Source organism: Crinia signifera, chromosome 1 (genome assembly GCF_055691185.1).
Source record: "Crinia signifera chromosome 1, ASM5569118v1, whole genome shotgun sequence".
In the NCBI taxonomy this organism is placed as follows: domain Eukaryota; kingdom Metazoa; phylum Chordata; class Amphibia; order Anura; family Myobatrachidae; genus Crinia; species Crinia signifera.
In genome coordinates, this window is record NC_139217.1 from 189,208,338 (window position 1) to 189,496,695 (window position 288,358).

Genomic DNA, 288,358 nt, shown 5'->3' on the forward strand with positions numbered 1-288,358 from the left:
CTTCTTCTTTGCTACCTGCCTACTATTTCTTGCACGATACCACCAGCAGCGTATAGTGGGATCTCTAGGGTGTATTCCCTCTGGTTTGCCATTTATTTGACAACAGGAGAAAAACCTAGACAAACCCTGCCATCCCCAACCGGTGTGCAGTCTACACTTCTTTCCACACCTCACCAACCTGGGAAGTATCGCTCAACCTCTGTTCACTGCAGTCATCCCTGCACACAGAGGACAGCAGTATACACCAGGGATAGAGTGAGGGAGTACTCTTTACTTATTGCCTTACCCACTCAAGGTTCTCTCATTTCCAAGGGACCCGAGACCCGACTCTGCACTGTCTAACTGATAACAGAGCCAGGCAGGTCACCCTTGAAAACAGCAGAAACCATCTCACCTACATTCTGACACCTGTGACGCTCTCGGGGTCCGCTCAACTGTGCATTCACTGACATTTGTCACATGCACAGGCAGCAGCCACTCCCTTAGCACCCAAAAAGACTCAGGTACCTTTACCAATCTTTTCTATTTTTTCTACCCACCGATACCTTGGTGGCATCTCTCATCTCACCACTGTTTTTTACAGGGAGCATTTGTATTCATTCTCAATTTGAGAACATGTATGGTTAATGGAGGCGTTCTCTTGTCTGATAGGATCATTTAGAGAATTTATTTGCCGTTACTTGTATTTAGAGGTTATTTCCTCTCCCTATCCACAGACATAGAGAACATCAGATTTAAGGAACCCATTATATTTCACTACTTTCTCTTATATATTGGCTAAAGTGTTATTCGTTTGTCTGTCCTTGTCTTTTTGTCCATCCTGACCCAACTATAGGGTCATGTTTTAACTAATAAAATTTAGTCTTAACAGTTATAAATCTATAGAAGGCTGTGCCCCACCCGGGAGACTTCTTAGATATCCTCCCTTGGATATCTTACCCTTTTTTGTCTACATTTACCTTTCTCCCTGGGAGCACCTCCACAACTTTACTAATTATATATATTTTTTGATTGTGTTGATTGGAGTACGCCTTCCTATCTGCTGTCAAAGTAGCCCAGTGCACCTCGGCCCTCCCTCTCCCCCCTCCCCTTTGTTTCGGAACATTTACATTGTCGTCATATCAAAAAAGTCTGCATGAGTTTTTCAAGATTTTTTTTAAAGCAACTTATTCATACTTTAACATCCCAGCGAGCATAGAGGGAGAATATAATAGTACACCCAAAGCATTGCAAACGCAGTGGTACACTTATACAGTGTTCATGTTGCCCTTTGTTTCCAGACATCAAACTTGACTACCAGCTATGTTATCACAAATAAAATAGATTCTTGTTTTTGTTGAAAGTAGTTGTTAAAAAAGTAAAACTAAGTTGCTTCTGTTAAGATACTTCAAATATTTCATTACGTTTGAAGGTACTTACAGTATATGTTAGTTGGGCGCCCATTATGTAGTTTGCATAGTGGTGTATTGAGAATACCAATACACCACTATGCTGGCTACGTAAGTTATGCAAATTACGTAACTGCAGCCCTGCTAACACATTAAGGATCATATGGCCACTATCCACGTGGGCGGAGTTAATCTTAGAAAGTGTGGCGAGCGCAGCGAGCAACTGAGCCCGAAGCGTGGCGAGCCCCACGAGGGGGCGCAGATACGCATCGCCTCACCATGCTTCGGGCTCGGTGGCGAGCCACACTTTAATGCCCACGTGGACACTGGGGTTATGATGTGGATAGTGGCCATATGATTGTGTAAGTGCATGTTATGTGTGTGTGTGTTTAGTGTGCATGAAACTTACCATCCACAATGTCCCCGGCGGCTCCGGCACTCTGTCCCGGCCTCCATGATAGTCCGGCATGTACGCTATTAGCATAGTGCCGCTGGGGGAGCTGGGAAACCATGTGATGCTCCCCCAGCGGTGACTATGCAAAATCGCCACCATTGCTCCCCGCCGCCTAGAGGTTTGCCAGCCGCCCGCCGCTGAATCCCCGCTGACAATGTAAGTAAAGCCCCCCTGTCTGCCTGGCCACCCCCCACACATCCCCTCCCCACAGCGAGATTAGCCAGCCGCCCGGCAATGGCTACGCTGATAACATAGCCAAAGCTACATTGTCAGCGTAGCCGGGCGCCCGGCTAACATGTAAGTACCCATTTGAAAACTGGAGCCATTTCAACCATAGCGAAAGTCTAATGCAAAAATAGGACCTGTGAGTACTTACAAACCGATCTTAAATTCTTGGCAAGAAAATAAAAAATTAATTGTTTTGTTCCCCAGTGTCTTATAACCAAAGGATTAAGGAGATCATTAACATTTCTCTTTAAAATATTCCAAAATGTAGTGTTTAATTTAAAAAGCAAGGATTATACTTACGATCATACCTTTTCTTCGGAATACTTCATGGCAGCCATATACATTGGGTTCATCCCTCTCTCCAATCAGACAGGTAGTTTTTTCCCCAGGATCCAGCTCCTCCTCTTCCTTCTCTATATAACCCAGCACCTCCCTGTTAACTATAGTCTTTGACTGTCTCCGACCTGATCCTAGGGAAAAAACACAAACAGGGAGGGCAGAAATTTTGGGCTGCCATGAAGTATTCCGAAGAAAAGGTATTATCGTAAGTATAATCCTTGCTTTCTCCTTCATACTTCATGGCAGCCATATACATTGGGATGTACCAAAGCAGTAGGGTGGGCTTTATACTATACCTTAAGCCAATACTTGTTTCAGTATCTCGCTTCCGAAGTTAGAACCTGACACGTCCAACGCATAATGCTTGGAAAAGGTATGCAGGGAAGACCAGGTGGCTGCTTGGCAAATCTCCTTGGTTGAAACTCTGGCCTCTCTCGCCCATGAAACCGCCATTGCCCTTGTTGAGTGAGCCTTAATGCCTTCTGGTACCGCACGACCCACCTTCTTGTAGGTAAATGCAATTACCTCCTTAAGCCACCTTGAAATTGATTGTTTTGATGGCGCAAATCCCTTCTTTGCTCCCTGGGGAATCACGAATAACGCTTCTGACTTCCTGAATCCAGCTGTTCTGTCCAAATATATCTTGATAGCCCTAACAACATCTAACGTATGTAACTTTTCCTCTTTCTTTGTCAGAGGATTTGGAAAAAAACAAGGCAAAATAATGTCTTGATTCAAATGAAAAGAAGAAACAACCTTGGGCAGGAAGGATGGTCTGGTCCTCAGCACCACTCTATCCAGAAAAACTTTCAAGTACTGTTCTTTAATGCACAGTGCATGAATTTCACCCACTCTTTTCGCTGACGTTATTGCTACCAAAAATAACATCTTCCACGTCAGGGATTTCAAATTAACTCTGTCCAGCGGCTCAAACAGAGCCTCCATAAGTCCATTTAGTACCAAATTGAGATCCCACTGAGGGACCATTGACCTAACTCTAGGCCGAATCCTCTTAATGGCTTGAAAAAAATCTTGGTATCAAGCTATGTTCTGCAAGTCTCTTGTCTAGTAGCACACTTAACGCAGAGATGTGGACCTTAAGTGTAGCAACCGCCAGCCCTTTGCTAAGACCATCGCAGAGAAACTGTAAAACTTGAGATATACTTGCTTTAGGGAAATCAAATTTACCTTCTGACCAACTTGCAAATACTCTCCATACTCTATAGTAGACATCCGATGATACTTTCTTCCTTGCCTGGAGAAGTACCTCGATCACTATTGGAGACAAATTCTTATTCCTCAACTGTTGCCTCTCAATTTCCAGGCCGCTAAATTTAATTTGTGAGGCTCTTGACAATTGACTGGGCCCTGACTTAGTAAGTCCTGTGTTACTGGGAGGATTAATGGATCTGCAATCGCCATGCTTTCCAACATGGGGAACCAAGCCCTCCTTGGCCAGTATGGCAGCACAACTATGACTTGGCCCCCTTCCATTCTGATCTTCCACAATGTCCTGTGGATGAGAGAAAATGGAGGGAAAACATACCCCAGGTGAAATTCCCATCTCTGAGACAGGGCGTCCACTCCACTTGACCCCCGAGTCGGGTATCGTGAGTAAAATTGAGGAAGTTTCTTGTTGATTGCTGAGGCCATGAGATCCACCTCTGGCTGACCAAACTGATCCACTGAATCTTCTGAAAAACGGATTCCTTCAACTCCCACTCTCCTGGGATTATGCTTGTGCGGCTCAGATAATCTGCCAGCTGGTTGTTTTCCCCTGGCACATGCAACGCTGACACAGATTGCAGATTTTTTTCGGCCCAACACATGATATTTTGCACTTCCCCTAACAGTACACCACTCCGTGTACCTCCTTGTCTGTTGACATAAGAGACGGTTGTAGCGTTGTCCGAAAAAATACGCAGGTGCGAACCCTTGATATCTTCGCTGAAAAATGTTATCGCTTGCCACACGGCTCTTAGTTCCTTGTGGTTGGAGGAAAACTCTGTCTCGTGGGGAGACCATAAACCTTGGCAGGTTCTGCTCAACCCGTGAGCACCCCAACCCACGGCGCTGGCGTCCGTGGTAATCACCTTGTATTGGGGACTTGCCAGTGATGAATTTCTTGGCTTCAGTTGATTGATCTCCCACCATCCTAGGGAATTTCTTACTGAATCTGATATTCTTATTCTTCTTTCCAGAGGAACTTGCCTTCTTGTATAATCTAAGAGGAACCACTGCAGAGGTCTCATCCTCCACCTTGCCCATGGAATTATGTCCACCGTAGAGGCCATCATGCCCAAAAGGCTCATCGCTGACCTTAGCGGTATCCGATCTTCCTCGTATATTAGAGAAATGAATTGATGGATTTTTTCGCACCTCTTCTCGGATAGAGACATCTGGAAGTGAACAGTGTCCATTAGCACCCCTAAGAACTGAAGACTTTGTGTTGGTTCTAAGCAGCTTTTCTCCCAGTTTACCAGCCACTCGTGGTCTTGAAGGAACTAAATGGTGTAATCTCTTGCTGCCACTACTTCTCTTTCTGATTGTGCCACAATCAAAAGATCGTCGAGGTAGGCCCATATCATGATTTTTTTCCTTCTCAACTCTTCTATCAATACCACTAGGACCTTGGTGAAGACACGAGGAGATGAAGTGAGGCCGAAGGGCAGACAAGTGAACTGGTAATGATCTCGATCTACGCAGAATCAGAAGATATTTTCTGTCGCCTGGGAAAATGGGAATATGAAAATAGGCGTCTCTCAAGCCGATGGAGACCATATAGTCGTTTCTTCTGATACCCATCAGGATGGATCTTGTGGTCTCCATATGAAACTTTCTCTTTCTCATGCGCAAGTTTAATCTTCTTAAATCTAATATAGTTCTGTAACCTCCAGAACTTTTGTTGACTATGAACAGACGGGAGTAAAAACCGGACTCCTTTTCTTCGTCTGGCACTTTCACCACTGCTCCTGAGGTGATGAGCCCTTTTAAACTTAACGTTAGAGCCTCCCTTTCTAACTTCGAAATTGGAAGCTTTGAAACAAAAAACTTTGCCATTCTTGGCTTTGACAGGAATTCCAGACGGTAGCCAGTAGTGACCACCTCTAAAACCCATCTGTCTCGTATGGTCTGCTCCCAGATGTGAGCAAATCCCAATAGCCTCCCTGCTACCGGAACCTGTTCCACCGAGGGACCACCGTCACTGTTTCTGCACAGATCCTGAGTTCTCGCCTCTCTTTTTAACGTATTGGTGAAAAAACGCCCTGGATGTCCCTTGAGCGTATCTGTCCCGGACCGACCTACCCGGTCTGTATGACCTGGCCTGCCTATAGGACTGTCTCGCAGAATATGAGGGGAACCGCCCCCTTCTGTCTTGTGGCAATCTCACCGATTTGCCACCTGACATCCTTTGAATCATCTGATCCAAACGACTGCCAAAAAGAAAAGCACCTTCATAAGGCAGTGTTGCCAGCTTGTTTTTAGAATGCGAATCTGCAGCCCACGATTTTAACCATAGAGCTCTTTGAGCCACAATACCTGAAGTTAAAGATTTAGCCGCAAAATCTAGACCATCCAAAGAGGCTTCGCACATATAGTCAACCGCAAGCTGAATCTGTGTTAGGCTTTTGCGGATCTGATCACGGGAGACCTTCTCTTGCAGATCTTCTTGCAGGGCCGAACACCATATCCTGAGAGCCCTGGAGAGTGAGGCCATAGCTACTCCAGACTTCAAAGAGACCGAAGAGGAAATATGCAACCTTTTCAACGCACTTTCCATCCTCTTCTCCATAGCGTCTTTTAGTGATGCCCCATCCTCTAGAGCAGGGGTGTCAAACTCAAATTCATCGGGGGCCGCATCAGCAGTTTGGTCACCCTCAAAGGGCCGCTGTATAATAATAATGCAATGACACCACAGGCTGCTCCCGCTGTATAATAATAATGCAATGACAGCACAGGCTGCACCCGCTGTATAATATAACAATAGTAATGCCAGGACACAAATTATTATACAGGGGGAGCAGCCTGTGGTTTCATTGCATTATTATTATACAGAGGCAGCAGCCTGTGGTGTCATGGCATTACTTTTATATTATACAGGGGGAGCAGCCTGTGGTGTCATGGCATTATTATTATTATACAGGGGGAGCAGCCTGTGGTGTCATGGCATAATGCCATGACACCACAGGCTGCTCCCCCTGTATAATAATAATAATGCCATGACACCACAGGCTGCTCCCCCTGTATAATATAAAAGTAATGCCATGACACCACCACCAGATATATTGTTTTTTTATGTAACTTACTGTATTTTATCCCTCAGGCTCCTTTACTGCAGCTGCGGCTCCAGTAATTTAAATTCCACACTCTGCGCCGCGGCCTGTCCTGCTGCGGCCCCCCGACTCGGCCTGCCTTCCTTCCTCTCTTCAGACGCATGGGTGGGAGGCGTCATAGTCATGACGTCCCCACCCAGCGTCTGCCACTGCCTCGATAAGAGGGAACAGGCTGCCGGGCCCTCCTCCACGTAGCCATGGAGGCCGGCGGCCATGTTCCTGTGGCCGCAGACATCTTAAAAGACCACAGGAACATGGCCGCCGGCAGTGCAAAAAAAACCTCTCAAAAAAGATCTAAAAAAAGAGAATAAAAGGTGAAGGCTGGCGGCGGCTGCGCGGGCCACATGACAAGGTCTGTCAGGCCGGATTTGGCCCGCGGGCCTTGTGTTTGACACCCGTGCTCTAGAGGAATCGTAGTACGGGTAGTCACTTCCGACACTGCAGCATCAACCTTAGGAATGTTACACCATTTAATAAATTCTTCGTCCTCAATGGGAAACATTTTCTCTATTCTCCCACTCTCTTGTCAACACCAAGCCACTCTTTAGCTAGGATGTCTTTCATGACTTTATGCACCGGGAAAGACCTCCCCTTTTTTGATCTGTCTTTGAACAGAGCGTCAAATTCTGACTTTACTGGCTGCTTATAGTTGAGAGTTCTATAGAGATTTTTCAAAACTGTCTCCACCAACTCCACGTTAAACAAACGCTCATCCTCCAATACTTCACCAGACTCTGCTGAAGACCCACCAGACATATCTTTATCCACATAATCATGCCCGGACTCGTCATCATCATTCTTATCCAGACTAGTCTGTGACCTGGACCTCTTATTCCCTACATATTCATCCTTAGAGACAAAATTATTTTTCATACAGTCTCTCAACTCTGATATCTGTGCTGAGACACTTAGACCAACATCTTTTTTCATTAAACAGTCCAGACAAAGTACAGTCTCCCCGGCAAAGGTTTTGTCACAGCCTGGACAAATTTTAGCATTCTTTTTCTTAGCAGTCTTCTTTCTAGGGACTGAAGGCACACTAAAACAAAAAAAAGAAGCATACTATCTGATCTCAAAAATAAACAAAAATATCCAGTCCTCAAGAGAGGACTTACCTGGGCAGCGGTGTAGTTGCTTTTGGAGAGGCATCCTCCATGCTTGAAAACCAATCAATAATACCCAGCCAGGCACTCCAGCGCCTGTAACACCGACCAGGCGCTTTAAATAGCCACTAGCAGCAAACGCCGTGCCGGTCCTGTCCCCCCCCACCGCCGGAAGCCTTTGCGTCATCAATAGATGCCATACTTCCGGGTCTTTGGAACGCACGCGGCCGTGACCCGCACACCGCGTGCATCTCGCTGGCCGGAAGTGATGCCAGCGTCACTCCGTTGCGAGCAGAATCATGCCGGGGAGCGCACACACTTCCTGGATGGTGCGTCCATCAGGCAGAAGCCGCGGACACCGTCCAGACCCTGGGTAAGTGCAAACACTCCGGGCCACGCACTCCCGTGCCTGCGACCCCACCAGCGCCAATCCCCGCTGTGGCACACGCATAGAGGGGGACAAAAAAACGCAGTAATAAAAGTATTTTCTATTCATCGGCAACCAGACGCTGGGTAATAATTTAGTCCTTGCCACCGGATATAGGCTTAAAGGCACTGCCAGCCTGCACTACCCAGGTCCGCAGCAGCATAACCAGGTGCCGGGCAATTTAAAAAATAAATAAAACACTCACTAAACTACCTGTCACAGACAGAGGAGACAGGAAAAAGACTATGGTTAACAGGGAGGTGCTAGGTTATATAGATAAGGAAGAGGAGGAGCTGGATCCTGGGGAAAAAAACTACCTGTCTGATTGGAGAGGAGAGAGGGATGAACCCAATGTATATGGCTGCCATGAAGTAAAAAGGAGAAACAAAAATAAGTTTTGAAGAATAACACATTTGCTTACTCTAGTTGTCAATATTAGAATAAAGCCACTAATACCCCGTTCAGATAGCAATTCCGAGTCTGGCACTTGGTCACCCATTATTCAGAAGACGTTCTGGGTTTAACCCTTCTTAAAACCCGGGTCGAAATTGCCTGTTTGATCAACCCGGGATCTAAGTTTTGGTGCTTTCATACCATACCTTAACCCAGGTTGATACGTCATCAACCTGGCAATAACCCGGGTTGAAGATGCGGTCTGAAAGGGGTAGAAGTGCAAATTTATTTTACATGTATTGTTAAAGGATGATCAAATCATATTAAAGGCTGAGTATCAGTTATCCATATTATCTCCAAAATTTACTTATTCCCCCCCCCCCCCCTAAAAACCTACTGGGTACATCTGTAACTGGCACTAAATATGAGCAAGGACATGCTTGCTTGGCATTCAAATTCAGTGCCTGATATAATACACACAATTTGTTTCATGTTTTAAAACCTTGTTTAATGCCCAAATAAAATATATTTGTGTGTATTTCATGTGTTTGATGTTCCTATACAACGTAAATGCAAGATGCCTCAAGATACCTCTATATAACTATAAAAATATTTGATACTTATGTAATATCTGGGCTCCCGTTTTTCTTATGAGACCGCGTCCGCTCGCCACGCTTCGGGCACGGTGGCTCGCTGCGCTCGCCACACTATATAAAATCAACTCCATCCGTATTTGGATAGTAGGGGTATGAAAAAATGGGGTGCATTTAACATGGGAGCCCAGATAATACATAAGTACCAAATATTTTAATCTGTTATCCAAAATGCTTCTGGTCCTGTGCATTTTGGATAAGGGATACTCAACCTGTATTATGTAATGAACTTTTCAAGCATAAGTAATATATACATTAGTACACGGGTGTCAAACACAAGGCCCGCGGGCCAAATCCGGGCCGACAGACCTCGTCATGTGGCCAGCGCAGCTGCCGCCAGCCTTCACCTTTTATTCTCTTTTTTGAGAGGTTTTTTTTTGCACTGCCGGCGGCCATGTTCCTGTGGTCTTTTAAGATGTCTGCGGCCACAGGAACATGGCCGTCGGCCTCCACGGCTACGTGGAGGAGGGCCCGGCAGCCTGTTCCCTCTTATTGAGGCAGTGGCAGACGCCGGGTGGGGACATCATGACGATGACGCCTCCCACCCATGTGTCTGCAGAGAGGAAGGAAGGCAGGCCGAGTCGGGGGGCCGCAGCAGGACAGGCCGCGGCGCAGAGTGTGGAATTGAAATTACTGGAGCCGCAGCAGCAGTAAAGGAGCCTGAGGGATAAAATACAGTAAGTTACATAAAAAAACAATATATCTGGTGGTGGTGTCATGGCATTACTTTTATATTATACAGGGGGAGCAGCCTGTGGTGTCATTATTATTGTACAGGGGGAGCAGCCTGTGGTGTCATGGCATTATGCCATGACACCACAGGCTGCTCCCCCTGTATAATAATAATGCCATGACACCACAGGCTGCTCCCCCTGTATAATATAAAAGTAATGCCATGACACCACAGGCTGCTCCCTCTGTATAATAATAATAATGCAATGACACCACAGGCTGCTCCCCCTGTATAATAATTTGTGTCATGGCATTACTATTGTTATATTATACAGCGGGAGCAGCCTGTGCTGTCATTGCATTATTATTATACAGCGGGAGCAGCCTGTGGTGTCATTGCATTATTATGATTAAACAGCGGGAGCAGCCTGTGGTGTCATTGCATTATTATTATACAGCGGCCCTTTGAGGGTGACCAAACTGCTGATGCGGCCCCCGATGAATTTGAGTTTGACACCCCTGCATTAGTACATCATTTTCAGGGCAATGACAACCTGCAAATGTATATATACTGCAAATGATAAAAGGGATGCAATAAAGATATACATAGTTAATTTCAAATTCCTCACCTGCTCTTTTAGGTGTATTCGATGGCACTGCGAGTGCGGCTCAGCATTCCCCGTTTTGTGCTAGTCATGCTTTTGTCGTGTTCCCTGTCAGCCCAGGGCTGTCTTAACAGCAGTGTGGGCCCCTGGGCAAAGCAATGCACTGGGGCCCTTACCCATTCTCCCCTCCTAGGGTTTGATGTCCCACGGGTGGCAGGGGGTGCTCTATCTTCCACTTAACATGTAGGACCTGGAGCAGTAACTTCTGCTAATTACTCCTTTACTGCACAGGTGGTGGGAGGGAGAACACGAACGTGTGGAAGGGGGCACTGAGCTGAATGAAGGGTCCCTTGTAAATGACTTCCAGGGAGGTAGGGGGTGTTTTATACGCAGGGGAGGGTTGGATAATGGAGTGGGCTTAATATTCGTAATTTTCTGGTGGTAGGGCAGCTTGTTTGACTGCAGTTATCGCCATTATCTGGAAATAGATTTCTTAGCCTTCAATAGTATAAAAACCTAGAGTCCCAACTTTCAGGAGGTGCTGGGGACTTGGGGATCAGAGATCAGGAGCCAGAGCAATCCATTGACAAAAATATAAAACTTTACACCAGACGTTTGGAACTGGAGCAGGGACTGCTGCTGGAAGGCTGATATCTCCGGTTCTGGGCATGATAGAGACAAGCCGCTAGTGTCGACAGAAAGGGGAGAGTCCCAGCTTTTGGAATATACTCTCAGAAAAACTCTAAGTCAGAGAAAACCTGAGAAATATGACTGGGAATTGCAATTAACAGGTCGGATGTGGACTGCTGCTTTGAAGTTGGATATCTCCAGTTCCCCAGGGCCGATTTTCAAAATTCTGGTATCCCTGGAAAAAGGGGATCCTCAGCTATTAGCATAGGGCCCTTATACACCTGGGGCCCCTGGGCAAGTGCCCATTAAGCCCATACGAAAAGACGGCCCTGTGTCAGCCCTCCTGCTCACCGTATTCAACGTGCCAGGGTCTCGATAACCCTGACGGTGAATATTTTCCAATTCGGCGCACCAGAAGGGAGTTCGCTTTCTTTGATAAAGAAGGTGTTGCAGACAAGCATATTTGGGTGAGTGCTCTAGTGACAGGAAAGAAGCTGCAGCTCTCTGATGGCTTCTCATCCTGTATCCCAGGTACACAGCCATGCGGGTTCCTGCTCTGTTTACTGATGGGCCAGATAGGAGCTGCTGCAGGACTCCTGACTGTATGTGTACGATCGTACGCCGGAGTTCCCCTGCCGCTGCCCCCACCGTCATTAGTTGCAGTGAGCAGGCGGCAATGTCAAGAGCAAAACGGAGAACTATACCAATAAAAAAAGATTGAGCAACGTTCACCAAACATTTGCAAAATAAGATCAACTTAAATGTACTCAAATTCTGTACTTGTCTTTCATAGGTTCAAGTTGTAAATCACCAAGCCTCTTATACCTTTTCTTAAGTCTAATAGTATGCAAATGGCAGAATCAATACAACTTAGTCAAATCTAGTTTAGAAGAATGAGAGGACAATGGCAGCTTAAGGCAAGTTCTCCACCTGGGGACGGGAGAGCACACAAACCCCAATACGCTGCCAGTGTAGCAGGAACTGAGCAACTGGCTGTAACTCAAATGAATGTGCATTATACTTTACCATATAATGGGGCAGATGTATTAAGCCTTACCACACTTGAATTTAACTCTTGTTAAGGAGAGATAAACATCCAGCCAATCACCTGCCATGTTACAGCCTGTGTTTGAAAAAAGTCAGTAAGGAGCTGATTGGCTGGACGTTTATCTCTCCTTATCACCCTTGCATGTATTTCTTGTTAAGGCTTAAAACGGGATGCGGTCATTTGGTCTACTGCATTATGGTCGACAGTCATTAGGTCGAATCCATTAGGTCGACATGCTAAAAGGTCGACATGCCTCTAGGTCGACATGGGAAAAGGTCGACATGATTCTAGTTCGAAAGGTCATTAGTTCGACAGGTCATTAGTTCGACATTGTCTATGTCGACATTCACAAGGTCGACATGGAGTTTTTCACTGTTTTTTGAGCCAACATGTGCCGACAGGCGGTATTTCATGCCCTACCATCCACTAGGGCGTGGTGGGAGAATAAAATAGTGTGCCGAGCGTAGCGAGGCACCGTGCCCGACGCATAGCGAGCGCAGCGAGCGATGCGAGGGGATGCAGTGCACTTTAAACTGTGTCCATGTCGACTGTGTTGACATTCAGGTAAAAAAACAGTGAAAAACCCCATGTCGACCTTGTGAATGTCGACATAGACAATGTCGAACTAATGACCTTGTCGAACTAATGACATGTCGAACTAATGACATGTCGAACTAATGACCTTTCGACCTAGAATCATGTCGACCTTTTCCCATGTCGACCTAGAATCATGTCGACCTTTTAGCATGTCGACCTAATGGGTTCGACCTAATGACTTTCGACCATAATGCAATAGACCAAATGATCCCAACCCCTTAAAACACCTGCCCCATTGTGTGTTATTGTATTTCATAATGTTAAAAGTGAGGACAATACAAAACATGGGCGCGGGATAGGACAATACAAACATCAGGGAGTGAACAGCCATAAAAACATAGGGGAACGAGTGTGCATCATCATGTATATACTAATTGATATACTGAATATTTGTCACAATCATGCTGGTACAGTAAAATAATTGTTCTATGCTACCCTGACATTCTATTGCAGCTCGTGTTCTAATCCTCATGGGTCTTATTGCATATAAGGTACATGCAGAGATACAGATGTCAGGCCCAGATTATGAAACATAGAAACATAGGCCAGTATTCAATGGCCGGGCTGGCGGCGAATCCTGTGTAGGATTCTCTGCACTTTCGCCACAATTCTCCCTTCAGAGAGATTCGCCCAGCAGCCTCCCGTCCTCCCTATTCAATGCGTCAGGGGCTCTCTGCCCCTGACGGCTATAATCACTCTCTGGGGCGAATAGTCCAGGGCTCTCTCCCCTGCTGCTGCGGCTACACTGCCACTGCAGGGGATTGAGCAGAGTCCCGGCGGGGGAGCGCGCTGATACTGCCAGGAGCCCCCGCACAGCATGAGGATGGGGACGGACGGCTCCAGCAGCAGTGGCAGACCTCCGGCTCCAGCAGTCCCAGCGCTGACATCTGCTATCACCGCGCTGGGGCTACCTGAGCCGGAGGTCTGCTACTGCTGCTGGATCTGTCTCTACGTCAGCTGAGGCAGGTCTGTGGGGTCGGGGAACAGAGCGGGCGGGGTGTACTGATGAGCAGTATCTTCACCCCTTTCCCCTCCGCTGAGGTCCGCACATTTCTGAAGGGGCGTGGGGGGGATATCCGCCGCACAGCCTGATGATGGACAGGCTCCAGCAGCAGTGGCAGACCTCCGGCTCCAGCAGCCCCAGCGCTGACATCTGCGATCACCGCGCTGGGGCTGCCAGAGCCAGAGGTCTGTTGCTGCTGGAGCCGTCCCCGTCCTCTTGCCTGTCAGCTCATGTCCCCCGCATCCCCTCCCCCCCACCACCACAACCAGCGCAGCAACACACATGTGTCCCACCTGTGGGGGTGTCCAGTCACTTTGTGGGGGTGAAGAAGGGCTCGCAGGGTGCTGGGATCGGAGCCGCTGCACTCACTGGTCCCGATCAGTGCAGTGAATAAATGAATATTAATGAGCGGCTCCGGCTCCCGGCCCCCTGCTGGCGAATGTGTAAAAAAAAAAAAAAAAAAAGTTTAAAAAAAAAATATATATTAAAAATATATTCATGTGCTGCAAGTATATGAATAAAAATAGCATGCCCTTTCATAGGAAAAATATTCTGATTTTTTAACACAAAAAAAAAAATTAAAAACGCTTTAATTTAAAAGATCACATTACAGTTCACCTAAAAAAGATGACGAATGCTAAACGGAGAATCATGGCGAAAATCAATGGAGAAAGCAGTTCTCCATTTGAGCATTGAATACACTGTCGGCGAATTCCACTAAAAACCCCATTGAAAATCACAGGCGAATTGTGGAGAATCATTTACAGCGAATCGGCAGACATTCGCTGTTCATTTGTGGCGAATTGCCTCCATTGAATATGGCAAATTGTTTTTTTGTGACAGAAAATTCGCCGTTAACCCAGCGAATTGCCAGATTCACTGAAAAAAAACGGCGAATCTGAGGCATTGAATACTGGCCATAGAATTTGACGGCAGATAAGAACCACTTGGCCCATCTAGTCTGCCCCTTTTTTTAAACATGTTACCTCAAACCATATTTGAACCTTATTTTTTTGTAAGGATGTAAGGATATTATGTTTGCAGATACAGTAGCTGTGCAGAAAGGGAAGCCAACAGAAAAAAAAAAAAATCTAAACCTGGATACTTGCTCAACTACCAGCCAGGAGAAAGCCGCAGCCTGCAATAGCCATTCAAAGGTAAATGTAATACAGATGGCAACATGTAATACTACAGAACCAGACAAAGAATGGAGAAAATTCTGAAGGAATATTTACTTCAAAAGCCACAAGGTTAATGTAAGTGGAACGTTGCAATGTTAAAACAAGGTTCTCAATAGATTGGTATTCTGGAGGAGGATATTTGTTTCAAATAAAACCACTTGGATTTAGGCACTCTCAAACTCCGGACTTCTAGCAGGCTACAATAGCATGGCATTTTAAAATAAAACCAAAGTTATAGAGAAGACTCGCCGGCAGTGCCTTTGTACACAACAAAGTCAGTGTGGAGATCCAGACATTGGTAAAATGCTGTTTACAGAATTTTTACTGTCCAGGAATTATAATTTTAAACAAAGCAGAATGTTTCACGTTACATTCTCTGCAGTTTTAATGCTGTAAGTAGCTGTTTTTCTCATGTTTCTAAAGTCACTGTCAGCATAGAGACCACAGACATCCACATCCCATTGAAGAATTACAAGGTCTATAACGGAGTGCACTATGAAATGGAAGATGTACTGCTCTCATCCTACAGCTGTTGAAATACTCTATAGCTTTCTTGGAACTCAGAGGCAGATTCAAAGCATAATAACGCAAACCCTGCTGCTGTTACATGCGGAAATAATTTGGGCTTCCTAAACTCAACCTAATAAAACTGCATTCTTTTTTTCGCTCATCCATCTCTTTAGGGTGGGTATCCAATTAACTGTGGAAATTTATTACAGGTAATTTATTCAACTGGGGTTATCCAATAAGCCTTGATAAGCTTCTGCGTGCTGTCACTTATCAGGAATTTTGTTTCAAATGCATCAAGCAAAACCAAATCCCCGAAAGGTGCCTTATTTTGCATGGAAATGGGTATGTGAGTGTCCAAAAACACACAAGTTTCACTGAACCTGTGTATTTTCCTGCAATTTTTTTTCAGGTGACCTGGAAAAAATATGTGAAACATTGGGAAGGAAAGACAAAAAAAAGCATCTGTTTTCACTGCCAAAGTTTCTGGATACCCCTCTGAAAAGTCTACTATCAACACAGAAGAGACACAATAACAAAATAAACATTGTTGTAGCAGTAGCAATGCAGGAAATTAGATTAATGGGGGGGGGGGGGGGGGGAAGATACCTTTATATATATTTTTGCACCTTCAGTAAAGTGTAATAGTGCCCAAGATTGCTGCAGGTGCGGAATACTGGCCAATCTTAGACTTTTTTTTTTCTTTAAAGCGACAATCATTTACAAGGCATGGTTTCGCCTTTTATATGATGGCCACTTTAAAAATATGTCCATCGGTCACCATCCCACAACTCTGGTAATGTTGGACGCAATTTAATTTCGCTGTATGCCTATTCCAGATACCTGGGGCTAGATGTACTAAGAATCGGGTTTGCCTGAGTCTAACCCTTTCAAGTCCAACTTCTACAGTCAGGCTCAACAGCCTTAGTGCTAGTAGCAGATCCAATGGTGAGCCACTTTAAAATAAGAACATTAATGTAGATCATTAGAACATTAATGTCAACATTCAATGTAGACCATTTTTACAATTAAATTTAAACCAGACTGTTTGAATTACAAAAAATAATTGGACTGGAAAAGGTTAAGGACGCTAGCAATTGAGGGGGGGGGGGGGGGGGGGGGGGGGGGGTGGTGTGTGTGTGTGTGTGTGTGTGTGTATGTACAGTGTAATGGTTAGCATTACTGCCTCACAACACTGAGGTCATGGGTTTGATTCCCACCTGTGCGGAGTTTGTATATTCTCCCCGTGCTTGCGCGGGTTTACTCCGGGTACTCAGATTTCCTCCCACAATCCAAACATATACTGGTAGGTTATTTGGTTCCCAACAAAAATGAACCCTACAATGTCTGTGTACGTATGTACATGTGGCAGGGAATATAGATTGTAAGCTCCACTGGGGCAGGGACTGATGTGAATGTAGCGCTGTGGAATATGTGTGCGCTATATGAATAACTGGTAATCAATAATAAACCAATAGTGTTAAAAAAATGCGTAAAACATTGTGGTATAGATCCAACACTCCCATATATGCCTTTAACCATTTTTCCAAAAATTTAATAATTTATTAGTCCAAACACGATACTTGTATACATGCAGACCAGGGTCTAAATTTACCATTACAATGGAATAGTAAATATTTACTAATTTCAAACACTCCATACCATATATTTTCAGTTCTTCTACACCTTGGTAAAACAGACATCCTTAAGTGGTACAGAATTCTTGACCCTGTTGTGAACTGTGGATCCAGAGTAAAATTATTTATATCAAAACAAGACCACTTCATACATATGCAACATGCATGAGTCATATGCACTGCATGCTACCTGACTTTTCCACATCTTGTGATTAAATCACTGATCTACCTATATATTAAAGGTTTATTACATGTTGTCCTATATCAGTGATGGCTAACCTTGACACTCCAGCTGTTGTTGAACTACATATCCCAGCATGCCCTGCTGCAGTTTTACAGTACTTTTTGGTCATGCTAAAACAGATGCAGGGCATGCTGGGATGTATAGTTCAACAACAGCTGGAGTGTCAAGGTTAGCCATCACTGTACTATGTTTATTTGCAAGCACATGGAGTATACTTTTAAGTTTTTGTATTATTCCTCCTTTTTTATTTTATCTATTTATTGTGTTTAGGTACATTGGATTAAAAGAAGGTGTGGTCAGTGTGCTATTTTAAAAGCACTATATTTAGCAGTATATCTCGCACTATTCGCAGTAACCAACTTTGGTAAGTAGTGTGGATGGTGCTTCGGCCTAGGATCATTGCTTTAATTAATTTACCATCTTGTTAGTGTTTTGCAAAGTACAATATCAAAATTCTACTAATATGCCTGCCTGAAATTTTTAAGCTCTCTAATTATCGGTGGCCATTTCCATGTAGTTTGCAACAAGTAGGTTTTCTGGACTTTTCGGATGAATTGTGATTGTTAAATTGCTGCAATGTCAAACACAGGGTTCCAGAGCATTACACATAGATAAATACAGTGTGCTGTACATATTTATTTCATCATAAGCTAGCAATGCTGTACTCTACTGCCACCTACTGTTGTAAGATTAAAATATCACTGTTCTGTGAGATGTACTTGTTTATATTTGCAATCTAAAAAAGTGCATATAACATGAAATTCATTGACAAATTATTTGCGTATAACATGCAAATAATTAGAAAATTATCAATAGTAATCATGTGAGGAACACTATGATAGTAGTATGTACATCTGCAAATCCCTCAGTAATCCTGCTAAATAAAATGTATGCCATTCCTGCATGTATATACACTGTAAAAAGACATGGCTTATTTAATGGTGTGATAAATCAGTCTATGAGCAGTGTATATAATCATTATAAAAATATTTACTTTAAGAAAACAAGCAAAAAATTTATTTTAAAAGCAATAAAAAATAAAATAGTAATTTCTCTAAAAAGCTGCCCATCAGTGGTTACCAACCATCACCATCAAGTACCACTAACAGTTCATGTTGTTTTCCAGGTCACCTGTAGATTTTCAAAATGTGACAGTTGGTGATACACAGTGCAGCGGTTGAGTGACTTGGAAAACGTGAACTGTTAGGGGTACTTGAGGAGCATGGTTGGCACTAGGGCGATTTGGGCCCTTTGCATCTGATTCTGGTGAGAAATTGGATGAAGAGTGTCAAAATTGTATGTATTTAACCTCAGGCCCGATCTGATGCGTGGCCCAATGAGCCTGAAGTTTGCACAGCTGCACTATAGATATGTTGCATTGCCAAGACTACGGCTGGGATTGTATATGATATATTGTATGCAGTCCTACCATCCGGTCCAAGGGAAATTTCTCCAGAAAAAAGTCGCTCTAGTGTATGGGCACCTTAAGAAATATCAGTGCATTTTCACATTAATCCACTCAAATGGTATAGGACTGATTTCTTTATAAAAGGACATATAATTTGCTTTGGTACTTGTTTCCTATCTGGGCGCCCACGATCAAAATCGCGGTCATCGGGGGTAAAAATCGCGGTGATCGCGGTCATCGCGGGCATCGCGGGTAAAATTGGATGGTCGCGATGACCGCGATCACCGCGATTTTCCCATAGGGAACAATGTTAAAAAGGCTGATTGACCGCGATATCACTGTTAAATGGCTCAATTGACCCGATTTGGCCATATTAACCCTGAATTAGCCCCAATTAACCCTTAAATGTCCCCCCCCAATTTTTGACGCCACCCCACGATCCACGCCAACCCGAAGCGTGGCGAGCGCAGCGAGCCCGCGAGGGGCGGCGGTACGCGTCCTCCGACCTTTTCATGCCCTACTATCCACTAGGGCGTGGTGTGAGAATATAATAGTGTGGCGAGCGCAGCGAGCCACCGAGCCCGAAGCGTGGCGAGCCCTGCGAGGGGACGCGGATACCTTCACTGTGAAGGCCGCGAGGGGACACGCATAATTGTGAAGGTATCCGCGGGGCTCGCTGCGCTCGCCACGCTTCGGGCTCGGTGGCTCGCTGCGCTCGCCACACTATTATATTCTCACACCACGCCCTAGTGGATAGTAGGGCATGAAAAGGTCGGAGGACGCGTACCGCCGCCCCTCGCCACGCTTCGGGTTGGCGTCGATCGTGGGGTGGCGTCAAAAATTTGGGGGGACATTTAAGGGTTAATGGGCTCTGTGGCCCATTTAACATTGATTCCTATGGCCAAATCGGGTGGATTGAGGCATTTAACAGTAAAATCGGGTCCATCGCGGCTTTTAACATTGATTCCTATGGGAAATCGTGAGCATCGCGTCGCGGGCATAGCGGGTACATTTATGGCCGGCCGCGACGCGACCGACATGATTTCCAAGTTTAACATTGGTTTCAATGGGAAATCGCGGGCATCGCGTCGGTCGCGTCGCGGCCATACATAAATGTACCCGCGATGCCCGCAACGGCCGCCCAGATAGGAAACAAGTACCTTTGCTTTCATAGTCATACTACAGAACATTCTCAAATATGATTTCCAGAACAGAACTTAAGGAATGTTTATTTTATTGGACCTAACAGTCCCTCCCTCCTGCAACAGCTACTAAAATATTGAACATGCATTACAAAAAAAAAAAGTTTTAATCAAGATTTATACTTACAATACAACATAGTATAAAAGCACACTCTGTTATTCCCTCTATACGTAAATACATCGGTTATTGGAGAAGAGTGACTTGCAAGCATTGTGATAACCATAGTCCTCAGAATTTGATCCTTAACTCAGGACGGTCATTCCTTGGATCTATACATGGTGAAAACTTTAATTTACCTAGTACACGTGGTGTGAAAATAACTGTTATTTGGGAATCCTGAAACTGCCTAAAGGTGCGTACACACGTACAGATGTTCTGTCTGATCTATCTGGTGGGAACAAAGACCTGGAAATGTATGGGAGCCTATGACAATCAAAAATTTCCAACCAAATGCAGGAAAACAGAAAAAAATATATATACTTTGATAAATTTGTTATATCAGAACGATTAAACAATTTGTCTGACTGATCAATGTCTGTTTTCAAGTGTTTGGGAACAATTATTTGATTGTCATTGGCTCCCATACATTTCCAGGTTTTTGTTCCCACCAGATAGATCAGACAGAAAATCTGTACATGTGTACGCACCTTTCTTATTGTTTCATGGACTAGAACCAACTTTATTATTTTAGTGTTAATCCCATTCATATCTAATATATAAAATATTTGTTGACTGGTACAGTGTTGGTCCTTGTTTGGTACCCAGGTGTGAACTACTTGCTATGCAAAAAAGATTAAATAAAATAAAAAATGCTGTCCTGGAATCAGGTTACACCATGCTTCTTAAGTGCCCTGTGTGTATGTATGTACATTTTCCCCATCACTGTTGTGTGTACTGGCTGGGCAAAATCGCCCAATGTGTATGGACCTATACCATTTTTTCAAGAGTCTAATACGCTAAGCTCTTGGCAGGTTTCTGCACAGCAGCAATATTGTAGCCAATATAGAATTATGTATTTAGTAATGAAGGAAGGAATTGGCATAAAGTAGCAGATTAGGATGACTACAATGCACAATGCGTGGCATGCCAAAAAGCCCTGATTTGTGGATAGGTGTATGTGGACAGATATGAGATTAAGCCACTGCTTTAACAATGCCTCAGCTATGCATGTACACATTAACCACAGACACCAACACCAATCCTCATAGCCTTCATCGCCAAACCAAATAGCAGGACTGCAGCAATTGTTACTTTCAATGTAATCTAATTCAGATGAATAGTCCTAATGCCCCTACTCCTAGACCTCCTAATACACACCATGCGCCTTAGCAGTCAGGGAGCCCAGTCTGATTTTACCGCTTTGTGGCTGAGTTGCTGTGTTGAGTTCCTAAACACTTTCACTTCCTTAAAATATTAGTGTACTGTTGTATATTCATCGGGATAAAATTTCAGAAAGCGTCATTGAGCTTTTCACTACGACCAATTTTGTATCACAAATGTTTGCAAATGGAGAGTCTGATTGAAACACCTGAATTCAATACTTACCTGGTGTGACCATATACCTTTGTCCATATCGTGTGTGTACAGCACTGTATATACAGAGGTGCTTGAAAGTTTGTGAACCCTTCATAATTTTCTACAGTATATTTTGGCTGAAATCTGTCCTAAAACTAGCCCAGAAAAAGTCCTAAAATAAGATAAAGAGAATTAAATCAAACAAAACAAATTAAATAGATGTGCTTTTTTTTTTTAAATCAGGTTAAAATTATTTGATATTAGTAAGTGACAAAATGATGTGAACTTTTGCTTTCAGCATCTGGTATGACCCCCTTGTGCAGATAGAAGTACACAAATGTTCCTGGTAATTGTTGGTTAGGCGTAAACGTCGGCTTTGTTGAATTTTACCCCATTCCTTCCCACAAAACAGCTTCAACTCTATTATGCTGGTGGTCTTCCCACCATGAACTGCTCTCTTTATGTACATCCACAATATTTTGATTGTTTATGGTCAGTACTTTGACTTGGTCATTTCAAAACTTTAAATGTATTCTTCTAAAACCATGCTTTGATTTAAATATTTTGCTTTAGGTCGTTGTCTTGCTGCATGACCTAGGTTCTTTTGGAGATTTTCCTTTAGAATATTATGGTCAAATTCATGGTCCCATCAATGGTGGCAAGTTCAAAAAACAAAATGGTTAAACCCTGGACACTAATGGAATGACAACCAAACCTCAGTAACAAGTATGTTCTCAAAATCCAACACCATTCAAATGCAAATAATGGTGTACAGGGTTTGGCATTGTGAGCGCTTTCTAAACCCTGTACACCGGTGCTTTTGAATGATGGCAAGTTGTCTTGGTCCATATGCAGCATAACAGGCAAAAAACATTATATCACCACCAGTGCGTTTCACAGATAGTATAAGGTTTGTATGCTAGAATGCAGTATTCTCCTTTCTCCAACCATACTTTTTCCTCATTTAAACCAAAAAAGTTTTATTTTGATCACATCTGCACACAAAACATCCCAACAGCGTTCTGGCTTGTCCAGGAGATCTTTAGCAGACTGCAGAAGGGCAGCTATGTTCCTTTAGAGAGAAGTGGCTTTCTTCTTGCAATACTGCCATGCACACCATGGTTGTTCAGTGTCCTCCTTATGGTGGACTCACGAACATTAGCTAAAGTGAGAAAGGCCTTAAGTTGCTTCAAGGTTACCTTAGATTTCTTTGTGAATTATTAGACGCTTGCTCTTGGCCTGATCTTTCTTGGTCAACCACTTCTGGGGAGGGTAATAATGGTCTGGAATTTACTAAATTTGTCCACAAGCTGAACATTGATTGGTGGATTCCAAACTCTTTAGAGAGATGGCGTTCTAACCTTATCCAGCCTGAGGAGCATCAACAACACTTTTTTTGAGGTCCTTAGAAATCTCCTTTGTTCGTGTCATGTTACACTTCCACAAATGTGTCGTGATAATGACACTTATAATAGATCATTGATCTTTTAAGACATGTTGCACTCATACCTAATTGGCATCCCGTAGGTTGAAAATACCAGAGTATAATTTCATCTTCGAGATACCCGAAGCAGTACGCTTCAAAACATTTTTTTTTTTTTACTTCAACAAATAAAAGACTGACATAAGAACCCCTGATATAGCAAGATATCGCAATAGCATTTGTTCAAAAACTGGTCACAGTGCTTCCACGCTCATCAACATTTCTGGATTCCATGACATCACCATGCCCGCATTTGTTAGTCCTTTCCCAAGGTCATTAATGGACTGTCACCATTGTGCGCCTCCATGTTTATTTCAATTCTTTGGGGGGGTATGCACTCTGGGATCACGGCTGTCGATCCCCGCCGACAGCCGTGATCCTGGCTCGTTTGTGGTCAGATCGACCGCATAACGACAGACGGGAATCAATGTCCCGCCTGCCGATGGGCACAAAGGGGGCGTGGCCACGAAAACGGCAGTGGATTGTCGATCTGCGGCCTGGATCACGACAATCCACGGCCGTTATCGGCAGAACGGGCATTGAATAGGGTGCCACCGCTATTGCACAGCGGCACATTGCACAGATTTCAATATTAAGGGGGGGGTATGCAAACTAGGGTATATTAGGACTATATTTATTTATTAAAGGAGAACAAAAAGAGTAAACATTCATAGCTGTTTAACAGAAGCAAGCGATGAAAGACGACCAGAAAACAAGAGGGCACTGGTAGTTTTATTAGTTGAGTTTGGGCATTGTACCACGTTTGACAGCAACAGGCAAGACTAGTGAATGAATGAGTGGCAATACATCCCTTCCTAGTCTGCATACACAGCAAAAATGGAGCTGCTGTGACTATGAACGACAATGAAATTCCAAAAAGAACTGGCTGTTTCCTGTTTGTCCATACTCTAGCAATACTCTATTACACAGTTCAGGGTTGTTCTAGGGGCCTCGAGTATCACCTTTACGTTAGAGGACTACGACATGCACATATTTCCCTTGGAGGTAAGCAACAATGATACGAGGGAGACAGTAATGGAGATTACGCTGGCTTAGTTCTTCTCTTTGTGCCTACGATTGTACAGGTACCTACAGCAGTTCATCGGTTTCTGTGGCAACATAACACACATGCACATACAGTTGGTGGGGGACATGGCCAGGGCAGAGCACAGGAGACAATAATGGAATCAGCAGGATGGACAATTTGTGCCAACAAATCTCAGCTTTGTACAGTCAGTTTCTGCTCTGTTAGCGAGGCCTGCTGGGCAACAGTTTTGTTCTCATGGCTCCGTAATTTAGATACAACTCCAAGAAATGCCAGGCTTTGAATTTCCTTGAACAGAGGCTCTGTAAAACATCAGAGAACAAGTTTTACATATTTAAAAATAAAAAAAAGTTGTGACCGGTACCTAGAACACTTTGCCCACAATTGTTGAGTGCAGGTAATAAGCTTGCCGGGGGATATCTAATTAGCCCAGAAAAGAAAATGGGGCTGCAGCAAATAAAAACTCACAGATTCACCAAACCTGTGTTTTTATGCAAACTCATGTTTATCGGGTGAACCAAATTGGATCACACAAAAGGGCAGATGTATTAAGCTTTAACAAGAGATAAATGCAAGGGTGATAAGGAGAAATAAACGTCCAGACAATCAGCTCCTTTTTTCAAACACAGCCTGTAACATGGCAGTTAGCAGGTGATTGGCTGGACGTTTATCTCTCCTTATCACCCTTGGATTTATCTCTTGTTAAGGCTTAATACATCTGCCCCAATGCACCAATTGGTAAAACCTCTGGAAAAACAGGAGTTTTTTACACCCAATGTTTTATCAAGGATAATAGGATATCCCTGACTGTCTGAATTACGGATAATAAACAGAATATAGAGGCACAAATAACATGTATATTTATTGTTTGGGGGAAAAAAATATTAATTGCAATTTATGCATCAGATTACATTTCCTAGTTATTACAGATAATTATAACTTACCTGAACCCATAACAGAGCAGATCAAAACCATAGAATTGTATTTGATCTCTGGAGCACTTCTCTCATCCGATAACAGTCTATGCAGAACTTGGACTAACTTGGCACTTTCTAGATCGCATTCTGCCGTTTCTACAAAAAAAATGGAGATTCACTTTAAAAAAACAACAACAAAAAAACACCCATGGACAGCACTAAGCTCATGTTTCTTAACCATGTTCTAGAGCATCTGAATATAGAACATGGATTGCAGATAGACATCTAGATTATCTCGTTAGTCCATTTTATAGAAGCTAAATATGGAATAATTCTGGGCACTCACAGACCAGTCCTGCCATTTAGTATGAGCAACAAATGACTGGTTATCTCTCAGATTAGTTCGTACAGATGAAAGATGGCCTCCCACGGGTCACTACTGATGTTATATAACTGGCCTATTAAACACGGAAGACCAATCCCACTAAATATAGGCCATTGTTTTGGGACTACACTCTGCTTTGGGACTACACTCTGCAGTACTATGCTCCTATTGCTGCCAGTAACGGCATCCTGCAAGCTTTAAATCTGCTGGAAATAAGCTCAGGTACGTGACCAATAATTGATCTGGAGCGACATATAATTTCAAAGTAGTCAGACAATGACTGGGATCTACCAAACAAACTGGATTCCTTAGATATTCTGCAAAACAAATAGCTAGATTTTACCTGGCACCAAAAGTATGCCTAACATTCTAAAGGATTCCTTCAAATAACTGATGGCGCTGCAGGGGGATTCTCTATGTGGTCACTGGATGTTGTATTAATGAACATTTTAGTCCTAAACATTGGAATCTGGTTTACTACCACAATAACTGTTCTTGCGGTTTTGCAAAGATGGAATAATTCTGAAGCCTGAACCTCAAATGTATCACTTTGTTATTCCAGAAAGATCTTTAGTTCACTTTGTGGAGAACAAAACCTTTTGGTAGATATTATGTAAAGCTGTCATACCTATTCCTCTCACCACATTCCATCTTGTGGAATCTGTGACTTTGCAAATAGGGTGTGAGAATACATTTGTCGCAAAAGTCACAACCTAATATCACTGGCAGACTAACATGCTATTTATAGTTTACAGTATGCTATCCATGTTGAAGCATTGCAGAGACACCTAGCGTCTAGATCCATAAAAATAAGACTGGTAAAAAAAATGGAGTGGAGTGTAAAGTAAATGAACACAAAATGTATGTCTGATCCCAACAAAAGGTTCCATTCATTGACAGAATTTACCATCACATGTGCAGTTTTATTGGCTAACTAAGTGTCAGTTATGATCTTTAACAAATTAACAGAGACATGTTTATACACATATTGAAATGGTAAATTTATTACAGGAACCATTAAAATCACTGAAATGTGAACAACATTTATCATCTGGTTACAATGGAACTTGTCAAGGGATGTTATAATAGGTAGCAAGTGAACAGTCAGATTTTGAAGTAAATGAGTTGAAAGCGTGAAAAATGGGCAAGCACAAGGATCTGACGAGAGGCAAATTCAGTTGCCAATGTAACTGGGTACACAACTTCCAAAATGGCAGGTGTTCCTTGTATGCAGTGGTTAGTGTACCTACCAATAGTGGTACAAAAGTAAGATAACTGGGAAAGAAGTGACAAGGTTATGAATGCCCAAGGCTCACTGATGCATGGAAAGCTACGGCTATCCCATATGGTCTGGTCTTACAGAAGAGCTACTGAAGCACAAAATGCTGAAAAAATTAATGTTAGCTGTGATGGAAAGAAATATAAATGGCCCCGGAGGAGAACGGCTGTGCATGTCCAGCAACAGATCCTCCTCCTACCCATACAGGGGTGTAGCATCAGCGAAACCAGATGGCAACAGGTGCATTGGGCTGGCCACAGAGAAGTAGAACCCCCTCCCCAGAGTTCTTAATCATCAGCATTGGGACGGTAAGTAGCCTTTCATAAATCAACGATTAGCTGTGCAATGTGTTTACAGGGCCAATATCTGAGCTTGCTCATAATGCTATGCTGCTGGTTTGTGTAATATACTGTGCAGGCAAACTGAGGATACTGTACTGTAAATAAACCTGTTGGGTTATGGAACGTCCTCTCTCCTCCTTAGTGCTGTCCTATACTCCATATACCACCCTAACCCTTTCTGCCCCATGGTAACCCAACAACACTCCACTTTGTTCTCCAGAAAGCTCTGTTGCACTCCTCCTTTCTGCACTGTCTGTGCCACTAGCCTTTTCAGCTCCACAGCACTGATCTGTCACCTCCACATTTCTGTCTGCGAAACCCCCCCTTCCTGCTCCAACACCCATCTGCTACACTGCCCCTTTTAAGCTCCAAAGAACCCATCTGCTACACACCCTTTCTGCTGCTCAGCGATGATCTGTTACTCCTCAGTCCTGCTGTCTGAAACGCCATCTGCTACACAGCATTAATCTACTATATCCCCCTGCCCCCCTTCTACTCTCCAACACCCATCTGCTAAACATCCCTTCCTGCTGCCTGGCACTCATCCTCAGTGGTCCCCCAATGCTACATGTGCAATTGCTGCTCCCTAGCACAAGTCCCTAATGCTAAATTGCCAAAACTGTTTTTATTTCATTTACTTGTCCTCACATGCTAGCAGTGGCACATTTCAGGGAGGGCACAATGGCTTCATGCGATGTCTCTGCTTCCATGGGCATTTGCGGAGTCTTACTCAGGGCAGTTGGGGGAGGGGGGCACTGTTAGCGGATAACGAGCATTAGGTTTGAATTTTTTATTTTTTTACTAGGTTTGAGACTTCCTCTAATCTGCAACTAAGACCGGGTGAAAGTGATCATTGCTGACGTCACAGACCCTCCCCAAAAACGCCAGGACATGCCAGCATATTTTCAGACACACCCAGAAAACAGTAGGTTTCCATCTCTAAACAGTGGCTTCCTGTCGGTCAAGCTCTGGTAGCTTTGCACTTACAAACCTTATGCATTTTCAGATGCTATTTCCCCTTGCTTACCGTATGTGCAATATGGACGGTACGGAATGGTGCATGTGCAGTCATTTGATAATCCCCCCCCTCTTTTTATTCTCTATTTTAGCGATCCATGCTTAATTAGCCCCTAAGTACATCCCTTCATGGTAGTAGCCTTCTTCAGCAGGATAATGTGGACTGCCTCACTGCAAAAATGGTCACGTTTTCCAAATCAATACTTAAAGTTTAAGGTGTTGATTTGGCCTCCAAACATCCCAGGGTCTCAATCTGATTGAGCATTTAAGGGATATGCTAGAAAAACAAGTCCAAGCCATGGAGAACCCACCTAACAATTTACAGGACATACTGTATCTGCTAACATCTTGCTGCTAGACACCACAGGACAACAGCAAAAGGTCTTGGGGAATATGGAATACATCCCTTCCAAACTCAGGGTTGGTTTGATGGCATAAGAGGAATCGACACAAAAATCTGGCAGATGTTTCAATGCTATGGCTGATAAGTGTATAGGAGTGTACACACGCTTTGATTTGGACAGGTTTTCGATTCGATTTTGCTTATAGAAGCAAAATCAAATCGGAATTGAACGGTTAAGACTAGTTCAATCTGCATTCGATCCGATGCGCGTTCTCTTGTTTTCTCTATATCGAAAAATAGACTGTGCAGGCAAGGAAATATCCAATTCGATCCAGTAACTTGAATGGGTGCCTTGAATGCACATCGAAATCGAATGCAAAAGTGCAGACTGAATGTGAAATCAAATGAAAAGCAAAGGCCAAATCGAAAACTGGTGGAATTGGTGAAATCGAAAGTCGAATCAATACCGAATTGAAAGTAAATCAATGCGTGTGTACACACCTTATGTTATGAGCTTGTGTTTACACCACATAGATTGTTAAAATAAGTATAAATATAAGTATCACAAACCAACAAAACTGTTTTAGTCCAGTTTATATATTGAATGAGATCATTTTATTTCCGAGCAAAATAGAAAGTAAATGGCAACATTTCAATTTTAAACAGAAGGCAGTACTTTAATAACGAAAAAAGGAATCTACTCTTTACAATACTCACGTAATTCTAATGCTGCTATTAATCCCAGTGCAACAAGTGCTTCATTTTGCATTATGACATGCTCGCTGGTTGCCATGGTGACTAAGTGCTTGATGCCACCACTTTCGACAATGGTTCTAATTACATCCTATGGTACAGAAAAATCAAGCAATGAAAGAAAACTAATTTGCATGAAACTGTTCTCCCTTTCATAAACATTACAAAGCACAGAGCTACAGCGTTAGTACATAGAAACAAATCAGACATTTGCTTTTTAGACTAAGGCTGGGCACACACTTGCAATGGGTATGGACCATTAGGCCTACAAGGATTAGGTCAGCCACTATTTGTCAAAAGGCAGGTCGGCACATTAAAAAGGTTGAGGGTTTTTCGTGTTTTATTGTGTCTGTCGACGTAGGTTGACATGGACACTGAATAAGTGTACCACGTCTCCTTGCATGGCTCGCTTACCTAGAGAGGTTAGCCAGAGTTGCACAGAGCATACACTTGAGGGCGATAGGTGTCGCTATCGCCTTGGCCAAATAGATTGTGCAGGCAAGGCATTTTTTTTTAAAGCCGCGCACAGTATTTTTAGCCTATGGAATATTGGCATAATCAAAATTGCTTTGCCTGCCTGCCGTGTGTACACCCCTTTAGAAAACAGACGGATAAGCTTACTGGAAACCCAGACAATGCATCATTAAGGTGTGTACCCAGTCTTATTATTGTTAAACAAGTTTATAATATAATTACACCAGAACATTTCTAAACATGGAGGAGAGATGCTAAACTACCAAACGGTTACAGGAGAATGATCATGGAAATCTCAGACATTTAACCCTTGGACGTTGCTGTGAGTGATGTGCAAAATATACGCTAAAAATGTCAGCCTCGCTCACAGTCACTGTTTTTGTTTTGGGCTCAATATTTAAATAACTAAAGTAACTCATATTTCTCGACTACGGCCCTGGCATTTTTACACATCTCTCACAGCAATGTCAGGACTCTAAGGGTTAAGGCCCCCATACACTTGTGCGGTGTATCGCATGCAGCCTTGCATGCAATACCTTGGCAACTCCCTGCCGGTGGCTAGGATTGGGACTGTGCATCGGAGCCAAGACACATACAATATGGCACTTTTCACATGATTTTTCGGCCCAATGGGTCAAAATCGTTTGAAAACAGAGTCACATTATACTAGTGTATGTGAACTTTTACACTTTCATGGCAAATTTAGAACAGGCTCATACTCTCCTTCCCTTCATCAGTGTTGCAATGGGTGCAAACAAAGCAACTTCTAACCTTAAATTCATAGGTTTACACAAGCACAATATTGATATTATAGTGACATGCTGTACGAAACCAACAAAAACACACACACACACACACACACACACACTTTGGGATGTGAAATGCACATCTGTATGGAAAGAACTTCACACAGATAACATGCTGCTTTCCCCATTGAGCAATATACACTATGAAATGTTAACTGACCTTTGACTTGCTGTGACGTATGAGAGCGGAGAGCAGCCTGTTTGATTCACCCATAACTCCAGCATGGTCTTTGGCTTCACACCATTCTACTAGGCGCTCCACTAGTTTAACATTCTTCCCCAACTGCTCCGCGGCTTCAGCTACAGTATGGTGCAAGATATAAGACGTTATGGAAGTATTTATAACCAAATATACTGGAAAAATGGTGATGAAATTTGAGGAAGGGATCTCTTACTACAGGAAAAACCTATGCTGACTAGAAAAGTGAACAGATCAATGTCTGGACATCTGCGTTTCCTCCATTGCTTAAACCTCAAGACAAGTATGTGTACATTTGTATATACAATATATCTTCATATTTTTGTGGTAATAGAATCACTAATGAGCATTGTGAGCTTGTACAATAATTGAACTCGGAGGTAATCTCAATCAATTTAAAAAAAAATTTGTTTTCTTTTTAGTGGAATTAACTTTACTGTAGTACATTTTAGTTTAACCATATTTTGGAGAATTATTTATGATCGTTAAATTGCTTGATTTTCAATATATTACCAATAATATTCAGATATAATATTATATGATGATCATTTAATGAACCATATGGTCATCGCTTTATATGAAAATGGATTAAAACCTGCAAAAATTAGTGAACACTAACAGTTTAAGAGTACTTGATCACACATGTAAATTACTTTCCACCATTTGCAAAACAGAGCACTTCCGCTGATTAATAATGCAAAAATCTTGTACCTGTGTTAACTAATGTGTTTGGCTCTAGGTATACATGTTCATGGAATTATATATTATATAATATATATATATATATACACACACACACACACACACACACACACACAAAATACTGCTCAGCAGTTTTAGAATAGCCTCTGTTTAATATGCAAATAATAATAAAAAAAAAAAAAACTTAATCTAAAGTTTCTGACTAATCAAAATAGCCAACTTTTGCAGATATAACCAATGAACACACTCATGGAATTCTCTTTCTACAATGGAAATCAAATATTGGTGCAACTTGAGTGAGTGTTTGAAACATGACAGGAGATGATTGGATGGAGCACCATTTATAATTCTCAACGAGTGATAAAAAGGGTGTTACTCTTTGTTAAATCTGCCCATTGTTTGGCAAGTTCTTCCCAACACACTTGCAGTTTACTTTGCTTTCATCCTTCAGCCAGTGAGTACATGAAAAACCAGTTTGATGGGGTTTAAAACTGTGTTGTCTATGCCATCATTTGTGCTATTCCTCACAAGGTAGTTGTGACATAACCTGGAGGTATGTTTTGAATCAAAATATTTTCACAGTTAAAACCATGACTTGCTTACATTGACCACGTCTAGCTGTGCTTAAAGCTCTTAGCCAATGTTGATTTAGAAACTTGGTCTTCTGATTCTTTAGCGGTTTGAGTCTGTTACAGGTGTATGCAACTGTATAATATGGGTTTCTGTAAAATTTCTCTAAAAGGAAAGACCTTTCTCCTAAGGGTTAGAATGTGTTTTTTTTGCTTTTTATTTTTGCTATCATGACAAAATATTACTTCCTGGTATATAATGTCCGAATAATGCTTCAGATGATAAAACAGTCTGTTTGACAAGGCGGTTTATAACTAAGTAAAGACTAGAATTTGGGACTTGTAAAGAAATGGTTTGCAACAATTTTCAAGGCTTTAATAATTAAAGCCTAATTATTTTGCTACAGAGGAGATGTAAGGTCTTAACTCTTATTGGTTTCCAGAAAGAATTTGCTAATTTCGTCTCTATCTCTAGCAGTTTACAACTAACTTTTGCGCAAAGTTATTCACTGGACTTTAATTTCTTAAAGGTCAATAAAAACAGAAAACATTAGGGTGTTATAAAGCTGATGACCATTAGTATATGCGTGTGTTTGTGTTTAAATGTCAGTCAAGTGCACAGATAGACAATAGTGGAAAATACAAGGTCATCATCGAAAATATTCCCAGCCAACAAGCTCTTACTGGAAGGAGATCATTCTTCCATGTATGCACCAAAAAGTGTCTAGGAAGGTGCCAGTGGGAATCTGGCACCCATAAAAAAAGTCAAGCACTGAAAGTGGTCCTGACTGGTTAATGTCTAAGAGAGGAGGCAGCCTATGTGCAGCGTCCCCCATATGGGCCCCAACCTCTCTGCCAGCAGCAGCAGCGCAGCAATATGGAGTATGAGCACTAGAGGACTATAGACACATGGTTACCTTACATACAGACCTTAAATTGCCCCATAAAGAGCACTGAGAAAGTGCTTCAGCACAACAACATGGTATAAGACAGACATCATAGTTAATGGAAACTCTGCCTTCTAATTCGATATTTATAGATTAGCGGTAAGCAAAGCTTACCGTGGAGGGCTACTTATCTGTTAATTCATCTGATTTAATACATCTGCCATATATAGTCAGCTTGGATGACACATGTATACATATGCGAAGGTCTTTTTTTTTTTCTTGCATGAAATTTATGTATGTACTTGTCCTCATTATTGTGCAATGTAAAAATGTAATGTGTAGTATGTTTCATAAAGTATTTAAAAAAAAAAGTGCACCCATCATAAATCCACCACTGTAACCAGTAACAAGTCATCATGAAGAGACGTAGTCCTTTCCTCTGCCTACAACATGCCATTACCTTGAGCATCTATTAACATCCGTAGTGTTCCTAATAGTTTAAACTGCACTGGAGGCATTTCAGACTTCAGAAACTTCAGCACTTCTTCTGCTACTCCGGCTGACAGCATTTTTGCTTTATTTACAACTAAGGAAGGATGAAAAAAAAAGTAACATTTCTAATTAGGAGTCAGAATTATGGGTTAACACAACATTGGTTTTCCTAATTGTCTACCTTCCCGTACACACCTCCCGCTACACCTATAGTTTTAAAATGAATTTTCTACTTAAATATACACACCTCCCGCTATATCTTAAGTCACTTGTTCGGAACGTGCTCATGTAGAGGAAGATTGCTTCTCCCTGTACAGTACAATGTAACTGATTTAATCTTCCAGTAAGTGCTTCCCTGAAGTCATATTAGAACGAACAGAAATATGTGACGAGCTGTCATTACATCCTTTTTACCTTACATAGCTCCGTGAGCCAAATGTACAGCATCTTAAAAGACTGCCTTGGTTAACAGAAAACAAAAAATAATTGTGTTTGTGAAACATTACACATCGGTTCACTGCCAGAATGTAAACACTACTGTCAAAGCCATATTGTCTAACGTAATATACTGCAGCAATGGTCAAATTAGTCTTTTTTTTTTTTTTTTAAGCAAACACAGTACAGAAAAACGGAATATCTACAGATATATATATATATATTATAAGGGCACGGTAGTGCCCTTATATTAAGGCTGAATCCAACGAACGGTTTTTCCCCATAGGGAACTTTTCGGATGGGGGCATGGTGTTTGAGGGACTGCACCTCAAAAGTGACTGGGCGTACTGAGGTGAAATTTGGCATGTACGCGTAGAATCGTCAACCGGTGCTGCGTGCCAAATTTCAGGTCGAAATATAAAAAAATACCCAATTGGGAGCGATCTAAACTTCCAACTGCCAGTTTTTTCCTGACACTCGCGAAATGACACTTTGTCACCCATGTTAGTCTATGAGGGTTTTTTTGGGAAGGCATAACTCGGGGTAGAGGAACAATTGAGACTTGGGGTTTGTTTTATTAGGTAGATATTGTCCCAGTGGAGTGCCTTTTGGGGTTGAGGATTTTCAGATAGGTACAGTTTTTTTTTTATTTAGTGAAACGTCCCCCATTATAGAGATAGGAGAGCTCAACTTGTTGCGCATGCGCATTACATAGCCGCCAGCAGGGGGAGTAAATAGAGAGGCTTCACTTGAGTTGTACCAAGATGGCAGACAGCGATGAGATGTGACCTGCTTCGGTCAGAACCTCCGGCTTCTGCAGGTCCATTAGCTCTTCACCCCAGTCTCATCAGCGCCTCCTCCCCCTGCACCGTGTGTCCAGACCCCGGCCCGCTACTTGTCCACTCCATAATAGGCTCTGACTGAGGCAGCAGTGGAAATGTATGGGTGGACGCGGTGTCAGTATATCGCCATGTCCGACCCATCGCCCCCTCCCCCTGCACCCTGTGTCCAGATCCCGGCCCCGCTACTTGTCCACTCTATAATAGACTCTGAATGAGGCAGCAGCGGGAATGAATGGGAGGACGTGGCGTCAGTATATTGCCATGTCCGACATTCATTCCTGCTCCCGCTGCTGCCTCGGCGCCTATTATACACAGTGATACCGCACAAGCAGCGGGGCCGGGGTGCCATGCATACACTCCCCACACACTGCGGCAGGTAAGCCGGAGCAGACTGCCTGACACATCACCGGCCCGGGAAGTCGCCGCCGGGTAGTCAGTGTCATCCACTGCGGATGACTGACCCGGCGGTGGAGGTGGCAGGCATCTGGAAGTGCAATGCCAGCGCCTGGGAACATGATAACCGCAGCTGCTGGTGAACGGGAGGGGGGAGTTTTAGGAATGCCTGTATAACAACCCTGCTCCCTCCCTGTCTCCCAGCTCCCCTTTCTCTACCCAGCACTCTCTCTCACCCACCCTGTCTTCTCAACTCCCCCCCCCTCCCTCCTCAACCCCCCTATCTTGCCCTCCCTGTGCCCCCCCTAGTGCCCGCTGTGTGTACGCTGTCCCCCCCCGTGCCCCTGTGTGTACGCTTCCCCCGTGCCCCTGTGTGAACGCTGTCCCCCCAGTGCCTCCTGTGTGTACGCTGCCCCCCATGTGTACGCTGCCCCCCCAGTGCCCCCGATGTGTATGCTGTGCCCCCTGTGTGTATGCTGTCCCCCCCCAGTGCCCCCTGTGTGTACGCTGTCCCCCCCAGTGCCCCCTGTTTACGCTGTCCCCCCCAGTGCCCCAGTGTGTACGCTGCCCCCCCCCTAGTGCCCCCCGTGTGTATGCTGTCCCCCCCCAGTGCCCCAGTGTGTACGCTGTGCCCCCGTGTGTACGCTGTCCCCCCAGTGCCCCCCATGTACGCTGTCCCCCCAGTGCCCCTCCGTGTGTACGCTGTGCCCCCCCCGTGTGTACGCTGTGCCCCCCCGTGTGTACGCTGTGCCCCCCCGTGTGTACGCTGTGCCCCCCGTGTGTACGCTGTGCCCCCGTGTGTACGCTGTCCCCCACCAGTGTCCCCCGTGTGTACGCTGTCCCCCACCAGTGTCCCCGTGTGTACGCTGTCCCCCACAAGTGTCCCCCCGTGTGTACGCTGTCCCCCCGTGTGTACGCTGTCCCCCTCCCAGTGCCCACCGTGTGTATGCTGCCCCCCCCCCAGTGCCCACCATGTGCACGCTGTGCCCCCAGTGTGTACGCTGTCCCACACCCTGTGCCCCCTGTGTGTACGCTGGCCCCCCCAGTGCCCTCATGTGTAAACTGTGGTCGTCCCCCAGTGCCTCCCGTGTGTATGCTGTCCCCCCCAGTGCCCCCCGTGTGTACGCTGTCCCCCCCAGTGCCCCCGTGTGTACGCTGTCCCCCCCAGTGCCCCTCATGTGTACGCTGTCCCCCCAGTGCCCCCCGTGTGTACGCTGTCCCTCCCCAGTGCCCCCCGTGTGTACGCTGCCCCCCCCCCAGTGCCCCCCGTGTGTACGCTGCCCCCCCCCCAGTGCCCCCGTGTGTACGCTGTCCCCCCCCAGTGCCCCCGTGTGTACGCTGCCCCCCCCAGTGCACCCGTGTGTAAACTGTCGACCCCCCAGTGCCCCCGCGTGTACGCTGTACCCCCCAGTGCCCCCCGTGTGTACGCTGTGCCCCCCGTATGTATACTGCCCCCACCAGTGCCCCCGTGTGTACGCTGTCCCCCCGTGCCCCCCTCCCGTGTGTACGCTGTGCCCCCCTCCGTGTGTACGCTGTGCCCCCCTCCGTGTGTACGCTGTGCCCACCCCCCATGTGTACCCCCGTATGTACGTCGTGCCCCCCTCTGTGTGTACGCTGTGCCCTTTAATATTATTATTATTATATTTCCTGCCCAGACGCTGACCTCCCCATGGTACCGCCGGGACTGAGGCGCTTCCACAGCCTGCGGACCAGATACAGACGCTTCCTTGAGTTGCCTCCGCCACGGGAAGTCAGAAAGAAGCCACCCTGGTCATCGGAGGAGCAGCTGCACCCAGGTAAATTCGTCCCCCATTGTCCCTGTGTGTACCCTGTCCCCCACCCTACTGTCCCTGTGTGTACCCAGTGCCCTCGTGTGTACGCTGTCCCCTTCCCAGTGCCCAGCGTGTGTACACTGTCCCCTTCCCAGTGCCCAGCGTGTGTACGCTTTGCCCCCCGTGTGTGCGCTGTCCCCCCCCAGTGCCCCAAGTGTGTACGATGTCCCCCCCATGTGCCTCCCGTGTGTATGCTGCCCCCCCAGTGCCCCCGTGTGTACGCTCCCCCCCAGTGCCCCCATGTGTACGTTGTCCCCCCCCAGTGCCCCCTGTGTGTATGCTGTCCCCCCAGTGCCCCCAGTGTGTACGCTGTCCCACACCCTGTGCCCCCTGTGTGTACGCTGTGCCCCCTGTGTGTACGCTGTGCCCCCAGTGTGTACGCTGTCCCACACCCTGTGCCCCCTGTGTGTACGCTGCCCTCCCCAGTGCCCTCATGTGTAAACTGTAGTCGTCCCCCAGTGCCCACCGTGTGTACACTGCCCCCCTCCAGTGCCCCCCGTGTGTACACTGCCCCCCATGTGTACGCTGCTCCCCCCATTGCCCCCCGTGTGTACGCTGCCCCCCCAGTGCCCCCGCGTGTAAACTGTACCCCCCCAGTGCCCCCCGTGTGTATACTGCCCCCACCAGTGCCCCCGTGTGTACGCTGTCCCCCTGTGCCCCCCCTCCACATGTATGCTGTGCCCCCCTCCGCGTGTACGCTGTGCCCACCCCCATGTGTACCCCCGTGTGTACGTCGTGCCCCTCTCTGTGTGTACGCTGTCCCCCCCCGTGTGAACGCTGTGCCCCCAGTGTGTACGCTGCCCCCCCTGTGCCCCCAGTGTGTACGCTGCCCCCCCCAGTGCCCCAAGTGTGTACGATGTCCCCCCCATGTGCCTCCCGTGTGTATGCTGCCCCCGTGTGTACGCTCCCCCCCAGTGCCCCCATGTGTACGTTGTCCCCCCTCAGTGCCCCCTGTGTGTACGCTGTGCCCCCCCTGTGTATGCTGTCCCCCCAGTGCCCCCAGTGTGTACGCTGTCCCACACCCTGTGCCCCCTGTGTGTACGCTGCCCCCCCAGTGCCCTCATGTGTAAACTGTAGTCGTCCCCCAGTGCCCACCGTGTGTACACTGCCCCCCTCCAGTGCCCCCCCCGTGTGTACACTGCCCCCCATGTGTACGCTGCTCCCCCCATTGCCCCCCGTGTGTACGCTGCCCCCCCAGTGCCCCCGCGTGTAAACTATACCCCCCCAGTGCCCCCCGTGTGTATACTGCCCCCACCAGTGCCCCCGTGTGTACGCTGTCCCCCTGTGCCCCCCCCTCCGCGTGTACGCTGTGCCCCCCTCCGCGTGTACGCTGTGCCCACCCCCATGTGTACCCCCGTGTGTACGTCGTGCCCCTCTCTGTGTCTACGCTGTCCCCCCCCCCAGTGCCCCCCGTGTGAACCCTGTGCCCCCAGTGTGTACGCTGCCCCCCCCCTGTGCCCCCAGTGTGTACGCTGCCACCCCCAGTGCCCCCTGTGTGTACGCTGTCCCACACCCTGTGCCCCCGTGTGTACGCTGTCCCCCACCCTGTGCCCCCTGTGTGTACGCTGTCCCACACCCTGTGCCCCCAGTGTGTACGCTGTCCCCCCCAGTGCCCCCAGTGTGTACGCTGTCCCACACCCTGTGCCCCATGTGTGTACGCTGCCCCCCCAGTGCCCCCAGTGTGTACACTGTCCCAAACTCTGTGCCCCATGTGTGTAGGCTGCCCCCCCAGTGCCCTCATGTGTAAACTGTAGTGCCCCCCGTGTTTAAGCTGTCCCCCCCAGTGCCCCCCGTGTGTACGCTGTGCCCCCCGTGTGTACACTCCCCCCCCCATGTGTACACTGCCCCCCGTGTGTACGCTGCCCCCCCAGTGCCCCCATGTGTAAACTGTCGCCCCCCCCAGTGCCCCAAGTGTGTACGACGTCCCCCCCATGTGCCTCCCGTGTGTATGCTGCCCCCCCCAGTGCCCCCCGTGTGTACGCTGCCCCCCCCAGTGCACCCCATGTGTACATTGTCCCCCCCCAGTGCCCCACGTGTGTACGCTGTGCCCCCCCTGTGTATGCTGTCCCCCCCAGTGCCCCCCATGTGTATGCTGTCCCCCCAGTGCCCCACCGTGTGTACACTGCCCCCCATGTGTACGCTGCTCCCCCCCCCCATTGCCCCCCGTGTGTACGCTGCCCCCCAGTGCCCCCCGCTTGTAAACTGTCGCCCCCCCCCCCCCAGTGCCCCCCACGTGTACGCTGTATCCCCCCCAGTGTGTATACTGCAACCACCAGTGCCCCCGTGTGTACGCTGTCCCCCTGTGCCCCCCCTCCGCGTGTACGCTGTGCCCCCCTCCGCGTGTACGCTGTGCCCCCCTCCGCGTGTACGCTGTGCCCCCCTCCGCGTGTAAGCTGTGCCCACCCCCCATGTGTACCCCCGTGTGTACGTCGTGCCCCTCTCTGTGTGTACGCTGTCCCCCCCCCAGTGCCCCCCGTGTGAACGCTGTGCCCCCAGTGTGTACGCTGCCCCCGCCAGTGCCCCCTGTGTGTACGCTGTCCCACACCCTGTGCCCCATGTGTGTACGCTGCCCCCCCAGTGCCCCCAGTGTGTACACTGTCCCACACCCTGTGCCCCATGTGTGTACGCTGCCCCCCCAGTGCCCTCATGTGTAAACTGTAGTCGTCCCCCAGTGCCCCCCGTGTTTACGCTGTCCCCCCCAGTGCCCCCCGTGTGTACACTGTCCCCCCCAGTGCCCCCCATGTGTACGCTGTGCCCCCCTGTGTGTACACTGCCCCCCCCCCATTGCCCCCCGTGTGTATGCTGCCCCCCAGTGCCCCCATGTGTAAACTATCGCCCCCCCCAGTGCCCCAAGTGTGTACGATGTCCCCCCCCATGTGCCTCCCGTGTGTATGCTGTCCCCCCCCATGTGCCTCCTGTGTGTATGCTGCCCCCCCCAGTGCCCCCCGTGTGTACGCTGCCCCCCCAGTGCCCCCCATGTGTACATTGTCCCCCCCCAGTGCCCCCCGTGTGTATGCTGTGCCCCCCTTGTGTATGCTGTCCCCCCCCAGTGTGTACGCTGTCCCACACCCTGTGCCCCCTGTGTGTACGCTGTCCCCCCCAGTGTGTACGCTGTCTGCCCCCAGTGTGTACGCTGTCCCACACACTGTGCCCCCTGTGTGTACGCTGCCCCACCCCAGTGCCCTCATGTGTAAACTGTAGTCGTCCCCCAGTGCCCACTGTGTGTACACTGTCCCCCCCAGTGCCCCCGCGTGTAAACTGTCGCCCCCCCAGTGCCTCCCGCGTGTATGCTGTACCCCCCCAGTGCCCCCCGTGTGTATACTGCCCCCACCAGTGCCCCCGTGTGTACGCTGCCCCCCTGTGCCCCCCTCCGCGTGTACGCTGTGCCCCCCTCCGCGTGTACGCTGTGCCCACCCCCCATATGTACCCCCGTGTGTACGTCGTGCACCCCTCCGTGTGTACGCCGTGTGACCGCTGTGCCCCCAGTGTGTACGCTGCCCCCCCCCCAGTGTGTACGCTGTCCCACACCCTGTGCCCCCTGTGTGTACGCTGTCCCACACCCTGTGCCCCCTGTGTGTATGCTGTTCCCCCCCAGTGCCCCCAGTGTGTACGCTGTCCCACACCCTGTGCCCCATGTGTGTACGCTGCCCCCCCCAGTGCCCCCAGTGTGTACACTGTCCCACACCCTGTGCCCCATGTGTGTACGCTGCCCCCCCCCCCAGTGCCCCCAGTGTGTACACTGTCCCACACCCTGTGCCCCATGTGTGTACCGCCGGGTCTGAGGCACTTCCACAGCCTGCGGACCAGATTCAGGCGCTTCCTTGAGTTGCCTCCGCCACCGGTAAGTCAGAAAGAAGCCACTTTGGTCATCAGAGGAGCAGCTGCACCCCACTGTTTCTGTGTGTACCCAGTGCCCCCATGTGTACGCTGTCCCCTTCCCAGTGCCCAGCGTGTGTGTACGCTTTCCCCCACCAGTGCCCCCCGTGTGTACGCTGTGCCCCCCGTGTGTGCGCTTTCCCCCACCAGTGCCCCGTGTGTAAGCTGTGCCCCCGATGTGTACGCTGCCCCCCCCAGTGCCCCAAGTGTGTATGCTGCCCCCCCCCAGTGCCCCCCGTGTGTATACTGCCCCCCAGTGCCCCCCGTGTGTACGCTGTCCCCCCCAGAGCCCCCCGTGTGTACGCTGTCCCCCCCCAGTGCCCCCCGTGTGTACGCTATGCCCACCTGTGTGTACGCTGTCCCCCCCCCCAGTGCCCCCTGTGTGTACGCTGTGCCCCCCTCCAGTGCCCCCCCCGTGTGTACACTGCCCCCCATGTGTACGCTGCTCCCCCCATTGCCCTCCGTGTGTACGCTGCCCCCCCCAGTACCCCCGCGTGTAAACTGTACCCCCCCAGTGCCCCCCGTGTGTATACTGCCCCCACCAGTGCCCCCGTGTGTACGCTGTCCCCCTGTGCCCCCCCTCCACATGTACGCTGTGCCCCCCTCCGCGTATACGCTGTGCCCCCCTCCGCCTGTACGCTGTGCCCCCCCCATGTGTACCCCTGTGTGTACGTCGTGCCCCTCTCTGTGTGTACGCTGTCCCCCCCAGTGCCCCCTGTGTGAACGCTGTGCCCCCAGTTTATACGCTGCCCCCCTGTGCCCCCAGTGTGTACGCTGTCCCACACCCTGTGCCCCATGTGTGTACGCTGCCCCTTCCAGTGCCCCCAGTGTGTACACTGTCCCACACCCTGTGCCCCATGTGTGTACGCTGCCCCCCCCCCCAGTGCCCCCAGTGTGTACACTGTCCCACACCCTGTGCCCCATGTGTGTACCGCCGGGTCTGAGGCACTTCCACAGCCTGCGGACCAGATTCAGGCGCTTCCTTGAGTTGCCTCCGCCACCGGTAAGTCAGAAAGAAGCCACCCCGGTCATCAGAGGAGCAGCTGCACCCCACTGTTTCTGTGTGTACCCAGTGCCCCCATGTGTACGCTGTCCCCTTCCCAGTGCCCAGCGTGTGTACGCTGTCCCCCCACCAGTGCCCCCCGTGTGTGCGCTTTCCCCCACCAGTGCCCCGTGTGTAAGCTGTGCCCCCGATGTGTACGCTGCCCCCCCAGTGCCCCAAGTGTGTATGCTGCCCCCCAAGTGCCCCCCGTGTGTATACTGCCCCCCGTGGCCCCCCGTGTGTACGCTGTCCCCCCCAGTGCCCCCCGTGTGTACGCTGTCCCCCCAGTGCCCCCCGTGTGTACGCTGTCCCCCCCAGTGCCCACCGTGTGTACGCTAAGCCCCCCGTGTGTACGCTGTCGTCGTCCCAGTGCCCCACGTGTGTACGCTTCCCCCCCCATTGCCTCCCGTGTGTACGCTGACCCCCCACCAGTGCCCCCGTGTGTACGCTTACCCCCCAGTGCCCCCGTGTGTACGCAGTGCCCCCCGTGTGTACGTAGTCCCCCCGTGCCCCAAATGTGTACGCTGTCCCCCCCCAGTACCCTCCGTGTGTACGCTGCCCCCCCCAGTGCCCCCCGTGTGTACGCTGCCCCCTCCAGTGCCCCCCGTGTGTGCGCTTTCCCCCACCAGTGCCCCGTGTGTAAGCTGTGCCCCCGATGTGTACGCTGCCCCCCCAGTGCCCCAAGTGTGTATGCTGCCCCCCCCAGTGCCCCCCGTGTGTATACTGCCCCCCGTGGCCCCCCGTGTGTACGCTGTCCCCCCCAGTGCCCCCCGTGTGTACGCTGTCCCCCCAGTGCCCCCCGTGTGTACGCTGTGCCCCCCGTGTGTACGCTGTCCCCCCCAGTGCCCACCGTGTGTACGCTAAGCCCCCCGTGTGTACGCTGTCGTCGTCCCAGTGCCCCACGTGTGTACGCTTTCCCCCCCCATTGCCTCCCGTGTGTACGCTGACCCCCCACCAGTGCCCCCGTGTGTACGCTTACCCCCCAGTGCCCCCCGTGTGTGCGCAGTGCCCCCCGTGTGTACGCAGTCCCCCCCGTGCCCCAAATGTGTACGCTGTCCCCCCCCAGTACCCTCCGTGTGTACGCTGCCCCCCCCAGTGCCCCCCGTGTGTACGCTGCCCCCTCCAGTGCCCCCCGTGTGTACGCTGTCCCCCCAGTGCCCCCCGTGTGTACGCTGTCCCCGTGTGTACGCTGTCCCCCCCAGTGCCCCCCCGTGTGTACGCTATGCACACCCGTGTGTACGCTGTCTCCCCCAGTGCCCCCCGTGTGTACGCTGTGCCCCCGTGTGTGTACGCTGTGCCCCCGTGTGTGTACGCTGTGCCCCCGTGTGTGTACGCTGTGCCTCCGTGTGTGTACGCTGTGCCACCCCGTGTGTACGCTGTCCCTTTATTGCCCCCGTGTGTACGCTGTCCCCCCCAGTGCCCCCCCCGTGTGTATGCTGTGCCCCCCCCCCGTGTGTATGCTGTGCCCCCCCCGTGTGTATGCTGTGCCCTCCCCGTGTGTATGCTGTGCCCCCCCGTGTGTATGCTGTGCCCCCCCGTGTGTATGCTGTGCCCCCCGTGTGTATGCTGTGCCCCCCGTGTGTATGCTGTGCCCCCCCGTGTGTATGCTGTGCCCCCCGTGTGTATGCTGTGCCCCCCGTGTGTATGCTGTGCCCCCCCGTGTGTATGCTGTGCCCCCCCGTGTGTATGCTGTGCCCCCCCCGTGTGTATGCTGTGCCCCCCCCGTGTGTATGCTGTGCCCCCCCCCGTGTGTATGCTGTGCCCCCCGTGTGTATGCTGTGCCCCCCGTGTGTATGCTGTGCCCCCCGTGTGTACGCTGTGCCCCCCGTGTGTACGCTGTACCCCCCCAGTGCCCCCCATGTGTATGCTGTCCCCCCAGTGCCCCCCGTGTGTATACTGCCCCCACCAGTGCCCCCATGTGTACGATGTGCCCCCCTCCGCGTGTACGCTGTGCCCCCCTCCGCCTGTACGCTGTGCCCACCCCCCATGTGTACCCCCATGTGTACGTCATGCCCCCCTCCGTGTGTACGCTGTGCCCTTTAATATTACTATTATTATATTTCCTGCCCAGACGCTGACCTCCCCATGGTACCGCCGGTTCTGAGGCACTTCCACAGCCTGCGGACCAGATTCAGGCGCTTCCTTGAGATGCCTCCGCCACCGGTAAGTCAGAAAGCAGCCACCCCGGTCATCAGAGGAGCAGCTGCACCCCACTGTTTCTGTGTGTACCCAGTGCCCCCATGTGTACGCTGTCCTCTTCCCAGTGCCCAGCGTGTGTACGCTGTCCCCCCACCAGTGCCCCCCGTGTGTGCTCTTTCCCCCACCAGTGCCCCGTGTGTAAGCTGTGCCCCCGATGTGTACGCTGCCCCCCCAGTGCCCCAAGTGTGTATGCTGCCCCCCCCAGTGCCCCCCGTGTGTATACGGCCCCCCCCAGTGGTCCCCATGTGTACGCTGTCCCCCCCAGTGCCCCCCATGTGTACGCTGACCCCCCCAGTGCCCCCCGTGTGTATGCTGTCCACCCCCAGTGCCCACCGTGTGTACGCTGTCCCCCCCAGTGCCCCCCGTGTGTACGCTATGCCCCCCGTGTGTACACTGTTGTCCCCCCAGTGCCTCCCGTGTGTACGCTGACCCCCCCCCAGTGCCCCCGTGTGTACGCTGTCCCCCCCAGTGCCCCCCCCCGTGTGTACGCTGTCCCCCCCAGTGCCCCAAATGTGTACTCTGTCCCCCCCCAGTACCCTCCGTGTGTACGCTGTTCCCCCCAGTGCCTCCCGTGTGTACGCTGTCCCCCCCCAGTGCCCCCCCGTGTGTACGCTGTCCCCCCAGTGCCCCCAGTGTGTACGCTGTCCCCCTAGTGCCCCCAGTGTGTACGCTGTCCCCCCAGTGCCCCCCGTGTGTACGCTGTCCCCCCAGTGCCCCCCGTGTGTACGCTGTCCCCCCCAGTGCCCCCCGTGTGTACGCTGTCCCCCCCAGTGCCCCCCGTGTGTACGCTGTCCCCCCCAGTGCCCCCCGTGTGTACGCTGTCCCCCCCAGTGCCCCCCGTGTGTATGCTGTCCCCCCCAGTGCCCCCCGTGTGTACGCTGTCCCCCCAGTGCCTCCCGTGTGTACGCTGTCACCCCGAGTGCCTCCCCTGTGTACGCTCTCCCCCCCAGTGCCTCCCCTGTGTACGCTGTCCCCCCCAGTGCCCCCCGTGTGTACGCTGTCCCCCCCAGTGCCCCCTGTGTGTACGCTGTCCCCCCCAGTGCCCCCCGTGTGTACGCTGCCCCCGCCCAGTGCCCCCGTGTGTACGCTGTCCCCCCCCCAGTGCCCCCGTGTGTACGCTGTCCCCCCCCCAGTGCCCCCGTGTGTACGCTGTCCCCCCCCCCAGTGCCCCCGTGTGTACGTTGTCCCCCCTCAGTGCCCCTTGTGTGTACTCTGCCCCCCCCAGTGTACGCTGTGCCCCCGTGTGTACGCTGTGCCCCGTGTGTACGCTGTGCCCCCGTGTGTACGCTGTTCCTCCGTGTGTGTACGCTGTTCCCCCGTGTGTGTACGCTGTGCCCCCGTGTGTGTACGCTGTGCCCCCGTGTGTGTACGCTGTGCCCCCGTGTGTGTACGCTGTGCCCCCGTGTGTGTACGCTGTGCCCCGTGTGTGTACGCTGTGCCCCCGTGTGTGTACGCTGTGCCCCCGTGTGTGTACGCTGTGCCCCCGTGTGTGTACGCTGTGCCTCCGTGTGTGTACGCTGTGCCACCCCGTGTGTACGCTGTCCCCTTAGTGCCCCCGTGTGTACGCTGTCCCCCCCAGTGCCCCCCGTGTGTACGCTCGTCCCCCCCAGTGCCCCCCCCCGTGTGTACGCTGTGCCCCCCCCGTGTGTACGCTGTGCCCCCCCCCGTGTGTACGCTGTGCCCCCCCCCCGTGTGTACGCTGTGCCCCCCCCCGTGTGTACGCTGTGCCCCCCGTGTGTACGCTGTGCCCCCCTCCGCGTGTAAGCTGTGCCCACCCCCCATGTGTACCCCCGTGTGTACGTCGTGCCCCTCTCTGTGTGTACGCTGTCCCCCCCCCAGTGCCCCCCGTGTGAACGCTGTGCCCCCAGTGTGTACGCTGCCCCCGCCAGTGCCCCCTGTGTGTACGCTGTCCCACACCCTGTGCCCCATGTGTGTACGCTGCCCCCCCAGTGCCCCCAGTGTGTACACTGTCCCACACCCTGTGCCCCATGTGTGTACGCTGCCCCCCCAGTGCCCTCATGTGTAAACTGTAGTCGTCCCCCAGTGCCCCCCGTGTTTACGCTGTCCCCCCCAGTGCCCCCCGTGTGTACACTGTCCCCCCCAGTGCCCCCCATGTGTACGCTGTGCCCCCCTGTGTGTACACTGCCCCCCCCCATTGCCCCCGTGTGTATGCTGCCCCCCAGTGCCCCCATGTGTAAACTATCGCCCCCCCAGTGCCCACCCCAAGTGTGTACGATGTCCCCCCCCATGTGCCTCCCGTGTGTATGCTGTCCCCCCCCATGTGCCTCCTGTGTGTATGCTGCCCCCCCCAGTGCCCCCCGTGTGTACGCTGCCCCCCCAGTGCCCCCCATGTGTACATTGTCCCCCCCCAGTGCCCCCCGTGTGTATGCTGTGCCCCCCTTGTGTATGCTGTCCCCCCCCAGTGTGTACGCTGTCCCACACCCTGTGCCCCCTGTGTGTACGCTGTCCCCCCCAGTGTGTACGCTGTCTGCCCCCAGTGTGTACGCTGTCCCACACACTGTGCCCCCTGTGTGTACGCTGCCCCACCCCAGTGCCCTCATGTGTAAACTGTAGTCGTCCCCCAGTGCCCACTGTGTGTACACTGTCCCCCCCAGTGCCCCCGCGTGTAAACTGTCGCCCCCCCAGTGCCTCCCGCGTGTATGCTGTACCCCCCCAGTGCCCCCCGTGTGTATACTGCCCCCACCAGTGCCCCCGTGTGTACGCTGCCCCCCTGTGCCCCCCTCCGCGTGTACGCTGTGCCCCCCTCCGCGTGTACGCTGTGCCCACCCCCCATATGTACCCCCGTGTGTACGTCGTGCACCCCTCCGTGTGTACGCCGTGTGACCGCTGTGCCCCCAGTGTGTACGCTGCCCCCCCCCCAGTGTGTACGCTGTCCCAACCTGTGCCCCCTGTGTGTACGCTGTCCCACACCCTGTGCCCCCTGTGTGTATGCTGTTCCCCCCCCAGTGCCCCCAGTGTGTACGCTGTCCCACACCCTGTGCCCCATGTGTGTACGCTGCCCCCCCCAGTGCCCCCAGTGTGTACACTGTCCCACACCCTGTGCCCCATGTGTGTACGCTGCCCCCCCCCCCAGTGCCCCCAGTGTGTACACTGTCCCACACCCTGTGCCCCATGTGTGTACCGCCGGGTCTGAGGCACTTCCACAGCCTGCGGACCAGATTCAGGCGCTTCCTTGAGTTGCCTCCGCCACCGGTAAGTCAGAAAGAAGCCACTTTGGTCATCAGAGGAGCAGCTGCACCCCACTGTTTCTGTGTGTACCCAGTGCCCCCATGTGTACGCTGTCCCCTTCCCAGTGCCCAGCGTGTGTGTACGCTTTCCCCCACCAGTGCCCCCCGTGTGTACGCTGTGCCCCCCGTGTGTGCGCTTTCCCCCACCAGTGCCCCGTGTGTAAGCTGTGCCCCCGATGTGTACGCTGCCCCCCCCAGTGCCCCAAGTGTGTATGCTGCCCCCCCCCAGTGCCCCCCGTGTGTATACTGCCCCCCAGTGCCCCCCGTGTGTACGCTGTCCCCCCCAGAGCCCCCCGTGTGTACGCTGTCCCCCCCCAGTGCCCCCCGTGTGTACGCTATGCCCACCTGTGTGTACGCTGTCCCCCCCCCCCAGTGCCCCCTGTGTGTACGCTGTGCCCCCCTCCAGTGCCCCCCCGTGTGTACACTGCCCCCCATGTGTACGCTGCTCCCCCCATTGCCCTCCGTGTGTACGCTGCCCCCCCCAGTACCCCCGCGTGTAAACTGTACCCCCCCAGTGCCCCCCGTGTGTATACTGCCCCCACCAGTGCCCCCGTGTGTACGCTGTCCCCCTGTGCCCCCCCTCCACATGTACGCTGTGCCCCCCTCCGCGTATACGCTGTGCCCCCCTCCGCCTGTACGCTGTGCCCCCCCCATGTGTACTCCTGTGTGTACGTCGTGCCCCTCTCTGTGTGTACGCTGTCCCCCCCAGTGCCCCCTGTGTGAACGCTGTGCCCCCAGTTTATACGCTGCCCCCCTGTGCCCCCAGTGTGTACGCTGCCCCCCCAGTGTGTACGCTGTCCCACACCCTGTGCCCCATGTGTGTACGCTGCCCCTTCCAGTGCCCCCAGTGTGTACACTGTCCCACACCCTGTGCCCCATGTGTGTACGCTGCCCCCCCCCCCAGTGCCCCCAGTGTGTACACTGTCCCACACCCTGTGCCCCATGTGTGTACCGCCGGGTCTGAGGCACTTCCACAGCCTGCGGACCAGATTCAGGCGCTTCCTTGAGTTGCCTCCGCCACCGGTAAGTCAGAAAGAAGCCACCCCGGTCATCAGAGGAGCAGCTGCACCCCACTGTTTCTGTGTGTACCCAGTGCCCCCATGTGTACGCTGTCCCCTTCCCAGTGCCCAGCGTGTGTACGCTGTCCCCCCACCAGTGCCCCCCGTGTGTGCGCTTTCCCCCACCAGTGCCCCGTGTGTAAGCTGTGCCCCCGATGTGTACGCTGCCCCCCCAGTGCCCCAAGTGTGTATGCTGCCCCCCAAGTGCCCCCCGTGTGTATACTGCCCCCCGTGGCCCCCCGTGTGTACGCTGTCCCCCCCAGTGCCCCCCGTGTGTACGCTGTCCCCCCAGTGCCCCCCGTGTGTACGCTGTCCCCCCCAGTGCCCACCGTGTGTACGCTAAGCCCCCCGTGTGTACGCTGTCGTCGTCCCAGTGCCCCACGTGTGTACGCTTCCCCCCCCATTGCCTCCCGTGTGTACGCTGACCCCCCACCAGTGCCCCCGTGTGTACGCTTACCCCCCAGTGCCCCCGTGTGTACGCAGTGCCCCCCGTGTGTACGTAGTCCCCCCGTGCCCCAAATGTGTACGCTGTCCCCCCCCAGTACCCTCCGTGTGTACGCTGCCCCCCCCAGTGCCCCCCGTGTGTACGCTGCCCCCTCCAGTGCCCCCCGTGTGTGCGCTTTCCCCCACCAGTGCCCCGTGTGTAAGCTGTGCCCCCGATGTGTACGCTGCCCCCCCAGTGCCCCAAGTGTGTATGCTGCCCCCCCCAGTGCCCCCCGTGTGTATACTGCCCCCCGTGGCCCCCCGTGTGTACGCTGTCCCCCCCAGTGCCCCCCGTGTGTACGCTGTCCCCCCAGTGCCCCCCGTGTGTACGCTGTGCCCCCCGTGTGTACGCTGTCCCCCCCAGTGCCCACCGTGTGTACGCTAAGCCCCCCGTGTGTACGCTGTCGTCGTCCCAGTGCCCCACGTGTGTACGCTTTCCCCCCCCATTGCCTCCCGTGTGTACGCTGACCCCCCACCAGTGCCCCCGTGTGTACGCTTACCCCCCAGTGCCCCCCGTGTGTGCGCAGTGCCCCCCGTGTGTACGCAGTCCCCCCCGTGCCCCAAATGTGTACGCTGTCCCCCCCCAGTACCCTCCGTGTGTACGCTGCCCCCCCCAGTGCCCCCCGTGTGTACGCTGCCCCCTCCAGTGCCCCCCGTGTGTACGCTGTCCCCCCAGTGCCCCCCGTGTGTACGCTGTCCCCGTGTGTACGCTGTCCCCCCCAGTGCCCCCCCGTGTGTACGCTATGCACACCCGTGTGTACGCTGTCTCCCCCAGTGCCCCCCGTGTGTACGCTGTGCCCCCGTGTGTGTACGCTGTGCCCCCGTGTGTGTACGCTGTGCCCCCGTGTGTGTACGCTGTGCCTCCGTGTGTGTACGCTGTGCCACCCCGTGTGTACGCTGTCCCTTTATTGCCCCCGTGTGTACGCTGTCCCCCCCAGTGCCCCCCCCGTGTGTATGCTGTGCCCCCCCCCCGTGTGTATGCTGTGCCCCCCCCGTGTGTATGCTGTGCCCCCCCGTGTGTATGCTGTGCCCCCCCGTGTGTATGCTGTGCCCCCCCGTGTGTATGCTGTGCCCCCCGTGTGTATGCTGTGCCCCCCGTGTGTATGCTGTGCCCCCCCGTGTGTATGCTGTGCCCCCCGTGTGTATGCTGTGCCCCCCGTGTGTATGCTGTGCCCCCCCGTGTGTATGCTGTGCCCCCCCCGTGTGTATGCTGTGCCCCCCCCGTGTGTATGCTGTGCCCCCCCCGTGTGTATGCTGTGCCCCCCCCCGTGTGTATGCTGTGCCCCCCGTGTGTATGCTGTGCCCCCCGTGTGTATGCTGTGCCCCCCGTGTGTACGCTGTGCCCCCCGTGTGTACGCTGTACCCCCCCAGTGCCCCCCATGTGTATGCTGTCCCCCCAGTGCCCCCCGTGTGTATACTGCCCCCACCAGTGCCCCCATGTGTACGATGTGCCCCCCTCCGCGTGTACGCTGTGCCCCCCTCCGCCTGTACGCTGTGCCCACCCCCCATGTGTACCCCCATGTGTACGTCATGCCCCCCTCCGTGTGTACGCTGTGCCCTTTAATATTACTATTATTATATTTCCTGCCCAGACGCTGACCTCCCCATGGTACCGCCGGTTCTGAGGCACTTCCACAGCCTGCGGACCAGATTCAGGCGCTTCCTTGAGATGCCTCCGCCACCGGTAAGTCAGAAAGCAGCCACCCCGGTCATCAGAGGAGCAGCTGCACCCCACTGTTTCTGTGTGTACCCAGTGCCCCCATGTGTACGCTGTCCTCTTCCCAGTGCCCAGCGTGTGTACGCTGTCCCCCCACCAGTGCCCCCCGTGTGTGCTCTTTCCCCCACCAGTGCCCCGTGTGTAAGCTGTGCCCCCGATGTGTACGCTGCCCCCCCAGTGCCCCAAGTGTGTATGCTGCCCCCCCCAGTGCCCCCCGTGTGTATACGGCCCCCCCCAGTGGTCCCCATGTGTACGCTGTCCCCCCCAGTGCCCCCCATGTGTACGCTGACCCCCCCAGTGCCCCCCGTGTGTATGCTGTCCACCCCCAGTGCCCACCGTGTGTACGCTGTCCCCCCCAGTGCCCCCCGTGTGTACGCTATGCCCCCCGTGTGTACACTGTTGTCCCCCCAGTGCCTCCCGTGTGTACGCTGACCCCCCCCCAGTGCCCCCGTGTGTACGCTGTCCCCCCCAGTGCCCCCCCCCGTGTGTACGCTGTCCCCCCCAGTGCCCCAAATGTGTACTCTGTCCCCCCCCAGTACCCTCCGTGTGTACGCTGTTCCCCCCAGTGCCTCCCGTGTGTACGCTGTCCCCCCCCAGTGCCCCCCCGTGTGTACGCTGTCCCCCCAGTGCCCCCAGTGTGTACGCTGTCCCCCTAGTGCCCCCAGTGTGTACGCTGTCCCCCCAGTGCCCCCCGTGTGTACGCTGTCCCCCCAGTGCCCCCCGTGTGTACGCTGTCCCCCCCAGTGCCCCCCGTGTGTACGCTGTCCCCCCCAGTGCCCCCCGTGTGTACGCTGTCCCCCCCAGTGCCCCCCGTGTGTACGCTGTCCCCCCCAGTGCCCCCCGTGTGTACGCTGTCCCCCCCAGTGCCCCCCGTGTGTACGCTGTCCCCCCAGTGCCTCCCGTGTGTACGCTGTCACCCCGAGTGCCTCCCCTGTGTACGCTCTCCCCCCCAGTGCCTCCCCTGTGTACGCTGTCCCCCCCAGTGCCCCCCGTGTGTACGCTGTCCCCCCCAGTGCCCCCTGTGTGTACGCTGTCCCCCCCAGTGCCCCCCGTGTGTACGCTGCCCCCGCCCAGTGCCCCCGTGTGTACGCTGTCCCCCCCCCAGTGCCCCCGTGTGTACGCTGTCCCCCCCCCCAGTGCCCCCGTGTGTACGCTGTCCCCCCCCCCAGTGCCCCCGTGTGTACGTTGTCCCCCCTCAGTGCCCCTTGTGTGTACTCTGCCCCCCCCAGTGTACGCTGTGCCCCCGTGTGTACGCTGTGCCCCCGTGTGTACGCTGTGCCCCCGTGTGTACGCTGTTCCTCCGTGTGTGTACGCTGTTCCCCCGTGTGTGTACGCTGTTCCCCCGTGTGTGTACGCTGTGCCCCCGTGTGTGTACGCTGTGCCCCCGTGTGTGTACGCTGTGCCCCCGTGTGTGTACGCTGTGCCCCGTGTGTGTACGCTGTGCCCCCGTGTGTGTACGCTGTGCCCCCGTGTGTGTACGCTGTGCCCCCGTGTGTGTACGCTGTGCCTCCGTGTGTGTACGCTGTGCCACCCCGTGTGTACGCTGTCCCCTTAGTGCCCCCGTGTGTACGCTGTCCCCCCCAGTGCCCCCCGTGTGTACGCTCGTCCCCCCCAGTGCCCCCCCCCGTGTGTACGCTGTGCCCCCCCCCGTGTGTACGCTGTGCCCCCCCCCGTGTGTACGCTGTGCCCCCCCCCCGTGTGTACGCTGTGCCCCCCCCCGTGTGTACGCTGTGCCCCCCGTGTGTACGCTGTGCCCCCCCGTGTGTACGCTGTGCCCCCCCGTGTGTACGCTGTGCCCCCCCGTGTGTACGCTGTGCCCCCCCGTGTGTACGCTGTGCCCCCCCCGTGTGTACGCTGTGCCCCCCCGTGTGTACGCTGTGCCCCCCCGTGTGTACGCTGTGCCCCCCGTGTGTACGCTGTGCCCCCCCGTGTGTACGCTGTGCCCCCCGTGTGTACGCTGTGCCCCCCCCGTGTGTACGCTGTGCAACCCCGTGTGTACGCTGTGCAACCCCGTGTGTACGCTGTGCCACCCCGTGTGTACGCTGTGCCCCCCGTGTGTACGCTGTGCCCCCCGTGTGTACGCTGTGCCCCCCGTGTGTACGCTGTGCCCCCCCGTGTGTACGCTGTGCCCCCCCGTGTGTACGCTGTGCCCCCCCCCCCGTGTGTACGCTGTGCCCCCCCCCCCGTGTGTACGCTGTGCCCCCCCCCCGTGTGTAAGCTGTGCCCCCCCCCGTGTGTACGCTGTGCCCCCCCCCCGTGTGTACGCTGTGCCCCCCCCCGTGTGTACGCTGTGCCCCCCCCCCCGTGTGTACGCTGTGCCCCCCCGTGTGTACGCTGTGCCCCCCCCCGTGTGTACGCTGTGCCCCCCCGTGTGTACGCTGTGCCCCCCCGTGTGTACGCTGTGCCCCCCCGTGTGTACGCTGTGCCCCCCCGTGTGTACGCTGTGCCCCCCCGTGTGTACGCTGTGCCCCCCCCGTGTGTACGCTGTGCCCCCCGCCGTGTGTACGCTGTGCCCCCCCCGTGTGTACGCTGTGCCCCCCCCCGTGTGTACGCTGTGCCCCCCCCGTGTGTACGCTGTGCCCCCCCCGTGTGTACGCTGTGCCCCCCCCCGTGTGTACGCTGTGCCCCCCCCGTGTGTACGCTGTGCCCCCCCCCCGTGTGTACGCTGTGCCCCCCCCCGAGCCCCCCCGTGTGTATGCTCTGCCCCCCCGTGTGTACGCTGTGCCCCCCCCGTGTGTACGCTGTGCCCCCCGTGTGTACGCTGTGTCCCGCCCCCGTGTGTACGCTGTGCCCTTTAATATTATTATTATATTTCCTGCCCATACGCTGACCACCCCATGGTACCACCAGGACTGAGGCGCTTCCACAGCCTGCGGACCAGATTCAGGCGGTTCCTTGAGTTGCCTCCGCCACTGCGTAAAGGCATAAAGAAGCCAGCCACCCTGGTCATCAGAGGATCAGCTGCACCAAGGTAAATCCATCCTCCCACTGTCCCTGTGTGTACCCTGTCCCCCACCCCACTGTCCCTGTGTGTACCCAGTGCCCCCGTGTGTGCGCTGTCCCCCCCAGTGCCCCCGTGTGTGCGCTGCCCCCCCCCCCAGTGCCCCCGTGTGTGCGCTGTCCCCCCCCAGTGCCCCCGTGTGTGCGCTGTCCCCCCCCAGTGCCCCCGTGTGTGCGCTGTCCCCCCCCAGTGCCCCCGTGTGTGCGCTGTCCCCCCCCAGTGCCCCCGCGTGTGCGCTGTCCCCCCCCAGTGCCCCCGCGTGTGCGCTGCCCCCCCCAGTGCCCCCGTGTGTGCTCTGCCCCCCCCAGTGCCCCCGTGTGTGCTCTGCCCCCCCCAGTGCCCCCGTGTGTGCTCTGCCCCCCCCCAGTGCCCCCGTGTGTGCTCTGCCCCCCCCAGTGCCCCCGTGTGTGCTCTGCCCCCCCAGTGCCCCCGTGTGTGCTCTGCCCCCCCCAGTGCCCCCGTGTGTGCTCATTCACCCCCCAGTGCCCCCGTGTGTGCTCATTCACCCCCCAGTGCCCCCGTGTGTGCTCATTTACCCCCCAGTGCCCCGTGTGTGCTCTGTACTCCCCCCAGTGCCCCCGTGTGTGCTCTGTCCCACCCCCCAGTGCCCCCGTGTGTGCTCTGTCCCACCCCCCAGTGCCCCCGTGTGTGCTCTGTCCCACCCTCCAGTGCCCCCGTGTGTGCTCTGTCGCACCCCCCCAGTGCCCCCGTGTGTGCTCTGTCGCACCCCCCCAGTGCCCCCGTGTGTGCTCTGTCCCACCCCCCAGTGCCCCGTGTGTGCCCTGTCCCACCCCCTAGTGCCCCCGTGTGTGCTCTGTCCCACCCCCCAGTGCCCCCGTGTGTGCTCTGTCCCACCCCCCCGTGCCCCGTGTGTGCTCTGTCCCACCCCCCAGTGCCCCCGTGTGTGCTCTTGAAATAACAAAAAAAATAAATTAAAAAAAGCGATGAAATTCCATTGACAAAAAACCTCACGGTTTCACATGTCCCATTAAGGCTTCTTACACATGATCTGGCATTTCAGAAACCTGTTGTAACTCTTCCACTCAAACGCCAAAAAGCAATGAAATTACGATCATTAAGGCTGACGCCTTAATGGACGTGTTCCTTGCGCAATACAGATATGGTACGCCATCGCAGCCTGTGTGTAAGTGCAGATTCAGCACTCTCACAGAGTGAGATTGCTGTCACTCACACAATGGTGGAGCTGCTAATTCACAGATTTGTGTGCTCATTGGAATACACACATGCAGTCTATGCAACTGAAGGTCTGAGCAGTAAACAGAGCCGAGAGGATGGGGTAAAAGTGGTGTTGATTGGGTAGGAGGCAGTGTGGTGTGGATGGGGAGCAATACAAATGTGTAGATGGTAGGAAGGCTAAGCAGCACTGATGGGGGACTAACGAAGCAGATGGGTGGAAAACAGTGGCACAGATTGGGGAAGGTAAGACAGAGTGATGCGATTAGGTGGGAAACAGAGGAGCAGTTGGAGGAAAGACAGCACTGATGGGGGAGGGGGTTCGGAGCAAAGGGGATAAAGGTAAAACAGAGCAGTACAGATGGAGAGGGGAGACAGCAGTACAGATGGAAGGAAACTGTCATGGATGAGGCAGGCAGAGCAGCATGGATGGAGGGGGAGACAGAGTATCACTAATGGAGGGGAAGCCAGTGGCACAGATAGAAGGAAACAGTGGCATCTGTGTGGAAAGACAGAGCAGCACAGATGGGGAAAGACACATTGGTGCAGATGAGGGAATACACACAGCAGTAGGTATCAGGGAAGACAGAGCAGCATAAAGGCGTATAGGAGAAGAAAGTGTAGATGCATAGTAGTTGGGAGTATTATAGTTTTTGCAATTATGACAGATGTTTCTGGTAACTGTACGTGAATACTAAATGAAATGGATATAGGTAGTGAGTGTGAAAGATGTTGGACCCTCAGTGGGATAGTTCTAGTAATTTTGTTTATTCTAGCACCCGCTATCTTTGAAAACCCATGCAGTTCCTCTACCCTGTCTGGGGTGTTGCTGTCTGATGTAGTGTTTGTAGCACAGGTCTGGTTTGCAGTGCTGATATACAGATCACATATCACACTGTGCTAGAAGCACTACAGCAGACAGCTACACCCCAGGCAGGGAAGAGGAACTGCATGGGTTTTCAAAGATGGTGGGTGCTAGAATGAACACTATAGTAATTCAGTGGGCTAGACAGTTTTAGATGATTGCAGGTACTTATTAGGATGAGTGCGCCACATAACTGCTCAGACCTTCAGTTGCATAGACTGCATGTGTGTATTCCAATGAGCACACAAATCTGTGAATTAGCAGCTCCACCATTGTGTGAGTGACAGCAATCTCACTCTGTGAGAGTGCTGAATCTGCACTTACACACAGGCTGCGATGGCGTACCATATCTGTATTGCGCAAGGAACACGTCCATTAAGGCGTCAGCCTTAATGATCGTAATTTCATTGCTTTTTGGCGTTTGAGTGGAAGAGTTACAACAGGTTTCTGAAATGCCAGATCATGTGTAAGAAGCCTTAATGGGACATGTGAAACCGTGAGGTTTTTTGTCAATGGAATATATATATATATATATATATATATATATATATATATATATATATATATATATATATATATATATATATATACTCTACTTACCAGGGATTGCCAGGTTCCTCAGGGCACTGAGAGCTGCATGCTGTACAGTTACATTTCCATCTTCCACATGTCTGTCTAGAAGATCTATGAGCTTCTGAACAATCCCGTTGTCCACCATATGAATGCAGTTTCCATCTAAAATATACAGATGAAAACATTGCAAACATTGTAGTATTCAGTATTTTTCTATTCAAAAATGTTTTAATTTCTATTGCACTTTTTTTCAAGCCAGGTACAAGTGAACATACACTGAACACTGAATTTAAATAGTGTTCCCACATCACCATTCAGTTCCACCTCTGGCACTAATCAGCACCATCTATGGTGCTCATTAAATATTCACTGCACGATGCGGGTCCCACTCATTCCATATGCAGGGGGGCGGGGACCTGCTCATTAAATATTCACTGCACAAAGCGGGTCCTGCTCATTCCATACGCAGGGGGCGGGGACCCCGCTCATTAAATATTCACTGTGCTGGGTTCCGATTATATGCACAGAGTGGGGACCTCAGTGGCAGTGCTCAACATGCGACGTGAAAGGGGTTTGCTTTCACACAGCAAAACCTGCTTAGACCCGGTATAATACCGGGTAATATTTGCGTTCTGAAAGGGGCATTACCCGATTTGACCGGTTTTAAGAAATGCTTTAAATACCGGGTCTAAGCAGGTTTTGCAGTGTGAAAGCAGCATTATAGAGACGTGGAGTTCCTCGCTGGAAGAGGACGGACAGTAGCAGTGGCGGCTATGCAGTTACAGCAGAATCTACTTTCTATATTTATTCTTTCAGTACATTCAAAGAATAACATGGACTGGTATATAAACACGTGACTAAATAAAAGTGCTTCATATATTTTTCCTTAATGCCCTGTAAAATAAGGCATATCAAATGATATGAAATTGTTATGTTAAATACATATTAAGAAAAACATATGTACTTATATTGTTTTCCTGATAGGGTTTGGTTTTCCAGCACTGCTCCAGTTGTGCAACCCCCCCCCCCCCCCCACTAAAGACAGCACTGCTCCAGTTGTACACCTCCCCACAAAAGACAGTTTTTTAGTGTAGCATCTGATCTAGTTTGAGGCCAAACACTTGATTCAAAATGTGAGAAAGATGAAATCATACAAAGAGGAGACTGGCAATGTATGGAACCAGGAATCCACACAATGCATGTCTGAAAAGCACATCTGCAATCCTGCCTCAGTCTCAGTGAGACGGACACCTCCTAACATGCAACCTTTTGCATAGAAGGGATAACGAGCATGGTGAACACATTTAGAGTAACATTCGATTTCTGTCATATATATTATTCAGCTCAGTAATACACACCAGTATAAAAAAAGTAAAATATTGGCTTTACTTGCTCTTTAAAATATTTCAAGTTAAGTCAAAAGAATATAAACAGCAGCAATTCAAAGACTATTTACCATTTCTAGCAAAGTTGGCAATTGCCAGGGCACCCGCAAGTTGCAGCTGGTGGTTGTTGGAAGGAAGCCATGACAGAACCCTCTGAAAGACACTGCCTTTTCCACCCTCAAACAGCTTCTGCATGGACTCATCTGATTGAAGAAAAAATCATTCATTCAAATAAAATCTATATTAAAGTTTTTTTTTTTTAAACTTAAATGTTCAAATTAACAAATACAAAAACATGTTATGAAAAAATATAATAATAATAATAATAATAATAATACACAGTAGATTTATGAAAGGTTTGATTTCTAGACCTCTACTTCTTGCCAAAACAATTATTATTCAAATTACTGTTTCCTGTGAACAATTCTCCAGACATTCTGCTTGTTAATGAATATTTAAAACAATTAAAGGAAAGAATGGGCACTGAGTAACAATACATTTTCTTATCCCTGAGCTGCTCCTCTCAAAAGAAAACTAGTCAAAAATTTAGGACTCAGCATTAGCATAAGCAAAACATCAACTCTGGTCTGGCTTGATAGAATAAATTTTATTAAAACTTTTTTTTTTAAATTTAGAAAGACAATGGAATAATGATGAAACAACAACAAAAAAAAATGCATATACAATTAGCAGATTACAGTAAAATCAATAAAGACCACAAGCTAATCACCAGGACTCTATACCAGTTTTTCCTATGGTGATTCCTATGTGCCCATTTGAGGATTTGCTGTGGATTAAAAATATATATATCTTTATAGGAACATAGGGATCATTCCCTAGGTGAGTGTTGTTCCTATGTCTGTTTGGGGATAAGATAAATTCCACCACCTATTTATACCATGGTGCCACCTACAAAGAAACCTTTATAGGAACGTCACCCACATATGTGAGGTGAGTGTCTATGGGTATATACCACCAGAACATCAAATGAGTGCCATCTATTAATTCCATTTTTTCTCTTTCTGGGAGCACCTTGGCTGGAAAGGAGAGGATTGTTCAAGACCGTTCTGAGAGGATATAAATGTGACAGCGCCATAATGGGAACATTTATTTCTAGTCTTGTTCTATCTTTAGGGTTGGTGTAGGAGGTTTTTGTGATTTTTTTGTAAGATGGCGGCTATTCCTTCTATGCGAGGACTGCAAATGAACATATTGGTAAGGGGGGGGGGGGGGGGAGTGGGGTTGGGGTTTTTAACTTTTTGGGTAGGGATTGGTTAAATCGACAGGTTATGGTGTAGGTCGACATGGTGCTTTTACCCGAATGTCGTCATGGACACAGGATTAAGTGCACCGCATCCCCTCACATGGCTTGCTGCTCGCCATGCTTCGGGCACACCATTTTATTCTCCCACCATGCCCTAGTGAATGGTAGGGCATAAAATACCGCCTGACTGCGAATATGGGCTCAAAAATCAAGTATTTTCTATTTACCGTAAATCCTTTTCTCTGAGTCCACAGGTGTCACTAAAGCTTAACAGTGGGGAATAGAATGGCGACTACAGGGAGCTTGGGCACTTTAAATGTAAATCAGTGTGGCCAACTCCTCCCCCCCCCCCCCGGCAGTCATAACGATAGTGCCTGGAGGGAGCTGGAAGAGAAACACACACTTACGAAGAGGAGGTAAACATAAAATCATAGAACAACATTCTGCAGAATGATATAATGAAGTAATTGTATGAAAAAACAAGATTGAAGAAATCACAACCACACGAGATCTGAATAAGGTTCCAACACACATTCGGAACACAACCTGGCAGAGAGGAAACCCCACCAAAAAAGAGGTTCCAAAAATTATCCTAACCACAACTGGCAACAGTTGCGAGGTGGGCGTCCAGTGATACCGGTGGACTCAGAGAAAAGGATTTACGGTAAGTACAAAATCCTCATTTTCTCTTTCACCCACTAGCTGTCACTGGATCTTAACAGTGGGGACATCCCAGAGCCCCCAACATGGGCGGGAAGGCTGAGGACCCCTAAGAACTGAACAACCAAACTGAGTAGCAAAGGTAGCAAAGTGTAGAATCTGACAAAACTCTGGCGCCACGATCAAGTAGCAGACCTACAGAATTGTTGAATCGAGACCCCTCGGGCAGCCGCCCAAGAAGGTCCGACTGAACACGTGGAGTGAGCCAAAATAGAGGAAGGCGGAGGTTGAGCCGATGTCACATGCCTGTCAAATAGTAATCCTAATCCACCTGGCCAATGTTTGTTTTGAAGCTGGCCAACCATGTTTTACTGGATCATAAGCAACAAAAAGACAATCCGACTTTTCTGATCGAGGCCGTCCTATCCACATAAATCCTCAGAGCTCTGACCACATCCAAGGAAGCATTGTCAGACTCTACCGAAAACGCCGGTATCACAAATCGGCTGATTAAGATGAAAAGTGGAAGGAAGGCGAGGCTGGTACGAAGTTGAGCCCTGTCTGAAAGATTAAGAATGGAGAAGGACAAGAAAATGCTCCCAGTTCCGACACTGTCTTGCTGAAGGCAAGGCTAACAGTAGAACCACCTTCCCAGAGAGATATTTCAAATCCACCCTCTCCAAGGTTTCGAATACAGCAGACTTTAGGAAAAAGAGGACCAGATCCACATCCCAAGGCGCCGCGCCGTCGCAGCCGTAGAACCCCCTGAAAAAAAAAAGTCTGAACTTCTGGCAACAAGGCTAACTTATTTTGAAAAAAGATAGAGCGAGCTGATACCTGCACCTTAAGGGATCCCAACCTTAATCCTGAGGACAGCCCAGCTTGAAGAAATAAGAGAAGTCTGGCTTTCTTAAATGAGGAAGTAGAGACATAGGTGCCGATTTATGTTTTTGCTGGTGGGTGCTCAAGCCAAATATATAGGGGAGTGGCTTCATGGGGAATGGGCATGGCCCCCCCAAAATACCAATTTATATTACGCAGCACAGTTGTCTCCAATATTCAAATTACGGCAGCAGAGTTCCCCTTTTTACACATTACAGCAACAGAGTTCCCCTTTTTACACATTATAAATTAATAAGTGCATGAATTAATAGCGCATTTGGACAGGACTAATAAAGCCAGATTCCATAGAACAAACATATCTTTAGCAACAATTATCTGTGCATCATTTCTCATCTTGAGGCTCAGGATGAGAAATGATGCATAGATAACTGTCGCTAAAGATATTTTTGGACCGAACTGAGCAAATATTAAAAGCTGACAAGCCTGACAGGACTCACTAGAGTCAGATCATATGCCGCAGCCAGGCATCAGACGGTCCCGCTCCTGCCAGCCTACTCCGCTTGTTGGTGACGGGGTAAGCTGCCTCCTCAATCGCTCTGCTTCAGCAGCTGCCTTGATCACACGGTTTGATTGCGTGGTGGACGGAGAGGGAGCTTGGCGCTGGTGCACGGCGGATGACCGTGAGGACACCTAAGAGTGTGCGGGGCGTGGTGGGATGGGGGCGTGCACTGCAGGGCGGAAGTGTCCTTACTGTATATGTGATTCCTGTATATGTGATTGATCAGCAGTACGGTGGCCCAGCATCGGCCAGCATGACTCGGGCGGCCAGTGGGTGCTCATGAATTTCAGTGGGTGCTCAAGCCCTTGAGCACCCACAGAATCGGCACTTTTGAGTAGAGACTCCACGCCCCTCACACCAGGATATGTATGACCTCCAAATACGGTGGTAATGTTTTGAGGTCACCTCCTTCCTAGCACTCATCATGGTAGGAATCACTGCACCTGGAATCCCTGCTCATCGCCAGATGGACTTCTCAGCAGCCACGCCGTCAAATGAAGCCATCCTAAATCTGGGAAGACAAAGGGACCGTGGATCAGGAGGTCGTCTTGCAGTGGTAGGGGCCATGGCTCGTCCACTAACAGAGATGTCAGGCTGGTGTACCAGGACCTATGAGGCCAATCCATAGCGATGAGGAGAACTGTTACCTTCTCCCTCCGTATTCTTTGCAGTACTCAAGGTAGCAGTGGGAATGGAGGAAAGAGATAAACAAACTGGAATGGCCAAGGTGCCAGCAGGGCAACCACCCCCACCATTCCCGGATCCTTTGCGAGGACCTGGATCCCAGGTCCTCGCAAGCTAAAGCAGAAGCTGGTGATTGAGGATGACCCCAGCGACGTATCAATTGCTGGAAGACCTGGTGGTGGAGACATTTCCCCTGATGTACATCCTGCCGACAGATAGTCGGCCTTCCAATTCTTCACTACTGGAATGAAGATTGCGGAAATGGCCACCACGTAAGACTGAGCCCAGAGTAGAATCTGTGTTACCTCTCTCATGGCTGCACAACTTCTTGTGCCTCCCTGTTTGTTTATATAAGCTACCACTGTGGAGTTGTCGGACTGAACCCTGATCGGGTGACCCTGTAACAGATGATAGGCCTGGCGTAGTGCATAATAAACAGCTTTGAGTTCCAGCACGTTTATGGATAGGAGAGCTTCTTGCTTGGTCTAAAGGCCTTGAAACTGATGATCTTGGGTGACCGCACCCATCCATGATGAGGAGAGTCCAGTACCATATGGCAAATCTCTTTCCCTCCCTAAGGTTTGTGGAATTGAGCCAGACGTGCTTGAGCAGAGAGAGTCACCTTCTGATGTATGTGGAGGTGAGACCCTGACCACTGCCTGAGAAGGCCGAGTTGAAACATACGTGATCAAAAGCGTCCGTATTGGACGGCTTCAAACGAAGCTACCATCTTCCTTAATAGTCTGGTGCAGAGATGCACCGATACTTTTCTGTGACTGAGAACCAGCCGATCTGCAGAGTGGCAATCATCTCCTCTGAAAGGAACACCTATAACTGTAATGTGTCTAGAATCACTCCCAAAAATTGAAGTCTGAGACTGTTGTAGTTGGGAAGTTTATGATCCAGTTGTGATCCATGATAATTTTCTGAGTCTATGAGCGACTCCCGTGAAGAGCCCTTCAACAGGAGGTCGTCTAGGTAAGGTATTACCGTTATGCCTTTTGACTGGAGAATCACCATCATCACTTTGGTGAAAACGCGGGGGGCTGATGAGAGGCCGAACGGTAAGGCCTGAAACTGCCAATGTTGGTCTAGGATTGCAAACCATAGGTATGCCTGATGGGGAACCCATATGGGGGTGTGTAAATAGGCATCCCTGATAGCCAGAGAAGCCATGAACTTTCCCTGTTCCAATCCTGCTATAACAGACTGAAGCGATTCCATTTTGAATTTTGCTGGTCTGAGATATGGGTTTAGAGGTTTTAAATTGAGAATAGGATGAGCGGAGCCGTCCGGCTTCGGAACCAGAAAGAAACTGCAGTAAACCCCTTGGGTTTTCTCGTCCTCTCGAACTAGGATCACTACTCCTAATGCTTGCAATCTGGTAATGGCTGCCTTTAGGAGACAACCTTTTTTTGGGCAAAACTGGGAAACCTGTTTTTAAAAACCTGTGTGGAGGTGTGTGTTGAAAAATCATCCTGTAACCTGAAGTTATCAGGTCCAGGACCCAAGCATCCTGACAGGATTGCATCCACACAGCACTGTAATGTTGTAAACGCGCCCCCACCCTGGGATCCCCCACTTGCAAAAGGAGATTGTCATGCCGAGGGCTTGGAGGCGGATTTGGTATGATGTTGGGTAGAGAGAGTGCCTCTGCCTCTACCACAGCCTTCTCTTTGTGAAGAGAAACCTCCCCTGGAATGGCCACGAAATCTATTTTGTGGACAAAAGGACCAAAACGAAGATCCTTGTACTGTCCTTCTTTGGACTGGAGGGGTTGCTGTGGGTAGGAAAGGAGACTTACCTCCCGTGGCCTGGGAGATCCACTTACCCAGCTCTGCCCCAAATAAAAATTCTCACAAGATAGGTAGAGCTTCCACTGCACATTTGGATTCTAGGCCTGCCATTGACGAAGCCACAATGCTCTGCATGCTGAAATAGAAATAGCCGAGATACAGCTGCCACCGTACAGATATCAGCAGATGCCTCAATTAAATATGCAGAAGCTTCACTTATGTGTTCAGCCCACTATATCAAGCTGTCAGTGTCTGGATTATTTTTAAGGTTTTCTACCATCTGGGAAGCCCAGATGGACATGACTTTATTTACCCATCAACCGACCTGAGCCGGGCGCTGGATTACTCCAGCCGCAGTAAAAATGGACTTTAAAGTAAGCTCTATCTTATGGTCAGAGGCATTCTTAAGAGAAGTTTTCCCCAGGATAGGCAACACTGTCTTCTTTGACAGGCGAGTGACCGAAGGGTCCAATATAGGTGGAGTCTCCACCCTCTTTCTGCCCTCAGCAGGTAGCGGGTAGGTATTGAAGAATTTATTTTGTGTTTGAAATTTTTTTATCAGGACGGCTCAAAGCTGTAAAACATGGTTGTCCTATTCCTCTAGGGGGGTATGGCATGTCCGAACTACGGCCCTCTAGCTGTTGTGAAACTACAAGTCCCATCATGCCTTGCGACAGTTTTGCTATTAGAGAATGCTAAAACTATGGCAAGGCATGCTGGGATTAGTAGTTTCACAACAGCTGGAGGGCAACAGTTTGGACATGTCGACCTAATGCTTGTGTCGACATAATGACCTGTCAACCTTGTCCCATGTCGACCCAGACCCATGTCAACCTTGCAGTATGTCGACCTAGTTGTGACCATCTTTAGGTCGACCAACCGACTGTTTCCCCCATTTAATGTTATTTAATATCCATTCCCAGAATTGTGGCTTAATTAGCCACGGGTTTTGATATTTCCAAGTGCTCTAGATCCACAGTATCCTTAATTTCTTAAATCAATTGTCAACACACTGTATCCTACATAAAACATAAATGAAAATGTACCAAAATACCAAAGTAAGTCAAATCACCTTTCAGCTTTGAGGAAGCAATTATGAAGTACACTATATAACATGATAGGTAGAGGTCAATTAGTTGCTATAGGCACAGCTACTCCAGTGATCCTCTTATTCTAGAGGAAGAGTTCCATGTGCAGACTCCATTTGGGCCCACTCCTCTCTAGCCAGCATGGCTGTAGACTCTGGGCACTAGGGTAGCCTAGGGCTGCCCCAGAGTCTACTGGGCATGTCTCCTGTAAAATGGTGTGGAGGCCATTTTCCTAGTGATTTTCTTATACAGCATGCATGAAACTGCACTATTTTAGTGCCAAAGTGGGACTCCAGAGGGTAAGCATCGAAAAACCTGAGTGCAGGGAGCTTAGTGTGGGCCCCATGGACCCCAGTGTCTACTAACAACACACTGACCCATTATAAATATAGAAACTAAAAAAACTTATACCACCGGTATATCGGGCACAATCAATTAAAACTGATAAATGAGTTAGTATATATTAATCTACTGCATAAAAATGCTAGTGTGCTGCTCCCATAAAAACAAAGCAAGCTGAAAAATACACAATATAACTGAGAGCGCACTGTGAATGTCTATAACAATTTATTAAAAATAAAAGCACAATTAAAAATTGAACAATAAAAAATATATTATAATAATATTACAATACAATACTAATATTGCCAAATATCATACCTGTCACGATAGATCACATAAGCATTAAGTGTATACCCCAATGTTCTTACCCACTTGAGTTGTGTGTAATTTGGTTACAACGTGGGGACTCTCGGCAGGTAACAATTTTGTATCCAGAGATCAAGTTGGCCAACTGACTTGTATTTGTTTCAAAATATTATAATTGGATTGTGGCAGCAGTTGTAATATGTGCAAATGTCCCAGTTAGGCACCCAGTTGAGCCACAGGATGGAGATCGATGGTATGGGCAGGTGGGGAAAACTGTCACTTGGTCAGGCAGGAGGAAGGTTGAGAAGGATTGGAAGCAGGCACAGCGTCTTGGTTGCTACCACCGGCGTAGCTCTGTTGGAATGAGAGACGGCGCCGGGAGCAATCTCCGTCGCGTGTATGTAGGTGGTCAGTCGCTACTACCAGCGTGACTCTGTTGCTCTGTTGTTGTGAGAGTCAAGAGCAACCTCCGCAAGATGTGAGTACCTCTCGACCTCTGACTGCGTTGACAGGTGACGTAGTCCGGTTCTCTGTAAGTGAACAAGCGCTTACAGGCTTCCTCAGAAGGAAACAGTCACTATACCTGTACAGAGAAACGCGTCAAGAGGGGTTCCACAAATACCCAAATATCTGCCTGTCCATTTGTCTGCTGACCGATTCATCATCCTACTAGCCTGGAGACATTGGGACGTTTGAGTGAACTGGGTGTCCGGCGGGAACCATCTCCCTCACACCGAAGCGCGGATTATAACATCTCACAGCGAGACCAGTGTGAAGCCTGTAAGCGCTTGTTCACTTACAGAGAACCGGACTACGTTACCTGTCAACGCAGTCAGAGGTCGAGAGGTACTCACATCTTGCGGAGGTTGCTCCCGGCGTTGACTCTCACAACAACGGAGTCACGCCGGTAGTAGCGACTGACCACCTACATACACGCGACGGAGATTGCTCCTGACGCCGGCTCTCATTCCAACAGAGCTACGCCGGTGGTAGCAACCAAGACGCTGTGCCTGCTTCCAATCTCTCTCAACCTTCCTCCTGCCTGACCAAGTGACCAATTTCCCCACCTGCCCATACCATCGATCTCCATCCTGTGGCTCAACTGGGTGCCTAACTGGGATATTTGCACATATTACAACTGCTGCCACAATCCAATTATAATATTTGGAGACAAATACAAGTCAGTTGGCCAACTTGATCTCTGGATACAAAATTGTTAACTGCCGAGAGTCCCCACGTTGTAACCAAATTACACACAACTCAAGTGGGTAAGAACATTGGGGGTATACACTTAATGCTTATGTGATATATCGTGACAGGTATGATATTTGGCAATATTAGTATTGTATTATTATTATATATTTTTTATTGTTCAATTTTTAATTGTGCTTTTATTTTTAATAAATTGTTGTAGACATTCACAGTGCGCTCTCAGTTATATTGACCATTATAAATATGCCAGTGCCCCTACTCTTCACTGCTTGATACTTTGGCCCTTGTGAACAAATGTCACTTGTTGAGCTGACTGGTTTATATGCTTTACCTCTCTTAACTTATTGTAACCCAATGCTTTCATAAATACATCCCAAAGAGTATTCATCACACATTAAAAAATAAAAGTGTATGCTTATTTGCATCAGTCACAGCAACAAAGTATTTTAGCAGCATGACATTTTTTTTTTAAATCAATAGATGAACAGAAGAGAAAGGATTTAAGAACAATTCCATCAAAGTATGACATCCATTTAAATATTTTGGGCTTCATTAGGGGGATTGCAACATATTTAGAGATATTGATACCAACTAACTTCTTATTGCTTCTGTGCATCCCTTTACTAGAATCCCACTTCAGTAGAATTAAACCCCTTATATTTGTGCAGAGACCCTCAATAAACCTGCTTGGGAGGGTTAGGCCTACTTTTGAGGGTAACCGTGGCTTCAGTGCATTATTAAAATGTGATTATCTATATAAACCACACTTTCTTAATTTCCTGTTAAAAAGTCTATTTATTCTTTTTACAGAGATAAATACAGCACAATCCAATTGTAACAATTAATGCATTGTTATTTTCATTATTAAATGAACTTTAATTACAATTTCAACTTATCACACTCCAATTGTGCTACAACAAATGCAGAGGATTTCAGCTACAAATTAATGAATGGGCTGATGTAATGAACAAATGAGTTTTAGGACAATATTAAAAATCTAATGGGGCCTCCACACGGGGCAATTTCAGTTTTTTTTTTTAAGCGATCTGACTAGATTACTTAGAAGATGCCCCTACAATCGCTCTGAAGAGATAGCGATGCGCATCCCTGTGCTTCACTATCACCAGGCGATTTATATCCAGCATGCTTTACAAATCTAATCAATTACTGGGCAGGATCAGTGTTCTCATCGGAGAACACTGGCCCTGACAGATCGCTCAGAAAACAGCGATGATCCACCGGTGTGTGCTGAGCATTCTCAGCGATCTAGCATCGCTGAGAATGCTCAGCACATCTCCCCATGTGTAGGCCCTTTTACTCCCAGACAAAAAGATCAACTTTGAGATGATACTGTATGTGTCAGGGGTTTAGGGAGAAGAGGAATAGTGCTGTTTTGATCCGAGAATGGGTCCTAGACACCCTACCACAATTTTAGTCATGGCACGGTGTATATCAGAACTACTAGACTAAAAAATTCTTGGCCCCCAAAGGCTATATATGTATCACCAATTCATATGATCTATTACTTTATGTGCACATGTATGGAATAATGGCTGTCTGAATTCACCAAGGGGAAGTATTCACTGGAACTGGTTCAACTCAGATATGTGTACTCCTTAAAATATTTTTACAGTAACATATACAAATTTTCATGATCGATTACTGCATATTGTTAATTAACTGAGGAGCAACAAATGGAACAGGTGTCAGTTCTTCATAGATCCTCTGAACTTTATTGGTTGTTTGGACTTGGAACATCTGAACAGTGAAAAAAAAGGGACCGTGTCCTAATACATGGGTCCTGCTAATTAGCCTTGTGGTCTTCTCTGTCAAATAATCTGTTGCTTGTCTATTTTTTATTTCATTTTGAGGTTCGTAGGTTTTTTTTTATTTTTTATATAGATTCCATAAACCAGTCCTGAATTTTTTGAATATTTTCTGTACAATGTGGTCCTCATTCTTTTGTTTGTTACTAATAAATGTTAAGATTAAGAAGTACCTCAATTAAATAGGAGTTGCAATTAGATTTGGTAAATGTTACTCTGCACTAATAATTATTTTTTCTTCATATAAACACTTCCCAGTGATAAGTTTAGCACAGAATCCTACTTAAACCTGCCCATCACTGAAGCTGGCCCAAGATGGCCAAAACAGGTCTGAGTGAGTAATCATGCCGAAAATGCAGTATATGGTGCCATGTTTAAGAGGCCTGTCATGGAAAAGAACTAAAAACACAACCCCCATAAAAGCCTACATTACTGTGTCCCATAAAAAATAAAGACTTTATAGTACTTACCTCCTAAAAGTAGAAGCACCATAAGATCAGATGCCGTTTTCAGCTCTGCAATATCATCATCCTTTTCGCTATTCACCGTCAAATGGACAATATCGAGTAAGCATTCCACCAAACCAGCCTCCACTAGCTGAAGTTTAATAGCATCTAAAAATACACAAAGGTCAGCACATACCATTACTATACACGTTGCAAACATCACAAGATATTTAGGTTGATAATGGTATTCCATCCCATAGTATAAATCCAAACAATGATTATTGGCAATAGAATATTGGAGTGGCTTTCCAACTCACTTCTCAAGACCCCAAAATGCTTATGTTTTCCACATCACGTGTAGCTCTTTACGGTGTAACAATAGGTCATGCACCTGTGCACTTGCTAGATAGTCTGGACAAGTTGTACTGTTAGGGGTCCTAACAACAGAGTTTAAGCACAACTGGAATATTCAGTTCAATAAAAAGAACTACTGGACTTTTCAGTAACATTGCATTTTGCAATACTAAAATTACATGTTTCAAGTGTATTCCATGATTATGTACAAACCGTTTATGAGAGAGGTTTCTAATATTTGCAAATAAATGCCAGCTTCGCTCACATTATATAAATCCAAATAAAAAAAAATGTGTAAAAAATATATTTACTATAGAAAATGGTACACTACAGGTCATTATGATGAATAAAAACGTTTGATTGGCAATTTTCTCATCTATTTTAACAAATTCACCCAAAAGCAATTAAGCCTCGAATGCTGCCGATACACTTATGCGATATCGAAGTGTCCATCGAATCCGATCGCATCTTGTGGTGCAAAGAGTGCCCCCTTACACCCGATGTCGCATGCCATCTTGAGATGGCACATCAGGTGCTGGAAGAGGGTGGCATTATACTGTTACCTACCTGGCTGCTGCAATGACCAGTGGTGCCGCAGATGGCTGCCTAGGCGCTGTGCAGCTTGGTGGGTATGTGTTCCCTGTGTGAGAAGTGTACTGTCTCTGCTTGTATTATTACCTACCTGGCTACTGCAACGATCAGTGTCGCCGCTGATAGCTGCCTAGGTGCTGTGCAGCTCGGCAGGTATGTGTTCTCGGTGTGATAACTGTACTGTCCCTGCTTATATTGCTACCTACCAGGCTGCTGCAATGACCAGTGGTGCCGCTGATGGCTGCCTAGGCGTGTCCCCCCCCATTTCATCCCTGTTTGATGCTGCACTGTCATCCACAAAAAATTCCTAGTGTGCGCAAGTATACATGGGCAATAAAAGTTGATTCTATTCTAGCGCTAGAAGTAGCTCTAGCGGGCGGCGGGGGTCAGTGGTGGCGGCAGAAGTGTTTAAAACACTGGGCAGCCCTCTGATTGGTTGACATAGTTCAGCCAATCAGAGGGTTGCTCAGTGTTTGAACAATTCTGCCGCCACAGTAGTGGGCGTCAGTCAATGATGGCGGCGGCAGAATTGTTCAAACACTGGGCATCCCTCTGATTGGCTGAGCTATCTAAGCGAATCAGAGGGCTGCCCAGTGTTTTAAACACTTCTCCCGCCACCATTGACTGACCCCCACTAGTGCTACTTCTAGCACTAGGCTACAATGCCACCCTATGCCCGCCCTCTCCCACACCACCAGCCGCCACTCCGGCCCCCTTTCCCCAAACCCCACGCAGCTGAAAGTGTTCCCTCCGCCCCCACCTGCGGATTGCATTTGAGCATCGCATGTGGTTAAAAACCACATGCGATTGTCCTGCAATTTGAGAAACATTATATGCAGCACATAAGACCATGCGACAAGACATTTGACCGGCATGCCTGCCCATCGAGTAGAATGGTACACATTTTGTGCATACAATCATTTGATTTATCGGCCAGATGTGGTCGAAATCGAATGATTGCACGAATATCTCACAAGTGTATGGGCAACATTAGATGTTCCCATTTACAATTCCATATACAGTATATTAAGCATTATGTCTGAACGTCTAATAAAACTTTATAGTCACCGGCTGCTGTACAGCTCAAAGCATGAAGAATAATGAAAAAGTGGTAAACAAATATGTATGCAAATATTCATAAACACATCTTGCTTCAACGCAAAGAAAAATTGAAAAAGCTTAGATATGATTATGTAGCCTTTAGAATCTGTAAACAAAAATCTATGAAATACTGTATGTATCTCACAGATAAGCTTCAAGACTTCTAATTAAAACTCAATTTCAGAATAGTCCTTTGTTGCTACTGTTCCGTTTGTATTTCAATGCGCAGTCTACTGCCAACCATTTAAACTATGCAAGCCAAAACATTAAGAATGCACCCAGATGAAACAAATGACGTCCGCTATCTCATAACAATGGCGCATGTCAAGGTCAGGATTGTATTAGATGGCCAACATAACACTGGATACTCAGACAATAAGCTAAACACATAAAATATGAGATGGTTTGTATAAAGACCAGAGTTATTTTAATAAGGGTCAAATCGTTAGGCCACATGACTGGCTAGGATTGTACTATGATCAAGGTCAGCATAGGGAGTAAACTTTGGTCTGAATAGGGATAGAACAACAAACTGTCCACATTGTATTGGGCAGCCAAGGCCCAACCATACAAGAGGTTAGTGAAGGTAAACTCATCTAGTACAAACCAACAGAAGGGCTACTTTGGAATAAATTGGCTGTGTACATTGCTGCAGACAAACACTGCCAATTGCCCACACAAACCCATTGTCCACCATCAAATGTGCTTAAAATGAAAGCACAAATGTTGGACTGGACCTTTGGATCAATGGAAGGTTGTCTGATCCAATGGAAACTTTATTCTGTTGTATCATGTGGATCATCAGGTTCGGTATGCAAGTTAGCATGTCGACTACCACTAGTTAAATATTCATTAGATCAACATTTACAATGCTGCCATAATAAAAATGCTTCAATTACCATTAGGGTTAGTTAGCTTAGATGTAACCCCAATATTATTGCCAGGTCGACATTTCATTGGGGACGACCTTTGGGTAGAGATGGCACCAGGATACACTGTGAGAAGACGACAAGCCGATGGTGGGAGTGTTTAACTTTCTGATCATGTTCGGTCGCGAAAACCTGGGTCCTATCGCTCATGCTGACATTTTGTTTGCGGCTAATTTAGAAATGGTGTAATTTGCACAAAAACAGATGACATTGTGGTGTAGATGTGATTTTTGCCCTTGATTTATGCTCATTGGAAACATATACGTAAGCCTTCATTATCCTTTACTCCAATAAATGTCCAGTTTAACATTGGTAAAGGATCAATGGGATTAATTCCATGTCTGACCAGGTAAATAAGAATTATATATAAGCTGCAGTAAAGTATTAATGAAATAAAGGGACAAGTCCTTATTTATTTACAGTTTGTTATATAGCACAGCATATTCCGTTGCGCTTTACAATTGGAAACAACAGTGATTAAACCAACTGGGTAGATACAAACCGACATGGAGGTAGGAGGGTCCTGCTCGCAAGCTTACAATCTATTTCTTTACATATAACTATTCAATATCATTCACTACTGGAGGGTGACTCCCAGTCCGCAATCTAACAGTAATCTAAGTGTTGCAAGGAGTATAATATTTGGCAAACTTATCATTCCCTTCTGTATGTTAGTCTCAAAGCCGTTGCATGTAATCTATTTGTTTTTTTCCCCAGACATCCGTGATCCATGCAAGATTGGCTTCTGCTATTTTCCGATGTGGTGGGTATTTGTGAGCAATTGAAGGACTGCCTTTTCTGTGAATCTATCAGGTGGCGTATTACACCACCGACCTTGAATGTCTTCAGCCACTCTAATCAGGCAGCTCTGGCTGTTCTGAATTCCTATCTGGAAAGCAGGCTTTAGTATGCGGCCACTGCTGACGTGAACTGGCAGTGGGGCAAATCAACCATAGCTTGCTTGCTGTACTCAAAGCTGTCAAGATTAACGTCTGTTAGAGAAGGCTGGTGTGATCAATGTGTTTCGTTAAACTACGCAGGTCAGACTTAGGGACACTGATGTATAAGCATGGTTTGAATAATAAAATTAAAATCAAAGCCCGTCTTAAGCCCACCATTCACTACACAGACATATCTGAAGCTGTAAATCTCTTCAGATTTCCCTTGAAGAGTTCCTCAGGATTTCCTCTGGAGGCATTGAACTTTTTTGGACTTACCGTGTAACACCTAGAAGGAGCAGTGTCTGTTGTCCCGGGTATCAGCCCTGCTCACCTATGCTTGTTTGAGAACTTAGATTTCTGTCTGGTTCTCCACCATCCACGGTAACGTCTTGTGATCACGTACTCTATGAGGAAGATTTGGAGATCTATCCAGACCAGCCTGATAGCCCCTACTTTGGATCCCATTGAGCTTTATATACGGAGAAGAGGATCCTTTGTCTCCATCGAGGGGCGTATGGGATCTATTCACACATTTCTGTCTTTCCCTATCTGAAGAGGACCATTTCTAACTATATAGGAACGTATTGTTCTAGGATATTGGCGCCAGTGGAGGATGTATCTGTTTTATCTGCATTAAGGTTCTAAGGATGCAAAGAACGATGATCTTTCACCTCAAGTTCTGCTGTGCTTCGTATACAAATTCAGACACTGTTACACACAGATATTGAAGTGTTACACATCAATTAAGCAGTCTCATGAATCGCTTTGGTTACATCGCATTGTGTTTAAGACTCGCGTTACATCGCATTGTGATTTGAGCAAAAAAAAAAAACCCTGCTGGCCCACTCGGCAAGGCTCACGTGCATTAGGTGTGCTGATTGGTGTACTGATACGAGGTGTACAAAACTATACTTAAAGTTCTGGTGCTTAACACTTCATAAATTAGTTTTCACTTGAACTTCCTTTCCTGGACAATTAAATAATTATATAAAATTATTTGTATTTGATTATTATGTACAATAAATGGCAAACCATTAGATACAACGCAGCATCAAGTGTTATTATATAGTGTAGTGATATGCATTTCAATGCAACACCCACATGCTACCTTAAATAAACATCAACTTTCCAGCGGTAGTCACTTGTCAGGATGATTATTTTGTGTAACAGATGTTGCTTTAAGTGCATATTAAATTGCAAAGCTTTTCCAAAATGGAACAGCTGACATGAACACAATTTTCCCTTCTGATGCCAAATGTGCCTCAGGAATAGAAGATTTATCCCTCCACAGAAAAGGCTTATTTAGTCCTAATGACAATACGCAACACTTTGAAGCAATCAATCAAACATTCTTGTTTTCGAAGAAAAAGGTGCAGATTTGATAAATAACCCTTTAATGTCAGCTACATTTCAATAGCTCTTTCTAAGAACATGTATAACAGCAGAGGGTAAAATAAAAAGAAGACTACATCAGGGCTCGACAAAACCACCACCTCTACTTTTGCCTGTTCCCATCCTGCCTATCTCCTTCTCATCAGGCATGGTACTGCATTCAGTTATGTTCATCTCCCCCAGTCTTAATAAATCTACCCTTGATCCTCAGTTCCCCCAACTAAGACTCATTTCTTTTCCCTTTAGTTTCCAAACGCCTTAAAAAGTACTGCGCCAGAGAACTCCTGCACTATTTAGCCTGAACCTTAAGAACCTAAGGAGGTTCTACTGCCAATAATAGCCGCCCATTTTTACCTTAATGCAGATAGCACACGGTACTTAAGATGCCGCCTGGATTTGTAGAGATTCACAAAGACAGACAGGAGATCTCTAGAATGATAACAGTGGAGTAGGGGAGCTCAGGACTAGATGAGTGATTCTGGTTGGTTTACAAAAGCAAACTTCTTTCATGGACAAAAACATGTGTACTGCAGGTGGGGCTGATGTAACTTGTGCAGAGAGAGTTACATGTGGGTGGGGTATGTTCAAACTGAAATTGCAGTGTGAGATTAAGGCAGCCAGTATTTACTCTGCACAGAAACAAAGGAACTCACCTAAATGTAACTGTCTGCACAGGTTACATCAGCCCCACATGCAGTGCACAAGCACAAAGAAGGAATTTGCTTTTGCAAACTAACCAGAATCACCCCTAGATGTAATAAAATACTAAACACCTGACAGGTATGGAAATAAACCTGGGTCAAGTGCAGAGTTCCCTCTAAGCTGTGCGCATATGCGCGCGCACACAACTCGCCAAGCATGCGCACAGACATTACAACAGAGTGCACACAGCAGCAATGGTCCCCTTTTTGCAGTTGTGGACTAAATTAATGTATGTTTCACCCAATAACTACATCATGTGCTGTGTTTTGAATGTTTAAATGTTTTGAATGTTTAATATCACGTCGTTTTCCAGTTATATATAGAAATGACGCACAAAAATAAAAATTTCCTTCCAAAGTTGCACAGCCAAAATCTTTTGCCGCACACAGCCTTAGTAAAATTAGAGGGAACATTGGTCAAGTGTTAAAAACACTGATGGCCCACCTGAGAGTACAAAGATCACTTAAATGACCATATATAATACAAAACTCAGTAGTGTGAGTAGTCCTAGCATGAGACATACACTGCGGAAAGGCAGACAGAATATGGCTGAAAGGGTTAAGACCTGACACAGGGATATAATTAACCCTGCTACCCACACCAAACAATGGGCAGTGATTAATTGGAGCAAGACCAAATAAATGACTGAAGGCTGCCAGAAAAGTAATAGCAACAAAACCAAAACTTAGCTTTAAGAAGGCAAAGGGAGAATTCCAGGAACACCAGGCTACAGGAACAGGACTTGATTCCAGTATACCAAGAGTCACAGAAGTCCCCAGTGACAAGGTTTACAGAGAACTATAACAACCGGCAAGGATAGATGGAAGTGACCAGAATATATAGAAGCCTCTAATACAGTGATGGCTAACCTTGACACTCCAGCTGTTGAACTACACATCCCAGCATGCCCTGCTACAGTTTTACTATTTGGCCATGATAAAACTGATGCAGGGCATGCTGGGATGTGTAGTTCAACAACAGCTGGGTTGTCAAGGTTAGCCATCACTGACCTAATACTGTATATGGTCTACAACAGGGCTGGGCAACACCGGCCCTCCAGATGTTGATGAACTACACATCCAGCATGCCTTGCATCAGTTTCAGCATGGCCACATAGCAAAACTAATGCAAAGCATCCTGGGATGTGTAGTTCATTAACATCTGGAGGGCCGGTGTTGCCCAGCCCTGGTCTACAACCATCTTACCATCTTTCTTTTCTCCAACTCCATTCTTGAGCAATTTCAGTCTGGCTTCCAGAACTCTACACTCCACTGAAACTACCAACAACAAAGTTAATGGCCTCCTTTCTGCCAAATCAAGGGTCTCTCTTTGCTTATTCTCCTTGAATTCTCTGCTGCTTTTGTCCTTGTGGACCAAACTCTTCTACTATAAATTCTTCACTTACTTTGCATGCATGATAATGTCCTCTCCTGGTTATCCTACTGCCTCTCTGACCATTCCATCCCAATCTCCTCTCATATCTCAACCTTCCACTGCTTTGCCTACTAATTACTTCTTCCACCTCCAATATTTTAAACATGCTGCTCTCCATCTATGGGATTGCATACTTCTCCATATCAAATTCTCCACAAAACATTAAAATGTGCTCTCAAGACCCACTTCTTCCAACATAACCAAATCTCCTCCTAACCCTCAGTTCCATGCCTGCTGTCTACCAAATGTATGCCCCTCCCCCTTTAGAATGTACTCACAAGAAGGGACATCTCCACTTGTGCGCTTTTTATTCTCTACAGCTCCGTACACACGGAGCAATATATTGCTCAGTGTCCTGTTTTCATCATGGGCCAGAGATGGTCACTGATAAAAAAAAAAAGGAGACTCTCTGCCGGGGGAAACAGCTGATCGCAGGAGCATTCTCCTCCGACCAGCGACCACCCCAGGGCTGGTCACAGTAGCATGCTCCCGGTGACAGCCGCCTTGTACACACGAGGATATGGTCGCTTAGCGACCATATACCCGGCTAAATAGGCTAGAATCGCCCCGTGTGTATGTGGCTTTGCTTGGACTCTTACTCCATAATACTCCCTATAACACCACCTAACCCTCTGCCACGCTAATGTTTTTTTCTGCGTCATGCCCGCTGATATTATAAATGCATTCATGCTTTTATCCCACACCGAGTTACTCCCATCACCCTCAGGAAAACTAACTCCTTTGTTTGTTAGGATAAATCTCACTGGGCTCTGTGGTATATTTAATGCCTTAGGAATATTCTGGTACCCTTTTCCTGTATGTGACTTTTCATTGACCTTGTCCCAGATCTACTTGAATCTTCATTTGTAGTCTTTGCTATGTATTGCACTAACTTCCTGGGTGAGCTCAAAGAGACAAGTGTATTTATTCTGTAATCATTTCACACCAGGGGAGGATTGGGGCACTGAGATACTGGGCCAGTTTCCAGTGGGCCGGACCCATCTCACTCTGCCAAATTGATGTACTGTACCGTGCCCACCGAACGTACATACCGGCGCAGTAGGCGCACTTCTGGGGTTCACCTTCCACAGTATGGAACTCAAAACGGACGTTGTTCAAGGCTGCAGAGAACAAGTATCTTCCATGACAACTCCACCACCGTACCTCTGAAGCCGCACAGAATGTCAGCGCTAACGGAAACACTGCAGAGCATCAGGAGTGGCTCAGGAAGGCCACCACCAGTCAGTGACTCGGCCCCCGGCTGCGTACTCCAATCACTGACAGCCTCCTCTAACCAGGGCCATGGGAGAAGGTAAAGTGCTGCTGCTTGGCTGCCCAAATTTCATCCCACTGCTCCTTTATTAGTGGACAGGAGGTTGTTAAGGTTATGCTGCGGGGAGTGGGAAGGTAGTGGCCTACTATAGACTTACACTGTGCTGAAGCTGTGTTCTTGCATACTGCCCTTAGCTTTTCTGTAGCCAGCTCGGCCATCGTGACTTTCATGCAGCCTGGCACCAGGATGTAGGACCAATTTCATCTGATCAGTGGCAGTGGGGGGGGGGGGGGGGGGTGTCTCCTCACTGCCGCTGATAAGATGGCCACTATGTCTACATCCTGCTGCATGAAAGTCACACTGGCTGCACTGGCTACAGAAAAGGAGGGGGTGGGATACAGGAACCCCACGGTACACCGCTGCAGCACAGGGAAAGTCTATTGTAGACCACTACCTTCCCACCACCTTAACAACCGCCCCTCACCAACATATGCCCCCCACCAGCATAACTTTAACAACCCCCCCCCCCCCCATTGCAGCTTAACTATTCATATGGCCTCCACAACCTAACCCTACTGCCTTCTCACAGTACAATTCTAACCATGCTCCCCCACAGCTTAAATCTAACCTTGCAACCCCCCCACAGCTTAAATCTAACCTTGCAACCCCCCCACAGCATTACTCTAGCCAACCCCCCACAGCATTACTCTAGCCAACCCCCCACAGCATTACTCTAACCATGCATTACCTTGCAGCAATACTATAACCTTACCCCATCCTGCAGCATTACTCTAACCATCTCTACGTAGCATAACTATAGCCATAAACTGCCACCCACAGCATAACTATCCATACACACACCCCCTGCAGGTTAGCCCTAACCATACAAACACCACTGCGGGATGCAGTTTCTCCCTCTATGGGTGTCCACGCATGCATTTTGCGATGTGAGGGCAGTACAAAAAGTATGTGCAGCACTGTGCCTGTGCTGACTGTAGCATTTAATTTAAGGTTTGGTGTGCTGCGCATTCAGAGATCCCCTTCTGCATACCACTGTTGTAAAATCATTATGTCTGTTAGTCAGGCCAGAGACAGTGATAATAAAAAAAACAATGAAATATTCTGAAAAAACACGGTTTTTGGAATATTTCGGTTTTTGGATAGTCTGATACAGGATACTCAACCTGTAAAATATATATATATATATCTTGTCATGGGATGTGACTCCCTATGCCCGGCACTCGCATACAGCAAATAAAGACGACCTCACACAGGTCTTTCAGCAACGTTTCGGGAATTTTATTTTATTCCCTTCGTCAGGACAACACTATTACAACTAACAATACAACATTAAATACACTTACCCCCTCCACCGTGACGAGCGCTCCCCGCCGCGCCGTTCCCCGGAGTCGCGATGACGTCATTCTCCACCGCCCTCCTGACGTCTCACGTCGGCTGCCGTGGTACTGGGCGCCGCTTGAGGCGCAATGTCTAGATCACCCCTGGTGACAAAAAAATACATAAAGTGATAAACCTAGAAAATAAACAAAACAACAAACAGACCAGCGCGTCTGCTGCCAGTAGTGGATTATTATATTAAGGCTGATGGAAAAACAAGTCTGACTATAGTTAAGGTCTCATGGCCATAATACTACTGCAGGAGCTGGAAAAATTCTCCAGAAAGTGCTCCTGTGCTGGGATGCCATATCGACTGTTGCAGTCTGACTCATATCAATCATTGTCAGAAAACTGACAATATATATGTGTGTCTCCAGAGCTGAAGGCCATACTTAGGGTCAGCAATCTGGACACAATTTGGCTAGCTGGTCTGACTTCCCAATAGGGCAATGCAAAAAGCAACAGATTCACTAAATATTTCACAACAAAAGAAGAGATAATAGAACGACAATCAAAGGCTATGGAATAGATGGAAAGAACAAGGAGAGTGACAAAGAGTGATAAGGGGGAAGGAACAGGGGAAGAAAGGGGGGAAAGAAAGAAAAAAAAGAGGGGGGGGATTAGGTGTAGGTTTGCAGGGAAGAAGGGTGAAAGAGACTAAAGAGGAGGGGGAAGGAACAGGATCAAATAAAACCACCAGCACAGGTAATGGGTCTGCACATAATTCTCTCAAAAGATCACAGGAAGCATTTCAGAGACATTAGCTCATTAAGGCCCAAAGGGTGGACCGTTTGCAGCGTATGCATCCATTTCGCCTCCTTTTGTAGTAGGGTCTTATTTCTATCTCCTCCCCTGTAGTTGGGGGGGACCCAGTCTATCATTTTGTATTTTAGGGAAGCCATGGAGTGGCCCAATTCCCTAAAATGTCTGGCCACAGGCTGTTCAGATCCTCGTCCATCAAGGGCTTGTCTAATGCTGGAGCGGTGCATTCCCATCCGCTCTTTGAAAGTCCTGGAGGTCTTCCCTATGTAGAGTAGCCCGCAGGGGCATCGGATGTAGTAGATAACAAAAGATGAACTACATGTCAAGGGATAATTAATCTTGTACCGTTTTCCGGATCTGGGATGTACGAAGCTGTCGAGATAGCCACAGGTGGTACATCCAAGGCATTTAAAGTTCCCTGGTTTGCGTGAGAGGAAATTGGTAGCTGTTTTGTTTTTAATCTTAGTTAAATCGTTTTTGACAATTTTATCTTTGATGTTCGCTCCTCTTCTATAACCTGGGACCAACCTTGAGTCTTTAAACATGGGCAAAAGTGGATCGCTAGTCACACTGGGCCATAAATCTTTGGGCTGTTTTAGTGATATGCCTGGAACCCGTTGTAAATTCCATAGGCCATATGGTTTTTCTGACAATCTCCTCATCTTTCTTGGGGTGAAGCGCTTCTTCTATGGAGATGGTTAAAGCTCTTCTTTTTTCATTCTGTAGATCGCGGGCCGAATATCCCCTCTGTAGGAATTTTGTCATAAGATTTTTGATTCGTTTTTCAGCATCTCTCCTGTCACTGCATATACGAATCATGCGTAGAAACTGGGAGAAAGGGAGGCCACGCTTAAGCTCTGCTGGATGGTGGCTTGAGGCGCTTAGATAGGTATTCCTGTCCACATCTTTGTGAAATACCGAAGTGCTGATTGTATTGTTGTCCAAGGTCACTAGGACATCCAGATAGTGTATACAAGTATCACTGTACTCTGAAGTAAATTTGATGTGAGCATCTCGCATGTTTATATTTGTAAGGAGTAGTTTCAGATTGTCCTCAGTGCCACTCCAAAAGATGCAGATGTCATCAATATAACGACAGTAAAAAGTGAGAAAGGGTGCACAACTGGGATCTTCAAAAAATACTACCTTCTCCACCAGGAACATGAACGCATTGGCGAAGCTCGGTGCCACCGAAGAACCCATGGCACACCCTTGCTTCTGCCTGAATAGCGAACCATTAAAGGTGAAATAGTTCCTTGTTAGGGTTAGGGATAGTAGTTCTATGAACAGCTCAACATCTGGGCCCTTGCAGTGTTCATTCGTCTGGAGCAGGGTTCTTGTTGCTTCCAGGCCCCGCTCGTGGGGGATGCTTGTGTACAAGCTAACCATGTCTATGGTGGCCATGAGGTTTTTATTTGGCAGGGGCGAAAGGGCTATCATTTTTTGAATGAAGGTCGTAGTGTCTTAGAGAAAAGTACTCTGCATTTGAATGACTGGCTGCAGGTAGTGGTCCAAGAACTGCGACACTATGTAATAAATGGATTCTCTGGCAGATATGATTGGCCTGCCAGGTGGTTTTACCGGATTTTTGTGCAGTTTTGGAAGACAGTAGATGAGTGGAATTTTGGGATGCTGTACCATGATGCCGTCTTTAATTCTGGTGGAGATTAAGTTCTTGGTTACTGCCAATTCCAAAATGTCTGCAAGTTCTTTTTGGTATTCTTTAGTGGGGTCTGAACTGAGTTTCTCATAGACCGATTGGTCACTCAATTGTCCCTCTAGCTCTTGGATGTAGTCTTTGGTGTTTTGTACTACAATCCCACCCCCTTTATCTGCCGCATGAATAATAACTTCCGTATATTCGCTCAAGTTTTTGAGTGCTTGTTTTTCAGCCCTTGTAAGGTTCTCATTGCAAGAGGGCATTCTGGATACCTGTTTGATGGTGTTATCCATGGCGGAGGTGAATTGCTTAATGGCAAGGTTAGATGAGGAGGGATCAAAAGATGATTTATTAAGGAACGTGAGATATTCACTATCCGTTTGGTCTTGTTTACCATACAGTTCCTTCAGTTTGAGACCCCGATTAAATTTGAAAAGATCAATTTTGCTTTTAAACAAATTAAAGGGGTTAGATGGCACGAAAGAACCCCTTGTTGAGGACGCTGACTTCACTGGTGGTCAGGGTCCGGTCTGAGAGGTTAAACACAAGGTTGGTCCCAGGTTATAGAACAGGAGCGAACATCAAAGATAAAATTGTCAAAAACGATTTAACTAAGATTAAAAACAAAACAGCTACCAATTTCCTCTCACGCAAACCAGGGAACTTTAAATGCCTTGGATGTACCACCTGTGGCTATCTCGACAGCTTCGTACATCCCAGATCCGGAAAACGGTGCAAGATTAATTATCCCTTGACATGTAGTTTATCTTTTGTTATCTACTACATCCGATGCCCCTGCGGGCTACTCTACATAGGGAAGACCTCCAGGACTTTCAAAGAGCGGATGGGAATGCACCGCTCCAGCATTAGACAAGCCCTTGATGGACGAGGATCTGAACAGCCTGTGGCCAGACATTTTAGGGAATTGGGCCAGTCCATGGCTTCCCTAAAATACAAAATGATAGACTGGGTCCCCCCCAACTACAGGGGAGGAGATAGAAATAAGACCCTACTACAAAAGGAGGCGAAATGGATGCATACGCTGCAAACGGTCCACCCTTTGGGCCTTAATGAGCTAATGTCTCTGAAATGCTTCCTGTGATCTTTTGAGAGAATTATGTGCAGACCCATTACCTGTGCTGGTGGTTTTATTTGATCCTGTTCCTTCCCCCTCCTCTTTAGTCTCTTTCACCCTTCTTCCCTGCAAACCTACACCTAATCCCCCCCTCTTTTTTTTCTTTCTTTCCCCCCTTTCTTCCCCTGTTCCTTCCCCCTTATCACTCTTTGTCACTCTCCTTGTTCTTTCCATCTATTCCATAGCCTTTGATTGTCGTTCTATTATCTCTTCTTTTGTTGTGAAATATTTAGTGAATCTGTTGCTTTTTGCATTGCCCTATTGGGAAGTCAGACCAGCTAGCCAAATTGTGTCCAGATTGCTGACCCTAAGTATGGCCTTCAGCTCTGGAGACACACATATATATTGTCAGTTTTCTGACAATGATTGATAGGAGTCAGACTGCAACAGTCGATATGGCATCCCAGCACAGGAGCACTTTCTGGAGAATTTTTTCAGCTCCTGCAGTAGTATTATGGCCATGAGACCTTAACTATAGTCAAGACTTGTTTTTCCATCAGCCTTAATATAATATTCCACTACTGGCTGCAGACGCGCTGGTCTGTTTGTTGTTTTGTTTATTTTCTAGGTTTATCACTTTATGTATTTTTTGTCACCAGGGGTGATCTAGACATTGCGCCTCAAGCGGCGCCCAGTACCACGGCAGCCGTCGTGAGATGTCAGGTGGGCGGTGGAGAATGACGTCATCGCGACTCCGGGGAACGGCGCGGCGGGGAGCGCTCGTCACGGTGGAGGGGGTAAGTGTATTTAATGTTGTATTGTTAGTTGTAATAGTGTTGTCCTGACGAAGGGAATAAAATAAAATTCCCGAAACGTTGCTGAAAGACCTGTGTGAGGTCGTCTTTATTTGCTGTATGCGAGTGCCGGGCATAGGGAGTCACATCCCATGACAAGCTCTATAGGACCAGCCAAGGCACCCCTCTTTCCCTTACTTGAAGTGGAGTACCGGATTGCCTTTTGGAAGATATATATATATATATATAATATATATATATATATTATATATATATATATATATATATATATATATTTATTTTTTTACACTTTTTATTTGAATTTTTAGAACAAATGTGAGTGAAGCTGGCATTTAACAGATATTTTGAACATCTCTCACAGATGAAACTCGAAGGGTTAAGGCAACTAACAAAAAAGGATTCTCAGGTTTTGTCCTTAAGTAGCACATTAAGTTACATTTCATACACTTGATTAATATGGTGTATTAACATATTTCTATGTATGTTTTTAATGGCTTTTTTCTCTGCACAGTAAGAGTTCCCTACTTATTTGTGTGTAATTGACTAAAATCAGCACTACCGGCTACAAAACTGAAATGTTCATACATTTTGCAGTAATCAGAGAAAGGAAAAATATTCATATTTCAGTAGTCATGGCAACTCCTATATATAATTACCATAATCTGAATGACCTATATATATATTTTTTTTAAAAACAAACAATTTCTCTTTGCATTATTTGGAATATTGCCGTATTTTTGCTGTGCAAAGTGTCAGTTATCAACACTAGGAATAGTTGGAACTGCACAGAAGTACAGGAGTTAGTCTAGTTTAGTACCCAACATACAAACAATTAGTTTGGGGAAGTTAACAGAGAGAAGATATTTAGTATCACATTGTAGATGTAGATAGGATTTGCATTACTGAAATTAAACGCATTAAGCGGTCATCTGCATATGTGAATTACCTAGAGTTTGAAACGGTGTTGATAGCATCTGTGGTCTTTTGCTTAACCTGGAAATTCAGGTTGCAGTAAGCTATTGTAAAGCTGTGTACACACTAGAAGATTTTTTTGGGATGAAACATCTTTCAAATAGTCTAGTGAGTAAGCTCTATCGCACACTCCCATTGCGCCTTCAAAGTTGGTAGTGTATGCTGCTCAAACTGACAATCAGCACATCGTGCAGTGTGTATGTACTGACTAAATATACATATACTAGTTAAAAGCCCGTCAAAATGATGGCTTCTGCAATAAGCAGTAACAGTTTTTAGCCCATAAATGGCTCTACCCCAACCTTCGGCCCCTGTCTGCTCCTACTTCCAATAGGTCTTCACAGTTCCCTCTCTTCTTATCTAGCAAGTTTGCCCTTGCCAATGCTGGCACTCTACACCAACAATCTTTAATAGGAGGCCTACATCGGTTTAGTGCTTGAATAAAAAAAAAAAGAAAAATCAATATAAACATCTTAATCTTGAGTCCATAAAAGCAAAAATTCCTTGATTCAGAGATGCGTGGATCTTGGAATTTTTAGCAACTGCTCATGTATTGCAGCCTGCATATGCATATGGTACCTTTAAAAAATGATGGGCTATTTCAGTGGTCTCCAACCCGTCGCTCGCAAGCTACTGGTAGCTCGCGGCAGCGATCCGGGTTGCTTGACCACTGCAGCCCGTCCCTTGTCCGCCGCTTCCAGTTCTGAAGGGAGGAGAGTGCACCGCGCATCTCTCCTTCCCCTCACTGAGTATCCCTATGACAGACTGGGCCGTCAGCCAATCAGAGCTCGCGGGCCATCAGCCAATCAGGACCAGCCCACGAGCTTTGATCCGCTGACGGCCCAGTCATAGGGAGGAGAAGCGGCGGAGACAGAGGAGCCTGCCAGCCCCGGACACTCCTCCTCCCGGCAGGAGCAACAACAGTAAGTTCTGATGGTGGCGCAGTGGGGGCAATGGTGGCGCAGTGGGGGCATACCTGGCACCATGGGAGCATATGTGTATCTGGCACTATTGGGGACATATGTGTATCTGGCACTGCACTATTGGGGGCATGTGTATCACACCCCCATTTTCATTGGCCGCACCCCATGTGGCTATACCCACACTTTACCACCAAAGTATTTATTTAGGATGGCACAACAATGTGGCGGGCATTGTTTATCTGGCACTGCTGGGGGGCATTGTGTTTATGGCATAACTGCTGGTATTGGGGGCATTGTGTAACTGGCATTGCTGGTGGCATATGTATAAATGGCACAGTGTCTATTCAGAGAGGCTGGGGGCATGGCTAGCAGCTCTCAGAACGCTGGCCATGCCCCGATAGCGAAAAAAAGGGGGGATGTTGCCTCGTAGGAGTATTATGATAGTAGGTCATGCCCCCTAATTTCGGGCGCAGATGTCCCTTCTCCTCTGCCTCCAGTGTTAGGAGGTATGTACTGTATGCGGCATATTGGACATTGCAGTGTGTGGCATTTTGTGTCTGGGGCATTGCGGTATGTGGCATTATGTGTCAAGGGCATTACAGTGTGTGGCATAATGTGTAAAGGGCGTTTTTCGATTATTATGCAGATTTCGTTGTTTTTTTTTGTAGCTCACGCCCCAGAAAAGGTTGGAGACCACTGGGCTATTTATTTGCATCTTTGCAGAATCTCCACTGGCAGTTACAGTACAATACCAAGGTCTTTCACCATGCGTGTTAAGACATGGAAGACGAGAAAACAGAGAAACGATGCACGTGCATCAGATCGCAATTGTGCTGAAAATGAACAATTTGCAGTAAAATAGGCAGATTTATTGTCCGATCACCCAATAAATTGCTATTGTGTGTGGGCACCTTTAGCTAGAACAAGACAAAAACACTACACCCACTTGTCCCAGTCATCTAGCAGGCAAGGAAAAAATAGAAGTGATTAAAGGAAGAGAGGGAGTAAACTATATACGTTCTGTGGGGAGGGGTTGTTTTTCCTGCCAGAGGCATAACTAGAGACCCATACAACAGGAAAAAGATGGGGACACACAAGTGCCAGCTCCTTATGTGACCAGGTTCTGAATGGTTAAATTATTGTGCAGCGCCTGACTCCTGTCACAGAGGAGGAGCTGGCACTGCAGGGAGAGTCTCTGGGGGCAGCTCAGCATCTCAAAGAATACTAGGTACACCCCTCTCTGGGAAACTAAACCCCTTTGGTTACCAGATATCACCTGCCCCAGTGACACCACAGAACTTATCAAACAGGAGTTAACCCCTCAAGTTATAGCTTCTATGGAGTTAAAAAAAAAAAATTGCAAAGAAGTTGCTCTCACTAAAGTATAGCAAACACCATAAATTCAAGAAGGGGTTTTGATTCTTATTAGATCAGAGTTTGCTTGGTTGCAAATTGCATTTTTGCTATTGTGCTAAGAGCCTCTGTCAAAAATTGTCACAGCTGGAAAGGTGTCAGCAGGAACACAGAGTTCTGTTTCCTACAGAAAGGTCAGTTTGGCTTCTCAGTCAAGTCACAACACAGTGGTTGGCAGCATGTTATTTATTATGTGTTACAAGTAATTAGATTGGACTGAATAGGTAGGGCGCACAGCAAGAAAAATAAAAGGAAACATTCTTAACATTTATTCACATATAATATATTTTGTTTTGTTTAAGATGTATTTGAAAATGGTCTCTTGGGCCAGTTCGTTATGAAACCATTTTGGCCAATGATTTGAAACAGGTAACAGGAAATAAATGCTAAACCAGCCTTGCTTAACATTTGATTTCTGTTGCCACATTAAACCTATTGGTCAAAGTCACTTTGAAAAACTAAAAGCATAGTTTATCTACCCCTTGGAACACTGTTTAGAAATTAGATTTACACACAAAACTGGATCAAACTATTACACTATATACTGTAGACCTGTCAATATACTGCCAAATAAAACTAGAAGACCCATCAGGAATACCAACATGAAAACTAAAACTTTAATATAGGTGGCGCACTGGCGCATATGACCGATGTAGATGTAGCTCGTCTCTTCGCCCCCCCCCCCCCCCAAAAAAAATGTAATCAAACATATATATATTTATTTATAATGCCACTTAATGAAATCTCAAGTAATAATCCTGATGCTACCATATTATTAACATTATGATACACAGCAGGAGGGTGAGTGAAAGCTGTAGGCACTTTGGAGAACCTTCAGCAGGTATGAGATAAAAAAAAAAAAACAGGAAAATGTACGCAGTGAACTTGAGACCCTTAAATTATTACATTATTAAAGCACACCATACTAATAGAACAGTACTAAAACAATTGCCCTTATGCAATAATTGTAAATTAATCACTCACCATTTTCAGCCAAAGGAGCCAGAACTTCAAAAATCATCTCTCTCTTTTCATGTTCTGTTTGCTTTGTAAAAAGTTTTACAAGTTCTTGTGCAACATTTGTAGAAGCAAACTGTTCTTTACTGGATTCTAAAGATAGGAATACAAAAAAAAAAATCACATATTGACAATCTTAGGATAAATGGCCATTTTATGCAGATGTAGAACACTTACAAGACCGATCAGCCAGTTCTGGTTAGCGGACATGCACGGAAGCAGGTTGTTTCCTATTCTTTTCTCCTTCACCATATTCTATTTTTGGCTCAACTTTTATGCTTTATTGTTCCAAACAAATAAAATTTGGCCACAATGGACCCCAAACCAGCAGCAATTTTGATCAAGTTCTGGTTGACCAGATATTGTTATTCAGTACTACGTGCTTGGTCACAGATAATTTTATTAATGTGGTGTCATGACTGATTGCTTCAATTTGCATTCAAAAGTTCTAAATAGCCACATCTGTTCATCTTCTGTACAGCAGCACATATGGGGTCAGATTCAGATGTGGCTGGAGTAGCCATCGTTGCAAGCTTACATAGAAACAAGTGATAATTCTAATATGCATGCCTCCTGCTGCATTACGGATCCAAACTGTGACCAAGGAAGCAGTACCAGAACTTCACCAGCAATATTGGTTGGCTGAGTGACCAATGGGGTGCGCACGGCCTACCTAGAGACCAGAAAATCTCTGTACTGTGACAGAAATCCCAGCCTCATCTCTTCCCTGCAACACCAGTGACAATTTGTTTAGAGAAACTAAGGACATCGCGGCCCACTCCATGCCTCCATAAGCATGAGAACACATCTGTATACTGTGCGTTTCCATGGCAGGGGTGCAGGGGTTCATGGTGCCCGGCCTGCTGCCATCTGCACCGTTTCAATATTTATATTCAAAGTCGGCGGCATGATGGTGTATGCCGGGGTGTGGGGTAGTGCGGACAGGGCAGGGGATATTGCGTGGTGGCGGCAAGGGGGACGGATTGGATCTCTGTTGATCCGATCCACTGTACTGCTCCCCCTATTGACAGCCGCTAGCAGCGCAGATTCAACGCTGCCTGTGATGGCTGGCAGCGAAGGAGTTCAGAGCCAGCAGCCGCATCTCATCCTGCCCCGGGTCCCCCGACGTGCTGGTAAGTGAGGAGTCAGTAGGACTCACTCACTCAGTCATTTCATTAATGCCAGCATAACAAGGATAGTGGCGGTCACCCGGGTGTGGGATGTGATGAGGGGGAGGGGTAGGTGTTATGGGATGTGTATGTTGGGGGATAGTGGAAGTGGGGGTTATTATGGAGCATATCTGGTACAAACAGGAGGCGGCTAGAGTGTATATGGGAGTAGAGGATTATAGGGGGTATGTGGGTGGAATAGGCAGCACCATAGTCAAGTGGTCTCCCCCCCCCCCCCCAAGAAGGCAACGCACATGAGGCAGGTCATACAGAAGCCCCATTGGGCTCCCGCCGCTTATCCCCACCTGCCCATCAGGTCGTCGGGCAGCAGCAGTCAAACTTTGTCCGCCGCATCACCAATTAAGGCTCACATCCTCCCCCAGGTTGACACTCAGGCTGGATGGCTGCTTCGTGTAGAGCAGGTCCTCTTTATCCTCCTCCCTAAGTTTAAGGGGCATTACTGGGGGAATTATGTGTGAGGGACATTACTCGGGGCATAATGTGTAATGTGCATTACGCGTGTGGCATAATGTATAATAGGCATTACGGTGTGGCATTATGTGTACATCTTTGCAATGCACCTTTGGTGCGCACTGGCCCCATTACTAGTGTATCTCTGTGTGGAGTAATGATTTATTCTGAAGTCCATATACATAAATAAGTCACTTTCTATTTAGTTTGCATTGACGCCCAGTAGGCGGTGATAGACACGCCCCTCCAATAATGAACCCCCTAAATTAATGGTCTGCGCACGCCTATGGTTGGTTCGTAAAACATGGGGGACCCCTACCTGTGTTTTTTTTTCCCTTATAGTTCTATAGGATTGCCCATTATTTTAATTATGAAAAGAAGTGACAGCTGAAATGACAATCGATTGAGGTGATGTATGGGCACTTTCCAGATATGAAGATTAAATCTTTTGATGGAAAAAATATGCCGTTCACTGAAATAAAACTGTAATGTGTGGGCAAGTCAAATAGATTGTAGAAACCATTTATCTGGCCAAAAAAAAAAAAAATCACTGGATCTGGAAAACCATTAATTGTGATTGCTGATGTATGGGGCCCTTTAGATGGGAGTTTGACATTTCTGTGTGGAATTGACGTATTGCTAGCCACACTGTTCTTAATTCTCTTTGATTGGAAGACCTAAGACTTTCTATTAGAGACTAAATTCCTTAACAGGATTTTGTCTGCAGATGAGCCCCCCATCCAAACGGACTTGCATCTGTCATGAAAATTACAAATTGTGGATTTTCTAATGATGTAGCTCTCGCTGGTAAGCCCTCGCTGGCCCACCAATTTAGGGACTCTTACTCCTTGCGAAACTTTCATCCAATAGGACATTGGTTTCAGGGCATACTTTATCATTTCCATCTGAAATGGACGCATACTCCATCTCGCCCAAGGCACTATGTCTATAGTTGAAGACATCATTCCTAACAAACTTGATGCCGTTCTTAACAGTATTTGATCTTGAGACTGGACCATCGAGATCAACATTTGCATTTTCTCGCATCTTTCCTTGGACAATGAGATCTGGAATTTTCTTGAATCCAAGAGTACCCCTAGAAACTGAACCATCTGCGATGGATCTAGATGACTTTTCTTCCAGTTGATTAACCACCCATGGTCTTGCAGGCATTGGATCCTCTTCTTTCGAGCTTCCTGTAATCAGTAATCGTCTAGGTAGGCCCATACTGCTATACCTGAGATATGCCAAAAGTGTCACCAATACTTTGGTAAACACCCTTGGGGACAACGTAAGACCGAATGGGAGGCAGGTGAATTGGAAATGAACCCCCCTCATGCAAATCCTGAGGTATTTTCTGTCTAATTCTTATAGGAATGTGGAAATATGCGTCTTTCAGTTCGACTGAGACTATATCTCCCTTCTTTATTCCTAAGATAATGGTTTTCAATGTCTCCATATGAAATTTTCTCTTCCATATCCTGCTGTTTAAATCTCTTAAGTCTAGAATAGTACGAAATCCACCAGTTGCTTTTGGTACAACAAAAATACGGGAGTAAAAACCAGTTCCTTCTTCCGATGTTGGAACTCTCTGCACTGCCTCGGAATTGACCAGCTCCCTTATGCTCTGATCCAGAGCTAAAATTTCTTCCAGAAACATTGAAACTCTTGAAATAAAAAATCTGTTTGCAGTTGGCTTGACCACAAACTCTAACGCAGGCATTCCCAACCACAGTCCTCAAGTCACATCAACAGTGCAGGTTTTAGTGATATCCAGGCTTGAGCACAGGTGACTTAATTAGAGCCTGAGTGATTCTGATTAAACCATCTGTGCTGAAGCCTGGATATCACTAAAACCTGCACTGTTGGTGTACCTTGAGGACCGTGGTTGGGAATGCCTGCTCTAACTGGTAACAGATGGTAACTACTTCCAGTGCCCACCAGTCTTGAATTGTGTGGGCCCAGGTTGTTGCAAACTTCCTGACTTTTCCTGCCACAGGAACCATTACCCCGGTTTGAACACGTCACTGTCTTTTGGAACACTCTTCTCCCAGATTGTCGAAAAAACGCCCTTGATCTGGAAGAGTATCTATCCCTAAACAGACGCCCTAGTCTGTAGCTTCTTGCTGGTCTAAAATATTGTTTTTGCTTAGGGCTGGGCAGCACACTAAAATAAAACAAACAAAAACTATTAAAATAAACTGAAATAAAAAGTACAATAAGTAAAAACCCAGTCCTCAGAGAGGACCTAACTGGACAGCAGAGTATTACTCTTAGCACACTTATATTAATCTATAAATATTTTAATTCATTTAGATTTTTTTTTTTAAAACAAGGTAAAAAAAAACAATTAATAAAAAATACAAGATAATCATAGATTGAACCAATTTGAAACCATGCCTATCTATAATTCATATCAATTATCAGCTGATAATAGTATAACTTCCAGAGCAACACCGGTGGTAGCGACCAGCCCTGCCTGGCTACAAACCAACTGCTACCCCACACCTGCCATTCACCATCGAACTCCTGTCGGTGACATATATCCATCAGCCACTTGGGGACTTATTGGTTTCTGACCGCAAGTGACTATCTGGTAAATTTTACAGCTCATCTTCAAAATGGTCTATTCCACACAACTTACTCCAGGATATTACAATTAATTGGTATTAACAACTAAACCTAACACCACCCCAATAGATACTCCCCACCTCTTCAATCTACTCTATACAAGACTCAAGTGGGTAAGAACATTGGGGAAGTTATATTATCAGCTGATAATTGAGATGAATTGTAGATAGGCATGGTTTCAAATTGGTTCAATCTATTATTATTATCTTGTATTTATTAATTTTTTTTACCTTGTTTTTTTTAAAGAATCTGCAGTAAATGAATTAAAATATTTACAAATAAATATAAGTGCGCTCTCTTTTGTATTGTATTGCTGTTTACCTTGGTTCTAATTTATTGGGAGCAGCAGATCGATTAACTGAGACTGTGGCCTATTTGAATGATTAAATTTAAAAGTATTCTTATCGCGCCCGATATACTCTTGGGGTATATATTGCTTATTACTCTTAGCAGCAGAGGCATCTTCCCTTTCCACCGACATGTCTCACGACTGCAGCCACAAACAACTCTAAATAGCACACAGGATGCCGCCGCGCACCCGGAAGTGTGTCATGTGGAACACATGCAGCCGCCGAGTGAACCGCACATGTTGGGACACACAGTCCACCATCACACCGGAAGTGTGTCAAGTGGCGTGCAGGATGCTGCTGTGTGGAACACAGGGCCTCCTGTCCGACGTTACCTGCTGAACATCGGGAAATGCCCGGCACGAGTGTCCAGCTCTTGCATGACTCTCCCTGCCGGCCTCCGCTCCACTACCATCCCGGTAGAATGAAGGAGGGAGACCGCAGCACAAGTTCCAAATCCACTAGCCCACCCTCCGGCTAGGGCTGACAAACTGGGTAAGGCGCCGCCAACCCCATCTACCGTCCAGCCACAGCAGCAACTTGCCTATCGTGAGTAAAAATAACAAACCTATACCTACTGTAGCTCTCCAGAGGAGACAAGAAAAAGACAGGGTGACAAGGTGGATCATGCTTATAGATGTGGTGAGGGCGGATCCTAGGCAAAAAATGTACCTGTCTAGAAGGAGTAGGAGGGGTTAAAACCCAATGTTATGGCTGCCATGAAGTAGGAAGGAGTAATTTGGATCCCTAAGGTATCTTTTCCTCCCAAATCAACTTACCTTTGTCTGCCTTACGTTTACTGTTAAGGCAAAAACACCCATTTTTCGAATAGAATTAAAAACACTAGGCTTATCATATGGTCGGGTAAAAGAGCACGTATAAAACAACATACCTTGACAAGAATGCGCGAGAGTGGAGGCATGGCAGTTCCACCCTTTAGACTTTACTATTATGCGGCGCAGATGGCACACTTGCTGGATTGGATTGGCGAGAATGCACATTCCAAGCTGCCTTCCCTGGTGCTGTCGGGTCTGTCTCCACTACAGATAATACTGAGGGCCTTATTCTAGTTCACTCTTTCTGACAAAATCCTTCTTAGATGGACAAAACCATGTGCACTGCAGGTGGGGCAGATGTAACTTGTGCAGAGAGAGTTAGATTTGGGTGGGGTTTTACTTCAAAGTGAGATCTATATTGCAGTGTAAAAATAAAGAAGCCAGTATTTAAACGGCACAGAAACAAAATAACTCACCCAAATCCTGCAGTGCACATGGTTTTGTCCATCTAAGAAGGATTTTTTCAGAAAGAGTTAACTAGAATAAGGTCCTGAGTGACAATGTTAAACTGACTAATATGCCACTTTGCAAAGAGGCAATACTAATTTGGAGACAAGTGAGTCACATCCTTCATGATACCCCACTGGATGGCTCTAGAGCCTTCCCAGAACTACTGGGCCTTCAAATTCATGAATTCTGGAGCCGGTGGTGCATCACTTCAATTGGTCAGGTAAACTCTGCTGGCGTATTTAAGACATTTCAACAAATGCAGACTGATTGTTCCATAGCTAACGTTCATTTTGTACGTTATCTCCAATGTAGACAAGCATGCCAAACAATTCCCAGAGACTCCCCCTGCTACATACCTTACCAGCTAAGACATTATTGTCCTCGTGTGGCACATCTGGAGCCATTTGTATATTTTATGCTAACCTATTGTCCTCACACCATGAATCGGACCTGCCCCACCTTAAGGAGACGTGGGAAGCAGATATTGGTCTGATATCTGAGGAGGCTTGAGGGATAGCATTGAGTAGCCCACACATTTCCATCACATATTCCAGGTTTCAACAAATCCAGATGTATATACTACATAGCGATGAGTGGTGAGCACTGTTGCGCGCTCCCGCATCAATCGCTGCCGTCCTGCCACTTATATGTGGTTATTATTGTTTTATTTATATCATCAGGGTGGCAGAGGTTTATATAGTCTAAAAAAAAGGCACGAGGAGAGAGGGCCCTGCTCATGAGAGCTTACATTCTAAAGCAGATGAGCGACAGAGAGGACGGCTTGCCATAGCGTCCTGCTATTCAAAAAACTAGAGTTTTTTGCCATAATGTGAAACATAAGGCAGATTAAAGTAATTTGGTTTACATTTTTGGATTTGCGAAGAAAATTTACCTTAGGGGGTCCAAATTTTGGCCCTTATACAGATCTGAACGCAGTACAAATTTGTTCGGAAAATGGGCAAAACCATGTGCACTGCAGGTGGGGCAGATGTAACACGTGCAGAGCGAGTTACATGTGGGTGGGGTTTGGTTTGTTGAAACTGAAATCTTAATTGCAGTGTAAAAATAATGCACCCAGCACAGAAACAAAAATAACTCACATAAATCTAACTTGCTCTATAGAGATTACATCTGCCCCACCTGCAGTGCACATGGTTTTGTCCATTTTCCAAACAAATATGTACTGCGATCCGATCTGAATAAGGGCCTTTGTGGTGATTTCTTAATGAACACCGGTGATACTTCAAATAAACTGGATAAACTGGATAAAGAAGCCGTAAACAGAACATTTTTTAATAAACTGAAAATTCGATATTTAATCAACTAATTGTCTGACAGTCAATATATTTGGCAGAAATAGTTGTTTTGACATCCCCTCAACTAAAAATCTGAGAAGGGTGGTGAACATTTAATATTTTTTTTTGGGTGATCTGATGTGGAATGACCCCTACTGTATATCAGAGGTTATAGAACTGTTATCACCCATTTACCCATACATGAATACTTGGCTTTTTCATGGGTGGAAATTACATCTAGGCCAGTGTTCAATAGGGTGCAAAAAAAACTTCGCTTTTCTCACCAATTTAATTTGAAGGGGAAGGCTATCAAATTTGGCGACACAAAAAAAAAAAAAAAAAAACTGGTGTGTTTTCAATAGTGAAAGCCCTGTTTACATCCAAAATACTGGGCTATTTTCGGGGGATATATAGGAATTTACTGACAGTCAGGATTCCGATAGTCGTTTCTCAGACATTGGAATCCCGGCGGTCAGAAGCCTGAAAAGGGGGTTAACATATTAAAGCTCATTTCCACTCATACTCCCTCCCACCCTCTATGGTCGGCGAAACAACTATGTCTCCTCCACCCTGATCACTGGTTCCCACACCAGAGTTCAGGACTTTGCCCGCGCTGCACCGCTTCAGTGGAACGCACTCCCTCGCTCCATTTGACTCTCCCCCACATTGCAAAGCTTAAAACGGGCACAGAAAACTCATCTAATCATCAAAGCATACCCTTTTCGCTGCATAACCTAATTCTGAGGCTTGTTCTCCGACCCCTGCCTCACGCATCTCTGCCGGCTTACATGGTGCCATTAAGCCACCTCCCACTCACTTGTACCTAATGTAATCTGTCTGTCTTCCCTTTCAAGATTGTAAACTCTTCAGAGCAGGGCTCTCTTCCCCTGTTGTCAAAGCCCTCTTCTCTTCACATTTCACTCACAGCTCTCCCATACTCAAACACTCAGCGACCATCTTTGCCTGCATACTCTACTCTGCATCTTTGGCCACCAGCCCCTAGTACAGTGGTGGCCAACCCGCGGCTCGCGAGCCGCATGCGGCTCGCCGAGCTGTAAACTGCGGCTCCAGCCTCCCGTCTGCAAAGCGGACTTTTGAATTTGGCGCCAATTCGGCTGCCAAATTCAAAACGCTGCATCGGCGGCCAATAGGAAACGACCGCGGCGAGCCATCAGCGCTCGCCGCGCTGTTTCCGCCCTGCCCCCGGCGTCTGACATCAGACGCCAGCGGGAGGGTGAAAAGACTTCTCCACGCCGGCGGAGCGCAGGAGCGCTCCTGAAGACGCGAGAAGCCGCCGGAGGATGGCGCAGAAGACGGCGGCGGGGAGAAGAGTTCCGGCGCCGCTGAAGAGGCCGGAAGACGCCGGGATCAAGACAGAAGATCTCCGGCGCCTTCTGCAAGAAAAAAGAAGATGGCTCCCGGAGAGGCCAGCGGGGGTGGGAAGCAAAAGAGCTGACGAAGCTCCCCCCAGCGGCCTCTCCCAACACCAGGTAGGGGCCTTTGGCCTCCTACCCTCCATCCACCCTAGACCACCGGGTGTCGGGCACTAGGCCCGTGGGCAAATTCAGGCCCTTCTGGCCTGTGTGCGCATTAGTCGGGCCCTCTTGGCCCGTGGCTCATTTATTTGTTGGGCCCTCCTGGCCCTCTAGGTGGGCCCTTTAGTTAGGAAGCTGGGCCCTCCAGCATAGGTGTTGCACTGTGGGCAACACCTGTGCTGGAGGGCCCAGCTTCCTAACTGTGGGGTCATATTACGTTTGTCACTGTGGGGGGCATATGATGTTTGGCACTTTGCGGGGCATGTGATGTTTGGCACTTTGAGGGGCATGTGATGTTTGGCACTTTGAGGGGCATGTGATGTTTGGCACTTTGAGGGGCATGTGATGTTTGGCACTGTGGGGGGCATGTGATGTTTGGCACTGTGGGGGGCATGTGATGTTTGGCACTGTGGGGGGCATGTGATGTTTGGCACTGTGGGGGGCATGTGATGTTTGGCACTGTGGGGGGCATATGATGTTTGGCACTGTGGGGGGCATATCTGGCACTGGGGGCATAAAGTTTTGTCATGTGGCCACTCTCCTTGTGTCATATGACCACGCCCCTGACCACTCCCCCAATCACGCCCCTTTTTGGCGCGCGCATGACATTGGCTCTTTGGCTTGACAACTGATTTTTTTCGGCTCTTTACCTCTGACCGGTTGGCCACCCCTGCCCTAGTAATACATTGATCAAGTCCTCACTACTTAAATTTAAGCTGTAATGTGTATTGAATTGTGGCATTAATTTTACCTGTACTCTAGTTTGTTATTCATTTACTGTAATGTTAAGTTAGTCTCCCTATACTTGTCCTTTGTTCGGTTGTGCAAACACTTCTGGAACCTTATAAATACAATTATAATAGTAAGCCCCTTGCAGACTCACTCGGCACTATGGTTTACAATATTGCCTAGTGTGTACACTCCATATACAGTAGTTAAAGATGTGTGCTCCAGAGCGTCCTTAACGTCCACCTTCCTCATCTGAACATTGTCAGACGGGAGAATACCTTGTTAACTTAAGTCAAGCTGCAGCATAACCGTCGCGCACCCCACCGGCGCTCCCCAACATCGGCAAGTGTGTATGCAAATGCCAATGCCTGCCCCACTGCCAATATCGGTGTTGGCGGGGATCTGGTAGTGTGTATGTGGCACAGTTTATGAGAGGACTCCATGCTGCAAAATGGTAGAATCTAGGATGTCCTGTTATTTTAGTAATGGGGGAGAATGGAAGGGTTATGCAGGAAATTATTTTCTCAGGAAGCAGCATTTTCTTTTTTGCATTTAGCATACTTACCAAGCTCTGCTAAATTTCCAAATGCAACAAGGCACATCTCTGTCAAAGCAGTGTTCTGAGAATGAATGCCTAGGAGCTTCACTAATGTAGGAATAACTCCAATATTTATGAGCTGAGCTTGCAGAGAATCTAGACACAGAGAGAAAACCAGACAGTCTGACTTAGAATAATTGCTTTCAATGCACTGAAAATACATTTATATAATTCATTAAAAATAGAAGACAATTCCAAGCAGGTCGGTGCCTATAGCTACTGATTTAATAACCAGTTTAAAACAAAGACAAAATGGTTTCAAATTGAATACAATTTATATTTTAAGTAAACAATAGCCTACTACACTCCAAAGTGTGATAGATACAAGGTTAAGGGGGGTGGGGGGGATATATTAAAGCTCTGAGAGAGCTAAAGTTGTGATTGATAAAGTACTGGCCAATCAACTTTTGCATTAAATGAAAGACTCTGAAATATGCCAGTTAGGACCTGGATTGACTAGTACTTTAACTCTCACAATTCTATCTCTATCCACATTTTAACAAATAATCCCCCTAACTGAAAAATTATAAATATCTAAGGAAAGAAACTAGCAACAAATGGGAAACTGCTCTGAAAATGGGTCTAAAAGGTGCCCATACACGGTGCGAGGGTGCTGAGTGATGCGCGCTCCTGCAGGCTTCCCATCGCACAGCAAATAAAGGGCAAGATGTATCAAGAATCAAAAGTGATCAATTGGAGAGTGATAAACAGCCAGCCAATTAGCTGCAATCTTATCATTTTTCAAACTCAGCCTGTGACATGGCAGATAGCCAGCCAATCAGCTCCTATCTGCCATGTCACAGGCTGAGTTTGAAAAATGATAAGATTGCAGCTAATTGGCTGGCTGTTTATCACTCTCCATTTTATCACTTTTTGAAGCTTGATACATCTGGCCCAACTCTGTGCAGCCCATGCTTTTTAAACTAGGTCCAGATCGCATTCCACGCAAATCGTATGTGATTTGATCGCATGCGATGCGATCTAGTTCAGAACACACAGGAATATTGTACCGTGTATTTAGCACCCCAATAAAATACAGTAATTGCGAAGCAGTGGTATGGCCGATGCCGTCGAAGGAAAGAAACATTTCAGGGAAAAATCTCAAAAATCAATTAGGAAAACATGATGAAAAGAAAAATAAAGTAATATACAACAGGTTTGCATAGAGAGGTATTTGGGCACCGTCACGTGATCACTTATGTTTCTGCCCGGATACAAAAAATATTTTTAGATTGAAAAGTCTCAAGCAGTAATCAAATATAAACATGCCCATACAAAGTTGCATTTCCTAATAAACAGTAAAAATAAAAGTTGTCAGTAGGTTAGGACGGTATACGGTCATTCGACAGCACTAAGGTTCGCATGCATAGGGTCGACTACTAAAGGTCGAAATGTATCAAGGTCCACATGTCTGTAGGTCGAGAGGGGAGGGTCATTGGGGCAGATGTACTAAGCCTTAACAAGAGATAAATGCAAGAGTGATAAAGAGAGATAAACATCCAGCCAATCAGCTCCTTACTGCCATGTTACAGGCTGTGTTTGAAAAAAAGTCAGTAAGGAGCTGATTGGCTAGACATTTATCTCTCTTTATCACCCTTGCATTTATCTCTTGTTAAGGCTTAATACATCTGCCCCATTATGTCAACACATTTATTAGGGCAACATAGACTCTGTCGACAGTCAAAAGGATCGACATGGTTTGTTATTTTTACTTTTTTTTTTTTGACCCGACATGGTATTATCATGCCCTACCTTCCAATAGGGTGCGGAGGGAGAATAAAATTGTGTGCCCGAAGCATGGCGAGTGCAGCGAACCATGCGAGGGAACGTGGCGCTGCATTCTGGTGTCCATGTCGACTGTGATTTGGGATGAAAAAAAAAGGGAAAAACCGTGCCGACCTTTTGACTGTCGACCTAACCACATGTTGACCTCAATGCATATCAGCCTTCAGTGTTCGACCCAATGTATGTTGACCTTTGTGCTGTCTATCCAATCACCCATACCCTTATGACATGGTCAAACACATGCACAATATTTTGAACACAGCATATCGCATGCATCTAACTACACCCAAAATAATATGCAGGCAACTTAAAATCCTTCATTAAATCCTTTTCATCTACAGGTTCCAATATAAAAATAAAAACAAGTTAAGCCCTAAAATGCATTTGATCAGGCAACCCTCATTCTTTCCAAGCAATTAAATACGTAAAAAAACAGCAACATTTTAATACAGTGTTTTCATTCTGTGATCATTCTTAAAAAGGAGAAAATATAAAAGAAGAAACAAACCTGAAAAATGTAAAACATTTTATTTTCTATTACCCTTGCATATATATATATATATATATATATAAATAAATAATTACATATGTATATTGTTAACCTTTTCCCTGCTGAGAGGATCACCATTGAGATGGAATCGGCTGTGCTTCAGGTTATGTCCAGTAGTACAATCAGGCATGTGTGTGCCAACATTGGAAGCTGTGTTTTAGGTCAAGCGGTCTGCCAGTTTACAGCTAGTTGTGTTCTATTACGATAATCGTATGGTCATTTAGTAATTATGGCATCAACAAGGAACAAGAGTAGAAATCCCACTTGTCACCCACAATATTAGAATCATTTTATTGATACAGCGCTCTCTTTCTTCAACATGGCTCAAGGGGCCCCTGATGCTAGACTGTAGAGGCAGTATGCCTAAAATTACACATTATCACATAACACACTGTTCTCATATAAAAGATGATCTATATGCCACATTCACACAACCTTTGCTAGCAGAACATGTGTTAGGATTCATAAATGTGACATAGGGGCACCTGACAAAATCCACTAAAATACACTTCATGAACCTGAGGTAAACCTGTACTCCGCAAGATTATCTGGTTATGTTCATTATTTTAAGGAATTACCTAGACATACGTTATAAATTATATTTGCTCGACTATATTTTTAAGTGTGATAGTTTGTGTTAATCATGAATACATTATATTCTAGATAGACAGATACACACACACACTTGTAATCCAGAGGAGGGAAAAAAGAAGGGGTCTACTATTATTGTAGTGTTCACGCCACGCCCTGCCTGATTTTTGCACCTGGCATCTCGTGAATAAATTCTGGGAGCATGGACACGGCATCTATTCACATTAAAGATGGAGCTGGGGGAAGCTCTGCCTCTCTGAAGCTGCTGGACATGCTTCCATCATTGATAAAAAAGGGCATACCCCAATCAGTGCCATTGAGGAGGACCACCTACATTAGTGAGACAAGCTGGGCCACACCCTCTCCTCACCAGGACGCACCCTCTTTCTGTGTGTCCTCGCAACTCTGGTGCAATAACTTTGAGACGTCTCCGCCTTGGCTAACATTCTATAATATTATGGGTTCTAAATTTTGCCTCATCTATTTCATTAAACAATCTTAGCATCCATTACTTCTGAAATCTAATATACTGTAGCTTTTATTGGTGTAATGTAGTGGTTTCCAAACATTATTGAATACCAGTACCCCGAAGTATCAGCATTTTTTTCACAGTACAGCAAGGGTAAATCGTTATAACTATTCCCCATGCACATGGTTCAATGTGGTCTATTTTTCTATGCAATTTTGCATATATAAGCAAAATAGAATCGAAAGGAAAATCGGACGCATTCGCTCCCGATGCGCAGCACGTGTCACAAGTGATAGTGGGATAGTTACACAACTGGTTTTATTGAACTGTACAGATGTACAGCAGAAGGCAGACTTCCAGCTTGCTTAAACACATCTCATCTCACCAATCCCAAAGAAATAATCTCTCACTATTTAATCCTCTTCCTTCAATCCTATATAATAAAAGAATAGTGATAATGATAAAATACTGGTGTGGAGCATTGTTTGCGTGGTTTTCAGCATGACCATTTTTTTTCTTGGATACCACAAGTATCGGAAACAAGCACACCTGCAGTAATCCAAAATTGGGTGTTATAGTGTGTACACACAGTAAGATTTGGCTTCCGATGTTCCCGATATAGGGAACATCGGAAGCCAAATAGCATGCTTTTTTAGGGCTTGCGAGCCCGATGCGCGCTCCCGTGTGAGCACAAATCGGCAGCCAGATAGAGAGGCAGGCAACACTATATGGTGTAAATTGTGCCCCTCTAGCATGCTGTGAGATGCAAGTCCTGATTCGATCTGATTGCATCGGGACTTGCATCTCACGGCATATCCTGCCGTGTGTACACACCTTTAGGCAAGGTTTTTTCTACCTCACTATCAATTGAATGGTACTTGTTTCCTAGCACGGCCACACCGATTCTAATCGGGGGCATCGCAGGTAAAAAAAATCTTATCGGTCGCATCGCATGCGTGCTAAAAAATCGCATGCGATGGTCCCGACGCGATGCCCCCGATTTCCCATAGAGAACAATGTTAAATGCCTCAATTTACCCAAATGAACAGGGAACAATGTTATATGGTCTAGAAACCCCCCAAAACAGTGAAATGGCCCCCCAAAATTAGTTAACGCCACCCCACGATCAACGTGAACCCGAAGCGTGGCGAGCGCAGCGAGCCTGCGAGGGGCGGCGGTACGCGTCCTCCGACCTTTTCATACCTCCACTATCCACGTCGGCGTGGAGTTGAGAATAGAATAGTGTGGCGAGCGCAGCGAGCCACCGGGCCCGAAGCGTGGCGAGCGCCGCGAGGGGACGCGGATACCTTCACAGTTATACGCGTCCCCTCGCGGGCTTCACAGTTGTCTGTGGCGACACGGACACCTGTGAAGCCCGCGAGGGGACGCGTTTACCTGTGAAGGTATCCGCGTCCGCTCACCACGCTTCGGGCTCGCTGCGCTCGCCACACTATTCTATTCTCAACTCCACGCCGACGTGGATAGTGGGGGTATGAAAAGGTCGGTGGACGCGTACCGCCGACCCTCGCCACGCTTCGGGTTCACGTTGATCGTGGGGTGGCGTTAACTAATTTTGGGGGGCCATTTCACTGTTCAGGGGTGTTTTTGGGGGTTTCTGGACCATTTAACATTGTTCCCTGTTGATTTGGGTAAATTGAGCCATTTAACATTGTTCCCTATGGGAAATCGGGGGCATCGCATCGGGACCATTTTATGCTTATTTAGCCGCATGCGACGCGACCGACGCGATTTTTTAACTTTTCAATGCATTTCAATGGGAAATCGGGTCCATCGCGTCGGGGGCCATCGCATACCACTATTAAGGGCACAAGATCAATGCGATTGTGGCCGTGCTAGGAAACAAGTACCAATTGAATTTCCCCTACTTAATATTTATGGCCCTGCTTAGATACACAATTATGAGTGTATTCAATTAGCAATGGCAATTTATAGCCCATAAATTACATTTACAATTCATTATTTAACAAAACTTTACAAAACTAGTTAATTAGGACAGCACAAATATAATATTAAGGAGTTCTATTTTGTACATGAATTGTAGGAAATCGGCCACTTTACTGAACTTAGAAATGCATCATCTTTAAATTAACATGCTGCATTTGTATTGTATTGAAAAAAAGAAGTAGACACTGAGGTCTGCATTATAATGAAGCATGAAACAAACCACTGATGCATTCATGTAGTCTCTCAATCTCAGACCTCAGGAGCACTTCATGTTCATGTTTTTCTGACAGGTTTGAAATCCCGGCGTTCAAAATCCTGAAGGGGGGGGGGGGGGGGGCGGCACACGATGACGACGACATGGATCCCCCCCCCCCTGCGGGCACACTAATTTATTCTCTATGGGTGCCGTGGACACCCATAGAGGGAGAAAGTGTCGGGATTTCGGCAATCGGGATTCCAGCGGTCGGGATTTTGAAAGCCGGGATTCCGACCGCCGGGATTATAACTGCATCCCTTTCTGACATCCTGTGGATTTTTGTTTGGGTTTCTGTGTGGGGGGAAGCAGCAGGTTCAGATTAAACAGTCCTGGACTGTTGGGGAGGCAGAACAGGGACACATTTGCAGTCCCGTTTGCACCTGCAAGCACATGAGTATCAGTGCAGAACATGCAGAGCTAAGGTAAAATGTGACAGATGGCAAGGGCTACAGCAGTGCACCATGTAGATGGTATGGAAAATGTAAACTACTGGTATTTGAAGACAGAGGGTGAGAAACCATTACCTGGATGCAGACATTAATAACTTGATAGCATTCAAATAAGCCACCAATACTAGGTCCACAGCTTTAATGTAGAACGGTAGCCCAACAGAAAAAAATATAACCCTTCCCCATTAATAACCAAAATTTAGATTTAAATAATACTCTAGTGATTGTGAAAGTACATATAGTGGCACAATCTAAAAACCAAATGTATGTAATCTCACTATACATATAATCTAAATGTACATTTACTCCTCTTGCAGGGAAAAAGAAAGAAGGTAGGTCATTGGGTAAGTGAACAACTCAGTAGAGAGGAAAAATAGATTTGAATAACCACAGGAAATTCCCTACAGAACAGCAGGGTCTGGAACAGATTGCTTCTGAGATCTAGAGCACATCCATCTGGTAGAGACTTGAATTAATAACATAGTAAAGATTGATTTATTTTGCAGTTAACACTTCATATTTCTATTATTTTATACCAGTTTTTAGACTTTGAAAAGGAAATCAAAACAACATTTGAAAAACAAAAAAACAAAAACAACAATTCTATTTATTTTGTAAATCCAGTTCACCAGGGTACTATAAAAGTGACCTTAAATAATGCACATATTGCATTTATCTTGAAGTAACAATCTACTGTATATGATAGTGGATATTTTCTACATGACCTCATAGGTTTGACCTGCCTTTATAGTGTTTGGATCTAGATAAAGCAGATAGTTTACCATTCTCATTGCTATAGTTCATCAGCATGCCACAAAAGACAGTCATGAGCTTCTCATTTGCTGGATCTGTTAAAGTGCATATTGACCGTAAATGGTCAACTACAATTTGTGCACCACCCGCTTGGTCAACTGCATGCCTGCCCTCATCTGGAAACAAACAAAAAGGCACATTAAAATAATTGCAGGCATTCCATTAGCAGCCTCACTCAATAACACATTATACAATATATCAGGAGGATAACAAATTATTGTTTGCCTCCTGACAGAAAACTACCATTTGCTAAAATATGTGTTATTGGATTGTTTAAATGTATAATATTCATTTCTATTTTTCACACAGATCTAGACAGAAAAAGGGCACATTCTATGCCTATTTGTATATAAAATGGACTCTACTTTTTTTCATGCCTTTTTCTGCATGCCTTGTGAAAAAAAACCCTGTAAAAATGTAAATAAATAAACTCAATGCATTTAACAATGATAAAATACGAAGAAATAAAATATGGTTTGTTATAAAAAATAGCAAAAAAAAAAAAATTACCAGAAGGACATTTAGGGGGATATATAATCCCGGATCACCGCTGTCGATCCCTCCCGACAGCCGTGGTCCAGGCCCATTTGCCTTTTGCCTGACAGCAAATTGGCAGGCGGGATTCAATGCCCCGCCTGTTGATTGGCAAGAAGTGGGCGTGTCCGCGTAAATGGCCGTGGATTGTCGATCTGCGGCCGGGATCGCAACAATCCACTGCCACTTTCGGCAAAATGGGCCCAACAGCCTCTAAAGTCAGGCTCGTTCTGCTGTGATCCCTCTTCAATGCGGTTGGTAAAGACAGCATTGAATAGGTCCCCGCAGCTATTTCCCTCGTCGGGAATAGCGGCGGAAAATTGCATACCCCCTTAATCGTTAAATAAATGCTATTTATTGTGATTTTCATTTAAAAAGAACCATGTTATCAGATTACTTTTTATCTAGTTCAGAGTAGACTCATCTCTATGTTTAAGCACCGACTGCCATAAATGTAAAATCTGGCACTAGTATAAAAAGAAAATTCATGCAAGAATCTACTTTATATACACTTCATGCAGGAGTAGGACATGCTGCGGAACATTAACTGTGTGACCAGACGCAAGAGTGGACTTTCAACTCTGCATAGACCTATACGATGTAGAACATTTTGGATGATATCCCCTGGAAAGTCTGCCCGCTAACCTGAAAACGTATCTATAATCTAAATCTAAAAAGAGTTTGAGCTTTTTTTCTTTTTATTGTCTTAAACCTCAGAAGGGCAGAAAAATAATGCCTGCACACTACACAAAAATAGTGGTAAATCACCCAAATATTGCCAAATTGGCTTAATAATTGTATAGTGTGTAGCGATCTTTACAGACATGGCACTAATATTGTACATTAAAGTCCTGCAGGATATTATCTTGATAGCGGAAGACGCTGAAACTGGGACCTGGATTAATTGCTGGATTCTCCAGCACTGAATATTTATTAGGGAATATTTTAAATTGTGCTGCATGACTGCTAGCCAAATATTGAGGAATTTAACTCTCTGGGGAGCAAGATTACACATTTTTTTATATTTTTATCATACTCATTATTATAAAACGGTCAGTAACCAACATTAAAATAGGGTAAGACTACATGGTTGGACCAAGGTCCAATCCCACTCAAGGATTTCCTAGAACCGACTACCTGCAAACAATGGTCTTGTGACCAAACCAATTACCCTTGAGCTTCTGCCAGAACGGTTTCCAACAGTTTTGCAAGATGTGTGGCCACATTTTTGCTAAGTGCGTATATAGGTGTTAGCAGAAATCACATATTGTAATTAAGAAAGTGTCTTAAGGAATCCCCCAGTTAAAAAGACTGAATGAGCTGCTTCTACTGCACCCCTATTGTAAAACTCAAACCCATACAGCAAATTATAATTTTTCCCACGTCTTGAGTAATATCTTTGAATCCTCAAATACATGAAAAAGCTATGGCAAGCCCACAAATGTGTAATGTAATCAAAAGGAAGAGAGAAGCACATATTGAAACATTCATTAGTCTAGTGCAGGACAGGCCAACCTGTGGTTCTCCAGATGTTGTGAATCTACAAATCCCAGCATTCCTTGCCACAGTTTTAACACTCCCTTATAGCAAAACTGTGGCAAGGCATGATGGGGTTTGTAGTTTCACAACATCTGGAGAGCCACAGGTTGGCCAGGCCTGGTCTAGTGCGTTGTTTACCTTAATATCCACCATATTCATCACCCTTTCAATTCCTCATTACATCACTTGACTAACTTCCATCCCTTCGTTATACGCACAGATATTGCATGATCACATTTGTCATTCACTCTGTTAAATTGTTTTTTTTTTTAGACCAGTGGATGAAGCTGAAAATTGGAAGTCGGGGTATGGAAACATCAGTTGGGTTTTTGCTATGTGCATCTCCTCTGTATGTCATTTGTAAAAGTTTGATACATCTGCCCCATAGACTACTCCAGGGGTGGCGAAACCGATGCTCAAGATCTACCAACAATTTACGTTTTCCAGACACCTGTGGACCGTTTTGGTTGTGGACCGTTTAGTGTTGGATGGTAGTGTATAGAATGTCCAGTTTAGTATTAAATAAAAACTGTAGTAAATAAATTAAATATTGTGATATCTGCTATATTACTACTTATCATGCTGAGCAAGTTTTGAGAAACAACTTCATAAAAAAGATTCTGGATACCATCATCATTTCACATCACATCTGTTTTGCATGAACTGGTTGCTCACTTGATCCAGACATGTTTACAAGGGCTTTTTCCCCCTGAACTGTACTATGATGGTCATTCAGAGTAGTTCACGTTTATCGAATGACCACGCATGCGCACGGTACGCAGTACGCATGCGCGAGCTAACCATCCAAAGGCAGCGAGCGAAGCTTGTATGGTATAATGGTTAGCATTACTGCCTCACAGCACTGAGATGATGGGTTCTATTCCCACCATGGCCCTAACTGTGCAGACTTTGTATATTCTCCCCGTGCTTGCTTTACTCTGGTTTCCTCCAACAATCCAAAAATATACTGCTAGGTTAATTGGCCCCTTACAAAATTAACCCTAGAATGTCTGTGTGTGCATGTACATGTGGTAGGGAATATAGATGGTAAGCCCCACTGGGGCAGGGACCAATGATGATGCAGTAAAGATGATGATAATGATACTGTAAAGCACTGCAGAATATGGGGGTCAATCCTTTTCGGTGTCTCTGAAAAAGCTGTCCTGTATGACAGTGAAACACATTAGGAGCTAGGAATCTGCCTGCCTACAACTGCCACTTTTGCACTTTATTGGATCCTGACCAGCTGCCGCAATTTGGAGGACCTTTTATCATTTGTCCTAAATTTCATAGAGGAACATTTGCCTTGCTTCATCATCACCATGGAGGATATCGCTGCAATGCAATCCTAAACTGGATAAAATCCCCAGGTGACTTTCATTGGAAACTATACCACACCTTAATACCAAGAACTTTGTTGGAGATTATGCCAACGGATGTGGCATGTACTGCCTTTCCTCCAACTTGCTCACACCTAAACAGTGAATATTATATTGTTTTCACTGTTTATTATGTTTTATATGCATGTTTATGTGCGCTATTAAATGTTTCTTTTTAATTTCCAAACTCCTCATTGGTTTGGCGCTACATTTTCCCTCCTGTTTTATATTAGAACCGGGGTGCCCCTGTGGGTACATGGTCCTTGGGTCGACAGTACTAGGTCAACACACCAGAAGTCGCCATTGATAGAAGGTTTACACAAGTTTTTCCACTTTTTTTTTGGTGTAGACATACGTGGCTCATACAAGTGGGCATAGATTGAGAATATAATAGTGCTGTGAGCGCAGCGAGCCATGCCAGGGCCGCGGTACACTTATACTGTGTCCATGTCGACAGCTGCAAAAAACGTGAAAAACTATTTTAAGTGTTGACCACGACATGTCAACAAGTACTGATCAACGGGACCTGCTTATGTGCAGTACCTGTTTTGTGGGTGCATGAATACAGTAGGTCCTGTGATGTTGGAAAGTGACTGGCAGTCTGATGTCATGGGAGACAGCAACCTGTGTTCCTCCAAACTAAGGAGAGTCTCCCTTTTAGAAGTATTGAAGCAGCCAGGGATCTCCATAGTTGCATAGAGATTTCCTGGCCTCTGTGACACACAAGTGAGAGAGTGAGTGGGCATCTACATTGTAGGATGCAAGTCAGATCACTACCGCAGCAGAAGGGGTCTGCTTATAATAGACCCCTCCTGCTGCATTAACATACAGCACTACCACTGCTGCTTTCAAATGAGCAGAAATGATAACTTTAACCACATCTTAAATAGCCCCACTGTGACAATTGAAAAGGATAAACATATTCCAAAACAGCAAATAACTGCAGATTCCAGCCTTCAGAAGGGTTAAGGCCCCCATACACTATGTGATTTTGGGACGATTTCATCCGATTTCGGCACTTTGGGCCGATAACCGGGTGAAATAGTCCCAAAATCGCAGATGTGTGACATCTGATCCGATGCGTGCTCCCGTGCGCATCGGATCAGGGAGGTCGGACGGTCAGCACATAAGATCACGTCCGACCTCCAGACTGACCGGGGGAGCAGCAGCGCTCATAAGGGGGGCAACGGGTCCTCCAGACTGACCGGGTAGCAGCAGCGCTCATAAAGGGGGGCAGCGGGTCCTCACGCTTTAACGAGCTGGTGGCGCCGGCGAGTGCTGACCTGGCCGGGCGGTGTAATCACAGACATCAGCAGCGGGGACGGGCAGTACAGCAGTGGCGGACTGGCGGGTATTAGATTTTTAAAATACCTGTCAAATGACTGGCTGTTCTCTGATTGGCTGAGAGGTCTCAGCCAATCAGAGAACGACCAGTCATTTGACAGGTATTTTAAAAATCTAATACCCGCCACTGCACTGCCCGTCCCCGCTGCTGATGTCTGTGATTACACCGCCCGGCCAGGTCAGCACTCGCCGCTGCCGACGCCGCCAGCTAGTTAAAGCGTCAGGACCCGCTGCCCCCCTAATGAGCGCTGCTGCTCCCCGGTCAGTCTGGAGGACCCACTGCCTGCTCCGGCGTCCCCCTGATGAGAATCACCGCCTGCCCCCTGCAGCTCCCCGTACATGTAATAAATCGCAAGCGATTTATCACATGTAAAAACTGGCTCATCAAGTGCCAAATTGTATGTGAGCCTCCCGGGGAGCTGCCGGGCGGCTCACAGGCGAATTGGGTCCGACTTGTCCTAAGGACAAGTCGGCCTAATGTATGGGGGCCTTTAGAGCAGAGAACCATGCTGCAGCTCTGATAATAGTACCAGCTCTGCAGAAAGCACTAAGAATCTAGGAGTGGTATGGTCTGACAATTCCATCACAGTTAATCTCCCAGATGCTTTGGATAACAGCCTTTGATCAACTTCTTATTTGTATACACCAAATTGCACAGCAGTGCTTAGCATGCCTTAAATGCCTGCATTAAAGTTACCATGCAGTAAAGAATGTATTTCTTAAAAGCTTTCAGTTGGCTACTGGGTATTACAGCAGAACTCTCCCTGCCTGTTGGCAGCTGCTGTAGTTTCTAGGACAACTTATGACCAACTTTGGACAACGACTGGAAGGCATAAATGCCTAAAGTGTTTCTGTGACCATGGCTGTATTTGCATACAAAATGCAGATACAGGCACACAGAATAAAGGCATGCTAAATATCATTTAAATGATATTTCCAGATGTGTCCACATACATCTAGCCTCTAAACCAGGAGTGGACAAACTGTTTTCAAGATCTACCAACGGTCCATGTTTTCCCAATCCCCTAGCTGATGCACAGCTGTAGTCATTACTAACCGTCACATTTTCAAACATGCTGCATTCCTTTCTACTATACAGTAGATCCACAGGTTGCCTGAAACACATGAACTGTTGGTAGTTCTCGAGGAAAGGTTTGATCGGAACGGGCATCTTTCTTGCAACATTTTTGGTAAAATGTGCCTTATTTCCAAAATAAATTAATAGGATCTCAAGCAGCTTCTGCCAGTTAAAATAATGTGTCAAGCCTATATTTTGTGTGCAACTATGGCTGTATGCGAGTATGAAACACTACATTACATTACAGGGTTTACCTGTAAAGACAAATGTTTTTTTTTATGCAGATACAGAAGCAGTCACACAGAATATAGGAATGTGGCATATCAATTTATTTAGCAGAGGCTCATGCATCATGTTTACTCTGATTTGCAAATAACACATTTTAATGGTAAAAAGTCAGTTAGGTGGGGCTCACACGATATGTGTAATCTGACTTGTATCACATGGAGGATAGATGTAAAGTATGTGGACACATCTGTATCACTGCTACATCCATGTAAGCAGCAACGATAGCACCTAAACAACATTTAAATGAGGTGAAGAAGGCACAGTGCAGTTTAGTAGTAAATACCTGACCTATGGGGTCATGTACTCTACTGTGGGGCTGTGCTCATAGGAACTATAAATTGGTAATGGAATAAAAAGGAGTCTTGGGGAAATTTTAATTTTAACACTGGGGGGGTTATTCAATGTGCGGCGATATTTCCGACAGTCGGAAATATTGGCACATATCTATTCAGTGTGTTCACCCCCGATCGCATTAAAGGTATGCAGATACAACTTTTTAAGGTGTCGGATCAGCATTTTCGAAAATAGCTGCTGGATTGTTGAATCTGCATCCAATTTCGTCAAAATACATGTGGCGTCAACAATCCACGTGCATTTCGAGAGTTGGAAGACTGAATTCTGACTGTTGAATTGAAGTCGGATACGGTCAGAAACGTTCCGAGAGTTGGACTCAACATTTAATATCCTCCTAAAGCTACAATAAAGCCAAGAAAAACTATGAAGAAGCCATCATATAACATTGACAACTGCATAGCATAGTTTATAAAACCTCACAAAACTTAAGATATGTTGCTGCAAAGTGACATCAGCTATTGCCTTGTGTACTTATTAATGACATGTTCTGTTGCTGTATAATCTTCCAATACAAGGACAGAAAATGCATGAGGTCTTTTCCTGCACAATAACAGCCCTATCATATTTTGACACATTAGCTCTTAACCCTTTGAGTGCCAAATTAATCTCAAAATAGGTGTGAAAATTGCCAATTAAACATTTTTATTCATTCTAATAACCTGCAGTGTTTACCTTATATAGTAAAAAAATCTTTATTTATACGCCACATTGTTATTTGAATTTATATAAGAAATCTAAGTAACACTGGTAGTTTTAGCGGATATTTTGCACATCTCTCACAGATGTTCGCACTCAAAGGTTCAATTAAGTAATCTGTATTTTTGTTATAGTACGGTTTCAAAACTGCTAGGGAAAAAAAATCAAATTTCACAGCACTCCATCTCTCTTCATCTTTTACCCCTTTCACACTGCACTCGTTAAACGGTATATTGCCATTTTTTTTTCCAATTTTAAAACATTTAAGGCTGCAGTGGAAAAGCACCAGAGTTCATTTACCAGTTAAAGATAACCGGTATTTCAAAACGTTTAAAAAGCAGAGTCCTACACGTTTCAGAGCCGTTTTTTTGCAGTGAGAATGGCTCTGAAACGGTATTTAGTAAAACCAACAGATTACAGACCTGTGATAGGCTGTCCCCTGCATTTTGCCTTGAAATGTGTTCAGGGGATTAAACGAGTTGACCAGAGGCGTAACTAATATTGTGGCGCCCCCCCCCCCCCGCCAAAAAATTACCTTACCCCTCCGCATGCCGCCGGCCCCGCATTCAGTCCGGCACCGCAGATAGCCTCCGGGCTCCGTCTCCTTCAGTAATGAAAAATGACAGGACAAAATGGCTGCCCCCTGTACAGCAGACAGTTTTTTTAGGGATGTTAGAGGATGTTAGATGGAGGCGGCGGCCTCCTCTGGCAGATCCTTAAAAACTGTCTGCTATTAGGGGGCAGCCATTTTGTCGTGTCATTTTTCATTACTGCAGGAGACGGAGCCTGGAGGCTATCTGCGGTGCCGGACTGAATGCGGTGGCGGCGGCATGCGGAGGGGTAAGGGGGGGTCTGACCAGAGTGCCCGGGCACCGGGGGCGCCCCGCTGGCGCTTGCTCCCCCAAGCAGCCGCGGTGGCTGCCTTACAGTAGCTACGCCTTTGGGGTTGACTGATGTGAATGGTATTTAAAACGGTTATCTACTGCAATGTGAAGGCTCAGACCCGTTTTAAAAACGGTTTCAATATACCGTTTTTTTTTTTAAACGTTTAGGCAGTGTGAAAGTGGTATCACTAAATCACCTTATATAAAACAAATGAAAAACAAAGTATCAGAGGGAAAGATCTCACCACCCTCCCCAAATATTTGTATAAAGAGAATCGCAGTGCAGGAACGGTGAGCATTACATATGCTGGTGAAACCTTAAGTCTGTTAATAAATTATTTATTTAGATCACATAAAAAAGCAAGGAGAAACAGGCAATTCCCAGCTAGAAGACAGTACAACCAAAAAGAAATGTGTCTAAGAGAAAGAGTTACATTAGCATGCAGCTTAGTGGGTTTTGTAGACCTGCCCCTGAGCCCAGCATTACAGAAAGAAGCATTTACAAAGACTGAACCCTGCAGGGTAAAATGGCACATTAAAATCTGACAACATATTGTTTCAGCTTTGTAGCTAAGAAACTGATGAACACACAACTATGTGCTTTAACATATTTGTCTCAGCAGGGAAAAGGAGAGAAATTAGAAGTGGTGGAGCCTAGGTCCATGCAAAGGAACGGAGACTCGTCAGCAGAGTTTCAGCTGCTTAAAGGAAAAAGAATCAGAAGCAAATGTTAAAGAGAAATAGAAGATTAGATTCCATGCATCTGACATGGTGTTAATTCATCAAGCATCAAAGCCAGCTGTTGTTCAGCTTTAAAAAGACAAAACGGTGCAAAGATAGATCACGTAACTTACCTCCTTCAGCATTATAACAAGCAATACGAAACAATGCTTTTTATACTCAACATTGCATTACAATGTGGTCATATCTGAATTACAATTACATTTGTTTTTCAAACATCTACTTGCGGCCTAAAGCCCTAAAGAAAAAAACATGACTATACAAATCAATCATATAGTACTTACGGCTATCATAGCAAATATTCCCAAGGGCGCGTCCCGTTTGTAGCAACACTTCCTGATCTTTACAATTTAGCAGCTGCACCAGAGGTGGAATCAGACCCGAGTCCACACATGGAATGCGCATTTGTTCTGAAATTACACAATTTAAGTCAGTCAGTTATGCATTAAAAATGGATTGCACATATAATGCATTAATACAAAAACATTCTCTTATGGATTAAATTTGAGTGCAGACGTGCACCCTTTATATTAATAATAGGCTGCTAACAAGTGGTACAAGCTTATATGTAACAAAACATTTACAGGTTACTTTCCTGTTGTTCTGCTTACAAGCTAATCCGTTTGGGAAGTTTTATCCTCTACTGTAATCAGATATTTATTTATAAATCACAATTCTACGAGCAGTGGTAAACACAATGGACAGAGCTTTAGCCTGGAAGCGTAATCCCCACTTACTGTCAGTTTATCAGTGTCTGCTTTTAGTATCTACTAACTTATAGCAGGAACACAATTTATGTACATTTTATATTGATACATCAACTGCAAAGGGATACTTAGACGAGACCTTTCCAGATAACCACCGTTATGTGGTGATAGACTAATCACCTTAGTACACTACTTTTTTTTTAAAATCTAGCCATCCCATTAAGCAAATACAGCCCCCCAGAAACTCTATGGTAACCTCATGCCAAGAGCTATATTTTACTAAAGCTAACAGCATAAGAGACTTGACCCATCAAGTCATTTTGAAGAGAGTAGCCAAGATGGTTAGAAAAAGGCATTGCCAGGCATTAACAGTGGATACATCCTTTAGTAGCGTGCATGTCCGGAGTGTACATGTTTTTACAAAAAGCAGTAACAATTTTATATAGGATGGTCTTCTAAATGTAACTTCTCCCTGGTTTTGTTTCCACTATGAAATATTAATATTGGTTCAGCCAAATGATGTCGTTCTACAAGTCATTGTAGAAGTTTCCAGAGGACATATGAAAACAAAGACAGATCAAGCCAGCAGAACTGGTCAGATTCACCATTGGCAAAAGGTCTGTGCGGCTGGTATGAAGCCAGATACAAATTACTTGAAGGAGCATATGAGAAAGTATATTTCACTATGAATTATAGACTTTAAAGTTTCCTGCATATTTTTTTCATGCGTGGGGTTGTTCAGGTGTATAACATGTGAGGGGGTGTGTACGCGATCACATCCCTAGCATGCGGCCAAAGGAAAGACCAATTATTCGATGGTTGCTGTCCATCAAATGATTTCTCTCACCTTCTGTAATAAAAGTCATTCTATACTGATTTTTATTTCCGTCGCTGTTTGCCAAATACTGGGTTGGAGATAACGTCATGTGACCTGCTTCTACAGGGGAACACCCAGCATGTTTAACACCTTGCTGCTAATTTCAAATATACTGTAATGCATTCAAACAATAAATTAAAAAAGAAAAGTTTGAAAAAAAAAAAGGATTCAATGTCTACTCTAAGTATAATCCCTTTGCAGTTGATGTATCAATATGAAATATACAGAAATTGTGTTCCTGCTATAAGTTAGTAGATACTAAAAGCAGACACACTGATAAACTGACAGTAAGTGGGGATTTAGCTTCCAGGCTAAAGCTCTGTCCATTGTGTGTTTACCATTGCTCCTAGAATTGTGCTTTTTAAATTAATATCGGACTACAGTAGAGGACAAAACTGCCCAAACTGATTATCTTGTAAGCAGAATAAAAGGATAGTAACATGTTTTTATTTTGTTATACAATGTAGTGCAATGTTAAATAAGAAATAAACATACTGATGTTTGGGCTTTAAAAAATAAATATAGTACAGTAGATTCCAAACTTTTTTGAATCATGGCGACCTAGAGTATCAGAATTTTATTTACGACACCCCTAGGCTGAAAGTTTCTAATTAAGAATTTAGTATTCTAATTGAGTAAATGATGTTTTATATTTACTTCTTGGGGTCAGTTATGTGGTGATGAACAGAATTAATATCGGTTTGCCCAAAAATTGTGTGATTTGACTCCACAAGCACTATTTTTGACAATTACTTTGACCATTTATCATTTGACTTTGTCCTGATCTACCAACCCAGGGCACCCCTGCAAGCATCCCGAGGCAACACAGAGGGGTTTATTCTAGTTCATTCTTTCTGACACATTCCTTCTTAGATGGACAAAACCATGTGCACTGCAGGGGGGCAGATGTAACATGTGCAGATAGAATTAGATTTGGGTGAGTTATTTTGTTTCTGTGCAGGGTAAGTCCTGATCTACCAACCCAGGGCACCCCTGCAAGCATCCCGAGGCAACACAGAGGGGTTTATTCTAGTTCATTCTTTCTGACACATTCCTTCTTAGATGGACAAAACCATGTGCACTGCAGGGGGGCAGATGTAACATGTGCAGATAGAATTAGATTTGGGTGAGTTATTTTGTTTCTGTGCAGGGTAAATACTGACTGCATGATTTTACACTGCAATATAGATCTCACTTTGAAGAAAAACCCCACCCAAATCTAATTCTCTCTGCACATGTAACATCTGCCCCACCCGCAGTGCACATGGTTTTGTCCATCTAAGAAGGATTTTGTCAGAAAGAATGAACTAGAATAACCCCCAGAGTGCCATGGCACATAGTTTGGGATCTACTGATCTAGTGTAAGAACTAGTCAGAATTATTACAAACATTTAAAGATGAAACATGAAAGCACAAAACCGAAAGTGGAAAGCTAAAATGATATGGTAGGGAAACTAGTTCTACATACAAAAATGAAATGAAAATTTATTCAAACATACTGACAAATGAGGTGAATAACTGAAGATGTTCCATCAGTAAAAGCCTCTGGGAAAACCTCACCATTTTTTGCTATTTCTGCTATGATGTGAGCTATTTTTGCTGTGCAGGAAGTTTGTGAATTCAAAAGACTTGCAAAGACTTGAAGAATCCCGCTCTTCTGGATTTTTTCGCTGCTCTCTATATCTGAAACAAAAAAAGCAATTTTCAGATGAAGAAACATTCACCCCTGTAGGTTCATGTTGATTGTCCTACTACTAGACGCCAACAAAAGCGGTACCATATACAGTAAGAATACAGTACGTTCACATTTGAATATTCCTGTACAACATCAGAACAAAATAAGGGATAATATGGGAAGATGTAACTTATTCACAGAAGGAACTTACCTGCACACTTACTGTATACTGCTGACAACCCAGCCAAAGACTCTCACATAGGGCAAGATAGGTGTTTGTGTAGGTTATTTCCGGTTCTAGTATCTTCCATTACTGATTAGGTAGAGGCTATGGGGGGAATTCAATGTGGGATTCCCATTGTTGAAACGTTAGAGCAGTCGGAACGTCCCAACAGTCGGAATCCTGGGCCGTTTTCAGGCAGCTCGTCTGCAACTCGATAGGCGGAATTCAATGTTCCACCTGTTGAGTAGTGAAAAGGGGACGTGCCTGCGAAAACTGTTGTGAATTCGACAATCCATGGCCATTTCTGACAAAACAGATCCGACAGGTTTCAAAGTTAGACCTGTTTTGTTGAAATCTGCCTTCAATGCTGTCAGAAACTGCAGCACTGAATAGGGGCGGACACTATTTCCTACTACATTGAATACCCCCCTAAAACCATTTTAACGTTTGTACTCAACTGGTCTTATATCCCATGAATTGCCTCAGTCAGAGAAAGAAATTATATATATATATATATATATATATATATATATATATATATATATATATATATATATATATATATAAATAATTTATTTAATTTTTATATTCTTTTTTTTTTTTTCCCATTTCATTTATTTATTTTTTAAACAATTGTAAAATTAGACAATACATTTTTAATTATCAAGTATAAACCCATGAAAAAAAAAAATCAAATTTATCGATAGTGAAAGTCCCCATCTTAATTTTGGATGACATTTCTTTCCCTATTCATTAAACAGGATTTGAAGCTGCTCAATAAAAAGAAATGCTTTGGTAGTTACGCAATATTAATCTAAAAAAAAAAAAAAAGAAAAAAAAACAACGGATTATAGAAACATTATTATATTAAAAACGGATTATATAGACAGGATTTTTGTAACTGAAATAGGTCTAATTTATCTTTAATGAGTGATCCATGACTGCTCTGAAACACAGTCAATATTTCCCAGACAGCATCACCACAGAGACTGAAGATCTCCGAAAAATAAATATTTTCCTACAACACAGTGATACCAATGTACTCAATCTAATAAAAAGCACAAAAATGTATCGAAAAGTAACATACTTTTTCGATGTAACTTTAGTTGTCGCGCAAAAAAAAAAAAAAAAAAAAAAAAAAAAAAGAAGGATATGCTTGTGAGCTCCTCTGCCAAGGAAAAAAGATAAAACGAGGGTAAGAAATTGGTTTCCGGGATGTCGTATCCCATGTGCCGCACGGAGATGGACCTTTTTTCGGCTACTTCTGACTGACTACGCGTGGCCACCGGTGGTAATCTTACCACTGCAGCGGGCTGCTGCCGTGCCGTTTATTTCCCACCCCAGCCCTACAAGGTGCTCTTCAAGCGCCACACCTTTACAGGCCTGCTCCAACTCCACTGCTCCCTACATCTTCACCCTTATCTTTCTTCATCGTACACCCATCCATTCAGCCAATGACCATCACCTCACCTCCACATTAGTCACTGAGGGGTAATTTTACTAAGATGGGAGTTCTATTGAAGATGGGATGTTGCCCATAGCAACCAATCCGATTCTATCTACTATATTCTAGAAGGTGGTTAATAAATAGAATCTAATTCTGCCCAGGAAACTGCTTTGTCACAAAACCGTACCGAATTAAATTTATCATGAAATTATCTTTCTATTAATACTGCTTTCACATCTAAAACTTAGCACCAACCTAGGACACTAAGCAGGGAATGGAGACAGATTCTAGGTCACTTACTCTTTCACACGGACTAATGGAACCAGGTAAATCCTGGGTCCTCATTGATCACACCGCACCTGCTTTTTCCAGTGAACGAGGTCTCCAAACAGTGAACACCTTTCACACAAAGTTTGGAACCAGGTTTACCATACATGGCAAAGGAAAAAAGGATATACAAGTATCCAAAGAAGGCGCTCAGTGTGAGTAGTTTGGCTAAGAAGCAGCAGTCTAAAAAAAGGGGTAGTCAGCCCCAATATAATATACAAGAAGAAAAGGGGGTTGGTCGACTGCGCTAAGGTGGGTTTACAAAAAAAAAAACATTTTATAGCATGTAATCTTTAAAAAGAATGGTCAGGTGTATAGTGAAAGGGAGTTACAATTTATTAAAATAGACACAATTGTACATATAAAAACAACAAATGACAAATGACTAAAAGTAAATATATAGTCACCCTTGGATTTGCGACTGTCCAGTCATGGCCCAGCAACATCCAAGGTTCAAATCTCTGTGCGAAAGCGCTATAACAATGGGTAGCCAACTCCATTCCTCGATAGTTACCAACAGTTAACATTTTACTCCTCACAGAATTACAAGTTAAGTAATTAGCTCCACCTGTGGATTATTAAAATATGTATCAGTGAGTAATAAAGTACACCTCTGCACTAGCCAGGAAAACATTAACTGTTGGTAGCTTTTGAGGACTGGAGTTGGCTACCCCTGCGTATGCGAGTATATTTGTAGTTTTTTTGTGCACATGGCATCAGAATGATGAAGCTCTCATTTCAACTTATGCGTAATGCCTTTTGGCTACAAATAATAGGATTTTAATACCTACCGGTAAATCCTTTTCTCAGAGTTCATATGGCATACAGGGAATAGTTCAAGATGATGGGGAAAAGAGGGTATCCGCAGGAGGCAGGCACATACAAAAAAACTTTACACTGGGTGTACTGGCTCCTCCCCTCTGACTGCCCTCCCATCTAGCCAGTTAATAGAAAACTGTGCCGAAGGAGAAGAACCAATATGAGAGGAATGTGTGTAAATTTAATGTGGTGAGATTCATCCAGCACACCCAAACCATAACATTCAACAATTGACAGAGGCAACTGCAGCGACCACAACAACAAGTGGAGGCCTCAGTGCCAGAACCGTTATATGTCAACTAAGTGACAACTTTTGAAATAATTAGGTCACCGAAGTGACAACAAACCTTGTGAACACCAGAATGACACAAGACAATAAGAAACGTCACCGAAGTGACAACACACACCCGTGAGCAACTGAGAGACAGGAGGTGAAAGATAAAAGGTCACCCAAAGTAACCTTTACACTTGTGAAGACCTTAGTGACACAAGGTAACATAAGGGCACGTCAGAGACCCATAGCTCACCTTACTGAGACACTGTAGAACTCCGCACAGAGGCGGGCACCCTGTATCCCATATGAACTCAGAGAAAAGGATTCACCGGTAGGTATTAAAATCCTATTTTCTCTTACATTCATATGGGATACAGGGAATCGTTCAAGACGATGGGGATATACCAAAGACTCCAGAACTGGTGGGATTGTGCGGAGATTGCCGCAGCACCGCCAGCTCAAACAGAGTATCCTCATTGGCCAAATTTGTAAAACTTTACAAATGTGTGTTGACCTGACCATGTAGCGGCCCTACACAACTGTAAGGCCGAGACTCCTCGAGCAGCCGCCCAGGAGGTCCCCACTGAACGAGTAGAGTGGGCATTAACCCCAGCAGGCGCTGGAAGCTTCGCCACCACATAAGCCTGCTTTATAGTTGCACAGATCCAGCATGCAATAGACTGCTTAGAAGATGGACGCCCAATCTTCTGAGCATCATATAGGACAAAGTCCTTCCGTCTTACAGATCCTAGCCATACTTCGGACATACACACGGAGAACCCTTACCACATCCCAAACTGTCGGAACCTCAGACTGAGGGCCACTAGCAGGAACCACAATAGGCTGGTTCAAGTGGATTAGTGCGTAATTCCGCTCTGTCTTCGTAGAAGATCAGGTATGGGCTCTTGCAGGTTAACGCCCCCAATTCAGAAACCCGCCTAGCCGAGGCTTGGGCTAACACCACCACTGTCTTCCACGTGAGGATTTTCAAATCTACTTCCTCCAATGGTTCGAACCAAGAGGACCGCAAAAACGCAGAAAGAACGACATCTAAGTCCCACGGTGGAGTAGGGGCCACAAATGGAGGTTGTATATGTAAAACGCCTTGAAGGAACGTTTATACTTCAGGGATATTTGCCAGCTTCTTCTGGAAAAAACACGGACAGGGCTGATACCTGTACCTTTAAAGGAGCCTAACCGTAGGCCCAGATCCAAACCAGACTGTAGAAATCTAAGAAATTGTTCCAGTCTGAACTCAGCCGGACCAAATTTCCATTGCTCACACCATCCCACATATCTCCTCCAAATATGGTGGTAATGCGATGCCATAACCGGCTTCCTCGCACTAGTCATGGTGGCAATAACGGATGTGTGAAACCCCTTCTCTGTCAAAACGAAGCTGCTCTAAGGCCTGGAAGACGCATGGACCTTGCATGAGGAGGTCTCGTTGCAGAGGGAGACGCTACGAGTCATCCACTTGCAGGTTTAGAAGATTGGGATACCAAGTTCTTCTTGGCCAGTCCGGAGCCACCAGAATGGCCTCGACTCCGTCTCTTCTCATCTTCCTTAGCATCCGACCCACCAAGGGGATTGGTGGGAAAATGTACACCAGGCTGAACACCCAAGGTATCGATAGGGCGTCCACCCCCTCCTCCTGTGGGTCTCTCGCCCTGGAGAAGTATCTGGACACCTTCTAATTGTGTCTTGATGCCATCAGGTCTACCTGTGGGGTCCCCCACCGAGCCACCAGAGCATTGAACACCTGGTGGTGCGGATGGCTGAGAGGGCCTGAACGTGCCCCTCTGCCCAAGACAAAATCTGCAAAAAAAAAAAAAAAAAAAGACAACCTGCTCTTGGTCCCGCCCTGTCGGTTGAGGAACGTCACCGTAGTGGCATTGTCCGATTGGATGCGGACCGCCTGACCAATCAGAAGAAGAGGTGCTGCTTCCAGTAGCGCATAATAAACTGCACGCAACTCCAGGTTGTTGATGTGGAGCTTCGTTTCCCAAAGGGTCCACTTGCCTTGGAAGGATCGCCCCTTTGTTACAGCAACCCATCCCAGGAGGCTTGCATCCGTGGTAACCAGGACCCAAGTCTGGATGCCAAACCTGCAAGCAGGTTGGGTGTGTGGAGCCACCACTGGAGCGACTCTTTTGTCTGAGGAGATAAGACAATCTTCCGCTGCATGTGAAGAGGTGAGCCAGACCATTTTCTCAGGAGATCGAGTTGGAAGATCCTGCTGTGAAATCTCCCAAATTGGAGTGCCTCGAAGGAGGCCACCATCTTCCCGAGCAATACAATGCACTGATGCACCGAGACCTGGTTACTCACCAGTAGGTTGGAAACAAGCTGCTGAATGGAAGCAGTCTTGTCTTCTGGAAGGAACACTTTCATGAGAACCGTGTCCAACACCATCCCCAGGAATAGGAGTCTCTGGGATGGAATCAGAGATGACTGACATATTCAGGAGCCATCCATGGTTCGAGAGGGTCCGCATGGTACTCTGCAATGCCACACGTAAGGCCTCTGCCGACCGAGCTTTCCCAAGCAGGTCGTCCAAGTATGGTATGACACAGATCCCTTGTTTCCTGAGAACAACCATAATCTTCGCCATGGCCTTGGAGAATATGCACGGGGCTGACGACAGTCCGAAAGGTAGAGCTCGGAACGGATAGTGGTCGTTCAACACAAACCTCAGGAACATCTGATGAGGTGGCCAAATTGGAATGTGAAGGTAGGCGTCCTTCACATCCAAGGATGCCAATAACTCCCCTTTCTCCAGTGCCGCTATGACGGCCCGCAAGGATTCCATCTTGAACTTGGTTACCGTCAAGAATGGATTTTGGGATTTTAAGTTCAGAATAGGGTGGACGGAGCCGTCCGGTTTTAGGACTATAAACAGATTCGAGTAATAATCCCGCCCCCTCTCCAGGGGAGGGACCGGGGTTATCACTCTGGCCAGCAACAGCTTTTTGATTGCTTGCTGCAATACCAGTTGATCTGCAGGTGACGCTGGAAGGCCTGATTTGAAAAACCTGCGAGGTGGTTGTTTTGCAAACTCCAGCTTGTAGCCGTGCAAAATAAGACCCCACACCCAAGAATTTAGTCACGAAGCTTCCCAAACGTGGCCGAAGAATGCCAGTCAGGCCCCCACCTCGACTGGCGCTAGTGGTGGAACCCCACCGTCATGCTGCGGGTTTACCTGCAGCTGCTCCGGACGGCCGCTCAGTGGTGGTTGAAGAAGATGGCTTTCTGAACTTACCACGGGAGCCTCTATTTGCATTTGAACCACCCCTGGCTTTTGGGCGGAATTTACCGGTCCAAAAGTACTGCTGGGTGTGACCAGAAAATGGACGCTTGGGTGCCTGTGGGGTCGAGGGAAGGAATGTGGACTTCCCTGCCATGGCTTTGGAGATCAAATCATCCAAAATCGCTGCCAAACAACCGTTCAACAAGTGAAGGGAAGGTTTTCTACACTGCGCTTGGAGTCAGCGTCAGCCACCCACTGCCGGAGCCAGAGGAACCTGCGACCCGAAACCACCAAAGCGGAGTTACGGCCGTTAATGGCTCCTAACTCCTTTTGCGCCTCACGCAAAACTTTAGCAGTGTCCTGAATGTGGTGTAATTTCTCAGACACCTGAGCCACTGTCATATCACCCAATGGGGCAGATGTATTAAGCCTGGTGAAGAGATAAACTGGAGATAAAGTGGAAGGAGATAACGCACCAGCCAATCAGATCCCAACTGTCATATTTCAAACACAGCTGATTGGCTGGTGCGTTAACTCTTCCAAGTTATCTCCACTTTATCTGGTAGCTAACTGTGTAGACACAGTTTCCAGCATGGATTTAATCCCTGCCGCCCAGGCTGGCTCCTGTGAGCTGTACTGGGTGCTTGTTTGCTGCCCCGCAAGCTGTGGAGGTACCCCACTGCCCTGGGGTGACATGCAGGGTCCACAAGTAACTTGTGAGGAGGAAGCAGGTATAAACTTGTCACTGAACACCATGCAAGTACGTTTTCTCACCATTGTGACAAAATAACTTCCCACACACACACATATCAATCACAGTTGATATTACAGTGTGAATAAGACACAGATAATCACTATGTGCAGTACTATCTGTATAAGTCAATAGCTTAACGAGCCAGTGGGGTAGTGTACAGAGATTAATGGAGGGGACCAATACACCACAACCTTAGCTCTCTAATTGTAAGAGCTAGTAATACAGTACAATTAAACAGTACTTTAAGCTGTATGCAGGCAAATGCACACAAGCACTGAAACCTGATGCTGTCACTGCTGCAGATTCCCTCTCTCCCACACCGCTGATGCAGAATAATGGCATTTCCAGCAGCCAGGGAAGAAGCAGGAAGCATGTTTTGGTGCCCTTGCAGAGCTCTGGTCCCGCTCTGGGTAAGCTCCGCCCAGCGTAATGGCGCCGGAGCTTACCAGTGTATTTAAACTGGGACCGACATGTTTAATGTCAAACACCATTGGTAAACTGCCCTGGCATGTACATGGGCAGTACCCGTTCCAGTGTGGGCAGGGGGCTGCGCGGTCCCTGTGCAGGGCAAACCGCCACCGCCATTCTTGGCGCACAGTAACCTGGGGACCCCAGTGTTGTACTCACCACTCAACGTCTTCAGACTGGACATGGGGTGTGCGCGCTGCAGCGTAATGCCCGCGGTAACATCACCCACGCAGAACGGTGGTCCTGTGGCAGGGACAGCGCGGTACCATGAATGGCCTGCAGCTGTACCCTTCCCCTAGTCTCCCACAATGCAGGACTGCTGTTAAGTCCAAAACAGCAGTCCCAAAATAATAAAGAAAATAAAACTGTAGAAAAACTCTGGAGCTCTTCCTGCAGCGTGCTTCTCCTGAGGCACATTTTCTTAAACTGGCTAGATGGGAGGGGAGGAGCCAGTACACCCAGTGTAAAGTTTTGTATGTGCCTGTCTCCTGCGGATACCCTCTTTTCCCCATCGTCTTGAATGATTCCCTGTATCCCATATGAATGTAAGAAATACAATTTCCATGGCCTACAATCATGCTCTAAAACAAAGGGTGACAATCCGATTTGGAGGTTACACAGTTGAAGACAGAAAGGCAAGGCTGAACATTTAAATTCATAATAAGAGCAGATGCAATGGACCAAATAAACTTTCAGAAAGGTTCTGCAGCTTACAGTAAGATTGCTCTATATTATTTTTTCATATATAGCATTTCATTACGGTATATGGAGAACGGCATCAAACAGAATAAATTAAATATCTACTGCAAACTGTACATACTGTACTGTTTCTAGTAGGTATACTTGAGAGAATTGCATGAAAATCAATTTCAACACCTTTATTAGTATACTGTAAGTAGAAAGAGGTTTTGGGAACTTACTGTTTTGACCAAGTGCTTGAAGCAAACAATCCAAACATCCATCAAGCTTGTCAGATGCACAATCAGGACCAGTTATCTTCAATTTCTCCAAAGTGTCACTTAAGTTATCTGCATTACAGGGATAAAAAAAAAAAACCAACACACAAGGTTTGAGTGATCACACATTGTTATTAACTGAATAACTGTAGCCTTAGCCAATAATCATATCCCAACAAAATAGTTTACATATTTTACCAAAAATACTTTTTAGCAATCAAGATGTCACACTGACAGAGAAGTGAACTCTGCCACAACAGTTAGAATAATAAAGACATAATAATGCACCAGCTAGTGTGAATAATGCCATTCATTCACCTTCTCAGCCTTATTTCAGCAACGTGGAAGCTGGAGAGGTCACTGACAGTGGAACTTATCAGTTACTCACATCAGGATTTACATCTCACACTGGTGACACAAGATTTAATTTAGTCATCTAATTAGTTGCTTGAATAGTCGGGTACACAGGTGACCATTTAAAAAAAAAAAAAAAAAAAAAAGATATATTTTGACTGGCTATGTCCTTCTTTCTGTACTGAAGTATACAACTATACTGAATGCTATTTTATTTATGAACATAGTATATGATATAGTGTGCACACTACATCAACTATTTCTTTATTTGTACTAGTAAGTATATTATCTATATGATTGTATGACCTTGCTCCCTACAATGTGGGAAAAACGGAATGTCAGTTCAGGGAAAGATTGCATACATCTGCCGTAAAGGCTGCATTGATCAAAGGCATCAGCGACCAACCCCTAGCAAGACATTTTGAGTATGTGAAGCATAATGTTACAGCTATAAGGTCCAGGACGTGCCCCCATTAACGGAAAATGGGACTAGGAGTTCAAATCTTTGGTACTTGTTTCCTAGCACGGCGCCCAATATTTTCATCTTATAGCATCTTATGCGATCGCATCGCATGCCATATAGCCGCATACAATGCGTCCGATGCGATGGTATACGATTCTTTATTGTACAACCACCCTGATGGGTCCTTACAATGTTAAATGGTCCCCCATACTCAACGCCACCCCCATGGTATGCGTCCTCCGACCTTTTCATACCCCCACTATCCACATCGGCGTGGAGTTGATTTTAGATAGTGTGGCGCCCTGCGAGGGGACACTGACTTCGCTCGCCACGCTTCGGGCTCGTATTCCGTGTGCGCTCACTACGCTATCTAAAATCAACTCCAGAGAGTGCCATAATGACACCATGTATGTATTTAGTCAGAAATTTGAGCTGGTATGGCACCAGGGCATGTTTTGGTTGATTGTATTGTATAATGCCGCTCCTGCACCTACTGTAGAGTAGACACTCTTATTTCTCCCACTACTGCGCACTTGACCCTATCCAGTCATCAAATCAGTTGCAATTTCCTGTGCTACCAACAGACTTAACATCTGTAACCTCTCTCGCCAATGGCATTGGTTGGGGTTCTGAGCAGTGTAGATCGGTTCAAAGAAAACACAGCATGAGCAAGCACTCACTTCAATAGTATTAGCTGAATAGGTGGCCTCCATTGAATACCCCACGGCGGGGGTCCGAATATGTAGCCGTAAGTGGTAGCATTCCAGTATTTAAAATGAAGAATGCACAGATTATGCCAATGTTTCGATATTTAATCATATATCGTCATTGGCTACTCACTAAACACCACTCAGTCTGTACCAGAGAGGTCAAGCAATAACTTTAGCCACACAGAAATTAGATTTCAATATGTACAAAATGACAGATGAAGCGCTACAGAACTTGAAGTGAAAAAAAGTTGCGGCTGCTGCATTATTGATCATCATTCACACAAATTTACTCAGTCATAAATGTGGCCATACATCAGAAAGACCAATCATTATTGTGTCCAATTTCCCTTCAACTCCCCGGAAGTCCTTGGTGGTTTTTGGACACACAACGTGCTCACATTCTGTCATACAATCAATCTGCTGCATGATTGAAGCTTCATTTAAATAGGGGGCTGGCCTACTAGGATCAAAAGTATAAGAGTACCAAAAATCTATTTTTTTAAATTACAGGTTGCAAGCAACTACCAATCTGCTCACATCTGCTGTGTTATGCCATTATTAAGTAGCCCTAATGCAGCAAAACTCTGAAAACTGTTTTCAGAGTAGTGACAGAATTGTGCAAAAGGACGTCCACCGCTCTCTTCAGCCACCTGCCCGTCTGCCGCTTGGAAACTTCTGTGGCTCACAGTGTCTTCACTGCCACAGGCCACCCGGATGCTGCACCTCTCTTCTCTGCTAGCCAGGGAGGGAGTGTCACATGACTCTGGTTGTATGAGCCATCTAAACACAAATTGTATTCGCTTAAAAGCACATGCAATCTTCTCCCAATCCCAACTGATCTGACGTCAGATCAGAGGACCAATCCTCCAATATTCCGGGGCCGGCATTGCATGATTGTGAGCACACAATCTATCGAGATTGTATGATTGGGTGCAATGTCTTTATAATGTATGGCCACCTATACACAGATGTACAAGTGTTGCCTACCAATTTAATAAGTGCAGTGTTCTTAACCCTTTGAGTGCCAAGTGAATTTATCAAACTAGGTGTGAAACTTACCAAGCAAACATTTTTATTAGTCATACTGACCTGTAAGGTTTACTTTATATAGGAAATATATAAATTAAAACAATGGTGTAAAAATAATATAACAAATGTGAGCGACAGGCATTTCTAGCGGATATCTGGAACAGCTCTCAGATGATGGCACTCAAAGAGTTAAGCACTTGTGTAGTCTGATTTTTTATTTTTTTTTATTTCAGATACACATTCAAGCAAAAAAAAAAAAAAATGCTTAGTGCAAGATGAGTTGAACAGAACCTGGCATGCCAATAAGGGCTGTGTGGTGTAATAATGTATGAATAAACATCAAAGTATAATTACCAGAATGGTCTGCATGCATGCATTGTACACATACCAATACTATAGATTGTAAGCTTGTGGGCAGGCAGGGCCTTCCTACCTCTATGGGGTGTAGTCAATGCTTTCTACGAACTGTCACAGCTTGCAGGGTCAGTATTCAACTGACCAACCTGCACATGCAGTTTCCCCCCTCACTAGGTTTTTAGAGTGAAGGGGAAACGGCGTGTGGCGCAGCTAAAACAGCGAGGTTTGCGGCTAAATGCAGCGGGCTCCCTGCATTAGCCGGGAGCCTCTCTGTTTAGAGGAATCCTCGCTGTCCTCTGGCAGCAAGGATTTCCCCAGCGCGTTGAATAGGGTGACCGGCCGGCGCGGGGATCGCTTGTTTACACAGATCCTCACCGTTTAACCCCCTTGCCGGTCGCACTGAATATACCCCAAAGCCTGTGTGTTTATCACAGTTTACAATTGTAAAGGCACAACAGAATTTTCTGCGCTATAGAACAGTTAATAAATAAAGGGAATCTATATTCTGGCCAAACAAACAATATTCCATTCATATTAGCATTGCTCTTTTTGCTTTTACCAAATATACTAAAAGCACTAGAAGGGTTGAGAATCACTGATCTAATTTATCAGAGCAGAATGAATTCAACAAAATAAAGACAGAAAGTAACACATTTTCAGATATTGCGACAGCAGACCTTAGGGTATCTGGCATCATGTAGAAACACAGATCGGCTCTGAACATTGCTTTATTACATTACATGCCCATCACATGAAAACTACTTTAGCAAAACAAAAGCAGCAATTGTGATGTATTGTGTTGCTTTGCAGCGATTCCTGTTTAATAGAATGTTGATAAGGTAATCCTGCCTCTTTCTAATTAATATGCTAGTCCACAAACTGCCTCAGAAAAGTGAGGCCTCCAGCATAATGGCTTCCTCATGTCTTGAAAAAGGCACTTCACACTTATTATAAAACTGGCCACACACCGAACATCCTCATGTGAACAGGATGATGGTAATGATCAGACATCCAGATGACTGATCAAAATGTAATGAGAAGATGATCGAGCTACATAATCCATCGTCAGTTAGGAGGGGGTGCACAAATCATTTCAGATTTGGATGCAAATGGTAAAAAAGCAACAGATATGAAGGGGGAGCAATAAAAAAAAAAAACAAATTAAAGAGACCAGGGGCAAATTTGTGGACAATGTATGGAATATGATTATAGTGCACAGTTGAAACAAGAAGCCAAAAGAGACACAAAGAAACAAACAAAATAGCAAACAGGCCATTTAAAGATCCTGACAACAACAAATGTCCAAGGTGAGTATAAGGGCTATTTCACAGATTCCGGCTCCTGCCGGGTGCGAAAAAGCCGTGCCGCACACAGTAGTTGTTAATGGACACTATTGTGTCCATTCACACGGGACAGCCACGGCCCAGCCGGATCCCAGCACTGGAAGGGATGGCTGCCATACCCTCCATTCTATACTGCTGTGTGCTGCATGGCTTCCTGGCCGTACGGGTTTTCGCTGCCCGGCTGGAGCCAGAGTGTGTGAAATAGCCCTAAGGGTTAAACACTACTTGGAGGATTAACCTTTAGGTTAAGGTTGTAGATGGAGACTATTTGCGATAGGATTAGATTTAAAATAATTACTGGGTTCTGTCGATATTGTAAAAGGTTCCAATAAACTAAGGCAATAAAAAGCGTCCCAAATCACACATTCAATGCGATGCACAAGGGGGGGATCGTGGGGGACTTTGGCCTAGAGCAGGCTCGTCCAACCCGCGGCCCGCGGGCCGCATGCGGCCCAGGTCGGGTAGTAATGCGGCCCAGTGCATTTTATAGAAATTCTAAATATAAATTATAGGGCAACTCCGCCCGCAGCAGCGTCTCCGTGCTGGCCGCGGCACTGTGCCCAAAGTAAAGATGGCCGCGGCCAGCATCGAGATCTCCCAAACCTAAAATGGCCGCGGGAGCGCTGGTGTGCATGCGCAGGCGCACTCAGCTGCTCCCGCGGTCCGAAGGACGTCTGTGCTGGCGCTTCCCCCACGTGATTCATCCCAGCAGCGTGCAGGGCTGGATGATGATCTGATGGGTGGCGGCGGCAGGAGCAGGCAGCCAGGCCAGCGGTGACTTCTCATACCCCCACTACCATCAGCTGTGGTGAGTAATCACTACAGGGGGCATTATGAATATAAGTGGCATTACCAGGGGGCATTATATTCATAATGCCCCCTGGTAATGCCACTTATATTCATAATGCCCCCTGGTAATGCCACATATTCATAATGCCCCCTGGTAATGCCACTTATATTCATAATGCCCCCTGGTAAGGACATTTATATTCATAATGCCCCCTGGTAATGCCAGGGGGCATTATGAATATAAGTGGCATTACCAGGGGGCATTATGAATATAAGTGGCATTACCAGGGGGCATTATGAATATAAGTGTGAATATGCCCCACACACCTTGATGATGATTATTAATTAATGAGCATCAATGTGTGGGGCATATGTATAAAGGAGCTTCATGCTGTGGGGCATATGTATAAAGGAGCTTCATGCTGTGGGGCATATGTATAATGGAGCTTCACATTGTGGGGCATATGTATAATGGAGCTTCACATTGTGGGGCATATGTATAATGGAGCATCACGGTGTGGGACATACAGATAATGGTGCATGACAGTGTGTGTGGTATATGTATAATGGAGCTTAATGTGGGGCATATGTATAGTGGGGCATGTGTGTCACCTGGCACTGTGGGGGCATGTGTGTCACCTGGCACTGTGGGGGCATGTGTGTCACCTGGCACTGTGGGGGCATATGGCACTGTGGGGGCATATGGCACTGTGGGGGCATATGGCACTGTGGGGGCATATGGCACTGTGGGGGCATATGGCACTGTGGGGGCATATGGCACTGTGGGGGCATATGGCACTGTGGGGGCATATGGCACTGTGGGGGCATATGGCACTGTGGGGGCATATGGCACTGTGGGGGCATATGGCACTGTGGGGGCATATGGCACTGTGGGGGCATATGTGTCATATGGCACTGTGGGGGCATATGTGTCATATGGCACTGTGGGGGCATATGTGTTATCTGGCACCCTGTGTCAGAATGTGAATTTTTACTCATTCCCTGTGTCAGAATGTGTATTTCAGCTTATTTTCTGTGTCACAATGTGAATTTTGGCTTATTCCCTGTGTCACATTGTGAATTTCGGCTTATTCTCGGTGTCAGAATGTAAATTTTGGCTTATTCTCAGTGTCAGAATGTGAGAAACAATGTCAAACATCTCACTAACTTCATTTCCAATTAAGTTTAATATGTTAACTATGTTGTCTATGTTTTTTTTGGATGATCAGGTATCGTTACTGTTATTTTATTTTATGTGCGGCCCAAACCAAATTTTCATCTTCTAATGTGGCCCAGGGAAGGTGAAAGGTTGGACACCCCTGGCCTAGAGTATGGCCAGCTTATGTGTCAGGATTCTAAAGGCTGGTATTTTGACACCAACCGCTACTACAATGTACAGTCTCTGCAATCTTTTTTTTTCCCCGATGCTATGATTTTTACCTTATTTTTCTATCAACTCTTGTCATCTTTACCACCTGAAACTCTACAGTGGTGGGTTTGATATCTCATCTAAAGGCCCACACACACTAGAAGACATTGGCACTTAATCATTCAGAAAGGGCTTCTGAATGGTATTGATTACCCAAGGCTGCCAATTATTTGGAACCCACATCCCGTGTGTGTGTGTGTGTGTGTGTGTGTGTGCGCCCTATAGCGATGGAGATGTGTGGTCTGTTCAGTTTTTTGGCACATGCAGTCTAGATAGATTGCCTGCACTTGCTAAAGAGAGCACTGGTTAGAACAGATCGCTGAGCACACATATGTGTGTATAGGGCCATGTGTGCCAAGCAATTGTGACAGTGCCCCTGTACGGTGTGGTGCAAGATGGCGTACCTTAATCTGGAGCTGGTGACGGCGGCGGCTTCTGGATTCTTCGCGGCTTCTGCTGGGGAACCTGTGTCAGGGAACGGCACAACCCAAGGGACCCACAGAAGACAACTCTACCACGATTAGCAGCGACAATAATTTATTTACTAACACACGGATTGACCGCTGCAATATCTCAATGACAAATGACAAGAAGAACAAATATCTACAGTAAAGCATACAATCAAACAATAATCATTCTATCTAGCAATCAATTTAAATGGCTCAGAAACCTCAATATAATCTATTGGCAAATGAATCAACATACACAGTCACGTGTCAACATAATGGTCCCACGTCGACATATATCCTCACTTTGAATTAGGACCTAACTTAGTGTGCACACTGACTACGAGCATGGCAGAGCAAATTAACAATCCCTTCAATAGGGTACAGGCGGGTTCCCGTTACCTAGGGCAACCCCCTGCTAGACATACAACGAAGGCTGTAGATATAGGCTAGGCAGTGGTGGCAAATCTGGCATGCAGCCAGAGGGGTGTTGCAGGTGTCTCTGGGCTGCTAATGTCGCAGGGTGATCAGCACCCCAATAACAGTTGTCCCCTATGCAGTGGAGAGCCACTTCAATAGCTGGGTAAAGTGGGCCAATGTGGGGTGCAGGCCAGCCTGGGGGTAGGGGAGCTCCTGTACCTTAACTCTCAGCTGCAGATGCCAGCTCCTGCTGGTCATGACTCTTCAGGGTCTCACTCCTCTCTGGGTCTCTCACTCCTCTCTGGGTCTCACTCTGCCTGGCACCTATCAGCAGCACCTGATCTCCTCTTCAGTGCAGCACAGGGGAACAGCTTCTCCATTCACTGTACACACGCTGCTGGGCTTTCTCCTCTCTCTGCCTGAGCCTCTCCCTGCTCCAAGCATGTCTTCTCACTCTCTCTGTGCACAATCTCTGCCTTCTCTCCACTGCAGCAAGTTTTCTCTGTCCCGTTCTGCTGGCTGACCCCTGACCTCTCTGCTTCCTGTCTTCACACACTCCAGGGCAGCCAATCAGGGGAATGTCAGGTTCTCTGCACGTGGATGTGAGCTGGGTCTGTTAACCCCTCACATCCCTGCAGTGTCTATGAAGCTGCAGTCTTTCCTAATAGCAGCATTGGCTGCCATTAAGCCTTTTTGAGGGCACAGGGGCACTCAGAGTGGATTGCCACATACCTCCCTGCTGGAAATTTGCCTGTCCGCAGGCAACTTAACCTGGGTCAGTAGGTTCCTGCCAAAAACCTCTCAATGTCCATGACAAGACATTTAACGGTGAGAAAGAAAACAGGTGAGTACACATACATTCACCACAAATACAAATTACTGCCTCCCTATCACCTGATATCCAATGTGGGCTCCCCGTGCCAACCATCCCTCCGCCACAGGACCTCCATCCCTCTGCGGTCCAGCTTCTCCAAGGCTGTCAATGGATGGCGCCCACTCTCACGATGTACGCATCTTTAGGCATGTCTCACCTCTCGAACTTGCCTCTTCGACCTCTGTATCGCCTGCTGGATTCTGAGGGCGAATTCCTCTCCTGAGATGGTCGTATATTCACCACTTGTTACCGGCTTCCCACCGATGAAACAGATCTTGGCCTTGTCTTCTCTCTCTGGTGCTTCTACCTTGGCCTTGGATTCATGCAGTGGCACCACTGGTTCTGCTTCTGGTGGCTCTACTGTCTGCGTCACAGCCATCTGAACCACGGTCTCGGGGCTTCTCTGCTGGTCTACCATTCTTGGCCCTAGGTTCGCCACCCGATAATCGGCATCATCCATTCTAGGCACGTACTCTCTGGTTGGCTCTGCAAGAGGCCTAGTCGCTGCTTGCTGCTTCTGGTGGACTACCTCACTCCACATGACCGGTTTCTCACTTGCCCTCGTGATCTCAGGTTCTGGTGGGCGGGGCATCTGTCCTGGTCGAGGAGGGTTGCTGTTCACTCTTTCTTTTTCTAGCTTGACCTCTCTCAGTTCAGCTGTACTTCCGGTGTATTGGTGGTATGGTAGAGGCTCTTTACGGTGCGGGTAGTGCCACTGTTGTTCTGGGGCATGTCTGTTGCGTAGCACCGGCGTTCCATTCGGCCCCGTCACTTTTGCGGCCTTGGTGCCTTTCTTCCCGCTTGTTAATTCGAATTCGACGGCTTCACCATCGCTCAGGCTCCGAAAGCAATTCTGGGGGTCTTCGTTCTGTATGGCGGTGTAATGGACATAGACGCTACGCCCGTTGTCTGCACGTCTAATGTATCCATATCCGCGCGGCACATCAAACCACAGGACACGACCTGTGATCCTTCTTGGGCCGGTTCGCGGCCTATCAGTCATCTGCGTTACACCGGATGCTCTTGACGTGTTCTGGAACACTGCCGGTGGACCTCTTCTCCCATGCCATCTCACAGTCTGTGGGCATACATCGGCTCGGTCACGGTGTAGTCGTTCCGACCTCCATTGGCGATTCTGTTGCCATCTATGCCTTCTGCCACCTTCACGTTGCTGTCTTTCCTTTTCATCCTCCGCCCATTCCTGACGCATCTCACGGATCATCCTGGTCATTTCGGTCATCGCTTCGATGATGGCCCCAATCGAGTTCTGATTGGCTTGGGCTGGTGGAGTGGCGGTTCTTCGCATCTCCAGCGGTTCTATGTACTGCGATCGCCACATCTTGCCGTTCACAGGGGTCTTGTGCAATCCTGTTCGTAGACGCCACGTGTGACAGTGCCCCTGTACGGTGTGGTGCAAGATGGCGTACCTTAATCTGGAGCTGGTGACGGCGGCGGCTTCTGGATTCTTCGCGGCTTCTGCTGGGGAACCTGTGTCAGGGAACGGCACAACCCAAGGGACCCACAGAAGACAACTCTACCACGATTAGCAGCGACAATAATTTATTTACTAACACACGGATTGACCGCTGCAATATCTCAATGACAAATGACAAGAAGAACAAATATCTACAGTAAAGCATACAATCAAACAATAATCATTCTATCTAGCAATCAATTTAAATGGCTCAGAAACCTCAATATAATCTATTGGCAAATGAATCAACATACACAGTCACGTGTCAACATAATGGTCCCACGTCGACATATATCCTCACTTTGAATTAGGACCTAACTTAGTGTGCACACTGACTACGAGCATGGCAGAGCAAATTAACAATCCCTTCAATAGGGTACAGGCGGGTTCCCGTTACCTAGGGCAACCCCCTGCTAGACATACAACGAAGGCTGTAGATATAGGCTAGGCAGTGGTGGCAAATCTGGCATGCAGCCAGAGGGGTGTTGCAGGTGTCTCTGGGCTGCTAATGTCGCAGGGTGATCAGCACCCCAATAACAGTTGTCCCCTATGCAGTGGAGAGCCACTTCAATAGCTGGGTAAAGTGGGCCAATGTGGGGTGCAGGCCAGCCTGGGGGTAGGGGAGCTCCTGTACCTTAACTCTCAGCTGCAGATGCCAGCTCCTGCTGGTCATGACTCTTCAGGGTCTCACTCCTCTCTGGGTCTCTCACTCCTCTCTGGGTCTCACTCTGCCTGGCACCTATCAGCAGCACCTGATCTCCTCTTCAGTGCAGCACAGGGGAACAGCTTCTCCATTCACTGTACACACGCTGCTGGGCTTTCTCCTCTCTCTGCCTGAGCCTCTCCCTGCTCCAAGCATGTCTTCTCACTCTCTCTGTGCACAATCTCTGCCTTCTCTCCACTGCAGCAAGTTTTCTCTGTCCCGTTCTGCTGGCTGACCCCTGACCTCTCTGCTTCCTGTCTTCACACACTCCAGGGCAGCCAATCAGGGGAATGTCAGGTTCTCTGCACGTGGATGTGAGCTGGGTCTGTTAACCCCTCACATCCCTGCAGTGTCTATGAAGCTGCAGTCTTTCCTAATAGCAGCATTGGCTGCCATTAAGCCTTTTTGAGGGCACAGGGGCACTCAGAGTGGATTGCCACACAATGTGTGCTACCTAGATCTCTCAGCACAAAAGTTAAGCCACACATTGCCCCATGATAAAGCAACAGGAACAGCGCACTTTCTGGGGTGGGGTTGGTCTTGTGCTTAGTTTCACCAGAGAAGGTAGTATTTCCCTGGCACAACTTCCCTGTAGAGGGACCAGCCTCAGAGATAGTGCTGGGTAGCAGGGTAACAGAACCTGGTTCAGTGAAAAGTCAGGATAGGTGTGGTTGAGGGAGAGAAGGGTTGGCTCTCAACCACACGGCTCCAATTCAGGTTTTTGTACCTTCATAGCCACAGCTGGGAATTGGTCTGATTGCATTAGCAGGGAGTAAGGGGGTTATTCTAGTTTGTTCGGATGGGGGAATTGATGTTTAGCGCATGCTCAGTGTTCACATGCTAATGCGTCCGTGCAGTGGCGTAGCTACAGGGGTCGCAGCGGTCGCAGATGCGACCGGGCCCCTGAGCCAGGGGGGCCCAACCCCCACCACTGTCCTGGAAGAGGGAAGCGAACAGGACGCAGTCGCACCCGTTCCCAGTGCTGCTTTGCGGGCCCGCGTGCGTCGCGCTGACGTCACGCGGCCAGGCCCGGCGACAGGGGGGGGTCAAGGGGGACAGCCGTCCTGGGCCCCGCCGATCTGAGGGGCCCAAAGCATCCCCGTTCCCATAATCCCCAGAGCCGGATTAAGGATCCTGAAAGTGCCCCCCCGCACAGATCGCTTACCAATCCAATCTGCGCCGCGCTGCTTTTCCGACCCGTACCATGGCTTCCTGCTGCCATGATTGACAGCCGCCGGCACCAGCTACTGGGACAGGGCAGCTGAGCGACGGCTCAGCTGTCCATTGGTGTTTTAAGCAGCAGCCTGCGGCTCAGTGATTGACTGAGCGCGCATGCTGCAGGTAAGAAGGAGGCGGGTATGTGTAGACCTGTCACCTCACCTCACCTGCCTCAGCGCTTGAAAGTCCCTGCAGAGGATTGCAGCGGAGTGCTGCTCAACAAGAGAGGAACCATGTGCATGCCTGTCAGCAACAAAAGTAAGACTGGCTGCACTTTATTTTACTACTGTTTTAACCTTTACTCTGGGGCTTTATACATGTATATATGTATATATGGTCTTCATGAGCATCTAGGGCTCCATGCTTTTCTTTCATTTATTCACAGTTCTTTTTAATGTATTCATATATTTTTCTAGTGACAGTTTTTATGATGATTGGATGCATTTACATATTTGTGCATTTTTCATATCAACAGTGTTCATGATGCCTCTATTCCTTGTGGTTATACTATTGTGAATATTCGTGTTAAATCAGTTCCTTTATGTATGTTATTTTCTTACATGAAGTTCCATTTATGTCCATACCCATGGCTTGTTTTTAAAAATTGTATACGGTTTTGTTTGCCTTGGTAGCCATGGCTACCGTGCGGCAGTGGTGTGACGTCAGTTGATGTGCATCCTCCGCCCAGCGGTGGGCCTGGCTTCCGGCAGCACGTGTTGTTTGGCGAGGATATAAGGTACTGTGTTTTTTCATGTTTTTATTGCCTGAAGACGATGTGCTAATAAAAAAATGTATGTGTGTATATCAGGGCTCGACAAACCCCGGTCGCCAGGTCGCCACGGCGACTAGAATTTCTTGTCTGGCGACCAGATCCTGTGTGGTCTGCCCGTCTGCCGCTGTGTGTCAAGGAGTTAGGACGGACAGTCAGTGTCCCAGCTCCTGCCTAAGGGGGTCACATAGCTGCGGATATCAGCGGTTATAGCACACATTTTACCCTGAATTCCCCCCCCGGGGACTCAGTTTCACAACCTGAAGGGGTCCCCGAGGACGCGCTCTGCTGCAGCTGTGAGCCGCCAGGGAGCCAATCACTGCAGCGGCCGCTCAGCAGCCAATCACTGTGTGGCCGTCTGGGAGCCAAGCTGGAGTCCCTCCTCCTCCTGTGCCCCCTCGGCTGCTGGATGATATGCAGTGCACCGCGGTGATGGTGCGGCAGCGAATGAGTGCTCTCCCTGCACACTGCAACTGCCCTGCACTCCCCTCGGCCTTCCTCAACCGCGTGTACACACTGGGGGATGACAGGTAGAGAGGGCAATGTATAGTTTACAGAGCCGGGCAGGTCCGGCACCCGGGAGGAGCCGCCCACACAGCCCGCCGCGTCCTCCTCCCGCATGCTCAGACCCTGGCAGCCGTGCCCAGCTCCCATGAGGAGAGTTACCTGCAGTTAATGGCTCTGCAGCTGTAGTGCAAGCTGGAGGAGGTGGTACAGCCTGGGGGCACCTTAGGCATGTGTGGGAGTCGGGGGGCTCACTCTGTGTATGCTCATATGTCCCTGTGACACTATATACTGGGGGTCCCTGTGACACTGTGTACTGGGGGTCCCTGTGACACTAAGTACTGGGAGGTCACTAGGTTACTGTAGTATACTGGGTCTTGCTATATACCAAGGGTCACTGCTTTTTACTGTGGATCATGGTTGGGACTGGAGGGCGGAGGGTCAAGATTAAAAAGTAAACGGGAGCCCAGATATTACATAAGTACCCAGTGTGTTATATAGCGTAGCAGATTCTGTTACAGTTTCTTATATAGCGCAGCAGATTCCGTTACAGCGTCTTATATAGCGCAGCAGATTCCGTTACAGTATCTTATATAGCGCAGCAGATTCCGTTACAGTATCTTATATAGCGCAGCAGATTCCGTTACAGTGTCTTATATAGCGCAGCAGATTCCGTTACAGTGTCTTATATAGCGCAGCAGATTCCGTTGCGCTTTACAATAGTAGACAGTGATAAGATAAACTGGGTAACAACAGACAGACTTGGAGGTAGGAGGGCCCTGCTGCAAGCTTACAATCTATAGGAAGATAAGTCTAGATCTGCCCCTGGTACACAGTGGAGCTGCTGCCTAAGAATATGCTGCTGCTGCCGCAGAATATGCCCCATTTCCTGGAAGCCTGGTCCAGGCTGGCCAAGCTGGTGGTGGCTGCTACCTACTACTTCACCGCCAACATCTGGAAAAGGCCCCCGAGGCACTGCCTGGGGGCCAGCGGAGCCTCATCCCCAGCCCAGGTCTGTCTTCTGTGTGTGCCTCATATATGTAGTATGGCTCCCCTGCCCTAGCTCTGTACACCTTGTAGTAAGCCACGGCTCTAGTCTGCCAAACATCCAACCACCCTCCTGCAGTGCTTTGGTCCTCCTCCCCGTCGACCCCCTCAGTTTTCAAGGGAACCCTGCACATTAATATAATTAATACAGAATGTGGTGGCCTGTCATTTTAAATTCACTATGTATATATGTATAGAACTATAAATGTGGTGCGGCAGTCAAAAAAGAAATTATTATGCAGAGAAGAGCTATATATGGTGCATTTCTACAATAAAGTCAGTAACTGGATAATGTCAACTAAATTTCAGTTGACATTATCCAGTTACTGACTTTATTCTAGAAATGCAGTATATATTTATTTTCTGTGCAGCATACACACCATGTCCAAGCTTTCAGTAATTTTTATTGGTACTCCCTCATCTTTGCGGCCACCTCCTATGCCAGTTACGGATTTTCACCGTGCCACCACCCTGGGTGCATGCCACCATCTATTACCTTTAAGTAAAGTTGTGACAAGCGGAGTGCAGCTAGCCACCAAGCCTGAAGCGTGGCGAGCGGACGATGATGCTTAAGTCACATAGCGTAAGCGGTGGCCGCAAAGATGAGGGCGATTTTATTTTGTCTGGCTCCTACACTTTTGTCCTGGCTCCTAGATTTTAGAAAAATTTGTCAAGCCCTGGTGTATATACATATATATGTATATACATACACACATATATAGATCTAGTTACTAGCAAGTAGTTGTGGCACAACCGAAGAAATACTTAAAACATGCTGCTGGTGTGTGTAATATGTATATATAGGCAGCATTGCGTGATATACATGTATATGCAGTAAAAATTAACCACCAGCCTCTAGGTGCCGCTGCTTGTTTTATGCACATTGCAGCACACTGTACCTGGCTGGAACTATTCGCAGCCTGGCTTCCGCACATTACATTAAAAGGGGTGCTCGTATGTCCCATTTACAGGCACACAAGTTATGATAGAGCACAGGCCACAGAATGAGGGAGCATGTCAGTGTGATACAGTGCAGGTTGAGGGAGTGCGTCAGTGTGATAGAGCGCAGGCCGCAGGGTGAGGGATCACGTCAGCATGATAGAGCGCAGGCCGCAGGGTGAAGGAGTGCGTCAGTGTGATAGAGCGCAGGCCGCAGGGTGAGGGAGTGTGTCAGTGTGATAGAGCGCAGGGTGAGGGAGTGCGTCAGTGTGATAGAGCGCAGGCCGCAGGGTGAGGGAGTGCGTCACTGTGATAGAGCGCAGGCCGCAGGGTGAGGGTGAACCCTCCCTCCCTGTCCCCCAGCATTCCAGTAATGGGCACAGGGCACATCCAGTTTATGTGTCATGGGTGATGGGGGCCCGCACAGATTTGAGTGTATGGGGCCCGAAGATTTCTGTTGCCGGCCCTGCACGCGGCAAGGGGTCCCCTTCCTATTGGCTGCCTGCGGCTGGGGACGGGACACGGTGGAGCTGTGATTGGCTGCAGCGGCTCCGAATCCCCCTGCTGCAGCCAATCACAGCTCAGATACGGCCACCGTGTCCCGTCCCCAGCCGCAGGCAGCCAATAGGAAGGGGACCCCTTGCCGCGTGACGTCAGCGCGACGCACGCGGGCTCCAACCTCCCTCTCCCTCCGCTTCCGCGCCATCACACAGCACGTCGGCGCCCGACACAGCCTGGGCTGAGCCAGCTGATGCAGCATAGCGGAGTGGAGTAGGCTGCCAGGAGCAGGACCGCCCGGCGCCCTGTATCGGACTACAGTGAGTCCTGTCAGGCTTTTGAGTTTATGTGAAAAATTGCTAAAACTGCTGGGATGTGTAGTTCCACTGTTACAGTGGAACTACACGTCCCAGCATGCCCTGTCACAGTTTTAGAAATCCATTATCTAAAATCTGTGGCAGGGCATGCTGGGACGTGTAGTTCCACAATTTTGTTGTATGTAGGGGGGCCCCAAGCTGACCTTTCGCACCAGGGCCCATGAACCCTTAGCTACGCCCGTGACTCACACGCAGGGGTGGGGGGCAGCTGACGACCGTGGATGTCAGTTGCCCACAGATCCAAGACATCACAGAGGTCTTAGATCTGTGAGCACTTGCAAAATCGACGCACGCAAGGCTGTGAATGGATGTTTATGCAAAACATCCATTCGTATACCTGTGGGGTGCGGTGTGCAAATGGGGGGGGGCGGATTGTTGGGTGGACTTGCAAATCTGCGAAATTCACAGCTTTGCGAGTCAACTAGAATAAGGTCCAAAGTCTCTGCTTATTCTGCTGCTTGGAGTGCTGATGCCAAAAAGTGGCCACTTCATAGGCCCCAAGTATTGCAGTGCCATGGACTTGGACTATCAGTGAATAGAGGCATTGAGACACCGCACATACTCAGCACTGGTTGGAAAATGTATTTATTTGTTTTCATGTAAAGTTTGTTTACTGTGACATTTGTTTGCTGCATGAATGCCATTAAATACCTGTACAAACACTGAATACTGCCTGCTGTGTCCTGACTTGACGGAGACCTTGTTATATTGACTTAAAGAAGAGTGTATGAGAGCTCATTTATAATTTATGACCAGTTTATAATCATTTGATCATATCAGAAAGGTATCATGTAAAACCATGCATCTCCGCACTGGTCTATACATTTTTCATGCCTCTCCTACTCCTGAACAAGAACACATTATAGTGAGCCAGTGCTAGCTGACCTCTGCACCAGCATTAGATCAGTATCCGCTAGCTTCTCTAAATCCCCTAAGCAGTGCTGTAAAACCTTGTTATTATTCCTGCATGAGGATGATGCACTAATCTTACACAATGAACAAATAAATCAACATCAGATAGAATAAATCTTGCTTTTCTATGACAAATGCACAATTTTCCCATTTTTATTTGCTCCCAATGTGTATGTATACAATCTCTTTCCCATTTAACCCTATTTAAAAAAAAAAAAAACTCCCTTTCTCATTAGACTGTAGAAAGCCTCTGTTATTATTTTGTTGAAACCAAGTAGAAATATATTACAATGCAGCAAAGTACAAGGTAAGCAAAAGGCCCTTACACACTGGGCGACACTGAGCTGAAAGCCGCTCAAAACACCAGGTTTGAGCGGCTTTCAGCTCAAAGCCGCCCAGTGTGTATGGCCCGTTGGTGAGCGGTGATGCGCGTTTCGCATCATCGCCGGGAAAGCCGCTCATCTTCTGGTATTACGGTTTTGCATAGGGATGCGCTATGCAAAGCTGTTGTCCTCCCCCTGCTGACAGCGCCGGGCAGGGGGAAAAAAAAAATCACTCAGTGTGTATGCACTGAGTGGCTTTCCCTTCCAGCACAGATCGCTCAGCACACATAGCTATGTGTGTATAGGGCCATGTGTGCCAAGTAATGTGTGCTAACTAGATCTCTCAGCACAAAAGTTAAGCCACACATTGCCCCATGATCAAGCAATAGGAACAGCGCACTTTCTGGGGTGGGGTTGGTCTTGTGCTTATAGTGCAGTTTGAAGAAAAATAGTTAAAAAGAGGTGTTGAGTAAAATGCACAGATTATTTATTAAAGGGTGCTGTTCGTATTGCTTTATCATATCTCCTATGGTGAGGATGACCCTCGAATTAGCACTACCCCATACTTTTCCACTTCAACCCCCTCCCTGGTGAAGTGCAAACTTTCTCTGAAAACACATTGCCCCGTGTTTATGTGGCTTTAATGCTGATCAATATTCTAACTGTGGATTACCTGTTTTTTTTATTATTATTTAAAACATGCCAATAAATTCTACAATGCTGTACACTCAACAGTAATATCAGTCTGTCCTAAACACGGAGGCAGAACAAGGGCATCATTCTTGCTCATTAGCAGTTCATGGATTTCATCAGTCAGGAAAGGTGAAATGGCTAAAGTTGGGGGTGGAAGACCATTTTGGCAATTATGACAGATGGCTTGGATTTAAAGAGGTAATGTAATATAGACTAGGTTTGGATTAGTGCATCAATAGTGGAAACCTTTATTCACCAGGGACCCCAAGATCTTTTGTATGTCAGTGATGTTTGCAACCCCAAAAAGGCAAATCTCCAATTGAAAGTACTGTGCATCAAATTAACAACGTAACCGCAGAAACAGTTTATTGATCCTACTTGAAATCTACCAATTTCTCGACTAGATTACATTCTTACGATCTTGCATTCCATAAATTCACAGCTACCGTGTTTCCCCGATAATAAGCCCTACCCCGAAAATAAGCCCTATGGTGTTTTATTATCAGGGAATCATGGTATACATACAAACATATCATTGTACAGTTTATAAATGGAGAAATGTAATCATGATTTATAGTACTGGACTTGGCATCACTAGCCATAGAGTCAGTAGCCAATCAATGCTTTAAAATTGACATGTAAACTATGCACTCTATCCAGACAATGGGGCAGATGTATTAAGCCTTAACAAGAGATAAATCCAGTGGTGATAAGGAGAGATAAACGTCCAGCCAATCACCTGCCAACTGCCATGTTACAGCCTGTGTTTGAAAAAAGTCAGTAAGGAGTTGATTGGCTGGACGTTTATCTCTCCTTATCACCCTGGCATTTATCTCTTGTTAAGGCTTAATACATCTGCCCCACTAGGACAATGATGTCTAGGTCATCACTATTAGATCGATGTGGTCACACAATATACAAGCAACAGGTTGACATGGTTATGGTCAATGCATGAACAGGTTGACATGGTTTTGCCTTGCAAATGAATGCCTCATTAAAAAAGTTTAACATAGAATTTGACGGCAGATAAGAACCACTTGGCCCATCTAGTCTGCCCCTTTTTTTAACATGTTACCTCAAACCATATTTGATCCTTATTTTTTTGTAAGGATATCAATATGCCTATCCCAAGCATGTTTAAATTGTACTACTGTATTTGCCTCGTCCACCTCTGATGGGAGGCTATTCCACTTATCTACTACTCTTTCTGTGAAGTAATTCTTCCTCAAATTTCCCCTGAATCTTCCTCCCTCTAGTTTCAGTGCATGTCCTTGTGTTCTGCTGCTCCTCTTCCTGTGAAGAATGTCTCCCACCTGTACCTTGTTAAAACCCTTGATATATTTGAAAGTTTCTATCATGTCCCCCCTTTCCCTTCTCTGCTCTAAAGTATACATATTAAGATCTTTTAGTCTTTCCTGGTACGTTTTGTGATGTAGGCCATGCACCATTTTAGTTGCCCTTCTTTGTACAGTCTCTAATGTATTTATATCCTTCTGGAGATATGGCCTCCAGAACTGAACACAATACTCTAGATGAGGTCGTACCAATGACCTATACAGTGGCATTATTACTTCTTTCTTTCTACTGCTGATACCTCTCCCTATGCAACCAAGCATCTGACTTGCCTTCTTCATTGCTTTGTTACATTGCCTACCTGCCTTTAAGTCCCCTGAAATAGTGACACCTAGATCCCTCTCTTCCTCAGTAGTTTCCATTATAGTGCCAATTATACTATATTTAGTCTTTGGATTTTTGCAACCCAAGTGCATGATTTTGCATTTTTGGGCATTAAACTGTAGTTGCCATGCTCTTGACCATTCCTCTAATCTACCTAGATCATCAATCATTTGTTTTACCCCTCCTGGTGTGTCTACCCTGTTGCATACCTTTGTGTCATCTGCAAAAAGGCACATTTTACCCTCAATTCCATTTGCAATATCACCAATAAAGATATTAAAAAGCACTGGTCCAAGTACAGATCCCTGGGGTACTCCACTTGTAACCTTTCCCTCCTTTGACTGTACTCCGTTTACTACAACTCTCTGTTTTCTGTCCTGCAACCATGGCTCTTATCCATTCAACTATCTTAGAATCCAATCCCAAGCTTTCAAGTTTATTTAACAGTCTGCGATGTGGGACAGTGTCAAAAGCCTTACTAAAGTCTAGATAAGCTACATCTACAGCCCCACCTTGATCTATTACTTTAGTCACCCAGTCAAAAAAGTCAATAAGATTTGTTTGACATGATCTTCCCCCAGTAAACCCATGCTGTTTTGGATCCTGTAAATTGCTGGTTTTGAGATATTCTACAACTCTTTCTTTTAAGAGTGTTTCCATCAATTTCCCTACTACTGATGTAAGGCTCACTGGTCGATAGTTGCTTACCTCTTCTTTGCTTCCACTTTTGTGCAGTGGGACTACATTCGCTGTTTTCCAGTCCTCTGGGATTACTCCAGTAGCTAGTGACTGGTTGAATAATTCTGTTATTGGTTTTACCAGCTCCCCTTTGAGTTCTTTTAGTATTGTCTGGCTTTGCGCACCACATTACACATCCGGGCCTCCAGCGCTCTCTATCCATATAGAATTTATTGTTTCTGTACATGGCAAGTCAGACATGCACCTATTAGGGCACCTCATATACTTAATGACACTTACCACAACAGATAGAGATATATATCTATATATATATCTATCTCTGCGTATATAGCCGGAAAAGCTATCTCTCTGAAATAAATTGATTAGGTTAGTAAATGCAGGTTGAGCATTACCTCCGTCATCTTTAAAATGTAATAAGCCCCTGCCACTTGGCTCAGCACAGTTGAGCCTCAAACATGTACACATTTAACAGACTTACGGTTACTGCAAGCAATTCTATGCTCTGCAGTATACTTGAAAGTAAGATTGGTACTTGTTTTTTGGGGGGGGGGTCATTGTCCATCTGTACTGTGAAGCTCCATCAACTTTGCTGAATCTGATAATACTATGGGGTGTATTCAATTAATGTTGGATTCATTCTGACATCCATTTGTCAGAATGGATTCGACATGCCCTGTTCAATCAGAGGTCGGATTTGGCCGCTGCTGCTGTTCACCCAGCCGGCAACAGGCTTGTAACAGCTGGAGACAGGACGGCGCCCTCTTCGCTGCGTGAGTTGCTGCTGCTCATCCAGCCAAATTGCGGGACCGGGTGAGCGACTGGGGAGGGAGGACATAGCCGGGTGAGCTGCTGCTGCTCACCTGGCCCGTCCTCTCTGCCTCAATCCAACTTTTTTCATTGTCTGATTGAGATGGTCAGACACAGGGCCAAAAACGGTCGAATTTGGCTGGGCTTCCGAAAACAGCATGTGGATCTGCGGCTATTCCACCAATCCATGTGGTTTCCAAAAGGTTGGAGTATTCCGACCTGTCAGAGGAAAACAGACCTTATTGAATAGGTCGGAACCCCTTCTGACCTCTCAAAACAGAAACTGCCGTCTTTCCGGCAAGAAGGCAGTTTCAACTACAATACACTTGAGGGGCGAAATGTAATGGGAGGCGTTTTTTCTTTTGGGCGATTTTTCCCGCAAAATATGCCGTTTTCGGGCATTTCCCGAAAATCGCATATTTTATATCGCCCTATATTACTCCCTGGAGCCCCAGACCCAGGACCAGCCCCGGAACCAGGACCAAGGCCCCGGAACCGGACTCTTCTGCCCTGGAGCCCCGGACCCAGGGACCGACCTACGGGCTCAAGGTAGGTAAGTATCAGTATGTGTGTGTTATGTATGAATTAAACTTTTATTTTTCTGGGTGTCAGTGTGTTTTATTTAACTATTTTTTGTAATGTGGAACTACAAGTGCCAGCGGGCCTTTAATGCCCCGCATGCTGGGTAGTGGTTCTCCAAGTCCCAGCATGCGGGTAGGCTTGCTGGGACTCATAGTTCTTCAGTAGAAGACAATAGTTTTGATTCTTTTTTTTTTACACTTTTCATCAGCCCGATGCCCACAGCCCAGGGGCATCGGGGACAGCCCCGGACTTTCAGCATGGGCTGGTAAGTCCTGGAGGGGGGGGGACCCCTTCATTGGGGGGGTCCCCACTTCCCCTGCCCATGCTGACCAGCCACGGGGATAATACTTTGGCCGCGGGACCTTATATAATAAGTGTCCCCCGGCTGTGGCATTACCCTGCTGGCTTGTTGGGTCTGGTGCTGGTTCTTAAAATACGGGGGACCCCTAGTCATTTTGTCCCCCGTATTTTGGGAACCAGCGCTGGACCTTGAGCCTGGTGCTGGTTTCATTAAATCAAGGGAACCCCAACTTGTTTGTTCCTGTGATTTTATGATACCAGCACGGCTTTTTGAGCCCGGGGCTGGTTATGCTTAGGAGGGGGACCGCACGCCGTTTTTTTTTTTCACACACCGCACAGTACTGAAAATGTGCCGATTTTCATGACTGAAAATCGCACATTCTCAGGACTTAAAAAGCGCCCAAAATCGCACCATATCGCACTTTTTTGCCGCAAATTCGCATCTCATTACATATGCGAATTCGCGGCAAAAAACGCGATTTTTAAAGGTGCGATTTTTTTCTTACGAAAAAAAATCGCACCCTATTACATTTCGCCCGAGATGTCATCTGGCTGCTTTTGTCACATTATCAATAAACACTAGTGACCCACTCCCATCTGTAAACATGTATGGCTATGCTATCTCACTGATTCTGCCATGTAGAACAGATAGCGCAGTATCCTTTAAACTAGGGGTGGGAAATAAGCGGCCCTCCAGCTGTTGATGAACTACACATCCCAGCATTTGCCTTAGTTTTGCTATTTGGCCATGCTGAAACTGATTCATGGTGGATTTTTCTGGTACAGGTTACTTATCTGTCCAAAGAATGCAGTTTCATAATACTTTTTGGTACTTGTTTCCTAGCACGGCGCCCGTCGGGGTTGATCGCATGCCTTAAGTTAAGGTAGTTAAGGCATGCGATCGACGCAATTTTCTGTCAATTACCAGCTTTAATTGCCGGTAAAGAGAAAATCGCATTGATCGCGTCCTATTATAATGGCATGCGATGAACACTATTTTACATTTTCTCATTGTATATGCCCCCTCATGGGTATTAAGTATGCTTAATGCCCCCCATTGTTAACGCCACCCCAGTATTGCCGCCAACCCGAATCGTGGCCTTTTCATACCCCCACTATCCACGTCGGCGCGGACTAGATTTTATAAAGTGTGGCGAGCCCAAAGCGTGGCGAGCCCCGTGAGGGGACGCGTATACCTGTGAAGTTATGCGCATCCGCTCGCCATGCTTCGGGCTCGGTGGCTCGCTGCGCTCGCCACACTTTATAAAATCAACTTCACGTTAACAATGGAGGGCCATTTCACCCATGAGGGGGGGTTTACAATGAAAATGGGGGGAGGGTGTTTGGGGCTTTTTACATTGAAAGCAATGTAAAATTGGGTCTCAGGGACCATTTTACATTGATTCCAATGCAAAAATCGCGCCGATCGCATGCCATTTGGTTGGCATGCGATGAACGCGATTTTTGCGGCCACGATCCATACAATCAAAATCGCGGGTGCCGTGCTAGGAAACAAGTACCTACTTTTTTGCCAAAGACTATTCTTGCCTTTCCATTCATGATGCTTATGAATGGTTTGCACCTTCTTAATCTCATTGTCTTCTTGTTCTGGTAAACTTACATTATGAAAAATCTACCTCCTGGAAAGGTTTCTTCACTTAGCTGGTTGAAGCGAATTGGGGTTTTCTTTACCAGGGATAGAATCCTATGATAATCTGCCACTGCTGTCTTCCATGGATGTCCTAGGCACCCCCCACCCCACTATCTTTCCAATGGATTTAGTTTAGTTTTGCAGTGTAAAGATTGCCAGCTTCACTTATGCTGGGTACACACCAGGACGACTAGGGCACGATTCTGTCAATTTAGATCCAATTCCGACCGGTTGTATGCAGATTGTATGTACTTTTGTGCATTTTTGTCATTTATTTGATCCGATTCCGATCCGATGCGCGTACACGCCACTCGTTTGGTCGCATCTTTGGTCCTACGTGCTGCAGGTAGGATCCGGCAATCCCAGGCCGACCGACCGTCAATCGTATGCAGATCGTGAGTGTTTTTTGCCGCCTCCGTCGTCCGTCCGTCCGTCGTTTGATCCAGCCTATTTGAGTGGCATTTCCTAAACACTCCCCCGGCGCCATGTTTTTCCACATAGCAAACAGTGCTGGCGCAGCAGTTGGACTCTCCTTCTTGTCTCATCTCCCAGAACAACAACCTGGTATGTTTGCACTCCCAATGCTCTCCTATGCATGCCCACTGTGGCCACCAATGTATATAGTGCGTATAGAGCACTGGTTTGTCAACCGTGCACCCGACCATGTCACTGTTTGCTCGGGTGGGCCGTGTGTGTGTGTGTGTATATATATATATATATATATATATATATATATATATATATATATATATATATATATATATAATCTCCATTGCAGTATTCCATGCACTCCTCTCTGCTAGGCCCCATTCACGTGTGTGTGTGTGTAATATATATATATATATATTACACACACACACACACGTGAATGGGGCCTAGCAGAGAGGAGTGCATGGAATACTGCAATGGAGATTATATATATATATATATATAACCATTGTCCACCATTGCAGTATTCCATGCACTCCTCTCTGCTAGGCCCCATTCACCTGTGTGTGTGAATAGCAATCTGCACAATAAAATGTATAGTGGTTTTCATAAAAGTTTATTAACATTTTAAATACTTAAAACATAAGAACTAGGTAAACTGGTAACTATAAAAATTTAAATATGAAACAAAACATGCGAGCCCGCGAGGGGCGGCGGTACGCGTCCTCCGACCTTTTCATACCCCTACTATCCACGTCGGCGTGGAGTTGAGAATAGAATAGTGTGGCGAGCGCAGCGAGCCACCGAGCCCGAAGCGTGGCGAGCCCCGCGAGGGGACGCGGATACCTTCACAGGTATCCGCGTCCCCTTGCGGGCTTCACAGGTGTCCGCGTCCCCTCGCTGCGCTCGCCACACTATTCTATTCTCAACTCCACGCCGACGTGGATAGTAGGGGTATGAAAAGGTCGGAGGACGCGTACTGCCGCCCCTCGCGGGCTCGCTGCGCTCGCCACGCTTCGGGTTGGCGTCAATAGCGAGGTGGCGTTAACGGTGGTGGGGGGCCATGAAACATTTTTTTTTTAAAACATATCCAATGTGAAATGGCCATATTGGCCAATTTCACATTGTCATTTTATCTTAACATTGCTTTCTATGGGAAATCGGGTCCATCGCGTCTTTTAACATTACTGTCTATGGGAAATCGGGTCGGAAATCTGGTCCATCGTGTCTTTTAACATTACTGTCTATGGGAAATCGCGGGCATCGCGTCGCGGCTCCTTATAACGGCCACGACCGACGCGATGCCCACGATTTCGGGCGCGATTAAAAAATCGGCAGCCCGGATAACTCACAAGTACCGTGTCGACACTCGGGTAAGGAAAAAAAAAAAATTAACCCCATGTCGACCTAGACACCTGTTGACCTTGTCCCCTGTCGACCTAGACTCATGTCAACCTTCTGCCATGTTGACCTAGACATCTGACGACCTTCCAGCATGTCGACCCACAGAGTCGACCTAGGGACTGTTGACCAAATGATCCCAACACATGCACAGTATGCACTGGGTTAAAAAGGCTCCTCTCTGCTCTTTACTTCCTGCCTGCGCTTGGTGAGATCACAAGGGGGACAACCTATCACCCTCTGAGACCTGCTCATGACTTGTAAATACGTATCAGTGTTAACTTTGTCTATTTTTTTTTTTTTTTTAAAGACATAGGGCCAGATTCTCTAAGCTTCAAAAGTGATAAAATGGAGAGTGATAAACAGCCAGCCAATCAGCTCCTGCCTGACATTTTTCAAACACAGTCTGTGACATGGTAGTTAGGAGCTGGTTGGCTGGCTGTTTATCACTCTCCATTTTATCACTTTTGAAGTTTAGAGAATCTGGCCCATACTCTTACACAGTTTCACCAAATACGTAAATCGAGACCTACAATCTAGTTTTCTTTAATAATCCATGTTACTTTATTTGTGGATAAACTGCTAGGTTCATTTTAGAACCTTTCCTGTAGCACAAATGTATGACACTTGCATCTTGACAAGCCAGAGCTGCTTATGTTTAACATGGGCATCCGTTGGGAACCCGTTAGCCAAATTAAATCCACAGGGCATTTAATTAAGAGACTGAGACTATACTTGCAAACAAAGCAGAAGAAAACATTCAGACAAGGGTTAGTGCATCAAATTAGTAAACAAGACAGAAATAATCCCCTAATTTCCTCTCACAGCTCTCCCTATCATCCTTATTGGAGCTAAGCTACTCACAATACAGCATCTTGCTGGTGACATAGTTTAGCATCTATATGGTCTGACATTATTCAGGGTGGAGTACAAGGACATTTGGCTGTCAGAGAGGGGGCATGCTTTGTTTACAAGTGACTGACTTGGGAACAATTCTAGGGAATTCTAGAATGGATCTCCTATGGATTGACAGTGCTGTACGCATCGGGTGGGAATCAGCATAAATCTTCAACCCCAGATTAACATTGGTTAGTTTCACAGGAGTCCCGGGGGAGAATTAAGAAAGGCTTATACCGTTTCCTGGGCACCACATGGCACCTGATGTGTACAGCGCTACCAATAAATGAAAGTGGCCATCTATACGTGGCCTAAATCCTGTAGCTGTGATCGAATGGGTACTGTACTTGGACAATGTAAAAAAAAAAAAAAAAAAAAAAAAAAAAACTCTGTAAACTGAATCTTCCAATACTTTAAATTGGGGATGCTGTAGATCAATAAATCCTTATATTTACTATAGTTGGCAAACACAGGAATCTGGTACTTAACGATAATTACATTTCTATGAATCCATAGGGGACACGGACTCTTTAATGTGTTCTGTCAATGGGATTAATTGTGACCTAGGTTGATTAGGTTGATGCAGCAGCAACAACAACCTCAATCTAAACCCCACCAAAACAGTTGAGATGGTGGTCGACGACAGGAAAAAAACAAATGCACTGGTCCCGCTAACAATAGCCAACGCAGTGATGTTGCAGGTTGAATCCTTCATAATCCTAGGGACAACCATGTCCAGCGACCTAAGATGGGGATTAAACATAACCACAAACATCAAAAAGGCCCAACAGCGACTGTTCTTCCTGAGGCAACTCAGGAAATTCAACATCCCACAGGAGCTGCTGTGCGTATTCTACACCGCCATCGTCTTATGTTCCTCGATCACAATCTGGTACGGTGGCGCAAGCGAGAACGACAAACAAAAACTGCAGAGTGTAGTGAAGGCTATGGAAAAGGATCATAGGGACCGACCTCCCCCACGATAAGGGATCTGTTCTCATCCAGGGTAAGGAAATGCGCTGAGATCGCAAAGTACAAGCTGCATCCTGGTCACAATCTGTTCTACCATCCGGAAGACGGTTCAGGCCCACCCCCGTCAAAACGTCCAGATCCGCAAGAAGCTTCTTTCCGTTAGCCGTTCATCACCTGAACAATCCAATCAAAGCGAATGCAATCCCAATATCAACAGCCAAACAACATGTCCCTACTCGGCGACCTGACCACCATAGTTGTAGCTATAAATGAAATGCTTGTAATGTCTTTCTGTAATATATGTAATGCTCCCCCCCCCTTTTCATCCGTGCTTGATGCTGCACTGTAATCAAAAGTGCAGTCCTAGTGTGCGCAAGCATACATGGCCAATAAAGTTGATTCTATTCTACTCTAATCAAACCCACAGTATAGCGAGTTCCTCCGCCCATTTTTCAACAGCTTTGTTAACTCACAAGGCAAGTAAAGCAGGGACCCAGCTGTTCTATAAATATTTTTTTAAGGTGGTCTCCAAGTGCCTGTCAAGTGCCTCCTTCAATGAAACAGGTCCCATAATAGGAAGCGTAACTTTAAAGTCTAGATATCAAGGTGTCTGTAGGGGGCTTGACACGAGATTCATCTGTGAAGCGGTAGTATACATTCAAACGTCTAGACATCTGGAATTTTCTATGCTGATTTTTCCATATTTTCAAGAGTGGATCTTTCAACTCCTGAAATTCAGGAAAAATTACCACCAAAAATGGACACAGATGCAGGAAGTTCGGCACCTGCACTGTTAGGTCAGATGAAGTCTAATGAGGGCATCTACAGATGGAGCCAGGCTTGTTTATCCCACAGGAACGCCATAGATTTCAGGTTCGGCATGTTCTTGGACAAGACGGGGGCGCACAAGCATGAAACATGCATGGGAATACTATTGCCGCAAATGGGGCGTGCAAGCGTCTCACAGGAACACGCATTACATTCTCGGCAAACAGCACACAGAGACAGAAAGCTATAGCTCGCCCCCGGGATAAACAAACATGACTCCATCTCTATTACCTGGGAATTATCCTTTGGCTCTTCCACTACAGGTTACTCCAGATCAGAATCCTGTTGAAACTGTCCCTACTCTGTTATTAAATCATCCCCCTCAGCTGAGTTATCAGACTGTAAAACTGTTGGTAGACCCCTATTCTTAGAGGAAGGGGACCATGAGTGGGTAACTAGAGTACCCATAGACCTGACTAAGGGAGGTTCTGCTGAACATAGTGTGGAAATGTGTATGCAAAAGGGGGCACAGACAGATGGGTGTAGGGGGAAGGGGACACAGACATATGGGTGGAGGGAAAGACATTTAGGATTGATAGAAAGGTAAAGTTATGGCAACAGGGTAGTTAAGCTGATTGATGTTTAACCTGTGTGAGCTGCTTAGTGCAGGAACACTAACACCTAAATACAGCATTTGATCAATTCCTATACAGCCACTTACTGTAATAAGTGCAGAGCAATCAATGTCTGCCGCAGCATCCCCAACACAGTCCTGGACACGCCAGGCAAACAGCGACTGCCATGAGACTACAGCCACCGAACGGCAGAAAGCGAATCCTGGAAGTGCGCTAGGGTCACATTAGCACGCTGATCAGTAGGCGTCACAGCCTCGGAGATCTTCCCTCCGCGCATGCTGCACGGTGCCTGCCGCTTCATCCCCACACAACCCTAGATACTGCAAGTGAGTGAACGAGACATGCAGTGACATGGAGGCCCGCCAGTGATTGCCAGTCAGCACATCAGTTAAACCACTGCTTAGCGAATCCCATCCCCGTGCACATCTAATGAGCGTGGACCCACTCATTCAATATGGACTGTGCCGGGTCACCGCTCATTAGATATGCAGGGGGCAGGGACCTGCTACTACTGCCTGGGTCACCTCTCGTGCATATCTAATGAGCAGGGTCCCAGTGCAGCATACAATTACAGGTTCGCTTGTGTCGGGGCCCGGGGCCCTTCTGCAGAGACTCCCATCCTGCTGGCTCGGAACATCAGGAGGCAAATTGAACCAGTGCCCCCTTTAAGGCTGACGCCCCGTGGTAGATGACTCCTTTGCCTCCGGGAGTTCTGCCACTGTGGGTGTGGGTGGGTGTGTGTGTGTGTGTGTGTGTGTGTGTGTGTGTGTGTCTCTCTCTCACACCTTCCAGGCCCTTGAGGAAGGTGTAATAGACACACACTGAAAAGGGCATTGGGCTGTGGCTCAATATTATGCCTTATTGGACTTGACCACTGAAACAGCAGCTGTCGGGTTCTCCACTATAGCACGGGAGGGAACAGATGAGTTTGTTTGAATTATTCAATGCCACTAACTGATTCTACTTCAGTAAACTACTGTATAAATACATAGATGTATACAAGCATCAGTCATGATAGAGTCTTGCAGTTTTAAATGTGCTGACAAAATTCAGTTCCAATAGTTTGTGTAAGTAATAGAATTACACTTAAAAATAAATACACAATCATTGACTCTACCATTAAAGTTGTTAAGAGATATTCCTGATTTGCAGTGAGCTAATAAAAGTGTAAACCAGGACATTTGGAATGTGACCACTGCCGATGGAGTGTGGTTGGGTGAAAATTGTAGAAATGTCAATATCATCCAAAATACTATATTTGGAAAAGTCAGATTGTACTTAAATTTTAAGGACATTACTATTCCGTAAACAATTTTTTAGCAAAAGTGTGATTAACAAACACCAATGAAAATTACTCTGTGTTGTGGCTTTGGACATATTCTGTGACCACCTCTTGAAAGACATAGTGATGGAGGGCGCTAATTGGTCCCTAAGTCAGAACTAGACGGAAGGATATAAAAAATTAGACCCCTCAATAATCTCAGAAGAATAGCATAGCATTCCAATATGCAACCCACCACCACTTGAAATCGTAAGCTCATGGAAATGACAGAGCTAACTGAACCATCATTCAAATTTAAGTAATTATGACATCACAGAATGACAGAGCTAACTGAACCATCATTCAAATTTGAGTAATTATGACATCATTATGACATCACAGATCTAGAATCATAACACTGGGGCTAAGCATCAGAGTCTGCAGACAAGCACTGGCCAGAACGCAGAGTGGTGACTTCTTGACAATACTTGCTAAAATGTCAAGGTTATTATTTCAGGTTGGATTCCTGCTTTCATTCTTATCCATCACTTATTGTAGGCCTATTTCATGCGACTTTGAGCCTATCCTTGGAGACGACACCAGTTTCTGCAGTAATGATCTTCATGTCATATACCCCAAGATGGGTGATGCCTCGTGTATTTATATACCAAACTGTAATGGATATCATAGTGGCTTGACACAAAATTGGGGACCTCCATGGATCAAATACGACAATGCCAAGCCAGAAATGATGTATACATTGATTATGGTCGATCCAGATGTTCCAAGCAGACTCAAGCCAATATACAGATTCTGGAGACACTGGCTCATCACCGATATACCAGGTGATGTTCTCCTCAGAGGGGAAGACGTAACTGGAAACGTCTTATCATCTTACCATCGACCAAATGTACCAACACAAACAGGATATCACAGATACCAGTTCCTGCTCTACATGCAAAATCCAGGATATTCTCCCGTTCTCCTATCGGGCGAGGAACCTCGTGCAAGCTGGGATGTTAGTGAATTTGTCCAGCGGTCTGCTTTAAGTGATCCTGTAGCCACCTCTCAGTTCATGGTCATCCACCCGCTCCAGTAGGATTCCATAACTGTGCAGTTTTAAACTAAAGCAGGAAACAGATTCAAACGTTTGAAAGGCTGTTAATGATAAAACATCTAGGGGTAGATGTATGAAGCATTGATGAGGGAGGATAAGTGATAAAGTGCCTGGTACTTTATCACCGGTCATTCAGATTCTAACTGTCCTTTTTAAACCCAATCTATACAGACTGGGTTTAAAAAGGGACAGTTAGAAGCCGATTGGCCGGTGATAAAGTAAAGGCACTTTATCACTTATCCTCCCTCATCACTGCTTCATACATCTACCCCCTAATGAATTAATTGAAATAATTTTCAACCAACACTGTTTTAAATAAATAAAGTTGAATCTGTACCCAATGAAACTAGTTTTGCATCAGTTAATCATAATAAATAAATAAATAAATAAATAGACGGAGCTGATAAGATAGTAGTGGCTTTGGTCAATGGAAGATAAGAATGCAGCAGTGTGTGGATGCAGAAAGGTAGTACATAGAGAAATGGGATTAAAATGTAATTAATATGATGAAAAGTGAATGATAACAACAATCTACTTAATAGCCACACCTTGTGTGTGTGTGTGTGTGTGTGTGTGTGTGTGTGTGTGATTATATATATATATATCCAGCAAGAATGCAGCACTCTGGAGTCAGCCAATGCATGTAAAAAGGTTACTTTATTCCAAATCCAACATGTGTACTCACCCAAAACATGTTGGATTTGGAACAAAGAAACCGCTTTACCTGCACTGACTGACTCCAGAGTGCCGTATTCTTGCTGGTTATATTCGGCTGAGAGGGGACTGTGTGGAGGGCCCTGGAACATTAAACGAAGGTGGATCAATAAGTATAAGATTAATAAGTACCTGGGTTTGAAGACAGGTGGCTTTGCTGAGAGTTGTTATGGTACTTGTGAGTTATCCGGGCTGCCGATTTTTTGATTGTATGCCTTAAGTTAAGGCATACAATCAGATGCGATATCGCATCGCATCGCATGCGACCATCGGATGCGATGACACGATTTTTCCATAGGAATCAATGTTAAAATGGACTGAGTCCATTTTAACATGGAATTCAATGGGAAAAAGGGGTCCTTTTCATACCCCTACTATCCAAGTGGGCATGGAGTTGGATATAAACCTGTAGCGAGCCACCGAGCCCGAAGCGTGGCGAGCGAAGCGAGCCCCGCGAGGGGCCGGTATTCCGTGTCCCCTCGCGGGGCTCGCTACGCTCGCCACGCTTCGGGCTCGGTGGCTCGCTACGCTCGCCACAGGTTTATATCCAACTCCATGCCCACTTGGATAGTAGGGGTATGAAAAGGACCCCTTTTTCCCATTGAATTCCATGTTAAAATGGACTCAGTCCATTTTAACATTGATTCCTATGGAAAAATCGGGTCATCGCATCGCATCCGATGGTCGCATGCGATGCGATGCGATGTCCCGATCTAAAAATCGGACGCCCGGATAACTCATAAGTACCGTTGTTATTACTATTGTGTACTACACTATTGTGTACTACCAAGTCGCACAGAACAATAGTTGTGAACAAGAGACTTGTTTACAAGTATGTTTCAGATAGTGTGTGTGTGTGTATATATTTCACATTTTTATTATTAAGTTGGTTTTACAAAGGAGCTTCTGTCCATTAGAATTGGTAATGCACATTTCAGAAATGCACAAGGCTAAAATAATGAACAGATTCCCTGGGTTAGCTCATAGAACATACCCTGTTCCTTACATTTTTATATAATTAGAGAATAACCATAACACTAAGTATATACCTGTGGTTGGAAAGTTGGCTTTGAACTTGACAGGAGACTAGGAATACTTTACTTAATAGCATGATAATGCTGCTGACAAAGAAAAACCACAGGAAAGAAAATGGTTCTCAAGTATAAAGCTACAGCACGGTTATATGTTCTATTCTATGAAGCTACACTGATCTTCAGTTGCTTTTAAAGCTTAAAGGGGAAAAAGAAAAACCCTATAACCGCAGCTGTGCAACAGTATGTTGTGCAACAGGCTTTGCTCCATAGTACAGCATGTACACAATAAATCAGTAATGTACAACATTCAAATAAGTAGAACAACACTAAACAGTGTCTGGAATAATCCTCCTCAGCTGCACATAGTGAACACTACTCTACTAATGTATTGTAGCAAATGCTAATTGTGTAGTATTACAAATGCCCTAATCACGCCCTCTACAGGGAGCGATATAGAAATACTAGTGCTAGCCATTTAACAGTAAATACTGAAGGACCATGAGTAAAATTTCGCAGAATGCGTTAATTTGCAAATTAAGATCTTAAATCTTTCCTCCCACACAGTACAGTTTTCATGGAACCTTCACCCTTTTATTTATTTCAGACATATACACTATTATACATATATTTGACAGACACTGGGGTGGCCAAATTATTAAGACCACTAGGTGAATTTATGCATAGTAGCCATTCCCGCAGATAATGTTGGATGTCTGACCCTGTATAAGAACAGAAAGTAAGCAGATAATATTAAGTGCTTGCTCAGGTGCACAGTAAGTGAGTCAGTAAATGACTGGAACCAAGTCATGTAGTCTGAAGGCCCCCACACTGCTTTCCACTGGGGAAAGTCGCACACAGTGCTCCCTTGAGCTGCCGGGTTCCTTTGCATTCAATATATCACATGCAATCCCAGCCAAGCCCACCCAAAGCCAGAAGCAATCCCGCACATTGCTTCTCCTGCTGAGGTGACTCAGAGGGTCCAGTGCGATGCGCATGGGACCGCACACTGCATCAAACTATAATTTGAGAGATTTTTGGAAATAAATAGGTCAGCTAGTAAGTAGCCTTCTGAGGTGGAAAGCTGAAATGTGCAAAAAGTCTGCAATTTGGGCACCCACAGCAGCTTTTAATGGCAGAATTGCATACTTCTGGCTAGGCACACACAGCACTCACTCCCTATGCCGGGAACAATTTAAATTGCTCCAAAGGGCGGCCTTAATACAACATTACAAAAATAAGGAATTTGGTACTTACCGGTAATTCCCTTTCTCCGAAGCAGCAGGGGACACTGCAGTATTCACGTGTGGGATAGAGTGGGTGCATTGGTGGAGTCGGCACTTTAAGTGAAAATTTGAATGTGGCTGGCTCCTCCCCCCTCTATTCCCACCCGGACCCCAGTCTTAGAAAAACCGTGTCCGAGAGAGTTAGAGGTAGACCACCGAAGGAACCTACAAAACCAACATTAATGACAACAATCATTCAATTCACAACACATAAATCTGTCAACAGACTTAAATTTAGCAAGACCGCTAAAACTGAAATTAAACAGGACTGCTGAACAGCTACGGCAGGAAAAAAACAAAACCCAAAACTCAGCGCTGGGAGGGCGTGCAGTGTCCCCTGCTGCTTCGGAGAAAGGGAATTACCGGTAAGTACCAAATTCCTTATTTCTCCTACCAGCAGCAGGGGACACTGCAGTATTCACGTGTGGGATAATACCAGAGCACTACACCCGGGAGGGCGAGCGCTGAGGATCCTGCAAAACAGCTCTGCCAAAAGATGACTCCTCTCTGGCAAACCTGTCAAATCTGTAAAACTTCGCAAAGGTGTTGGAGCCCACCCAGGTGGCAGCTCTGCAAACCTGCGAAATAGATACCCCTCGGGCTGCCGCCCACGAGGTGCTGACCGATCTAGTAGAGTGTGCAGAAATGCGTGACGGAACCTGCATACGAGCCCTTGCGTACGCCTCCTTAATAGTCAAGCACAACCACCTGGCCAAAGATTGTTTAGATGCCGGCCATCCCTTCCTTTCTGCACCGTAGAGAACAAACAAACTCTCAGTTTTCCTGAAAGACGCCGTTCTGTCCACATAGACACGTAACGCCCTTACCACGTCCAAAGACTCCGCGGAGCCCGACAGAACCGGGACCACAATCGGCTGATTCACATGGAACCTTGAGACCACCTTCGGAAGGAAATTAGGTTTAGTCCTAAGTTCTGCTCGGTCTCTATGAAAAATCAGAAACGGAGGGTGACAAAGCAACGCCCCCAGTTCTGAAACCCTCCTGGCCGAAGCAAGGGCCAGAAGCATAACCGTCTTCCAAGATAAATACTTGAGATCCGCTCCCTCGAGAGGCTCAAATAAGTCAGACTTCAAGAACTTCAAGATCAAATTCAGGTCCCAAGGCTCAAACGGTGGAATGAAAGGGGACTGCAGCCGCAGGACCCCCTTCAAAAAGGTCTGCACTTCTGGAATAAGTGCCAATTTACGGTTAAAGAAGATCGATAATGCCGAAATCTGGACCTTAAGAGAGCTCCAACGCAGCCCCTTGTCCAAACCCGACTGGAGGAACTCCAAAAACCGAGAAAGCCGAAAGACCGCTCTTTCCACCTTCTTCTGTTGGCACCATGCCACATAAGCCCTCCAGATCCTGTGATAATGCGCAGAGGTGACCTCCTTCCTAGCCTTTAGCATGGTGGGAACCACCGACGACGGGATTCCCCTCCTTTTTAACAGGTCGGCCTCAATAGCCACGCCGTCAAACGCAGCTGCATCAAGCCTGGGTAGGCGAATGGTCCTTGCTGCAACAGATCTTCCCTGAGAGGTAGACGCCACGGGACGTCCGCCTGTAGACCCTTCAGATCCGAGTACCAGGCCCGTCTCGGCCAATCTGGAGCTATCATTATTACAGACGCTGATCCCTTTTTTATCTGCTTGAGAACCCTCGGTATCAAAGGAAACGGGGGAAATACATAGATCAGCTCGAAATCCCAAGGGATTGATAAGGCGTCCACCGCCACCGCTGCTGGATCCCTCGACCTGGCACAGTAGAGGGGAAGTCTGTGATTCAGCCTGGATGCCATCATGTCCATCTGGGGAGTGCCCCATCTCCGAGTTATCATATCGAAAACCTCCGGATTCAAGGCCCATTCTCCTGGGTGAAAATCCTGGCGACTGAGATAGTCCGCCTGCCAGTTCTCCACCCCCGGAATGAACACTGCTGAGAAATTGGGGGCAAAGGCCTCCGCCCATTCTAGAATTGGCCGAACCTCCTTCATTGCTGCCCTGCTCTTGGTTCCCCCCTGGCGGTTTATATATGCAACAGCCGTCGCATTGTCCGATTGTACCATAATCGAACGGCCCCTGATCAAGTCGTGGGCCTGGAACAACGCCAGTCTGATGGCCCTGAGCTCCAACACATTTATGGACAACTTCGCCTCTTGCATGGACCACCTTCCTTGAAAGGTATGGTTTAGGGTCACCGCCCCCCAACCTGTCAGGCTGGCATCCGTCGATAGAATGGTCCAATCGCAGGGCTTGAAACTGCGGCCCCTCAACAGATGTTGAGTGGACAGCCACCAATTTAGAGACAGCCGTGCTTCCCTGGACAAAAGAATCCTCTTGTGGATCTGCAAATGGGACCCTGACCACTGGGACAGAAGGTTTCCTTGGAAAGTTCTGGTATGAAACCGACCATAGGGTAGAGCCTCGAACGCGGCCACCATCATGCCCAGTAAACGAGTGCAAACGTGAGCCGACACTCTGCGAGTAGCGAGGATCTGACGAACCATCCTTTGTATGGCTGTGATCTTCTCCATGGGAAGCGAAACAGTCTCGTTCTCTGTATCCAAGATGAGTCCCAGGAACTTTAATCTTTTGGACGGAGTTAGATGTGATTTTCTGAAATTTAGGACCCAACCAAGATCTGTCAAGAATCTGCATGTGACCAAAGCATCCTCGACCAACTTTTCCCGGCTTGTAGCCTTGATCAACAAGTCGTCTAAGTACGGGATAATTGTAATACCCCTGAGTCTGAGAGCTGCAACCATGCACGCCATAATCTTGGTAAACACTCTGGGCGCCGATGACAGGCCAAACGGCAGAGCCCTGAATTGGTAATGGCAATCGTTTATTGCGAACCTCAAAAACCTCTGGTGCGGGACCCATATGGGAACGTGCAGATATGCGTCCTTTATATCTAGCGACATCAAAAATTCTCCTCCCTCCAGGGACGCCACTACTGACCGAATGGACTCCATCTTGAATCTCTGATAGCAAATGTACAGATTTAGATCTTTTAAATTCAAAATTGGTCGCACCGAGCCGTCCGGCTTGGGCACCACAAATACGCTTGAGTAGAATCCCCTTCCCTGCTCGTGAGCCGGAACTGGAATAACTACTCCTGAATCCAGAAGACCTTGAACTGCTCCAAAAAGAGCCTGTTTTGTTTCCTCGAGTTTGGGAAGGCCAATTGGAAAGAATCTTGACGGGGGGAGAGAAGCGAACTGCAGCTTGTAACCTTGCGATATTATGTCCAATACCCACGCATCTCTGCAATGGGTTTTCCACATTTCGACAAACAGCAGCAGACGCGCACCCACAGTGGGACTCCCCACGTGAGCTGCGAGCCCGTCATGCCACTGGCTTGTCCGTGGGCTTGGGATCCTGTCTTCTAACAGCGGCAGAGGCGGCTGGAGCAACTCTTGCCCCTCTACCCCTGCGCCCTCTGAAAGAGGAAAAACCTCCTCTGGCTCTACCTCGACCACTGGAGGAGCCACGAAAGGCCCGAAAGGAAGGCCCCATGAACTGCCTCTTTGGTGCCGGAGCAGAGGATGGTAAAAAAGCTGATTTACCCCCTGTGGCCTGAGATATGAGCTTATCCAGCTCAGACCCGAACAACGTCTCCCCTGCAAATGGCAACGCTTCCACCGCTTTCTTGGTCTCCGCTTCTGCTTGCCAAGACCTCAACCAAACTGTACGCCTGGCCACCACAGCTGAGGCAGAAACTCTAGCACCTAGAGACGCAACATCCGAAGATGCCTCTCCGATATACGTCGATGCATCCTTGATGCACTCCGCCAAGGATAACAAATCCTCCCTAGGAGAGTCCTGCTCCAGGCCTGAGATGAGCTGAGCAGCCCACACCTCCATGGCCCTAGCCACCCAGGCGGAGGCCATCGCTGGTCTCAGTAATACCCCAGCAGTAGTGAAAATAGCTTTTAAAGTAGTATCCAACCTGCGATCCGGAGCCTCCTTAAGGGAAACCGCCCCTGGAACCGGAAGCGTGGTCTTCTTAGAGAGCCTAGACAGAGAAACATCAGGAGACGGGGGAATCTCCCACCTTCCCCTGGACTCTGGATCAAACGGATACAACGACTTAATCCGTGAAGAAATCTGAAATTTCTTGTCTGGAACTTTCCAAATATCAAGCAACGGGTTGTCCAGCTCCGCAGAATCTGGAAAATACAGAGGCTTCTTTTGAGTCCGTCCAAAGATAGACACCTGGGGAGGGACTTGTGTCTCTTCTAAATTAAGGGTAGTTCTAACAGCCCTAATGAGACCATCCACTCCCTGAGCCTCCTCTTCATCAAGATCAGTCTCTGGAGGGTCCTGAGTTGCAAGCACCTCTCCCTCCTCAAGAAATTCAAACCCTTCATCCTCATCCTCATGCTGAGGCAAATACAAAGCAGCCGGTGCCTTTCTTTTAACCACGGCTGGCGAAGGAATCTTTTTCTGTACAGAGTCCGCTAAGGACTGTGACAGAGAATCTACCGAATTGATAAGCGTCTTTGCCCAACTTGGTTCAGACGAAGCAAGCTTAGTGAGCTGAGTTTGTAACAACTCCCTATCCTTTCTAGACGCCATCAATTCAGCAGTCAAACCTGCTAATACATTTTGAAAAGGATCCACAGCAATCTGCGGAGGCTGAGGGGACAAAACAGGAGCAGAAGATTTTGTCACAGCATAACACTGCTCACAGAGAGAGACACCCTTCACATGCTGGGTGTATTGCCCCTTGCAGGTTTTACAAGAATACAATTTAACTGCAGCCTTGGAAGAAGTTTTTCCAGCCATAACTGCCCACAGTCCTATAATGTGTACCAAATAGCAACAAATTAGGACACTCAAACACACCCACACACACAGTTCAAATCAGACACAAGATAGCCCTGAATATACCAATTTGCAGCCCAGGGCCCGGGTGTCCACAGGGAGGGAGCAGCCACAACCCTCCCGATATGTGTGTGTGTGTTAAACAGCCCTTCCACAACTTACAGTACCCCTGTAGCGTAGGAAGGTAGCGCTCAGTAGCCTCGCAGGAACCAGAAAACCGGGTCTGCAGACTCTCTCCTTGCAGCAGCACCGCTCACCAGCACGCCGACAGCAATGGCGACTGTGCAGAAAAGTTCCTCCCACAAGCCACTCGCGTCTTCAGCGCGCTGCCGGCGGGGAGCGGTGACGTCATCGCACACGAAAATCCGGCGCGAGCTGCTCAGCCAGCGCGCCAACCTGGCCGCCCCCTCTCCCGGCGCCTAGCGCCTCCAACACCGCTCTGGAACGGGGGGAACTGCCGTGGACCCGTAACGCAAGCCGCAAGCAGCTGCGGCGGGTCCCCGGAGCCGACGCTCCGGTGGCTGAGAACTGGAGGAACACTGCAAGCAGTGTCGACCAGCCTCTCCAGAGCTCCTACTCGACACAGGCAGACCCTATCCGCGGTGCTGCCTGTGCTACTACACAAACATGTAGAACCAAAATAAAATAAACAAAAACCTAGTCTCCTCAGGAGACAGTGCCTGGAGTACCGACTCCTCCGGCACTTTTTCTAAGACTGGGGTCCGGGTGGGAATAGAGGGGGGAGGAGCCAGCCACATTCAAATTTTCACTTAAAGTGCCGACTCCACCAATGCACCCACTCTATCCCACACGTGAATACTGCAGTGTCCCCTGCTGCTGGTAGGAGAAAAACACATATTTCCTCTATATAAAAAAGGTAAACATTACAGATTGTGATGAATAAAAATGTTTTCTTTGCAATTTTCTCACCTATTGTGACAAATTCACTTGGCACTCAAAGAGATAAGCAATTTTTTTATTTAAATTAAAACTAAAGATCATGTCTGGCTGACCACAAATACCAGCTTGCCACAGCCTAGGGGAAATTATGGCCTACATTAAGCCAACTTCTTTAACAAATTATTCCTGGCACTGATTAAGATAAACAGTAATACATAGATGTAGTTAGATAGGTTAGAAGAGCTTCACTACTCGTTTTGAGACTGTGGGCCTTATTCTAGTTCACTCTGACAAAATCCTTCTTAGATGGACAAAACCATGTGCACTGCAGGTGGGGCAGATGTTACTTGTGCAGAGAGAATTAGATTTGGGTGAGTTATTTTGTTTCTGTGCAGGGTAAATACTGTCTGCTTTATTTTGACACTAATATGGATCTCACTTTGAAATAAAACCCCACCCAAATCTAATTCTCTTTGCACAAGTTACATCTGCCCCACCTGCAGTGCACATGGTTTTGTCCATCTAAGATGGATTTTGTCAGAAAGACTGAACTAGAATAAGGCCCTGTGTGACTAAGTAAAATCCCTTTTCCACAAACTTAAGAATACCAGGTTTTTGCACATGAACGTGCACTGACATGGGATTTTTTTTTCAGTGGAAATGTTGACCAGGTAAAAATCCTACCCAGACAAGGGAGGCTGCCATTGTGCAGGCGGCTCCCGTCCCTCTGCTACTGACTGTCTGCCTCCCTGCCCTTCACCCCCCCCCGCCTGTTGGTCTAAAGTAAGCATTTATTTTATTTATTTATTAAGTTTCTTATATAGCGCAGCATATTCCATTGCGCTTTACAAAGTAGACAGTGATACAACAAACAGGGTATTAACAGACAGTCACAATGTAGGAGGGCCCTGCTCGCAAGCTTACAATCTATAGAATTTAACAAGTAAAACAAAATATAAAAAAAAAAAAAAAAGGAGGTGTAAAATAGTGCAATTCCAACAACACTGCATCGCAAAAATAGCCAAAATTCCCTAAGTGATATCTTTACTCCACTTTATACAGGTTGAGTATCCCTTATCGGAAATGCTCCGGACCACGAGTATTCCAAATAAGATTTTTGGATTTTTTTTTTATTTTCACATACTTACCTGTCCCCTGGTGGGTCCCTGATGGTCCCTCTGCGTCCATGGCAGGCCTTCAGCTTCATCTCCGGCATCTCCAGCGGTCTCAGGAGTGCATTGGGCGAGTTCCTAGGCTCACCGGTGACATCACCTACGTGCCTGGGAACTCGCACAATGCACTCCTGGGACCACTGGAGATGCCGGAGATGAAGCTGAAGGCCTGCCGTGAATGCCGGGGGACTAGGTAAGTATAAAAAAATGGTGGGGGGGGGGGGGGGGGGGGGGAATAAAAAAAAACAAAAAAACTATTCCCCCAAAAAATCCGGGTTTTGGAATAATTCCGATAACGGATATCCGGATACTGGATACTCAACCTGTACCCTGTTCTCAACTAAATAATGTTTTATGTCTGTGTGGCTTGTCTACTGTATTTTGTGTATTGTTTCTGATCCATCCAATAGTGCGATGGATAAAAAGTGGCATGTCGGGGCGTGGCCTAGCGGGGCATGGAGTGAGACGTGCACTTGCTGAGCTCCCGACCCTACAGCATCCGTGCATCATCCTGAGAGAGAGAGGGGACCCCAAAGCTGACCCTGCAGTTGGGGGAACATTCCCTGCACCTACAATACCTGCCTGAAGCTCCTGTGCGGCGAGAAGGGTGGGCGACTGCACCGCATCAGCTCCCATCGCGCGTCCTGTGTCAGCCGGCGCCATCTTGAAACGCGGCCTGACTTGGATTACGGGCGCTGTGTGGACCGCGCGGCGGGAGGCAGAGCTACCTGAGGGGAGGCCGGGTCCGTCGCAGCTCCCCCGTGGAAGCGGCACCTGTCATCAGGCTGCGGGGGGCCTCCGGGAGCAGCCCCATAAGAACTGAGGAAGCGGACCAGTCGGTGCCATATTGGAGGTGGCATCAGCGTCGGGGCTCCGGCGCTGGTGTTCAGAGGTGAGGGGCGCGTGCTGGAGGTGTCGTGGAGCCTCTGATCTGGTGCCATACCCGGCGGAGGGGGTGAGGGTCCCTTGGAACATTATATAAGGCCGCCCTGGGGTTCCTGGGGTGGAGGGTGCGGAAGAGACACAGGCGCCATCTCCTGAGGCAGGTGCTGGGCTTACACAGGCTTGCCCAGTCAGATAGCTGGAACGGAGGGCTACTGGAGCTCCAGCGTTTGGAGGCTGTGGTGTTCCCTCTGTGCAGGACCTGGACATTACACCTGGTTGCTGAGTGACTGCTCCCTGTGTCCCCCCCCTTGATCCCCAGTCCTCCCTGCCCTCGCCCCTTGACCACTCTCTCCTTGCTGAATATACCCTGGAGGGGCTGTCCCCTGAATGGGGAGCCTCCCCTTTTAAAAGATCAGGATAATAGAACCTGTGGACTGCTGACCTGTGAGTACATTCTCTGCTCTATCTGTTTGCCTGTGCTACATTACATGGACTGTGCCTACTCCCTATACGGGGCCTGATACTTTGCCATATGGGCCGCAAGTCCGGAGCTGCTGCTGCGGCGAAATTGGCCGGATTTGCCAGAACCGAACGTGCTCCTGAAGCGCCGCCTACCTCCTCTGCCTCTTCCCCAGCTCCTAGTTCGCAGCGACCCCCCTCCCCGATTTCTGAGATGGAGGAACCCCCGCAGGTTACACTTGCGCAACTCCTACAGGCCATTACGGACTCTGAAAAACGCTTGGCTGACAGAGTGGGGGAGGTGAAGATTGATATCTCATTTATCCGGCAGGACATGCAGAAGCTGAGGGACCGGGTTGGGGAGGTTGAGCATCGAGTTTCAACATTGGAGGATACCTGTGCCCCCATTCCTGACCGTGTCTCTGCATTGGAATCTCGTATGACGACATGTCAGCAAAAACTGACGGACATGGAGGGGAGGTTGAGGAGAAATAATGTCCGTTTCGTGGGCCTTCCTGAAAAAACAGAGGGCACTGATCCGGATGGATTTCTGGAGAGATGGCTGATCTCCCTGTTTGGGAGAGAGGAATTTACCCCACAGTTTGCGGTTGAAAGGGCGCACAGGATCCCTACCCATCCTCTCCCTCCCGGGGCACCCCTCCGCACCTTTATCGCAAAATTCCTCCACTATAAAGATCGCGATGCAGTTTTGAGACTGGCCAGGCTTAAGGGCCCAATGGAGTGTGAGGGAGTTCGAGTAGCTGCTTTTCAGGACTTCTCATTGGAGGTTCAAAAAGCCAGATCCCACTTCACCAGCGTGAAGCAACGGCTGAGATCTCTTCAGATAAAATACTCCATGATGTATCCGGCACGGCTCCGAGTGGTTGATGGCAACCGAACCCACTTCTTTGATACTCCGCAAGCTGCCTCGACTTGGGCGGATCTACAGCCGGCTCCGAGGGACCTCCCTCCCTGATGCTGCACAGGACACTAACAACCTAATCCTTTCTTTTGCAGGTTGCTAGAGATGTTTTGTTTTAAGTGGCATTGAAATTAAGCATAACATGTTACTTATCTTTGACCTCTCTCTCTGATATTAATGCTGGGGTTAGGAGCTACATGCTCTTTAGGCCATAGTAAGGGCTGCCCCTTAAGGGCATATAGGTTTAGAGCATTGACTCCTTAGAGGAGATATAGTTGGTTTACGGTTAGGGTATAAGTGTACCTATGTTGGGGTGGGTATGCCGGGTGGGGGGGGGTTATTTTTCTTATTTGCTTTATGGTTTTGTGCTCTTTATTGTTTTCATTTATTTTAATGTCTTTCAAGTGTGTGTATCGCTAACATTCCTGATTCGGGGGCAGCATGGAGGCGGGTGTTATATGATGCCTAATGTGGAGACCAGAATATTCCCTGTCAGTGTCCTTACTACTGTTAGATGGTGAAGGTTATTGGTTGGAATGTAAGAGGGCTCAATGACAGGATAAAGCGTACATTGGTGCTGAATCAGGTTAAATCGTATTCACCAGGTATTGCATGCTTGTTTGAGACCCATCTGACAGCCGGGTGCTTGCTCTTAAAAAACCCTGGGTGGGGTGGGTATTCCACTCATGTTTCCATCCGAACTCTAGAGGGGTTTCAGTCCTTATTCATAAAAACGCAGGCTTTAAATGTCAAAAGGTGCAGGTAGACCCAATGGGATGTTATATTTTTTTGGCAGGTACCCTGCACGAGCAACCCTTCGTTCTACTGGCTATTTATATACCCCCCCCTTACCAGCCCTCTATATTACACAAGGCCTGTACTTTTGTCCAGGATTTTCCCCTATCCCCAATTATTTGTGTGGGTGATTTCAATGCAGTGATGGATGAGTCCCTGGATAGATGGCGCCCGACTGGGGACGTTAGGAGGAGTGGACCCACTACGTTTGCCCGCTTGATGTCCGAGCTAGGCCTGGTGGATGTTTGGAGGCTTAAATTTCCATCTGCTCAGTCCTTTTCCTGTTTTTCGGGCTCTTATGGAGTCTTTTCACGGATAGATATGGCTTTCACTTCCAGGCGTCTAATACCATCTGTGACGGCTGTTGACTACCTGCCGCGAGGGATCTCTGATCACTCGCCGGTGTATTTGGAGGTGGAGCTTGATTGTCCCCGAGGGGCTAGATTTTGGAGATTTAATCCATTTTGGTTGTCACAGATGGGAGCCGCCTGCGAACTGTTAGCACTCTGGGAGGAATTTTTTGTAAATAATCCTATAGAGGATAACAGCCCCCTTGTCTGGGATGCGTTCAAGGCAGTGTTACGGGGCTCCTTGATCTCCCGAGTGGCGCAGTTAAAAATCTTTACACGCAAAACAGAAACAGAGCTCGAGAGGCGATGTGTTGAGATGGAGCAGAGATACCTGAACTCGGGAAGGGAGACAGACCGGGTGGAGTGGCAGATCGTTCACAAAAAATGGAATGAAACCTTGCTTGAAAAAACTAAGAGACGGCTATTGTTTCGTTCGCATGACTTCTATGTCCAGGGGGACCGTACGGGCAAATTTTTGGCTTACTTAGCTAGAGAGGACCTTCCCCCCACTGTTATACATAGTATAAAACAGAGTGACGGTACTTTGTGTGAGGGTACTCTCCCAATTGCCTTGGTCTTTCATGACCATTATCGCTCCGTATATCGGACTAGAACTGACTACACGATGGTGGAGTTGGGTGACTACCTTGACCAGATAACTGTCCCTAGATTGGGTGATGACTCGAGGAACTTATTGGAGGCCCCCATTTCCCTGGAGGAGGTGGAGATAGCAATCAAATCATTCCCTAATTCCAAAGCCCCTGGGGTAGATGGACTCCCGATCAAGCTGTATAAAACCCATATAGCTTACTTCGCCCCGAAACTACTCCTACTTTTCAATTATCTATTGGCACAGGGTTCTCTCCCACCATCCATGTCGGAGGCTCTGATTCCTAAACCTGGGAAGGACCCGCTGTCTCCAGACTCCTACCGGCCTATCTCTTTGTTGTCCACGGATATCAAGGTGCTGGCCAAGCTCCTAGCCACACGCCTAAACGCGGTCGTGCTGGAGCTGGTGCATGCTGATCAAACCGGCTTCATGCCGGGAAGATCGACAGCTCTTAATTTGCGCCGCTTGTTTACTTATTTACAGTGGGCCGGTGGGGGACTGGAAGATGCGGTTATTGTCTCTCTGGACGCAGCTCGTGCCTTTGACTCGGTGGAATGGGGTTACTTATGGGCGGTGTTGACAAAGTTTGGGATAGGGCCAAACTTTCTGGCCTGGGTTAAGTTGCTATACTCCAGCCCGGCAGCCCGACTTAGGGTTAATGGTTATACTACGGACTCATTTGCCTTGGGTAGGGGCACTAGGCAGGGATGCCCCCTGTCCCCCTTACTGTTCGCCCTTGCTGTGGAACCATTAGCATGCTGTATCAGAGCTTCTCCTCGGGTGGGTGGCCTTCTAATTGAGGGCAGGGAGGAAAAAATTGGGTTATATGCAGATGACATGATACTCTACTTGGCCAATATGGCGTCCTCACTCCCCTTCCTTCTCACTTTAATGTCAGAATTCGCCCGTTTTTCAGGGGTGGGCATTAACTGGGATAAATCGGTGGTGTTCCCAATACTTCCCAATGTTTCAAAACCCCCCTCATATAACTACCCGCTTCGTTGGTGCACCCAATTTAAGTATTTGGGCATACAGATCTCCCACTCCCCCACAGATTTTATGACCCTAAACTTGACACCTCAAATAGACGCACTGAGACAAAGAGCTCGGATCTGGCAGTCGCTCCCCCTGTCGGTTACTGGCAGGGTGAATCTAATCAAAATGATAATTCAACCCAAATTTCTTTACATTCTGCAGAATTCCCCAGTATATATCCCAGCCACTAAATTCCAGCTCATCTCACGTTGTATTACCACCTTCGTTTGGGGTGGGAAACGCGCTCGTATTGCAGCTAAAACCTTATGCAGGTCCCGGTGGGATGGGGGGTTGGCGCTCCCTGATCTGAGGCTATACTATCTAGCCGCCCAACTTGCCCAGCTGGTAGAATGGATAGAGCCGGTTGATTATGGCTATTTACCTAGTGCACTCTTGGCTAAAGCGGGATTGGCTTTCACACCCTTGCAGTTCCTACTGGCCCAGGTGCCCCTGGTGACCCTCTCCCCTCTTCTGCAGCAGGCTCGTAGAGTCTGGTTGGCGGCGAGGGTGGTGAGGGATGACCGAGTCATAGACTCCAGATCGCCTATTTGGCGGAATAGGGATTTTCCTGAACTCTGTAAATTAGGGGCGGGTAGGGAGTGGATGTCCTATGGGGTCGCTGAGATTGGTCACCTCTTTCAGGAAGGTGTGCTACATTCCTTTGATCAGTTACAAAATACGTACGGTATTCCGAGGCATTTTTTCTATAAATATCTCCAGTTAAGGCATGCGCTGAATACGCAGTGGAGGGGTGTTACTCCTGAGCTAGCGGACAGCTCGGTCCACACGATGGTCCGTGAACTCCCTGACCGGAGGAGGGTCTCTGCTCTATACTCCATTCTCCTCACCTTTGCCGGGGTCGGTCGACTAGATGCACTACGGGGCAGATGGGAGGCAGACCTGGGACCTTTAGATGATGAGGACTGGTCCCATATGTGTGGGTCACCTAAGCGAGCCACGGCATACGCCAGATTCCAGCAGATCCAATTGTACATTCTACACCGGGTCTACTGGACTCCACATAGGCTGTTGCAAATTGGGGGTACTGCGGGTGGTGGATGTCCCAAATGCGGGGAGGAGGGGGCAAATTTCTGGCACCTACTTTGGAGTTGTCCACAATTACAAACTTACTGGGAACAGGTGCTTGATAAGATCAGAAGTACTGAAGTACCCCCTGTGGCCTGAGATATGAGCTTATCCAGCTCAGACCCGAACAACGTCTCCCCTGCAAATGGCAACGCTTCCACCGCTTTCTTGGTCTCCGCTTCTGCTTGCCAAGACCTCAACCAAACTGTACGCCTGGCCACCACAGCTGAGGCAGAAACTCTAGCACCTAGAGACGCAACATCCGAAGATGCCTCTCCGATATACGTCGATGCATCCTTGATGCACTCCGCCAAGGATAACAAATCCTCCCTAGGAGAGTCCTGCTCCAGGCCTGAGATGAGCTGAGCAGCCCACACCTCCATGGCCCTAGCCACCCAGGCGGAGGCCATCGCTGGTCTCAGTAATACCCCAGCAGTAGTGAAAATAGCTTTTAAAGTAGTATCCAACCTGCGATCCGGAGCCTCCTTAAGGGAAACCGCCCCTGGAACCGGAAGCGTGGTCTTCTTAGAGAGCCTAGACAGAGAAACATCAGGAGACGGGGGAATCTCCCACCTTCCCCTGGACTCTGGATCAAACGGATACAACGACTTAATCCGTGAAGAAATCTGAAATTTCTTGTCTGGAACTTTCCAAATATCAAGCAACGGGTTGTCCAGCTCCGCAGAATCTGGAAAATACAGAGGCTTCTTTTGAGTCCGTCCAAAGATAGACACCTGGGGAGGGACTTGTGTCTCTTCTAAATTAAGGGTAGTTCTAACAGCCCTAATGAGACCATCCACTCCCTGAGCCTCCTCTTCATCAAGATCAGTCTCTGGAGGGTCCTGAGTTGCAAGCACCTCTCCCTCCTCAAGAAATTCAAACCCTTCATCCTCATCCTCATGCTGAGGCAAATACAAAGCAGCCGGTGCCTTTCTTTTAACCACGGCTGGCGAAGGAATCTTTTTCTGTACAGAGTCCGCTAAGGACTGTGACAGAGAATCTACCGAATTGATAAGCGTCTTTGCCCAACTTGGTTCAGACGAAGCAAGCTTAGTGAGCTGAGTTTGTAACAACTCCCTATCCTTTCTAGACGCCATCAATTCAGCAGTCAAACCTGCTAATACATTTTGAAAAGGATCCACAGCAATCTGCGGAGGCTGAGGGGACAAAACAGGAGCAGAAGATTTTGTCACAGCATAACACTGCTCACAGAGAGAGACACCCTTCACATGCTGGGTGTATTGCCCCTTGCAGGTTTTACAAGAATACAATTTAACTGCAGCCTTGGAAGAAGTTTTTCCAGCCATAACTGCCCACAGTCCTATAATGTGTACCAAATAGCAACAAATTAGGACACTCAAACACACCCACACACACAGTTCAAATCAGACACAAGATAGCCCTGAATATACCAATTTGCAGCCCAGGGCCCGGGTGTCCACAGGGAGGGAGCAGCCACAACCCTCCCGATATGTGTGTGTGTGTTAAACAGCCCTTCCACAACTTACAGTACCCCTGTAGCGTAGGAAGGTAGCGCTCAGTAGCCTCGCAGGAACCAGAAAACCGGGTCTGCAGACTCTCTCCTTGCAGCAGCACCGCTCACCAGCACGCCGACAGCAATGGCGACTGTGCAGAAAAGTTCCTCCCACAAGCCACTCGCGTCTTCAGCGCGCTGCCGGCGGGGAGCGGTGACGTCATCGCACACGAAAATCCGGCGCGAGCTGCTCAGCCAGCGCGCCAACCTGGCCGCCCCCTCTCCCGGCGCCTAGCGCCTCCAACACCGCTCTGGAACGGGGGGAACTGCCGTGGACCCGTAACGCAAGCCGCAAGCAGCTGCGGCGGGTCCCCGGAGCCGACGCTCCGGTGGCTGAGAACTGGAGGAACACTGCAAGCAGTGTCGACCAGCCTCTCCAGAGCTCCTACTCGACACAGGCAGACCCTATCCGCGGTGCTGCCTGTGCTACTACACAAACATGTAGAACCAAAATAAAATAAACAAAAACCTAGTCTCCTCAGGAGACAGTGCCTGGAGTACCGACTCCTCCGGCACTTTTTCTAAGACTGGGGTCCGGGTGGGAATAGAGGGGGGAGGAGCCAGCCACATTCAAATTTTCACTTAAAGTGCCGACTCCACCAATGCACCCACTCTATCCCACACGTGAATACTGCAGTGTCCCCTGCTGCTGGTAGGAGAAAAACACATATTTCCTCTATATAAAAAAGGTAAACATTACAGATTGTGATGAATAAAAATGTTTTCTTTGCAATTTTCTCACCTATTGTGACAAATTCACTTGGCACTCAAAGAGATAAGCAATTTTTTTATTTAAATTAAAACTAAAGATCATGTCTGGCTGACCACAAATACCAGCTTGCCACAGCCTAGGGGAAATTATGGCCTACATTAAGCCAACTTCTTTAACAAATTATTCCTGGCACTGATTAAGATAAACAGTAATACATAGATGTAGTTAGATAGGTTAGAAGAGCTTCACTACTCGTTTTGAGACTGTGGGCCTTATTCTAGTTCACTCTGACAAAATCCTTCTTAGATGGACAAAACCATGTGCACTGCAGGTGGGGCAGATGTTACTTGTGCAGAGAGAATTAGATTTGGGTGAGTTATTTTGTTTCTGTGCAGGGTAAATACTGTCTGCTTTATTTTGACACTAATATGGATCTCACTTTGAAATAAAACCCCACCCAAATCTAATTCTCTTTGCACAAGTTACATCTGCCCCACCTGCAGTGCACATGGTTTTGTCCATCTAAGATGGATTTTGTCAGAAAGACTGAACTAGAATAAGGCCCTGTGTGACTAAGTAAAATCCCTTTTCCACAAACTTAAGAATACCAGGTTTTTGCACATGAACGTGCACTGACATGGGATTTTTTTTTCAGTGGAAATGTTGACCAGGTAAAAATCCTACCCAGACAAGGGAGGCTGCCATTGTGCAGGCGGCTCCCGTCCCTCTGCTACTGACTGTCTGCCTCCCTGCCCTTCACCCCCCCCCGCCTGTTGGTCTAAAGTAAGCATTTATTTTATTTATTTATTAAGTTTCTTATATAGCGCAGCATATTCCATTGCGCTTTACAAAGTAGACAGTGATACAACAAACAGGGTATTAACAGACAGTCACAATGTAGGAGGGCCCTGCTCGCAAGCTTACAATCTATAGAATTTAACAAGTAAAACAAAATATAAAAAAAAAAAAAAAAGGAGGTGTAAAATAGTGCAATTCCAACAACACTGCATCGCAAAAATAGCCAAAATTCCCTAAGTGATATCTTTACTCCACTTTATACAGGTTGAGTATCCCTTATCGGAAATGCTCCGGACCACGAGTATTCCAAATAAGATTTTTGGATTTTTTTTTTATTTTCACATACTTACCTGTCCCCTGGTGGGTCCCTGATGGTCCCTCTGCGTCCATGGCAGGCCTTCAGCTTCATCTCCGGCATCTCCAGCGGTCTCAGGAGTGCATTGGGCGAGTTCCTAGGCTCACCGGTGACATCACCTACGTGCCTGGGAACTCGCACAATGCACTCCTGGGACCACTGGAGATGCCGGAGATGAAGCTGAAGGCCTGCCGTGAATGCCGGGGGACTAGGTAAGTATAAAAAAATGGTGGGGGGGGGGGGGGGGGGGGGGGAATAAAAAAAAACAAAAAAACTATTCCCCCAAAAAATCCGGGTTTTGGAATAATTCCGATAACGGATATCCGGATACTGGATACTCAACCTGTACCCTGTTCTCAACTAAATAATGTTTTATGTCTGTGTGGCTTGTCTACTGTATTTTGTGTATTGTTTCTGATCCATCCAATAGTGCGATGGATAAAAAGTGGCATGTCGGGGCGTGGCCTAGCGGGGCATGGAGTGAGACGTGCACTTGCTGAGCTCCCGACCCTACAGCATCCGTGCATCATCCTGAGAGAGAGAGGGGACCCCAAAGCTGACCCTGCAGTTGGGGGAACATTCCCTGCACCTACAATACCTGCCTGAAGCTCCTGTGCGGCGAGAAGGGTGGGCGACTGCACCGCATCAGCTCCCATCGCGCGTCCTGTGTCAGCCGGCGCCATCTTGAAACGCGGCCTGACTTGGATTACGGGCGCTGTGTGGACCGCGCGGCGGGAGGCAGAGCTACCTGAGGGGAGGCCGGGTCCGTCGCAGCTCCCCCGTGGAAGCGGCACCTGTCATCAGGCTGCGGGGGGCCTCCGGGAGCAGCCCCATAAGAACTGAGGAAGCGGACCAGTCGGTGCCATATTGGAGGTGGCATCAGCGTCGGGGCTCCGGCGCTGGTGTTCAGAGGTGAGGGGCGCGTGCTGGAGGTGTCGTGGAGCCTCTGATCTGGTGCCATACCCGGCGGAGGGGGTGAGGGTCCCTTGGAACATTATATAAGGCCGCCCTGGGGTTCCTGGGGTGGAGGGTGCGGAAGAGACACAGGCGCCATCTCCTGAGGCAGGTGCTGGGCTTACACAGGCTTGCCCAGTCAGATAGCTGGAACGGAGGGCTACTGGAGCTCCAGCGTTTGGAGGCTGTGGTGTTCCCTCTGTGCAGGACCTGGACATTACACCTGGTTGCTGAGTGACTGCTCCCTGTGTCCCCCCCCTTGATCCCCAGTCCTCCCTGCCCTCGCCCCTTGACCACTCTCTCCTTGCTGAATATACCCTGGAGGGGCTGTCCCCTGAATGGGGAGCCTCCCCTTTTAAAAGATCAGGATAATAGAACCTGTGGACTGCTGACCTGTGAGTACATTCTCTGCTCTATCTGTTTGCCTGTGCTACATTACATGGACTGTGCCTACTCCCTATACGGGGCCTGATACTTTGCCATATGGGCCGCAAGTCCGGAGCTGCTGCTGCGGCGAAATTGGCCGGATTTGCCAGAACCGAACGTGCTCCTGAAGCGCCGCCTACCTCCTCTGCCTCTTCCCCAGCTCCTAGTTCGCAGCGACCCCCCTCCCCGATTTCTGAGATGGAGGAACCCCCGCAGGTTACACTTGCGCAACTCCTACAGGCCATTACGGACTCTGAAAAACGCTTGGCTGACAGAGTGGGGGAGGTGAAGATTGATATCTCATTTATCCGGCAGGACATGCAGAAGCTGAGGGACCGGGTTGGGGAGGTTGAGCATCGAGTTTCAACATTGGAGGATACCTGTGCCCCCATTCCTGACCGTGTCTCTGCATTGGAATCTCGTATGACGACATGTCAGCAAAAACTGACGGACATGGAGGGGAGGTTGAGGAGAAATAATGTCCGTTTCGTGGGCCTTCCTGAAAAAACAGAGGGCACTGATCCGGATGGATTTCTGGAGAGATGGCTGATCTCCCTGTTTGGGAGAGAGGAATTTACCCCACAGTTTGCGGTTGAAAGGGCGCACAGGATCCCTACCCATCCTCTCCCTCCCGGGGCACCCCTCCGCACCTTTATCGCAAAATTCCTCCACTATAAAGATCGCGATGCAGTTTTGAGACTGGCCAGGCTTAAGGGCCCAATGGAGTGTGAGGGAGTTCGAGTAGCTGCTTTTCAGGACTTCTCATTGGAGGTTCAAAAAGCCAGATCCCACTTCACCAGCGTGAAGCAACGGCTGAGATCTCTTCAGATAAAATACTCCATGATGTATCCGGCACGGCTCCGAGTGGTTGATGGCAACCGAACCCACTTCTTTGATACTCCGCAAGCTGCCTCGACTTGGGCGGATCTACAGCCGGCTCCGAGGGACCTCCCTCCCTGATGCTGCACAGGACACTAACAACCTAATCCTTTCTTTTGCAGGTTGCTAGAGATGTTTTGTTTTAAGTGGCATTGAAATTAAGCATAACATGTTACTTATCTTTGACCTCTCTCTCTGATATTAATGCTGGGGTTAGGAGCTACATGCTCTTTAGGCCATAGTAAGGGCTGCCCCTTAAGGGCATATAGGTTTAGAGCATTGACTCCTTAGAGGAGATATAGTTGGTTTACGGTTAGGGTATAAGTGTACCTATGTTGGGGTGGGTATGCCGGGTGGGGGGGGGTTATTTTTCTTATTTGCTTTATGGTTTTGTGCTCTTTATTGTTTTCATTTATTTTAATGTCTTTCAAGTGTGTGTATCGCTAACATTCCTGATTCGGGGGCAGCATGGAGGCGGGTGTTATATGATGCCTAATGTGGAGACCAGAATATTCCCTGTCAGTGTCCTTACTACTGTTAGATGGTGAAGGTTATTGGTTGGAATGTAAGAGGGCTCAATGACAGGATAAAGCGTACATTGGTGCTGAATCAGGTTAAATCGTATTCACCAGGTATTGCATGCTTGTTTGAGACCCATCTGACAGCCGGGTGCTTGCTCTTAAAAAACCCTGGGTGGGGTGGGTATTCCACTCATGTTTCCATCCGAACTCTAGAGGGGTTTCAGTCCTTATTCATAAAAACGCAGGCTTTAAATGTCAAAAGGTGCAGGTAGACCCAATGGGATGTTATATTTTTTTGGCAGGTACCCTGCACGAGCAACCCTTCGTTCTACTGGCTATTTATATACCCCCCCCTTACCAGCCCTCTATATTACACAAGGCCTGTACTTTTGTCCAGGATTTTCCCCTATCCCCAATTATTTGTGTGGGTGATTTCAATGCAGTGATGGATGAGTCCCTGGATAGATGGCGCCCGACTGGGGACGTTAGGAGGAGTGGACCCACTACGTTTGCCCGCTTGATGTCCGAGCTAGGCCTGGTGGATGTTTGGAGGCTTAAATTTCCATCTGCTCAGTCCTTTTCCTGTTTTTCGGGCTCTTATGGAGTCTTTTCACGGATAGATATGGCTTTCACTTCCAGGCGTCTAATACCATCTGTGACGGCTGTTGACTACCTGCCGCGAGGGATCTCTGATCACTCGCCGGTGTATTTGGAGGTGGAGCTTGATTGTCCCCGAGGGGCTAGATTTTGGAGATTTAATCCATTTTGGTTGTCACAGATGGGAGCCGCCTGCGAACTGTTAGCACTCTGGGAGGAATTTTTTGTAAATAATCCTATAGAGGATAACAGCCCCCTTGTCTGGGATGCGTTCAAGGCAGTGTTACGGGGCTCCTTGATCTCCCGAGTGGCGCAGTTAAAAATCTTTACACGCAAAACAGAAACAGAGCTCGAGAGGCGATGTGTTGAGATGGAGCAGAGATACCTGAACTCGGGAAGGGAGACAGACCGGGTGGAGTGGCAGATCGTTCACAAAAAATGGAATGAAACCTTGCTTGAAAAAACTAAGAGACGGCTATTGTTTCGTTCGCATGACTTCTATGTCCAGGGGGACCGTACGGGCAAATTTTTGGCTTACTTAGCTAGAGAGGACCTTCCCCCCACTGTTATACATAGTATAAAACAGAGTGACGGTACTTTGTGTGAGGGTACTCTCCCAATTGCCTTGGTCTTTCATGACCATTATCGCTCCGTATATCGGACTAGAACTGACTACACGATGGTGGAGTTGGGTGACTACCTTGACCAGATAACTGTCCCTAGATTGGGTGATGACTCGAGGAACTTATTGGAGGCCCCCATTTCCCTGGAGGAGGTGGAGATAGCAATCAAATCATTCCCTAATTCCAAAGCCCCTGGGGTAGATGGACTCCCGATCAAGCTGTATAAAACCCATATAGCTTACTTCGCCCCGAAACTACTCCTACTTTTCAATTATCTATTGGCACAGGGTTCTCTCCCACCATCCATGTCGGAGGCTCTGATTCCTAAACCTGGGAAGGACCCGCTGTCTCCAGACTCCTACCGGCCTATCTCTTTGTTGTCCACGGATATCAAGGTGCTGGCCAAGCTCCTAGCCACACGCCTAAACGCGGTCGTGCTGGAGCTGGTGCATGCTGATCAAACCGGCTTCATGCCGGGAAGATCGACAGCTCTTAATTTGCGCCGCTTGTTTACTTATTTACAGTGGGCCGGTGGGGGACTGGAAGATGCGGTTATTGTCTCTCTGGACGCAGCTCGTGCCTTTGACTCGGTGGAATGGGGTTACTTATGGGCGGTGTTGACAAAGTTTGGGATAGGGCCAAACTTTCTGGCCTGGGTTAAGTTGCTATACTCCAGCCCGGCAGCCCGACTTAGGGTTAATGGTTATACTACGGACTCATTTGCCTTGGGTAGGGGCACTAGGCAGGGATGCCCCCTGTCCCCCTTACTGTTCGCCCTTGCTGTGGAACCATTAGCATGCTGTATCAGAGCTTCTCCTCGGGTGGGTGGCCTTCTAATTGAGGGCAGGGAGGAAAAAATTGGGTTATATGCAGATGACATGATACTCTACTTGGCCAATATGGCGTCCTCACTCCCCTTCCTTCTCACTTTAATGTCAGAATTCGCCCGTTTTTCAGGGGTGGGCATTAACTGGGATAAATCGGTGGTGTTCCCAATACTTCCCAATGTTTCAAAACCCCCCTCATATAACTACCCGCTTCGTTGGTGCACCCAATTTAAGTATTTGGGCATACAGATCTCCCACTCCCCCACAGATTTTATGACCCTAAACTTGACACCTCAAATAGACGCACTGAGACAAAGAGCTCGGATCTGGCAGTCGCTCCCCCTGTCGGTTACTGGCAGGGTGAATCTAATCAAAATGATAATTCAACCCAAATTTCTTTACATTCTGCAGAATTCCCCAGTATATATCCCAGCCACTAAATTCCAGCTCATCTCACGTTGTATTACCACCTTCGTTTGGGGTGGGAAACGCGCTCGTATTGCAGCTAAAACCTTATGCAGGTCCCGGTGGGATGGGGGGTTGGCGCTCCCTGATCTGAGGCTATACTATCTAGCCGCCCAACTTGCCCAGCTGGTAGAATGGATAGAGCCGGTTGATTATGGCTATTTACCTAGTGCACTCTTGGCTAAAGCGGGATTGGCTTTCACACCCTTGCAGTTCCTACTGGCCCAGGTGCCCCTGGTGACCCTCTCCCCTCTTCTGCAGCAGGCTCGTAGAGTCTGGTTGGCGGCGAGGGTGGTGAGGGATGACCGAGTCATAGACTCCAGATCGCCTATTTGGCGGAATAGGGATTTTCCTGAACTCTGTAAATTAGGGGCGGGTAGGGAGTGGATGTCCTATGGGGTCGCTGAGATTGGTCACCTCTTTCAGGAAGGTGTGCTACATTCCTTTGATCAGTTACAAAATACGTACGGTATTCCGAGGCATTTTTTCTATAAATATCTCCAGTTAAGGCATGCGCTGAATACGCAGTGGAGGGGTGTTACTCCTGAGCTAGCGGACAGCTCGGTCCACACGATGGTCCGTGAACTCCCTGACCGGAGGAGGGTCTCTGCTCTATACTCCATTCTCCTCACCTTTGCCGGGGTCGGTCGACTAGATGCACTACGGGGCAGATGGGAGGCAGACCTGGGACCTTTAGATGATGAGGACTGGTCCCATATGTGTGGGTCACCTAAGCGAGCCACGGCATACGCCAGATTCCAGCAGATCCAATTGTACATTCTACACCGGGTCTACTGGACTCCACATAGGCTGTTGCAAATTGGGGGTACTGCGGGTGGTGGATGTCCCAAATGCGGGGAGGAGGGGGCAAATTTCTGGCACCTACTTTGGAGTTGTCCACAATTACAAACTTACTGGGAACAGGTGCTTGATAAGATCAGAAGTACTGAAGTGCAGGTACCTGCCCTTGATTCACGTTTGTGTATTTTTGAGTTAGGAATGGAGGAGGCTTTCCCCAAATTTCAGAGGATTTATTTGAATAATCTCTTCATGCTTGCCCGGGTGTGTATTGCGAGGGCCTGGATGAGCCCTAACGCACCCTCTATTCATATGTGGATAGCTCTTGTTAACACTACTATCTCGCATGAAAAATTTATGTATAATAAGCGTAAATGCCCAGATAAATTCGAAAAGGTCTGGCACCCTTGGACGTCTTTACCGTTATATATCCAGGATTCTGATACATAGCCCGCTATAATCTTTAAATTAGACCTGCTTAGCACAACAAGGACCTACGACAACGGTCGCTTTATTGACACCTGTTGTACTAATGCCTCACGGATCATAATATTTTTGCTTGTTAGCGCAAATACTGAACATTTTGTATTGCATGATGTACTGACATGACTGAACTGATCTAACGCACACTTGAAACTGATTTGTTTTGTTTCTCTTTTGTTTTACTTTCCTTTTTTGTTCTGTTGTATTATGTAAGGTTTGTTATGTTTTTATTATTGTGCATTGAAAAATATAATAAAAATACATGATTTAAAAAAAAAAAAAAAGTGGCATGTCATTTACCCGCAATTGCGATTCCCGCGCGCCTCGCATATGATACATTGTATAAAAAAAGGACCACATACAATGTATCATATGTGATCCTGTCCCCCAGGAGCCACAGGGTGAGATGGCGGAGTACCGCATGCCACCGCCTTAGTGGACGGGGCCTTAAAGCACCTTGAATCTTCTAGCACTGTATGAATAAATTATCATCATCCTCTATTTACTTAAATCATTCCCACCCCCCCTCCCCCCCAAAAGGGAAAAAATAAAGATAAACGTATAATATGTATACACACTGTACCATATTCACTTCCAAAGCATTTGTACACGTGCTTATTTTTCTAGTTTATATCCACTGACCTAAGAAAATTTCTGTCACGCTATTGAGGGGGGGGGGGGGGGCAAATGCATTAGAATAATATATAGCTTTACATAGAAGAATGGAATGTAATTCACAGCACTGAGCATCACATGAAAGGTGGATGAATGTCCTTAGCGGATAAGCAAATCATCTGGAAAGCGATTTCTATCAGCAGCTGCAGGCAGGGAAAGGCTGAGCCATTTGGCAACGCAGACACAGCATCTTCAGGAGTGAATTGAAAGAGTGCTGATGAGAAGACTTTCAAAAGATCCAGCCAGTGAGGTAGCAGCAAATGACCACACAAACAGGGAACCCACCCCCCCCCCCTTTCCATTAAAAGTACATGCAAAAAAAGCTGTGCCCCCCTCCCCCCCTTAAAAAACAAACAAACAACCTACATTTAAATCATAAGATGTACATCACTGAGAAGGTTCCAGTACAATTTGCAAGACAAATATTTAAACTATACATTGCAGAAAACAAAACAATGAAGCCTATTGGAATACCAAACAAAGAACAACCAAAAAACAATGTCTACATATTTATAAACATATGAGACATAAACAAAATATTTTTTATACAACTACTGGGCAGCACGGATGGTGTAATGGTTAGCATTACTGCCTCACAGCACTGAGATCATGTATATACTTGCGTGGGTTTCCTCCAGGTACTCAGTTCTCCCCCCACAAACCAAAAATATAATGGCAGGTTAATTGGCTCCCAACACAATTAACTCTATAATGAATGTGTGCGTGTTCATGTAGTAGGGAGTATAGATTGTAAGCTCCACTGGGGCAGGGATTGATGTGAATGGTCAAATCTCTGTCAAGTGCTGCAAGATGTGTGCACTATATAAATAAAAGGTAATAAACTATTACCATTTACTTAAGCCATGTCTAAATGTATTTTGAAATCAAAGCTTTGCTTATGTATCTAGCTTCCCAAGAGGCAGTTGGCTTCTACATTGGCTCACTTGCCCTGTCTCCTCTATCCATTGAGAAAAATGTCCTGCAAGATCACTAGGCCTTAATGCTAAAAAGAAAATTTGAATCCTTTAATAAAGACATTCTCAACTATTTTGCTCTGAGAACCTGTCAGACAAAAATTATTACAGGATCCCAGCAAGTTACTGCAGAATGGCTACCACATATGTGGTCAGCAGAACACACAGTAGCATTACATAGGCACAAAGCAAGTGTGGACTGCCAATGCAGCAGGGAAGCAGTGGGTAATGGGGAGTGGAAGAGGGAGCCCCCCCCCCCATACACCATAAAGCAGGCATGTCCAAACTGTGGCCCTCCAGCTGTTGTGAAACTACACATCCCAGCGTGCCTTGCCATAGTTTTAGCATTCCCTAATAGCAAAATGGTGGCAATGCATGATGGGACTTCCAGTTTACAGAGAGCTGGATCATATGAGTATCTGCGGTATTCCTGTTTTATCTGTACTTTTCCTACAGCTCAGAGGCTCCAGGACCTCAGAGTGCCCTCGCTGCCTACATGTAGATGAGGGCTGCAGGAGTTCCACCTGCTTCTGGCAGTGGTGGTGGCAGCAGCTGCAGCTAGGCAGGTCAGGAGAGGCAGAGAACTTGAGCTGCCAGATGACTCCTCGGATATCTAAGCAAGTGATCCATAGAGTCGGGAGTAACATACCATTAAACTGATATTTCAGACTCCTTGGATCACTGGCTAAGAGGAGTCATCAGCCTGTAAATCAGCAACATGGAGTGATGCCATTCTGAGATGCAGCAGTTTGAGAACTGCTGCCTTAATAAGTAAATGCAAAGCACTCAACTTACAGACTAGCAAAGAACAACAAACATTCAAGGAGTTCCATTAGATACAGAATGTCATTTCAGAGAACACTGACCATAAAGGAAGTTGTTCAAATTAGTGAGATTACAAAAGGTAAAAGCAATACTTCCAGTAAAAATATAATTGTGATTTCAGATAACTACATCTCCATCAGATATTATTGTGAGAAATACACCATCTTCTCCATGCCTATGATTACATATTTGTTAATCCACTCCATTGTGGCTTTATATTGTATACCATTTTAAAGAATAGTCCGTAATTTCAATCTGCTCAAGGGTTGTTATAAAATAGAAGATGGAAGCTTTATGCTGTGGATCAAAAAAAATGTTCAAACCTCTGACAGTCTTCATTCATTCAGAGTGCAATAATGCAAGAAAAGTGCATCAATACATATGCAATCATTGCTCAACACAAACAATTCATATCCTGTGCAGAGTTTGTAGGAGGAACATGGGAATACAGTAACAGCAGTTGAATACATACTGTCATTCTACTCTAGAGGACAATGCCTTGCTATGTGATGACAGCAATAATCCCATAGACACTTACTGTAGATACAGCTAACTTGGTACTGATTGCTAACCTTCAAAAAAAATAAATAAAAAAAAAAAACACACAGGATGCCTGACGGAAACAACATTATAAGCCAACAGGGACATGGGGCTACCAAGGAGGGTGCAGTGGTTCACTAATGGTCCCAGGATCTCCAATTGCTGCATTACTAGTGTTCATTCTAGCACCCGCTATCTTTGAAAACCCATGCAGTTCCCCTTTCCTGCCTGGGGTCTCGCTGTCTGCTGTACTGCTTGTAGCACAGTGTGGTCTGTATATCAGCATTGATCTGCAAACCAGACCTGCGCTACAAGCCCCACAGCAGAACCACATGGGTTTTCAAAGATAGCGGGTGCTAGAATGAACAATATATTACTACTACAAAATTAGGAAAATTTGAGTCAGGAGATGCAGATTACTGCGGGTAATGCCCAAAGCTTAAGCCCCCCCACACACACACAAGGCGACTGCTGTCTCCATGCTGAGCAACAGGCTTAAGCATGATCGCATGGCACTAGAGAGACATCAATGCTGTGGGCCGAAAGATCATGATGAACAGATTTGACAATTTTTAGTCAAAGCCACGATCTAGTAGGAAAGACAGTGCAAGCACGGTCTTTCCCTGTGGGTGATAGCAATGCGTGGGACCACATCGCTGCATGGGGTATGGATCATTGGATAGACAACAACTAGGTCAACAGGGTCATTAGGTCAACATGGGTTTTTTTTTTTTTACTTTTGTCCTGATTGTCAACACAGACACTAAAAAAGTGCACCGCTGCGCTCGGCACAATGTTTTCTAAAACAGCCTGTAATATGACAGTTGAGACAATTGGTAGATACTTCATTTATCCCCAAGAGGTGATGAATCTCTTAATAAAAGCTATGAATGCTGTCAAAAAGTATTAGCCATTTATATCTGCTGTATGATACTATTCCCATGTAGAAATGTAGCAAATATCTTCAAGGATTATAGTTTTTGGAAGATCTGTGTTCCCAGTAAATTAAAACACAAGACAAGTACCGTATGCTCATTGGTTAAATGAATGAGAAAGCAGGGAAGGTTATACAGCATCATCATCATTACCATCATCTGTGGCTGAGGAAGAGGTGAGAGATTCAGGACCACAGTGTGCAATAAGAATAAATCCCAATGGAGCATTGCCGACACTAGACAGATGAAATGCCACTAGTAAGCTGGGCACCTCATACGCATTCACTTGCAGTACATGTACATTCATATACGTGGGTAGAAACTGAAAACTGCTATACCAGCCTACATGAACACAACACGAAGATCCTTAATGTTCAGGTGGATATTAAGGTGATCCTCACTATCTATAGACACTGTAGTATTAGCATGCATGGAATATGGGGTCGCGGATGTCAGCCTGTCAGCACCGTCTCTCTCTCTGTCATACATATAAATAACACGGGGTGGGGTGTAGACACAGTGTCAGAGATGCTGCCCATCTATGCATACATACATATACACACACAAACAAACAAGCATTCAGCCCGGGGGGTCACTGAGCACACGGTGCCAGCACTCACCCATGCTGCTGCCGCCCGGGGTGTCTCTGCGGCTCCTGCTCTGTGCGCGATCCCTCGCCACCGGTCACGTGACTGCCAGGTAGTTTCTCCGCCGCTAGTAATGATGGTGGTCCTGGTGATGATGGGGACCCTGGAGCCTCCCGACAGCCAGACACCCAGGTCTCTCTAATAATTCTCAAGACACCGCGAGAGCAGCCACGCTCCCAGGTTCTCCGGGCACGCCGCACAAGGGAGGGGAGAAGGAGGAGGTGGCGCGCCTGCGCATGAGGGAGGAAGGAACAGTGCCGGGCTCGTGCCCCACCCAGCTCTAGAGTGTGCTGCTTTCATATCGCTGCTAGGGGTGGCCATCGTTGCCATTTCTATCGATGGTTTTCATCGATGGCGATAGTGCAACTGGCCATCGATAGTGTTAAAATATGCATTGAATGACCATCGATAGTTTTTAACTATTGATGGTCATCAATTTAGTTTGACTGCCTGTGTGCCAATCAAAACATGGGGGTGGGACTTCTGTCAAGGAGCAGAGCTATGCTCAGTGATCGGCACTTTGAAAAAAAAACAAGAGGTTCTCTCCCATCTGGTTCTCCCCCATTGATGGCAAAAGTATTTGACATCGGGCATAAACCAATGAATTAGAACAATAATGGTAGATGGCCATCCCTAATCACAGCCGATCCCTATGTCCCGCTTCCAGCAGGGCAGGCCATGCTGGGGCGGGTGTGGTACATTGTCACCCAGCCTCAGCACAACGCGCTCTACCGCAGAGCCGCACACCTATACTCAATACCCTGTGCACATGGGCTGCTGCTATGGGATGGCCATTGAATAGGGATGGACATTGACTATTGATGTTCCCAAAACATCGATGGTTATGACCTAATGGTCAATGTTTTGGGCATCGATAGGAGAGGCTCAAATAGTTGTACGCCATCGATGGACAACATCCGATGGTATCGGCCCGGGCGCGTTGCTGCAGGAGGCCCACCCCGCTTGGAGGTGTGCGCATGCGCAGAAGAAACATTAACTAGATGGATAGCTAGTTTTAAGTCTCTTCTCTGCATATGCGTACCTCCTGGTGGGGCAGGCTGCCCACATTGATGCGGTGACCCGCCCGTTCTTCTGCACATGCGCAGCTAAGCGATAGCGGGAACCATCGATGATAGGTTGTAGAATGTTTTATAGCCATCAATGGTTCCTGTTTAAAAAGCCATCGATGGCAACCATCGATGGGCGATGTGTCGATGGCCATGCCTAGACGCCTCTCTTGCACAGGTCACTAGTGAGAAGCAGAGCTAGAGTTAGATCTCATAAGGGCCCCGCTCCCACAAACAATAAATAGTACTATATTTTCATTACTGATTCATTTCCTGACTTTATCTGTCATAGTTCCACCTTATAATAATGCCCCTTACACGTTATGCCACACACTGTAATGCCTATTATTATGCCACACACCGTAATGGGAAAAGCAAGAAATGAGGAACCACTGGCGCTAAATTCAGATACTGGTTACAGAGGACAATGGTGGCTGTGTGCGATCACCTACTCCACTGTAAATCAGATCAGACACTTGAACACCGTTACTCCTGCATGTGGACAGACACCTACTTCAAAGTTCTGACCCGCATACACGTAACGGTTTCTTTTCTGGACAGGCTTCACTGCATGCATACACTTGAGAACGCTGACACTTACTTTATGTTTCGTTCACGCGTTTACATAACAGGTTCTTTGCCACCACAGGATGCTTCCGTTCAGAAAGGGTTTTTTATTCACAGACACAAAGGAATACACACGGGCGGTATGTACAAAGGGTTCAAACAAGCAGGCAGGAGACACAGGTCCCGGGTCCTTCGGCGGTACTTTTGCTGCAGACAAAACCGCTTACTGATGGTTTGCTGGAGCCGGGCGTCAGTCCTCCTCGCTTGCAGACTGTCTTAGTGAAATGACAGGAAAGGCAGGGGGCGGCGACCGGAACGGATTTCTGAACGGAAGCATCCTGTGGTGGCAAAGAACCTGTTATGTGAACGCGTAAACGAAACATAAAGTAAGTGTCAGCGTTCTCAAGTGTATGCATGCAGTGAAGCCTGTCCAGAAAAGAAACCGTTACATGTATGCGGGTCAGATCTTTGAAGTAAGTGTCTGTCCACATGCAGGAGTAACGGTGTTCAAGTGTCTGATCTGATTTACAGTGGAGTAGGTGATCGCACACAGCCACCATTGTCCTCTGTAACCAGTATCTGAATTTAGCGCCAGTGGTTCCTCATTTCTTGCTTTTCCCAGTGTACACATTTTTGGAGGCTGATGATCTCCAGAGCATACCTCCCAACAGTCCCGATTTTATCGGGACAGTCCCGATTGTCAGGGCCTGTCCCGCTGTCCCACCCGCGGGCGGCAGTGTCCCGTGGTGTGGGGGGGCTGTTGGGAGTCCCCCCTGTCAGCTGCTAAGCAGCGGGGAATAAACGCTGTGCGCATGCGCACAGCGTCTATTCCCGCAGCCAGGGGGCTGGGGGCATGGCAAGAGGCTCACAGAGCCTCTGGGTCATGCCCCCATAGTGGCAGAATGTCGCTGTCCCCGACACGGGTGATACAACGAAAAGGCCTAAGCCAATGTGAGGTGAGTGCACCGCAAACAAGCCATAAAAACGCCCACAAAACACGTGGTGTGAGCTAATTGATTAAATCTGCCGTTCTTTCCCGCCTATCAGCTAACTCGATTAACACCCACCACCCTCGAATAAGTAACAGGGAAGGGAGGGCGGGGAATTCTGCAGGAAGAAGAGGAAGTCTCCTCCCCTTCCTGCTATTATCAATCAGTCACCACTGCCAGACCTATGTCCTTATTGGCTCTCCAAGTCACATGCATCTCAGTGTGACACGCAGATGTGGATGTTTAATTCACTCCATGTCAAGTGTTGGCATTTCGTTACTCTAGTATTGTATTTTCACACACCGTAATGTCTATTAAATATTGTCACACATCATAGTGCCTATTAAAAATTATAACACACTGTACTGCCCATTACATATTTATATTATACCACACTGTAATGCCTATTACATATTATGCTTATGCTTATGCCGTAATGCTTATTATGTATTATGCCACATAATGCTTGTTGCCAGAAGTTATATGCTTTATGTAAGGGGGTTACATGCTCATTGTCAGGGGTTTGCAAGCTGCTTGTCAGGGGGTTACACACTACTTGCAAAGGATTACATGCTCCTTGCTGGGGGGTGGGTTACATTCTTGTTGCCCAGAGGTGTTACATGCTCATTGCCCATGGGAAATTGCATGCTTTTTACCATGGGGGTTTTACACACAGGGATTACGTGCTCTCTGCCACGGGATATTACATGCTCATTGCCAAATAAGGTTATATGCTCGTTACCACGGGGTGGATGGGGGTGTTAAATGCATAAGGTTTTAACCCAGCAGGGACACAATGCATTGCTCCTCTAATCCACACTTTTGGGTAGCAATTGGGCCCTGCACTTTCCTGTCAGACACAGGTGAAGGAGCACTTCTAGTGTCTGTCTCTAAAAGGCAGTGGAGGGGGGAGGTTCCAGTGGCAGCAAGCCCCCAAACGTCTGCAGGTACACTGTGTGCATGCGTGAATGCTCAGTTACGAGCTGCATCAAAATCATATCTATTAAGCAACCAAAACTCGATGTAGGTGTGGTGCTGAATCATGTTCCAGAACTTAATCCACCCTTAAATACATCAATCCAGAAAGACTGTTATCCGAATTTAGTAAGGGAAGTTTCTGATTGTATGACAAAGGCATACCTCCCAACATGACACTGTCCAGGAGGGACACAATGCTCTGTTTCTGGACCTCCCTCTTAACCACTTCAGTGTGATGCCCAGCGAGCAGGGCCAGCACCACCGCTAGGCAGCATTAGGCATTTGCCTAGGGCGCCGGCCACTGGAGGGCGGTAGTCGGGAGCAGGGACCCCCCTGGATGGAGGTCTGGAGGTGAGTGGTTGCTGTCCTTCCCCCCCCAGCAACTTCGGCGGCCGCCACAGCATCGCTCCCCCTGGAATGACTTGGCGGCATCACCCCCGCCGCCCGCCACCCCAACCCCACCATGGAGCGATGCAGCAGCAGCGGCCGCACCGCACCCGGCAACCCAAGCCACCACTCCCCCAGCACCAGCCCTGCCGGCGAGCTGTCCTGGCATATCACAAATATGAAGTTGTGCACCAGTGGTGCCTGCAGCTGTGATGTGCAGCTGTGTACCACTGTCGCAATCCCCCCCCCCCAAGGTGTTAGCAACCCCCTCCCCTCCTGTCGCTACCCCCTCACCCCTCCACTCCAGCGATGCTACACCGGAGCTCCCCTGCCGTCATTTGTTGCAGTGAGCAGGCGGCAGGCTTGGGGTTGTTCAATGTGGCTTGGGGGGAGTCGGGAGTTTTGGGCGTATGGGTCCTCCCGAGCCGCCCCAAACATCTCAGAGCGTGCCACCTCACTGTCTGCTGTGAATGATGGCAGCGGAAGGGGAGCTCTGGCGTATGATCGCCAGAGCGGAGATAAGGACAAGGAGCGACGGGGGAGGGGGGGAGTGTGCAATCTGTGGTGGGTTTTGCTGGGGCAGGACAAACCTGCCCTGGTAGGTTTGTCCTGCCTCAGCAAAACCCACCACTCAAGGGGTGTACACCACTCAAGGGGTGTACAGTATTCCCTTTTTGGACACTGAACCCCTTGTTGGACAACACCTATAGGATCGGGATTCCCCTATAAAATAAGGGACATACAGATAGAGCATGTGTCTTCTTTGCTCAGCGCCAGCCAGATCCTCTCCTCTGGTGAGCGCCGGTGATAGAGACTGGGACGCGCTTGCGTCTCACACGCATGCGTGTCCCAGTCTCTCGTAGTTTTCCGAATTCTTTCGGATGGCGTTTTTAAGGCCGTGTGCGCACGCGTGGGCAACGCTATGCGCATGTGCCACGTAAGGTCTCCGTACTTGTTCTCACTAACACCGTACAGAAATGTGCACCGCATTCACTCGGGAGATATGGGCGTATTATGGGCGTCATTCGGAAGTACACAGGGGCGTAGTTTCAAAGTGGGCTAAACTGGGCGTTAACATGGGCGTACACGAGGGAGTGCACTAATTCTGGTACGCGTACATTCGGACTGAACACCGAATGCAAACGAACCAAAAGGCAAGAAATATGCGGTGTCCATAAGCAAGTATTTCTTTGCGGACACCACTCGGTCATGCGCTAGGCATTCGGATCGCACAATTAGTACTCCCGCACCTGAACTAATATCACCTGAACACAATACAATCCACTCCTCTACTCATTACTCATTAATTACACTCTTTTCATTGCTTCAATTGGAAACCTTGCAGCTTAAATGGACCATTACAAAACACACAAAGCTATGCTGAAAGCACGGCTGCATTTGTTAAACACATTTACACTGCAAGCAATGGACAGAACTTCCTATCACTAATATAAATATACATGTCACTTGTACATTTACCAATAAAACCACACATTTGGGGATAAAAATATAAATTTATTAGACTAAGGTCAAACATAAAATTGAAAAAGCATGTTTTTTGCCACATGCCACAAATTAAAGGTACCATACCAGGAATTATGGAAATAAAAAATAAAGTTACAAATGTATTATTTACATACATAGCCACAGCAGAATCATTAGGAACCCATCAGGTGGCTTCACAACAAAAGTATAGCACCAACACTTCAAGTATAGCAGACAGTAATGGCAGCCAAAAGAGGCCAACAGAGGAACCAAACACAGCATTCGAACCGAGGGCAAATGTGGGTACCCTTTGCAGGGGATTGGTTTGCACACAGGAGGCTGACACACACACAGCAAAATGAAAGATTTGGGAAGACATAAGGGTGGAGATTAATGTGGACACAAGTTCATGTGCGGGGCTTTTTGGCCTTGGAAGGGCCCTTGCCACGTGCAGCAGCAGCTCCTCGCCCACGGCCACGTTGGGATGGTGGGGCAGGTGGGGCAGATGATGGTGAAGGGGTGGATGCTCTTCCCCTTCTGCCAGCAGGGAGTGCTGGTGGTGGGAAAGCACCAGAGACGGCTGCCAATAGGGCCCTATTGGTGTTAACTAGGTCTTGGAGGAGGTCATTCATCCGGCAGGATTGATCTGCCAGCACCTGCAGGCTGGCAGCTACGGACTGCTGGGTGTAGACAAGACCCATCATGACCTCCTCCGTCCTACGCAGCCGCTCTGAGGCTATCTCTCCCTGCTGGTGAATCTGGCCAAGTATCTCCACCCACCTGTCCACATCCTGTGTGGCCGGTGGCTGCTGCTGCTGCACATGTCTGGCAGTGGTGGCAGGTGGCACAGACTCCTCCACCTCCTGAAGACTTGCATGACCAAACGGCGGGGATGCTGGTGAAAGAGAAAATTACAATTACAACACATTCCTTGAAAATTAGTACAAACTACTTATGCCATGCCAAACAATTACCTTCAACATAAGCAGCAAAGACTTCCGCTGGGGCCTCGCTATCCATGTTGCTCACCCCCCGGATCTCCTCAATGGCTATGCAGCCAGCAGCCATCTCTTCCAGGGGGGTGAGCTTCAGTTTTGCTGGCATGGGGCCAGCCCCAGAGGTTTGGCTGTGGTCCCGCCGTTTGGTCAGCTTCTTCTTCAGGTTGGTTTTGAAGTCGTGCCACCTGCAAGCAAAGTTCTCATATTAATACATGTCACCCCTGACGTTTGATGTAGCATGCATTGTAATCTGCTACAGATTTCAACGTGTGCTTCATTCTACATAACTTACATTATGTAAACTATAAACACAACACTTAGAACAAACATTCCCACTCAGCCTCCAATAAATATAGAATAAGAGACATGCCAATCATGTCTGTTGCTCCTAGCAACGTGACCGACCATTCACCAACTCCATCTAACATATAATACAAACCACCTTGAAAAAGACCCCCCCAGTCGAAACGCGTTGGTGCGGTGTTGTATATTGGTATCCAGATTCTAAGGGAAGACTTGGACTACCCCTACTGGTGAGCATCCCGGGCCTTTGTAATTCCATCTTCTCCCAGTTAAGGTGTCCTTGTTATACCTCTGGTCTGTGTATACTCTTGTTTGGAATAGTCATATTTTGTACACATCAATTTTATAAATAAAGGACATCGATTTTATTCAACCTCCATGTCCGGAAACTTCTTACTCAAAGAAACCGTGATAGAAGGAGTCACACGTGTTTCCAAGTAAGCATACAAGTAAGCACACCAGGTTTAAAGAAACCCTGATGGGCTTGTTTCTACCTTTTGACATGTAAGCATACATGTACGCATACTCATACTCAGGGTGACACGTGGTGAACCTATAAAAAATAACTACACACAGTACAGAAGGGAAAAATATCAAAGGCGGAGTTCTTTGGACCCCCTATGAATTCATAATGTTTTAAAAAGAAGTATATCTCACACTGTACATTCAATTGTTTTTTTTCATATGTGCATCCATCACGGAGATAATTGTAATCGTAGAAGGGATTCCAGCAATTTTCTAAAGAAACCTTGATGTGTTTACTCCCAGTTACTCACATGTAAGCATACCTGTACGTGTATTCCACTTTGTGTCGACACGTGGTGAACCAATAAGAAGTAATTTGGACAGACACCTTAAGGGAAGGAGGGAAGAATATCAGGGGCAGACACCTTGGGACCCCCTATGAAATTTTAAGACTGTAAAAATTGGACTTCACAGTGTATATATTTGTTTTCCATTTTTTATATATATCCTGTACGGAGAAAATTACATGAGAAAAGATTGTACTTTGGACTGCATAGAAGATACGTACAAGTAAGGGATATTGTATGCACTTTGCTGTATAACCTAACTGTTGGGCGCTAAAACCATTTATATTTTTGTATATTGTCTGTTTATAACCAGGAAGATAACTCCTGGTGGTTTCTAGCTGCCCTTACCAGCGCCAAGTTTTGTATACCTGTGTTTTGAAATATAATACAAACATTACTGGTCTACTTCTGCTCAAATGTAGCACACTTTAACTTGCCTCTTCTTCACATGCTCCCTCTCACGAACTTGTGGAGCTACCACATTAATCTCCGCGGTTATGTCATCCCAAATCTTCCATTTCCTGGTGTGTGTCAGCTTCTCCTGTGGACACTTTATCCAATCCCTTGCACGGGGTACCAGAATGGCAAGCTCCTGCGGTTTGAATGCCATGTTCCTGGTGTCTGGATCCTCTGTTGGGCTCTTTTGACCACGCCCACGGCCACCTGTCGCTGTACCTGAAGTGCTGGCCATGCTACTATCTTGGGAAGCCACCTGCTGTGTTCCCAATGATTCTGCTGAGGCAGAAGATGGACCAGCTGCTGATTGGCCATCTGTGCTTTGGCCTGATGTGGATGGGCCAGCTGCCTGCTCTCCTCTCCTCCAAATTCCTGTTGTTGGAGGGGAACATAGGAGGTGCTGGCGTCCAGGCGTGCCATGAGATTTTGGAAGTCTTGCTCTCCCTCAGAATGAGAGCCAGCCATGTTTGCAACACCATTTTGTGGTTCTAGCACACCTTTATATACTATTTCTGTCAGTGGCGTACTTCAGCCCCACCCTGTGTTTTTTGCGGCAGCGTTCCATACGGCAGCGTTCCGTACGGCAGCGTACGCCGTGCTGTTTGTGCGGCGCATAGGCCACGCCCATAGTAGCGGCAATTCGATTTAACAAAACCTGGCATACCTTCAAAGTCTAATTTAGTTGAAATGTTGTAATATTTTCTATAATGACCACCTCCAACGTTATAAGAACATAAATGCTATCTGTGAATGTTCATTAGTACTGTGCTATTGTTGTGAATGTACAACAAATGTAAGTAACCCAATCCATTTTGAAATCCACCCCACAAGTCATGCAATAGTCATCACTGATGTCATGCACAACACATGTGATAGGCCTATAAATAGTGGTTTGATGCTAGATTCATTTGTCTCCAGATCTGTATTGTGGCCCGGTCTAAGGTAAGACCTCCCATGGTCATTGTAGAGATGATATACATTAACAATGTAAGGGTAATAATGTATGCAACATTTGTTCACATATCAAAGAGTTTTTGTTCAGCAAAGGCTTGTTAGCATTAATGAATCATGTTACCTGGCCACCATTTAACACACAGTTGTTAAACCTGTGGGCCACCATATATTGGTGAACTACATGTCCCATCAAAAGCTAAAATGTGTCCCAAGCTGTTACAGTTCACAATGGAGGTTATTCATGTTACAACATTCCCTTTCACACCATCAGCACACTTTGATGTCCCATGCATTTTCACCTAACATATTTCTTTCAATTTGTCATTCATGTGTCTGACTACATGATTTCATGATCAATTGTTCTTAGATATAATACTTAATTAGTGTTAAGGTGTTAAATGTAAGAGAGATACTTGTGGTTAAATATTTGTGTGGTGAGGTAATATTATTGTTACATCATTGTAGATCATTATGGATATTCGGGACTTGACTGGCTGGCTGTCTATTGTACATATGGATTCATGTTATTCTACTCATTTTTTGGGAGGACCATTCTTTGCATAGGTGTTCCATTTCATTTGATCATTTCATTGTAGGTTGCTGAAGTAATGATGGATTTTGTGGCTAATGGGCTAAGGGCACTTGCGGCTCAACCCACTCGTCGCCCAAGGAGGCCAGGACGTGCAAGAATCTTTCGCACACGGGTGACACTCTTTCATACCTCCCAACTTTTGACCTGAAGAAATAGGGACACGCGCGAGCGTCCGAAAAGGGGCGGGGCTTATGCAAATGAGGGCGTGGCTTATGCTAATTAGCCGCGGCCTCATTTTCATACGAGAATAGACGCTGTGCGCATGCGCACAGCGTCTATTCTACTAGATTTGGGGGGTCTCCCAACTGCCACCCCCCGCAGCGGGACAATGCCTGCCGCGGGTGGGACAGCGGGACAGGACCCGAATATCGGGACTGTCCCTCTAAAATCGTGACAGTTGGGAGGTATGCTCTTTGGGATGCCCGATGATGAGGTACTTACTAGGTACCGGTTACCCCCACATGTCATTCTAGATATACTCTCTTTAATTGAGAATGATCTAGAACCTTGTCATGGGCTCACGACGGCAATACCGCCTCACACTCAGCTGCTGGCGGTCTTGCATTTCTGCGCTTCAAAATCATTCCAACAAGTAGTGGCAGTACTTGCTGGAATATCCCAGCCTGCTTTCAGCAGAATCCTGAGGCGTGTGATGTCAGCCATGTTTAGGCGCAAGGGGCACTTCATGGCCATGTCTTTTGCCCAAGAGACCCTTCACAGAAGCCAGCAGGCATTCCATCAAATTGCTGGCTTCCCTAATGTGATAGGGGCTGTGGATGGCACCCATGCACCATTTGTGCCTCCATCACGAAGTGAGAAGATCTATAGGAACTGAAAATTGTTCCACTCACTCAACGTGATGGTGGTATGTAGCCCATCCATGGAAATTCTCACCTTCAACTCGAAGTTTCCCGGAAGTGCCAATGACTCTCATGTTATCCGACAAACCGGGATTTGGCAGAGACTCCAAGAGCTTGAAGGCCGTGATGCGTGGGTTCTGGGTGACTCCGGTTACCCATGTACGCCCTGGCTGCTTACGCCGTACAGCTCCCCAGCACCAGGCCCACAGGAGGCATTCAATAGGGCGCATGTTGCCACCAGGCATGTGGTGGAGCGCTCAATTGGCCTGTTAAAGGGTCGATTTAGAGTGCTCCACTGGACTGGTGGTGACTTACAGTATTCGCCTGAAATGGTGTCGAGGATTGTGGGCTTGTGTGCATTCTTTCACAACATAGCTGTGCGGCGTGAGATACCCTTTGATAAGTGGGATGTCCCATCTGAGCCGCAAGATCCTCCCCTGCGCCCATCCCGCTCCCCGGAAAGCCGTCGGGGATACCAGCTGCGGGACTCTGTTGCCCAAAGATTCTTCAGGTACATTTTTGAATGTTGCACAGACCAACCCAATTTGTGATCAATTACACCCATCAAGGTGGAAAATGATGTTAATTTTGTGTCCTCGAAATTCACAATTAGGCACCATGGCCTCTTAATGCCAATGTCAATTGCACTACGTATTATGTTTGAGGTGTATTGCTTTTAGTCCAATATTGCAGGTCACAATTATACCTTGTACATAGATTTTGAAATGTTTTGTATGTTTCCAATATTGTAGCTGATGTCTTCATCCATGTCTGGTGAGTAGATTGTTTTTCATACTTTTTTCACCATGTATGTTTGGTATGTGTTGGTGATTATTTTCATTTGTAGATTTAATATTTATTATCACATATATATATATATATATATATAGCAAATGGGGGAACCCTTTCTGCGCTCGAGAGAGTGGCAGCAGCACCTCTGGGGGGTCCTCTGTTAGGCAAGACCCAGAATAGAAATGGAAAGCAAGGGGGGTTTTCCAGAGGGCGCTATCCAATGTCAGACAAAGATAAACCGTTTTTTACCGTTTAATATAAAAGTGAACAAATTCCCTTAATTGGGTATCACAAATACATAAAAATCAATGATAAAATACTGCTTAATACAGAAATTGGTACATATAGTTTACAGCTTCACATGAAATAATGTTCAATTCTGTGGAGAGTATCCCAACGCGTTTCGTCAGAACCTGACTTCATCAGGGGCAGATAACATAGCCAGCAGACACTATAAGAGTTCTATACCGATAGAGTCTGAAGATATAATTTCATATAACGGTCCAGTGGAATTTCAATACTCGGAAAAAAATGGGAGTGAATTTAACGTATCACAGCAGGCAATTCAAATGAATGTTCTCAGCAGGTGATTCAACAAATGGTTTTCACAACCGGTAAATCAGATATTTTTGATCTGATCAGTGTATAGAAAACCACGGGAAATGGCTAGTGGCAGGGTTTCACCCGAGTGGATATTAGCCCTGTGTAACTAGCATATATCGCAGCAGGTAATTCACAAGAATTTTCTCAGCAAAAAAAATTCAAAGGATGTCTTTCAAAAACTGGTGAATCAATTTCTTGACCAGTGCATAGAGATCCACAGGAAGTAGCCAGCAGCAGGGTTTCACCAGAGTCATATATATATATTATTTTTTTTTTTGTGGTATTTTTTAAATATATTTGAAGTAGGAGCCAGGCAGGCAGGCATGCAGCCAGCTTAGGTGTATAATGTGTCCAATATAATGGTGTAGTCAGGAGAACTGCAAGTATGTGTATGTTTTTTCTTATAAATGTACGCATACACATAAATGCATACAGTAAGTAATGCGAAGTACAGCTATGCGATGCCAACCTATAGCAAGCGTTGCTTGGCGGTGCAATGTTTTAGCCGATTCTTGTAGCGCATACACATTGTGCATGTCAAAATGAATAATAAAGTTAATACCAAATACTACACTTAACAACCAATCACAGGACATGAATATTTTTCATGCGCCATTGGTAAAATGGCTTCATACCAGCGTGCAGCACCCTTCAGCACTGCGGAGCTGCTGGCCCTGGTCTCCGTTATGGAGCGGAGGCTGGGACGTGCAGGGCCCTATATTTCTAACAGGGACAAGCGCCGGGCCTACGTTGCAGCGCAGAATATTCGCCCGCACAAATGTGCGGAGGACCATCGCCCAGCTGTGTCGGTGACAGACGGATTTACTGCAGGGTTTGAGGCGGCGTCTTGAACGCTGTAAGTATTGACGCAAAACACACATAATTAACAGTGAATGTTTTCATTTTCACATTATTAAATAATTATATTACATGAGGTCAATTGGGTGTTGATGATTTAGAAATGGCATATACTATATGTGTGATACTTCCTCTATCACATGCATTAATGTGGATATGATATGTAATTGTAATAATAATTATGATGTCAAATGACACTCAACCATTTTGTTTGTTTAACCCACAGCGCGGGAGAGAGCCAGACAGGCCCGTGAGGAGGGCCGTGAGGAGGCCCAGGAGGAGGGCCAGGACGAGGGCCGTGAGGAGGCCCAGGAAGAGGCCCAGGAGGAGGCCCTGGAGGTGGCCCAGGAGGTGGAGGTAGAGGTGGAGGGCCAGGTGGAGGTGGAGGAGGAGGAGGCGGGACAGGTGGAGATGGAGGAGGAGGAGGATGAGGGCCGCCATGAGGCGTAAAACTTCACCTCCACTCCCCCTACACACACCCCTCCCCCTAGCCACTCACCAACCTCCTCATTCTACCTTCCTTCCCCATCCGTGTACCATGAGCAGGAGGAACTATCCCTACCCCTCCCAAACTTCCCACCACCTCCCAACGTGGAGGATGATGATGTTGTGGAGCTGGCAGGCAGTGGTAAGTAGTCGTAATGTCTCATTACTGACTTATTTAGGTACAATTTGTTATGTCGCACAGAAGATTACATTTTGCTATAATATAGTAAAGACTAGTCAAAACAAATGGATAACAACAGGCACACTTTGGGGTTATAGGGCCATGATGCAAACGTGGAATCTGGAGGCTCATGTAGGTGATGAGTGTTTATTTATGGAGGGTCTTTCTATACAAGCACAAATAAAACATCAATGGAGTATGGCCAGGCCTGATTTATAATGGAGTCACAAGTGGGCAGTTCCCCTGGGCCCCCCTCTAGCCAGTGGGCCTGTGTTGTTGCCATGTATTTTTGAAAACTATTATGTAGGATGGATTTTCCTTAGAAAATGTTTGGTGCATGGAAGAGGATTAGTGCTGCACTTTCAGCTATCTGGCAATGTCACAATGATTCATGAAGTAAGGGGTAGAGGGACTAGCCTAGCCTTTTAATGTGGTATCTATCTATCTATCTATCTATCTATCTATCTATCTATCTATCTATCTATCTATTAAGCAGTGACATGCAGGTTTATACGTATGGCAAAATGTGACAAGTTCTAGTGGATGTAGCTTTCTAGTACATTGGTGAGTGTTAAGGCAGGACAAGTGTGAGTGAGGCTCAAGTGTTGTGATTTTGATACATTGGCAATTTTATCAGTCACATATTCTGTAGTGTAAGCCACTGTGTGTGTGTGTGTGTGTGTGTGTGTGGCACCATCATAGTTTTTTTTTTTCATTTGAAACACTATTGCCTATGTAATTGTTTGTATGTATGATTTCTCATGCTGTAGGTACTTAGGATTGACTGTACAATGTCTACCTGAATAGCATAATTAATGTTGAACCCCCTTTAACATGCCCACAGATGACCAGAGGGAAGAAGGCGAGGGTGTGAGAGGGGCCCTCCTAAGGCTGCGCCATCACCTGCTGATCCTGGCTGCGGATGTGCAGGATCTATGCGACCTGCTGCTTTAAAAAAATTTTTTTTGGTATTTAAATAAATGTTTTGTGGAAAGTTAGAAGTGGTCTGTGTGTTATTGTATTATTTTACAGTATAAGTATAAATAGTGATGTTTATTTATGTAAGGTGCAAAAGGTATATACAGAAATATTGGGTGACATTCTATGGATTGAGATAAATGCGCATGTTTTCATATCGCACCACTTTGCACTTTTGAAAATCGCAAGATTGGCCCGTTTTTCACATATTTAATGAGATGCGAAAAACGGGCCAAATAGTGCGAATAGGTGCGAGTTGGTGCGATTTCTTTAGTCCTGAAAATGTGCGATTTTCATGTCTGAAAATCGCACGTTTGCAGGAAATCGCATTTTAAATAAAAAAAAAAACCAGCGCGGGGTCCCCCGCCAGAGCATAACCAGCCCCGGGCTCATTGAGCCGGTGCTGGTGACATAAAATCAGGGTCCCCGACAAATAGGGGTCCCCTTGATTTAATGAAACCAGCACCAGGCTCAAGGTCCGGCGCTGGTTCCCGAAATACGGGGGACAAAATGACTAGGGGTCCCCCGTATTTTAAGAACCAGCACCAGACCCAACCAGCCAGCAGGGTAATGCCACAGCCGGGGGACACTTATTATGTAAGGTCCCGCGGCCAAAGCATTATCCCCGTGGCTGGTCAGCAAGGGCAGGGGTCCTGGGGAAGTGGGGACCCCCCCAATGAAGGGGTCCCCCCCCCTCCAGGACTTACCAGCCCATGCTGAAAGTCCGGGGCTGTCCCCGATGCCCCTGGGCGGTGGGCATCGGGCTGATGGAAAGTGTAAAAAATAGAATCAAAACTATTGTTTTCTACTGTAGAACTATGAGTCCCAGCAAGCCTACCCCGCATGCTGGGACTTGGAGAACCACAAGTCCCAGCATGCGGGGCATTAAAGGGCCCGCTGGCACTTGTAGTTCTACAGTGCAAAAAATAGTTAAATAAAACACACTGACACCCTGAAAAATAAAAGTTTAATACACACATAACACACACACTGATACTTACCTACCTTGAGCCCGTAGGTCGGTCCCTGGATCCTGGGTCCGGGGTCCGGGCTCCTGGACAGAAGAGTCCGGTTCCGGGGCCTTGGTCCTGGTTCCGGGGCTGGTCCGGGGTCCTGGGCTCCAGGGCTGATGTCTCCGGGGTCCAGGATCCGAAGTAGTCCAAAAGGGGTTCCTAAGGAAGGAAATCCTACTCACCTGGTCCCCGGCGACGACCTCGGCATCCTCTCCGGCAGATGCGCTGCTCCCGGCTGGTACCCGCTCACGGACTGGAGAGGCGCAGAGATGTTCATCTTCCGCGCCTTTCCTCCGGATGATTCGACTTTCTCGGCTCCTGATTGGCCGCTAGGCGGCCAATAGAATCATTCGGAATCATTCGTTGTGTCCAACTTGTTGGCCAAAATCGCACTTTTTTCACATTTTCGCAGCTCGTTAAATATGCGAAAATGGAAAAAAATGCGATTTCAACAACTCGCCAAAGTCTAATTATCTCATCCCATAGAATGTCACCCATAGATGGGTTTATTGCATACAAGTGCTTGAAAGTGAAGGGTAATGTAAAGATGTACATAGTGTGTTGATGTGTGTGTGTTTGCATTTGAAGAATAATTTATGATGTAATATGCATACATAACACATGGCCGTAAAGGGGCAAGAAAGAATGTTTTGACATTTGCATGATGTAAGGGTTAATCTAAAGTGGTAGTAAAATGTTTAATTATCAATTTGAGAAATAATAGATGACCATTAAAAACAATCCCTTTTTAATGAGGTAGCCTAATTGCATAAGTGTGTCATGTGTGTGATGTATGAGTTCCGATGATAGTAGTATGTTTTGCGGAAATACACCGCATCGGTGCGTACGGCCAGGTTCCCGTCCGTTCTGACGCGGTAAGACCGCGCAGACCCTGTAAGACCGTGCAGAATATGTGTGTGTCCACCGCACACGCAAGGTTTGGATGTCGTCCGTAAACACGCCCTCTTCTTAAAGTGTGAGTCCGTCCGAATGCGGAGGACCGGTGGGCTTTTCTTCGTACCATGTCCGCACAGCGTGGCGTGCGGACCGCTCCGAAAGAATTCGGCAATTTACGCACCAACCAGAATAACCTCCATTGTGTCATTTGTTTTCTGTATTGGGAGGAGCCATACCACAGGGTGTGTGATATTTTTTCTTTCTAACGATTTCTCACTGGAGGCATAGAGGATTGCTTCACTTGTGGAACGGCAGCCACCATTTGTGCGCACCTTGTTGATTCTAAGTTCACTTATATACTTTAATATACAGTATGATTGCATCCAACTGTGATGAGTTGCGAAGCATGAGGAGGGCAGCAAGCCATCTGAGGGGATGCAGTATACTTACATGGGGTGACATTCTATGGGATGCGATTTTGCTTATTTTGCGGTAATTAGACCACAAAATGGCGATATCGCATTTTTCATAGAAATCGCAAATTTAATGTGATGCGCTAAGGGACTGAAATCGCATATTATGTGTGTTAAGGTATGCTGATAAAAATTGCGAGATTAATTCGCATTTTTATCGCATCCAGATGTTTTCGTATAGAAAAGTATACAAGTCGCTTATTTTATGCAATGCGCATTTGCACATCGCATTTTTTAGGTGCCTAATTATCGCACTTATTTCAGACCAGGGTCTGTTTGGCGAATTAGCCAGAACCCTGCACAGATCGCAATGTTCTGTGCAGGGTTCTGCTGTAAAAAATAAAATAAAGGGTTAAAATAAAAAAAAACGAGCGCGGGGTCCCCCGCCCGAGTATAACCAGCCCCGGGCTCACTGAGCCGGTGCTGGTGACATAAAATCAGGGTCCCCGACAAATCGGGGTCCCCTTGATTTCATGAAACCAGCACCAGGCTCAAGGTCCGGCGCTGGTTCCCAAAATACGGGGGACAAAGTGACTAGGGGTCCCCCATATTTTAAGAACCAGAACCGGACACAACCAGCCAGCAGGGTAATGCCACAGCCGGGGGAAACTTATTATATAAGCTCCCGCGGCCAAAGCATTAACCCCCTGGCTGGTCAGCATGGGCAGGGGTCCTGGGGAAGTGGGGACCCCCCCAATGAAGGGGTCCCCCCCCTCCAGGACTTACCAGCCCATGCTGATAGTCCGGGGCTGTCCCCGATGCCCCTGGGCGGTGGGCATCGGGCTGATGGCTTGTGTAAAAAAAGAAGTACAACTATTGTTTTATACTGGCGACCTATGAGTGCCAGCAAGCCTACCCCGCATGCTGGGACTTGGAGAACCACAAGTCCCAGCATGCGGGGCATTAAAGGGCCCGCTGGCACTTGTAGTTCAGCAGTACAAAAAATAGTTAACAAAATCACACTGACACACTGTAAAATAAAAGTTTAATACATACAAAACACACACACACTGATACTTACCTACCTTGAGCCCGTAGGTCGGTCCCTGGGTCCTGGGTCCGGGCTCCGGGGCTCCAGGGCAGAAGAGTCCGGTTCCGGGGCCTTGGTCCTGGTTCCGGGGCTGGTCCTGGGGTTCCGGGGCTCCTGGGCAGCAGAATCTGGGGTCCGTGATCCGAGGTAGTCCCCAGGGGTACCTAAGGAAGCAAATCCAACTTACCTGGTCCCCGGCGACGACCTCGGAATCCTCTCCGGTGACAGCGCTGGTCCCATCTGCTACCCGGCTCGCAGGACTTTGACAGACGCTGAGATGTTTCCTCCTCGGCGTCTCTGCACAGAATGATTTCTTGGCCAATCAGGAGCCGAGAAAGTCGGCTCCTGATTGGCCAGAAATCATTCTAACTAGAGACGCCGAGGAGGAAACATCTCTGCTCTAGATGCGCTGAGATGTTACTTCCTCGGCGTCTGTATTCAGAATGATTTCTGGCCAATCAGGAGCCGACTTTCTCGGCTCCTGATTGGCCAAGAAATCATTCTGTGCAGAGACGCCGAGGAGGAAACATCTCAGCGCCTGTCAAAGTCCTGCGAGCCGGGTAGCAGATGGGACCAGCGCTGTCACCGGAGAGGATTCCGAGGTCGTCGCCGGGGACCAGGTGAGTTGGATTTGCTTCCTTAGGTACCCCTGGGGACTACCTCGGATCACGGACCCCGGATTCTGCTGCCCAGGAGCCCCGGAACCCCAGGACCAGCCCCGGAACCAGGACCAAGGCCCCGGAACCGGACTCTTCTGCCCTGGAGCCCCGGAGCCCGGACCCAGGACCCAGGGACCGACCTACGGGCTCAAGGTGAGTGTGTGTGTGTTTTGTATGTATTAAACTTTTATTTTACAGTGTGTCAGTGTGATTTTGTTAACTATTTTTTGTACTGCTGAACTACAAGTGCCAGCGGGCCCTTTAATGCCCCGCATGCTGGGACTTGTGGTTCTCCAAGTCCCAGCATGCGGGGTAGGCTTGCTGGCACTCATAGTTCGCCAGTATAAAACAATAGTTGTACTTCTTTTTTTACACAAGCCATCAGCCTGATGCCCACCGCCCAGGGGCATCAGGGACAGCCCCGGACTATCAGCATGGGCTGGTAAGTCCTGGAGGGGGGGGACCCCTTCATTGGGGGGGTCCCCACTTCCCCAGGACCCCTGCCCATGCTGACCAGCCAAGGGGTTAATGCTTTGGCCGCGGGAGCTTATATAATAAGTTTCCCTCGGCTGTGGCATTACCCTGCTGGCTGGTTGTGTCCGGTGCTGGTTCTTAAAATACGGGGGACCCCTAGTCACTTTGTCCCCCGTATTTTGGGAACCAGCGCCGGACCTTGAGCCTGGTGCTGGTTTCATGAAATCAAGGGGACCCCGATTTGTCGGGGACCCTGATTTTATGTCACCAGCACCGGCTCAGTGAGCCCGGGGCTGGTTATACTCGGGCGGGGGACCCCGCGCTCGTTTTTTTTTTTACACCTTGCGCTGTCCTGCAAATGTGCGATTTTCAGACATGAAAATCGCACATTTTCAGGACTAAATAGAGCGCACCACTTCGCCGCAAATCGCCCGCACTTTTCAGCCTCCAATGCGCATCACATTAAATAATCGAATTTTGGCTGAAAAGTGCGAATTAGAAAAAGGCGATTTGCGGCGATGTGGTGCGCGAATAAAACATGCGCATTTAGCGCAAACCATAGAATCTCACCCATGGTGTCCATGTCAATGCAACAGAGGTATTTGAAGAACAGGTGCGCAATTAAACCAAAGTGCAGCTATATCCAAATTCACAGTAGTAGAAACACCAGAAACTACTAGGAAATACAAACATTTGCAAAGGTTGTGAATAGGATAGATAGCGCTTAAAGGTAGCTATATTGGAGATCAATCAAACCTCATACAATTATAACAAACCACAAACAGCTTGATTTTGATCGATAGCTGGATGATCATATAACTGGCACAAATGTCGACATAGACAACAAAAAAGGTGTGTTGACCTTGTCCATGTCAACCTTAAGCTTGTGTCGATCTTCTGGCAATGTCGACCTATGGTATGCCAACCGTTTTCAGGTGTCGAGCTAGTCACTGTTGACCAATAGTGGTTCACCTAGTGACTGAAAACTAGACATTGTCAACCCAGTATACCGTAACCTTATTATTATTTATGACATTTTATTTATAAGGCACCACAAGTGGTTCGTAGTGGCGTACATATGGCACACATTAGAACAATACTAAAACAGCACATACTATACGTAACAATTAGCAGTGCGAATCTCAGTACACAATAAAGCTGAGATGTAGGGAAGCAAAGGATTTGTCTGCAAGATACCAGGGGCAGGTTGTCATTGGTAGAGATGAATGAACACAAGTGAGAAGAGCTGCGGATATAGATGGCAGCTGAGTAAGTGAGCTGTAATTGAAATGCAAGAGAATTGTGCTATTAAAACAAGAGAGAAGAAGGCCCTGCTCCAAGGAGCTTAAAGTCTAGAGCAGGGGTGTCAAACACAAGGCCCGCGGGCCAAATCCGGCCCACCAGACCTCTTCATGTGGCCCGCGCAGCCGCCGCCAGCCTTCACCTTTTATTCTCGATTTTTTTTTTTAAACAAGAAAGCCGCCTCTTCAGCGCATGCGCGGCAGCCTACAAGCCAGAGAACGTCTGCCCTCTAGCGCAGTGCCGCCGGTCGTCAACCCCTCCTCCGATCCCACCTGCTGTATAGGAGCCAGAGAGAGGAAAGAGCAGGTCCGTCGTGGTGAATGGTGCGCTCCAGGTCACTTACTGCTGAGTGTGCACTGCACAGTGACCGGGAGCACGCTGCCCCCCACTCCTGGATAGATAGTGCGAGGAGCGCTACTCACAGGAGGGAGGGGGAAATGCGCCTGTGTGAGAGCGCAGCTGTGTCCTTGGTGGTGGAGCAGCTCAGACTGGAGTGGACGCATCAGAGCGGGTAAGTGTCAAACTCTCTGCCTATGTGTGTGTGTGTGTGTGTGTGTGCACTGGCACATTGCAGCCCATCATTAATTGCTGTGTCCCATGATAATAAGCAGGACATATGCACTAAGACTGAGTGCTGCCCCCCTGTGCAGGCAGCGTGTGCCCTAATGCACTGCAGTTCACAGCAATAGCAGGAGGGAAATGCTACTGCTGAGTTACAGTGGTATTATTTGGGACATACTTGTATGAAGGACACTATTATGATAATAAAGAGTGGACACATAGTCCTACAGATACAACCGGCCCTTTGAGGGTGACCAAACTGCTGATGCGGCCCCCGATGAATTTGAGTTTGACACCCCTGGTCTAGAGGGAAGACAGACAACATGAGGTGCAGGCATGGAGGCCTGAAGGCAGGAAGTGAGCATGGCAGGGATGGCAAGGACACATACCTCCCAACTGTCCAGCTTAACGTGGGAACGTCCCGGTATTTGGGGACGTTCCCGCATTTAGGACGCATTTAGGTCTTTTCATAGACCTCGCCCCTTCGCTGCGCGCCTGTCCCGACCTAGGACATGAAGTTGGGAGGTATAAGGACATGAGGCGGTGAGTAGGGAGAGTGGCCTCAGTACTAGGTTATGCAGAAAAATACGCTCTAATGAACAAGTCAGTTTTCAGTGCCAGTTTGAAGCTTTGCAAGGTTGAGGAGAAGAAGCTTATTCCTATACCATGAAAATCCCAATTTGGAGTTAAGGGGACTACACACGGGGAAATGCTGAAGCGTTCTGAGGGATGCTAGATCCCTCAGAATGATTTAACAAGTTTGGTTAGCATACAGTGATGTGTCAGCACTCTGTATTGAGCAAAGAATATAGCACGGGGCGCTGAAGTATCACACAGAGCAATCAATAAAACCAATAAAATTTATTTGGTACACACAGCAAAAATTCAATTGATACTCTGCAATTGCACAATAATAAAATCACATTACATAACAACCCTAAACCATATGAGAAAAAAAATATATATATATATATAAAATAAAATATATGAAAGAAAATGAAAAATAAAAAAATAAATAAAAAAAAAATAAAAAAATAATTAAATAATTAATTAAAGAAAACCCAAGTGAATGTATATACTATCCTTGTACACGTGTTATCAATAAATGAATGGCTTTAATTGAAGCGCAAACACTGTCCATGAGTGAATATCATCACCCGCGTCCGGGTTTTTGTTATTAAACTGAAAGCACAATTCCGTGCAAACTGATGATATTCAGCCAACAACCTGATGTCAGTGTAGGGGTATTGAGCGATCCGGAGAGAACACTGGCCCTGACACCAGTGATTATAGAATTATCCAGCATGCTGGATATTAGTGCCAAATGTTTTCAGTGTGTAGTGCCCCAGGGGGTACAGTTAATAATGCCCTAATGTAAACACCATACAAGTCACTGAGTAGCTGCCATGATGTTCTCCTAGGGAGCTAGTTGGTACAGTATAACAGCAGGACAAAAAGCAGCACCTCACCTAACTCTCTCCCCAGTCTCCGGGCAGCATCTAAAGCAATGAGCCCTTGAACTAAGACTGACACATAGGGCTATTTTGCACTCTCCGGCTCCTGCCAGGCGGCGAAATTCCGAATGGCCAGGAAGCCGTGCTGCACACAGTAGTTTACAATGGAGGGGATGGCCACAGCCCGGCAGCCATCCCTTCCAGTGGTGGGATCCGGCTGCAACCGGGCGGCCGGGCCGTGGCCGTCCCGTGTGAATGGACACAATTGTGTCCACTATTCACTACAGTGTGCGGCACAGCTTTTCGCTGTGCGGGATTTTGCCGTCCGGCAGGAGCTGAAGCGTGTGAAATAGCCCTGACACCATTGATGTGAGAGAGGGAGCAAGAAGAGCCGCCATGAACCAATGATGAATATCAGATGGCAAGAGGAGGAGAGGCTAGCAGCCAGATCCTTACCCACTGACATTAGAAAGAGGCGGTCTCATATGACTAGGATACAGAAACAGGACTGGTGCAGAAGACCAGTGATTAACCCTTTGAGTAGCAACGTTGCTGTAAGAGATCCTCAAAATTTCTGCTAAAAAGACGGCGCCGCTCACAGCAACTGTTTTTTTTTTTTTGGGTGCAATATTTAACTAAACTTCAATAAATTGAACTGGCTGTATTTGTATTTATACTAAAAACTGTGAGCGTCGCTGGCATTTTTAACGTATATTTTGAGGATCTCTCACAGCAACATTGGCACTCAAAAGATTAACAGTTGCACAAGCGGTGGTGGCTGTAAACCATTGTGGACATCTTAAGCTCTAGAGCAGTGTTTTTCAACCACCTACTGTATCTATCTGCCAAAACACTGCACCTGCCCCTCCTGGCACTAATGAACTAACACACACCACACCTCCAACCCAAATTCCTGAACTCAAAGTATCCATGCACCCACCCATGGCAACACCATACCCGCCCATCCCCCACCTACACTGCCGACGCACCCATGTCTCACCCAAACACACTACCCTTGATACTATACCCACAGCACCACCGCAAATGCACTGCATTAAAGTGGTGCTCCACCATACCTAACCAACCCACACCACCCACATGGCCAACCGCCCCACATACACTCCACCACACACAATATCCCCCCCCATCCGCTACTTCACAACACACACCACCCCCTAATGCCTTTTCACACCCATAACACCCTTGCACCCAACCTTCGCAGACCCACCACACTCCTACCTTCAACAACATCACCCCCAACACCTGCAGCACCCCCACATCCACCTGCAAAAACACTGGACCTGCCCCTCTCCATCCCACAGTACCCCCGCAACAGGCAGCACAAACACTGCAGCCGCCCATCCCCCTCCCGTATTACCCACACACCCATCTGTCTCCCAACCACACCACACACTTCCCACAGCACACCCGCAAATGCATGTTTTGCAACCGGTGCACCCACGCACCACACCTACACACACCACCCAAACGGACCACCACCACACGTGTAACTCCACCACATACACTATCTCGCACCTCACACTAGCCCACCCACACCACCCACAAGCACCCCCTGCCACACTTGCACACCTCTGCCACACACCATACTGCAACACACACCACACCACCGCACCCGCTCCTCCACCACGACCCACAGCACCTTGCCATCCACTTGCGCAAACACGACAGCCGCCCCTCCCACACCACCCCTCCCCCACCAATGCTACACCGGCCTTTCACACATCCACAACATGCCCAAACCCCTTCCCTAACCCACCCCAAAACCCCACAACCACCCCTCCAACACTGGCGTCAACCATCCTCACCCAACTGCAGCACTCTTACCCCTGCACCTCACACACCCACACCACTTCATGGACCTCCAACTCCACCACTCGCAAAAAAACCTCCCCTCTAACGACACCAAGCCCACCCCCCTTTCACCACACGCAGAACCCCCACACCCACCTGCCAAAACACTGCTCCTGCCCCTCTACATTCTGCATTACCCCTGCAACCAGCCACACCAACACCACAGACACCCATCTTCTGTAAGCACTGTTCATACCAACAAAATAACCTACACTCTCTTCACAATCAAATGCCTTTTTCATCTTAAAAATGAAACCTCTAACTATAGTACCAATACAGGTAATCCTCCATATAATACAAACCAGATTTCACACACTAAAGGCGTTCACATGTTAAGTGGGCGGAGCCCCTTACGACGGTGTGAAGAGCGCCCGTAGAGCTCTGAGAGCTTCTTGCCATGCCCCCAGCCCCTCTGGCTGTGGGAATAGATACTGCGACTATTTAGCGCTGGCCAGCAACTGACAGGGGGACTCCTAACTGCCCCCCCGCCGCAGGACACTGCCAGCCACGTGAGGGACGTGAAACATCCCCGAAAACCGGGACGTTCCTGTAGTAATCGGGATGGTTGGGAATAAATTATATGGTTATGTAGCTGCTTACATTAGCTGAGGTGATGTACCCCCATGCTGCAGATTTCATCTCTATTCTATCCACTTAACTACATATATGTGGACTAGTGGTACTCGGCAGTCTAAAAATGCTCACTGGGTGTGTGCACCCCTCCCCCCCGACTTGTAGTTGGCAGGGCTCTTGCGCGGTGAAAAGGGGGTGTGGCCTAACATTATACCACGCACTGTAATGCCCATTGCACATTTTAGCAAACTTTGTAATACCAATTACACATAAAGCCACATGCTGTTATACCAATTACAAGGCCACACATGATTTCCATTACATACTATATAACAAACTGTAATGCCCATTACATACTATATAACAAACCGTAATGCCCATTACACATCTGACACAAGTGCTACTTACCTACATGATCATTGCTAGGAACTTCATGCTCGATGCCAGAGGCTTCATGATCAATGCCAAGGGGGACTGCAATAGCTCGTTGCCAAGGGGGACTAAAATAGCTTGTTGTCAAGGGGCACTGAAATTGCTTGTTGCCAAGGGGGACTAAAATTGCTGGTTGCCAAGGGGGAATAATATTGCTTATTGCCAAGGGGGACTAATCTTGCTCGTTGCCATGGGGGACTAATCTTGCTCGTTGGAAATGGGGACTAATCTTGCTCGTTACCAAGGGGGACTAATACTGTATTGCTTGTTGCCAAGGGGGACTAATCTTGTTGCTGCCAAGCGGAACTAATCTTGCTCGCTGCCAAGGGGAACTAATCTTGCTCGCTGCCAAGCGGAACTAATCTTGCTCGCTGCCAAGGGGAACTAATCTTGCTCGCTGCCAAGGGGGACTAATCTTGCTCGCTGCCAAGGGGGACTATTATTGCTTGTTGCGAAGGGGGAATAATATTGCTTATTGCCAAGGGGGACTAATCTTGCTCGTTGCCAAGGGGGACTAATCTTGCTCGTTGAAAATGGGGACTAATCTTGCTGTTACCAAGGGGGACTAATACTGTATTGCTCGTTGCCAAGGGGGACTAATCTTGCTTGCTGCCAAGCGGAACTAATCTTGCTCGCTGCCAAGGGGAACTAATCTTGCTCGCTGCCAAGCGGAACTAATCTTGCTCGCTGCCAAGGGGAAATAATCTTGCTCGCTGCCAAGGGGGACTAATCTTGCTCGCTGCCAAGGGGGACTATTATTGCTTGTTGCGAAGGGGGACTCCCTCCACCCCTCCCCACCTGCCTTCTCCCTGAGCTGCCCCCCCCCTGTCCGCAGCTATTTTAACTTAATTCTGCCGCTGGATCACTAGCCAATAGGCACTTGCGGTCCAGCAGCCATCAATGCTGCTTCTGTTTGGCTGCAGCACCGCAAGCGACTATTGGCTAGCAGTCCAGCGGCAGACTTAATAGTGGCGGAAAGAGCTCAGCAAAGCTGGGCAGAGCAGGTAGAGGGTGGGGGAGGGAGTGGGGGAGCGGGCTGCACAGCTCCGGCGCCCTTTGATGTCTCGTGACCGGAGCTCTTGCTCCGCCGGCTCCGCCTCAGGATGAGTCAGAGGAAGTTATGTCCATGGTGCTTGTGAAAACATGACAGCACATGCACATCAATCATTGAGAACAATTGCAGGCCATAGCTGCATAGCTTATATTCAAGCCGATATACAGTATGGCGATATATCCAACAGTGAGAAATTTCGGCGCACACCTATTCTCTGAGTCCATTTTCAGCTGCATTGTTGCCCATGCAGACTCTTATTGAAAACTGTAGATATTTCCGACTGTTGGCAATATCAGCATACATTAAATACAGTAGACTGAGATGGATACTCTCTATTTATCTGTTCCATATATTGTATGCATTCATTCCTGGACCATGCTGTTATATCACACACCACCACATCACAGTTGGTCAGTAGGTGGCACCTCAAGCTTTTGTAGTCTAGGAGCAATAGGCCCAATTCAAGCCTGTTCACAGGGCATATTAGTTCTATATCCTACCACCATCTCCAAGCACAGGAGCAGATTTCCACAAGCTCCAAGGTAAACTGGACACCACATTTGGACCAGCCTACTACCATTGAGGAGGTACCTATTGCGCAGAACTGTGCCCCACTAGTGGACGGTAATACACACCTTTTCCAACTTGTTTGGGATTTTCTAAAGGACATAATAGGAACGGACAGATCCCTTAAGCACTATTTACCAACATACCAGGATTCTTGGGACTTAAGTCTAGTGCACTAGCATTTCTATAGTGTTTTATCTATTGTTTTTTATACAGTTCATTATTACTGCATACTTTTACACCCAATTGATCTTAAATCAAGTGATCACTGTACACTAATAAATTGTGTTTTATATTGTGAAACCAGTCCAATTGGTTATACCATTTATTATTAGCGCTGCAATCTATTTTTCTTGTTTTGTTTATACCACCTGCAGTGCAGCATGGCTTTGCCCATTTTGAGAACAAATCAGGTCTGAATTAGGCTCAATATCACACAGGCTCAGATAGGAGACTATTGTATTCTAGACAAAGTACTGTATATAATGGAACTGTGCTGAAAAGTAAACTAAAGTGCCTTTAGCCTTCGCATTGTATGGTACCATACAATGCGAAGGCAATATCAGCAACTTTACATTTCTGGGTTTTAAAGAAATTTTCGATCTGTGGGAGCTTGAGCGTGAAGTCATTAAGCCCCGCCCCCATGATGTAAACTAACCTATATCACAGATCTCCGTGGAGGGGGCGGGGGCTAAAATGATGCGATTGTGCCATTTTAGCTCCGGCGTCTCCTCTGAGACCCGTGGATTACGACATTTAAATGCCGAGGTCAGGGGGAAGACGCCATGATTGGGGGGGGGGGGGGAGGGGGTGGGTGGAGTGAGGGTCCCCCAGAATGCAGGAGGGTTGCTCACCTTTCCGTGGGAGCCAGGAGGAGCACCCTATTTTCGGGATCCTCCCAGCCATTCCGGGAGGGTAGGCAAACCTGTAGTTGTTTTGGCTAAGCTGATTTGTTTTTTATTCATTCATTTATTTATTTATAGGAAAGTACTTTGTCTCTGGTTTTTAAAAACTTAATCTTTATTCATAAAAGTTATATTTACCCCTCGCATCTCTTATTTATAGCACCAATGAATTCCAAGGGACATGTTTGTTTAAAATGGAGTGCTCTTTTGTAACAGCTAGGACAGCTAAGTATATAACGGTCTTTGAAAAGCATCATTTCAGTACTTTTAATAAAGAAAGCTAATATCCTTGTGGTTCAGGACCTTCAATAATAAGTACTGTATGTCCTATAATACAAATATACGGTCTGTCTCTGTAGGCATTTTAAGATGCAGATATGCAGTTTTTGTATATGCGTCAGGTACCTCATTGACATTGCTGCAGGTGATTTAATGGGTGCATGTTTTCGCCAAGGCATTCAGTACCTATTACACATAGAACACATACTTGATAGGTGTATTTCAAATGTATGTGAATGCCAGGGAGACTCCTGAAATATTGAGTTCTACCCAATGTGCAATTTGCATCCACCTCTGAATTAGTGAGAACCTATAGCTCTAAAGGGAAAAAAGTTGCTAAAACTGAAAACCATTAGACGCTTTGGCTATTAATGACTAAAAAAGTAGTGACACATTACACTGGCACATAATAACATAATCCAAAAGACTAATTACAGATCATTAAACAGAGATGAGCAATAACAGTATACAGGGTGAGGCAAGATTTTAAAGCAGCCTAATGTTTATATATGAATATGACTTTTTTGCTTAAAGTAATTATAAGGGAAAATAAATATTATCCACATAAATAAGATATTGTTAATGTAATGATATTATCATGTTATAGTCTTATATATTTTTTTTATTTTTTTATTTAGTTATTTTTTTTATTCTAGTTTAAGTTGTATTTTATGTTTGCTTTGTGAAAAAATAATAAAAAATTACTCAATTAAAAAAAAAGATTTTAAAGCAGGCATGTCCAAACTATGGCCCTCCAGCTGTTGTGAAACTACAAGTCCCATCATGCCTTGCCACAGTTTTGTTATTAGGGAATGCTAAAACCGTGGCAAGGCATGCTAGGATGTGTAGTTTCACAGCAGCTGGAGGGCCACAGTTTGGACATGCCTGTTTTAAAGGTTAACAAAAAAGATATGGTGCCAAATGTAATAGGGTGTGAAAATCAGAAAGTGAGAAATATTGGGAGAGTTTTCCCAAAGCGGCAATAAATAACATGGCAAAATCAATTGTAAATGATTGGTGCTTTAGAAAAAAAATGGAAAAATTCTCTTTCACTTTCTGATTTGGCCCAAGGTGCTGAGTTGTATATATTTTGTTTAAATGTGACTGCAGAGCAGCAAATGCATCAGGTTTATGTCTGAAGGAAATGGGAATATGTAAAAACTGGACCAAGACAAGACCCCGGACCGGACATCAAAATCTGCATACTGAAGCTTGTAGTGTCCGGTCCGGGGGGGTCCCATCCGGGGGTGGGCGTCTTGTCCCGGGGGGATTCCTGTGATAACTTTCACCAGGGATATGGAGAAAGGGAAGAACAGCTTCCTGTGTGGTCCGGACCGTTCCGGTTTTTGCTACATGTCCCTCCTCTGATGAAGCCCCCCGGACAGGACATCTCCGGACAGTACACCCCCTGGTCTTGTCCGTGTCTGGTTTTTACCCATACCCGAAGCAGATGTTAAGAAGAGCACCTAGCAAATTCTAAAGTTACAATAACAATATAGTACTGTAAATACTTGTAACATTTATCATGTGACTGATAATCAAATACAATCAAAAATCCTAAATAAAACCTTCCTGTTGCACAAACATCTGTCGTCTTCCCCTTCAAAAATGAAATCAGTATATCCTTAGGTGGTTGAACAGTTTGCAAATATGGATGGAATAGAGAAATGGGCACATTGTTATGTGAGTTTTTTTTACATTTTCATGACTTACTTGGCCAGTGGGCGCAAACTTGAGTTTTTTTGTGTCTGTTATTTAAGATTCTAGGTCCTCTATTGAATTTGGTAGGGAAATATTGTGATCAGTAATAGATTTTTGGGGGGAGAAATGTAGGTGCACTTCCATAGCCAGGTAACAGGACATGCAGATCTAATTGGGAATCTTTGGCCATATACTGTATGTAGATACAACTGAAGAAGAAGATCACCACCAAGACTCCTTAGAAGAACCTACATTTTGTGTAGGGTTGCAGACTTCAAAACAAAGCTGTGAAATTCTCATGAACAGCATGCCAAACTGTATCATAGGGATTATAAACAAACAATTGTTTACAACTGTGTCAATGTATATATTTTTTGTATAAAAAGTGTGACTGTTATAAATTTCTTATTTGAATCTACTACCCCTTTTACACCACTGCAAAAACCCGGGTTTTAGGTTTGTTGACCAGGGTCAGTGGCGGTGTAAATGTGGTATCTGAAAATAAAAACCCAGTGTGGGGGAGCAGTGTAAACATGTATCCCGGGTCATCCGACCCATCTCCCGTTTACACCAATGGGGGAGCCCAACATCCTGACCGCAGTATCCTATTTAGACACCTCTGTAATGCAGATAGACCACTGCAGCCAAGCTAATAACTAATAGTTTAAATGTGTGTGTGTTATACTTTGTTGATATCATAGAGACAGAAGAATGTCAACATGCTTGTAATACTGACATGCAGGATGTGAACATGTCATCATGATAACATTGTTGAAATGACATAATTAGAATGTTGGGTACTTATGTATTATCTGGGCTCCCATGTTAAATGCACCCCATTTTTTCATACCCCTACTATCCAACTATGCATGGAGTTGATTTTATATAGTGTGGCGAGCGCAGCGAGCCACCGTGCCCGAAGCGTGGCGAGCGCAGTGAGCCCCGCGAGGGGACGCGGTCTCATAAGAAAAACGGGAGCCCAGATATTACATAAGTACCGAATGTTGACAAAACATTCATTGTAGTGTACAGTTGACCTCCCTGTTATGGTGGGTACAGCGGCATCCGCAGTGTCTTCCAGGTCTGGCTGTGTCATTCTGATGATTTCCAGCTCATTATGCGGCAATTTGCCTAACTCTCCCTCTGACCCTCCTGCCCCATATCCCATTTGCTGCAGCTTAACCCTAAATGTCCAGTCCTTGCAGAATTGTGAACATGTCAACATTTCAACAATATCAACATCAGAACTGTTGCCACTTTGGTGTTAACGTTGGGAATGTACACATTATGACTACAATTCATTGAAATGGGATGGATCAAGATGCCATATGGATTGATTATCATGAGAGCATATTTTAAACCAGGGATCAACATCTGCAAGGTGCAGATGGATCCACTCTCATCTAGCCTGCCTATGGTATTTGGCCCGCCAACTTGCCACAGCGTGCCTAGCCACAAGGCAGCACAAAAAGTCACAGCTTGGTGTTTGGCGAATGACGTTATCAATTGAATGCAATACCAGCAATCATCCAGCAGATGTTGCTTTTTAAAATCTTCACTGTGTGTGCAAAGCTATATCAAAAGAGTCCAGATTGCATGTGCGTGAAGTGACTATTGAAATGCTCTGGAGCACAAGAACTACTTTGCTACTACTGTACATTGCTGTACTGTTCAGTAAGTTAGATAGACACTTTTATTACCAAAATACAATTGCATGGACGAGCATGGATATGGGACAAGTACACTATATTTACTGTACAGTATAATACAGTACTTTGTAGAGAATATGGCGTGCATGCGTGTATGGCACTTGTGCGTCCCATTCAGTACAGTACAGTATGAAGCTACAGTACAGTACCTGTAGTATAGGATCTGAATCTGAATGGGAGCACTGTTTACATATAGTCAGGAGCAATAATCGCTATCAACAAGTGTCGTAGGCTAGTGGATAAGCATGCCGCTCTGTATGTTGCAGACCTGAGTTCGATTCATAAAGGGATATTAAAAAAAAAAATGTATTAACACATTTAGGTAAGCTATTTAATATAACTAGACACACACAAAAAATCCTGCTTTCCTTTAAAGCGTCTCCATGTGCCGAGCAGTGCTCATGCTTTCTCTGTTGTTGAAGACCGATCCTTGGATTGGATTTTTTTTGTTATACACTCACAGCACGGATGCTTGCTCTGTACAGGACACACATGGGCAAGTCATCTTCTGTCTCCATTGTACAGTATGGCTGGTAGATGCAATCACCCCTATATCCATTGAGAGCTGAAGATCCTTAGGGCGAGCCATTAGGGAGCGTTTCCGCAGGACTGCAAGGTCGCTTGAAAGGGACTGGCAGTGGCAAACGCAGGATTTTCAGAAGGGGGTTTCCAGAGGGGCGGAGCAAAGCACGGAGATGGACACTTAGGTGACCCAGTATATGCCGGGTCAGTTAAAGTATTATAGATATAGACCAAATATATATAAATAATAATAATAATAATTAAAAAAAAAAATATATATATATATATATATATATATATATATATATATATAGAAAGCACTTACCCCCTCGCAGAAAGGATTGGAGCCGGCACACGGTAGTAGGTGAAGAAAAAAAGGGTTTATTGCAATTACATCATTGCACAAAGAGACAGCTGCCGACCTGACAGCCGTTTCAACTGCATGTGAGCAGTTTTCACCTCTGATGAAAACTGCTCACATGCAGTTGAAACGGCTGTCAGGTCGGCAGCTGTCTCTTTGTGCAATGATGTAATTGCAATAAACCCTTTTTTTCTTCACCTACTACCGTGTGCCGGCTCCAATCCTTTCTGCGAGGGGGTAAGTGCTTTCTATTAACCACATTATGTGCCTGGCACCGGAACAGTTTTATCTTTAACCAGAGTGCCAACCTGAGAACCCAACTGTCTATATATATATATATATATATATATATACATACATACATGCATACATATACATACAGGGGCGTCAACAGCAGTGTAGACCCCTGGGCATAGCAATGTATTGGGGCCCCCTACCGATCCTCCAGCGGTAGGGGTGGGGGAAGCGTTGATTACATCAACCACTCAGCATGTAGGGCCTTGATCAGTAATTTCCACTAATTACCCCTTTACTGTACAGATGGTGGGAGAAGGGGGCATTGGGCTGAATGAAGGGGCCCTGATACATAACTTCCAGGGTGGTAGAGGATGTTTAATATGCAGAGGAGGGATGTACTGTATAGTAAAGTGAAGTGGGCTTATTATTCACAACTTTCTGGTGGGAGGACAGCTTGCTTGACTGCAAATATCTCCAGTTCCTGGAAATAGATTTCTTAGATTGTAATAGAATTAAAAACTAGAGAATCCCACCTACCAAATGGTTGTGGGCACTAGGGGATGAGAGTTCAGGAGGCAGAGCAATCTGCCAATGAGCTTATAAAACTACATACCAGGTGTGTGGAGCTGGAGCAGTAACCAGCTGCTGGATGGCTGATATCTCTGGTTCTGGGAACAGTAGAGACAAGCTACTAATGTCCATCAAAGAAGCAGAGTACCAGCTTTTGGAATATACCCTCAGAAAAACTCTAAGTCAGAAAGAACCTGAAAGATCTGACTGGGAAGAGCAATTAACAGGCTTGGATGGGGACCACTGCTTTGAAGTCAGATATCTCCGGTTCCCAAGGGCCGATTTTTAAAATTCTTATACCCATGGAAAGAGGGGACCCTCAGCTTTCAGCCTAGGGTCCTTAGACTTCTGGGGGGGTTTCTGGGTACTCGGAAACCCCCCCTGCGTGCGCTACTGACTGGAGCGACCTTGTCCGGCGGGACCACCAACTTCTACAGTCCTTCCATGAGTAAAAAATTAAAAGCATGAAAATGTTTTGTGAAAATGTGCTGTAGAAAATGTGTGCAATTAAAGACATGCATCCCCAGTGGCATAACGATAGCTCCGCAGACCCCGCAGTGGTGGGGAGGTGCTGAGCGATGTGGGCACCAGGGTCTGTGGGGGCTATTGTTATGCTGCCGCAACCTGCCTTATCCCGCTGCTGTGTCTGTAGCCGAGAGTCGGAACCCGCAGATTTACTAGTCTGCGTCCCGGCGCTCCTTCCCTCCTCTTGGCTCCTTATGACAAAATGTCCCTCACAAAATGGTCACCCCATTACAGCGGCGGCCTCCTCTAGCATCCTTAAAAACGGTCTGTTGTAAGGGGGCGGGCATTTTTTGAGGGAGATTTTGTCATAAGGAGCTAGGAGGAGCGCCGGGACGCAGACAAAGTAAATCTGCGGGTCCCGGCCACAGAGTGATGCGAACAGGTAAGACAGAGCAGGCAGATGGACGGGGGCTATATTTACTAGAGGGGGCGCCAATATTTTCTAGTGGTACGCCACTGTGCATCCCCAAATTCTTAATTTTACACATATAATGGTTATTAGACTGGCCAGTCCTTTTTAGTGTTTAGTCTGAAATGGGCAAGTATTATGTAATAAAACAGCGTCTTCACCACTTTCAGCTCAGTAGACCTTAAATGATCTCAGCACTTCATGGTGCAGTCAAACAAAGGTTAATCTTTGGTGTACACAGCAGTCCCTGTCAAATCAGTTTAATAACAAGTTAGAAAGGAGCCGCAACTTGCAGATTTCCTAACACCGGACACACACTATCGCAACTCAGACGGTCATGCATCCTGCTAATACAAACATTCAAAGCTGCCACTCAAAACAACCTACTACAGTAAATGCAGTTGCTATAGTATTGAAGCTGTGCATGGCTATGCCATAATTAAAGAGCAATATCTTCTGCCTGCATGCACATGGATCTAACATCAGCATTTCTCACACAATTACACTGATAATGAGAACATAAAAGTATAGAGTCTCTTTAAAGACTATTAGTATTTGTATTGTACATGTGACAAAGTACCAGATTCAGAGGCGCACACAGATCATATGTGGCTGCAGATTCTGTGTGAAACAGGAGTTTAAAGGTCCTTATATATGGTAGATCCCCGCCGCTACTGATATGTGGCAGCAACGGGAACCAGGTGGGGTGCTGGGCATCGGCAAGTGCATACACACTTGCCAATGCCAGCTAGAGATGTTGGGGGAGGGAAGGGGGAGTCCGTGGTGGGAGCCATGCTGCATTCTGCATGGCCCTTGTTAATGATCCACTCAGATGGGCTAAAATGAGCGATATTGCTCATTTTATTGCCCAGTGTGTTTGGGGCTTAAGCATTTCTCAAACCTGCAACGCCCACTTTGCATATCTAAATAATGCTTAAGTGGACTTGTGGATCCAATCTCTCCAACATTGACTTGCTATTCATTGCGAAATCCACTCCATGAGCAGCCCCTGTTTGGCACCGAATCTCTCTTGTAATTGTTTTAAGATATGGCCACTATGGCTGCAGTGATGCAAAATAAATCACAGATGCATGTTGAGACACACCAATGGCCTTCCTATAACTTGCCTCCCCTTTTTGCAATGACTTGAAGTCACCTCCCATTTCCACCATGAACCACACATGAATTGCCGAAGCTAACTCAAGGAATAGCGATGGCATACACAAGTGTGTACGCCATCTTACACTTTGGTTTGTGTGTGCGCACTAGCAATGTAACTGTACAAAACATGCACAGATGGTGTATCGTCTAATATTACCGCCTCAAAGCCTTGAAGTCATGGGTCCAATTTCTGACTAAGGCACTTACTGTGTAGAGTTTGTGTGTCCTGCCTGTGTTTACGTGGGTTTTCCCCGGATGTTCTGGTTTCCTTCCACATTAAAAACATACTAGATCTGTGGTAGCCAACCCTAGTCCTCGAGAGCTACAAACAGTGCATGTTTTGCAGGTCTCCTCACAGATTCACAAGTGAGCTAATTAGCTCCATCTGTGGATCTTTTAAAATGTGTCAGTGATTAATGAGTGCAGCTGTGCAGCAGCTAGGTTGTCTGGAAAATGTGAACTGTTGGTAGCTCTCGAGGGCTAGGGTTGGCTACCACTGTACTAGATTATTTGACTTCTGATAAAAAAAAAATACTCTAGTGTTATATGTATTCAATTGGAATAAAGATTGTAAGCTTCATGGGGAAAAGCAGGACCATGGAGGAGAAGGCTGAGATGACCTTGCGTAAGATGGGTCCCTTTACTAGTAAATAATTAAATATACCTACAGTATATGCACTTTGTCAGGTACCTGGAGGCTCAGCCCACTATCGATTTTTAGTGCTCCCCAATGCACTTCTAGTGCACTTGTTCAATGATGTCATATATGCTGGGTATGGGCAAGGGGATGGAGTGAGGGTATGGGGGCACAAGTGAATGTGACGCACTTTCGCTGGACATACCACAATGTGACCGGATGTGCAATAATTTGATGGGGAGCCGCACACCAATCATATAACTAGATGATGTCACTTTGGGGCATAACACCCCAGGTGTGAGCACATGCTACTCCACTCTCCAATGCTAGCAATTGTCTGCAGCGATCATGTGACAGGATTTCACTTAGAAATAGGAAGTAATATAATCCTGTCTATATGCTTCTAAACTTTGGAAATCAGCCTTTATATTATAAAAATAAAGTTTTCACATATTATTCAAAGAGATGACATCTTACAATGTACAGGTGCACTAATAAGGTAGCCATATTGTGTATGGTATAAATACCAGCTCAGGGGAACCAACCATCCACCCTTGAAAAACTGGATTCCCCAGTGACATGTGTCAGGGTACTCCATCCAGCGTTCCCTCCTCTCCAATTAGACCAATATTTTGTACCATTGGACTCCAATATGGAAATTACGCTAGCAGTATTTACAACTTGCCCGGACCAAACCTCAAGGACCACTTAAAGGTGTATGCAACCTACCCCATCCACCGTTTCCACTCAAAGGACATCAACCTTTTAATGCGAGCCAAACTATGTGGGATCCTGCTTTAGTCAGTGTTGAACTGAAATCTATGGACTGCCCAGCATACAGTATATCAACATTGTGTCCTTTAATTGAGGTAATCATAGGAACGTGGCTGTATTCCTGCCTAATTACAAACTACTTGAGAGAGACTGCATATTAGTAATTGCACCTTCTTACTTCTAAATTATTTTTTTTAATCATAAATTCTATTTTAATTGAATCGTGTCTTTCCTCTCAATTAGCACTGTCAGTATCTTTTGTATTTTTTTATCTATGTTTTGGGAGTGACTTCCCCATTAATTTCACAGCTACTTGAATTAAGAACCCATGTCAGCACCCCCAACGTCTCCATTAATTTGGAGACTATTGTTTCCATGAAGGCACGAGTGACTGCTACAGCACCAGTGTTGGATTGGTCACTTCTGGCAAAAAAAAGGGCGATGGCCTGATGGGCCGATCTGGTCTTAAAGCCTGGCTGAGCAGCTCTGCTCAACCTCACAGCTCAGAGACAGACAGGGGCTGGACATGCAGCGCTGCCTCCCAGGATTCCTGGACACATAGAGACAGGGAATGACTGGGTCACTCTGCCCCCTGACATTCTGCACAGCATTCCTGGACACATAGAGACAGGTATTCACCGAGCAGCTCTGTCTTCTGGCACTCTGTTGGCCATCCACAATATAGAGAGATGGCCAAGCACCCATGGCTTGCGTCACACCACTTTGAAATGTTATCATGTCCCCATGGACCAGAGACATTGCACCTTGTTTGTATGTGGTCCCTGGGTCAAATGTCTAGGTCAATAGTCAATAGGTTGACCACTAAGGGTCAATAGTGACTAGGTCGACACCTGGGAATGGTCAACATATTATAGGTCGGCATTGACAGAAGGTCAACACAAGCTTAAAGTCAACATGGACATGGTGGACACTCAAAAGGTCGACATGAGTTCACATTTTTGGTGTAGACTGACTTGGTTTATACTTTACTATCCAAGTGGGGATAGAGTTAGAATATAATAGTGTGTCAAGCGCATTGAGTCACCGTGCCCCAATCATGGCGAGCGAAGCTGGCCATGCAAGGGGACGTGACACACTTACACAGTGTCCATGTCAACATATGTCGATATAGACAACAAAGAAACCGTGAAAAACTTGTGTTGACCCTTTGAGTGTCTACCATGCCCAGGTTGACCATATTATTTATATTATTTATTAACAGTTTTTTATATAGCGCACACATGTTCCGCAGCTTTACAAAGAATATTTGACCATTCACATCAGTCTCTAGTCACTGTCGACCCTTAGTGGTTGACCTAGACATTGTTGAACCACTATACAGTACTGTACAGCACTGTTACTTCATCATGAACCTGCAGTCCTGTCCTTTTTCACCTTGAAAAAGGGCTGCAAGAGCCCGAAACGGGTTGGCTGTTGTGGAGGTTGGTGTTCTTGCATCTCTGTTGTCCTGGACCTGTTTTGTCATCTCAGGGGACCCACCACTACTTATCCCGGGTGAGCCGAGGTTGCTGGTATACCGGACACAGTAAAGAGACACCTCCTTTTTTTGTACTTTTTACTTTTATTTTTATGCTTCCTTTTTTTAATCTGTATGGTGTTTTGGAATAAAGTGCTTTTCAAAAAATTCCTGTGGACTTACCTCAGATCCTTCCACTTATTGAAGACGAAACTTAAAAGAAACATTTTGATGAACATAGGGTTTCATTTGCAGGTGAGATCTTGAAAACAGTATATGGGGAATGGAGTTATAAAAAATGATTAAAGAAAGTAAAGAAACCTTTATGTGCCTATAGGGCTTAATACCAAGGTCAGTTGGACTATTTGGCTATCATATTTGGACCTCTTTACAAAGGAGAAAGGAACTGGATGCCTGGGTGTTTGTTTATGGTGTTCCTCTACCCACCAGTGTGAATTCTGTTATTAGAATAAGACCGCGCCGTTCAATATACCCTACTTTGTACTTTGTCCATTGTCTACTGTATATATGGACATGATAGAAGACTGTATGGCAAATGCAGAATTAGAACTAAAACCTCTGGTTACAGAAACCTTGATCTTGCCGGCCTCCACCCCTTCCTGTTAGAGACGCATTTGCAATGTAAAGTCTGGGTATTGGTGTATTGTATTTTCAACACTAAGATAAACATGCTGTATAGGAAGCAACTTATACAATATGCTGCAAATTTAAATAGTTATGTTACGGTATGAGGAAAAAACTGAAAGGCTAAAATATATTACTAAACATAAACATGACAGATGAAAGAGTAGAACTCGGCATAGTCAACATTATTTATTTATTTATTTATTTATTTATTTTTTAAAACAAGCACAGGGAATGGAACCCATGGATGGAACCCAAGCACAGGGAATGGAACCCATGATAAACATGCATGTTACTCCTTTCCTAAAACCTTGTTGGTAAATCCGTTGATACTGCTTGTATGAGCTCATTAGACCAGTCAATAACCACGTAGTCACACAAGTGCTCTATGCAGTGTCTGTCTGTGCACTGCTGACTGTACTGATTGAAGCATAAAAAGAAAACCCTCTAAATCCTCAAAGTGCCAGCTCTTATCTGTAAAAACAAGAGCAGATGTTGCAGAATAAGAGGTGGAGCGGGTGGGACAATGCCAGCCCTTTTCTGCATTGAAGAAACAAATCAACTAGTGACCTGATTAACAGATGATCTGGTATAGCATAAAACAGAAATGGCACATTTTTGGATGACCTGCATTTTCTATAAATCTTTTTCAAACACATTCATTTATACTGTATGTTATTATGACTCATAATAACGTAAAGTACAGCTTTTCGGAACTGGTTTTATTGCTTGTCTGTGCTGTTGATTTAATGGTTGGTACTTTCTCCTTGTATGGCTGGAATACGTTTATGGTGTCCTTGATTCACTTTTCCAGCTGCCCAAATTTTCCGAGAACATACTACGAGTCATCCTTGGCCTTAAATGAACAATCTGTTCAATGAAATAACTTTATGACACTTAGCAGAGAAAAAAACATTGTTTTTGGATATATACTGTAAAATGTAAACAAAACATAAACATTTAAGTACAACTATTTATTGCTACAGGTGTATTGCATAGATCATACTAAAGGTTTGGATATAGCAAGACGCAAGTAGGCAGTAGCGACATTAATTATTTATGATTCTCTGAGTGATTAACACATTCTCTTTAAGCAACTGCAGAGTTTTTGATGGAATGCTTGTTAATTATTCAAGCCTGGTCTCCAGGGTATAAATAGTAGTCTGTGCTTCACAGAAATTTTAGAAAGTTGCCTAGGTGTAGTGTGTTGAATGAATACAAAAGCTAGTTTCCATAACAAAAAGGAAGAGTGTGGCATTCTAATCCTTTACTAGTACATATGCCATATGTCCTCCTAATATTCTAATAGATCGATACGCCAAAGAGGCTGTTACCCAATACTGCAGTGATCCACAGTGTTTAATAATGTATTTCTAGTTAAATGCATGACTGGATATGTTGACTTGACGCTTTCATTTCCCTGACTGTGCTGTTAAAACTGTGCAGAGCAGCAGAAAGAAATGGGCCAGGAATACTCAGAAGTGACACAGCCAAATTGTGTCTCTGTGCTCTGAACTTTAAATGTCTATATTTAACGTGTCAAAGTGAAAAACACATGTGCAGTGTTTAGGTTTTCTTTCTTTTTTTTTTCACATTTTAGCTTAAGAATTTTAAGTGTGTGTTTTAACTGTTACCATTTAAATGGTTTGGCAAAAAATAGTTTTCTGTATATGCACGGGGGGGGGGGGGGTCCGAGTGTCTAGAAGTACCTGGCCCACTGATCGATAGCTGCAGCTGACCAATTTATATTTTAAACACAGCCCGGTGCAGTGGCAAACGCAGGATTTTCAGAAGGGGGTTTCCAGAGGGGCAGAGCAAAGCACGGAGATGGACACTTAGGTGACCCAACACTAACAACTTAGGTGACCCAGTACATGCCGGGTCAGTTTAAGTATTATAGATAGACCAAATGTATAGAAATAATAAAATATATATATATCTATAAATAGATTTCTTAGATTTTAATGGAATTAAAAACTAGAGAATCCCACCTACCAAATGTTACTGGGGACTAGGGGATCAGAGTTCAGGAGGCAGAGCAATCTGCCAACGAGTATATAAAACTACATACCAGTTGTGTGGAGCTGGAGCAGTAACCAGCTGCTGGAAGGGTGATATCTCTGGTTGTAGGAACAGTAGAGACAAGCTACTAGTGTCCATCAAAGGGGGAGAGTCCCAGGTTTTGGAATATGCCCTCAGAAAAACTCTAAGTCAGACAGAAAGTGAAATATCTGACTGGGAACAGCAATTAACAGGCTTGGATGGGGACCACTGCTTTGAAGTCAGATATCTCTGGTTCCCAAGGGCCGATTTTTTAAATTCTTATACCCATGGAAAGAGGGGACCCTCAGCTTTCATCCTAGAGTCCTTAGACTCCTGGGGGGTTTCTGGGTACTCAGAAACCCCCCCTGCATGCGCTACTGCGGTGTAGACTGTTTGGCTGTCGGCAGCTGCCTCTCGTTGCACTGAGTGAAAGGGTGCTGCTGGGCTGGCTGGAGGTAGGGGGTGCTGTATACAGAGGCAGCCTACAGTTCCTCCCAGGCAGTACTCTGAGTGAGGGAACAAGCCACGGACCAGCAGCTGGCGTGAGCATATTATCTGACCAGGTTGTTATGCTGGGGGGGGGGGGGCACAGGAGCTGTCCTGTGTACATGATGTGTATATGTATGTATGTATGTAAGTATGGTATGTGTGTGTACATGATGTGTGTATGCTATGTGTGTGTTCCTGATTATTTGTGTGTACATGATGTGTATTTGTATATGTGTGTACATGCTGTGTATATGTAAGTTATGCGTGTCTATGGGCCTTATTCTGGTTGGAGCGGGCGGGCCGTACGCGTACGTCCCGGGGTTTTTCATGATCTGCGCATGTGCAAATACGCTAATGCGCCGGCGCGAACACTCCACAACGCTTACGGCCGGGGTCTCAACATGCGAAAAAACCTGTACGCGAGTGTACGGGTAATGGGGCGGCATAGGGGCGTGATGAGGGGAGCGGCCGAAATAATGAGGGAAAATGGGCGTAAATATGGGCGTACACGGGGGTGTGCACCAAAAATGAGCGGTGCTAACACCGCACGATCGACTAAGGCACCGTTCATTTCGGACACCAAACAGGCGGCCGCCAACCGCCAGCTCAAACCACCCCTACAGATACCGCATGCCAGCGTGCGGCTGAGTTGGCTAATTAACGCTGATTACTACTCAAACACATACACCTGAATGTAATAAGCAATGCTGCAGTCTATTAAGTCCAAACCATGATTTCACTGCCGGCAAGCCACACACACAGCACGCAAACACATTGGAAGCTTATGTTTCTATACTTCTCCACATTTAAAGGTTTGTTTAATTTAAGGTAAGAATCTTTTTATACGCTAAGGTAGGTATTTGCTAAACAGTTAGACACATTCACTACGTGCTTTCATAGACTTTACGCAGTAGCACACTCAATCTACACAAGTCGACATGTGTCAACGTGTTCACTCTAATACTAACATAGGTTTTGTATTTAGGATACAATAACATAAACCACATCTAACACCTACAAAGGATGTTTCAGCAATGTTTGAAGCCCATGACCACTATTTATCTTTATTAAGGTAGACAATTGAGTTAATAGAAAACAATAATTGAATAACAAATAGATTAATTAATCAATTGTGAGATTTGTAGTTGAAAGGCAAGATTTGCAGGTCCATATATGTGAAGGGTATGGCAGCGTACACGGACGTACGCTCACTCTCACGAGCGGTGACATAAGCTGTGTTTTCCATTGAAAACAATAGGGACCCGTCCGTGCAAACTGGCGTACGCTCAGATCTCCGCAAGAAGTCGGTGGGGAGACGGAGGAAAGACGGCCGTAAACGGCGCCATACGCTCAGTTGTACGCCTGTTGTCGTAGTGCAAGGGCTGAGCCGTCCGCGTACGTTGCCGTACGCTCATTTGTACGCCACTCCCCTTCTACGGTATTTCTGGCCGTACGTAAGCGGCTGATTTGTGGGTGGACCTGACCCTAACGGCCGCGTACGGCTAGCGTGCGGTAATGGCGAACGTACGCACGTTTGGCCGCTCCGATCAGAATAACCTCCTATGTGTGGTATGTGTGTACATGATGTGTGTTTATGTACTTATGTATGGTATGTGTGTGTGTAAATTATGGTATGTATATGTGTGTGTGTACATGATGTGTGAAGGTAGTGTGTGTGTACATAATATGTGTATGCTATGTGTGTGTACATGATGTGTGTATGTATGCTTTTTGTGTATGTATGCTATGTATTTGTGTGTACATGATGTGTGTATCTATGGTATGTGTGTATATGTATGGTGTGTGTGTGTATACATGATGTGTGTATGTATGCTATGTGTTTGTGTGTACATGATGTGTTTTTATGTGTGGGTATGTGTGTTTATGTGATACCCTCACAGGTAAGTATCCTTTGCTTTACGGGTAAGTATTTTGTCTTCTTCACAGGTATTTTGTTATTAACAGACTTTAACAGTTCACCACAATAAGTTACACCAATATAACAATATAACTATTTTATTTTACTGGAACTCAGCTTCCCTTGAGTATGAGGAAATTCAAGGTTAATCCGGCACCAATGTAACAATATATAGATATAAGCAATAAAATCACTTTCCTTCTAACAGTAGTAAAGTATATTAACATCAATATCAATTCCTTAACTAATGCTACTATTTTGCAACAGGGCAAAACGGTTGCTGCCTATGCACTTACAATGTATCAATAGCAATTACAATGTTAAACATTTCCACAACACTTTTCCTACTCTATGAGGCCTCTAATTACTCAATTAGGTTAATTATTGCGCAATAATTATTTAGGACTATAATAGTCTTGGGTTAACCCTTGTGCGACTGCAGTCACCTTTTGTATAAGCGCTTATTTTAGATTAACTGTCCCTTCTTTTACAGGATTTTTAGGTCCCACGTTGAGGTGTCTATTTCCCTAAGTATTTGTAATCCACTATGGAAACTCTGTAGTCACTGTATAAAGTATTTAAAACAGAAACATTGTATCCCTTCAATCGGCTCTTTCTGTAGTAACACTGCTGCTGAAATTGGTACCTTTTTTCACTAGTAAATAAGCTGGCAGGATAGCCTCCACAGAATTGTCTGGCTACACTTCTCTGGTACCACTGTTAACCATAGAGCTGGTGTCTTTATTTCAGTGTGAACAGTCCATTAGAACAAATGAAGAACATTAACTTTTATTGTATATTTCTCTAGCAATGTCCTCACAACAATATCTGTTGTAATCTTCTCTGTAAACACTGTAATTCTCCTTCAGTGTCCCCAACTGTCAATATCTTTACAATATGTTCACTGTGCAAGACTTATCCTGGAGATGTTATATACTATTAAAGAAGTTCCTTTTGGTGTATCTGAGCATCCTATCTGACTGCCACTCTACGCTGGCTGGGCCTGTTACAGTCCCTTTGGTCATATATGGAGTCCTAGGGGTTGAGTGCACTCACCACTCCTCTCTTCTCATATTATAGGCCTCTGCCTATTCTCCACCTTACTGCCTGCCTTCAGGGGAAGCTGCTGCTGTGTCTCCCTCCACAGGTTTTGCTACACAGCGTCTTTCTGCCGCACTTCAGCTTTCCTCAGCCCCTCTCTATAGCACACCAACTGTACTTTCTACTCAGCAGCTCTATTTATAGTCTCTGCTCTGGGGTTTCCTGATGAGCAGGGGCTCTGCCAACTGTTAGAGTATATTTTCCTTTCTGGAATGTTCCCCACAGTTCTCCCCTTTAAAGCAGGGTATATGGTATAGTCCACCCTAATGGGCTAGGAGGACAAGTCCATTGTCAGTTCAGGAAAGGGGTAAACAGTGTTCAGTTCACAATATTCTATTAATAAGGGGTATTAACACATTAATACTTTTCCTAAATAATTAATTAACTACTAATATTACTTTTGATATTTGCTAGATTTACTGTATCACAACCATATAACATTTTAGTTTATGTATAAACATTAACCCTTATTGGGGTGTTACATTACTTCCCCGCTGGAACGTTGTGTGTCCTCACACAACAGACAACATCCAATAAAGAACTGTCTAATATTTGTGGACACACACACACGCACTCAAAAAAAAAAAACACTTTTTACAATTAATATTGACAAAAGCAGTACTTATTCTGACATTTATGTTCAATCTAATGCCTATACTGTATAAATGGGGCACTTCTGTTTCTCATTCCATATTTTCTCAAAATCTGGTGCATAATTAATGCTGTTTCACTGGAACTTATCTCAATATATTTACTATTTGGAAGTTTGTACTCTGATGGAACAGAAGTTAAGGGCTCTTTAACTGAAATATATGGTTCTTCACATAAAATAGATTCAGACTTTAGCATAAAAGAACCAAGGCAATTAAGTTCATGGGAACCCAACCTCTCTGCTGTGGTTGAGTGGGCAACTCTTTCAATGTCTTCCTTATATTCAACAATTTTTAAATCTGGCTGGTTGTAGTGAACTTTACCAGCATGTGTGTCATCCATTCTAGGTTTAATCTGGTATTCTGGCTCTGGAAGAGATTGTGGTTTGTTAGTATCCTGTAGGTTCTGCTGCACCAATTCACTCTGTTGCTCTACATTTTGTTCAACTGTCCTCCCAACTGATTTTCTCTGCACTGGGACATTGGCATATGGACTGCGACCTGCTGCATATTTGCTGCCTTGCACTGAAACACCATTAGGACCAGTTACATTAGTAGCTTTGGTGCCCTTCTCTCCAATCACCACATTGAACTCCACCAACTCTCCCTCTTCCAAACTGCAGAAGAAGTTCCTGGGGTTGTTCTTCTTAATGGCAGTATAGTGCACAAATACATCTTCCTTGGTGTCAATACGGTTTATAAAGCCATAACCCCGTTGGACATTAAACCATAATACTCGACCCAAAATGTTCCTTGTGCTGGCTGGCAGAACACTGCCTGCATTAGGTACACCAACATTTTTAGCCTGGTTTTGCAATACTGTTTCTGGACCTATATCTTGTCTGTCATCCACAGGTTGATCAATTCTTGCTGTGCTTCCTGAGCACTGATCCTCTGCCTCAGGGTTTGAGTTTAAATTCTCATGTTGCCTGCAGTTGAACTGAACATGTTCCTTTTGTCTACGGCATTGACATACTGGCAATCCCTGTGCGTCAAACTGGTAGGTCCGTTTTATTCTCGAATTCCTGGCTCTCTTTTCGATATAACCTTTTTGTTGTTCTTGAGGAAGCAATTGCTCTTTCGTTGGGTTTTCCACCTCCCTGCACAGTTCTGTAAAACCCTGGATAGATTCTTCAATCTTGCTTTTTAATACTTCACTTTGGTCAGGGCAGGAGGATAACTGAGCATGCTGTATGACTGCCTCTTTGGGTGCCATGGGTTTTTTTCTTTCATTATAGCTGATTTTAGAGGGACTTCTGGCCTCAGAATTTTCCACTGATAAGGAGGAGGTAGTTTCAGAAGATGTATTCAGTCCCAGAATTTTGATAACAGTCTCCTTAAATTCAGGGAAAGGGCAAGTTGGATTCTGTGATCTCACCATGCATAATGTAGTACGCACTGCATCCCCGAGAGCTCCTTCTATAAATTGACTGGTCAATGTTTCATCCTCTTGTTGTTTTTCACGGGGGTCAAAGTTCTGTAGTTCTTTGAGTGATTCCTGCAAACTGAGAGCAAATTCTCTTAAGGATTCATGGGCCTGTTGCTTTCTTCCATAGAAGTTAATTTTAAGTTTAGATAAAGTTTGCAAATCAAAAATAGTGGACAATTTTTTAAATATGTCTTCTACGTTCTTCTTCTGTTCAGTAGACCAAGAGTTTACTTCCCGAAGGGCTAGGCCTCTTAACTGTCCTATCAATATTTCCACCTTCTGTGGCTCATTAAGGGAACCTATGCAAAATAGTGACAGCAGTTTTGACTTGAAGTCCTTAAATATACTGTTACCTGGAGTACATGCTTTCCCAGAATAAGTTGGCAGCCATGGGGCTCCAGGGTAGTAAGGCATTGTGATTGGTGATGCCATTGTTCTTTGCCTGGGTGACATGGGTAACAATCTCCGTCTCAAAGTTAACACAGGAGTCTGGATATCCAACATCTTGTTCCTATCCTGTTCGCGGACGCCAAATGTGATACCCTCACAGGTAAGTATCCTTTGCTTTACGGGTAAGTATTTTGTCTTCTTCACAGGTATTTTGTTATTAACAGACTTTAACAGTTCACCACAATAAGTTACACCAATATAACAATATAACTATTTTATTTTACTGGAACTCAGCTTCCCTTGAGTATGAGGAAATTCAAGGTTAATCCGGCACCAATGTAACAATATATAGATATAAGCAATAAAATCACTTTCCTTCTAACAGTAGTAAAGTATATTAACATCAATATCAATTCCTTAACTAATGCTACTATTTTGCAACAGGGCAAAACGGTTGCTGCCTATGCACTTACAATGTATCAATAGCAATTACAATGTTAAACATTTCCACAACACTTTTCCTACTCTATGAGGCCTCTAATTACTCAATTAGGTTAATTATTGCGCAATAATTATTTAGGACTATAATAGTCTTGGGTTAACCCTTGTGCGACTGCAGTCACCTTTTGTATAAGCGCTTATTTTAGATTAACTGTCCCTTCTTTTACAGGATTTTTAGGTCCCACGTTGAGGTGTCTATTTCCCTAAGTATTTGTAATCCACTATGGAAACTCTGTAGTCACTGTATAAAGTATTTAAAACAGAAACATTGTATCCCTTCAATCGGCTCTTTCTGTAGTAACACTGCTGCTGAAATTGGTACCTTTTTTCACTAGTAAATAAGCTGGCAGGATAGCCTCCACAGAATTGTCTGGCTACACTTCTCTGGTACCACTGTTAACCATAGAGCTGGTGTCTTTATTTCAGTGTGAACAGTCCATTAGAACAAATGAAGAACATTAACTTTTATTGTATATTTCTCTAGCAATGTCCTCACAACAATATCTGTTGTAATCTTCTCTGTAAACACTGTAATTCTCCTTCAGTGTCCCCAACTGTCAATATCTTTACAATATGTTCACTGTGCAAGACTTATCCTGGAGATGTTATATACTATTAAAGAAGTTCCTTTTGGTGTATCTGAGCATCCTATCTGACTGCCACTCTACGCTGGCTGGGCCTGTTACAGTCCCTTTGGTCATATATGGAGTCCTAGGGGTTGAGTGCACTCACCACTCCTCTCTTCTCATATTATAGGCCTCTGCCTATTCTCCACCTTACTGCCTGCCTTCAGGGGAAGCTGCTGCTGTGTCTCCCTCCACAGGTTTTGCTACACAGCGTCTTTCTGCCGCACTTCAGCTTTCCTCAGCCCCTCTCTATAGCACACCAACTGTACTTTCTACTCAGCAGCTCTATTTATAGTCTCTGCTCTGGGGTTTCCTGATGAGCAGGGGCTCTGCCAACTGTTAGAGTATATTTTCCTTTCTGGAATGTTCCCCACAGTTCTCCCCTTTAAAGCAGGGTATATGGTATAGTCCACCCTAATGGGCTAGGAGGACAAGTCCATTGTCAGTTCAGGAAAGGGGTAAACAGTGTTCAGTTCACAATATTCTATTAATAAGGGGTATTAACACATTAATACTTTTCCTAAATAATTAATTAACTACTAATATTACTTTTGATATTTGCTAGATTTACTGTATCACAACCATATAACATTTTAGTTTATGTATAAACATTAACCCTTATTGGGGTGTTACATTAATATATACATACAAAAGTGTGTGTCTGTATATATAAATATGTGCATGTACACATTTTACCAGTTTCTTACCAGGAACATCTTCCGTAGCAGGAAGATGTTCCACTCGCTGAATGTGATGACGGTATGTGGACCATCCATGGAGATTCTGGCATTTAATTCCAACTTTCCCGGAAGTGCCCATGACTCTCACGTCTTCTGTCAGACCGGGATCTGGCAGCGACTGAAAGCTGGAAGCCCATGATGCGTGGATTTTGGGTGACTCCGGTTACCCATGCACGCCCTGGCTGCTTACTCCTTACAGCTCACCAACACCTGGCCCACAGGAGTCATTCAATGTGGCGCATATCACCACCAGCCAAGTGGTGGAGTGCACGATCAGCCTGTTAAAGGCTCGCTTTCGTGTGCTCCACCGAACTGGTAGCAACCTTTAAGATGCGCCCGAGACGGTGGTGAGGATTGTGGGCTTGTGCGTTTTATTCCACAACACAGCTGTATGGAGAAATGTTTCCTTCCCTGAGTCGGAAGTTACACCATCTGAGCCACAGGACGTTGTCCCCTGCCCATCCAGCACCCCAGAGAACATCGGGACTGTGTGGTTGCATGATACTTTAGGTATATGTGTGAATATACACTGAAAAACATTTCAATAATATACATAAATCTTGATTGGCATGAAGGGCACACTGTTTTGGATACCTTACCAAAATATATCATGTTTAGTAGAGTTGTTGAGCATTGCACCTGTACTTTACATATTGGTTTTGTTCCTATGGCTTTAGGGCCCTGCCATGTGTGAAGTGTGTGATGTATTTGAGGTTTCTTTCTATTCTCCCCCCCCCCCCCCTAGCTGATTATTCAAGGATTGTAAGGTAAGTTGGCTTGTATTTTTAAAATATCCAGTGTTAGTGCATATAAATCAGTGTGTCATAGATTCCTATATATTTGTGGATACATGCACGTATGTGTACGGCTATATTTCGGAATATATTTTCGTATACATACACGCATAGATGAAGCGATGCGATGGCCGTATGTGTTTGGCGGTGTCTAGCTATATATACTGACATATACATAATCGCATACATACTGTTGTTTGAAATATGAACAATAAAGTGAATACTAAATAAGAATGTTAGCAACCAATCACAGTACAGCATAAATGAATATATTGGCCAGAATTTGTTTGCTGCGCCATTGTCAATATGAGTTCAGGGAGAGCAGCACCCTTTTCCAGAGCAGAGCTGGAGGCCCTGGTAAGGGTGATAAAGCAGAGGTTGGGCCGGGCAGGCCAATACCTCTCCAACTTTGCCAAGTGATGGGCTTATAATGCGGCCGGGCGCATGATCTATGCCCGCACAGGCATCAGGTGGACCATCACCCAATTGTAGAGGCGATGGTCCGACCTCAGGAGGCAGCAGCTGGAGCTACTTGATCACCTGAGGCATAGCATCAGACACTGTGAGTATTGTAGCATCCAACACTTAGGCAATGTTTACTGCAAACATTAGCATTTGTTTAATATGATATGGCCATGTTCACACAACGCTGTTTATTAGTGTCAATAATGTTAAACAAATGTTAGTGTTTGTAGATTATATAAAACATGTGTGTGCGTGTGTGTTAGTATAGTGTGTGTGTGTTAGTAAAGTGTGTGTTTTTTAAATGGCCTGCTGCATGCTTGTGTAGTTATGTTTGAGCTTTAATGTATGCTCAAAGTTTTATTTCTGTTTCCTCCCACCTCCAACACATAATCTTCAATCAAACAAACACATCACAGCACATGTAAGACACCAGCATCAGGTAGAGGAGGTGGAGGTGGTGTAGCAGGCGGAAGTGGCGGAGGAGGCCGAGGAGCCGGAGGCAGAGGAGGAGGACCAACTCCTGCCTCATTACCCCATCATCCACTCAACCCACCCACTCCCCAACCTCAACCCATACCAACCACTACCTTCACCACCCAACTACCCTTCCCACATCCAAACCCCCATTCCCCCAACCACCTACCCTTCCCCCACCCAAACATCTGTCCCCCCAAGCACCTACCCTCCTTCCACCAGCCAGCAGCCACCAATTATACCTGCACAAGATGCTTGGAGCGGTAAGTACACAATATGCCTCATGTACTTATATGTACATGTTTGATATACTTATTTTGTATGACAATAGTAACATATGTTTGAAATGACACACACTAATTCACTACAACATTTCCAATGCCAACAGCACACAGGACCCAAGTAGAATGTGCAGTCAAAGCCTCATTTGGAAGGCTCCGCCATCATTTAATTGATGCTGGCCCACCTGCAGGACCTGCTGCAATAAAAATGTAAATAATTGTAAATAAAAGTCACATCAAAGTTATACCCCTTTCACATCGCACTTTTAAAACGGTATATTGCCGTTTTTTTCCCATTTTAAAACGTTTAAGGCTGCAATGTGAAAGTGCCAAAGTTGATTTACCGGTTAAAGTTTACTGGTATTTCAACACTGTTAAAAAGCAGAGTTCTACACGTTTTAAAGCCGTTTTTTAGGCAGTGTGAATGGCTCTATTTCAATGGCTTGAAACGTGTCCCTTGGGGGTTAAACGGGTTGAATGTTTGAATGGTATTAAATGATTTTTAAAACGGTTTTCACCTGCAATGTGAAAGGTCTCAAGGCTCATACCCGTTTTAAAGTCCCATTTAAGAATACCGTGTCATTACCCATTTCTGCAATGTGAAAGCAGTATTAGTTGTCTGTGTTTTGTTTCAATATTATTTTAGGTTTTGTTGATGCAAGGAAAATAGTTACATATACACATTTGTAATACTATTGAGAGGTGTGGTGTAAAGTGGAGGGTAATGAATACATGTTAGTGTGTGTGTTTTGAGAATGAAGGGGTCCAAATTTTACTTGATTGTTTGTTTTTTAGTGGTGTTGTGCCAAAAAAACCGTATAGTTAGGTTAGTGTTCGATGCCCATAAATAGACCTTTAATGCTTAAAACATGAATGTAAACATTGTACACACCAGACACTGTTTAAAAACAGATATACACATATTCACACATTCCCCAGAACTTCAGAAAATGTGTTTTGCAATGCTATGATAGATAAGTTAACAAGTACACACATATAGTGGTCCACATATGTATGGGCCAAACATTGGTTGCATGTGTTATAGTATATGGAAGTGACAGCATTGCATAACACAATATTTGAAACAACAAAAATGGCAGATAGAGATTTGTGCAAAATATTGAGTGTAGTGAGGCACAAGTAGATTAGATAATGGGTACAGCAGTGTAAGAGTTATACAGATTTAATCGGTCTGCAATAAGCATAATCTTTTAGTTGTGTACAGGTGAAATAGAGCAAATTGTGTGACACATAAACACAGCTGCTTAGGAAAGTGGCACATTCCAAACAAACAGAAATGACATGTAGTAAGGGTTAATTTTAATTGCAATTGAGGTCAGCTATTAGTTAATTAAATGCAATAAACAACATACACTTTGGGTAATTGGATAATGGGTTAGAGCATGAGTTCCATCCGGAATCGTGCTGTGGTGTGAAAAAACTTAGGCCCTTATTCTGATCGGTGCGGCCCGATCAGAATATGCGGCCACGACCGTGCAGGCGAATCCCCGCCTTCCATACGGATCGCCACCTCCGTCCGTACGCGGATATGTGGCGATCCGCATGAAATTGGACGGGGATACGCCTCCTCCGTCTTGGGAGCAGCCCCTGCATTCAATGGTCGCTGAACATCGAATGCAGGGCCGCACGCTCCACCAGGTCCCGCCACACAAGACCACACGGACACTTGTCCGTGTGAAATCATGTATGGGGGCGGGCAGCTGACATCCGGCGATGTCAGATGCCCGCCCCCTACACACGCGTCACGGCCTCATTACCATGCATACGCCCCGCGTTTGCATGGGAACGCCAATGAAACGCGGGGCGTATGCATAGGGTAATGAGGCTAAGTAGCCCCTCACGCCCCTCTACGCCCCCTGTGCGGCGTGTCAAGAATACGTGCGGCAAAATCGCCTGCACATGCGCAGAGTGACCTCTGCACATGCGCAGACGATAACCATCGGCGGGACGTCCGCATGCGGTAAAATCCGCACCGACCAGAATAAGGCCCTTAGAGAGGGTTTGGTCGGTTGTCCGGCCGTCCACATGCTGTAGGCTACAATGGAAGTCCGTGCAGACATTGTAAGAGCCGTACGCACATGGGAGCATACGTGCATTCGTTCGCCACTCCCCTTTGTTTGTTGGTCCATCTGAACGGAATTGGTGGCCTTGTAGGCGTGACTTCGCTCACCGCTTCGCAGTTCAATCAGTCGGATGCATGCATATATGTATCTGAAAGAATGAACCATAATAAGGCGCTTAGTGCCTTAACATTTAGGAGCCTTAGAATTCTCTAATAATTTCTGAAAGTTAAATAAAGTTACTCAGTTTGACTCCTACCTTATGCCCCCAATTGACACTTAGTAGAAAATGTAGCACAAAAACAGTATCTCACAACTCTTAACAAATGGGTACTGGCACATTCTTTTGACTGAAGCTGCCAAGGCTAATTTATTTATATATTTATTTATTTAAAGTTTCTTATATAGCTCAGCATATTCCGTTGCGCTTTACAATTGGAACCAACAGTGATTAAACAAACTGGGTAGAAACAAACTCGCAAGCTTACAGTAAGCCAACCTTTTCCACTACAGAAGGTCTTTTCCAATATAAATCACCACCCTTTGGTTTGCTTTGAGCCCCTGCAACATTCCAAACAGCTATAAACAATTTGCAATGTTACAGTCTCTACGGGCTCAGTGTTTACAGCCAACCTGGGAAAGTGTGCCATCCGAATGGTGGCGGTAAAGTATTTGGGTCATGTTGTAGGCAGCTGGTGAGAAAAGCCTCAACCTAGCAAAGTAGAGGCAGTATTTACATGGCCTAAACCAAAATTTAAGTCATGACGCAGGACATTTATGGGTTTTCTAGGCTATTTTGCTACTAGGGAGGCACCACTAACTGAATGTCTGACGAAACCCCAGACAAAATAATTTGGATAGGCTGCATGGCAGGATTTAAGGCATGCTCTGTGTGCAGAGCCTGTTTTATAGGCTCCTGATTTCAAGATGCAGTTTATATTGCAGACAGATAACTCTGGGACGGGATAAGGGACATTCCTTTCCCAAGAGGTAGATGGGGAGGAGAACCCCATCCTCTACCTTAGTCAAAAAGTGCTGAGAGCGCAAAGACTCAACTGCGGAAACTGAGTACTTGACATTTAAAAGGGCAGTAGAGTTAGTAAAGTATTATGCATTGGGATGAGGATTTCAGACAAACATAAACAATGGATGCACACAAGGAAGGAAGTAAATGCTTGTGTGACCCTTTGGTTTTTGTTTGATAAATTTTAATAAGATATGCAGCATCATCCCTGGAAGCAACACTTAATACAGATACCCCTTCCAGGAGGTCTGTGGCTCCCTGTCTCCCTCACAACCCTGTGATGAAGCTAGGGTAGGAGGAGGAAGAGGGCAAAGAAGGAGAACTATGGAGGATGTTGGAGGTGTGTGTTCCAGGGTAGATGACACAAAAAGAGGTACGTGAGGCAGATAGCTTGCCTAAATATTCTTAGCTTCATTAAGGTGGTTGAAGCTAAGAGGGACGGAGTGTTGCAAAGACTGTAAGATTTTCCTGTTTACACACAAACATACATATACTTAGCTTGCCACGCTCTCCTGTAGGTTGGTACTCTTCTCCAGTAGGGTATCTGGAGATTACAACCCCCCCCCAAACAAAGTGACTAGCGTACTTGAGGAGCACCGATGCCACTACTCCCTGACTACTCCCTGACATTGAGGGAAATACTAGTTACTTCACCCTGTATGGGTGAAGCCTGGGGGGACCCCATTAGAATAGAATAGAATCAACTTTTTTAGCCACACTAGGAATTTTTTGTGGATCACAGTGCAGCAGCAAGAAGGGAGGAAGGGGGAGAAGACATTACATACATTACATTAAGACATTACATGCGGGGGGCACATGCCCACCGAGCTGCACAGCGCCTAGGCAGCCATTAGTGATGCCACTGGTCATTGCAGCAGCCAGGTGGGTAACAATATAAGCAGGGACAGTACAGTTATCACACGGGAACACATACCCACCAAGCTGCACAGTGCCTAGGCAGCCATCCGCAGCGCCACTGGTCATTGCAGCAGCCAGGTGGGTAACAGTATGAGCACAGTGGCCCTTATTCTGTTTCGAGCGGTACGGCCCGTGTGCGGCCGTACCGCCGATGTTTTCCGTCTGCACATGCGCAGAGGTCAATCTGCGCATGTGCAGGCGAATTCGCCGCACATAACGTTAGTACGCCGCAAAGGGGGCGTATAGGGGAGTGAGGGGCTTCATGCCCTCATTTCCCTATGTATACGCCCCGCGTTTCATGGGCGTTCCCATGCAAATGCGGGGCGTACGCATGGTAATGAGGGCATGACGCAACTCATGGGGGCGGAAAGCTGACGTCGCCGGATGTCAGCTTTCAGCCCCCATACAAGCTACCACACGGACGATTGTCCGTGTGGTCTCAGCTTGCGGGAGCTGCCGGGGCGTGCGGACCTGCCTTCGATGGTCGACGACCATCGAATGCAGGGGGCAGCTCCCACCATGGTGGAGGCGTACGCCTCCACCATTTATATGCGGATCGCCAGCCGTCCGTGTACGGACGGCCGTGGCGATCCGTAGGGTGGGCGGGGATTGGTTTGTGCGGCCGGAGCCCCGTGTGCGGCTCTGGCCGCACCAACCAGAATAAGGGCCAGTATGAGGTAACAGTATGAGCAAAGACAGCACAATTACAGCAGAGGCAGTACAGTTATCACACAGGAGACACGGGATACATATGGCTGAGTGCACAGTTCCTAGTCAGCCATTGCAGTGCCATCTTGAGGGCCTCAACAGGCCATCTTCCTGTAGGGAGAGCCGTTGGTAGCATGGGTGGTGGTGGTGGTGGGGGGGAGACAGTCAGTCAGTGAAGCCAGGGGAAAGTCAGTGGGGGTTGGGTGCGGCGCCGCCGCAGAGTTACCCGGGACTGATGCGGCCTGCTGGGGGGCTACTGGTTGGGATCCTGCTGACCTCTGGGTGTAATGCCGGGGTTCCCCCTGGCTGATGTGCCTCCTGTCCCAGACGGGGGGGATGGGTGGCAGAGTGAGCTGGGTCCTTCTCCCCGAGTCTGCTGTCCTTCTCACCAAGTCTGCCTGTGCCCCCGGCCCTCCGTGTTCATAGATAAAGGAAGGATCTGCCTTTCCGGGGTGTCCCCCAGGCCGATGGTGCTGCTGGGGGCTGCAGCGTTCTCTTTTCTCCGTCCGGGTGCCTCAGGTATCCTCAGCGTTCGGCGCTCGTTTCAGCGGCCTACTCCTTGCTACGGCCGTTGCATCCTCGGCTTTCGGCTCCTGGCGCTCACTTCCTCCTCTGCCTCCACTGCCAGCCCGCCTCCTCTGCCTTGTCCTTATCCCCTCCACCACACGCTGCTCCTGAGGCCGGGGATGGTGGAGCTCCGTGGATGGGGAGACGGAGCTCCACTTGCATGCGACCATCCCCGGCCTCCACTAGAAGTCTAGCTCCGGTGGAAGGGGGGGTCCCCACTCCCTCTGGGACACCATCCAGGGCTGACCAGCCAGGTGGTGATGTTTTAACCAAGTGAGCTTATATAAAAAGTCTCCCTCAGCCTGCTGGCTGTTAGAGCCCGATGCTTGGTCCAAAATATGGGGGACATCTACTCTTTTTATTCCCCTTATTTTTGATTTTTGGAACCAGACCTGGTCCAAGAGCCCCATGCTGGTTTCTTAAATACAGGGGACTCAACACTTTATTTCCCCTAACCCGATTTAAAGTGCATGGGGATGGTTATGCTGAGGGGGGGGTCAGCTATTTAATTTTTTTTTACTTTACTTTACTGAAAAACTGCACACTCACGTCCATAAAAATCGCTCATTTACAATAAAATTTTATTTTAAAAAAGCATGTTTCGGATACTAAAAAATCATCAAATATCGCACCCTATTACATGTGTGATTTGGTTCGATTTTTTTAAAGAAAATCTTAAAACATTAAAAGAATTAGTAAATTAATAAAAAAGTAATAATTAATACTAATATTTAAAAGTTTTATCAATTCACAGATGCAAATTTAAAAATATATGTAATAAATATCACCTTTATAGTTGCTTTTTTGATTCTGTGTTTCGTGTAAATTAAAATATGCTATGCTTCTCTATGGAATTTTTTTTGTTTTATTTAGTGTCTAAGCGAACAGTTTGTAACCTATCTGTTTTGCAATCAAATGAAAAAGGAAATGATTTTCAAACAGTTTACTTTCAACAAATATTTCCTATTGTTTTAAGACTTATTGCAAGATTTCCTGTAGTTTTTTACTTCTTGACATAGGAAATGACTGTAATGCCTGAAAGTGCACTAAACATGCACACGCATTTGTCGGAATGTAACGGGAGAGGATTTTGATCCAGTATTGTAAAATGTCAGATCGGGCAATGTTATAGTGTCTGAGTTCATGAAAAGTCGGATGGTTTCGGCTCTGAATAAGAACAGCCATTGATAAGTCAGATCCAGATGTTTTACTCATGATAAACATACAACTTGACCCATTTAATTGGTATTTGCCCTTTGATTTTTATTACTGCCAGTTATTTATATAGCACACACATATTCCGCAGTGCTTTACAGTATAATTTTTGATTGTGGGAGGAAACTGGAGTACACGGAGTAAACCCATACAAGCTCTGCACAGTAAGAGTCAAACCCATGACCTCAGTGCTGTGAGGCAGTAATACTAACTATTGCACTGTCCAGATATACAATCAATTAAAAGGCTAATGCCAATACAATTATTTATTTACAGTTTCTTTTATAGCGCAACAGATTCCGTTGCACTTTACAATAGTAGACAGTGATAAAAAAAAACTGAGTAACAACAGACAGACTTGGAGGTAGGAGGGCCCTGCTGCAAGCTTACAATCTATAGGGATATAGGAGGGAAACACAAGGCCAGGCACCAGTAATACAGTAGCATAGCAGTGCCATCAAGTCCAGAAGAATATATAAGTGATACTGAAATCTGCAAGAGCTGATTAGTTTGCCAAGAAAGGACGTATAGATTGAGAAAAGCAGAGGACCTAAGATTGAGTCTTGCGGAACTCAGACTGATATTCGGTGGGGGAGACAAGGGGAGAGGGATGGAAAATCCACACACAGTTATATTGGGTCGCTTTTATGTAGGGGATTCTGGAGGTCCGCCTGTTATTGGCAGTAATATGGCAGGGGTGCAATCCGGGCAATAAGGGTACAGTTAGTTCTGAACTAATGGAACTGCGACTGACAGAAGTAGTGAAGAGGAGATAGAGTCAGAGAAGCGAACACTGAAAGAGCGATCAGATAGGTAAGTTGATAACCAGGAAAGGGCTGTAACATTAAGACCATGGGAGTGTAGTGTTTGTAAGAGAAAAGTGGGTACTTGTGTATTAGCAGGGCGCCCACTAAGCAATTTACTTAGTGGGCTATTCTGCATAGGAAAATTTAATTGCATCGCAATTTTAGTGCCATGCGATGTGCGATACGATGCGATTTTCCTATGTAATTTATTCACAGCTCTCTCAGCCCCGGGCCATCGCATCGCATCTCCTGCAAAATCACATGCTATTGCATGTGAATTTATATGGTGTGCGATGCCATTACATTAGGTATACAATAATATGATTGTATGTCCCCAAAATAGGTTTAACGTACCCCCCCACTATCCACGCCACCCCGAAGCGTGGCGAGCAGTGGCGGAACGCGTCCTACGACTTTTTCATTACCCCACTATCCACGTCGGTGTGGAGGTGATTTTATATAGTGTGACGAGCGCAAGCAGAATACATGTAAAGTAATCTGCGGCAGCTCGCTACACTCGCCACACTATATAAAATCAACTCCACCCCAATGTGGATAGTGGAGGAATGAAAGGGTCGGAGGACACGCTCCGCTGCAGCTCGCCACGCTTCGGGGTGGCGTGGATAGTGGTGGTGGGGGGGGGGGGGGGGGGTGTGCACTAATTTATTTATTTATTTATTAACAGGTTCTTATGTCATGGCATCACACACCCTATAAAATCGCATGCGATCGCATGCGATTTTGCGGGACACGCGATGCGATGGCCCGAGGCTGACAGAGCAGTGAATAAATGACATCTAAAAATTGCATCGCATCACATGACCCTTAAATGGCCCATGTGATGCGATGCAATTTCCCTACGGCTTTGTACGCATGCAAATAGGGCGCCGTAATATTACACAAGTACAGGATATTCCCTAGACCAGTGGTAGCCAACCCTAGCCCTCGAGAGCTACCAACAGTTCACATTTTCCAGACAACCTAGCTGCTGCACAGCTGCACTCATTAATCACTGACACATTTTAAAAAGACACAGATGGAGCTAATTAGCTCACTTGTGATTCTGTGAGGAGACCTGCAAAACAAGCACTGTTGGTAGCTCTCGAGGACTAGGGTTGGCTACCCCAGCCCTAGACTGTCACAAAAACTTTTTATATTCAAATAAACTAATTATATTCAAATAAATCATTCCTTACTTACTATATTCCTAAATTATATCTTAACCGATGTGGTACTGAATTTTATACACTAAAGTTTTCTCAATTTGGGCTCCCTTGCACATTTGGTTACCCAGTTACCCCTCTAAGAAGCCTTCCTAATCATCTATTTTTGTCGCCACATATGATTCTGATTTTGATTAACTGTAATCGTGTAATAACAATCTCTGAGTACAATGTAATCCTTATGTGATATTATGTGATATTATCTGTATACATGTTCCCCCTCCCCTTCCTCCCCTTTTTTGCTCCTTCTGCATCCCCTCCCCTTTATATTCTGGAAACTCCCAAAAAAGATCTGAATTTAAAAATAAAATTAAAAATAGAGCAACCTCTCAAATATATTTCAGGATTGCTGTTATGCAGAGCATGTGATCAGCAAGTTTACATTAGGAATTACAATACTTTCCTGAAGCTTGGTGCCGTGTCATGTGACCAAATTAATCTTACAGTTTATAAATTAGTAAATTTCCACAATGTGGCCACACAACACTGTAATTCAATCCCATGGTGTACCAGCTCACTGGTATCATTCCAATTGCAGACATTTGGGCTAGACATCTTGGCTGTTCCTGTAACGTGTATGAATCACCCAAGGACTCTAAAGAGCTGTATAATGATGATGATGAAAAATGGCTGCAGTGGTACTTCCTGAACGACAGCGACGTAACTTCCTACCTTCCACAAGCATTCATTTTCATTCTCCTTTTCAAACACATAGAAACAATAAACAGATATCTGGGGGTAAGACAATTTAAATAGGTGTTGAATGCAAGAACAGTGTGCAACAAAGAGCAAACATAAATGGAGATTAATACCCCTTTCACATCATAAATGCAGAGACCAACCCGGGAATTAAATTTCAGGGACATGCTGGGACATTCCCCGTTTACACATGCTTTTGAAGTAGGGACATCCTGGGTTGGCATCTTTCATACTGAACCTGGGATGACCCTGCATTTCTATTAGAATGTCATTAGAAATGGACTTTATTAGGCCCACAAAGATGAGATCACTAGAGAGAGGGAGGGCGGAGAGGGAGGGCTCCCCTCATTGCAGCAATCATGTCCAATTCAGTACCACTGTCTGTGTTCCTGATTGTTTCGGCTTTACTGCTGTTTGACCCAGCAAGTGAGAGCCGGATGCAGCTTCTGACTTTGTGCTGTATAATTGAACAAGGAAGTTAATCCACACAGTCCGAGGTGTATTAGCCAGATAATCTCTCTATATAATGTTTCTTTGTTAATTCAAATTTTCATATTTAGAGAGGTGCATCCCTGGAATCTGTATAGATATGTAACAGAGAAGAAAGAGAAAGGATTCCTACAAGTGGCACTCAAAGCTGACTTATTTCATTTATTCAGCATTGGTTTAACCTATATGTTTTTAACATAGTGTCCCAAAAAAAAATTGTTATTAAAATTTAACTTTTATTAAAATATCAAATTAAAAAGCTGTGAAATAGTAAAATTATGGTGAAAAAAGTGCAATAATTTGTATAAGATGTGACAATATATTTAAATTAAAATAAATCTGTCCGTTGTGTGTAATCTTTATTACGGTTCCATAACAATGATCGTAGGAATACAACTGTATGGTGTCTTTATACCTAGATTCAATGTAATCAGTTCCCAAATTTGGGCCCCTTACACTTGTGAGATTTGACCCAATTCAGGTGGATTGAGTCAATTTATCTGACAAAATCTGATGTGCCTGTCTGACAAAATCTTATGTACCTGATGTGTCGGACACAATCCACAATACTGTGCCATTGGGTATAACCAATAGATTGTAAGAGATTGATCCTCCTCCACATAGGATAAATCTCGAGTCAAACAGGTCCAATTTGTTGAACAATAAGTTGAACAAGTGTAAGGGGGTAGCCTTACTACTGCTGTGACAGACACTTGTATGTCTGAGAAATTTCTCTTCCAGGAATTGTTACATTGATACTATGTTGCATGTATACTATGTTGCATGTATATACTGATCCTCTGCAACTGTATCTCTGGTAAGTAACAACTAGATGCCTGGGATTCTCAGTAGTGACTTTTTAGTTAGTGCTATTCATATATTCATCCTATTAGACTGATGGATTAAATCATGATAGGGAATGTTCCACTAGGTAACAGTAATTGTTAAGACAGTATTCTGTTGAAACAATATTTTGTTATATTATTTCTCCGGTTCATATACTTATGGACCACTGAGTCTGAGTTGATAATGGGGACAAAAATATATTTAGCACTTATAATTTGTGCAATTTCATAGTTTATTGATATTAGGGAGTTGTAATTCTCCAATGTTGTCCGCGGCTACAACTCTGAACACAATGAACCAATGTCCGGCACTGGCTGATTTTATTGGCTTAATAGTGTCACTAACTGTGGATGGTTCTATCTGTTTGTATTAGATGGGCTTGCTGTATCAGTCCCCAGTGGTATTATATGATTTTTAGTCTTGGATGATAATTAAAATGGTTTAAACCGTTTGTCTGATTGTTGTTAATATATGTGGAGAGCTTCAACAGATCAAACACATTTTATTAATCACACATATGTAGTGTATCCTCATTAAATGTAATATAATTAATGAGCCATACACCTATACAATCAATCAGAGTATGTTAATACTGTCTACAGCTATTTTAGCTGCCTTTAGCCAAATAGCGCCAGTGGGATTTATTAATGAATAGTACACGCACAGTTATTCAGGGTATATTAATACTATCAGTAGCTATTTTAGCTGCCGTTAATTAGGTGGTGCTCATGTAAATGTCAATCATATACACACAATTGTTCAGTGTGTGTTAGCACTGTTAGCCGTTATTTAGGCTGTCACTAACAGGGGCTGGCTGGCTGGCAACTTTTAGCCTGGGGGCAAGTCCAGAGCATTGGCCCATAAGTAACGACCATCATGAAATGGCGGTTTTTCGGTAACAAAAATTTGTATTAATAAAAAAAAAAAGATAATAATGACACCACAGGCTGCTCCCCCTGTATAATAACAAGACACCACAGGCTGCTCCCCCTGTATAATAAAAACACCACAGGCTGCTCCCCCTGTATAATAACAGGACACCACAGACTGCTGCCCTGTATAATAACCGGACACCACAGACTGCTCCCCTGTATATTAACCGGACACCACAGACTGCTCCCCAGTATAATATCAGAACACCACAGGCTGTCCCCCAGTATTAAAATAACAGAATAGTACACCACAGGCTGCTCCCTCTGTATAATCATACCAGAACACCATAGGCTGCTCCCCCTGTATAATTATACCTTACACCACAGGCTGCTCCCCCGCATAATAACAAGAAGACACCACAGGCTGCTCCCCTATATTAAAAGAACAGGACACCACAGGCTGCTCCCCCTGTATAATTATACCAAGACTGTCCTGGTATAATTATACAGGGGGAGCAGCCTGTGGTGTCCTGGCAAGACACCACAGGCTGCTCCCCCTCTATAATTATACCTTACACCACAGGCTGCTCCCCCTGTATAATTATACCAAGACTGTCCTGGTATAATTATACAGGGGGAGCAGCCTGTGCTGTCCGCTGCTCCCCCTGTATAATTATACCTTACATCACAGGCAGCTCCCCCTGTATAATTATACCAAGACTGTCCTGGTATAATTATACAGGGGGAGCAGCCTGTGGTGTCCTCGCAGTACACCACAGACAGGCTGCTCCCCCTGTGCAATTATACCTTACACCACAGGCAGCTCCCCCCGTATAATTATACCAAGACTGTCCTGGTGTAATTATACAGGGGGAGCAGCCTGTGGTGTCCTGGCAGGACACCACAGGCTGCTCCCCCTGTATAATTATACCAAGACTGTCCTGGAATAATTATACAGGGGGAGCAGCCTGTGGTGTCTTGGCAGGACACCACAGGCTGCTCCCCCTGTTTATTTATACCAGGACACCACAGGCAGCTCCCCCTGTATAATTACACTAAGACTGTTCTGGTATAATTATACAGGGGGAGCAGCCTGACACCACAGGCTGCTCCCCCTGTATAATTATAACAGGACACCACAGGCAGCTCCCCCGCCCCCCATTATAACACCCAAAACATAGTGCTCTGCTGTAACTGTAACTTGCTTTTAGGCCTGGGTCCGTGCTCCACTGCTGCGGCTACAGTCTCTCTGCCCTGCCTGGCTGCCACACGCTGCGGCTCCATCCTCCAAGTAGCAGTACTCCGTGGCCCGCCCCTTCCCCCCTAGACGCACGACGCATGGTTGGCCAGGAATGTAAGTGTAACAGGCGGCTGGCCCGGGACATGTGAACATGTCCTCATGCAGGAGGCCGGCGGCCATGTTCCTGTAGCCGCGGTACGGCTACAGGAACAGAATGTGAAATACAAGGCGGCCCGAAAAAGTAAGTTTTAGAGCGGCCCGGGGGGCACATGGCACTCTGCACCCCCGGCCCAGCCCGCCCCTGGTCACTAATCAAATGGCGCTGATGTAGTTATTAATACATTATATACATACAATTGTTAATACTGTCGGCAGCTATTTGAGCTGCCGTTAGCTAGATAGCGTGCATGCCGCGATTACAAACTATACCAATATGGTACTGTCAATATAATTCATGGGGCACAGAGCGGTTAGCGGAATCACAGCATATAACAGTTGCATTCTTATTTCAGCTTAAATGCTAATGCACAAAAAACAGACAGCATTAACGGGTCGGACCGGTCACATTAGCCATTTGCACCGCGTCCGCACGTGTCTTCCTCGGAAACAAAATAACTAAAAATATATAAAAAATTTTAACAGTAATATAATAAACCATATTTTGTGGATCTAGCATGCACCCCACCCGAGTTTCTGTTTTTCTTTAATATAAATGTGCCACAGCTCGGGGGTGCACCACTGACCATCACATAAACAATTCAAGACCTAAGGGTCAATATTGGGAGGTGATGTTAAAAAGACAAATTCTCTTGAATGACAGGCAGTTATGACCCCAAGAATATTGAATAAACCAATTTTTTTCTGATTACATAGTGCGGTACCATCTCAAAGCGGGAGAGTCCCAGCTTTTGAAATATACCCTCAGAAAAACTCTAAGTCAGACAGAACCCAAAATATCTGACTGGGAAGAGCAATTAACAGGCTTGGATGGGGACCACTGCTTTGAAGTCAGATATCTCCGGTTCCCACGGGCCGATTTTTAGAAACCCCCCTGCGTGCGCCACTGCAAGCCGAACCATATGATGATTGAAGAACAGAGTACTGATTGGATGAGCGCTGTGTAGAAGAGTACAAGAAGCTCCTGCGGCATTTATAGCTTCCTTATTTGCCGAAGAAAGTATAGCCTCTTTTGGGCCTTGCCTGCTATGCTCTCTATATTGAGTCCCCATCTTAGATCCCTGGTAGCTGGTCATACCAAAAAAAGGCTATGCATGTGCAGGATAGATTGCATCTTGCAGGATCTGGCTTAAAACTCCCTGAAGGTAGGAGGTAGTCATAAATGACACAGGGGGTTATTCTGGTCTGTTCCTAAGGACCGTACATGCACACAGGGACCTCTCTTTTCTGTATGCACATGCGCAGCCACATTTCTGCGCATGTGCATAAGCCGGGTGCATTCGCTGGGTGCATGCATCCAAGGCTGCAGTCAGGGGGTGTGGGATGGTGGCAGATAGTTGCACCCATGAGAATGCCTAGCGTTCATGAGCATTCCCATGAAAATGCTGGGTATTCCCATGGAGATCACTGGATGTCAGCTGCCCGCCCATTTCCTTCTGAATGCCTCGGCACATCGAAGGTTACCTTAGGGCTGAGTCTGGTGGACTACCGTTGCGATTTAGCACATTTAGCATACCCACAATATCCATCCGATCCGATCCGCGGGCAGGGGAAATGTGAAACTACAAAAGTACCATTGCATCGCACCAGATCGGATGCGATGCAATGCAATTTCCCTGCCGCCGTGTAACTACACAAGTACCAACTTATCTTATGGAAACCCAGTTCCTAATGATGTCATATTTATTTAGAGGTTCAGTAACTGAGTTCCTGCTGGTTCCTGCTGAAAAATAGCACTGGATACTCTCAGAGGGGTTCTGCACAGCAGTGTTAAAAACAGGTCTGTCCATTATAATATTTTTCACTGGTATGCACAGCTTATACATTTTATTTTATTACAAATGTCTACTTTATTCAACAGCATCAGTACTATCTAAATAGAGCAAGGAAGGCATTTTAGGAAAACGCAACTCCGCCCAAACAGCCTGTTTCTATCGGAGATGACGAGTATATCCTGGGCTATGCACAGAATGCATTTGGACTTCCGCTTCCACCCAGGGCGCCACCAACATACCCTCCAACATGGCCCATTCCATTAGGTACAAAATGCTCTGTTCCTGGACTTCCTTACCAGTGGCAGTTGCAGAGATGAGGCTGTAGCACAGTCCAATATTCAAAAGGGGAGCCACACCTGACAGTTGATGTGACCCCCCCCCCCCTCTTTGAATTTTGGACTGTGCTGGAGTCCAACCTCTGTAACTGCCACTGGCAGGGAAGTCCAGGAACAGAGCATTTTGTACCTAATGGAATAGGTCATATTGGAGGGTATGCAGCAATACCCACTTTCCAACTTAATACTTGAATAACATTTGGGAATGGCAGGGTGCCTCCCAAAAATGATGTGGTCCTCCCCGCCCCCTGGGAAGGTCTCCCTATGCCACCCACAACATAGGGGAGCAGCAAAATAGGGCGGCAGCAAAATAGGGGAGTATGCCTCAAGGGAAAGTACATTAAGTACAACATGGATCCTCATAGACATCCTTGATTTTTTGATAGGCAGACCTGGTAGCACCCCCCCCCCCAGATCCCAACACCCTAGGCAGCTGCCTAATGGTAGAGCCGGCCCTGCTTCCACCCCCCAATGATCAGGTAGCAGGAGAAAGCAGCTCCGCTACCCCGCCACCTATAACACCCCCATATCGGCTCAGTGTCTCCCGTACTGTGCACCAGCCACCACCGCTACCCTCCTGCTTCTCCCTGCTGTATTACAGTGCTATGCCCAGCACCATGCAGCAGAAGAAAATGGCTCAGACTCCCAAGATGGCAGTCTCCCGCTGTGCAGCACCATGGTCGCCGGAATCAAACTCCATGGGACCCACTCCACTGCTGATATCCTCCCAGGCTTCAGGGGAAATTGCCCCTAACAGTGATTATCCTCCTCTGCAACAGCCACTGCCCTCCCTCACAACCCTTGTCACCTATGGGGACATGGTGACCGCCATTAGGGCGGCCATAGGTCCTCTCCCGAAGGAACAAATTGCAGATATTAATAGGCAGATTGCCCACCTGCAACAGAGGGTCCTAGCTACTAAGCAAATTGTAGGGGCCACATTTGCAGTAGCAACAGCTCATTGCACTCAACCAATAAAGAAATGGCCTATTTACACAATAATGTTCAGGACCTTGAAAACCAATCCAGAAGGAGCAACCTATGCATTGCCCCAGTCTGCACTAAATTAATACGTGACGGCATAAAATTTGATATGCTCTACCCAGCAAAACTCCACATATATGATGGCAACACATTTAAGGATTTTATGACCCACTTAGAAAGTATGGGACACCGCATGGCCCACATCGGCTACCTGGGCGAATGTCCCCTTAGGTGCCGGCAACTCTTTTCACACCTCCTTAAAACCCACTAAGCCTCGCACCACTCAGCACCATACCAGGAGGCTACTTTACTTTACTTATAAATCCGCTAGTATCTCTGGATGAACGATTGCACTTACCTATTTTGTTTATGGTTACGCTAAATATTGTACTATTATTACTAAGCTTCCTTTACAATGTATGTTATGTATAAAACGTCCTCGCTTTATATGGGAAAAACCCTATTCCAACTCCAACTCCCTTGTGAATGCCTCTCAATTCTGGAGAGCTATACCAGTCCCACAACTCTCACCACCCTCGTCCGATACCCTATGTAAAGAAATTTCTTTAGAAGAAGTGATGTCCGCCATAGCGGGACTACACCCGTGAAAAGCGCCAGGCCCAATGGACTAACATCAGAGTACTTCAAATTACTAGCTCCCAAGATTGCTCCAACTTTAGTGAATGTATATAACTCCAGCATAAATATAGAAAAGGCACCACCTCTTTTCAACATGGCAACGATCAAATGCTCCCCAAACTTGCCGAGACCTCTCAGACCCGGGCTCATACTGTCCAATATCTCTTCTATAAATTGATTATAAAATTCTCACAAAAATATTGGCAGAGAGACTGAAAATATCCCTCACCACTTTAATTCACACTGACCAGACGGGCTTCGTTATGGGAAGAAATCTCATCACCAATATCAGGAAGGTTTTGTCTGTCCTACATCACTTCCAGGGAAGCATGTCGAACTCCCCACTGACACTGCTGTCGCTTAATGCTGAGAAGGCGTTCAACATTGTCCACTGGGACCATCTGTGTAATGCTTTGAGCAAATTCTAATTTCCTGCTAAATTCATATCCATAATACACACATTATACACAAATTCAGCATCAAGAATACAATGTAACAGCATACTATCTGACCCATTCCCTATCCTGAGGGGTACCAGACAGAGATGCCCTCTCTCGCCTTTTTGCCCTAGCCCTCGAGCCATTAGCCCTCTGACAATCCCCAATGTTTCATTCAAATTGGCCCACCAGACTTGCAAGTATCATTATTCGCTGATGACATGCTTTTATTTCTCACGGCCCCTGAACACTCACTGCCCGCTGCCTTACAGAATACTAAACAATTCAGTTCTTTCTTGGGATATAAGATTAACATAAATAAATCAGAATTAATGATATTAAGGGGACCACCTCCGCTTTTCCCAGATGAGGATGACCTATGATCTATAAAAATTCAAACCTCCAAGGTTAAATACTTAGGAGTACAAATCCCTACAAACCTGTCGAAATTGTATTCTTGCAACTATGAACCTATTATTGATTCCCTGTTGAAATCTATGGACTCGTGAAAAGATCAGGAGGCCAGATGATGACTATAGCAGAATTACAAACTGCATTTGGCTTACCCACAAGCAGTTCCTTCCCATTGTTTCAGTTGCGTCACTATATCCAGTCTCTCCCTACTCTATTCCCTTACTCGTCCGCGATGTTGTCACTTAATAACTTATTTGCTAAAATGACTATAGGCAAATTTAAAACAAAATCCCTATATGGACCCATATCCTCACTCCCAGCTGAGCAAGCCCAGAAAAACAACACGTTCAGATGGTCTGTAGACATCACTTTACTAGTAGACAATACGGGGCAAATTTACTAAGATGATTTAGTAGAACAAAATCGTATTTTCTGACGAAAATACGAATTTTTGGGGTGTATTCGTATTTTTGGCATTTACTCTGGCAAAAATACAAATATTCGTATTCATATTGATGGGACATTCGTATTTATATTTACAAATACGAATGTCTACACCATCAATAGAATACGACAGGAATCACCATTCAAAAGAATGGTGGTTCCTGATTTACTAAGCAGCCGTATTGAAAATGTCGGCGCTCCCCGCACTCTCTGCAGTGGACTGAGGATCTTCTGTGCCTCTTCTCAGAATGATTTCTATTTGCCGCCTAGCGGCCAATCAGGAGCCAAGAAAGTCGGCTCCTGATTGGCCGCAAGGCGGCCAATAGAAATCATTCTGAAAAGAGGCGCGGTAGATGAAGGATCTCTGCGTCTCTCCTCAGTCCGATGCGGAGAGTGCCGACATGCTGAAGAATACCTGGTGCTGGTTACAGCTGTGGGGGGGGGGACCCCACGCTGTTTTTTAATTTATTTATTTTTATTTCTATGTTTTTTTTACATCTGACTGATCCGTGCAGACTACCTGTAGGAATTCGTATTAGCGGCCGTATATACGGCCAGCTTATACGAATTAATACGACATCGGAGGGTTACAAAGCAGTCGTATTTCACTGCTTTGTAAATCCCCCTCCGGAACACGACTTTGCATACGAGGTATGCAGTCGTATTCATTCGTAGCAAGAATACGAATACAATTATTTGTATTCGTATTCTTAGTAAATTTCCCCCTACACCACTATTCAAATATTTTCATAAGTCGATAAAGATACTACGGTCTTCAGTTCTTCAGGAAATCCATATTAAGAGCAGGGCGTATATTTCTCAGCAGCAATGTAGTCATTACGTTCCTGAGGAGGCAGGTTCCTGTTTGGAATGCAACTTTCATAAAGCCACATTCCTGCATAAGTTATGGACCTGCAGGCATATAAAGAAATTTTGGTATAAGCTTTTATATTATATTAAATGCAACTTTTTCATAACTGTTTTTCATGACCCCTTACTGTTTTGATACTTGGGCTCTGCCCCCTGCACAGGCATTCTAACGATTACAGTCACAGTCGCCAAGAAAGTGATCCTGAACTCCTGGATAGTGCCACATATACCAAATATTATGGAAGTAATATGGATACCTCATCACGATTCTCCTCTGTATGAGGACCATTCATACGGAGTCGGGATGTTTCTCTGAGAAATGATATATGTAAACTGTTTGAAACTCATATAGATGACTTTGTATATTAAGATGTATGCTTAGCTCCCATATTATCGATGGGCTACTGCCCCCGCCTCTTACCTTCCCCCACCTTCTAAGTGTATTATTTGAAAAAATGATGGGTCATGATGCCATATGATTAGACTTCTAACACTATTGTCAATGCATTGTACCTCTTCGTTTAGAAATTGTTTACTATGGATAGACTTTATCTGGCGTGCCACCATTACACAATGTGACGTCCTCCTTAATGTACATTATTGCATAACACTATTATGGATCTGAATAAACATGTTTAAATAAAAAAAAAGAACAATCATTTGATGGATTTGCATCTAATCGATGATCCAGGTAATTTTTGCAAGCCATGCTCAGCAGTTTGCAGGCTTGCTAGGGGCGTTATGCACTCTAGTTGGGCAGCGCATACCGGATTACAGGGTTCTGCAAATTAACAGTCATACAATCAGGGCTTAATTAAGCTCAAAATGTGACATCAAGCAAGAGCAGTTCAATGCTTACAATGAATAATAATGAGATGGGTAAATCTCAGGCAGATCAGATACTGGGTGTGATTCAGCATGGATCGCAAAAGCAAAATCTTTCTCTAATGGGCAAAAACATGCAAATGTAAAGTGCAGAGCGAGTTCGATTTGAGTGGGTAATGTTGTGTCAGGATCTGGTGTTCCTGGCAGGAACTATAGTGGGTCAGTGGAACGTGCAGGAAAACTCTGGTACATGCATTGATAGGAACCCAGTAGTCATGCAGGAGGACAATTGGGACAGATAGTTAGCAGATACCCACAACAAAAGCATGGAGTCTAACTTCCCAGTGGTCTTTACCAGGGAATCCTCGTAAAGGGGCTATAGACTTCGCTGTGCGTGACAAGCAGGTTGTGGCCCTCTGCCTTGGTCTCTGTGCTGAACTGTGAGGGTTCTCAGGTACTGGGAGACACTGGGGTGCTGGAAGAACTTAGGTGGTTCTTGACCATCTATGTTGGAACCGATGGAGATACTGGAAAGTGCAGAGGTCTAGGCAGATATCAGGGACTGATATTGGCCTGGGAACCAATGGTGGTGAATCAGCAAATAAACCATTGGTACAGTATTCGGTCTGGAAACCAATGGTATCAGGATTCGATCTGAGAACCAAATGTAGCTGGATTCAGTCTGGGAACCGATTGTAGCTGGATTTGGTCTGGGAAGCGATTGTAGCTGGATTTGGTCTGGGAACTGATGGTAGCTGGATTTGGTCTGGGAACCGATTGTAGCTGGATTTGGTCTGGGAACCGATGGTAGCTGGATTTGGTCTGGTAACCGATGGTTGCTGGATTTGGTCTGGGAACCGATGGTTGCTGGATTTGGTCTGGAAACCGATGGTTTTAGGATTCAGTCTGGGAACCAATGGTAGCTGGATTTGGTCTGGATACCTATGGTAGCTGAATTCGGTCTGGGAACTGATGGTAGCTGGGTCCTGTGCAGAATATTCCTGGGCTGTGCAACAGAAGACTTCTAGGACATGCTGAAGATGGTAATAGCTGAAGTTCTTGCAGCAGATGAATAACCATGGAGCAGGCGAAATAGCAGGACACAGGTATCCAGAGAACAGGTAACGGTACTTGTTTCCTAGAACGGCGCCCGTCAGGTCCCATCGCATACTATAACTTAAGGTATGTGATGGGACCCGATCAGACCCGACCGATCCGATTTTCGGGGTTTGAAGACGTTTCCCTACAATTTTAAAATTGGTCGCATCGCATGCCATTACAATGGCATGCAATGCGATGCGATTTTACATTGTAATCGGCCATCAGGGTGGCTGTACAATGTAAAATGCCCCCCAGACACGATTTTTAATTGTATACCCACCATGATGGTTAATTAGTATGTCAAATGCCCCCCCATTGTTAGCGCCACGATCAAAGACAACCCGAAGAGGGGCGAGCGCAGCGTGCCCGCAAGGGGCGGTGGTACGCTTCCTCTGACCTTTTTCATACCCCCACTATCCACGTCGGCGTGGAGTTGATTTTAGATAGTGTGGCGAGCGCAGCGAGCCACCGTGCCCAAAGCGTGGTGAGCGCAAGCGGAATACATGTGAAGTAATGCGCGTCCCCTCGCGGGGCACGCTGCGCTCGCCACGCTTCGGGTTTGGTGGCTCTCTGCGCTCGCCACACTATTTAAAATCAACTCCATGCCGACGTGGATAGTGGGGGTATGAAAAGGTCGGAGGACGCGTACCGCCGCTGCGCTCGCCACGCTTCGGGTTGGCGTTGATCGTAGAGTGCCGTTTACAATAGGGGGGGGGGGCATTTCACATAGTAATTACCCATCAGGGTGGGTATACAATGAAATATCGGGTCTGGGGGGACATTTTACATAGGAATCAGCCATCAGGGTGGCTGTACAATTAAAAATCGGGTCAAATCGGTCACATCACACCCGATGTCATACAATCTACATCGGTGGCGCCGTGCTAGGAGACAAGTACCCAGGTAACACTGAATATATTCACAGAGAACAGACAACTATTCAAGGCACTGGAGTATTCTAGCACCCCTGCTTATATTCCCCAATGTGGCTGTTCATTGGTTGTTGACTGCAGCAACAGTTTGGACATAACCAGGAAGTGACATAACCTGGGTTTACCTGGATCATGTGACCACTTCTAGAGTTAGTTGACAGATATCCAGGAGTCAGTTGAACTTTTGTGCCATGGTGGCCATGGTGTGCCATGCTGGCATCCATGTCCCTTGGACATCATGGGGAACATGAGGGCTGGTAAATGGTACCTGTGATTCCTGGCAGCTGCTTTATTATTGACCTGTAATTTAGATTTCAGTTTTTACACACCTCACCCAAATCTAGCTCTCACCTGCACATGTTACATTTGCCCAGGGTTGCCTACCCTTTCGGAATGGCTGGGAGGGTCCCGGAAATCGGGTCTGGGGCAACACTGCTGTTTTTCCCTCTTTTGGGATTTCTGGACACACACACACACACACACACACACACACACACACACACACACACACACACACACACACACACACACACACACACACACACACACACACACACACACACACACACACACACACACACACATAATAGTTTTACAATTGGTAGGGTGTCATGATGGACACCAGACCAGACCTTTGATGGTGTGTGTATGTCAATTGTCATGATATGGACACCAGACCAGACCTTTGATGGTGTGTGTATGTGTGTGTATGTTTGTGTGTGCATTTATGCGTAAGGGGGCATGTGACAATGTTTGGTACCTGGAAACCTGCGGTTAGCAAAGTTACGCCAAAGACACACCAGGTACTTGCAGCTGTTTGTTGTTATACACACTAAAATATTTATATTGATTATTATGAATCAATCGTGCGCCTAATCATATATCTAATTGTCATATTTGAGGGATGTGACAATGGCCAGACTGTGTCATCGTCACAGTCGTCTATCTAGCCACAGCTATACAGTACAAAGAGAAGCATATGTTATTACAGGAGAAGGGAAAGGGTGCCACCAAGTGGCAAGTTGATTTGGTGAATGCTTCTGATTACATTTGGTTATAGTTTCACAGGTTTTCTATGATTAAAATGAATTTAGTCTACCACATGTACTGTAAAGACTTAATATTCTACATTGTGCTTTATTTCTTTTATTGCCAACCTTAAGGACCATACACACTAGGCAATTTTGACATCAAAATTGCACATCTTGTTGTTTTTAGCAATGTGGAGTTCAAAGTTGCCTAGTGTGTATGCCCCAGCGACAGATGAAGAGCAATCATATGGGCTCCCGCATCAGCACCAGCGACGTGGCCCGTCACCTCGTTTTTCCAGTATAGTTTCTGAAAATCGCTAATTCTACATCCATCATCGCTCAGTCTGTACGGTGCGAGAGATGATCAATGAGTGATGAATGATTTGTGGCACTGAGGCCCCGCCCTGCTTCCTCTCTGAGCCCCATTTTGTGTCACCACATGGAGCACATGGCACACAACCGTAGCACAGCAACAATAGCACGGCATGCAGGGGAGAAAAATGTTGCTTACGGCAGTGAGTAGTAAGCATCCGCTGACAACCAATGTTGAATGTGACTGTCTCCCCAGCAATATATACATTGCTAGCACAGACCAGCACTCTATATATTATTAGCACAACTAGACAAAAACAAACAAATGTACTAGTACTGAGACAAGGCTCAGGAGGTAAATCACACTAAACTTTTTTGGAAGGGGGGGGAGCAAAATTTATAGTTACGCCACTGCCGGCCACATTTGTTGATATAAATGACATATGACCTTTTATTTAATTGGTATAAATAATGTGTCCCCTTGTTTGCTCAATTTAATTTAATAGTTTACCCTGAAATGTTTCTAAAACATACCATAAATACACACAGGACATACATGCACACACCACATACATACACACACACACACACACACACACACACACACACACACACACATACACAGGACACAGTAGCGTAACTATGGTGTGGCAGCCCCAGCTGTGGCTTGGGGGAGCCAGCGGTCTCAGGGCGCACTGAAAAATACCTGCTGTCCTGTACGATTACACAGTTTGCTGTGACTCAGTAGTAGTGGGTGGCCTACTACTGAGTGACAGCACACTGTGTACTGTAGCTGCGTACCGTAGGTGACAGTCCGCCCCCCTCCCCAGCCTTCTCGCCTCCTCTGCGCCTGGAGGCGGCCGGTGTCATTACCCGCACACACTTTTGCTAGTATCCCCGGTTGGTCCTTGGAAGCTGAGGCTGGTGACACCGCATGGGCGCTGGTCACTCCTGGGGATCTGCACTACACATGGAGGCACACAGTGGTCCAGGCAACCAGTCTGCACCATTGTCATGTTTAACTAAAGAAGGGAAGGGGGGCACCACAAATTTTTTGTCAGGGGGTAGCTAAATTTATAGTTATGCCACTGACAGGACATCCATGCACACATACAGTAATCACACACATACCATACAGACACACAGGACATACATGCGCACATACCATCCAGACACACAGGACATACACGTGCACATACCATAGAGACACAAAGGACATACACGTGCACATACCATACAGACACACAGGACATACACGTGCACATACCATACAAACACAGGACATACTGTACATGCGCACATACCATACAGACACACAGGACATACATGCGCACATACCATACAGACACACAGGACATACATGCACACATAACATACAGCAGGGTTGCCGACTTTTAAATGCTCCTCTCCGGGAGAAGCCCGGAGAGGAGACTTTCATGACCCGTTCGGAGGGCGGGGCTTGGCGGTGATGTCATTAAGGCTAAAATGACACAAGTGTGTTGTTTTAGCTCCGCCCCATCTCTGAAACCCGTGGATTGCGGCATTTAAATGCCGCCATCGGGGGGTTCAGTGGGGGTCCCCCTGATTCCGGGAGGGTTGCCCACCCTTCCGGGGGGCCGGGAGGGGGACCCGATTTTCGGGAGACTCCCGGTAATTCCGGGAGGGTCGGCAACCCTGCCATACAGACACACAGGACATACACGCACACATACCATACACACAAAAGACATACACGCACACACACATGGCCTACAGGCACAGATACCATACATACACACACACACTGCATATTTATAAACATACACAAGCTATAGACACACATAGCATACACAAAGGACATACACACAAACACACACATAGCATAAACACATAGCATACACACAAAGTATACAAACTGTACATACACACATAAATAGTATACATACACACAACATACTTACACCAATACTAAAGCAAATAACCCCCACATGCAATGGAGGGCACCCAGTTTTCACATACCCAGTCCTCACACTTCCCACTGTAGCTACCATGACATCATAGTTCTTACTGGGCCAGCATACATTAATGGTGCCCACACTCTTCACCCCCCAGCCCATGCACCACCTGCCCACACACCTGGTCCTGGAGAGTCAGCCTGTCACACGTTCATTCCGGGTTAATCTCAGTCTCTCAGGTAGCCCCATACATACCTCCCAACATGACCCATGCCAGGAGGGACACAATGCTCTGCTCCTGGACTTCCCTCTGAATGTATGATTGCCATCACCTGTTTTGAACAGGTTAAGTGATGAGAAAGGTGTTTCACCACAGGTGATGGTAATCACACATTCAGAGGGAAGTCCAGAAACAGAGCATTGTGTCCCTCCTGGAGAGGGTCATGTTGGGAGGTATGGCCATGTGGTGTAGACAGAGGAGCTTCCTGAAAGCCGAGGAGCTGTGCGCTGCAGCACCACCTACAGACAGCCAGACGTTACATACACAGCTTCCTCCCTACAGAGCTTACATACAGCCTTCGGCTCCAGAATGCGCCGTGTCCCTGCTGCACCCTGGTGGCGCCGGCTCCACCCCCGCGACTGCTAGGGCTGCCTACCCTTAGTAACACCACTGCATCGCATCATGCATGGTGTAGGATTGTGGGTGTGCATGTACAGTATGTATTGTTTAATATCTTTATACTAATATAAAATGGCATAAAGTTAAGCTGGCCATACATCAGAAAGATCGATCTTAAGATCGATTGCGCTCATGATTGTGTACAATTTCCCTTGAAATCCCCGGCAGTCCTTGGTAGTTTTTGGACACACAATCTACACACAATCGATCATACAATCAATCATACAATCCATCTACTGCATGATTGTGTACACAAGATGTGCACACAATCTGCATACAATCCATCTTACAATCAGTCATACAATCCATCTGCTGATTGATTGTATGTTTATGTACATAAGATGTGCACACAATCTGCATACAATCCATCTTACAATCAGTTGAGATTGTATGATTGGGTACAATATCTTTCTGATGTATGGCCACCTTTACTCTAGATGGGATATATCAAGGACAAAATGTCTTAAAAACTCAGAAAGTTGTAGTTTTCAGCAGTGGCGAAACTAGAAATATTGCGCCCCCTGGCAAAAAAGGTTTCTTGTCCCCCCTTCATACATATTTGTATATTTTGTTTTATCTGCATGCCCGTGAATGGTTTCTTGCTCATTGCCAGGGGTTTATTTTTAATTGCCAGGAGTTTAATTCTCATTTTCAGGGGTTACAAGCTCCTTGTCAAGTGGTTACTTGCTCATTGCAAGGAGTTTCATGCTCACTGCCAGGGGTTACATGCTTCTTGCCAAGTGGTTACTTGCTCATTGCCAGGAGTTTCATGGTCGTTGCCAGGGGTTGCATTCTTCTTGCCAGGGTTACATGCTCCTTACCAAATGGTTATTTGCTCATTACCAGGAGTTAACATGCTTATTGCTGGGTGGTTACATGCTTGCTGTCAGAGGTTACATGCTTGTTGCAGGCACTCCCCTGAACGGGATGCAGTTTAAATCCCGGCGGTCGGGATCCCGGCGTTCAAAATCCCGACGCCGGAATCCCGAACGCCAAAATCCCAACACTTTCTCCCCCCGTGGGTGTCCACGACACCCTTGGAGGGAGAATAAATTAGTGTGCAGAGCGTAGCGAGGCACCGGGCTCGCTGCGTGGCGAGTGCAGCGAGCCCGCAAGGGGGGGGGGCGATCCAAGTCCCCCCCTTGTCGGGATTTCGGCGTTCGGGATTCCGGCGTCGGGATTTTGAACGCCGGGATCCCGACCGCCGGCTTTTCATGCCGAATCCCCCTGAACGACACTAGAGGTTCATTGTTCACAATGTTTTTAATGTAATTATTTACACAGTCATTGTCCAATAACATAAGAGCTGAGCCATGGAAAAGACAGGCACCAGAAGTGGGGTATGGGCTGTACCTGAATGTCATTCTTCCATGTATGAGAATGTGGACTACTCCAGAGTGCCAGGACCCAGGTTCTGCAGTGTTATGGGCCCCATACATCAGCAATTAATTGTGACAATTTTCAGATATGGAGATGATTGCCACAATTAATTTTAGATGTGTGGGCTCCCCCTTTTGGCAATCCCAATCAAAATCGCCAATCGATTGCTTAATCAGGTTTTTAAACATGTTTAATAATCTGGTATTATCTGCAGATCTTTTTTTACATGTGTGGGCATTCCCAATTCGTCTTCTTCATCTATTTACATTATGAACAGCAATCGATTGGGCAATTTCCAGATATGAAGATGCAATCTTTAGATGGAAAAATCTGCCGATCACTGAAATAAATCTGTAATGTACAGTATGGGCAAAGTCAGATAGATTGTAAAATCCATTTATCTGGCCAAAAAATCCCTGTATCTGAAAATCCATAAATTGTGATTGCTGATGTATGGGGCCCATTACAGTCTCCTGTCATGAAGAAGGAGCTGACAGTGTATTTCGAAATTCTGAATATTATGGGTATTTTCAGAGTTTTGACTACATTTGCAATATTTTTAAAGCTTTTATGCTATTGACTATTAAACTGACTACAGTTGTAGTAACATAGTAATATAGTCCTCGTGTAAAGGTGCTCATGCAGTATTTCCATTTTTATCTATTTCACCTAAACCTGGTGGATCGGCCCAAATCGTATGTGTTTGACGCCCCCCTCGGGCCCGATGCACAGTTTGAGCCGGCGGTTGGACTTGCTACCAGTCCGACCTACGAATCACCACCCTTCCTGCCAGTGGCAGGGAACAGGGTTGCATGTGATACATTGCATGTGAAAGGACCGCATGCGATCCTGCTGCCCCGCGAATGTCCCGGGCAGCTCAGCGGGGTCGGACGACCATACACTGCTGTGATACATCGCAGTAGTGTATGGCCACCTTTTAAAGTATTTTGATTGTACTGTTTGACAGTCAGGGTTTTCAAAATGTGTGCTGGTATTTAATTTCTCAAATTTTGTCCGCAGTTTTTTTATTTATTATTAGCTACAGTATGCACCATCATTGGTTATATCATAGCCAGTGATGATGTCATATATGTAGTTTGGTTGATATGTCTGCAGTTACACTATACTGGTCACATGAAGCAGAAAAATGCCCCTTGTTTTTATGATTTAGCCAAATGTGAAATTACAATGTCTGTTAAAGTAGCAATTAAGCAGAACCCAGCATGCATTCATTTTCACAATACTAGCAGCTTAAAAGGCTGGTGACTTTTGTCAACTTCCACAGGCACAGATAATACTGAGGAACAACAGTACAAAGTGGTGAGTTCTTTATATGGTAAGAATGGGCAGTATAAGAGTATATACTGTATATGGGTGCTAGGCAGTCACTGGGTGTGGTCAGCTAGTTTGACTTCTAGTTGTGAATGGTTTCCATAGTAACGAGTCCAGCTACAGACGGCAGTGTCACAGGACGCATTGTCCTTATACCTCCTGCACAGCTCCCACGCTGACAGCAGCAGCAACAGCACAGAGTTCTCCTTCTGTGTATGTATTACATTCACATTTTGCTAAAAGTATTTTCTGAGCTTTATGCGCAGTGGTGTGTACTGTACTGTATGGTTATTAGTTCTTATACTGTATATACATTATATGTTCACTTATGAGAAATTCATCTTTAAAGTACTGTACAACTTTTACTTTATGGTTGTACTCACATTAATAAAGAGTCATTAACTGCTAATTCAATCATTTGCCTTTATAGTTAAATTATAGATTTATAATACACTTGAAATCTGCATTTATTAATAAGTTCAGTGGGCTGAGTAACATTGCTTGGGACGGCTAACTTTCTCTTATCTGAGGTGAATGTGATAATTAGTAACTTGTGTAGACAAAACTGTTACTTTTATTTTGTTATTAATATTTTATATACACATTACACTAAGAATGCATATGGAATATGGGTCCCTGAGACCCAATTTTACATTGGGACCAATGTAAAAAGCCCCCGAAACCCCAATTTTAATTGCATACCCCCCCTCATGGGTAAAATGGCTCTCCATTGTTAACGCCACCCCACGATGAACGCCAACCCGAAGCGTGGCAAGCGCAGCGAGCCCGCTAGGGGCGGCGGTACGTGTCCTCTGACCTTTTCATACCCCCACTATCCACGTCGGCGTGGAGTTGATCTTATATAGTGTGGCGAGGGGACGCGCATAACTTCACAGGGATACGCGTCCGCTCGCAACGCTTCGGGCTCAGTGGCTCCTGCGCTTGCCACACTTTATAAAATCAACTCCACGCCGACGTGCATAGTGGGGGTATGAAAAGGTCAGAGGACGGGTACAGCCGCCCCTCGCGGGCTTGCTGCGCTCGCCACGCTTTGGGTTGGCGTCAATAGTTCGGTGGTGTTAACAATGGGGGGTGGCGTTAACACTTCACATACTTAAAACCCATGACGGGGCATATACAATCAAAAATTGGGCCCATTGGCCCAATTCCCATTGTTACCTATGTAAAATCGCGTTGATCGCGTCAATCGCATCGCATGCCATTATAATGGCATGCGATGGACGCGATCAACGCGATTTTCTCCTTGCCGGCAATAAAAACACTTAATTGACAGAAAATCGCGTCCATCGCGTCCATCGCATACCTTAAGTTACCTTAACTTAAGGTATGCGATCTACCACGACGGGCGCCGTGCTAGGAAACGAGTACCTAATATTCTTGATTTTTTTCCTTTTAGCTAATATATACAGTATATACTGAGGCTGAGATGTATGATCGTGCACCTCGATCGCTTGCTGTCACTTTGGGCAGCACTCAGGATAATGTGGGACCAGGAACTTATGACTTGATCTCTGATAAGATGCTCAAACCAGGTTAGTTACAATATATTACTATGCTGGAATTGGAAATCATGTAAGTTATATGGAAGCTTAATTTTTCGAAATTCCTAGATCTATTGGTCATCTCTAGAGTGTCTAAACATTGCTGCAACAAATGCCACTTCTAGTTAATTAGATGTGCCCCAGAAGGGATGTGGATAGGATACTGGCCTGTCGAGATCCTGACAGGGTACTTGATTAGATAAAGGCCAAATTCAGGGCCTGCTTCAGGTTGGATCGTAAATGCTAAACTGCTTGCAGCAGTTTAGCATATGCAATACTTAGCAATGCAAATGCAGGAGAAGGTACATCTTTGACTGCATGTCTGAGTAACTCAGACTTGCAGTAACAGGGGACATTGCCAGGCCAAGAAACCTGCAAACACTATGCAGTCCTTTGACTCACCATGCCCAGGGCCGGCGCCACCACAAGGCAGCTTTAGGCATTTGCCTGTGGGCGCTGGCCACTAGAAGGTGGTACCAAGTTGGAAAGAAGCATGAATGCAGCTGTCCACCGCACGAGGAGCAGGAAAGCAGCAGCCACCCAAAAGCCCACCTGCACTGTCTTCAGGGAAAAGTAAGGTCTCTCCCTCACACTATCAGCACAAACCCCCGGCCCCATCCAAAAGTAGAACACCCCCGTGGAGCACATTCCCCCCACCCCACGTGGATCAGTTCAGCAGCAAGCCACTGGTATCCCCCCTCTCTGTAGAGTAGCAGAGGCCGCCACCCCCTCCGTGGGGCAGGTCAGCGGCAACTGTAGAGCGGGTGCAAGTAGTAGCAAACCCCCTCCCCTGGAAATGCTGTACCTTGCACTGGCCCTGGCCATGCCCCTGTTTTCTTGAACACCAACCGCATCCACCCCTGTCCTGCCCCTCAACCACCTCTTCCTGTCAATCAATGTGTTTGCATTTCTGAAATGCGATAGCAAGACCCATTTTGCACATGTGCAGAACGGATCCTGTATAGTCTCAAAATAATCTGGAAACTGCAGGCTGTACGGCTTATGCCCACAGTTACTAACAACTTTGCCAAGATAATCTTTCTGGTGGTTAAAATTTGCATACATGCACTTTGCTATTCAATTGGAAACTTTATTTCTACTTGGTCATATACATTTTTGGTTAGAACCATACAATTATGATATATCTTGGAGATGGGACCCAAGTCTAAACATAAAATGTTTCATATACACTTTATATACTCAGTCTGAAGGTAATTGCATACAATAATTTTAATAATTGTGTTCATGAAACAAAGTCTCAGTACAATGAACCATCCGAAAGCAAAGGTGTCACTATGGGCCCCGTTCAGAACTGATGGCTGGGTTTTTAAAAAACAGATAATTGAGTATGATCCAGGTGCGATCAGTGGGGAATAATTACACCTTAATCATACTAATATATTATACTGTCTATACACTTTAATTATATGCAAAAAAAATCTAATGATTTAGCTAGATGGCAGCTCCGAAATAGTTTACTGGGTCACCATTGACCCAGAAGGAAACCACCACACATGTTAGCGGAGAAACGCGTTAAGATGACGACCTAACACGGGACCCCACATTTGGCAGTATCCATTCGGACTCTAAAGTTAAATGACATCTGGCGCCCTCCCTCCTTCTTGGCTATTGAGAAGGAGCATTTCAGGCATCCACCGCTGAGCCCACTGACCGAGGTCTCTGGGACAGTGCCACACAGCTGCATATCACTAAGCTGACTGGCAGCGGTGTCCGTTGGCAGTGTCTGGGACGGGGCTATACAGCAGCAAACTACAGAGCTAATTGGCAGCTGCATCCGAGAGATCTATAGAGATCGTCTGACTGTGAGATAAAAACATATTTGGCACACGCTATATCACCACTACTGAAGCCTGCTACATACATGTGTCTGTGCTATTCTACCTATGCTCACTTCATTGTGGACATAAATAATTCCCACGGTCTGTATAAGACTGGTGAATATGGTGTTCAAGTTTGCCTGGATATTTCTAATTTTTCTTCACTCTATACCTCTCCATCAGTAACAGACTTAGGGTGGGATGCACTAAAAGGAAAATTGCAGTAAAAACCCTGTTATCGGGGTTTTAATGCCTTTTGGTATGCAGGAATACCTGCACGCTGGGTTTTCACTGCAAGGGAATTGCGAACAAAAGCTATTGGCTTCTTACTGCGACCTGCCACCGCCCCGCACTTACCCCTGCCGCCCCGAACTGACCCCCTCCACTCCCCCCTTACCTGTGTCCGGACAACCTTCTTCTGTGCTGCCTGGACCAGTGACCTCCTCCTCCCTAGCCCTGTACATTCCCTTCTGGATGCAGGGAGGAGGCAGAGCCTGCCCTGCAGCAGCAGCAGGCAGCAGCTGGGTAGGAACCAAAGAAGACAGAAATTGAGCTCTAAAAGGGAATAAATCAGCTCCAGCCACTATCTAAATGGGATCACTCAATCCCAATTGGTAAAAGACTGAAAGCAAGGGTTTAATATAGCACAAGGATCAACAAATATATATAATATATATATATATATATAATATATATGTACGTAGGTGAGAGTGCCGCACTGCACGGGACTTGTCTCCTGCTTAATAAATCAATAGGCTGTAGCCAATAATTTGCGACGTTTCGGGAACTTTTATTATCCCGTCCTCAGGCTAGGTAACATATACAGTGAATGATAAAAAACATTTACCTTAAATTGCCTCACGTCCTGCGTGCAGCGTGCGGCGTCCTCCTCCCACTTCCAACTCCCTTCCGGGTGCAGGGTCACTGAATCCACGTACTGGGATGTCGGTGACGTCAGAGGAGGCAGGTCAGCTGTCTCAGACTTATGTTTACACAGTGTGCACTACAATACAATACATTACAAACAATTAGTTACAGTAAAAACAATCAAAGTGAGATCAAAGTGAATGTGTGGATCGAGTCTGACTAAAGATGTGGGTACATGGATCCTTGAAATATCACTAAAGGGGAAATTTACCAATATGAAAAACCTAGTTTTTCGTATTGGTATTTCCCCTACGACTGCATACGACTGTTTCAGTCGTATGCAAAGTCGTGTTCCGGAGGGGAATGTTCAAAGCAGTCATATATGACTGCTTTGTAACCTACCGATGTCGTAGGAATTCGTATTAGCTGGCCATATATATGGCCGCTAATACGAATTCATACAGGCAGTCTGCACGGATCAGTCAGATCCGTGCAGGCTGCAAGGTGTAAAAAAAATAGAAAAATTAAATAGAAAAAATAAAAAAACCAGCGTGGGGTCCCCCCCCACAGCTGTAACCAGCACCAGGCTGAAGGAGCCGGGGCCGGTAATTAAAAATCAGGGAACCCGACAAATAGGGGTTCCCCGATTTTTAACAACCAGCCCCAGGCTCCAGGTCCGGGGCTGGTTCCCAAAATACGGGGGACAAAATGACTAGGGGTCCCCCGTATTTTAAGAACCAGCCCCAGGCCAAACCAGCCAGCAGGGTAATGTCACAGCCGGGGGACACTTATGATATAAGGTCCCGCAGCCAAAACATTAACCCTACCGACCGGTCAGCCTGGCCAGGGGCCCTGGGGGAGTGGGGACCCCCCCAATAAAGGGGTCCCCCCCCTCCAGGACTTACCTGACCAGGCTGAAGCCTGGTGCTGTCCTCGATGCCCCTGGGCGGTGGGCATCGAGCTGATAGTGGTGTAAAAAAAAAGAATAATCTATTGTCTAATACTGGGGCACTATGAGTCCCAGCAAGCCTCCCCCGCAAGCTGGGACTTGGAGAACCACAAGTCCCAGCCTGCGGGGCATTAAAGGGCCCGCTGGGTCTTGTAGTTTCACAGTATTAAAAATAGTAAAATAAAACACACTGACACACATTTAAAATAAAACTTTAATACATACAAAGCCCTTACATACTAATACTTACCTATCTTCTTCCCGTAGGTAGCCCTGGTCCTGATGTCCTGCAGTCCTGTGTCGGCGTTCTGCTCCATGTCGACGTCGCTGTCGGCGATGGCGTCGGCGTCCGGAGTCCGACGAAATCCATGGAGGAAGCTGTGGAAGGAAACCATACTCACCTGTCCCAGGGCGACGTAGTCCAGGTAAGGGTCTTTGCAAAAAAACAAACCGACATGCGAAACCAGACCGGACAGATGAGCCGCACGGTGTTTGTGTACATCGTGCGGCTCCGCCTCCCGAATGCTGCTATTGGCCGCCTTGCGGCCTAGCGGCCAATCAGGAGCCGCTAGGCCGCAAGGCGGCCAATAGCGGCATTCGGGACGCGGAGCCGCACGATGTACACAAACACCGTGCGGCTCATCTGTCCGGTCTGGTTTCGCGTGTCGGTTTGTTTTTTTGCAAAGACCCTTACCTGGACTACGTCGCCCTGGGACAGGTGAGTATGGTTTCCTTCCACAGCTTCCTCCATGGATTTCGTCGGACTACGGATGCCGACGCCATCGCCGACAGCGACGTCGACATGGAGCAGAACGCCGACACAGGACTGCAGGACATTAGGACCAGGGCTACCTACGGGAAGAAGATAGGTAAGAAATTAGTATGTAAGGGCTTTGTATGTATTAAAGTTTTATTTTGAATGTGTGTCAGTGTGTTTTATTTTACTATTTTTAATACTGTGGAACTACAAGTCCCAGCGGGCCCTTTAATGCCCCGCAGGCTGGGACTTGTGGTTCTCCAAGTCCCAGCTTGCGGGGGAGGCTTGCTGGGACTCATAGTGCCCCAGTATTAGACTATAGATTATTCTTTTTTTTTACACCACTATCAGCTCGATGCCCACCGCCCAGGGGCATCGATGACAGCACCAGGCTTCAGCCTGGTCAGGTAAGTCCTGGAGGGGGGGACCCCTTTATTGGGGGGTCCCCACTCCCCCAGGGCCCCTGGCCAGGCTGACTGGTCGGTAGGGTTAATGTTTTGGCCGCGGGACCTTATATCATAAGTGTCCCCTGGCTGTGACATTACCCTGCTGGCTGGTTTGGCCTGGGGCTGGTTCTTAAAATACGGGGGACCCCTAGTCATTTTGTCCCCCGTATTTTGGGAACCAGCCCCGGACCTGGAGCCTGGGGCTGGTTGTTAAAAATCGGGGAACCCCTATTTGTCGGGTTCCCTGATTTTTAATTACCGGCCCCGGCTCCTTCAGCCTGGTGCTGGTTACAGCTGTGGGGGGACCCCACGCCGATTTTTTTAAATATTTTTTTAAATATTTTTTTAACACTAAAGCCTGCACGGATCTGATACGACTGGACAATTAAGATGTATTTTCCTGTCGTATTTGCGTGGGTGTTTTACACCACTCGGCAGCCGTATTATCAATACGGCTGCTTAGTACATCAGGAACCACCATTCTTTTGAATGGTGATTTCTGTCGTATTCTATCGATGGTGTAGACATTCTATTTGTAAATACAAATACGAATGTTCCATCTTTAGGAATACGAATAGTTGTATTTTCGGGATTGTAAATCCCGAAAATACAAATGTGTAAAAAATAGGTGTATTTCTGCCTACGAATACACCTATTTTTTAAGAATCCATTTTGGTAAATTTCCCCCTATATTACAAAAATAGTTATAGAATGCGGGCAATGTAACTAGTTGATTCAAAGAAAAATATTCAGATTAAGTTGATCATTCAAACCTTTAGGTTTGAGGGTTTCTAGGGTGAAGATCCACTGGGCCTCGCATTTCAATAATTTGAGGTGTCTGTCACCTCCTCTCCCATCGTCTGGTATATGGTCAATGACCATATGTCGGAAGCTAGCTAAATTGTGTTTAGCTTCTGCAAAGTGCTTTGCTAGTGGTTGATCCATATTTTTACCTTTGATTGCAGCACTTATTGCAGAACGGTGCAAGGCCATGCGCTCCTTAAAGGTGCGCATGGTCTTGCCTATATAGTTTAAACCACAAGGACATTTGGCTAAATATACTACATATGAGCTGGAACATGACAAGTTGTGATTAATATAATACTTTTGTCCTGTATATGGATGACAGAAGTATTTTCCTGATATCATGTGGCTGCATGTCTTACAGCCAGTACACTTGTGACATCCATTCGATTTTCTGGTTCTCATGGTTATATCTTTTAACTGGTTCGTGATATTACTGTGTACCACCCAGTCACGGATGCTTTTACCTCTTTCATAACAGTGTCTCACTTCTGCTCTCTTTAAACTTTTGAACTCTTGCTGTACTACCGGCCAATTGTTTCTCACTGTTTTTTTGACAGATTGGGATGAGGTATTAAACTTCTGTACCCAGTTCACATTGGGATTAGGTGTTTTTTTGTCAGCAGATTTTAGTGTTTCCTCTCTGGGAATTGTTCTAATTCTATCTCTGGCTGCACTGAGGGTCATCTCACTATGGGGTTTATTCTAGTTCATTCTTTCTGACAAAATCCTTCTTAGATGGACAAAACCATTTGCACTGCAGGGGGGCAGATGTAACATGTGCAGAGAGAATTAGATTTGGGTGAGTTATTTTGTTTCTGTGCAGAGAAAATACTGACTGCATGATTTTACACTTCAATATAGATCTCACTTTGAAGAAAAACCCCACCCAAATCTAATTCTCTCTGCACAAGTTACATCTGCCCCACCCGCAGTGCACATGGTTTTGTCCATCTAAGAAGGATTTTGTCAGAAAAAATGGACTAGAATAACCCCCTATATCCCCTCTCCCTAAATTTATCTGACATGTCATCCAAAGTGACCTCTAGGATATCGGGTTCGCTCGTAATTCTTTTTGCTCTTAAAAATTGAGAGAAGGGGAGACTGCTGATAGTCGATTTGGGGTGGAAGCTGTCCGCCCTCAAAATCGTATTTTTATCCGTTGGTTTAGAGAAAACGCTGGTTTGAATCTTATTGTTACCCAGTTTAATGGTGATGTCTAAATAGTGTATCTCTTCTAGGCTCATGGAAAACGTATACTTTATGGGACAATTTGCATTGTTAACCCCCTCCATCAAAATGTGGAATTCCTCATATGTTCCATGCCAAAAGAGAATGACATCATCTATGTAGCGCTTGTAATAGAGAATCTTGTCTCTATTCTCGCGATTTAGAAAAAATCGGTAATCGATATGTGTCATGTAGCCATTTGCATATGTAGGGAATACATTCGATCCCATGGACACCCCGGTCCGTTGTATATAATATTTTCCATTGAAGAAAAAATAATTCCTTTCCAGGATTAGTTTCAATAATGTTAGAAAGAAGTCAGATTTAGGGCCCGAATATTCAGGGTGGGTCTTGATCAATTCTTCCTTCGTTGTGCGGAATATTAGTATACAAGCTGGTGATGTCCAGGGTCACCATCCAGGTATTATCTGGGACATCACCAAGCTCGCTCAATGACACAAGGAGGTCCGTGGTGTCTCTCAGATATGTCTCACCCGCCTGGACGCACGGTTGAAGGTAAAAGTCCAAGTACATAGATGTTTTACTGTACAAGGACTCTCGTGCCGACACAATGGGTCTTCCAGGCGGGTTTGACATATCCTTGTGGACTTTGGGGAGGGTGTATAACAGAGGAACCCTGGGAAAATTATTGGTAAGAAAGTTATATGTATTAAGGTCAATGACTTTATTATCTTTAGCTTCCTTTAAAATGAGATCGAGTTCCTTTTTGAATTGGTCAGTCGGATTTTTTGCCAGTAGACCATACACTGCTACATCAGCAAGTTGTCTGTAAATCTCTGTACAATAGACGTTAATGTCCATGACGACTACTGCGCCGCCTTTATCTGCGGGTCTTATGCAGATATCCTTGTAGTCGCCTAGGTCCTTCAACGCCATCCACTCCTCATTGGATAAGTTGTTCCTTTTATTTCTCATGGCAGTTGCTTCATTCTTAACTTGAATGTTAAGGACATCCATGAAGCCAGCGATGGTGGTATTGCTTGAATGGGGGTTAAAGTTGGACTTGGGTTTAAATTTCACTCTTTCCGTGCTGGTAGTAGTAGTTGGCTTGTCGTTGAAGTATTCTCTGAGATGGAGTTGTCTTCGTAGGTGGAGTTGGTCTATCTTCCAGTCAAATGGTTTAAAGCTTGTTGTAGGAACGAAGCCCAGACCTTTGCTCAACACCTTGATCTCCATTGGTGTGAGTACTCTCTTTGACAGGTTAAACACTACTTGGTTGTCTTGCGACCCCGTCCACCGGCCTTTCCTTTTGCCTTTGCCTCCCCTCCTGACAGGTCTATTTTTGTGCCGCGTCCTGCCCGCGTTCTCACCCCTAAAGGGGGTCTACTTTAGGATGGAGGGCCTTCTCGGGCATCACTGGTGTCTTCACAGGAGGATGACTGCGGGTTGCTAGAATATTGTCTGTTGCGGGACTGATAACGTCTGTACTGGCCACGTCTCCAGGTATTTTGTTCCCTGTTGCCAGATATCCACTTGTAGACAGACAGTTCTCCATAGTCCCTATTTACCACTTCAAACTTCTGTTTCTTGAAGGTAATGAGTTCTTTTTTATAATTTAGTACCTGAGTGTTTAACTTGTCTTGCCATTTATCTGGCATCTCTTGTGCAATGAATGTTCTGTGTTCTATTTCAAAGTTTGCAATTTTGTCCTGGATCGTTTTGAGCTCCTTAGCTGACTCCTCCACCACTAGAGTCATCATATCCAGAGAACACTTATTCAATATCGCTATCCAGCGACGTACATATTCTTTGTTGTTCCTCCCAATCGTAGGCGTGTTGCGCACCCTAAACCCCCTGGGTATCTTTTTCTCCCTTATGACAGAGTGATACCATGTAGGAGAAAGTTTGTCTCTTTTTTGCGCATTTTATACAAGGCATTATGAATTTCTTCTCGGGTAATACCCCCTGCAGTATCCTTCAGACGTTCACTGAATAGTCTAGCCTCCATTTCAGTTTCAGAGAAGCTGAACAGTTCTCCAACAGGGACATCTGTCCATGAGAATTATATATATATATATAATAGAAAAAAATATATTGTCTGTATAAAAATAAGTGATTTTTTTTGATTCACTGATGATGTTTTAGTTGGTTAGTGGTTTAAGAAGCCATTTTTGTTAGTCAAATTAATAAAATGACAGTTTTAGATAGATCAGTCATGGATGGCAGAATGGGATCATTTAAATGGTCCAATGCAGTATGCTTGCAATATAGTTAATCAGAAAGAGGAAAGGATTGTCTGGATGTGGCGCACTTGAGAGAGTTAGGACAAACTAAAATTTATACTTTTAGGGCAGTATTCAATGAGCATTTTGGCGATGTGCAGCGAATCCTGTTTAGGATTCGCTGCACATTCGCCACTGCTCGCTGCGTTCCGGAGCCTCGCCGGCTCCAGTATTCAACGAGTCAGGGGCTCGCTGCCCCTGACCGGCAAATTTTAACTCCTGCGGCGATGCCGCAGGGAGCCTGAGGACGGCGGCAGGCAGGGAGATGGAAGTCTCCCTGCCTGCCCCAGAACGTTTGTGGGGGGGGGGGCTCCCCGGGTGCTAGGCAGCACAGGCTGCCCCCCGGGGTGCCAGCAGGGGACCGGGTATATTCACTACGTGTGAATATGTGAAAAGTGGGGCTGCGGGTGTTAGTGCAGGGGGAGCCCTTACAATTTCCAACTTATCTTGATTAAACCATCTGAAAGTCGAACATAGCACCTACAGTATTAACACTGGACTGGCTTTATAAATGAATGCACATATGTGTTAATAAAAGTAAGGTTGGTCTTATTTTGCTCCAATTCTATTTTTGCAAGCTGTGAAAGTGGCTGTTTAAGATTATTATATTTATGTTTCATTTTATGAAAAAAATTGATTCATTGCTTTTTAACTAGAGCACTCTCTGTGTCCATACAATTGTGCTGATCGTTGGGTTGTGAGATTTTGGAGCCCATCGATCATGTAAGTGATGCCTCACCGCTGCAGCCTCCACATTCCACACACGCCCATGTGCATGACTGTGAATGTGATAACAGCCATGCACATGAGGGGTAAACTATTCACAATCACTATCAAATGGTTTGCCCCTCTCGTTACAGTGTCGAGCAAGTCTTGACTGCGATGGCCGGGGAACGCCTGCCTTTTCTGGGACACTACTGGAAAATGTGGCGTTACCACCATCAAACGCCTGAAGGGTGTCAATCATGCAGATGTGCGATCGGGTCTGACTCAGCACCCATGTCACAATATTTTGGATATTGTATTTTGGATATGGGAGACTTAATCTGTACATAGTTTTTTTTTCTGCATTGTTTTAAATATCTAGAAAATAATGTCCTCATGTGTGCATCCTGGGTAAACTGTATTTGCTTATGACATCATTAAATATTGTGATTCTGCCGCCTTTTATATTTCATGTTCCTATCTTCATGCTATAGGTGGATACGCCCCCTTTCTATCAGTGGCAAAGCGAGATTTTGCATTTAATGATCTGCAGCCTGTGGCTATTGCACCTGGACCGGGACACTACGATATTTCCAATTTAAAGGTGATATTGACATTATTCAAATGGGGACAGAGATAATGGAAACGTAAAAGACTAAGGAGATTTAATTAAGATCAAGGTCCCATAGGAAAATTTTGTCCTGTGAGATTTTAGCAGTATCTAGCATTGTTTACTTTTATTGTGCGATCATACATGAGAAATGTTTACAGTATTGAATATTGGCAAATGTGTGGAGAGTAACATAATGAGAGGCTTCTATGGAACTTCTAACTTTGAATGAGGATTGAGAATTTTCCCAGTAAGAATACAAGGCTGTCAAAGGACTCCTGTATGTTGTTAAAGATGTCTGAGATTCTTTTAAATCAATTGTGCATAAAAAATATGCTAGAATAAAAGTTGGTATTAGAGAGTTTTCAAAAACATGAGGAACTAGGTGATACATCGCGGGCGCTCTTTACATCATCGTTAGGGGCTCCACCCCCTTAACCTGGGAAGGGCTTTATTGCATGAAATATGGTTTGTGCGGGAGTGGGGGTTGGGGAAATACTGCGGTTGTGGGAGGGGCGGGTGTGGTGTTTTAAGAGGTGGATGTGTGTGTGCTGTGGGTGGTGGATATGGGGGTGCTGTGGGTGGCTGGTGCGGCGGGTGGGTGTTGTGGTGGCATTGGTGGGTGACGGTCGGGTGCGAGGGGAAGTGGCGTGGATGCTGTGGGTGCATGAACGATGGTGCGGGAGGTATGGGTGCGTGGGTGCTGTGAGTGGGTGATGGGCAGGTGCGGTGTTATTTTTGAGGTGAGGGGGTGGAGCATTAGTATTGGCCACCGGACAGGGGGATATGCGGCTGCGGAATATTGGAGTGGCGTTGGGTGAGTCCGGAGGGTGTCGAAGGGGTGGAAGGGCTGGCCAGATCTGTTGGACGGGATGCAGTTAATATCCCGGCGGTCGGGATCCCGGCGTTCAGAATCCCGACGCCGGAATCCCGACCGCCGAAATCCCGACATATTCTCCCTCCGTGGGTGTCCACGACACCCCTGGAGGGAGAATTAATTAGTGTGCCGAGCGTAGCGAGGCACCGGGCCCGCTGTGTGGCGAGCGCAGCGAGCCCGCAAGGGGGGGCGATCCACGTCCCCCCCTTGTCGGCATTTCGGGTGTCGGGATTCCGGCGTCGGGATTCTGAACGCCGGGATCCCGACCGCCGGGATTCAGTACTGAATCCCTGTTGGACCGTGTGTGTATAATGCTGGGAGGGGGGCGGAGTTAAGTGTATAATTGTAACTCCTCCCAGTGTTATATACACAGTGATTGACAGATCTGGCTAAATATATACGAGATGTCTGGGGGTGTGTTTTTTGTTATTACTGGGAGGTAAACAATGTATACAGTATGAGCTTATATGAGTGCTGATAAGTCCCTATTTTAAGGCTGGGCAACAATCTGAGCTAAATTACTTTTCAACTAACTCCAGAAAATTAGTTGATACTACAGTATATGGCCTAAGTTCAGGCCCCCCTAACCTCTGGGCTTCATAGCAATGATCCACTGTAGCTCTGTCCATGCCTAGCAGCAGTGACAGATTCGGGGGAATTGGCACCCCCTGTCATTTAGGATTTTTTTATCATCATTATTATCATTATTAATTGAATGATACTATGTGATCCCGCGACCCTCCCATTCCCTAGTATTCCCCATTCCCTAGTAGCGTACAGCAGCGGTCAGAATGAGCTGACAGCTGCAGTCAAATTGTGTGCAGCCCAAACACAGTTGGAGGAGGGGTAGTGATACCGACTATGGGTCAAAGGGTTGACAGAACTTAGGTCAACAGTCATCAGGTTGACTACTATAGGTCAACAGTCACTAGGTCAACACATGAAATAGGTCAACATGCATTAGCTCGACATGAAAAAGGTAGACAGGAATTTTTATTTTTGTGTGTGTGTCTCTGTCGACATGGGCACGCATGACTCGGTGCACTCACCATGCTTCGAGCATGCTCACTCTTTGCCCACTTGGAGAGTACAGTATGAAAAACCACAATTTCAAAAATAAAACAAAAAACCCCCATGAAAAACACATGAACCTTTGTCATGTCCACCTTATGCTTGTATCGATCTAATGAACTTGTTGACCTAATGCATGTTGACCCATTTCAAGTTTCGTCCTAGTGACTGTCGGCATATAGTAGTCCACTGAATGACTGTTGACCTAAGGCTTGTAGGCCTAATGACCACATCCCGTGATCCCCCATGTTGCTAGGTTACCTAAACCCAGCTGCCTACAGCACACTGAGCAGCCAGCCAGGCCCTGTACAGGTGGAGCGAGGAGCTAGAAAGCGGTGGTGTCGGCCACAGGGAGTAGGTTTGTTGTTTCTTCTGTCACTGGCTGCGGCGGGGTGCAGACTGGGATTGGAAGGGGAGAGTGGTGGAGGGTGCTTTAGTATGACATACATAAGCTAAGCTTGTCTGTGCTGTTCCAGGGACCGCAGGCTGTACTGCATATGTTTCATATAATACTGGGGACAGTAATGTGCTCTACACTGACCAATTACAGACACACATATATCAATGGATGTGCTGCTGGTACTCTCTCCCTAGTGTCACCCTCTCCATGTTACCCACTGCTGTCACAGTATCATCGCCATCTTCCTGTCACCCATTCCCTGGCATAACCCTTTCCCTGTCACTCTCTCCTGGGCATGTCACCCACTGCATTCACCCTCCCACTATGATCACCCTTTCTCTGTCACTCACAGTTATCACCCTAGCCCAGTCACCCACTCACTAGCATCACCCTCTCCTTGTCAACCACTTCCTCATCCTGTCCCTGGCAACACACTCTCTCCATCACATGTAAACTGCATTCCATTTGAGGCCACATGCTCAGTGCAAGACCACACCAACTTTTGCAGGAGCACATGATAACTCCCTCCTCTTCATCTTTTATTGTCCCCCCATCATTTAGTGCTATTTAGCCCAGATGCCAGATTTAGGCACATGAGGCCATGTATTATAACCTAAGCAGGAACTATACACTGTGCTTTTCTGTATAAGTGCTAAATTCCTGAAATAGGGGCTAATTCAGTAGCCCACGTGCATAAGTAGAAATTGCAGATTTCAATTTTTTGCATTGTGCACATAAACTAGGCTGTAACTGCGTTGTGAAAAATGCATTCACAGTTCACAGAGAGGGATCGGGGTCAATGTGGCGACTGACTTTGAAGCATTTTCCGGGGCATGGTCCGGAAATGCAGGCGTGTTTGGACCATTTGGTCTAATGGCGGCAGCTCCATGATGACCCTAAAAATAGCTGGCCTGTGCCTGGCAGCTAGGCTGCGTAGGCAGGGGGCAGCCAGTAGCGAAACGCTTACACTTCATTAATGGGCCCTCAAAATATTGAGGTCGCATCGTGGCACAGTTTCTCTGGGATGCCCTGCATTGTTACATCAGTATATACATTTTTACATTTGGTGAGTTTTTCAGAAATGTGTGGACAAGGCAGGAAGGTGAGGCAGGGCTTCACCTGTCATACACATTTTACTCCACAGCTTTGACTATAAAATTATTAGAATACTAAAAAGAAAATATATCTTCTTTTAAACAAATAAAGATACTTGTCCACACAGCGCTCCATGCGTGCGGGGCCTCTGTGCCTTCGGGCCTTCGGGCACTGACAGTCCAAGTTCCTGGAGCTACCATACTTAGGCCTACTAGCTGGCCCCTACCAGGCATCAGCGCAATGAGAAGCAAACTGAACAAGGTTTTAATCTCTTCTACTGCTATCAGTTCCCAACTGTGACTGTGAAGATTGGAAAACCCGGACCAGAGCCGTGTTTTTGAGAAAGAGACAGGTGGGCTCTCAGAGTCCCATTCCTGGCTTTGCAGTGAACCAGGTTATGTAACCTGACTGCAAAGCACTCTCTCTGAGGCTAAATGGCTACTTAACCCTTTACAGGGCAGTTGTGAACAAAGACATATAGAACTACATATATAATTTGTATAGTCAAATCACTGGAGTATACCGGAGTGTGACAGGTGAGGCAGAACTATATATCACTGGATAACTCAGTACTTAAACATAATTAGTGTTAACCAGCTTTTAAAAAAATTGCTGAAAATCACTTTTTCAACCCAGTTGTTTCATTTGAATACCAATATGTTACAGTTGTAACATATTGTACACTACATATCTCTCATGGTTGTAAATGTGAATGTTTCCAGGTAAATGGCTATTCAGTTTTCCATGCTAGTATATGAAGCCTACTTATAGTATTTTATTACATGCTCTAAGAAGAGATAATGTTTACTTTACTGTGCTGGTTGAACATTGTCACATTTACAAATGAGACAATTAGGCTGGTAGGAAGTTCTCAGTAATGTTATATTGAATATATTATTGCCAATAACATATTTATTCTAACGATTACAAGCTTGGTTGCAGCCTGTCATTAACTATTAACTATAATGCTACTCTATGGATGCCTCTGTGCAGCCATTATAGCTAGCGTGCAATGGTTTGTTATTTTTGTATTACATTAACACAGTTTGGGTGATATCTTTGTAGGAAAAGGTAAAAGGAGGACACACAATCCAGAACAAAGAGAAGCGTTTTCCAGAGCCCACTTCTTCTCTCCCTGGACCTGGTGCATATGACCTGCAGGTTGGAGTAGATCTGGATGCAGTTAAGAAGAACTCTTCAAAATCTCAAAATGTAAAGTATTATATTATAGTATGAGATAGATCCAATGTTTTCCAAAGAATGGCCCTTATTCAGATAAGTACAAATCGCAGTACAAATTTGTTCTCAAAATGGGCAAAACCATGTGCACTGCAGGGGGGCAGATGTAACATGTGCAGAGATAGTTACATTTGGGTGGGGTGTGTTGAAATTGAAATCTTTATTGCAGTGTAAAAATAATGCAGCCAGTATTGACCCTGCACAAAAACAAAATAACTCACGCAAATCTAACTTCCTCTGCATCTATTACATCTGCACCTCCGACAGTGCACATGGTTTTGCCCATTTTTGAATAAAATCGTACTGCAATCAGATCTGAAAAAGGGCCAATATAAGCCATTTTGCAAGAAATCAAGGTTTAGTGCTGTGACTTTAGATGAAACTGGCCCACAGGTCTTAACAGCATTGTGGGCCCTAGGAAAAAGCAATGGACTAGGGCCCCTAAGTAAAAACAATTATAACTTCCTGTGGCATCTCTCCTCCTGCTATCAGCCATCCAGCAATTAGCATGCTCACAGACAGTAACTGTTTGGCTGTCATTCACAAGCAAAGCAGCCGGGCAGCCATCTCTGCTAGCCTCACAAGAAACTCCAGAGGCACCAGCAAGCCCTTGCTCGAAGGCCGCTAACATTGTGGGACCCTAGGGCAGCTGCCCAGTATACCCATGCATTCAGATGCCCCTGCCCAATAGTGTTTACACCTAAAATGTAAAAAAAATAAAATTAAGACTTTAATTCATAAATAATAGATAAGTAATTAGTTTAACAATTGGACCATCAAGAAATTAACTTCTCAAATAGGCAAGTGGGTAAAAAAAGACCTTAATAATCTAGCCCGGTGGTTCTCAACCTCAATTGGCCCAACAGTGCATGTTTTCCATTTCACCACACAGAATCACAAGTGAAATAATTAGCTCCATCTGTGGATCTTTTAAAATCTGTCATTGAGTAATGAGTGCACCTGCTGTGTGACCTAGAAAACGTGAACTGTGGGGGTAATTGAGGACCGAGGTTGATAACCACTGATCTAGCATTTTCCTCAGTGTAATTAACTTCTTAAAAAGTTTTATTTTTAGTTAAAAGTTACTTTGAGCAGAGGGTACTTATGTATTATCTGGGCTCCCCTGTTAAATGCACCCTATTTTTTCATACCCCTACTATCCAACTATGCATGGAGTCGATTTTATATAGTGTGGCGAGCGCAGCGAGCCACCGTGCCCGAAGCGTGGCGAGCGGACGCGGTCTCATAAGAAAAACGGGAGCCCAGATATTACATAAGTACCGAGCAGAGTAGATAAAATGTGATTTGTAGGGCCAAAGCAACAGAAAACATAATATTAATTGTGAATATGCAATATTGGTAATAAGCACTGTAAATTGTTGATCATGCTATAGTAGTAAGCTTCCTGTGCAAATTTAATGTGGTCTTGAAAGGTAGTTATCTTCAATATTCTTCTAGCATATTTAATCTGTGAAGCAGCATAAAACATCCTTTTGGTATAGGTGATAAAGCTAATCCACCTAAGTCGGTGGTTCACAAACGGTGTGCCTAGGCACCCTGGGGTGCCTCAGGACACTTACAGGGGTGCATTGGGTTGGTGGACCATCATCCAAAAATATACTGGTACAGATGTAGCCCCTGCCATCCTTGGCCGGGGCTCGCCAGACCCTCCCCACTGGCGAGCGCCGGTGGACAAGGGCTACACTGAACTGGGACCCGCGTGCGTCTCACACGCACGCGTCCCTGTCTCTCAGCGGGGATGCTGTGTTTCCCTGAAGTGGAGACGGGCAGGGTTAGGGGGGCACTCGGGGCGGCGAGGGGTACCTGCGGCGATGGCGGAGGAGCATCGGGGACTGGAGGCAGGCTCCGTTGCCAGGGGGCGCGCAAGCGTCTCACGCGCGCACACCCCTTGGCGGGATGGCGGGATAACGGGGGCTGGCTATAGATGGGCTAAGCTCCATCTGTAGGTTATTTGGCTCCTAACAAAATTAACCCTAGAATGTCTGTGTGGGCATGTACATGTGGTAGGGAATATAGATTGTAAACTCCACTGGGGCAGGGACTGATGTGACAAGTCTTCATGTGCAAATTACCAATGTTTCGTACTTTGGGCATGTGCAGAGCCCTGAATGTCCATTACACAGGCCCAATGTTTCATTAAGCAAATATGGTTTGAGAATTTATAGAAGTAGTTAGAAAACAATCCAAATCCAAAATCCAAGTTTTGGCCCTGCTATAAGACATATTGATGGGGTAAGTTATAAACATTTTTGTTCTTAAATACAGTGGAAGCTAAGTCACTGCTATTACCTATACAGAGAGTGAAGAGCAACACTAAAAAGCAGCAGAAGACTGGTGCACCATCCATACCTGTACCAGGTCAAGCATATGGTTATGAAGAAACTGAGGATGGCTCCCTTGTCAGACAACTTCCACCTCCGTTGGACAGTACTCTGGGACCTGCCTATTATCAACCATCAAATGTAAGTGTAAATCGTACTTAATGGTTTTGAGATTTCAGTAACAGGACACTGATCTAACTCGCAGGTAATAGTAGGTACCTGTTGCAGACTAAGCTAGTTTTTTAAAAATGATTTGCTGACTGTCATACGCAACCAACCACCCATGTATATAGCCAGTTTATGAGTGTGTCCACCACATTGCATCATATGTCTGAAATCAGAGATCTCAACCTGTCAGGTTGAATAATACAGTAAATACTCTATCAAATACTTGTTTGAAAGGTTTTTTTTTGCATACTGAAATAAATATTGTGCAATTTGTAGGGGAAACCTACTGTTTTCCCACATGTGCTTAACAGATCAAATAGTCTTACCCCAAAATTCATGTAGTAGTATCAGTTATAGAAGTAATAATGCTTTCGATATAAGAATTTGTACCTAGGCTATCAATGCCATCATATAGGGAAAGAATCAACTGTAGCCTTTCCTGCTTGCTACGACTCGGCCTACAACGTTCAAAAGATGTATCAATGCATATGTATGTTCCCCTCTATCCCCTAACTCCTAAAAGTAAGGGATGTGTTATCATAGCACCAGATTTTTTTTCACTTATTTTCCGTCGGCCTAACACCCTGATATAAAGATCTATAGAAGGACGCTGATATAGTTGAAATGAGAAGGGAGAAAGAGTATGTTAATTGATATACCATTGATTCTATACCCCGCCGGATCAGGTAATAAGTGGACTGAGATATAAGAATTTATATTTAGGTTATTGATGCCACCATAATGGGAAAGAACCAACTGTAGCCCTACCTGTTTATTATGATGTGACTTGAAACACCCAAATGACACATCCATGCATATAGACGTTACACTTTTTTTTTTCTCCTCTCTTTGTCCTCTCGCTACTTAGAAGATTTAATTCCTCACATGAAAGGAGTAATGGAGGGTAGTTTAAATATACCTTTTGTTTTTCTTATCTCTTGCCTTTTCGTACAGACCCCCTCCCCCCCTCCCCCCCGTGAGACAATCCAAACTGGGCGGAACCCTGCCCAAACAGGGCGGATCCCCGTTAATACAGTTTGGATCGCCGTTTAGGTTAATTTAACGGCTATAGAGATGCGGAGAGTCACATCAACTTGTGTGCGTTTAATGTTATGTTCTTGTTTATATGTAATCCTAAGTGTTCCAAATGTTCTCCCCCCTTCCCTTGGGTGTATTCAAGTTAAGATCATAGAAGAAGGTGCTCAGATTCTCTTTAGAAGTAAACGTCGGAATCCCACATGACGTTGAACATAATGTTTCTGAATGTTAACAGCCTCTATTCCCCACGGAAAAGGGCAATGGCAGTGCAATTCTTTCGAAAGCAAAATATAAAGATTCTCCTGCTGCATGAAACCCACTTTAAAAAAATACACCCATCCCTGTCTTCACGGTTTTATCCAGAGGCGTACTATGCTACTTTTGAATAAAAAAAAAAAGGTACAGCAATTTTACTTCACAAATCCCTATCCTATAAAATTGAACAGTCCCATGCCGACCCTAAAGGGCGATACAATATTCTGGTACTCTCCATTGCCAAGAATTTTATAACACTCGCATCAGTTTATGTCCCAAATGCGGAACAAAAGAGCTTTTATACTGATTTCTTCAAACAATTTAATAAAATGGCAAAGGGAAAAATAATTATTGGGGGGGATTTTAATGCCATTATGGACCCCAAGTGGGATAGAGCATCAATAAACTCACGAGCCCTTCAGTAATCAATGAATCCAAAAGACTAAATGAAAATATTAGATCAAATAATTTATATAATGCATGGCGGTTGTTATATCCGAAAGAACGCACATACACTCACTATTCAATTCCGCATAGAGTATACTCTAGATTGGATTTTTTTTTTGTTGATGCAAAACTCTCGGGGGATCTTACTAAAGCATGGGTTACGCCAGTGGTCTGGTCAGATCATTTGGCTGTGTCAATATCCATTCAACTGGATAATATAGATGTTACAGGGTTCAAGTGGAGACTCAACTCACTAATGCTTTTCAAACAAGACCATAAAAGGGAAATAGAAAAATCCCTAACTGAATATTTCAGATTTAACAATACGGCAGACTCGTCACCAGCAATTATATTCGAAGCTCATAAAACAGTAATTAGGGGCCATTTAATTAAACTAACTAAAGTACAAAAATGAAAAGACGAAAAATTTGCGAAAGATCTCGAACAACAAATTAGTGATTTAACATCTAGACATAAAAAAAAACCCAATCGTACAATACTAAGTAAACTATTAATATTAAAAAGCCAATTACATCAATTATACGTAGAAAAAACAGCAAAAACTATGAAATGGCTTCAATATAAATTCTACTCAAAAGGGGATAAAGCAGATTCGCTATTAGCCCACCGTATTCGAAAACGAAGACAAAGAGATCGCATTTACACAATAAGAGATGCTAAAAACAATCTTATTTACGATCCACGGGCTATATCACAGAGATTCAGAGATTTTTATCAGGAATTATATAACATCCCGAATAAAATGAGTATTGCGGAGCTAGAGTCACGATTTGAAGAGTTTATGTCAACATGTAATCTACCGACCCTGACCGAGTCTCAAAGTTCAATATTAGAAGCCCCAATCTCCTTAGAAGAAATTGAATCCACGATTAAATCCTTAAAAAATGCTTCTGCCCCGGGACCAGATGTTTTTTCAGCCATATACTATAAAAAATGTAGTAAAATCCTGGCTCCTCACCTAAAAAGTCTCTTTGACTCGGTATTGGAAAACCATCCCTTGGACCCTGCTACAACCACAGCAGAAATAATAGTTATCCCCAAGCCTGATCGAGACCCTACCATATGTAGTAATTATCGTCCTATATCGCTATTGAATACAGATCTTAAACTCTTCGCTAAAATCTTGGCGATCCGTCTCTCGGGAGTGGTGACTTTACTAGTACACCCAGACCAGGCAGGCTTTCGAAAACACCAGTAGAGTAATTGATACAATCCTTTGTATCAATGGATCCAGCACGCAGGACTTAGTCATGAGCCTGGATGCGGAAAAAGCGTTCAATAGGGTCTCCTGGGTGTATATGAACTACGGAATTAGCAGTCGCTTTTTGACTGGAATCCAAGCGTTATGCAGAAACCCTCTGGCAGCAGTCTCCACAAATGGGGTTAAGTCCCCCCCCCCCTTTAAAATTAATAATGGAACCAGGCAAGGGTGTCCCCTATCGCCTATGATTTTTGCTTTGATGATCGAACCCCTGGCAGCGAAAATAAGAAATGATAAAGATATAAGAGGTATTAGAATAGGTGCAGAGGAATATAAAACAGAATTATATGCGGATGACATACTCCTGACATTATCTGATCCTCTATACTCTTTAAATAAATTATTCGAGATAATTCATGAATTTGGTATTATATCAAATTTTAAGATAAATACAGCAAAAACAGGAGTCTTAGACTTCCATCTTCCATTTAGTCTAAAGGAGAGTATAACATCCGCCTATTCATTTAATTGGAAAAAATCACACTTAAAATACCTGGGTATTAATATCACGAAAACCTATCATCAATTATATGCTAACTTTCCTAGATTAATAAATGAGATTACTAATGATTTAACGGATGGGCTAAAATCCAAATGTCATGGACGGGTAGAGCCAACGCCTTAAAAATGAACGTGTTACCTCGGATGCTAAATTTATTCCAATCCTTACCTATAAGAATTTAATCTACAGTACGACCTTTAAACACCTGCATAATCTGCTGTCTCGGTTTTTGTGGCTGGGGAAAAGACCGCGGGTTCGATTTAAAATACTACAAAACGGTACCAGGGAAGGTGGATTAGGGATCCCAAATCTGAAATACTACTACTATGCAGCACAGGCGGCCCAATTGATTTTGTGGCACTCTAAGAAAGAGACACGCAGATGGGTACAACTAGAGGCAGAATTTTTAAACGTATATTCTATATCTACATTACTTTGGTTACCAAAACATAATAGACCCAGTAAAGTAAAGAATCTCTCTGTCATTGAGTTTTCGATGACTCTGTGGGATAAATTAGTTAAAGATTTCAGGTTAGCCAACTCACCTTACATCTTGCTTCCAATGTGGGAAAATC

General features: G+C 46.3%; 3 protein-coding genes across 4 annotated transcripts in view; 2 read left to right on the top strand and 1 right to left on the bottom strand.

Moving 5' to 3' along the window:
- Positions 1-23,766: 23,766 nt before the first annotated feature.
- On the bottom strand, positions 23,767-186,487 carry RAP1GDS1 (Rap1 GTPase-GDP dissociation stimulator 1). 2 transcript variants are annotated; one of them, XM_083179064.1, is made up of 15 exons: positions 186,221-186,487; positions 124,700-124,807; positions 116,103-116,225; positions 113,243-113,368; positions 104,091-104,237; positions 97,211-97,339; positions 87,150-87,275; positions 68,455-68,598; positions 57,476-57,607; positions 56,047-56,181; positions 33,230-33,355; positions 30,573-30,712; positions 29,097-29,223; positions 25,042-25,170; positions 23,767-24,399 (listed from the first exon to the last, which is right to left on the bottom strand). In XM_083179064.1, exons 1-15 carry the CDS (start codon positions 186,222-186,224, stop codon positions 24,272-24,274), a joined length of 1,824 nt encoding a protein of 607 aa, XP_083035190.1. In that variant the 5' UTR covers positions 186,225-186,487; the 3' UTR covers positions 23,767-24,271. The 2 variants fall into 2 exon arrangements, with proteins under 2 accessions (XP_083035190.1, XP_083035191.1); XM_083179065.1 differs by lacking the exon at positions 104,091-104,237 and having other exon boundaries at positions 186,221-186,484.
- LOC146027086 (phosphatidylethanolamine-binding protein 4-like) lies at positions 138,495-155,584 on the top strand. The gene is made up of 3 exons (XM_083158085.1): positions 138,495-138,629; positions 152,913-152,998; positions 155,044-155,584. Exons 1-3 carry the CDS (start codon positions 138,495-138,497, stop codon positions 155,582-155,584), a joined length of 762 nt encoding a protein of 253 aa, XP_083014211.1.
- Positions 186,488-265,179: 78,692 nt separating the features above from the next.
- The window catches only part of STPG2 (sperm tail PG-rich repeat containing 2), a 575,709-nt gene continuing 552,530 nt past the window's right edge, over positions 265,180-288,358 (top strand). Inside the window, exons 1-5 of the mRNA XM_083179066.1 lie at positions 265,180-265,269; positions 266,474-266,609; positions 276,952-277,061; positions 281,576-281,722; positions 284,068-284,232. Coding sequence (XP_083035192.1) covers positions 266,504-266,609; positions 276,952-277,061; positions 281,576-281,722; positions 284,068-284,232 — 528 coding nt within the window. The 5' untranslated portion in view covers positions 265,180-265,269; positions 266,474-266,503. The remainder of the gene's footprint in view (positions 265,270-266,473; positions 266,610-276,951; positions 277,062-281,575; positions 281,723-284,067; positions 284,233-288,358) is intronic.

Coding starts and splice junctions, on each gene's coding strand:
- LOC146027086 (XM_083158085.1), top strand. CDS start 138,495: ATGCCCCATTTCCTGGAAGCCTGGTCCAGGCTGGCCAAGCTGGTGGTG. Junction 138,630..152,912: donor GAGCCTCATCCCCAGCCCAG/GTCTGTCTTCTG, acceptor CTTCCACTACAG/GTTACTCCAGATCAGAATCC. Junction 152,999..155,043: donor AGTTATCAGACTGTAAAACT/GTTGGTAGACCC, acceptor CACTTATTGTAG/GCCTATTTCATGCGACTTTG.
- RAP1GDS1 (XM_083179064.1), bottom strand. Junction 104,238..113,242: donor GAATATTTGCTATGATAGCC/GTAAGTACTATA, acceptor GTTTGTTTCCAG/ATGAGGGCAGGCATGCAGTT. Junction 24,400..25,041: donor CTGCTCTGTTATGGGTTCAG/GTAAGTTATAAT, acceptor GATGTTTTACAG/AGCCTCTGTTCAAGGAAATT.